Source organism: Chrysemys picta, chromosome 4 (genome assembly GCF_011386835.1).
Source record: "Chrysemys picta bellii isolate R12L10 chromosome 4, ASM1138683v2, whole genome shotgun sequence".
NCBI classification, from domain to species: Eukaryota; Metazoa; Chordata; order Testudines; family Emydidae; genus Chrysemys; species Chrysemys picta.
Window position 1 is genome coordinate 144,406,633 of NC_088794.1, and position 288,358 is coordinate 144,694,990.

A 288,358-nucleotide genomic window follows, 5' to 3' on the forward strand; every position below is an offset into this window, starting at 1 on the left:
TCTGACCCCGCCAGCCTTTGACCCCCAACGTGTTCCTGGCCCCCACCTCCCTGCCCCCAGCCTCTGACCCCCCCAGCCTTTGACCCCCAACGGGTTCCTGCCCCCAGCCTCCCTGCTGCCCCATCCCACCGCACTCCTCCCCACCCCGGTGCTCCAGCCCCCCAGCCGCGGGACGAGCCGTGGCCCAGCCGCGGGCGGGGGTGGCCCGGCTCCCCGGCCAGCCGTGGCCCGAGCGGAGCCGCAGGACGCTTGGCAGCGGCGGGGGAGGCTGGCTCGGCGGCGGCTGCCGCGGTGCGGGGGGGAGCCCGTCCTGCGCCAGGCGGCGGAGCCAGAGCCCCGGCGCCGGAGCAGAGCAGCGGCTGCACCACGAGCTGCGGCAGCAGCAGCCGCCGCCGCCTCCGCACCTGCCCCCCAGCCGCTCCCCATGGATGTCAAGGCAGCGCCCAACGGGGTGGCCACCATCGAGGACAGGATCTTACGGATCACGGGCTACTACGGCTATTACCCCGGCTACTCCAGCCAGAAAAGTAAGCCCCGCGCCTCGCCCCCTCCCCGCTCGCCCCTGGGTGGGGGGCGGATTTTCCTCGGGGGGGGGCGGCATTGCAAAGAAGCAGGAGCGGCCGTGGGCAAGAGGGGCCGGCTTCGGCAAGTGCCTCTCCCCCAGCCTGGGGTGGTTGCAAAGGAAACCAGGGGCTAGTTTTTGGCCGGCACTTGCAAATGGGGGGGGGGGTTGCAAAAGCTGCCCCGGAGCGTGATTTTGGGGGTGGGGGAGGGATGCGAGGGGGGCGCTGGGGTTTGCTTGCGGGGCTGGCGGGCGGGCTTCCTCCGCGTGGTTGTGACTGCGCCGTGGGGCTTTGCTTTGATCTCGCGTGTTAGCCAAGCTCTGGCAATTGCAGGGTAACGGAGCCAGCAGGCGTGGAGGGAGCCCAGCGCCCGGCTGCTGCTCGGTGTGCAGTGCGGCTCCTCACCCACAAACTGTTTCACCCCCATTTAGTTACTCGGGAGGCTTTCAACAGCCGCCTCTCCTTGATAGATGGCAAGTGGCGCTGCTCGCCTAAAAGATCCCCCCCCTCCACACACACTTCCTTAAAAGTCAGATGGGAATTTAAATCCCCCCCCCCCCCCCCCAAATAAAACTGTTGTACAGGTAGCGTTGCCTTTTCCGGTAAGTTAGATCATGGGGTTGCTGAAGCCGTAGGAGATTTGCGATGCCTGGAGCTGCTGCAGAACCATCGCTCATATTTACAGACCATGGGGTGTAGTAGGTTTCTCGCAGTCATTAGTTTTCCAGCTGTGTCTGGAGCCACTCTTTCCTCTACAGTCAGATATTATGGAAGAGACACGTCATTATTTTAGAATTTACCTGCCTGTAGCGCACAGAGATGATTTGTTCTCTTCTCTGAATACTTATTGGCAAGTTAAACTAAACGGGTTTGGTTTTGCTTTTTGAAACGAGGGATTGAGAGATCGTGGATTTAGACCCTGATTTGCTACAACGAATTCATGGTTGAGGCCAACTAATTAGGCGATCCCAGTAGAACAGATAAAATGACAGAGCTCAGAAGAAGACAAGGAATGTTGATTGTACAGCCTGTGTGCCCTGTGTTATATGCTTCAGTCCTGCAGTCATTACTTGGGCAAAACTCCCATTGAAGTCTGCAGGAATTTTGCTTGACTCGCTAATCTCAGTCCAGAGAGTGAAGCTCTGAAAAAACAGGTTTAGCATTTCACTTTGTTTTGGGAAGGTTTAAATATATATCACTCCTCTCTAGTAGCTGTTTTAACATAAGACAGGTAGAATATTCATTTTCCGTACAAAACTTAATTGTATAGGGTTAGATTTTTCCAGAAAAAAAAGCAATGAATTACAGAGTGATTTTTCTTCATGCTACTTTAATATAAAACTTCTCTGGTGAAGGCTTTTTTTTTTTAAGCTGGAGAAGCAAAAATGAAAGCAAGTGCTCCTTGTAGAAATTAAATATTTTTGCTTTTCACGTTTTTAATTAAGAACAGTGGGGTTTTGGCAGCTGGGAAAGCTTTAGAATGTTTCTGTGAAACTATAAATGTCCCGGTGCTCTCTAGAACCATTTATTTTTTTAAACAATGGAAGTTAATCTAATGAAAAGCGATTCACTTTTTTCACTTGCAAAAGTTACACATTAGGATTTTATCGTTTAATAATTATTTTGCATTTTGCAAAAGCTCAAATGGCCACACATGATACTTAAAATGCGGTGACTAAAACCCGAAGTTGAAACAGTGGCCAGTGCATGTGTGAACGGAAAAAATTTAAGTGGGAAAAAAAATAAAGAACAATCTGTTTTCTATGGCTGTTTAAACTCTCTGTGGAATCAAAGGAGATAACCACTTCTAAAAGGTACAACACAACCAGCTAGCCTTAATGGCAAGAATAAACCGAGGGTCGACCAACAAAGTGCCAATACTAGACACATGCTCACAGGCTTTATACTTGATATGCGAGAGACTAGCCAGACAATGAAACACAATATAAAATTCTTCGGTCGCATGCAGCTGGGAAACAAACAAACTGAGTAAATCCACCGCATGAGATTATTTGGAGGGTACCAGCAGTGTGCTAGGTACATTGGGCAATAGAGTAGGTAGGTCATTTGATGTGTCTCTAGCAACACAGTCAAGCCAGGACTTTTTGAAGAGTAGCTAGGAAGACACACCAAACAGGAATAACAACATGTGGAAGTAATGTGATGGTTCAATCCACTGACCAGTGAAACCTGATCAAGGTGGGCCTATTCCTGAAGTCTGGCAAAAAAAAAAAAAAAAAAAAACCCTCCAGTGGAGAACAATCGAGAGATTTGCTAAATATGGATAGGGGGTAAAGACTTAAGTACGTTGCCTCAGGTTTGCTTTGACAGCAAAACGGGGTTTTTATATCTGCTGCAATACAGCCTTCTTCTACGTACACTCTGTATCAAAATGCATGGTTGAGTGAGGCCCTGATATTGCAATTCTGCATAGGTAGGTTGCTGAAGTCGGTGGGGCTTTGCCTGGGTGCAGGAGGGTTTCCTGCATTGCGCTGAGTGCAGGAGCAGGGGCTTAAATATCCTACAAATTGAACATGTTACAGATTTCAGAAAACACGCTTGGAGGCCAACACTCATGATTATATTGCAAGCCTCTTGATATATGGTGTTTTTCTTAGAGCCCCAGGGACTAGAAGCAGGTGATTAGGTGTGAAATGTGGCTTTCATTTGAAAAAACAAACCAAAATAAGCTTCTGGTCCTCATGGTTGCAGAGAAAAGCTTGAAAATGTGACCCGAGTTCACCTAAATAGTCAAAAACTAGAAAGGAAATAAAAACAACACTATTAAAAAAAAAATCTCGTGATCTTTAAGCCAGTGTCATGATATTTGGAACCTGAATTGTGATTTTTGAGGGCTTGCAACTGGCAATACAGAAAGACTAGTGATTTTAGCTGACTCAGTTTTTGGGTGCAAACGTAAGACATCTTAAAGGGTGGGTGCTCTGAAAAATCAGCCGTCCTTCGGGTGTCTCAAGATGGGGACTTCAAATCTGGGCACACCCATAATCACTAGTCACTTTTGAAAATCTTGGGTGGGAGATTTTTCTGTGTTACTTTATTTAGGTTAAAATATATTCTGAAAATTATTTTAGTGATTTTTAAAAATTAGTATCTCTTACTTTGCACTGTTTTATGCAGTTGTAATTCTGAGAATCCAGACATTATACATATTAAGTATATAGATACTGAATAGATTGATATTCTAAATTGACTTCAGTGGAGCCAGGATTTCACTCTAAGTCCTCCAAGTAAAGCGTAATGCATAGGCCTCTTGCTGGCCCGCACGACAGGGATGAATTTCACTCATTAGAGAACAAAGTGTGTTTCCAGTGTGAAGTAATGGGAAGATGAAATAAAGATATGATGTCTGTGAAATATAGTGATGAAGATCAATGAGTGACATAATAGCTGATCTTACAAAAAGGCAGAAACACAGTATTTTCTAGGGAATGTCTTTAGTCCAACTGGTACAGTATGTGAGCGTGAAGCTATGGAAAACGTGCGTGTGCGTATGTCAGTCCTATCAGTCTGCAGAGTAATAGATACTTTTCTTTTGTCTATTCATTCTAAAAAAAGTAGCTAAAGAAGTAAAAGGTTTTATTTATTCTAGCGGCGCTGTACTCTATCATTAACTAATATTTTGATCCTTGCTAAAATACGCATTTTACAAAAAGTTTACATTGCATGAAATGTAGCATTAGAAATTGAGACACTTCTGAATATGCTAATTTACAGGGGTGAGTTTTCCCATCTGCCTGTATGTAGTTGATCTCATCTAGAACTTGGGCCCCTCTTTAGGAATAAGAGAAGATAGTTCTCTGTCCTGCCTACTCCCAATACGGATGGGCCCTTTCCAAAAACTAATACCATGTCTTCCTGCGTATAAGGTGATTTGTGTATAACTTGATGCCATCATTCCCCAATGTAAAATGTATAGAAGTGTGTAAAAGCTCCCTGGCTCGTAAGCTAAAGAAGAGGTTGCCCTTCTTTTCTGTTAGGTCCCTAAAGGATTTGCAAGAGTAAGAGTGTCCATTGTGCACCATGGCTGCACTGGCCCAGAAAAGAGATTCCAGGTTCTGACCTTGAGTGATAGGCAATGCACACCAGCAGGCAGGGTGGGAGAGGATATGATTGCTATCTTTAAATATATCAGAGGGGTAAATACAAGGGAGGGAGAGGAATTATTCCAGCTTAGTACTAATCTGGACACGAGAACGAATGGATATAAACTGGCCGTGGGGAAGTTCAGGCTTGAAATTAGACGAAGGTTTCTGACCATCAGAGGGGTGAAATATTGGAACGGCCTTCCGAGGGAAACGGTGGGGGCGACGGACCTGTCTGGTTTTAAGATTAAGTTAGATAAGTTTATGGAGGGAATGGTTTAATGGTCAAACATAGTAGCCAAAGAATACCAAGCAATGGTAGGTAAATAATATAATGGCTAACAGGGGTCAGGCTGGAGACTCTTGCCTAAATGCTCGGGGTCTTACTGATCGCCATATTTGGGGTCGGGAAGGAATTTTCCTCCAGGGTAGATTGGCTGAGCCCTGGAGGTTTTTCGCCTTCCTCCGCAGCATGGGGCAGGGATCACTAGCAGGAGGGTCTCTGCCAATTGAAATCACTAAACCCCAGGATTGGGGACTTCAACAGCAGAGTCCAGGGAAGGGGTAGGGACGATTTTGTGGCCTGCAGCATGCAGGGGGTCAGACCAGATGATCATAATTGGTCCCTTCTGACCTTAAAGTCTATGAGTCTATGAGAGGAAAGGGAGAACTGGAGACACAATAACCATCCCTTCTGTGTGGACAAGCGTGTTCACTAGAATTGCCAATTTTATAGTATATAAAAACCAGAAACTTTGTAATATATAAAAAATGGAACCTTCCCTGCCCTGCCCCTTCCCGCTGAGGTCCCACCCCTACTGTGCCCCTTCCCCCAAAGCCCCGCCTCTGCCCAGCCCCTTCCTCCTGAGGCCCCAACCTCATTCACTGCTCTTTCCCCCTCCCCCCGTCACTTGCTGCTCTTCCCCTCCTGTGTGGGTTGGGAGGGACTTGCCTGCAGAGCCAGGACTTGGAGCTGCAGCCGCGCAATGCAGCTGGGAGGTGGCCCTGGCTGAGTAGGGCCTGGCGCGGGTGATGACTCGGCGCTTCCCCCCCCGCAGTAGATCCGACCGGACACTGTTGGGTCCCTTTTTCGACTGGACTGTTGGCCACCCTCGTGTTCACCAATGTGTTACCTCTCAGTACGGGCGAGGGATAGCTCACTGGTTTGAGTATTGGCCTGCTAAACCTAGGGTTGTGAGTTCAATCCTTGAGGAGGCCATCTGGGGCAAAAATCTGTCTGCAGATTGGTCCTGCTTTGACTGGACTAAATGATCTCCTGAGGTCCCTTCCAACCCTGATATTCTATGATTCTGTTTATCTTAGGTCTTTCTATAGCGCTCATCACTGTAGTATCTAAGCACTTAAGGATAGTAAGAGTCTATTGCAGAGATCTTCATAGCACAAGCCTCACCTGAGACAGACTCCACAGGGGCTGCAGACAGGTGTTCTCTGGGTCCCTGCTAGGATCCTGGTCGGCAGACGCACTCTGAGCGGAATGAACACCCTGCAGCATGAACAGTGCGTAGGTGAGTCTGAACCGCCTGGGCTGGCTGACAGGGATCGGGAAAGAATCTAGATGCTGCTGCAGAACATGCCCTCTGATATCAACTTACATCAGTCCAGATGCTGCATATTATTATGCCATAGGGCTTTGCTGTGTGCAGACATTTTTTGGCAAGCTGCCAGCGGTGCCAGGATGTCTGGTGATTGGCAGCATCAGGACCACGTGCAGAGGGAGCTGTCCAGTGCCATCAACAGCAGTCCTGTCCTCTTTACGGGATACACAGCTGAATACTTTACCGGGATTCTTACAGTGAATGCAGAGTATGGCTTACTACCACTTCACTGTGTAGCTTTATCACGGCACCGTGACCTTACTTAGCACTCTGGGATGAAGGAGTGAATGTGGCCGTGTGTACGTGCAGATGTAGAAAATAAGACATTTATTTTGTTAGCTTGATATAGAAGCTTCCAGTTTTTAGTGATTTATTTTGACAATTTGAGTCCTGATTCAGCAAAGCATTTAAGCACATGCTTAACTTTAAGCCAATTGGATTTAATCCTGCGTTTAACGTTAAGCATGTGCTTTGTTGGATCAGGTTGGGATTACACACTTGCTTGGGATTACACACATAGCTTCCCCAGCTCCAGCCCACAGCTTTTACCCTTTAAAAATAAGAAGTCACGATGCAGAAACAAACTCCAAAACAATGCAGTGAATTGTCTTCTGGCTGTTACAGTAGCTGTGTCAATAGCTCTGCTATAGTAAGAAGCACACGACAGAACTAGAACGTCTCAACATTTACCAAGTGACATGCCCTGCAGGCAGGTCGCCACTTTCAGTGAGGAAAATGAAGTCCTGATCTGTTTTCTGGAAACAGCCTGACACGGCTGTTGTGCTTTCTGTAGACCTCTCCTCTACCGCCAAAGCATGATTTTAAGATACTCAGTGCATACAGAACGTGTGATTGGGTGGTGTAATTTAATTTGTAAAGAAAGATCCTTTGAACTTGTTGGAAGATGACAGAAGTCTGGATGAGCTATGTTTGGGGCAGGACCTAAGATGGGGCAAAGGTGACTAAGGCCAGGTCTATCCTGAAAGGTTAGGTCAACCCAGCTACATCGCTCAGGAGTATGAAATATCCACACCCCGATTGATGTTGTTAAGCCAACCTAACCCCTGGTGTAGACAGTGCTAGGGCAGTGGAAGAACTCTTCCGTCGACGTAGCGACTGCCTCCTGGGAAGTTGGATAAAGTACAGGGACAGGAGAATGCCTCCATCACTGTAGTCAGTGTCTACACTGAAGCGCTACCGTGGCGCAGCTGTAGCATTTCCAGTGAAATCAAAGCCTTAACACCATAGTTCCTTCCTCTTGACACCAGCCAGGAATTCCCTGATGCATGGGAATCCTGGGCTGCTCTGTCAGGGCAACTTTCTAGCTTTTTTTGATGCTACGGGGGTCAAAGATCTAACCCATAATTCACAAATCCCATCAGTTCTGAGTGAATGAAGCAGAGATCCGGGTACAGAACATGTGACTGTGTAGCTATTACCTTACAGCCTGTTTACAAGCACAACATTAACAAATACATGTGTATCTGGCTTTTTTTAAGATATGAGATTTCTGTGCACGAAAGGAAAAAGTGATCTTTGATTCAAAGTGTAGTCTAAAGAAGGTGCCAGAGCAGACTAGAAAAGGGGTGGGATAGTTCCTCCAGGAAGGTGATTATTATCTGTCTTTCAAGATGTGAAAAATGTAGATAGCTCTCAAGAGCCCCAAGTGGAAGTACATTATGAAAGTGTTTCTCACAAGTGAAAGGAATGAAATAGATATTCTTTACTGACCATATTCTGGCTGTTCAGTGCGCATCATTTTTAATGTAATAAATCCATATTTTGTGTAGTTGCTGCATTTAGTAATATTGCTGCACCTCTGCTAAAGTCTTGTGGGTGGAACTCAAGAATGTGCTTGTGAATGATACTCTGGTATTAATAATAATGCTTCGGTAGTGTCATGCATTTGAGGAACTCAAAGCCCTTCAAAGGAAGGATGGTCTTGTGGTTCAGCCTTCTAGCTAGGAGCCCAGTGATCAGGCTTCAGTACTTGGCTTCAGTACTTTGTGACCCTGAGCAAGTCACCTCGACCCAGATTTTTAAAGGTACTTAAGTGTTGCTCATTTTCAAAGACAATGCTGCCTTTCATTTTGGTCAGTGAAATGTTCATTTGCATTCTTCACTGGATATTCATGGGCGTTACATTGCATCACACTGTGTAGAGTAACAGAGTTAACTGTGTTGTACAGGACTGAGGCAGGGGGATCTCTCAAAGCAGAGTACAGCACACACCGCATCTTGATGGAGGGACTGTCATGAACCAGCCTCCTCTCCCATTTACAGTCGCATCACCCATGTGGTGCCTACAGAAATTGCTTCTAGCTGTGTCTCTCTAGCTGTCTTTAATATGATAAAAGCTTTCTGTGTAAAATCAATCACCTTCCCTACATTCACTCTTCAGTCCATCTCTTTCTCTTTTCAGTTCATTCTCTTCTCCTCCCACCATTCCCCTGGATATATTGCCCATAAGCCCCCTTTCCATTTCTCTTCTGCTGATGGTGCAGTCCCAGGCAAATACTGTGAAACATGGTTAGGAGCACTGGATTGAATTCTGAGCAGCTGTTTGCTGCATCTGTATGTGTTCCCTTTTTATTAGCGATTTGTTCATGCAAACATATCTTTGTGCAAGCGTTTGGCGAATGGCTGGTTTTCTGGCTCACCCACTTGCTGCTGGTTGAACCCTAGTGGCTGGAATTTGTTCACATACACCTGGTGTTGGGTAATGAAAACCTCTGTAAAAATCAGTGTCTCTTTGTGGATAATCTGCAAATAGAAAAAGGGCTGAATTCGCTGGACCCACTCTACTCAATAAGGGTGGAATTCACTCCTATGCAGAATGCCCTCAATGTAGGCTTTATCCTGGCTTTCTGCACGGGGGTGTATTTCACACTTAAGGGAGGCAAGGCTAGAGTCATGTCTGCTTCATATACAGGTTTTTCTAACACCAGAATGATAGAGTTGTAGGAAACTAAATAAGAGTCTGCTAGAGTTTTTTAGATGATGATTGACGTTCAAGAGTGAAGGCCACAGGTGTTCAGCTTCTCACCCAGGCAAATAAAGCCTCTTTATTGCTGCTTTAAAAAAATGCAGCTGCTTCCCGGTCTACAGCTGGAATGAACAAACAGTGCTGGTAAAACAGGCTCTTCCGTCCCTGGCATCAAGTTTTTACACTTCCTTTTGTTGCCCACGTTACCAGTCTGACGCGTGGGTTAATCTCAATGTTAGCTGTGAAAGATGGCTTTGAGTGGAACGCTGTAGAGGCGATAGAGTCCAGGAGGCACACTTCTATGTTTAGGTTGAACGAGGTAAATCACTGGTTGCCACCGACCCATCCCTGAAGAATCCAAGCTGACATATGACGTTGTTTGAAAGAATGGGAGGGGAATCTCAGTTTCTCTTTTAGGGTATTTTAAGGCTCTTCGAGTATTTTGCCTGGTCACTGTCTATCTTAGGTACTTCTATGACCCCTGTTACTATCGTATCTGAATATCTCACAGTCTTTAAGGAAAGTGTCATGTGGGGTGTATGTGTAGTCAAGAACCTGCCATCCTGAAGCTTTGCCACACCCAGTTGGGCTGGTATGTAGAGGTGGATTGCATAGCATCCTCTGAGGACAGAATGCTCCTGCTGACTGGTCCTATTGTTCATTCTACTGGATCTCGGAATAAAGAATAAATACTCCCTGGGAGAGAAGCAAAATCGTGAAGAGTTTGCAATAAATAAATAAATGGAGATATCCCATCTCCTAGAACTGGAAGGGATCTTGAAAGGTCATCAAGTCCAGCCCCCTGCCTTCACTAGCAGGACCAAGTACTGATTTTGCTCCAGATCCCTAAGTGGCCCCCTCAAGGATTGAACTCACAACCCTGAGTTTAGCAGGCCAATGCTCAAACCACTGAGCTATCCCTCCCCCCATAAATGACTGAACTCCACTCTCCACCCAACTGGCACATACACTAAGTGCAGCCATGGTGAGTGAAGCCAAGAAAATGTCATCTTCATCCCTATCAAACCTCACAGTTCTGTGGATGGGGTCTCACCATCTCCACAATAGTTGGTAGAATGGCCTAGAATAACATTTTGGCCTTGCCCTGTGGCGATAACTTGTCCAGAAAACCTTGACCATCATGCTGAACTGCAAGCATCAGAACCAAGTGACAGTTGGGCCAGATAGCTATCTAAGGCACTTATATGGTCTCCATCAGTGTAGTACCTGGGTGTCTCACAATCCTCTCAACATCCCTGTGAGGTAGGGAAGTGCTATCCCCATTTTACAGATGGCAAATTGAGGCACACAGAAGCTAAGTGACTTACTCCAAGGCCATGCAGGAAATCTGTGGAGGTGCAAGGAACTGAATTTGAGTTTCCTGAGTCCTAAACTAGCCACTGAACCATCCTCCCGCTTTTACTCCCTTCCACCGTGCAATCCCAAGTGACTGATTTTGAAAATATAGAAAATATTTCCAGGACTGTCTGTTCTATTCTGTATAGGGTTTTTATACTGTGCTCATCACTAAAGTATCAGCGCACGATCCAGTAGTGCTTTAAGCTGTGTGACTTCACATCTGTCATGTGGTATTTGTTCTCTCAACCTCTGCCCAGAGGGAGAAGCATATGCAGTGCAGTGTTTTGTTTTGGGAGATGGATTAAAAAAAATTTTTTTTTGGATAAATATACCTGTGGCTATGCATTTATATTAGAGAAGGCAAGGTCAAATAAATGTACCTTGCACTTGGGATGGAAAATGGTGAGGTATGTGATGGTCTTTAGTTCCTGGGGAAGTTCATTCCACAGTCTGGGACCAGCCCCCCAAGAAAGTTCAGTTTCCCATACAGACAAACTTTACCCTTATTTTTGAGAGTTCCATTGTGCCAGGAGTGAAGTTGTCAAGTGTGGTCTTTGTCCTAGACCTTCAGATGATCTTTAGGTACCATGAGCCCAGGCCAAACACTGGCCAAACACTGGTAGTTCTGCTGATGGGCAACAGCGGCAGCTCTGTCCCGGGGATGACTCCACTAAATTCACCTCAGGTAAAACAGTGACTAGGCCTCCATATACAGAACAAGGGGAGAGACCGAGCCAGAGCCGGCTCTAGCATTTCTGCCGCCCCAAGCAAAAAAAAAAGCCGTGATTGGCGGCGGCAGTTCAGCGGCAGGTCCTTTGCTCCTAGAGGAAAGTGTGGGCCCCTTACTGAATGAGGGAGGCAACCTAGTGACCGAGGATGTGGAAAAAGCTAATGTACTCAATGATTTTTTTGCCTCTGTCTTCACGCACAAGGTCAGCTCCCAGATTGCTGCACTGGGCAGTACAGCATGGGGAGAAGGTGACCAATCCTCTGTGGAGAAAGAAGTGGTTCGGGACTATTTAGAAAAACTGGACGTGCACAAGTCCATGGGGCCGGATGCGCTGCATCCGAGGGTGCTAAAGGAGTTGGCGGGTGAGATTGCAGAGCCATTAGCCATTATTTTTGAAAACTCATGGCGATCGGGGGAGGTCCCAGATGATTGGAAAAAGGCTAATGTAGTGCCCATCTTTAAAAAAGGGAAGAAGGAGGATCCGGGGAACTACAGGCCAGTCAGCCTCACCTCAGTCCCTGGAAAAATCATGGAGCAGGTCCTCAAGGAATCAATTATGAAACGTTTAGAGGAGAGGAAAGTGATCAGGAACAGTCAGCATGGATTCACGAAGGGGAAGTCGTGCCTGACTAACCTAATTGCCTTCTATGATGAGATAACTGGCTCTGTGGATGAGGGGAAAGCAGTGGATGTGTTATTTCTTGACTTTAGCAAAGCTTTTGATACTGTCTCCCACAGTATTCTTGCCACCAAGTTAAAGAAGTATGGGCTGGATGAATGGACTGTAAGGTGGATAGAAAGCTGGCTAGATCGTCGGGCTCAACGGGTAGTGATCAATGGCTCCATGTCTAGTTGGCAGCCGGTTTCAAGTGGAGTGCCCCAAGGGTTGGTCCTGGGGCCGGTTTTGTTTAATATCTTTATTAATGATCTGGAGGATGGTGTGGACTGCACTCTCAGCAAGTTTGCAGATGACACTAAACTAGGAGGCGTGGTAGATACACTAGAGGGTAGGGATCGGATACAGAGGGACCTAGACAAATTAGAGGATTGGGCAGAAAAAAACCTGATGAGGTTCAACAAGAACAAGTGCAGAGTCCTGCACTTAGGACGGAAGAATCCCATGCACTACTACAGACTAGGGACCGAATGGCTAGGTAGCAGTTCTGCTGAAAAGGACCTAGGGGTCACAGTGGACGAGAAGCTGGATATGAGTCAACAGTGTGCTCTTGTTGCCAAGAAGGCTAACGGCATTTTGGGCTGTATAAGTAGGGGCATTGCCAGCAGATCGAGGAACGTGATCGTTCCCCTTTATTCGACATTGGTGAGGCCTCATATGGAATACTGTGTCCAGTTTTGGGCCCCACACTACAAGAAGGATGTGGAAAAATTGGAAAGAGTCCAGCGGAGGGCAACAAAAATGATTAGGGGTCTGGAGCACATGACTTATGAGGAGAGGCTGAGAGAACTGGGATTGTTTAGTCTCCAGAAGAGAAGAATGAGGGGGGATTTGATAGCAGCCTTCAACTACCTGAAGGGGGGTTCCAAAGAGGATGGAGCTCGGCTGTTCTCAGTGGTGGCAGATGACAGAACAAGGAGCAATGGTCTCAAGTTGCAGTGGGGGAGGTCCATGTTGGATATCAGGAAAAACTATTTCACTAGGAGGGTGGTGAAGCACTGGAATGCGTTACCTAGGGAGGTGGTGGAGTCTCCTTCCTTGGAGGTTTTTAAGGCCCGGCTTGACAAAGCCCTGGCTGGGATGATTTAGCTGGGAATTGGTCCTGCTTTGAGCAGGGGGTTGGACTAGATGACCTCTTGAGGTCCCTTCCAACTCTGATATTCTATGATAGGAAGTGAGGGACCTGCCGTCCCCGAATTGCCGCAGGTGCCGCCCCTCTCCCTTGGCCGCCCCAAGCACCTGCTTGTTAAGCTGGTGCCTGGAGCGGGCCCTGGACAGAGCACCAGGCATAAATCACCTTCCTTTCCAATTTTTGTTCCTTCCTGTCTTACGTACTGCGCTCTGCCCAGGTTATATCACTGAATTGCTGCCTGGGAAGCGACTTTCTGGAACTGGTGCAATGGTGCAAATGTGCTCAGCTGCTGAGGAAAGATGCTGTGTAGCCATCTCTCTTCTGTGTGGAGACTGGGTCTTTTGGCGAGCCTTTTCCGTGAGATTTAGCACACACAATTCATCCCAATGTGTAGGAGAGCTATCTGAGAACCTGGGACTGTCCGTATGTCATCTGTCAGGGCTTTCTGGGACAGCAGGCTGCACTAGCTAATGTGATGTGTGTTTAAATTTATCACCTTGATTTAAAATGTCATCTTCTAGTGCATTTTCTTTAGGAACTTTCATTTTGATTGGTTAAAGCTCAGTCACTTTTAGTTCTCTATAAGACAGAACTCAGCAGGCATGTTTTGAGCCCTGCAATTGTGAAACTTGATTGCGCGTTTTAGTGCCACAGGACAGCGGCAGTAATATCAGTCTCCAGTGCGACGCAGTAGAGGGGATTTGAACCTATGACTACTTATATATGATGCACGATGCTTTCTACCGCTCTGCAGAATGAACACCTCGGAGACATACAGCATGCGCAGTAAAGTGGAGACTTCCCCACACAGCCCTCACCAGTGGGTCTGTCCCTGGGCGGATCACTTCTGGGCAGAGGCGACACATAACTGTTGATTGTGGGAAGGGGGCACAATTCTGAACCCACTCCTTGTAAAAAAAAAAAAGAAATAAAAATATAAACCCTGGCAAAAGGCTGGGAGGTGGGCATGTGACACCCCACCCCCCACATCGGCTCTGCTTCTGGGTATGAGAAAGCAGTTAGTTCATTCTCAATCCTTGGCCTCCCTCAGGAGACTACCAGCAAATATAGCTGGCCTGAAAGGGGAAGTATGTCTCATGGAAAGTTTAAGAAAAAAAATGATTTTTTCAAATTTTTCACTGTAAAGTTTCCAGTTTACCCCCCCTGTCCCCTTACCACCATTTTTTTGTTTAACTTTTTTTTCTCCCCTTCATCCTGTTTCCATTCTTCCACTGGAAAAAGTAGGCAAAAAAAAAAAATTGTTTCTGAAAACTGAAAAATTTCTGTTTTTTTTTTTTTTTTGGCCAAAAACCTGGAAAATTTCATAACCCCCGCAACATTTGTTTTGGGGAAAAAGGCCTTTTTGTCAAAACCTTTTTTTCAAATGAAAAACTTTGACTAGTTCTGCCAGCAAAGCTTATCAGTTCAAGCCAATGCGGTAGCACTTGTCCCTGGAGAACAGAGTGCCATATGGGGTATGTCTACACAGCATTTTGGAGTGAGTCTCCCAGTTCGGGTCGACTGACTTGGGCTAGCGGGGCTCACACCAGTGCTCTACAAATCGCTGTATAGACAGTGCTTTCAGGTTGCAGCTTGGGCCCAGAAGCCTGAGACTGTCAACCTGGGCTGGGAGCCTTGCTCCAAAATGCCGTGTAGACATACTCATAGTCACAACTTTCAGTCGATGTCTAGCTGGGCTAGATTCTCATTGAAGACCAGAAGGTCGGAGACACTAGCTTATCTATATCACCCATCCCTGCAGTGACTGAGTGCTCGATTTTTAAAAGATCTAGGCACCTAAAGAGGCAGATGGGCACCTTGTGGGATTTTGAAAAGTGCCTCATTGCCTTACATGGATTTTTGCATCTTTAGGCACCTAAAGACCTTTAAAAATCTGGCTCTAGGTGCTTAAGTAACAACCAGAAGCAACATACAAAGCAAACAATGTATTCATGCAGCTGTACTCTAGCCTGGCTGAATTCTTTCTAGATCCCTTTACCAATTCACTGAGAGTTGTAAAGTTATTTTATTACAATATTTGATTTAAATTGGGTTAAATCTTGTTTTAGACATACATAAAAGTGGTAAAATTCTCAGGATTTCAAAAGTCCATGCTTGTTTCCATGAAGTTCAAGAGCAAAGTTGCTAAATATTGAACAAAATATTTGTAACCACTTTCCCATTTTGCAGCCAAATGAACATGTTTGCTCTGTAAGCTTCCACAAAAGCCTGAGGGTAAAATGGACCAATCACTTATTTATAAAATGCTTTGTTTGTTTTTAAAGACATCTAAATTACTTACGTTTGAAAAATGTCTAGTTATCTTTGAAAAATGTTAGCTTCCTGTGCCTTATTTTTCTTTCTCTGTATTGTGTAGTATGAAAACCGGACAAAGTCCCAGTGACTTCTGTGGATGTTTTCATTTTAAGATTTACATTCTAATGGAGACATTTTTGGAAATGTTCAGCTCCCATTTATGCACTTAAATACAGTGGCCATATCTTCTGTACATTGCATTTAGGTGCCTAAATGGAACTGAGCTCCCTGGTTACAAGTGCACAATTCTGCTCTTAACTGCATGGCATTAACTCCCATTGGAGCGTCATAAAAGTTAAAACCATAGTAGCTGAACCCCTGTAGTTGAGGGCAAAATGATTTGTATTGACATCTTGTTTGGTCAAGGTCAAAAGGCGCTGATTTGATATTAATGGGAATCTTGTGGTAATATCTATGATGATCTTAACTATAGAATCATAGAATCGTATGACTGGGAGGAACCTTGAGAGGTCATCTAGTCCAGTCCCCTGCTCTCATGGCAGGACTAAGTATTATCTAGACCATTCCTGACAGGTGTTTGTCTAACCTGCTCTTAAAAATCTCCAGTGATGGAGATTCCACAACCTCCCTAGGCAATTTATTCCAGTGCTTAACCACCCTGACAGTTAGGAAGTTTTTCCTAATGTCCAACCTAAACATTCCTTATTGCAATTTAGGCCCATTGCTTCTTGTCCTATTCTCAGAGGTTAAGGAGAACAATTTACCTCCCTCCTCCTCCTCGTAACAACCTTTTATATACTTGAAAACTGTTATTGTGTCCCCTCTCAGTGTTCTCTTCTCCAGACTAAACAACCCCCAGTTCTTTCAATCTTCCCTCATAGGTCATGTTTTCTAGACCTTTAATAATTTTTGTTGCTCTCCTCTGAATTTTCTCCAATTTGTTCACATCTTTCCTGAAATGTGGCGCCCAGAACTGGACACAATACTCCCGCTGAGGCCTAATCAGCGTGGTGTAGAGAGTAAGTATTACTTCTTCTGTCTTGCTTACAACACTCCTGCTAATACATCCCAGAATGATGTTTTCTTTTCTTGCAACAGCGTTACACTGTTGCCTCATATTTAGCTTGTGATCCACTATGACCCCCAGATCCATTTCCACAGTACTCCTTCCTAGGCAGTCATTTCCCATTTTGTATGTGTGCAACTGATTGTTTCATCCTAAGTGGAACACTTTGCATTTTTCCTTCTTCAATTTCATCCTGTTTACTTCAGACCATTCTCCTGTTTGTCCAGATCATTTTGAATGTTCATTCTATCCTCCAAAGCACTTGCCACCCACCCACCCCCAGCTTGGTATCGTCCACAAACTTATAAGTGTACTCTCTACGCCATTCTATAAATCATTGATGAAGCTATTAAGCAGAACTGGACCAAGAACTGATCCCTGCAGGACCCCACTTGATATGCCCTTCTAGCTTGACTGTGAACCACTGATAAGTATTCTCTTGGAACAGTTTTCCCACCAGTTATGCATCCACTTCATAGTAGCTCCATCTAGGTTGTATTTCCCTAGTTTGTTTATGAGAAGGTCATGTGAGACTGTGTCAAAAGCCTTACTAAAATCAAGATATACCACATCTACTGCTTCCCCCTATCCACCAGGCTTGTTACCCTGTCAAAGAAAGCTATTAGGTTGGTTTGACACAATTTGTTTTTGACCAATCCATGTTGACTGTTACTTATCACCTTATTATCTTCTAGATGTTTGCAAATTGATTGCTTAATTATTTGCTCCATTATCTTTCCGGGTACTGAAGTTACGCTGACTGGTCTGTAATTCCCCAGGTTGTCCTTATTCCCCTTTTTATAAATTGGCACTATATTTGCCTTTTTCCAGTCCTCTGGAATCTCTCCTGCCCTCCAAGGCTTTTCAAAGATAATTGCTAATGGCTCAGATATCTCCTCAGTCAGCTCCTTGAGTATTCTAGGATGTATTTCATCAGACCCCGGAGACTTGAAGACGTCTAACTTGTCTAAATAATTTTTAACTTGCTCTTTCACTGTTTTAGCCTCTGATCCTACCTCATTTTCACTGGCATTCACTATGTTAGACGTCAAATCGCTACTAACCCTTTTGGTGAAAAAAGTCATTTAGCACATCTGCCATTTCCACGTTTTCTGTAAATGTCAGCAAAAATTTCAGAAACTCGAATGACATTGACTATGAATTTACACTCACTGGGATTTTGTATGAGATTCTTAGTCTGCAATATGTATTGTTTGTAGTATTAAGTATTCTTGGCAAGCAAAAATATACTCTGAAATTTTGAAAGTTAAGATTACTGCTCTGCATTGAAGTGTCATCCTGTTAATTGGGTTTTGGAGTAGATTTTGTTAAAAAAACAACAACAAAAGACAGACATAAATGTTTATCCCTGACTCCATATTAAAAACAAGAGACAGGCTACAAGAGAAAGAGTTAATATTGCAGATTTTTAAAATAAAACTGCCACTAAAGAAACAAAGCCAATAAGATACAAACATCTGTTTAAAGAAGTTTCCTCCCCCACGCCCCCCCATATTTCCAAATCTGGGTCCACTGATTTATCCATGTTAACTTTGATGAAAATCCTGCACCCAAATTTTCAACTATCAGGACTAAAAGAAGCAAGGAAATTCAGAGATAAGAAGTTGCATCTTAGTGCCAAGATCCCTCATGTGACATCGTATCCACTGCACCATTGGAGGCTGATGATGTAGTACGCCATAGAACACAGCTGTCACAACTGTTACTGGCAGTGGGCAACGTGTTATTTTCACCTATTGCACGACTTGTGTAACCAGACAATTCTTTAACTGAATGATACTGACCTCCTTTGTCAAGTGCTTCGAGATCTGCTGATGAAAAGCGCTGTATAAGAGGCTAGTATCAAAGAGGTAGTCGTGTTAGTCTGGATCTGTAAAAGCAGCAAAGAGTCCTGTGGCACCTTATAGGCTAACAGACGTATAGGAGCATGAGCTTTCGTGGGTGAATACCCACTTCTTCGGATGCATATAAGAGGCTAGTTGTTACTATTTATTAACTTTGCTTACAAAAGTAAGACCATAGACTTAGGGTGACCATATTTTCCCAAAGGGAAAATGGGACACTGCAGGGGGCTAGCCCAAGGCCCCCCACCCCTACGGGGCCCTGAGCCCCCGCTTCCTCCTGCCCCCATGGGGCCGGCCAAGGCCCACCTCTGCTGCCCACCCATGCGGGGCTGGAGTTGCCACTCGTCCCCCTTCCCCACACACGTTCCTCCATGCCTCGCTAGGGGTCATACCCCACTTTTTTGGCAAAACTGCATTCGTCCCGTTTGCTCTTGCCAACTGATGATCGGTTGGCAAGAGCAAACTGGACAAATGCCCAGTTTTGCCAAAAGAGTCGGGACAGTTGGAACAGGCCTTAAAAAAGGGATTGTCCCGGCCAAAACGGGATGTACGGTCACTCTACATAGACTATGCTAAGCCCATCATGATATATTGATAAAGAGAGTGCACTGCTATTGTTGAAGAGTTAGTAACATTTTTAGCTCTGAATTTCCTTAATTTTGGCGGGTGGGGGGGTATACAACATTGCAGCCCAAAACTGCATAACTATATCAGTGGTGTCCAGAAAGTTCAGTTAGACACGAGTGGATAAATTCGACCCAGTTACACGAAGTGCCACCTCACAGAGCCAGCATTTCCAAGGCAGGTACCTGAACGTACTACATCTGTGTATATGGACGTGCAGAGGGGTACTCCGATGCACTATTAACCAATGTGTGTGAGGGATTATATAGGATTTGCAGTGCCCATAGAAACATTACAGGCATCACTTAGAGTGCCTTTGAAAACTTGCTCCTTGCTGATTATTATAATAAAACATTTATACAGTGCATAAATTTACATGGCACTTTACAAACATAGATAAGCCATTCCCAGCCCTGAAGAGTTTACAGTCTTAATAAGACAAGCCAGGCAAACTTGTCCTGGTGGAAGTGGAAAAGAAACCCAACAACACTTCTGAGGAGTCCCTGCACATGTACAACATGAAGGCGAGATCCAGGGTTTGGGTTTGGCTCAGTGTAACGATGAGGCGCCAATAACCTATTTAGATGTTAAGTTTTTTGGGGCAGGGTCTGTCTCTCTGTTTGTACTGCACCTAGCACAGCGGGGCCCCAATCACAGTTGGGGACACAATAGGATACTGCAATAGGAGTATTTAAGACAGACCCCGTATAAAGAGAGAGGTCATTTGCATGGGTCCAGGTTTGGATTCCACAGCTTCTCCTACTTCAGGGATGTTCAGAAGTGAGGGATGGTTCTAGGCCCCGTTCCAGACAAAAGTGAAGCCCTACCCAGTTCTTTTTCCATCTTCCCGCAATGAACACTACTCTCAAGCTGGATATCAGGGCCCCAGCCTCTGCTCTGCTCCATCTGCCTCACCCTGCTCAACGGTACAAAGTAGTGCTAACACCAGTACAGCAGGGTCACCCCAGTGCAGGGAAAACTCTTGTGGGGTTTAGCTGCTGAAATGGCACCTATGCTGCACACCCTCCATGTGGCTGGCAGAGAGGGTCTGGCCAGGGGAAAAGATGTGTCTGTGCGTACCTGCCCCCTGGTGTTCCCCATGCCGTGGCATTTCCCAGCTGACATGGTGACCCTCTGGGACCGTTGACAGCTGGTGTAACTCAGAGCAGCCTGCAGGCTGTCATTTCCAGTGGCCTTGTGTGGGGCTGGGATGTGGAGCGTGCAAAGATCCTCAGATGACAGTTGCAGCCCCAGACTTTATCTCCTTTGATGTATTCAGAGGCCGGCTTCCCTAGAGGCCAGGTGAAGGCTGGCTCTGACTGTGAACTGAAAATCTGCAATGTCAGGTCCCCTGCTGCACTTACATTTCCTGTATGTTGAGTGGATTAGGCCATTGACCTTGGCCAACACCTTTCCCTCTCCCCCGCCCCCCCGTCAGCAACGGTGTATTGGGCAGGTCGGGGTGGAGATCTGTTAGGAAATATATTGGGTGCCTTTGTTGTAGTGGGGCCTTTTTTTGGCAGACGAGGAGCAAAAATTGTTTCTGTGTATCCAAAGCTGGCGAACACATGATGGCTGTTTCCAGCCTCCCTTTGAGGACCGGGTTTGACATCATTTGTACTCTATAATTTATGACATTTTGTAGCAGGCTGTTAGGGACTGGAAGCAAGTGGCAGGGATGATTCTAAGGGAAAAGAATGGCAGAGCGTGTTGTAGTAGGTCTGTAACATGTAGGTTTCTGGAGCAGTTTGTTCAGCTTAAAGCAGTTTGCTCTTCTAAGAACTGCAGGCTCTCCGTTTTCATCGCCACTATGTTTTTGCTCCCTGTCATGTGTACCTGTCTCTCGGGTGGCTTAGAGGGGCTTCTCTGTTCCCATATAGTACAGAATTCCTTCTGATTCTTTTTTCCTTTTACTGCCAGCCCCATGGATGGTGATTCTGCAGTTGCTGCATGAGAGTAACGTCTGTTAACGTACAGAATCGGACCATGTATTTTTATTCAAAGGCATAGGGGTAATAATGAAGGGAGGGAGAGAGAAATATAGAGGATTGATCAGTCTGGTGTGAAATAGGGATTATCCTGGAACAAAGAGAACATCTTTCTTACTCCTCACAAAATTCAGTATGGTCCAGTGGGTGGGGGACTGGGTCGGGGATCAAGCAACATTGGTACTGTTCCCTGGTCTGCTACCTGGGAAAAGTCACTTCATTTCTGTGTCTCTGTTTTCCCTCCCACCCTTTGTCTCTTCAGGGCACTAACTGTCTCTCACGATGTGTCTGCGCTAGGTTGGGACTTCAAGTGCTATTGGAATATAAATAACAATAATGGTCCCACATAAAAGTTTCAAGTTTTGGCCTGAAATTGGATCAGTAAGAGGTTAATTTACAGGCCTGCAAGTATTAGTAAAAGACTCCAAACTATTATATGCTATGGCAGGAAGCCAGTTCAGATTTATAGTTAATAAAAATGGAGTGAATGCAGGAATTCTTATCAAATATTCATGACTATCATCTATACTTATTTGAAATAATAAAATCCAATCTTAATTTCATATTTGCAAAATAACTGCCTTTGCTTATTAGCTCTCTATTTCTCTGCCTGGGTAATGTAAAGATGATAGTTCATGTTTTATCTACTTTGAAGGGATGTTATTAGGCTCACAAATATGCCAGGGCCTCTTGGGAATAAAAGGGAAGATTTTTTTTTTTAACCTTGCAGATTGAAATAGAGGAAAGTACAATCATTGCAGACATCTCTTTGGCTGCTAAAGGAAATGTTCAGGAAAACCGTGTACGGAAGAGCTCATTGAAGCATGCAATGCTGCCATAATCCAGGGGTGGATGTAACACTTTGAGTAGCTCTGCGTCTTTAGTTAAAAAATAAGAATAAGGAAACGATCCCATGCCTGTTTATTTAAAGAATTATATTCCTAGCAATGATTTCGCTCTGCTCGCACTGCAGAGGGTTGCCAGTCATTACATTTCCGACCTGAGTAGAAGGTTAGCATGTGATATTGCTGCGACCAAGCTAAATAAGGAAAACACTCCAGGGGTTTATCAATATAATTCAGAACAAGTTTTTCTTTGGTTGCACTTGATTATTTTGCTGTGTGACGCCTCCACTTTCCCAAAAGCGACTGATAAGAACATAAGAACAGCCGTACTGGGTCAGTCCAAAGGTCCATCTAGCCCAGTACCTTGTCTACCGACAGTGGCCAATGCCAGGTGCCCCAGAGGGAGTGAACCTAACAGGTAATGATCAAGTGATCTCTCTCCTGCCATCTCCACCCTCTGACAGACAGAGTCTAGGGACACCATTCATTACCCATCCTGGCTAATAGTCATTAATGGACTTAACCTCCATGAATTTATCCAGTTCTCTTTTAAACGCTGTTATAGTCCTAGCCTTCACAACCTCCTCAGGCAAGGAGTTCCACAAGTCGACTGTGCGCTGTGTGAAGAAGAACTTCCTTGTATTTGTTTTAAACCTGCTGCCTATTAATTTCATTTGGTGACCCATAGTTCTTGTATTATGGGAATAAGTAAATAACTTTTCCTTATCTACTTTCTCCATATCACTCATGATTTTATATACCTCTATCACAGGGGTTGGCAACATTTGGCACGTGGCTTGACAGGGTAAGCACCCCGGCGGGCCGGGCCAGTTTATTTACTTGCTGACGCGGCAGGTTCGGCCGATCGTGGCTCCCACTGGCTGCGGTTCGCCGTTCCGGGCCAATGGGGGCGGCGGGAAGCGGCGCAGGCAAGGGATGTGCTGGCCGCGGCTTCCTGCCATCCCCATTGGCCCGGGACGGCGAACCGCGGCCAGTGGGGCCCGCGATCGGCCGAACCTGCCGCGTCAGCAGGTAAATAAACTGGCCCGGCCCGCCAGGGTGCTTACCCTGGCGAGCCGCATGCCAAACGTTGCTGACCCCTGCTCTATCATATCCCTCCTTAGTCTCCTCTTTTCCAAGCTGAAAAGTCCTAGCCTCTTTAATCTCTCCTTATATGGGACCCGCTCCAAACCCCTAATCATTCTAGTTGCCCTTCTCTGAACCTGACGATTTTAATACTGCCATGTAGCGACAGCATGCAGACTTTTTAGTTGCTGTTTTTGCACAAACTAATGTAAAGTCTGACATCCCTTTGAAGGGTTGTTTTTATCCAGTGCTGCTATTTTTATTTGAGGGTTGTTCTGTGCTAGAATTTTTCCCCTTTAGTTTGTCTTCGGCTGCCCTGAATTTTCTGAAATGTTTTCAGATCAGATTACAACAGATCAATTGCTCTTTCCTTATTTGTCCCCTCCTCCCAAAAGTAACTTTGTCCTGGGCCCCTCTTACCCGAACTTAGTTGGGGGAGAGTTTGTGAATGCAAGGGCTGGTCCCCACTTAGTCCGGACTTCGGACTAAGGTACGCAAATTCAGCTACGTTAATAACGTAGCTGAATTCGAAGTACCTTAGTCCGAACTTACCGCGGTCCAGACGCGGCCGGAAGTCTCCCCCGTCGACGCCGCGTACTCCTCTCGGCGAGCTGGAGTACCGGCGCCGACTGTGAGCACATCCGGGATCGATCCGGGATCGATTTATCGCGTCTTAACCAGACGCGATAAATCGATCCCAGAACATCGATGGCGTGCCGCCGGACCAGCCGGTAAGTGAAGACTAGGCCTAAGTCATTGCTTTCCCTAGACTCAAATCACAATAGTCTTTGGAGAAATCGCAGTTAGAAGCCTTGGCCCACAAAATCTGTTGGGTTGTCCATATCACTGTGAAAGGAGTGTACGTAATTGTGTGCAGTTGTTCAAATCTGGCACTATGGCTTAGAAAGGGTGCAAAGATTTAGCCTGTAAAAAATATAGTGAAATATAATTCACAAATACATTGACTGTGGGTTTACGGTGGATTTAGTTAAGCTCTGTGCAACCTTGAAGGCAAACTTGGAAACTAAGAGAGCACATGTATAAAAAGAAATATTAAAGTTACTGTACAAGTAAATTTAGGGACCCTAGACCTTTTATAAAAACAACAAGGAGTCCGGTGGCACCTTAAAGACTAACAGATTTATTTGGGCATAAGCTTTCATGGGTAAAAAACCCACTTTTTCAGATGCATGGAGAAGAAGTGAAGCTTTTTACCCATGAAAGCTTATGCCCAAATAAATCTGTTTGTCTTTAAGGTGCCACCGGACTCCTTGTTGTTTTTGTGGATACAGACTAACATGGCCACCCCCTGATACTAGACCTTTTATGCTGCTCTGATTGCATAAAGAGGGCCATGACAGCCCTTAGGGAATACCTACGTGTACAGGGATTTCTTGAGTAATATAGAGCTGCTGCAGTAGCCGTGTACTACCGCTGTCATAGTCTTTGGTGTAAGGGGGCATGTTGGGGAGGTAGAGAGCATTGCTAGAGTTCTCCAGGAATTTTAGGCTGATGGACTGTCCATAAGGGGCCACTTCAGCTAGAATGTAAACTAGAGCAGACCCGAGGTGGCTCTAATTTATATTAGAGGCTAGGTAAGGCCCCAGGCAGCCTGAGAGTAGAAGTAGTTCAAAGGTGGGTCTAAGCCATATACTGCATTTTGTATCAAGTGCAGGAATAAGCCCTGGACAATCAGGTCCTCAGTGTATGTGAAAGTTGCCTGGTGACAGCCTTAGAGAATGGAGTCCCTTTTTAGTCACAGAACCGATACAGCACGGGCAGCGGGGCAAGCCTCCTGGCCATGCCCAACGATCTGCTTCGACTCTGCTCAGGAAGGACCAGCTCTAGGGGGCAGTAGTTTAGTCTTAATCTCAGCTATCCCAAGAGAACAGGGAGCCGGTTAGGTCCTCAACACCCCCATGCATTTGCTGTCTAGTATATAAATGAGTGTACTGGTTTCTGCAGTGGATATGGTCAGAGAATAGCCCTTCTCACAGTAGCCACATGCTTATACACCTCTACCCCGATATAACATGACCCGATATAACACGGGTTCGCATACAACGCGGTAAAGCAGCGCTCCGGCGGATCAGTGCGTCAGCTCCCAGCCGCAGCGCTCCACTTCCCGCCGCTGGTGAGTGCAGGGAGGTTGGGAAAAGGATGCCCCCCCATACTCACTTGCGGCGGGAAGCGGAGTGCCGCAGCTGGGAGCTGGCGGAGTGGAGCGGGCAGGGCCGGGCTGCTCCGCTTCCGCCACTGCCGGTGAGTGCGGGACCTTTCTGCAAATCCCCCCACCCCCGCCCCTCCAGCGACACGGCTGGGGCAGACCAAGGAAAGTGGAGCGGGCTGGGGCTGCGGCGCTCCGCTTCCTGCCGCAGGTGAGTATGGGGGGCGTCCTTTCCCCAACCTCCCTGCACTCACCGGCGGCGGGAAGCGGAGCGCCGTGGCTCGGAGCTGGCGGAGTGGAGCGGGCTGGGGCCAGGCTGCACCGCTTCCCGCCGCTGCCGGTGAGTGCCTCTCAGGGGACGATGGTGTGTGGATAGGGGGTGGGGCAGTCAGGGGACAGGGAGCAGGGGGGGCCAAAGAAAGTTCGATATAACGTGGTCTCACCTATAGCGCAGTAAGAGTGTTTTGGCTCTAGAGAACCGCGTTATATCGGGGTAGAGGTGTATATGAATTGTTTACAAAGAGGTAGGTTGAGAACTGATGTAGAGGTGCACAAAGGAAGCTGTTTGCAGTGCTCGCACAACAGAGGTGTTTCTTTTATAAAGAGAGCGTGTCTGTGTTGTAAAGTACCTAGCAGGAACCTGAAACTTGGGAGTCTGGACAAGGGACTGCGCTAAAATAACTGTATTTAATTTAGCCTCTAGGGTGCTGTTTCAGCACACGCTTTATATGAAGGTGACGTTTATAAAGAGATGACTGAAAGATGTTATAACCATGTTCCAGATGTGAGTTGTAAGCATTACAGATGATTATAAGCACATCAGCGGAAGGCGTTACAGAGGGTTATAGATGATCTGTCAATCTACTTGCCTTTAATGCCTAGTGGCTGAAGGGCTAGGGACAGTCCAGGGCCAGGGTTGGAGTTCTCACAGGGGATCAGTAGCCTGGAGATCCAATTCAAGGGGACAGGTTGGCAGGACAGTTAGGCGAGGTGGCGTGGCTAGGTGCTGTAGACAGCAACCTGCAGACAGTGGCCTGTTGCTCAGACAGCTTTCTCTTCCTGTGGTGGTCGTTATATAGTCCAGGTACCCCACAAGAATGCTGTCTGTCCAGCCAGTTGGACCTGGGCGTGGGTGCTGGGGGTCTGTAAGCCTTTAGCACAAAGGCTATTGGTTAGGGGGAGTAGATCAGCACATTGCTGTGGCATGGAGGTGAGGACACAGTCTAGGGACCAGCGGGCGTAGGTTCATTACTGGGGTCCTGACATCAGTGCTAACAATCTAGAACAGTTGACTAACCATTTCCTAGAAGATCTGTTCACCCTTTATGAACTTTTTACAAACGTACCTTAACTGTAAAGTGTGACCCAATTCACAATGCTCAACTCTCTGCTCTTCTGGAGAACCTTCCACCACAATGATGGGGAACCAAAACCACCCATGACTGCCCCACCGTAGACTCCCATGCTTCATGTTACACAATAACCCAAGTTATTGGGCTCAATACAGCGGTAACTGGGTGAAATTTAATGGCCTGTTACACAGAGAAGTTCAGACTATACGATCTAATGGTCCCCTCTGGTCCCTACTCTGTGTACATCAGGGACAGCTGAAATGAGCGCTGCTTTCCCAAAATAATTTTGAATATGACTTTCAAATCAGTCTAGAGGATTTAGACACATCCCATACATTAATTTTAATGGAAGATGCGTCTAAATCCTTTAGACTGTTTTGAAAGTCTCAACCATAGGTTTTTTTGGAAAGGATTTGAAATCTGTGTATTCCTGTAGTGCAGTTTCTGGTTAGCCTTTGGCACTGCTAAAGGGAAAATGGGCTCATATGTCTTACAGCCAAATTCGTAAGCCCCCCCGCCAACTACTAGAGAGATAGAACAGAATATATTATGTCTGCTCTTTCTCTAACCCTGCATAATTGCATATGATTACTGGATTGCTGCAGAACAGTTTCTGGTAATTGTAGGAAAAGTGCATAGGTGCAAAAGAACAAACAGTCCTAATTCTTAATGAAAATATGAACATGCATCAAGGTTAGGGGTCAGTGTCTGCTGTTCTTTCTCATGCTGAGTAGTAGCTAACTCCTCAAGTACAGTGCCACGTGATGTGAGTATGCAATTATTGCTAACAAACTATTTAGACCATATTCTGCCATTTGTCCAAATCCCAGAGTCCTGCATAAGGGCCTTGAAATTTGGCCTACTGACTTTTGCTTTCAGTGATGAGGAGTTAGGGTTGCCAGGAGTCCAGTTTTTGACTGGACGCTCGGTCGAGAAGGGACCCTGGCAGCTCCAGTCAACACCACTTACTGGGCAGTTAAAAGTCCAGCTGGTGGTACAGTGGGGCTAAGGCAGGCTCCCTGCCTGCCCTGGCTCTGCGCGGCTCACAGAAGTGGCTGGCATGTCCCTTCAGCTTCTAGGTGCAGGGGCATCTAGGGAGGCTCTGCACACTGCTCCTGCCCCGAGCGCCAGCTCCGCCGCTCCCATTGGCCGGGAACCGTGACTAATGGGAACTGCGGGGGCAGCGCCTGAGGGTGAGGACAGTGCACGGAGCCCACTGGCCACCACTGCACTTAGAGGCCGCAGGGACATGCCGGCCACTTCTGGTAGCCTTCAGAGGTAAGCACCACCTGGACCCCACACCCCGAATCCCCTCCTGCACCCAAACTCCCTCCCAGAGCCAACACCCCGTGACCACTCCTGCACTCCAAACCCCTTGGCCCCAGTCCGGAGCCCCCTCCTGTACCCTAAAGTCCTCATTCCCGGCCCCACATCAGAGCCCGAGAGCCTTCACCTCCCAACACCCCAACCCCTTGCCCCAGCCTGGAGCCCCCTCCTACACTCTGAACCCTGCACCCCAACCCCTTGCCCCAGCCCTGAGCCCCCTCCCACACTCCAAACCCCTCATCCCCGGCCCCACCCCAGAGCCCACATCCACAGCCGGAGCCCTCAGCCCCCCCAGACCCCAACCCTTTGACCCAGCCTGGAGCACCCTCCTGCAACCCAAACCCCTCATCCTTGGCCCCTCAATCCAAACCCCTAATCCTTGGCCCCACCCCAGAACCTGCATCCCCTGCTAGAGCCCTCATCCTCTCCCGCACCCCAACCCCCTGCCCCTGCCCGGTGCAAGTGAGCGAGGATGGGGGAGAGTGAGCGATGGAGGAAGGGGGGATGGAGTGAGCAGGGGCGGGGTCTCGGAGAAGGGGTAGGGCAGCGGGCAGGGCAAGGGTGTTCGGTTTTCTGCAATCAGAAAGTTGGCAACCCTATGAGTTGTGTGTGTGGATTAATAACAGGATATGACTAACACCCTTAGTTTTGGGGCATTTAACTTGTTTTAAAAGGTGCACAGGGCCAAATTTTGTTCGAAGACGGACCCTGTGCAAACTTAATAGAGGTCAAGAAGTTATGGGTATAACTGAAAGCGGACTGGGTCCAAGGCTATCTAGTTATTCTTCAGAAATATACTGTACCATGGGGCAAATTGACTACTAAAGCCCATGTACAATACAGTTTTCCATTGCTCCACTGAAAACTTTAAATAAAACTTGTATGTTAAGATGCATTCCTATTATAATCTCTTTATATTTGTCTATAGATCAGTCAATGCTGGAAAGAGAGTGAGAGAACTTGTGAACTTTTCAGTGACTTCTAAATATAAATTTATTTCAACTATTTTCATTATTTTAAGCTTGTTGCCAGAATTTGTGCGCGTGAAGGCTTCTTTATATGTAATTCAAGCTGGGAGTACAAAGACTACCCACCACTTGAATCCCATTTATGCCTGAGGGTGGGATTTAAGCAGTACCTAGGCATTGCGCTGACCTTCTTCACAGGGGTGAAATTCCCCCATAAAGTGAATTACGGGCCTGTATCTGGGACTCACTGAATCCCAGAGTAAATTTGTTTAATGACCAAACTAACGTAATTTTATGCAGAATTGGGCATGTTTCATAAACGATTTCATCCCATTAAGGAGCAGAAATCGGACCACATGATTAAATGAGTGGCAGGGCCAGATTTAGGCAATCTGGGGCTTTAGATGCACCACAATTTAGGCCCCTCTGCCCCATGGCTGCCACCTCCATGGCTTTGCAGAGGGGTCTCCCTTCCAGAGAGGGAGGGCAGCAGCATGGGGTCTGCCACAGGAGTGACAGCAGGGGCAATGCTCCCCCCACTGGGGAAGCAAATCTAGCAGCAGAGGGAAGAAGGCCCTTATTCCAGAAGCTGGGATGTATCTGAGTGGGTGGGCTGGGCTCACTGAACGCTTTGCCTCCTGCCATGCACAGAGACCCTTGTTGGGGTCTTGTTGGCAGGGCCCCCAGAGCAGTGGGTCTTGGCGTTGAAATCCCATTGAGATCCATGGGGCAGCTCATGCCTCTCAGTGCTCTTGTTTCAGGCTCTTTGCAGACTGTGGCAGATGCTGCATCGGTTGCACTTGAGTCACATTTTCAAGCTTTTCTTTATAACTTTGAGGGCTAGAAATTTACTTTAAAAAAGAAAGAAAATGAAGGTTCTGATGTAATCACATGACTCCGGGAGCTGGTACCATAGACAAGGTCCTACATTTTCTGTGCCTTAATCCAGCCCTGGTGACCAGGCATACAATTTAAATTTCAGATGCTTGCAACAGACAATATGTGAGCCATCCACTGGCTTAGGATTCCTTGCAGAAAAAGTTCATCAAATCATTTCGGATGGTGAAACAGTTAGTAAAAATTCCAATCAGTTTGTGAACAGGAAAAAGTACTAAATTTGCAGAATGAATTGTTTGTGGATACTTTGTTCAGCTCTAATTAAGGTTCCAATCTGCACTCCTGACTCAGGCAAAACTCCAATTGATTTCAGTTGGAGTTTTGCCTGACTCAGGTCCGCAGGATGGAGCCCGAGGTGTTTTTCACTTTGCTGCATTTTGTTTGACTTGAGTCTGCTTGCAAATAGACTGTACTTATTGGTGCATAAAGTGAGTTAATTTTGATCTTGGTGCTTATTTGCAGGTACCTGCCTATCAGTATTCTGTCTAATTGATTTTTTTTTTTGCATCGTTCAGTAATTACTTCTGCACATCCCAGTTTGCAAAATGGAGAGAAACAAAGGGGGAAGCCAGAGCATTTATGCCACATTTAGGTTTTGTTTCCTTTGTTGTTGTCTTTGTGTTTGAAAAATAAAAATGGTTTCTTAAAGGAATAACACTGCCATTAATTTAGACACCACACAAATGCAGGAATATTTTGTGAAATTAGAGACAATTGTGTCTCTGTTGTTTTCTTTTATCTGGAAAAGTAATAAAGCCTTCCTGTATTAGTCTTCTCTAGAGTAGCAATATGTCCTTATTTTAAACATGCCATGTGGTGTTAATAATTAATCACAAGGATTAAAAATAGAATCAAACCGTAGTGTTTATTTCTATTCTCACTTATACCAGGGTAAATTAGGCATACCTCCATTGAAATCAGTGGAGCTACACCAGTATAAAACTGGCGTGAATGAGATCAAAATCAGATCCCTTGATTTTTTGTTTGCCCTATCCATGTCTGATGCATTTCAGGGGATGGCTAGAATCTATTTATAGAGCAGTACTTGAGCGTCTGACGTGGAGTTCTGCGGACAATGCGGGACATTTTTAAATGTAGATACAAAGAACATATTTTCCCGTGGGAGCAAATTCTTTAAATTTTTCTAATTGAATTTGTCTTGTTTTAAGATTTTCGTGGGCCAGATTGTGATCTCAGGAACATCAGTGTAAATCCATAGTTACTCTTTACAGATAAATCCTTACTCCTCTGCAACATTAAGGAGTTACTCCGGGTTTACACGGATTTTGCTTGAACACGTAATTTTTTACTGGGTACGTAAATACTGCAGTAGCTCCATTTGTTTAGTTACAGTGACATGCAGTAACTGAATACGTCAATGGGAGTTGAAAATTGCCGTTCAGCAGCCCAGCGGACATGCAGCGGTCCTTGTAATCTGCATCTGAACTGGGGAGAAACCTGCCATACAGAAGCTGCATTTTTATGTGCAAAATTAGCTGTGTTAATTATGGTACAAGGCATCCTGGGTAAAGATTGTTCTATTCTTCTCCTTAAGTGGCGATCAGTGCACATTACAAAACCCCACTACACCAGCATTATGGTTTTCCATACTGGGTTCTGAATGACAGTTTTGGCTCAAGTATAACTCTTCCATTTCTTTATAGGTCACAAATGAGGACATTGGGAACTAATGACAGGAACTTAAAAGTACCTTGCATATTTTCTGCTCTGTGGGTAGATTTTTATGTCTAACGATGACTTTCATCCTCTAATTAATGTGATTACTGCACATACTGTATTAAGGAAAACAAGTGTAGAAGAAACTCCCTATTTCCCTTAGGGCAAATACAGAGACAAAAAGTATTTGCAAGTGTGTGCTACTTTATTTTGAGCTTCTGTAGTATAGGGCATCCTCTAATGCGGGGGTTCTCAAACTGGGGGTCGGGACCCCTCAGGGGGTCACGAGGTTATTACAGGGGGGTCGCGAGCTTTCAGCCTCCACCCCAAACCCCGCTTTGCCTCCAGCATTTATAATGGTGTTAAATATATAAAAAAGTGTTTTTAATGTAGGGGGGGGGGTCGCACTCAGAGACTTGCTAAGTGAAAGGGGTCACCAGTTCAAAAGTCTGAGAACCCCTGCTCTAATGAAACACGACCTTCGTCGGGTCTCTAATTCCTAAAAATATCACTTCTTGGGTGCAACAGGCATTGATGTTCTGTGTGTAGCAGAAACTGTCGACACTCAGAACAAACCGCTCCTGAGAGCAATAACGTTACTTGTATTTATAGGTCCCTGATGATTAATTGTAATTACGGTGACAGGCCTAGAGAGACACTTCTGTGGGAAATCGTGTGTAAGGGACGGGGGCCCAGTGAGGTTCCCATTACAGAGCTTCCACCATTATTTCCACTTGGAAGGAGGATAAGGAACAAACAAGTGGTTCCCTCCAAAAGCTCGTTGATCCCCTGAGATGTGTATAGATCTCCCAGGCAGGGCCAGCTCCAGCTTTTTTGCCACCCCAAGCAGCGGGAAAAAAAAAAAAAGACCCAATTGAGCTGCTGCCGAATTGCCGCTGAAGACTGAAGCGGACCGATTGAGCTGCCGCCGAAGTGCTGCTGCCGCCGACCCGGACGTGCCGCCCCTTTCTATTGGCCGCCCAGGTACCTGCTTCCTTCGCTGGTGCCTGGAGCGGCCTTACTCCCAGGGAGCCACTCTAGGTTAGAGCCGTCCTTATGGGAGCCCTCTGACTCAATGCTCCCTCATGGAGTTCTCTTGGCCCCATTTTGTTCTGTGGCTGCTAAGGTCTCCAGTACCAGCTTCTGTCCCGGAAACTCCCCCTCCAGTGTGGGCTGCGCAGTGTAGAAGATGAACATGAAAGCAGACGTTTAAAAATGTCTTTGGTGTAAGTCCCACTCGGCCTCAATTCAACAACAGCTCAAGGCTCCCACTACCTGCAGACATCCACCACAGTAAAAATGGGAGACAAAAACTTTCGTCAGCTGAGAGCGCCAGACCATGGAACTGTTCCATACAGCACAGTGGCTACTTGATCTTGAGTTAACCCACTGATCCTCAGACCCAAGGCCCCATGAGGCGAAGGGTTTTCTTCCATCACCAGTAAAATCCAACAGAACTGGAGAGGGACTTGCTAAGGCCAAACAGAACCAGTGATGCTGCCTAACCTATCACCCTTGACTGAGTTTTGCCAGCCAGATAGACAGGAGCCATGTTGGCTCTTGTATAGAGATTAGATACCACAGTGCAAAGTAACTTACAAATACCTCTGGTAGAAAAGTGCTGGAGTCAGAATTAATTTTGCTGACGTGGGGAATCACTGGTTGTGTGGGGAGGCTGAGGGTTCATGCCCGGAGTGTTTGTCCCCTTGTGCGGGACAACAGCAGCTGAGCCAGCACCCTGGTCACTGCAGCTGCAATAAATTACTCTGGAGTGGACCTCATTCAGAAGAGCTGGGCCTAACTGATGGGCTGAGGAGAGCTAAGAGGCTAATTGGGCCATTAGGCAGATGGCACAAAAGGCACAGGAAGGAAGTGGGAAAGGGGGAAGCAGGAAGAGGGACAATGCTCTTCCCTGCTTGCCTCAGGAGCTGCAGGTTCCCTAGGACTGCGGGTGTAAGGCTGTCTAGGGTATAAGGGTGGTGGAAAGTAATGTTGTCAATAATCTGCATGGGATATTTTACCAGCAAAAAGATCTCTGAGCTGTTTGTGGAGTTGAGCAGAGGCAGGAGAGAGCGGGCCCTGCTGCAACCCCTCAGCCCTGGCCTTCCCCTTCCAGAGAGTGGATCTCGCACTCTGTGAAGGGGCTGTTACATGGTCCAAGTGGAGGTGTATGACTTCACACAAATGGCTTGCTTCCTCCTGCCTGGTTTTCATTCCATCTGCAGGGGGCTAATTCAGGCCCTCGTGATTTATAGATTTTTCTTTTTAGGCCAGAAGAACACCTAGTTTGCTCTATGCTCATTTTTAAAAAGGTGCATCTTATTTCTGATTTTTTTAGCTTCAACGTCTAACCATTGGCACTCATTATGCCTTTTTCTGCTAGATTAAAGTGCTGTCTCCCATGGGTAATCTCTTCCCTACGTATTGTGACAGATCAGTCTATGGTGGTACATGTCTATATCCACCTGCAAACTCCATTTTGGTTTGTGAATGCTAACTGGAGTGAACTGCTCTGCCTTCATGGTTATCCTTTTACCTCCCTCTTGGACTGGAATTCCAAGCAATATTGGCCATGAGTTAATAGTGCAGGGCAATCAAGTGTTGTTAAGCTGGAGTTAAAATGGAATTCCCCTAGGGCAATGAGCTAGCTGCTGCCCAGAGGAACCAGTTCTCCTAGGAGGGTTTGTAACCAAACAAAAGAACATCTGATGAGTGGCCTGAGGAGAGTCACCTGATAGGAGAGTATGGGGAGACTGGAACCATATAAAATGAATGTTTCTTACTGGCCATTTTTGGGGGAGAAGAGACCAGAATAAAAAGGCCAGGCTATGCAGATGGAGAGGAGGGTTCTGAGACCCTGAAAGGACTGACCAAAACCCAGAGGGCTCTTGGTGTGGCGAGGCTGATGGAGGCAGGGCTTGTGTATGCAGTTGTTTGTTGTTTTTTCCATAGATCTGTCCACCTCTTGTGCTTTGTTTGTGAGTAAAGTATGGCTGGTTTAGAAATTCCTTTGCAAAGTCTCTGTCCCCCTTGCTGTTATGGTCACAGAATCTCTGAAGGGGGAAACAATCCAGGAGGCCCATAACTTTGATGGGAATCCGGGAGTGTGCAAGAGCTACTGGGGAGGCTTGGAAGAGCCGGCACTAGCTCCCGGGTATGAGCAGTTGGACTGTGGAGTCCTGATCTCTCAGAAAGCGGGCTAGAGAGGGGATTTACACCCTGAGAGTGTGCCTAGGCCAGTATCAGGCTCCACTAGGGTTACCATTCGTCCGGATTCCCCCGGACATGTCCGGCTTTTTCGGGTTAAAAATAGTGTCCGGGGGGAATTTGTCAATGTCCGGACTTCCCCTCCTCCCCCCTCCCATGCAGAGCGTGCGCCCGCTTACAAAGCAGCCGGTGCTCCAAAAGCCAGAGCCCTGCTTGCACTTCCCCCTCCTCCCTCCTGAAACTTGACACCCCCCCTCCTCTCCCTCCCTCCCTGCACTCACAGATCGCCGGCCGTTCGCCGTCTGGAGCTCCGAGCTTGCTCCCCTCCCCCGCTGTCGAGCACGCGGCTCTGCAGCACAGTAAGGGGGCTGGGGGTCAGAGAAGCGGCAGGGAGGTTCTGGGGGGGGGGTAATCAAGAGACAGGGAGCAGGGGGGAGGGTTGGATGGGTCAGGGAGTTCGGGGGGGGGCTGTCTGGGGGTTGGGGGTGTAAGGTTTTGGGTAGTCAGGGTACAGGTGGGGGGGTCTCAGGAGGGGGCAGTTAGGGGACAAGGAGCGGGGGGGTGTTTGGGAGTTCTGGGGGGGCTGTCTGGGGGTTGGGGGTGTAAGGTTTTGGGCAGTCAGGGTACAGGTAGGGGGTAGGGTCCTGGGGGGCAGTTAGGGAGAGGGGTCTTAGGAAGGGGCAGTTAGGGGATAAGGAACAGGGAGGCTTAGGTAGGGGGTGGGGTTCTGGAGGGCAGTTAGGAGCAGGGGTCCCAGGAGGGGGCAGTCAGGGGACAGGGAGCAGAGGGGTTTAGATGGGTCAGGAGTTCTGGAGGGGGCTGTCAGGGGGTGGGGGTGTGGATAAGGGTTGGGGCAGTCAGGGGACAGGTAGGGTCCTAGGGGGCCAGTTAGGATGTGGGGAAGGTCTCAGGAGGAGGCAGTCAGGGGACAAGAGGCAGGGAGGCTTAGGGAGGGGGTGGAGTCCTGGGGGGCAGTCAGGGGACAAGGAGTGGGGGGGAGGGTTGGGGGTTCTGAGGGGGCAGGAAGTGGGAGGGAGTGGAAGGGGCAGGGGCGGGGCTAGGACAGGATGGGGCGGGGCTAGGACAGGGGCGGGGCTCCTCCTGTCCTCTTTTTTGATTGTTGAAATATGGTAACCCTAGGCTCCACCATCTTGACAGCATGTTGGCTTCAGTAGCTGGAGCTTCTAACCACTGGTTCTCATTATGCCTTTTTTGGCTAGATTCAAAAGTTGTTTCCTGTCTAGTGTGACCATATTTCCCTGTGCTGAATATGGGACACCCGGTAACATTACTCGTATTCAAGCAAGTTCAATGGCAATCAATCAGAACTATGCAGTACAAATGTTCAAATTAACATCAAGCTGACTGTGCCCCCGTTAAAAAGAAATACTGAATAGCTGGGTTCTTTTTATTTACCTTCTTATCTTTAAGGCTTTAGGGTTCACACGGGGAGGGGTGACACTCCCCTCCCCCGGGGAGAGGTGACACACACACTTCCGTACACCTCTCTCACGCAGGGGGGTGACCGATCGACTCGACCCTCCCTGCCCAGTGCTCTCTGCCCTTCATGCCTGGCTGGGCCCCCAGGATGGACCCGCCTCTCCTGGTACCTGGTGCTGCATCTTGCCAAAGCAACGTGTGTGGGGGGCACACAGGGTCACATTCCCTCCCCCCTCCAGATTTCTGCCATGGTTCACACCACAATGTGGCAAGCAGCAGCCTTTTGGGCCTATGTGGGAGGGAAGGGACAGGAGCTGCTTCCAGCCACCGGGGAGGAGAAGTGGGGATGACCTGGCCATGTCTTTGCAGAGCTCATCTCTTATTCTTCTCCTCCCAGCCCCGCAGCTGGAAGCACCTTGTCCCTTCCTGCCCGCACAGTGTCGAAAGGCAGCTAACACCTCCAGGCTGCTGCTGGCCACCGACATCACCCAGCCGCCTCCTGTCCCCCCCCAGGTCCAGCGCGGGCAGGAAGGGGTTAAGTCCTAAGGACATATTGTGCACCAGGGTCCAGGGAACCCGACTTCAGGGGCTTCAGCGAACCCGGCCAGAGAGGGGGCTCAGCAGAGGAGGGTGTCTAGGGGACGGAGCAGCCTTGCACTCCCTGGGGGCAGGACCCGGGGGGGGGAGGGTGGGTGAAGAGGGTGCTAAGCCCCTGCCCTGAGGGCTGCTATGGAGCCTGGAGGTTCGGGGCAGGAACAGGTTGGAAATTGCTTCCCCCCCGCTACAGAGCTCAGTTGAGGGGCGGAGAGGCTTCCCCATGCCAGCGCTGTGCGGGGCTTTGGCACACGCAGGGCTTGGCTCCTGGCCAGCACCCCAGGCCGGAGGGTCTTGGGCTTTACCCGGGGCACTGGCCCAGCGAGAGGCAGTGGGGGAAGGAAGGAGCCTGCCGGCCAGGCTGTTAGTGAGCTAAGCGCTCCGACCTGGGGCTGATTCTCCGCACAGCGCTGGGAGAGGACGTGCCCTGCTGGGGCGGGGGGAGTATGGAGGAGCAGCGGGGTTGGGGGGGGCGAAGGGGAAAAGCAGGGAGAGGACAGTGAGAGAGGGAGCACGTAAAGGGCCGATGGGTGGGCAGCAGAGGTGACACGTAACTGGTCGCCGCCTGACGCCTGCCCGCACTCGCCAGCCACCGCGGCTTGCAACGCGCTGCCAGCACTGGCCAGAAATGGGACGAGGGACGGAGCCCTGCTTGCCGAGAGCCGGCACGCAGCAGGGACTGTGCTGATGGACCAACAGGGGGAGCAGCCAGCCCCATGCGCTGCATCTTTGCTCCACCACCAGCCTTGCACACCCACCCCCATCATCGGCCACTGGACCCCCCCCACACTCACTGCTGGTGGCTGGCGAGCAGGGATCCTGCCAGCAGCAGGACCCACCAGTACTGATGAAGGGGAGATAGAAAATATGGGACAATTTGCCCATTTTAAAGAAAAAGTTGGGACACCTGCAGGAAGGTTTAAATACAGGACTGTCCCTTTAAACACAGGATATCTGGTCATCCTACTCCTATCAGGAATCTCTTCCCTCTATAGATACTGTGATGGGTTAGCACAGGGGTGGCCAACCTGTGGCTCCGGAGCCACATGTGGCTCTTCAGAAGTTACTATGCGGCTCCTTGTACAGGCACTGACTCCGGGGCTGGAGCTATACAGGTGCCAACTTTTCAATGTACCGGGGGGGGGAGGGGGCTCACTGCTCAACCCCTGGCTCTGCCACAGGCCCTGCCCCCTCTCCACCCTTCCCGCCCCCTCCCCTGAGCCTGCCGTGCCCTCGCTCCTCCCCCCTCCCCCTCTAGAGCCTCCTGCACGCCATGAAACAGCTGATCAGGAGATGCAGGGAGGGAGGGAGAGGCGCTGATTGGCAGGGCTGCCGTTGGGTGGGAGGCGCTGGGACCTGGGGGAGAGGGGAGATGACGGGGGACTGCAGACGGCTCTTTGGCAATGTACATCGGTAAATTCTGGCTCTTTCTCAGGCTCAGGTTGGCCACCCCTGGGTTAGGATATGGCTGAACAGCAACTTGGTGAGCGTCCACCAGGGGGAGCCTGTTCAAGGTTGTAACAGGTATCTATAGACCAAGATCAAGTCACTTCTTCACCTCAAGAAAAATTTGGGAAAATAATAGTTCAGGCAATTTGCTGAATTACAGAAAGGTGTTTGTAGTGTAGAGACCTCAGGCCAGGCTCTCCCCTGATATATCTCCAGCTGAAATCTGTGGAGGTGCCTTTGGTCCTTCCTGTAGTACTATAGTAGTTAATTGTATGTTACGGTGCCTCTTTCGAGCCCCTCTTTACAGGACTAAATTTGGCCATAATCATGGGATCCAGTTGGCACACGGTGTCCTACACTGGACACAGAGTATGTTTGGTAAAGTCTTACCAAAATTCTGATTAAAGATCCTGGGACTGATTCTTCTGTTTCCGCCGGTGTAAATCAGGAATAACCCCACTGAAACCAATGGCGTTACATCCACCACTTTTAAACCAATAATTCCTTTAACTGGAGTCACTCCAGCTTTACACTGGTGGAATAAAGAGGAAAATCAGGACCAAGTATTTAAAAAAAAAATATGTCCTTACAGTGACTGGGTTACAACAAACACATGACTTCACTAAAACAGAAAGATTTTTAAATGGCTAATTCTATGTGGATGGTTGGCCAGTTGCACGTCACTGACCTGGGCCATGAATATAGACTTGCACTTTCATCTTCAGTTATTTTTGCTTCTCCCTTCTTTTGTCCATCTCATGTATTCTGAATCTGCCCGACTGTTTTCAGCTGTTATTGTAATATATGTGCCAGCCAGATTCTCAGCTAGTGTAAATTGGTCCCACTGAAGTCAGAGGAGTGATGCTGATTTGCACCAGTTGAACATCTGGCCTCTCGTATGCAAAATCACCTTCTGTTGGGAGTTTTATTTCAATACCTAGCTACAGTGAGAAGGACTGAGGCTATCTCGACCTTCTCTCTGATTCTCCTGCCTTTGATCAGTTTAAATCCAGACTTTTAACATATTTTGGTCTGAATCCTTAATGTATTGCACAGCACAACACACCTATCCATGATAACTGCAATGGAAGAATAACTCCTAACACACTGGGATTTGTTTGCAGCAGAAATTCTGGTGTGATGCTGAATTAATGAGATTTTAATGAAAACCAGACTAATTTATATAAACATTTGGAAAGGAAGGACAGGATGTCGATATGAAGGTTAATAGCTGATATAGTAAATGAGACTACAAAGAATAAGTCCAGGGTAAGAAATAATGTTTTTAGGTTTGCAACGTAATACATTTCCTTTGTAGGCATTGATAATATGAATTATGCAGGGATGTTATGAAGGGGTCTGCATTGCCTTCCTGCTGTTTGACTAGAAGTCCTGGGCCTTTCCACATTTCAACTGTGTACATTTGCCAAGCGCTCTTATTACTTCAATCAATTTAGATTTGCAAGACTGATGATCCTGACAGAAACCATTGCCATGTCATGTGATCGGAGGAGCTAAAAATACTGTTCCCTACTGCGTGTACTTATTTCATGCTCTGAAGCTCAAGGAGTGTTTGTTAAAAAAATATGAAGTTTGCACTTTATGCTTTTCAAGTACACTTCACAAATAATTTACAAAAGGCAAAATAATATCCAGTGCATTTCATGGAGTCTTGAAGACTATTATTATTATTATTATTGATTTGTATTATGATTGTGCTGAGAGGGCCCCAACTGTGTTCAGGGCCCTATTGTGCTAGGGGCTGTGTATAAGCATGATGATGGACAGTGTCTGCCCCAAAGATCCTATACTCTAAATATGCGTGACAGAAAGGGTGGGAGGGGAACCAGAGGCCCAGAGACATTAAGTGACTTGCCCAAGCTCAGTCAGCCCGTCAGTGGCAAAGCCTAGAATAGAATCCAGGTCTCCTCCCTCCCGGTTCCATGTACTGTCCACTAGACCATGGTGCCTAGTTTGAACTTTGGTTCACAGAGTTTAAGGCCAGAAGAGAGAATCAGATTATTTAGCCTGACCTCCTATAACATATTTTTCTCAGCCGTGGTCGTTGAAAGGCAGCTGTAGGGATCATTCTAATCTCTGGTCTGAATCATGCCGTTTATTTTAGGGGATGTTTTGGAATCTTCCTGTGACCGGCCCCTTCCAGTATGAGGCCTTCACCTATCCCACCGTGACTTGCCCCCAGTGTTTTGCCCCCAGAGTGCAGTGTGCATGTGTTGAGCTGAAGGACATGGAACAGTGTAGAACCTGTGGTATCCTCCTGTCCCTGGATAGGTCCTGCAATGTAGTGGGTTATTTTGCTGAGGTCCCTCATTGCCACTCATGATAGAGGACACTATTGAGCAACAGAAGGTCTAGGAGAGTAGCTCAATGCCTCCATGATACTATTGGTGATATCCTACAACTTATTTGACCTTCATTATGTGGCTTCCCTTCCTTGACTCCATGGGGGAGAGTGGTCTACCTGTGATTGACATGTCATATTGCCTCAGTTTCTCAGCCTGAGACACCACTGTGAGTGCGTGTCTGTGTGTTGGGAGGCAGAGTTTGGGCTCTCCCCACTCTTCAAAAGCAACAGACAGGAAACTTTCTCTTGGCTCACATGGCCCAATGGTCCTTGCCCATTGTTTCCAGTAGATAACTCTTTCCTCCGGCTGGGGCATGGCACGTAAGCTTTCCCAAGAGACTGGTAGCGTTGGTGGACAAGTCAAGACTGACGGGGTTAGCATGACAAAGTTAGAGGCAGAATCCAACTCCCAGAGCTATAGGGTTAATCAGAAAATCAACTTTTATAGAGAAACCCTTGAATCAGCATGACACCGGGCAGCAAGAGAACAATCTAATTTGTAAAATGGGAGGAATTCTATATTAGCAGGATGGAACAAGCAATAGAATTAAGAGCTAAACTAATAAGTAGCACTTTGTGCGTGAGCAGATGTTCCTACTCCTATTACTCCATATTACTTTGTGTCCCTTGGAGACCATATTACTTATTATTACATTTTACTGTTTGTCCCTTGAAGACTAGGAATGCAGAATGCATCTCCAAAGCATGGGGTCCCGAGGGAAAGCCAGGGAACAGCGTTGCAAATATATTTTCGCCTAAGAATGCCCCGTATTGGTTCAGCCCCACGGTCCATCTAGCCCAGTATCCTGTGTTCTGACAGCTGCTGGAGAGGGAGGGAACAGAACTGGGCAATTTATCGAGTGATCCATCCCTTGTCATCCAGTCCCAGCTTCTGGTCAATAAACATTGAAATGAATGCCAGTGACAGAAGACAAAGTAACCTTTTCAGAGGAGCTAAGGAAGAACCTCATTAGAGCCTCTAATAAGTATCAAATAAAATTCAATTAACTCCCAAAGACTAACTTCTAAGGCCTAATACTCAGCTCCTGCCTAGCTGCTTAATCATCAGCCAGCACACGGATTGCTGGCATCTGCGGCAGGCAGGAAACACACAAACGGATGCAGGCAGCGAGTCATTACCACCCTCCTTCTTTCTTTGCTTTATTACGAGATAAATAAGCTAAAACCCAATAACAGTTATTCAGGAATCATCCTGGGTCACGTGATGGAGAGCCTCATGGTGCAAAGCGCAAAGAAATCAAAAGTCTGCTGCCCAAGGAAACGTCTCTCTCTTTGAGCGTCACCTTCCTCGTTTGTAAATGGGGGCAGTGACAGGTGTCAGCATTGCAATGGTGCCATGAAATAATGCATGTAAGCTTTTGAGTTCATGGGCGTTGAAGGGCCTCATCCTTTCCCAGGAAGTGTTCGGCAGGATCAGGCCCCCAGAGGAATTGCATATTTAAATCACAGCTGCCTTGTGGGTTGGGCTGCTTAATGGAATGAGCGCTGGCATAACTCTAAGTAATTGCCAATATGTTGGCATCTGTGAGGAGGGGGGGAGAAAGAAACCATGAAATCATTTTTTTATTAAAACAGTAATGAAATAGATTGCACCGGGCTTGCATCACTGGATTAGTCATGCTGGTGTAGAGCAGTGACCATTATTTTTAACTGAACTGTTTCATTTTAACGAACAGTGAAATTACATCTAATTTGATTGCTCTGAGGTGTAGCTGCTAAGGAGGTGAATGCAGGAGGCTTTCTCCGATGACACGTAGCTTCTCTGGTACTTTCCATCCACACTTCATTTAAACAGAACAGCACAACCGGGCACTAATCAATCAGAGGCTGTGATGGAGCACAAAGTAATCTTGATTCTTGGCTAATTCAAATTAGTGTTTTGCTGAACTGCAGACTGGTAATACAGGGTCAGCAGAAATCTTCCCTTGTTGATGTATTCAGAGGTGTCGTATTACTGGAATAGGAACCCACGGACCTCATCTGTGATAGGTAGTAAAGCTAGAGCAGATCCCACTTGGTCTGTATGTTAGAACTGTGATTGTAATATGAAGGGGACAATCTTGCTCCCATTGAAATCATTGGGTCATTTGCCATTGTCTTCAGTCAGAGCCGTGTGTGTGTGGGTCTATGTTACACCATCTCTTAGGGTGGTTCTCATCTACATCCAATATGCACTGGGAATAGCTGGGGAAGAAGGGAGGTCACACAGGCATCATTTGCACCATCCCCTCAATCCTGGGATGGCTCTGGGCCAGCCCACTCCCTGCTGCAGTTTGCCACACTGGTAACCCATGGCCCTGTTCCAGAAGCTGGGGCTGACCGGAGTAGAGAGAGATCCCAGCCGTGCCCCATTTTACCCTGGAACGGCATAGGTGCTGCTATGGCATGGAGCATTACCCCCATAGGTTGAATCTGCCAGGTTGATTTGTGCTGGGACACTGGCAGCAAGCAGATCCAAGAATCAGGCCCACTCTTTATAAAGTGCCTATATAACGAAGAAACATGGGATGCTTGGAGCAGCTTGTTGACATATAATATAGGTTACCATCCTCAGTCTGAATTGAAACGACTCTATTCTAATAAGAAACGGTGGCTGGGTTACATCCCTTGGGCTAAACCTGCAGTAATACACACCTGTGGCTAACATAAGTGGCTGCAGAATACTATTGCTATACTTAGCTTCTTCTTTCTAAAAACTAACTTTCAAAGCCTGATTCGCAACACTGCTGTGGATCAAACACGCTTAGTCGGCTGGTGCAAATCAGTGCAGCTCCAGGGAAATTCATTGGAGCGACCCCAATTTACACTGCTGAAGATCTGATCCAGTGCTATTGACTGTGTTCCTCCTGGCCTTCACATGATGTGCAATGAAGAGAGAGGGGTTAAAGGGACTTCTCCCTGCATCCTCCCTGAGCAGCCTACATAAGACCAAGCAGAATTTCAGCCCCTCTGTACTCTGCAGAGTGGAGAGGCTGCTCCATATCTGCTCCCTCTGTGGTGTGCAGCACCCCAAGGGGAGGGGGATGGGTCACGGTCTAACACTTGGATGCACTGACCCACAGAACTGGCTCGATGGGCTGCATCCCTCAAAGTGGCACGGCTGCGGGTGATCGTTGGAGTGGGAGTCATTCTGCTGCCCAGAGGTAGATGCCTCCTGGCGTTCACGTTGGGGTGGTGTAGCTCCCCATCACTCCTTAGTCTGGGCGGCGTGTATAAATGGCACAAGCTAGCCATGTGGATATCACTTCCCAAGAGACGTACTTTGCAAACCAAAGCCCCATACTACTAAGTCATCAAAATCCACACTGGAACCAACAAGATGCTCGCAGAGAGAACCAAGCAAACCCAGGAGCCGAACCCTTGTTTTTCGGTCCCCTTCCTGGTCTGCTGTTAAGCCTGAATGGTAAGATTTGGGGGGCAAGGACCATCGGTTTTAAGCCCCCAGTGCACTGTGGCTTCCATACAAATAATTAATACTTATCTGCTTAGATTGTAAGATATTTGGGGCGGGGGCTGTCTCCCTTTCTGTTAATTCAGTGCAATAATGCAAGTGGCAACTGATATTTTAAAATGCTGGCCCAGTTATAGTCAGATCCAAACCATTTGAGACCGAGAGGATAAAATACCAAACGCACACACTGGACTTGTTCCCTGGGTCAGCTTCACCCCCACCCTAGCAGCATGGTGCCGTTTGCACCCCCTGGTGCAGGGGGTTTATTCCTGAGGAGGGCAGTTTTAAATTCCAGATCTCCAAAGCATCCTTCCCAACAGAGCTTGCCTCAGGGTCAGTTTATGGAAACCCAGGGCCTTAGCCACATCATCAGATGGGATCCCATGTGGTTTTGCCTCCATCCCCTAGCCCTGCCCCTCCTGTCAGGGGACACCATGTGAGCCATCTGCTGGGCTGCCATGCTCCTCTTTGACTCATCCCCTGTCAGACTATCAGTGGGATTTTCAAAAGCTTCTAAACAGATTAGGCACCTAATTCCCATCGAAATCTATAAGAGTTAGGCACCTAACCTGTTTAAGAGTGTTTGAAAATCCTCCCAGGCACCTAACTGCACCTTTTAGGTGCCTAAATACCTTTATAAGTCTGGCCCAAAGTGACTTAGGAGCAACCATGAATTTCAGTGGGATTTATGCTCCTGAACCACTTAGGCACTTTTGAAAAATTCCACCCTCTATTATGGAAGTGCCACCTGCGGTTCCATAGTTAAGGTGGAGTTGGAGTTTGCACTTAAAGCAGGGATTCAGCCGCTTTGCTATGGATGAAGAATACAGTGTAGGCCAGAGCTGGCATTTGGTTTACCAATGTCACACCCATCATTAGAGGTTTTTCAGAGCAGGTTGGATAAACACCTGTCAGGGATGGTCTAGGTTTACTGGGTCCTGCCTCGGTACAGGCAGCTGGACTTGACGACCTCTTGAGGTCACTTCCAGCCCTACATTTCTGTGATTCTTTATTCTCCTTATTGAAGTCTAAGGGAGGGAGAGGTAGGACAGTGGCTAGTCTCTGCTTCCCATGGTTTAGAGCAGCCTAAAGGCTGCTCTGAGTGATTCCCAGGGGCACACTAGCTCCCAAACCTTCAGAATATGAGGAATGCATGAAGCTACCTTTGCCTCTCCCTGCCGCCACCATTCCTGCCTTCAGCACGGCCTGACTCCCTGAGAAGCATAACTCCACTTCACCAGTGCTACTCCTGGCTTGAGTGAAAGTGGAATTGGGCCCATCAGGTATCAAGAATGCCAGTGCCACGTGGCAGCTTGTCAGCTAGAGAGGTTGTGGAAAAGCAGACAGGACGGCATGTGAGAACAAGATGTTCTGCTTCAGCTCGCAGAGCCAAGTTCCTTATTTATTTATTTTTGACCATTTACCGTGGCGATGTCTGCACAGCACACGGGCTCAGTTCACCTGCTCATGCTCTGCCTGTAGGAAATGCTGTTCACTCTACGAGCAGTTGCCTCTGAAGTTTTATCTGCATTCTCATAGACATGGAGGGTCTGGGTGGGCTTTCCCCACAGGCCGCTAGAGTGATTTCATTCTCTTCATGCCTCAAACAGTGATATATCAAACCCACGTCTCAAGCTATAATGGGATTCTTCTATATGTGTTATCCTGTGATAGACTCCTTTTCCCGGTTGATGTTTGCATTCTGCAGGTTCCCTGTCTACGGTGTTTGCTTTCTGTTGTTATTCTCCACTCTCTTTTTCCCCTGCATCTTTCTCTTTCCCTCTCTTCCCTTCCCCCCATCTTCTCTTTACTTCTGTTTCTAACACGCTCAATATTTTTTTTCCTTCTGTGTTTAGGAATGATTTTTACATGGACTTTCTGAATTGGAACTTGAATTGCATTATTGTAATTGCTGGTTCTTGGCGTGAGGGCAAGAGAGAGGCTTTTTGCCTATTTCGGTCCCAGGCTGTTTTGGCCCTTTAAGGAGGTGGGGAAAGCGGGTAGGGATCTAAGAAAGCACCTTTTCCCTACCATTCCTTGCTTTCTGGTTTCCAGTCTGGGTGGACATCAGTAACATGTCCATGCTGGACCTGGGTCTGTTCTTAAAGAGCCAGCGCAGCCTGTTTCACTGCCTTTCTCCAAATACCAGGGCTTTTGTCCTACAATGAGTCCGCTCGGCCTCTTGCATGTGGAAATGTCTAAAAGTAGCCTACAGAGTTATCTGAGACTAATGGGGTCTTGAGTTACCTTTGCAGCCTGCCTAGTTCGACAGAAGATGGCTAAATCGATTCAGACACTAGTCCTCATTTAGCATTGCCAGATTAAAGACCTTGTCTTGGTGGGGTTGTTGATTTTCCACTTGGTGCTGGTCTGCTCCATTAAGACCCGGGCCACGTTTTTGGTATGTTACTAAATTAATGCAAATTGTGAATAATCACAACAGCTATTCATGCGTGATCTACAGACTAAGAATCACTTGCTGAAGAGATTCACAAATAGCTTTCACAAATGGATTTTGTTATTCCAAACAGAAAGCAAGGCAACATTTCTCTAGTGGTTTTTCTTGTTGCAGATTATTCGTTCAGCTCTGTTAACAACCCCAAACCTTCTTTAAAATACTCAGACACTATGTCTTATTTCAGGCAACTGAATAAGAGAAATCTGGTTTTCCAGACCAAACCCTTTTGAGACAGAACAATCCAAAAACCTTAGACTTTTTCCAAAAGGGAAAAACCTCTCTTCTCTGCTATGCCTTCTCTGGCTTAGAGTGAACATTGCAAACAAAATTCTACTTAGGTTAGAGATCATGTTGGAGAAAATTTTGAAGAGAAGGAGCCTTTTTGAGGAAGTTAGAATTAAATACCCCTTGTATATATTTTGCAGTTAGTTACAACCGTCACTATGAGATCACTATCATGGCTCCATAATTTAAGTGTAATAAAATGACATAGATTTACAAAGATGCAGCCGTGTGGTTTAGACTTAGGCATGCTCTCCACTGGGAGGGGGAATTGATCTATTTTACGCAACTTCAGCTATGTACTTGATCTACTTACTGCGGTGTCTTCACTGCGGTAAGTTGACGGCTGACGCTCTCCCATTGACTCTGCCTGTGCCTCTCACCCTGGTGGAATTCTGGAGTCGACAGGAGAGCGCTCGGCGGTCGATTATTCGCATCTAGACTAGACGTGATAAATCGACCCCCGCTGACTCGATCTCTGCCTGTCGATCCAGTGGGTAATGTAGACAAGCCCTTACTCTACACCTTTAATAGAGAAGTGAGGATCAATCTAGAGCCTCATTCTCTTCTCACCTATATCCGTTCGACACCAGTAGAACTCCACTGGTTTCAGGGACGTCACTCCTCAATTACACAGGCATTGCCACAGTGCAGATAGTCCAGTATCCTCTCTCTGACAGTGGCTGAACTGCACCAGAGGCTTCAGAGGAAAGTGCAAGAAACCTTAAACTAGGCATATATGGAATAACTTTCCCACAGGGAACTTTCTTCCTATCTTTCATTTCCTAGAGGTCAGCTTATGACAGTTTATATCCGTACGAGAGGAGAATCAGACCAAACTTATATAACCTGTATTTGATCCTGTGCTTGTTAATATCAGTTTGAGATCAGTGCACTGACAGAAATGAGGGTGGCTCGTCCTTGTGATTTTACATTCTTTGATTTGCTAAGTTGTTTGCGGCTGAGTACAGAGTCTAAAAGGGTAATAATAATAAAAGTGCTAGAGCTCACAAATCAGCATTAGGTGTGGCTCTAGTCAGAATTCCAAATGGATGCTTTTTGAGTCTGCATTAAGTTACTACAATAGTAGGGTGAAGTAGTTCATTGTAGTGCTCGCAGAAGCTGTAATTCAAAGTCATTCTTATATATACAAATTTCAGTGGGTAAACGCTTCATTTTGTATTGCTATTATAATATGGATGAGATCACTGCAGGACTGGAGCTAGTGTGAAAGCTGAGTTGGCTCTTTCATTCTAAACACCTGTTTTCCGCTGCTCATGAATTTTTGTCAAAAAAATTACCGTTTGAGAAGAAATTTCTTGTTCTCGGGTTCTGCCTAGAATAGGGTTACCATACGTCCGGTTTTTCCCGGACATGTCCGGCTTTTCGGCAATCAAACCCCCGTCCGGGGGGAATTGCCAAAAAGCCGAACATGTCCGGGAAAATGCCAGCCGGGCACTTCCCCTCCTGCGGCTGCTCTGCTCCTCCCCTGACTCTTCGGCTCTGTTTAAGAGCCGAGCTGCCCGAGCGCTATGGGCTTCAGGCAGCCCCCTTGCCTCCGGACCCCAGCCGCCGGCCGGGCACTTCCCCTCCCGGGCTCCGGTGGCGCAGGGTCCGGAGGCATGGGGGCTGCCTGAAGCCCATAGCGCTCGGGCAGCTCGGCTCTTAAACAGAGCCGAAGAGTCAGGGGAGGAGCAGAGCCTCCGGCCGCAGCACCACACCCCCTGCCCTGCCTGCAGCCAGCCCCTGTCTCCAGCCAGTCCTGCACCCCCTGCCCGCAGCAGCCCCTGCTGCACCCCCAGCCCTGCCTCCAGCCCCACACCCCCTGCCCGCACCAGCCCTGCCCACAGCCAGCCCCTGCCGCACCCCCTGCCCTGTCTCCAGCCAACCCCTGCCACACCCCCGTGCGGCTCTGCCTGAAGCCAGCCAGCCCCACACCCCCCCTGCCCGCACCAGCCCTGCACCCCCTGCCCTGCCTGCAACCAGCCCCGCACCCCCTGCCCAGCCTCCAGCCAACCCCTGCCATACCCCCCTGCCTGAAGCCAGCCCACCCCACACCCCCTTGTCTCCAGCCAGCCCCGCACCCCTTGCCTTGCCTGCAGCCAGACCCTACCTCCAGTCAGCCCCTGCCCTGCCTCCAGCCAACCCCATGTCCACTGATGCCCTGCAGTTCCCAGGGCAGTAACCCTGCACACCTGCTTCAATGAGGGGGGCAAGGAGCAGCTGGAACCCACACATGTGCACACCACTAGGGTGACCAGACAGCAAGTGTGAAAAATTGGGACAGGGGATGAGGAGTAATAGGATCCTATATAAGAAAAAGACCCAAAAATCGGGACTGTCCCTATAAAATCGGGACATCTGGTCACCCTAGCACACCCCCAGGGAGTGGTGGGGATCCACACATGTGAAACAGAGCTCATTAATAACCGATCAACAACATATATGACGCAATGTACATAATATATAATTTTATTATTTATATAGTTATGGAAAGTAAATAATACATGGAAGAAATGAAAGGCTTTTTTTAATGTTTTTTTTTTGTTAGTCATCCCTGCCAGGGCCCCGCCAAAAATGTTCGAATTGGGCCCCGCACTTTGTAAAGCCGGCCCTGCCTCAGTGTTACAAACTGGGTGGCCAACCACACCCCTCATTTGGAACTGGATATATGCAATCAGGCAGTAGCAGAGACCAAACAAGCAAACAAAGAAGGGATAGCTCAGTGGTTTGAGCATTGGCCTGTTAAACCCAGGGTTGAGAGTTCAATCCTTGAGGGGGCCACTTAGGGATCTGGGGCAAAATCAGTACTTGGTCCTGCTAGTGAAGGCAGGGGGCTGGACTTGATGGCCTTTCAAGGTCCCTTCCAGTTCTAAGAGATAGGATATCTCCATTAATTTTTTTTTCAAAAAGCAGCAAATACAGTACAGTACTGTTTTAAACGTAAACTACTAAAAAATAAATAAAGGGAAAGTTTAAAAAAAAATTGACAAGGTAATGAAACTTTCTGTGCTTGTTTCATTTAAATTGAGAGGGTTAAAAGCAGCATTTTTCTTCTGCATAGTTTCGTTTCAAAGCTGTATTAAGTCAAGCTTCAGTGGTAAACTTTTGAAAGAACAACCAGAACGTCTTGTTCAGTTACGAACATGTCAGAGTTATGAACAACCTCCATTCCCGAATGTTCGTAACTCTGAGGTTCTACTGTATTTACATTGCTCGTCCCACCACCTTACTGATCCATGCACCACAGTGTTTAGGACATCAGTTCCTCCTCTGCCAAGGGGAGGGGAGGGAAGAGATCTCTACATGCAGAGATCCTTTGTTCTGGCTCCACTAGCTTGCCTCTCCCCAAGCACTTTCTTCCTGTGCCATCTTCTACTCTTTGCGCTAATGGGCTAATTAGTTCTTTAGTCCTCCCAAGCCCATTATAATCCACTAACTAGGCACTGTCAGGTCCACTCTGGGGGAGTTAATTGGTGTTTGTGTGATCTGAACGCTGGCTGAGCCGTAGATTCCCAGCACTCTGTCATGCTAGCCCTCGGTCTTATATTTAAGTTGTGCTCACAGTTGAACTGGAGTGCAACAACATTTCTAGGAGCTAAAAGACCAAGGTGCCATGAGCGACACATGTTAAGTTAATATGAATAATGTTGGTATTGCCAACCCCAGTTGTTCAAAAATCATGAGTCAGGCCCCCCAAAATCAGGAGATATAAAAAAATGTTGGTCTCTGTTATTTGTCTTCTGGTTTCTGAACCAAAAGGATGCACTCAGGTCATGTTTTTGAGCTTTTCTTCACAACCTTGTGGGCAAGAAACTTACTATTTTTAAAAAATGAAAGCTGAGATTCTCATGTAATCACGTGACCCCAGGAGCTGGAGCTTGGAGAGAAATGGAGAGACTTGCGATAAAATCATCAGAGGTAGCAATATTGCTTTATTTCACGGAAACTACTGTACATAGAAACTGTGCAGTGACTCCATTGAAACCAAGGTTGACTGCAGTAACTTGGGTTAATGCTACCACATTATCCTCCAGTGTATATGTAACCAAACCATAAATCTAAAACATTTTCTCCACCAGTTTAGTGTTTTTAATTATAAAAGAAATAAAGAGCTTCATGGAGCATATGCCTTTGTAGCCACTTCCTACTTCACTCCCTGTCAAATACTGCACAAGAAAATTGGGAGAACATTCCCTTTGAGATTTAAACATGGTATCAATTTCATGGTCAAAAGCCCTGCAAATGAAGACAGCAAGACTAATTGCACCAGGGAACTTTTTATTTTAGTTTCCAAGGACCTAAACCACATTGCCTATCTTCATTATAGGGGCAGGGGTATTTTCTCTAGGAACTATCAATTGCTGGGCACAAAGTGCTGTCCTTCAGCAATAACTTGGAGGAAAGTTCAGTTGCTTCCACTAGTTAGTACACAGCGCCTGAAACTTCTGACATCTGTTGAGTCAGAGGATCTAAGCAAATGCACAGTATGGCAGTCAAGTCACTGAAAGTTTGTCTCATCTTTTAGAGAATGACAAGGTGGATGAGGTAATATCTTTTATCGGACCAACTTCTGTTGGGGAGAGAGACAAGCTTTCTAGCTACACAGAGCTCTTCAGCTCTGGGAAAGGTAATCAAAATGTCACAGCTAAATACACGGTATTTATAATGATGTTGTATACTCTAGATAAGCCCCTTTGTTTTCAGTTTAAATTGATTTTTACCGAAAAAAACCCTGGGTTTTACAAAAAGTATTATTAGTTTTTTTCTGATTTTCATCCTACTTTTGTATTATTCAAATATATGAAAAATAACTTGTTTTATTAGGAAAATACAAAAAATTGCATGAGCTATAATGAGTGGGGTCCTGCAGGAATCACTTCTGGGTCCAGTTCTGTTCAATATCTTCATCAATGATTTAGATAATGGCATAGAGAGTACATTTATAAAGTTTCAAGTATCAGAGGGGTAGCCGTGTTAGTCTGGATCTGTAAAAGGCAACAGAGAGTCCTGTGGCACCTTTAAGACTAACAGATGTATTGGAGCATAAGCTTTCGTGGGTGAATACCCACTTCGTCAGACGCACGTCTTTATTTATAAAGTTTGCGGACGATACCAAACTGGGAGGGGTTGCAGGTGCTTTGGAGGATAGGATTAAAATTCAAAATGATCTGGACAAACTGGAGAAATGGTCTGAAGTAAGTAGGATGAAATTCAATAAGGACAAATGCAAAGTACTCCATTTGGGCAGGAACAATCAGATGCACATCTACAAAATGGGAAATGACTGCCTAGGAAGGAGTACTGCAGAAAGGGATCTGGGGGTCATAGTGGCCCACAAGTTAAATATCAGTCGACCGTGTAACCCTGTTGCAAAAAAAGCAAACATCATTTGGGATGTATTAGCAGGAGTGTTGTAAGTAAAACACAAGAAGTAATTCTTCCGCTCTACTCCGCGCTGATTAGGCCTCAGCTGGGGTATTGTGTCCAGTTCTGGGCACCATGTTTCAGGAAGGATGTAAACAAATTGAAGAGAGTCCAGAGAAGAGCAACAAAAATGATTAAAGGTCTAGAAAACATGACCTCTGAGGGAAGATTGAAAAAAGCGAGTTTGTTTAGTCTGGAAAAGAGAAGAGTGAGAGGGGACATGATAACAGTTTTCAAGTATGTAAAAGGTTGTTAGGAGGAGGAGGAAGAAAAATTGTTCTTTTTAACCTCTGAGGACAGGACAAGAAGCAATGGGCCTAAATTGCAGCAAAGGAGGTTTAGGTTGGACATTAGGAAAAACTTCCTAACTGTCAGTGTGGTTAAGCACTGGAATAAATTGCCTAGGGCGATTGTAGAATCTCCATCATTGGAGATTTTTAAGAGCAGCTTAGACAAACACCTGTTAGGAATGGTCTAGATAATTAGTTCTGAGATGAGTGCAGAGGACTGGACTAGATGACCTCTCGAGGTTCCTTCCAGTCCTATGATTTTATATATGTATTACGATAATGCATTAGTCTGTGTATATCTGCAAAGCAGCCTGTTGAAGTAAGGCTATGTATTAGTCTATCTAGAAGATACACACAATAAACAAACAGACATGCACACAAGCTCTGAAGTGCGTGTGCATCTGATGAATCTCATGCTCACCACCTACACATTTCAAGCTGTCAGCAGATAACAGTTTCAAGATTTGACACACTAAAATGGAAAGAAAATGAAAATCTGTATCAGGATACGTTTCAGAACACAAGGCAGTATTCGAAAGTTTAAAAAAACAAAAACAGGAGAAAAAGAAGTTGAGTGTATGCGCTGCAAGTGGTGTGTCCCAATTATCAAATGTAAATATTTATAGGCTGATAGTTCTAGGTCTACAATGGCAAACTGTTTATTCAAATGAAAAGTTTTATTTAGGGATTGTTTTCTTAAAATCAGAGGTGGCATTTCGTTTTGAGTTCTGATTTAGTTCTGCAGCAAACCTCAATGAATTCCATTAATCAAAGCATTAATCTTCTGAATACTTTTTCCCTGTCCTTCCATCCACCAAAATAAACCCCGATATTTACCCAGAAAAATTATAGTTTTTTTCCACCGATTTTCACCTATTTTTGTTGTGGTGATAATAAACACCGATAAATGCTTGGGAAAAATTAAATAAAATAAAAACCGAAAATGAAAGGCCCCAACTCTGGGGATGGACTGTTTTGGCTATGCAGGAATCACTCTTGAATGCCTAACTGGTTGCTACCAAATAAGCCAGCGCTGAAAAAAGCACCCTGAAGTAAACTCCTCCCACTGGCCCATCACTCAGAAAAACAGACCAAGTGAAGGAAGCCACAGATGTTTGCCAAACTTGGATCAAAAATCCATTTGCATGTCTATTCACGGATTAAAGTCTGCTAGCCCTGGCAAAAGGAAAAGTCTACAGACTACCTGTGCCTTCTAGTCCTCTCTTTTGTTTTAAACATTTCCTGGATGACACTAAAGACACAGGTAAGGAGGGTGACAGCTAGATTTTAATGTACAGAGCAGAAGCAATGGACTCCCTCCCCCCCCCCCAGATTCACCAGTAAAGAGCTGCCACTTTAGTGCCACCTCATATAACTTTGGGCCATAATTCAGTTGGCCTCTGCATACAGCTTTATAGGGTTGCCAACTATATAATATTTAAGAACCTTCCCTGTCCCACCTCTTCCCTCCTGAGGCCCTACCCCTGCCACGCCTCTTCCCCTGAGGACTTGGCCCCCATTCATTCCTCTTCCCCCCTCTCCTGTCACTCACTGCTTTCCCCCTCTCTCCCTCCGCCTCTGCTTAGGTTGGGAGGGACTAGCCTGTGGCGCCGGGGCTGGGCGCTGCAGCCTCCCGATGCAGGTAGTAGAGTAGAGGCGGGCACTGGTGATGACCCAATGCCTCCCCAGCTCCCTCACCCGCATTAACCAGACTTTTGGTGTCCGATCAGTGGATCTGACTGGACCCTGTCAGGTCCACTTTTTGACCGGACTTTCTGGTTGAAAACTGGCCACCCTAATACAGCATATTGTAACATCAACATTTCGTATTGAGGTAGCATCACTCAGTCTGAAGATTCCGAAAGCACTTTACAGTTTGGGGTCACTCACCCACACTGGAATGCAGTTGTTTCTGGGGTGGAACATGGCAGCAGCACTACACAATAAGGTGTTTTTTAAGATGGGCAGCAAAGGACAATTTCCTCAGCTGAAACTAGAGAAGGCTTTTGGATTGGCAGAATGGAACTATCCAGTTAGTAATATCATACATGATAAGGAGTCTGGTGGTGATTTCTATGTCCATTCAGCTGATAATGAACTAGCTCAAGGGGAAAATATGCATTGCTGCTGTTCGGCTATCAGGATAGACAATTAGTTTCAAGACCAAGATGGTGTCGTGACGTAGACACAGCTTGGGGAATAAGGAGACCTGGGGTCAGATTTTCCAAACCTGCACAATTGAACTTGGATTGTCAAAACATCTAAGCTCCCTTTTAGGTAGCTAATTGAAATAGCCAGGATTTCAAAAGTGATCAGCACCCCAGAGCAACCATTCTTGCTTGGTAGTAATTTATCCCTGTGAATATGTGGTACAGTTTATCCTGCACACAAAGCAAAAAAGGTAACAGAAAAAAATGGAAATAAAACTCTTGGGGGGAAAACCACTAGAACAACAATAAATCCAGTGTATTGGAATGGTTTCTCCCCAATGATCCACTTAGAACAATGAAATAGAAACCACCATCTCCTGTCTATAAAATTACAGCTTATTAAAGGCCAGGACGCACCCTTTCATTGCAATTCAGTCTGAAGTGCATCATGTTGAAGTACAAAGAGGTCATTTGTATTTCCAAGCATGGTTTTATTTATTTATTTATTTATTGTTTTACTTGCAGCTTGTGGCCGAAACAAAACAATTAAGGAGGCACGGGCAGCATTTCTAGGTTAATACTGCATGTTTCAGGGGACTCTGTAAGGCACAAAGGACAAGTGACTGCAACACAAGATTTTCCAACCACAATAGCTCAATTCACGCAATTGTGCTCGCACACTGGGTACTGCATGTGTCAGTGGCCAATGGAGCTAAATTGAGTCGTGTGCAAGGACCCGAAAGTCTCATTTTTTGAAGGTGTTGTGCAGGTTACCTCTGAGGACGAGGGCTGAGGGGTCAGAGCTGGAGTGAGTGTTTTGTGAAAAGCGCTCGCCCACAGGTAATAGGGTGGTTTTGTCTTTTATCATTTTCCTACATTCATTCGAGAGCGTAGTGATTGTCTGGTTATATCCATATAGCTGTTCTTGGGGCATTTGATGAAGGCTGCACAATATGCCAGTCTCATAATGGGCCACTTGGAGGAATAATTTATGGGTAGATGCACCACAGAACCAATGATATATCTGAGATACATCAATGGTATTTTCATCCTCCGGACAGACAACCTAAACTCCCTCAGAATTCCACCACAACTTCAACAACTCCCCCCCCCCGACCCATTAAACTCTCATGGGTGTGAATTTTGCTCCGCCCTGAGTGACGTAACTAGGTCGACCTATGTTTTAGGTGTGGGCCGGGCTGTAGGGTATATCTATATGACAGCTGGGAGCATGCTCCCCACCTCGAGAAGACAGAGAGCAGCAGAGATGGGGGTAGCACCACCGTACAGGCTTTCCAGAGTGATTCCAGCATAGAGCCAGAATAGTCCTTTCCCAGAGTGTACAACATCATTGTACTGTACAGTGGATGTTAATCTCTGATCGAGAATGTGTTCAGCCCTAGAGTAAAGAGAACTAGGGTTGGTTTGTACATCCCGAATGAGCTATGGACGTGAAGAAGGTTCTCACTTAGCTGGATTTGCGGAAGCATCTCACCAGCTTTCGTAGATGCTTGTAGTGACTGCCAAGTTTGCATTATACACCTTACATGGATTCAAATTCTGCTCACGTTGTAGACTTGATCCAGGGAAGCTCTTCAGCCCATGCTTAATTTTAAGCATATAAGTGGTCCTATTGACTTCACTGTTCACATGGTTAAAAATAAGCGCAGATTTAAGGGCCATTGAAAGATTCTCATTGACTTAAGGGCATTGAAACAGGCTATGGGTGCTTAGCAGGACTCTGGTTTTATACTGGTGCGTCCACATGGGATTGCACCAGTGTCCCTGAAAGCAGATTCTGGGCCACTGTGACTACCATCAGGAAATAATAGATGTGACCTGGGTTTTTGAAGAGTTTTTTTGTTATATTGCAACAAAGAAGCCAAAAGTGAGACTCTGTGAAGTTATCCAAATGGCAAGCAGACATTTCAGCTGGTCTGGAAGGCTTCCAGCTGTGTGCATTTGTGCGAAATATGCTACTTGGTTTGCAATGGCTTCTCTAGTGAGTGCTGCTGCCAATGGCTGCTTAGAGGTGATGGCGAAACCGCTGGTGTCAGGCCCAGAAATAGGGCTGAAAATAAATATCTCCCCCGCCCAATCCATTGGCTGCTTGTTCGTATCAGTAACAAAACACATGGCTTTACCCTTGATGTGTCTGAAAGTACGGCTGTTTTGATGATTAAGATGTTACAAATATGAGGTATAGCAACACTGCAAAACATTCCAGATAGGAGGGATTGTCCTGCATGCTGTTTGACCATCTCTGTTGCAGGACTATTGCCTGTTTGTAAATAAAGCAAGCCACATGTATAGTACACCCAAACTCTGCCTCATTGATTTCTCCTCCAACTGGAAGCTGACCTACAACACCCTGGATGTCTGTTACTGCTCAGCAGAGGGGCGGCATTATGATTATTGTATGTATTATTGTAGTGTCTAGAGGTTGCAATCAGGATTGTGTCCCAGTTGTGCTAGGCACTGTACAAACACAAGGAAGGGATGTTGGGCATCTAAGCACTTTTATGACAACCAAGGATTTTTATTTTCTTTGTTAATTGATGAAGCTATGAAAATTAACACCAGCTGAGGATCTGCCCTACAGATTTTAAGGCCAAAAAGACCAATATGATCATCTAGTCTGACCTGTATAACACAGCAGGCCATAGAATTTCACCCAGTGATTCCTGCATCAAGCCCACAAATTGTGGTTGAGTTAGAGCATATTTTTTTGAAAGATATCCAGTCTTGATATAAAGATTTCAAGTGATAGAGAAGTCACTCCTTATTTGCTGAAAGAGCGCCAGTTGCATTTGTTGACTGTCTATAGATCTACCCAAATCTCCAGTGGGAAATGCTCAAAACAGCTACTCGTGGAGTTTCTCTCTTTTGTAATTTCTCATAAAAAGGCACCGAGCGCTGCTGGGAAAGATTTGGAATTTCAGATATAAAACCTAGAGAGACTTCACAAGAAAAATAGTTCCCCAGACATTTAAACTCAATTTACCATCCTTCAACAGTTCTTCAGATTTCCTTTTAATTGAGAGAATGGAACATGTGCTTTGCTGAACTGCACAAACGTATTATGAACATAATTAAAAGTCAGCAAAATCTTTGCATGCAAATTAAAAAGTAAAATTTCACTAAATGCTTAATAAGAACATTATTTTCTAAGGAAAATTAATTCTCTGAGATACAGAAACAACTTTGTGTGTTAAAAATTCTCTAGCCAGCTTTATACCTCGCATCTAGCAGCTTCACCTGGAAACATTCATGATTTTTTTAACAAAATCATCCCCCTTGATTAACAACAAAATTAATTTTTAAAAATAGTCCTGGCCCTAGCGACCTGAAAAGCTACAAGTCTGTATACATCAGCCTGAAATAAACTATTGTTTCTAGAAGGTTTGGAATTTGTTATTGAAAAATGGACTTTTCTCAAGAGACTTGCAAAACTCGCTAATAATCTGCTCACCCATGGAGCTAAACATCCTATATATATATATATATATATATATAAAAACTCCAAAAGAGGGAGATCCATCCATCCATTCCCTCCCTCCCTCTTTTTGGTTCACTCTGGCTAGCCCAGGGGTCGGCAACCTTTCAGAAGTGGTGTGCCGAGTCTTCATTTATTCACTCTGATGTAAGGTTTCGCGTGCCAGTCATACATTTTAACGTTTTTAGAAGGTCTCTTTCTATAAGTCTATTATATATAACTAAACTATTGTTGTATGTAAAGTAAAGAAGCTTCATTTAAAATTAAATTAAAACGCAGAGCACCCCGCACTGGTGGCCAGGACCCAGGCAGTGTGAGTGCCACTGAAAATCAGCTCGGGTGCCGCCTTTGGCATGTGTGCCATAGGTTGCCTACCCCTGGGCTAGACCATGAGGAAACTGAGAAGAAGCCATTGCTTCAGTACACATTCCTGTCAGGATTATAGATTGCTGTGTTGGATGCTAGTTGTTCTATACTTACTTTGCTATTAGCAGGTGCTTTGTTGGACCACATTAAACCCTTTTGTGTATTGTTTTGCTTTGTGTTTTATAAATGATGGTTGCTGCTGGTGCATATGTTTCAACCACTAATTATCGGTCCCGCTTTATCATTCTGCCACAATATTTCTCTTTAACAAGTTTTGGTCTCTTTCTGTATGAACCTGGTTGTTTTCTTCTTCTCTGTGCGTGTGTCTGTCTTACTGCAACCGAAATAAATAAAGTGAGAATAAAATAAACAAAGACACATGCCCAGTTTTAGGAATTCTGGTCTGTCCTCCTCTCTCGCCTGTTCATTCAGTGTGGCAGAACAATTAGGATCTTTTGTGCTCCATTTTTATCTTCTTGATCCTGTACTACTGAACCCAATAGGTGTTTTGCCAGTGATTTCAGCAGATGCAGGAGCAGGTCCTTGGAGAACTAAGAATTACATCTGTGTGTGAACCCTTAAAGGCCCATCTACACTGCAGAGGGAAATGTGCTTCCCAGCTTGGGTAGAGAAATGCGCTAGCTCTACTTGTGCTCGCGCACTAAAAATAGCAGTCATGAAGATGTACCCTAAGGCCTGGCCTACGTCTAAAACATAGGTCGACTTAGCTACGTCACACAGGACTGTGCAAAATTCAGACCCATGGGAGACATGGTTAAGCCCACCTAAGCCTCAGTATAGACACCACTAGTTCAACAGAAGAATCCTTCTGTCAGCCTAGTTACCACCTCTTGGGGTGTGTGGATTAACTACAGTGATGGGAAAAAAAAAACCCTCCATTGCTGTAGCAAGTGTCTACAAGGCAATTGCGCCGCTGTAGTGTTTGTAGCATAGATGCAGCCTTGGAGGCCTGACTGATCTGCTCCCCTCTGATACTTATAAGAGCGAACATACGAGGCCTTGTCTTCACTGCCGAGTTAACTCGAATTACCACTTGAGTGTTGCCCCAAATTCGAGTCCCATCCACAAACAAAACTCCTTAACTCGAGTGCTGTGGTGATTTTAGCTGGAGTTAGCTGGCACGTTGGCTCTGGTTAGCACAACCCATCAACTTGAATCCAATCACTTTATGCAGCTAATCCAGTCACTCGGTGCAGCGCGTTATTTATGGCCCTGCTAACTTGAGTGTAGATAACTTGAGTTAACTCTTCAGTGAATACATAATCAGAGAGAAGATTTGCCTCTCTTCTTGGTGTTTCGCTAGAATATCATCCACTTTAATAATACAGATGCCGTGCTTAGCAAACCCGCGTCCAACTGCGTCTCTTGGGATATATTCCTTCTTTTTTCCAACCAACGAGCAGTTTCTTTCCTAGCTCTGGAATACCAAGAGGCCCACAAATTACTCAGGGTCACAGTGTGGAAGGGATTGGTTTCCTGGGTTTAACTTTACATTCTGTATTTGCCCATCCAAACCAGAATGCTACTTGGGAGTCTGACTGTTTAATAAAGTGACTGGGGTGGACAGGATCTCAGCAGGACCTGTGGGGAGGTGGCTTTCCTCTGACTTGCTATATTTGTACACCTGGCATTGGGTTCACCAGGCTGCTAAATAACCCCTTGAGCTAAACTCCTTTTCAAGCATTGGGTGAATTAAATGCTCTGTTTGGGGAATGTTCAGGATTGTCTGTTTATTTACCTCTTGGCGTAGCACTCTGCGGGTTTCTCTGAGGGAGATTTTGGCATCTAGCGCAGCAGTGGCATTGAAAAGATAAGGGAGCATTAGCAGGACAATTCTGTGCTGCTTTGGAACAGCTCAAGTCAAACTAGAGTTTAGATTCAGATTTGCGATGTAGTGCTATATCCCAGAGCTCTGCTAAGTGCAGCCGAAGGAAGGAGGGCAGTAGGCCAATTTTGTGCTCTCTTGATCCCTGGGGCAGCCAGGAGAAATTTTGATCCTGGCATAATTTAGAGCCATCTCAGGGCTGCTCTAAATTATGTTGGTTTGTTATGCTGGCTGGGGGTCATCACCCACCTTGCCCCTGTCTGGCTTCCTGGGGCAGAGGCTTGGAGAGGGTAATGTGGTGTCGGCTAAGCCAGCTCTACATCAGCTGTGGGTTCCTCCATGATGAGACGATCCCAAGCTGCGTGTTTATGGCACTTTGGTGCCTTGTTGTGCTGGAGCAGTGCAGAGGGGCCTTATCACAGGCCAGGAGCTGGCCTGTAGATTTTACAAGCTATTTGCCTAATTTATTTGTACACCCAGGGGAATGCTACTGCTTCCCATGAGCAGGGTCAGCAGAGGGTTTTCTTTGCCTATGGGATTATTGTCAATATATGTCACGTTCAGGGTATATATAATTCTTTCCAGGCTGCATTTAGTGGCGGTATGTGACAGACTAAATAGAAGTGGTGGAGGTTAGAATTATCTTTGAAATACTGGATAATATTTTACAGGCTACACAATATTTATCAATTTTCTTTTAAACAGTTGAATTCAGCGAACCTTTTATGATACTTCAGAGAAGCTTCACATGTCTAATAAAGAGATTGCTCATTGCCGTCCGGGATGTAGTTACTTTCTTCCAATGAGTTTGGAGTCACCAAGGATTTGGGTATTTCTGAGGGAGGCCGAGGTCATGGTTTAGATTACTGTCCAATAATGCACTCCTGCATCCTCAGCAGTAACTCATAACAATGTCTTGTGATTTCAATGGGAGTTTTGCCTGAGTACACAGGGGCTGGAACTAGGAGTATGGCGGGGTGCTGCAGCACCCCCTGACTTGAAATGGTTTCCATTATAAACAAGATTTACAGTTTGGTTCAATGGCTCACAGCACCCCCCACTATAAAAATAGTTCTAGCACCCCTGCCTGAGTAATGACTGCATGATTTGTTCCTAAGCTATTTTAACTGGTTACTGAAGTTTCCCTTTAAGGTAAGAACTCCTTCATAGGAAGAAACAAAAATGTGGATCATGCATATTTTCTCCTCTGTTGGGTTTTATAGTAATAAACTTGAGTGTAGCCAGCTGGTTACAAGTAGCCTGCTGAAAACCTGCCGGTGAGCCGGGGAATCAGTCCAGCTTTAAATTAGAGATTGCCCAAGGAGGATATGTTTTGGCAAGCCTCAAATCGGCTGTGCTTCAGATCTGGGGCCCATTTGATCTGAATGACCTAAGGTTGAGAAGGGAGATGCAACATAAAAGCTTTGGGATTTCTTCCATCTCTGTGACTGGCTATGAACGGATGGAGCTCCCATCCCGCTCCTAATAAAGCATCCACCCAATATATAACTAACTCGCCTCCCCATGGGATGGCTTTATTAGTGTCCCAACTAACTACAACAGCCTAAGTGTTCTCCTAATACTTGACTCTTTGTGGCATTATCCCTGCAGGATCTTTCTGTATTGCCCCTCACTCCATCAGAGAAAGACGTTCCAGCCTCTCATCTCTCTCATAGATGCACCTGCATCTATGAATCATTATCCTTTGTCTTTAGGCAGGGCAGGCCTGAGCAGAGTGTGGTTCAGCAGACAAGCCCTGTCTGGCTATGCAATGTCTTAGAAACTGCCAGGTGTGGAAGCCTGGGATCTCTTTTTAAATTATATTGGTTTTTGCAAATCCAAAACCAGAGATGGTTTGGATTTGGAGTTGGATTCCATTTAATCCAGATCAGCAAATTTTCAGGTAGTTGGATAACAGGCTGCAGTTTTTGTGCCATCAGCTACTTTAAATTAGATTCAATTTTGCCTAATAAAAATGTCGTGTGTCTCTGTGTGGGTGTCTGAATTATTGGGTTTCCCATCAGCTCACCTAAATGAAAGAGTTGTGCCAAAGGCATAGAGGTTTATTGTTCTGAGAACAAAGTTGGTTGACCTGAAAACCTAGATGTCAGCGATGTTCTTCTGTGGAGCTGTGCCCATCCCCGCTTTCTGCTCACTAGCCCGGAAGGATGTGGAAGGTAGATCTGTTAGTGTCCACAGTTTCAATGGGTTTTTTCCCCCTTCTGATTAGTATTTCTTGTGGTTGTTTTGGCTGCATCCTAACACATTTGCTATAAACGGAGACCTCACTGAGCTAAGTAACTCAGAGATTACTATGATAGAACCAGCACAGCAAGTTATGATTGTTCCAAACTTGTACCGGGGCTTAAATTCTTATAGAGTATTTCCTGGAGCCCCCCCAAAGTGACCACAACATGCTATAAAAACTCCAGGGTGGGTTTGAAAATATTTACTGGAGATCCTCTCCGGACAGCTCTGGCTGAATTTAAGCCCTGCTTGTAGCTGTGTTTGATTTAGGTTCATATAAAATTTAGATGCTTTGCAGACAGAGGGAGCGCAAGAACCCCATGCCCCGTTAGCCAGCAACAGGGAGCCGCTCTGTGCTGGGAGTTATACTGTTGAATTCAATAGGAACGGGCTAGGGCAGCGCTTACAGTCCCGCCCTTACATTCTGCATCCCAATCTGACTCTAAGGGTCTGATCCTCCACTGCTGGCGACACATGAGTAAAGTGGGTGTGAGAAGCTACTGTTCTGATCTGATAATAGCTTTGATCTACCTTGCCTGGGCGTAATTGACTACACAAGGTGCAAGGCAGTGGAGAATCAGGCCCAAAATCTTGAGGGGTTCCCTCTCACTGGATTTGTACATAGTTTTGCTATATTGAGGCTGATCTTGGTGCCCCCTTTGTCTATGTATTGCTAAGGCTGGTTTACTGCGTGCTTTTATGAGCAGCTTTGCCTGGGTGAGGCTGGGATTTGCACATTTCTAAATTTTATTCCACCCGAAGCAGGGCAAGAATTATTTGAAGGGGAAAAGAAAAATCCGTGGGGATTGACAAGCGAGAGGAGGAAAACTGTGGGCTTGTCTAACCCAAGGGGCTGTGGAAAGTGTATAATGTAGTTCCTGCCACTCTGAGCATACTCCGTGTGTTGTCATGTCTTGAGGTTTGTACAGATATGTTAGATAAAGAGAGAGTAAAATATGTCAGGAAGCGTTTGACCTTTTATGCTGTTTACAGGACTTAAAGTTCTCCCCAGTGGAAAGTCCAGCTCCAAATGTTCAAATGTTTCCCGTTGGCCAATTTTAGTTTTTGAACAAAACAACAGATCCGTTGAGTTCCTGGATACTAAGGATATTAATATTATTAATATTAATCAATAGCTGGATATTGATTCTCCAAATGAAAGCAGCAGAGACCAGTAGAAACCAACTGAGACCTGCTGGAATATTCATATGGACTCTACTAGAATTTCCAGTCGGGTTTACAATCAGAGGTGGATTAGAGGTTTGTGGGGCCCTGGGCCAGAGCAAGTAAGGGAAATGGGGTCAGGGCATGGGGGCTTGCCCTGCCCTGCCCCCCTGCCTGGCACTCCTGCTGGGGAGTGGGTTTGGGGTGCGGGGGCACCCATTTTTCCGGTGGCCCCCATATTGGCCAAGCCCCTGGGCATGGGCCCCGTTGGCCCAGTGGCTAATCCACCACTGCTTACAATATTCAGCTATTGTCACCAAGAGACACAATTAAGCACACTTAATAGAAATACCTTGTTAGTTTGTGTTAAAAAACCACAAGCCGTAAGGATACAGGTTATAATAGTTCTGTTCTCCTCAGGTCAGGCTGATCTGAATGCCCTCTGATGGCCATAAGCTATCTAGGACAGGCACTTTCTATGTAAAAGAGCAATGTCCCAATTTAGTATAAAGTCCTTTAGATAGGTTTGTTACAGTGTGTGCAGTGCAGCATGTGTCTGGCTGAGTGTTCAGGTCAGTTTTAGTTATGCGCTGACTACAAATTTACAACCAAGGGAAAGAGGCCTGGCTGGGGACCTGGTCGGAAGATCTGTCTAATTCTGCAGCTCCTGCCTGAGTTTTATCTTCTTTTACTTTGTGTTGATCACCACGCTGTGTCCTGTGACTAGGTTGACCAGATATCCCGATTTTATAGGGACAGTCCTGATTTTTGGGTCTTTTTCTTATATAGGCTCCTATTACCCCCCACTCCCTGTCCCGATTTTTCACACTTGGTGTCTGGTCACCCTACCTGTGACACTGTGGGCAATGTATATTTCCTAAAACTTAGTAACGCTTTGGGAACACTTTGGGATGCCAGTGGAAATAGGCTGGTGCACCTGTTACAGCTGCTGCGGAAGATGATTTACCACACGTGTAATCCTCTGTCACGTGAACTCTTTAAATCGAGACCAATTATCTTTTTAAAAGAGATGCTCTAGTTCAACCAGAAATCTTTGCTTTTGAGGCAGGAATCCTCAAAACCCTGGAGGAGGGTCCATGGCCTGCGTTATACAGAAGGTCAGAAAGAATGATCACCATGATCCCTTCTGGCCTCGGAATCTATGAATTGTGAAAAGATTCTCTTGCCTAAACTCTGCTGGTTTTTCAGTTGTGCTACTGCTGCTGTGTGATGCTCTGTCTTGCCTGCCTGGCTTAAGTTCCATTGTTTAGACCCGATGGCCCTTTTGTGTCATGCAAAGTTGGCAAAAATATTGGCAGTGGATATATTGCCAACTTTATTTGTTGACTCAGGAAAGACAGCCCACCTCCATAACAGATGTGGACAATTGGTGAGACACAGGCTAGTGTGTGTGCACGCCCACTGCATCAGAAGGAGGGGAGAAAACCTGGGCGAGGAAAAGGGGATCAGCTGTAGAATACGTGACTCTCTCTCGCCACCACCTTCTCTCTACTTCACAGCACACAGAGAAAATTTCAAACAGGGCCCTTCCACCGCCACTGCTCAATAAGTTTGAAATGTCAAGCAGAAGTGGCTTTTAAAGGTTTCACGTTTTTTGAAGTGGAAAATAAGCCATGGAACACATGGATGGCTCTTGAATTTGGCCTTTTCTGCTAATGCTCAAGCCAAACTAACGGATTTGCCCTTTGACGGAGCAGAGCTTCTTAGTCCAGAGATGCTTCAGGTTTTGGAGAAATCAGAGGCCACCAAACCATGGCTAAACCTCTGGATTTCGGACAGTCTGTGTCCGGCAGAAAATTTTGCTTGTAGGTTTCACAAGGGATAGTCACAGTCGATATCTTCTGAGACAGGCTCCCAGCAGATGCCCAGACAGTCTGGGAAAAATCTTTCTGACCCCATCAGAACAGGTACAGATCTTCCTCCTCAGACCCAGGGACCTGTGGTACTGCATCCAGGCAGGAAGGCTGATTAGATCCAGATCCTCTTCTCTTCCCTGTCCCCGCACTTGGGGATTGTATGTTTCATTTTTGACAAGTATAACAAACTATTTCTTCAGACCGCTGGGTCCTAGAGATCATCAAAGAAGGGCACCTCCTCCATTTCAAGGCCATGTCAAACCCCAGCTCCTTTCCCCTTCCCTTTTCAGAGCTCCCTCTAACGAGAAACTGTTACAAGAAGTAGTCTTGGCTGCCTTGAACATAGAAGACATACAAGTGGTGCCAGATCCTCTAGTATAGTCTATTTCTGTATCTCCCTAAAGAAACACTGGACTTCATCCTATTTTGAATCACTGCAAACTGGACTAATATGTAAGGAAAATGTAAATTCGGGTTGATTCTTCTGGGCAGCATAATTCCTGCTCAACTCTCAAGACTGGTTCATGGTCCTTGACCTTTGAGATGTCTCTTTCCACTTCTCGATATCTCTTTCCACTTCTCGATACCGCAAATGCAAAAGAAACATGTCGAGCTCATTACTAGCGCAAGATACCAAACTTTGAACTGGCTGGAGATTCACCAAATGCTTGGTGGTGGACGCAATTCACTTGCACCAGAGGCGTGCATGGGATGGCCAGCCCACCTTACATCATATTCCAAAGGCCAGGTGGTACTTAGCCCTCACTCCGAATTTGTCACAAAGGATGTATTGGGCTTTCATCTCAATTAGTTGATGTCACTGCCTGTGTTTTGCCCAAAGCTCCATAGGCAGAGCCCCTTGTGGTCAAAGGAACCATCAGTTATTTTGTCACTGAAAGTTTAATTAACTGTTTGTGGCCCATAGAGAAACATTTGGAACTCAGAACATCTCGGCTGAAAGATATTCGACGAGAACGAACGTGATTCTCATTTATACCAGGGCCACTTGACACTGCTCTTGCTGTGCAAAGGGGCCTTCAAGTGAGCAGGAGTGTAAATGCATCCGATCATGCCATAGACTACCTGATGTTCCTGTGCTTTAACATCTCGGCACTCAGACGGCTCAATGGCAGGTATCCCCAGTGTGGCCTGAGCTCAGACCAGTAGGGCTGCTTGCTGTATGGAGTTTGGTTCAGACCTTCATGGCTCACTGTTCTCTGGATGCCACACAAAGAAGAGACGTAGATTTAAGGCAGACAGTATCTCAGTTACTGTTCACTTAGCAGAGCTCCTCAACCTGCCTCTTAGAGGGGGGATCCCTGCTAGTTAATTACCTTCAGAGGGGGTCTTCTGGAGGCAAGAGAGGAGAACAGGAGTTACTGTCGGTAAGCGGGGATTCTGTGGCTAAAACCCCCCAACATTCTCCGATTTAAAAACCATAAAAATCCACATTTTTCAACGATTAAAATGGAACACTGAATTTTAGTTTCTCTAGCCACAATATATGTTGGCATCAGTTGAACGCAATGTTTTATTGATAGACACCTCTACCCTGATATAACGCGACCCGATATAACACGAATTTGGATATAACGCGGTTAAAACAGTGCTCCGGGGGGGCGGGGCTGCGCACTCCAGTGGATCAAAGCAAGTTCGATATAACGCAGTTTCACCTATAACACGGTAAGATTTTTGGCTCCCAAGGACAGCGTTATATCGAGGTAGAGGTGTATTTACAATGTTAAGCAAGTTCGAAGCCTATCAGTGCCATCAATCATTATAATAGAATAAAATTAATAGAATTGCAATTTGCATTTCTTACATATACCGAATACTTCTATGTCTGTCAGCCCAAGGTGGCAGGGCTCGGGGTATCAGCCCGCTGTCAGCCCTGGTTCGGTTAATATGGAGAGACGGATAATGGAGGTTCGGATAAATGGGGTTCTCCTGTATATGTTTTTATTTTTTCACAAAACATATAAACTAAATATTCTCTGTAAAAAATGCAAATTCCGTGTTTTTGTGTGGCAAATGGATGTCTAGGATCCCTGTTGATAAGTAACCCTCTTTCTCCTTCATGATGTTGCCTCCAAAATCAAAGCAGGTTACTTATCAGCAGCAACTCTTGTTTTCTGTTGTTGGTGCCACAGACCCTTCCTCTTTCCCTCAACTTCAGAGACTATTGTTCCAAATAAGGCTAGAGAAGGCAGAGAGGAACTGAGGGAAAGTTAGAGGGGCAGGGTACTTAGCCCTCAAGCCATGATTTTGGGTGCCCAATTCAAGACATTTTAAAGGGAATGGATATTCAGAAAAAGCTGAAAACCCGCCTTCTGAAAAACAAAACCCTTTAAGTGGTCTTGAGTTGGGCACCCCAAATCACTGGTCTGTTGGTAGTCTTGGCCTTGGCCTTGGCCTATGGACTGTAAAGCTCCGGAGAGATGTCTATGCCCCGTCATTGCCAGCTACTACTCATAAAGGTTCCAGGGCTCGGCGTGCAGCTCCTGGGGTGGCTGTGTGGGCAATACTTTCACTTAACAAAATATACGGCTGCTTGGTAACCTCTATGTCAGTGCACCAAGGATTTTTTAGTGCTGGAAAGTAGCTTTTTCAGCGAGCCATAATTAAATTTCACTTTTCGGAGCCGTGCATTTGGTTCTCTCAGGCTGCCAGACAAAAGGAGGGATTTGGGGATAGTATTGACAGATGTAGTTCCGTTTGCAGCTGATTAACTTGGAGCCAGTGTAGAGTGCAATGTGTTAAATCATTTTGCAGTTGAGGGGAATGATCTGGTTGAACTTTGAACCATCTAGTCATATCCAAATAGCATTTTGTATATACAGAGAGGAAAATGTCTCTTTTGCATGTTGTTTCATGTTGGGTTATGTCTGGTTAAGTCACGTTGTGCGATGCTCGGTGACTCGGTATGAAGTGGCAATGGGAAAGTAGCACATAGTAGCACCGGAAATGTAATGTTCTGTTCCTGTGGCGAGAAACATGGAGAGTGAGGGCAGAGCCGGGCTGCCTAGTAAAACTGTTTCCTGGTATCTGAAACACATCAGGCCAAACCATTTCCAGCACCTGGCTTGGGTGTGCTGAGTGAGACAGGATGCAGGGAACCCCTTCCTCAAGGCCATTGCTTCCATGGAAGGGACAGCCATCATTTGGCTACCTGCACTCTCAGGTGCAAGCCTGTGAGCACTCTTGAATGCTCCCAAGGTGACGTATGATGTGAGGTCCATCCTCTTCCTGAACAAAGAAATGGCTGCAAGGCTGTGCCGAGGAGAGACACACGATGTTCTACAGCTGTAGTCAGTGAGACAAATGAGCTCACTTTTCACATTGGCTCTGGAGGCCCCCTTCCCCCTACCACCCCAGGCAGAATGTCTCCAGATTCTTTCACGCAAGCGCCGCACTTCTGTGCCAGTCCTCCACTAACTCCTCTCCTCACACTTTGTCTCCCAGCTTCTCTGTCGCTTACTCTCCAGTAATAATAATAATACCTAGCTCTTACATTGCACTTTTTCATCCAGAGCTCTCAAAGCGCTTCACAATCTTTAATATATTTATTTATCCTCACAGCACCCCTGTGAGGCAGGGAAGTGGTATTACCCCCATTTTACAGAGGGGGGATGAAGGCCTGGAGAAGCTAAGCCCAGGTTCCACAGGAGGTCTGTGACAGAGCAGGGGATTGAAGTCACATCTTCCAAGACCTAGGCGAGTGCCTTAAACACTGGGCAATCCATCCTCTCTTCTTGCTTTCTTCTTCTTTCATGCTGCCTTTCCCATTATTTCCCCCAGCTTTCCCTTTGGTGCTTCTTTCTCCTGCATCTCTGCCTCTCCCCAACTCTCATATTCCCTTCTTTTTTCTTAGAAGGAACTGACATTTACACCAAATAATGTATGCCCTTTATACTAACTTTTGCAGTATCTGCATAAATACACTAATAGTAATTGAAGTTGTTATTTTCTTATTTCTGGGCTTGAAGTCTGCCAGATGGTCCGTTTAAAACTCCTGGGTTAAAACCAAAATCACTCTGAGAAAGCTCAGTAGCAGATGCTTTACGTCCACGGACAGAATGTCAGCAAACTGCTGGCTTGGCCAAACTGTGTGGTCATTAAATCAGTGTGATGGTTTTCATTGTCAGGTTGAAGTTTTACCACTCGAGCCTAAAAATAAAGTGCTTTCAATTTTGCATGTGCAGGCAATCCGTCACTTTAAGTTAAATGGATGGCTTAAATGTACTGTATAAGTACGCTCGGCAAAGCACGTGCTACTGAAAGTGGATCATTTTCTTTGCTGAAATATACGTTCCTTCCTAAAATCTATGTTAAGAAAGCTTAGTAATAAATTATTTAAACCCGGACGTGAACATTTAAAAACGCTGAATATCCCCCACAAGTCTGGTCCCTGCTGTATTTCAGACCTTTTTTTAAACAGTCATTTACTCCTCAGCACCTGCCCGATTGAGTGCAACCTAGAACCAGGCTGCAGTTGTGTTCTGTATAAGAACCCCGGCTTTGGGTCCCACTCTGCCCTTGGAAGTGTATCTGGCTCCCAGTGAAGCCAGCTAAGATACCGTGTGCAACTGAGAGTAGTGTGATAGGTTCTCTAGGGTGCAGCCTGGAACTGGGGTACCACTGAGCCCTCTGTCCCTCCAACCAGGGCTCCCTCTTACACTGTAATACTATTGTTAAGCCACAAACCTCTCCAGGTCCTGCACTTACACAGACATCCACAGGCAGGGACACACCCAGCTGAGTTACATGAATGCTTTTGCCAGCCACTCTTGAACCAACAATAGTGAGGCTCCAGCCAATTCTCCCAGCTTCCAGGCCTAGGACCTCAGGGCTGTACTGTCTTGCCTGGTCAAAAGCCTGACCAGTGTAAGTGGGTATTACACAGTTCACCGCTTGACAAAGGAAAGCGGACATAAGAACGTTCTACCAGCCTTGCAACCTGAGCAGATTTCCCGAGCACTTCAACCAATTTTATTTTGTTTCAGATAAAATATAAAACAGACTTATTAATGACAGATTTTAAGTGATTATAAATAATAAGTCTACGGATCAAAGTTGGTTACCTAAGAAATAAAAGTCAAATAGCAATCTGAGTTCTATAAACTAGACAGGATTTCAATCAAGCCGTGTCTCACCCTGGTAGATGGTATAGCTCCTTAATACACAGGTTGGGATTCTTCTTTCCAGCCTGGGGACACCACCCCCTGTTCAGTTTTTGTTCTCCAGACAGGTTTCCAGATGTTGAGTTCTGGTGGGAGAGAGGCCAAGTGATGTCACTTCACTTCTTTTATAGCTTTTTCCAGCTTGCTGGAAAGACCTTTGCTATGACGTGGATCAAGCAGTCTCCACTGTCTACATGCTCTCTCTGAGAAGTCTCCATTGTATATGCTTCCTGGGTTGCTCCTCTTTTAGGGCTTGAGCCCTAAGTTCCCTCCTTCCACGTCCAGACTTAACTTCCTTGCCCACAAAAATGTTAGGGTACACTTACTTACTCTATAGGCTGGCATGTTTGTGCATATTAATGACATATCCGAAACTATTAGAGACCATTAACTCATCCTCACCTCTGTTATTTCTGTCCCAACTGGTTGTTTCCATGTTCTTTGTGGTGTACCTGTTAAGTCTGAAAAAGGCCACGAACTTGGCTTGCCTTAAATACCAACTTGCTTTAACTTGCCCCCTTATCTATGTGGAAGGTCACAAACATATATACCGTATGCTTTAGCCTCATCACCACCTATCTAGAGTAAAGGTCTCGCTCATGTGTATGTTAACTTACCTTAGCTAAACATACAGGATATTGCCTGTAGGTTCCTTGCGTTACAGCTAAAATACCATAATACAAATTGATAAACCCATTATAATAACAAATAACAAACCTATAATGGATCAAACTCATAAGAAAAGATATATATATATATATATATATATATGTGCAAGCAAGCAGGCTAGCTAGCCCTATAGGCTATAGTACAAAAGGCAGCATGTAGGTACTGGAAAACATCAGGGTGACACAAATCCTGTTACACCATTTACCATTGTGCAAGTGATGACAATAGCTATGTTTCCTTGCACCTTAGCAATTCACCCACTGGCTTGAGAAGAGAATCAGACGCCAGAGGGTATGTTTTCAGGGTGCTTCATGAGAACTATTTATTTATTACTTCCTATTTTTAAAGTTAAGATGGACTCCAAATTTTATTAATAACTGAATTAATATAGAGCTGTTCTTATAATATAAGCAGATATCCTATCTCCTAGAACTGGAAGGGACCTTGAAAGGTCATCAAGTCCAGCCCCCTGCCTTCACTAGCAGGACCAAGTACTAATTTTGCCCCAGATCCCTAAGCGGCCCCATCAAGGATTGAACTCACAACCCTGGGTTTAGCAGGCCAATGCTCAAACCACTGAGCTATCCCTCCCTGCACAAAAATTAAAAATTAATGGAGATATCCCATCTCCTAGAACTGGAAGGGACCTTGAAAGGTCATTGAGTCCAGCCCCCTGCCTTCACTAGCAGGACCAAGTACTGATTTTGCCCCAGATCCCTAAGTGGCCCCCTCAAGGATTGAACTCTCACTGTCTGCAGTGGTGTAGAGCTGACATAGCAGCTGCTGTGCCATCTCCTTCACAGGACTATGGCCAGGAATTGTCTTGAGTCCCAGCAATTCCCACCTGTCATGAAGACCCCATTGGCAGCAGGTATAGAATAGAATCATAGAATCATAGAATATCAGGGTTGGAAGGGACTTCAGGAGGTTATCTAGTCCAACCCCCTGCTCAAAGCAGGACCAATTCCCAACTAAATCATCCCAGCCAGGGCTTTGTCAAGCCGGGCCTTAAAAACCTCCAAGGAAGGAGACTCCACCACCTCCCTAGGTAACGCATTCCAGTGCTTCACCACCCTCCTAGTGAAGTAGTGTTTCCTAATATCCAACCTAGACCTCCCCCACTGTAACTTGAGACCATTGCTCCTTGTTCTGTCATCTGCCACCACTGAGAACAGCCGAGCTCCATCCTCTTTGGAACCCCCCTTCAGGTAGTTGAAGGCTGCTATCAAATCCCCTCTCATTCTTCTTTTCTGGAGACTAAACAATCCCAGTTCCCTCAGCCTCTCCTCATAAGTCATGTGCTCCAGACCCCTAATCATTTTTGTTGTCCTCCGCTGGACTCTTTCCAATTTTTCCACATCTTTCTTGTAGTGTGGGGCCCAAAACTGGACACAGTACTCCAGATGAGGCCTCACCAATGTCGAATAAAGGGGAACGATCACATTCCTCGATTTGCTGGCAATGCCCCTACTTATACAGCCCAAAATGCCATTAGCCTTCTTGGCAACAAGAGCACACTGTTGACTCATATCCAGCTTCTCATCCACTGTGACCCCTAGGTCCTTTTCTGCAGAACTGCTACCTAGCCATTCGGTCCCTAGTCTGTAGCAGTGCATGGGATTTTTCCGTCTTAAGTGCAGGACTCTGCACTTGTCCTTGTTGAACCTCATCAGGTTTTTTTTGGCCCAATCCTCTAATTTGTCTAGGTCCCTCTGTATCCTATCCCTACCCTCTAGTGTATCTACCATGCCTCCTAGTTTAGTGTCATCTGCAAACTTGCTGAGAGTGCAGTCCACACCATCCTCCAGATCATTAATAAAGATATTAAACAAAACCGTCCCCAGGACTGACCCTTGGGGCACTCCGCTTGAAACCGGCTGCCAACTAGACATGGAGCCATTGATCACTACCCGCTGAGCCCGACGATCTAGCCAGCTTTCTATCCACCTTACAGTCCATTCATCCAGCCCATACTACTTTAACTTGGCGGCAAGAATACTGTGGGAGACCGTATCAAAAGCTTTGCTAAAGTCAAGGAATAACACATCCACTGCTTTCCCCTCATCCACAGACCCAGTTATCTCATCATAGAAGGCAATTAGGTTAGTCAGGCATGACTTCCCCTTGGTGAATCCATGCTGACTGTTCCTGATCACTTTCCTCTCCTCTAAGTGTTTCATAATTGATTCCTTGAGGACCTGCTCCATGATTTTTTCAGGGACTGAGGTGAGGCTGACTGGCCTGTAGTTCCCCGGATCCTCCTTCTTCCCTTTTTTAAAGATGGGCACTACATTAGCCTTTTTCCAGTCATCCGGGACCTCGCCTGATCGCCATGAGTTTTCAAAAATAATGGCTAATGGCTCTGCAATCTCATCCGCCAACTCCTTTAGCACCCTCGGATGCAGAGCATCCGGCCCCATGGACTTGTGCACGTCCAGTTTTTCTAAATAGTCCCGAACCACTTCTTTCTCCACAGAGGGCTGGTCACCTTCTCCCCATATTGTGCTGCCCAGTGCAGCAGTCTGGGAGCTGACCTTGTTCGTGAAGACAGAGGCAAAAAAATCATTGAGTACATTAGCTTTTTCCACATCCTCGGTCACTAGGTTGCCTCCCTCATTTAGTAAGGGGCCCACACTTTCCTTGACTTTCTTCTTGTTGCTAACATACCTGAAGAAACCCTTCTTGTTACTCTTAACATCTCTTGCTAGCTGCAACTCCAAGTGTGATTTGGCCTTCCTGATTTCACTCCTGCATGCCTGAGTATTATTTTTATACTCCTCCCTGGTCATTTGTCCAATCTTCCACTTCTTGTAAGCTTCTTTTTTGCGTTTAAGATCAGCAAGGATTTCACTGTTTAGCCAAGCTGGTCGCCTGCCATATTTACTATTCTTTCTACACATCGGGATGGTTTGTTCCTGCAACCGCAATAAGGATTCTTTAAAATAATTATAAGTATAATTTAGAGCAGTCTTTTGGCTGCTCTAACTGGCACCAGAATACTGGCCCAGAGCACAGCTAGCCCATGTCTGCAGTGCCCCTACTGGGTTGTGCTGTGATCTTCTAGGCCACAGGTGAAAATTGGATGCCCCTTGCCTTTTGAAAGACATGATACCTCCTGAGCAGTGATGAGCTATGCTGTTTAACTCATCAACCACTGCTCCTTCTGATACAACCAACCCACATACCTCTGGGGCTGCAAATGCAACTGGCTCCCTCCTTGGCACTCATGAATATAGTTGGCTGAAAAAACAAGAAGCAAACTTTGCTAAAATGTCATCAAAATGTCTTCTGTTTTTCATTGAAATTCAAAATATATAGTCACAGGCAAATTATACAGGTTCCCTCTTTTCTCATAGTGTGCCCATTCTGGAGTGGCCATGAATAGCCTGTATATAGTGTTCCTGTGGAAAGAGTGGACTTTGCATGGAATTTCTCTATAGTATTTGTATTTTGCATAGTTTTAGCCTGACAGTAGAAAACAACTACATGAATCATAAAGCTACAGGCCAGATTCCCTCACACAGTTGCAGCCCCTTTGTGCTTCCAAAGGACCCAGAATCTAGCCAGAACTGCCCAACTGAGAATTTCCCTGGTGGGAGAGAAATTCTCACCTGGTCTAAACAGTATCTAGGCAGAGCTGGTTTCTAGATCAATCCTGCCTTGCCATGTAGATATGGGGAATGTGACGAGGAGGAAGAGGAGAGGACATATCCTGACTGGGACGGAGTGCAGCTGGGGTATTCACCTTTAGTACTCCTGAGGGAATTCTCTGCCAAAAAATAAAAAATTCTGCACACAGTATTTTAAAATTCTGCATCTTTTATATGTCAAAATAACACAATATAATCACACTAGTTTCAATTATTTTGGTAATTTATTTCAAAAGACCTGTCAGCAAGTATGTCTATAACAATAGAGACGACAAAAAAGATTCAGGAAATGTTTTTTGACAAATAGATTCCTCACTAAGCATATTAATACGGAACTTGATGTGTCTTGACAGTTATCTTCTGTTTCAGTGAAATTAAATATGGTGGGAAGCATTTTGATGGAAATCACAAATTCTACATGAAAAAATAAAATTCTGTGGGGAACATTAATTCTGTGCAAATTCTGCATTGCACAGTGGCACAGAATTCCAGCGGGAATAACCTTTAGCGACCAGAGCCAGTTGGCATAAATTAGAACAGCCACTAGGCTGCTGTAATTTATGCCTGGTTGGGACTAGGGATTGATCAGCTACAGCTTGCAAACTGTGGAGTTATAACTAGCTCTCTGATGGCCTTCCCACTTCCTGTGCAGATCTTGGGGCAGGAGAGAATCTGCACCTATGTTTTTAGATGGGTTCTTTAGACAAAAATGTCTAGGAGTGTTTCGGTGTCTTAGAGGTTTGTATTAAATATATTTAATTTCAGTGTTTTTTCACTATGTTTCAATATGTTTAAACTTTAAAGTTTCTGTAGGTAGAAGAGATAATGATTCCAATGATTTTTGTACGGCTGGTTTATGGAATATCACACACAGTATTAAGCAATAAGACACAGCAATATGAGAGTTACAGTACAGTAATTTACAACTTGCATGGGCTCAGGCTCTGTGACTAAGAACCTGGAAGGTGTGAATTATTACACCCTAACCTACAGCTTGGAATATCTTAATGCATTATTATTGGGTCAAATTCTGAAGTCCTTACTCAGTCATGATGTAAAAACTAAATAAAGATTCAGGATTTGCCCCTTTATTAATCAGTGAAATACAGTACAAGCTTTGTTATCCGGCATATTGGGGGAATGGCGGGTGCCGGTTAGCCAAAAATTCCAGTGAACTAAGAGTTACACTTACCAATGGAATACCAATTTTCAAAGAACTAGAATACAATAAAATGAATAAAGTATAAAATAGTTTACAGGTACTCACCAATCCAGTAGTAGTATTGCAGTGCAGAGTGGGTGGTTTCTTGAGGCACTTAGGTGTAGACAGGTCAAGTTTTCTATACAGTAGGTTATCTTATGACACTACATATCACTATGGGTAGAGCATGACGTACACCCAGATCACTAAATATACATTTAACACTAAAACTATACAGAACATGATTCAGAAGGCACTTCAGGATCTTGCAGTGCCTTAGGGTCATCATTATGAACATCAGTTATCATTGCAGATGTAGAAGGTGTAGGGGATTGGGCTGAATCTGTAATGACCCTGTGACCCACCCTGGAAGCTGCTTTTTTGAATAAATCCCTGATATCAGCTTCCTTACTTGTCTTCTGCCTCTTTTGCATACAAGCAGAATGCAGAATGTGCAATTGCGTAACTTCCCGGGCAGTATACTAGTCCCGGTTATTAGACTGAAGATTTGTACTGGGAGATATCAGGAATGCTGGTTAATAGAGCTTTCTGGTTGAGAAAGTGCCGGATAACACAGCTTTTACCGTACATAAGTTTTGAAATCATGTTTTAAAAGTAACGTACTATAATAAATAAATAATAGTATTTCAGCATCATTTTTGAAAACTTTCTTATTAAGGCAAAGTTATAATAAAATGTGACCATACTACATTGTACATTACTTATTCCGGATCAGGTTAATATTCAAAGAACCTGACTTCAGAGTCCGGCTTGCTGGCTGGGGAGCCCTCCTCCACTGAATACACTAGAAAAGATTCAGAAATTTCTGAATCCCTATTCTCGTTTCAGTGCTTCTCTTGTGAACATATTTGGTGTGAAGGCTTTTCCATTACAGGGACAGTCCACATTTTCCTATACCCCACTTCCATCCAAGGTGAGGGGTGTGTGTGTGTCACATTTTTCCAATACCGAATCTAGTAGCTAACAATAAAAACAATAATTTGCCATTCTGTTTAAAATGTAGATCCTTTACTAGAGCTTTAAGGAAGCAGGTTGAGGGATCTCTAGGAAGCCGGCATTTTGTCATAAAATTAATCTCATTAATAATTCTCCCCAAACTGTCTAATTCCTAGATACAACCACCATGAGTGGAAGTACGTTCCCCTTCCCCTGCAGCCTCCCCAACAGAGCACCTCCCTAGTAGCAAAAATATGATGGATCTTAACTGGAGGCAAATGCCATCTGTACAGTAATTCATAAAATCATCTTTCTCAGCTACACAAATTGAAGATGTATATCTCCTTTTCCAGATAGTGACCCACTCACCCAGATCAATTTCTTTGTCCAAATCACTCTCCCATCATTTCATCTCAGTTGTTTTCTTGTCAACAACTTTTTCAGTCAAAATTGTACATATCTTAGAAATGAAACATTTTTGTTGCAGCTTGTTACCTGGGTCAGCTCCTCCAATGTGGTTAAAAGTCTAGATGGAGCTGCATCATATCCAGATTTCACCATAAAACAGTCGACTTGTAAATATTGAAAAGACAAGATCTTGACATTCTTACGTAGCTCTTGGCATGATTTCAAAGGCACCAGGTACAAGCTGTCTGAGTTGAGTAATCTCAGCTCTTAAATTCAGTAAAAAACAAAACAAAGAGTAAAAGAAAAAACACAGAGGGTAAATCCCTCATCCCCAATTTTTAAAATGATTTTGGACAAAGGTATATTGTTATTGATTTCTGTAGCACCACAAGTGCACGGACATGTTTCCAACCTGAGGTTTCTTTGCCCTCTAATTGTAACTCTAGTAATCCAAGTTCAATGGAAGATGTACTGGAGCTTTCAGCAACAGAACAGTCTCCAGCCTTGGCTTGTTTCTTTTTTCCTACTCTATTAGTCTCGCTCTGTGCGCAATCATTGTCTTCAAACGGGGCCCCAGTCAGGGCCTCCCCCCACCATAACTTCAATGGGAGTTGGTTTGGGCTCAGAGGGAAGGTTGGTCTCTGATGTTTTACTTCCTTTTTCCAGGAACCCAATAGGAGGAGGGACACAGCCCCAGCTATCTTGGAAGGGCTCTAGTGCTGAGGAAACTTTCCTTTGTGTGCAGAGTGCTGCTGGCCGTGGGTGGCCCAGCTTCAATAGAGACACACACATCAGCTGTATTCTTCCCTTCTGCGGCTGCTGTGCAGTACAACGCTTCCGAGGCAGCTGGGCACCTTTCTATTTTACTGTCACTTAAGAAGCTAAAGTTGAAGCATTGATCAGTTCGCAGTGCAGCTTTGCGATCACAGGCTTGGCTTGAAAGCATCCCAGCCCTGGCTTCTGTGCGTCTCGCTTTTGCCCGCCACTGCTGCTAACATTTCAGATGACTGGGCTGTTTCCAGTTTCTATTGAAATTGACAACTCAAAGGCTTTCAATAGAGGGGAAAAAAACCATCTAGCAGTCCAGAGGCCAAACGGGTTGCTATATAAAGCAGCCGTGGTGTTTCCAATTCAGTTACTGACCTACCTCAATGCGTCTTCGACTGTAATATCTACAAGATCAAAGCCTGAGGTACTATAGAGTTGTCACAACTGAAATAAGAACCCAACTGCGCAAGGTGCTGTACATGCATGTTGTATGTAAGAGACAGTCCCTCCCCTTAAGATTTTACAGTTCAAATGGATAAGATAGAGAAAATGTGGGAGAAAAAAAATGTTATCATCTCCCTTTTATAGAGAGCGGGTTGGAAAACAGAAGGATTAAGTGACTTGTCCAAGGTCACAAGTGAAGTCTGTGGCAGAGGTGGGACATGAACCGACATCACCTGAACCCCAGTCCCAAAGGACCATCCTCTCACTCCAGTGATTTCTCTTTCACTAATAGTAAGCAGGCTGAGTTCTGAGCACCGGAGCTCAATTTCTTATGCACATTGTGTCTCACATCTTAACAAGACGCTCTTCATTTTTCCTCAAAAGCTGTCTTTGCTCCTCCTCAGTTTGTTACAGTATTCCCCTTCTCCTGCAAACACCCAGTGAATAAAGGTTAGAGCAGGAAGAGACATGGTTTTTTGGGGGGGGGGTGTGCAGGGAGGTTGTTTCTGATCTAAAACTAAAGAACTTCTATTCATGAGCTTTGATTGCCATATTTCAAAGTCAATTGCTGGTTTTGAGCCTTGGCAACCTGACTCTTTGCTAGTGTTTTCTCTGATTTATTATGCCAAAGTGACATCTATTCTGTGACATTCTCTCTATACGGTTTTAAATGGGAAGTTCAGGCTCCCATAAAACATCCATCTAGAGACAAACCCTGAAAGTTTGGACTTGGAAACATTGTGTGTTTCCCTCCACGTATTTTAAGTCCAGTGGTATTTTAAATAAATGAAGTTGGTCAGCTGAGACATCATTTCAGCACACGCTTTTAACGCATATTGCCCTGTCACTAGACTGTTGGTTGTGTTTTGCTGAGCGAAGGAGCGTGGAAAAGTGGAGAACTGTAGATGACGTGGGAGCGTGCTGGACTGAGTTACCTGAGGCAATTAGCTTTCTGCAGAAGTGTCTGAAAAGGTTGTCTATTTCTAGGCTAGTGAATAATGTAGTGCACCTATTCCCCATAAGACTATGGGCACTGGATATTACATGGTAGAAAATATGCTTCAGTTCAGTGCTCATATTGTGTTTGTATTTGTAGCAAGCTCTTTACACAGGCTGACTTTGCAGTTGAAAAACCAGCCTATTTTGAGTTTCATGATTACCGGCATAACTTACCTTTAATACAGTGTTCTGGTCTGAGTTACGCTGTTCATTGCAGCTGACTTTCAGTGGGGTTGCTCTGGATTTAAACCAGTGTCTCGGGAACCCTTAAAATGTCATTTTACTCTTTCCTGTTATGTAAGGTATTTATGGTATTAGCAGGAGGCCTGATACTTAGAGTGGGGGTTTCTGTACATCAGAGACAACCCATGCCTGCTGATAGTATGTATGTGTGTGTGTGTGGGGGGGGCACAGAATGAGGACAGTTGGTTTCAGCAGTGTTACCGAGCATACTCAGTTTGTGTGAGCATGCTCAGTACAAGTAGAGTTGCCAACTTTCTAATCGCACAAAACCGAACACCCTTGTCCCGCCCCTTCCCTGAGGCCCTGCCCCTGCCTCGCCCCTTCTCCAAGGCCCTACCCCTGCTCTCTTCATTTCCCCCTCCCTCTGTCGCTCGCTCTCCCCCACCCTCATTCACTTTAACCAAGCTGGGGTAGGGGGTGAAGGTTTTGGGGTGCGGGAGAGGGCTCCAGCTGGGGCAGTTGGGGTGTGAGTGGGGGAGTGAGGACTCCGGCTGGGGGTGCAGGCTCTGGGGTGGGGCCGGGGATGAGGGATTTGGGTGCAGGAGGGGGCTGAGGCAGGGTGTTGGGGGGGTGCATGCTCCGGGAGGGAGTTTGGGTGAGAGAGGGGACTCTGGGCTGGGGCAGGGATTTGGGGTGCGGGAGAGGGTTCCTGGTGGCACTTCCTGCGGCTCCCAGGAAGTGGCCTCCAGGTCCCTGCAGCTCCTAGATGCATGGATGGCCAGGGAGGCTCCACGCACTGCCTCGTGCCTCGTGGTTCCCGGCCAATGGGAGCTGGGGAGCTGGCCCTTTGGGCAGGGGCAGCATGCAGAGCTTCCCTGGCTGCCCATACATCTGGGGGCTGCAGGGATCTGGCAGCCTCTTCTGGGAGCCACACGGAGCTAGGGCAGGCAGGGAGCCTGCCTTACCCCCAAGTCCCTGCTGTGCTGCCAACCGGACTTTTAATGGCCCGGTCGGCAGTGCCACATGGAGCTGCCAGGGTTCCTTTTCGACCGAGCGTTTTGGTCATAAACCGGACACCTGGCAACCCTAAGTACAAGCCAAGCAGCAACCCTGAGGGGTGGGAGGCACGTGACCCTGCATGTTCCCCCCCCTCCACAGGGCACCTCTGTTATAAATACTTCAGCTAACTTCGGAAAAGTAAATGGCAACTTTTCAAGAGTGCCCACTGTAAATCAAGTCAGAATTTGGCCTTCACTCTGCTTGACCAAATCAGACACAGACATCGTGAGCTGACGTTGCCGCACTCTGCACAGCTTGGGGTGTGAGAGAGCAAAGGTGGCGTTAACACACTTGTACACACCCCTCCCCTGGTCCTGGGACTGGCTGGCTGCTGCCTTGGTCCTTTTTGCAAAAAATAGAGCTGTCTCGGGGCTGCTCTCCTTCCTGCTGGCTGCCAGGAGCCACTGAGAGCATTTCTGGCAGCTGGGGATCACTAAGGGCATAGAGAGGCTCAGCCACACCCCTTTCTCTCGGGCAAGCCCTTGTGCTGAGGGCAGGGAGAGGAGTGGCATAGAAGTTGCTGTAGTGGCTCTAAGCCACCCCTTGACGTGCCTGATCTGCCAGCTTTCTTGCTGCGTTGTGCCGCTGGAGATGCATGAAACAGCCAGAGCAGGAGCTGGAATCTGGCCTGAGGGTTCTAAACTTGGACCATCGGAATTATTATGATTTATTTGTATTGGATTGCGCTAGGCACTGTACAAACACAGAACAAAAACCCAGAATGGCTCTGACCGTGGCTAGCACCAGCCGTTTCAGAGTAACGTGCAAGAAACCCTGCAGTAGGCAGGTGCTTCTTTAGTCTCGCAGAATAAGGCAGGTTTCCCAGACCTCAGATCGTGGCAATAACTCAGTGTTGCTTTATTACTTTTTCATATCTCAGGCCAGGTCTACACTAGGATATTAGGTTGGCTTAACTACATCGGTCAGGGGGTGTAAAAAAGCCACACCCTTGAGTGATGCACTTAAACCAACCTACCCCCCAGTGTAGACAGCTCTAGGGCCTGGTCCACACTAAGCCCCCAGTTTGAACTAAGATACGCAACTTCAGCTACGTGAATAACGTTGAAGTATCTTAGTTCGAACTTAAAGGTGCTTACCACGGGTCCACACGCGGCAGGCAGGCTTCCCCGTCGACTCCGCCTACTCCTCTCGCAGAGCAGGATTATCGGCGTCGACGGCGAGCACTTCCGGGATCGATTTATCGCGTCTAGACAAGACATGATAAATCGATCCCAGAAGATCGATTGCTGGCCGCTGAACCAGCGGGTAAGTATAGACGTACCCTAGGTCAATGGGAAAATTTTCCCATCCACATAGCTACTGTCTCCTGGGGAGGTGGAGTACCTATGTCAGCAGGAGAAGCTCTCCCATTGGAGTATGTACTGTCATCACTGAAGCGATGCAGCTTTGCTGCTGCAGCGTTTTAAGTGTGGACCTGCCCTTACACTGCTTGATAGAAAAAGGAGGTACTGAAAATTAGAAAATACAGATTGGAAGGGACAGTGCTGTGGAACATAAACTTTCCATTCTACTAATGCCAGCAGCACATTGCAGCGCAGAGCTCAGTTATGTTCGGTCACAGCTGGAGTGTCTGGAGTTTAGAGTTCATCAATCCTATTGCTCTTCACGCCGGGTAATGTCTGGCTAGAGTGACTGAATTAGAAAATCTGCTGGCGGTGGCTGTTCCCTGGACCATTCACATCTTCTGTGGCTAAAGTGAAAGATACTTTAGCTAAAGCTAAGGAAGTTAGTCTTGACAGATCCCTTCTTGCCCCACTTATATCCATTCAAACACTGCAGCAAAGATCATTTTTCTGGCTTGTCGCTTTGATCACATCATTCCTCTGTCTGCATCACTCCATCAGCTTCTCCTTCTGCGATGCATCAAACATAAGCTGCTCATCTTCCTTTTTAAGGACCTTTGCAACCAGCCAATAACAATTCATTATTCTTATCAGCAAAGCATTTCTTCTCTTAAACTGGGGCTGTCAATCACAATTAACTCACGTGATTAACTCCAAAAAATTTATCGCAATTAAAAAAATTAATCACGATTAATCAGTTTTAATAGCACTGTTAAACAATAATAGAATACCAGTTGAAATTTATTATAAATATTGCTGGATGTTTTTCTACATTTTCAAATATATTGATTTCAATTACAACACAGAATAAAAAGTGTACACTGCTCACTTTATATTATTATTTTTTATTACAAATATTTGCACTATAAAAATGATAAAAAAATAGTATTTTTCAATTCACCTCATACAAGTACTGTAGTGCAATCTCTTTATCATGAAAGTGCAACTTATAAATGTAGATTTTTTGTTACATAACTGCACTCAAAAACAAAACAATGTAAAACTTTAGAGCCTACAAGTCCACTCAGTCTAACTTCTTGTTTAGCCAATTGTTAAGACAAACAAGTTTGTTTACATTTACGGGAGATAATGCTCCCCACTTCTTATTTACGTCACCTGAAAGTGAGAACAGGCATTCGCACTGGATACACAAAGTACTGCTGTTTTCTCTGCGAATGGGATAGTCGTGCAAGAGATTCCCACTACATCAAGAAAGATTGGCCACTCCGACAGTCATTGGAGCCTGGGAGGAAAAGTGTTCAGCATCCACCACTTGTTGAATCAAGGAAGATTTTGTTACCACCCTTACACATCAAGCTGGGTCTGATGAAGAACTTTGTCAAGGCCATTGACAAAACACAAGCAGCTTTCAAGTACCTCCGTGGAAAATTTCCAAGCTTAAGTGAAGCTAAGATAAAGGAAGGTGTCTTTGTTGGTCCTCAGATTCGTGAACTTCTTCGAGATGATGCATTTGACCATGGACTGCATGGCAAGGAAAAGACGGCATGGAAAGCCTTCCAGTTAGTGGCAATACATTTTCTCGGAAACAACAAGGCAGACAACTACAGGTTGTTGGTGGAAAACCTTCTCAAGGCATACAAAAGCCTTGGTTGCAACATGTCACTAAAGATACATTTGTTGCACTCTCATCTAGATTTTTTCCACCGAACTGCGGAGCAGTGAGCGACGAGCACGGCGAGCGATTTCACCAGGACATTGCAACAATGGAGAAACGCTATCAGAAACGCAAATGGAGCCCATCAATGCTTGCAGACTATTGCTGGACAGTGACAAGAGATGCTCCATTTAATGAATAGAGGAGACAAGCCAAGAAGCGCCAAGTAGACACTTAATAGGACTAAACTATGTACATAATAGTTTTTTGCCTTTTGTTTCATAATACATTTTATTTATATAATCCTTTTGCTGATTTTTAAAGTGTTACATAAACAGGACAGGTGAAATATTATCATGTAAAGCAACCATAAACACATGAAAAAACCTAGGTTTACAATTTATGATTAAAACTCTACTATCTACACAATATACATAGACATAAAATGTAAAAACTTAAATATCTTAGAAACAGTAGCCAATCAGTTGTTTTAATTGTCATATTTGAATTCAGCACATCAAAATACATAATAAATAGCACATTTTATCTCTGAAGCAGACGACTTCTCAAAAATTGTAGACCAGTGAAACATGCAGCTACGTGGCCTTGCCTCTCAGGGGCTAAGGTTATTCCTAGCTATGTGATGTTTGCTTTTCAGCTGGCAGTGGCAGAACACACAAGATGGCTGGCTGCAGTACAGTCCAATTCTGCGGTATGGGCAGGAATGTCAAATTCGGGAGCTACACAAACCCCGAGCAACGTACTTATATTGACCTACAGAGTGATGTTCACGGGAGGGCGTCTCCTATCAACATGGCTACCGCCTCCCGCGGAGGTGGAGAACCTACACTGAAAGGAGAATCCCTCCTGTCGGCGTAAGTCGCACCTTTGTCGAAGCACGACAGTGTCGCAGCAGCGTTTAAGTGTAGACCTGCCCTTAGATTCAGCTGCTGAACTATGGACTTACGTGCCTAACTTTAGGCATAGAGGCTTGAAAACTGTGACCTGAAATTCTTACAAGGAAGAAACATTGACAAACAGCGAGAGAGGAAAAAAGAATCTGCCGTCAGCTCTGACTCAGTAGAGCTGAGCTCAGGCTGGACATGGCTGCCATGGGAGTTCTCCAGCCTTACGCACTCTGCCAATCACCTCTCCCTGACCTGCACAGCAGTCAGGCTCAATGCCGTTACCAAAAGACTTCGAACCAATCAGTCCTCCCTCTGCTCCCCAAAGCAGTTTAAAATCTAGATTCCTCATTCTCTTCCCTGTCAACTATTGTTCTTAGACAGACAAGGTGGGTGAGGTAATAGCTTTTATTGGACCAGCTTCTGTTGGTGAGAGAGAGACAAGCTTGCAAGCTTACGCCTGAAGGAGAGCTCTGTGTAAGCTCGAAAGCTTGTCTCTCTCACAACAGAAGTTGGTTCAATAAAAGCTATTACCTGCCCACCGTGTCTGTCTACTAGTCTGGGAGCAACACAGCTACAACAACCCTGCCTGCAGCTATTGTTCTTGTCAACTTGCATTATACGTGAATAACAAAGAAATAAAAATACCCTCCTGTGGTTAAAAAGGTCCCCGAACCCTGCTCCATAGCATGGACAAGAATAAACACAAACCATATTTACAGTACTTGGGCATATGGCTTAGAAGTTGAACGTTGTATACGCTGCATGGATAATACTTGTTATCAAGTTAAGCATAACAATAAACAAATGGAAGGGGCGGAATGTATAGATTCATTCCCCCCCCCATCTCCCAATGCACCACCAGTCTCTGAGGTATTGGTCCAGCCACTGGGCGGCGCATTTAAAAATACACCTCTACCCCGATATAATGCGACCCGATATAACACGAATTCGGATATAACACGGTAAAGCAGTGCCCCAGGGGGGCGGGGCTGCGCGCTCCGGCGGTTCAAAGCAAGTTCGATATAACGCGGTTTCACCTATAATGCGGTAAGATTTTTTGGCTCCTGAGGACAGCGTTATCTCGGGGTAGAGGTGTATATTAGAATCTGGCTGCTGGCATCTTGTGGCCTGAGGGCTGGCATGTGCGATGTAAACAAAGGGAACAGTTTTGTGAGGGCTGGGGTGCCTCCTGCCTGTCCCTGTCTTTGATTCTCACAGACACCGTAGAGCAGTAGGGATGGGGACAGCTGCCATGCATACAAGATACCCCCCTGCCCATTTCCCCCAGCTAAAGTGGTCTTTGGCTGGGGCAGATGCTGAGGATCAAAGAATCTGTCTAGTGAGTTGTTTCCTTGAAGCTGACAGGCTGCCACTGGGCCCAGCTCCGGCATGGTCCCATAGTGCCCTGTGCTGCAGAGATGGCTAAGTAGCTGCCTCTACCTCCTTTACCTCCTGCTCCCCCCCCCCCGGTAAATGGAGGCAGACATCAAGGGGCAGAGGGCGAGGGTAGCTATTTGGCCAGAGGAGTGAAATGTGTCTATTGCAGCATCTCCGTATGTATATTTTTAGGGGCCGAGGTGGGCTGGGTATGGCCGAAGCAACTTTTGACTTGGGGTATGACACCCTCAAGGGGCCTGGTTTCAGAGGGCAGGTGTTCAGCACTCTCTAACAAGCAGGTCCTTTAAGATGCCTCAGGTTGGGCACCCAAAATCCCATTTTTGGTCTTGAAAATTTTGGCTTATGAATCTCACCTTGCAAGAACTGTGACATTTCCAAAACTTCCTATTGCTGAAGGAGATTCACTCCTTATTTGCATATGTAAATTGTTTAGGTGGCGACTCCAAGCTGGATTTTTTTTTTAAGATACAAAAATATGTGGCTGGGTCAAGCAGGGTCCAAGGAGCAACTCTGTTTGTGTCATGATCTGTGCTCCCCGCTTCTGGGGGACCTGCAGTCAACTGTCCAGCCACTTCCCACGGTGGTGACTGCAGTCAATTCTCTGGCCACTTCCCCAGTGGGAGTGTGTGTGTTGGTGGGGGGGGAGACCCAGGCCTGCCCACTACTCTGGGTCCTGGCCCAGGGACCCTGTAGATGGCAACCACATGCTGCATCCCCTCCAACTCCCCAGTACATTTCCCTGGGCCACTTCCCACAGCCCCAGCATCTTCTTCGCCCTTCCCTCAAGGCCTCAGCATGCCAGTCCTAGCAGCCAGCCAGGAGCTCCCTCTCACTCCCCTGTTCCTGCCTAGCACTTCTCTGTTCATGGTGCTAGCTTCTATCCACCTGCAAGGCACCAGTTCTCCCTCCTTGAGCTCCAGGGAGTAACTGCCCCTGCTCTGCCCTGCGGCTCTTCCTATATGGGCCTGCTGAGTCCAGATTGGCTGCTCCTCACAGCTTCTCTCCTATTGGCCACTTCCTGCACAGCCTTCCTATGGCCCTATTAACCCTTACATATCAGTGTGGGGCAGACACCCCATCACATGGCTCTACCTTTAAGCAGTGACCTAGGTCACGTTCCATGCCATAAATGCAAGGCACATGTTGGTTCATTTCATGTGGTGTTTGCAGTTCTAGGCAGCATGCTCTTGTGCAGATTGCAGACTGCTCTGGCCTAGGGTAGGTGGGCCCATCTGGCCTGGGACACTTGGCTCACTTGATATTTAGATATAAGTACCAAAAGGTAGATGTCCTGTGATGAAATAAAACTCCTGTCATTTCCTCCCTCCCTGTACAACTGCTGCCAGGACCTATTGGCCCCAGGTGTTAGCTTTAAGTCAGTAAATTGGAGGACGGCTGGGCTTATAATTAAGGCATTGAACTGGGACTCACATCTGGCTTCTATTCCTGACTCTCCCTTAGCCTTCCTGTGTGACCTTGAGTAAAGGCTCTTAATTTCTCTGGGTCTCAATTCCCCATTTATACAATTAGGATAATAATCCTTCCTTTCTCCTGCCCTTTGTATGTCTGGTCGATTCAGACTGCAAACTCTTCAGGCCAGGGACTGTTTCTTCTTTTTCATATGTACAGTAACTAGCACAGAGGGGTCATGGTTTTGTTTGAGGCCCCTAACACAAATAATAAGGATAATAAAATAATCAAGTTGGCCATTTTCTCTACTAATCTGTGTCTGACGATGGTTCTGGCCCTCAGCATTTTAGCCCATTATGATTTGCAGGCAACAGCAGAAAAGAAAAGGGATGATCAGGTCAAATGAGGTGTGAATGATGCTAAGACCACTGCTCATGGCTTAACATTGCCACACATATATCTAGTAGGGCTGTTGATTCCTCGCAGTTAACTCATGCAATTGACTCAAAAAAATGAATTGTGTTTAAAAAAATGAATCACGATTAATCGCTGTTTTAATCCCACCGTTAAACAATAGAATGCCAATTGAAATGTATTAAATATTTTTTGATGTTTTTCTACATCTTGGGTGAGTCACATAGCCTCTCTGTGCCTCAGTTTCCTATCTGTAAATAGGGATAATAGCACTGCCCTACCTACTGGGATGAAGTGAGGATAAATACATTAAAGATTGTGAAGCTATTACAGTGACGGGATGAAATAAGTACCTAAATTAGGCAGTCAGTGGTCAGGTGAGTTGCTTAACCTCACCTGCTGTGACTTGGTCCCCAGCTTGACCTTCAGTGCTGTATTTGATAGTTTCCCCCACTTTGCCCACAGATCTCACTGGAAATAGACCACTTGTATCATGTACAAATTTCAGTGGAACAGCATCGCTAAGCCTGTTCAAAAGCTACAGATTAAAGTGAGAGGTAGGAGATGCCCAAGCAGGAATGAACAGAACAAAGGACAGTGATATTTGCCCTGTGCTAGTCAAGGTGGAATTCTGCTCGCCGTTCAGGATGTGATTGCTAATCTTGTGCATTATTGTGTGAGGCAAATAAGGTGATCTCAGTGGGGTTGTGAGAATTGTGTTGGCAAGCAGATGAAAGCGCGTCTCAGTGAACCTGCTCGAGAGCGGGTCACTAGAAGGGCAGGCTCTCTTCTTTTTCTTAGACACAGACTATCAATTGGTGTCTGACCTTCGGCAGACCTCAGCAGCTGTTTGGTGGCATATAGTTCAGTTTGTATTATAGCCAGTGCATGACTGTAATTATGGCAATGCTCCTTACTAGGTGCAAGTAAGAATCCAAGCAAAGCTAGACTCCCCTCTCTCTATACACACTGAAATTTTCCCTGGTTGATATCCGAACCGGAGTATGAGTCACTTACAGATTCTGCTTCGGTCCAGAAAATCCTCCTTAGAATCCTAAAGTTCCTGAGTGGCATTCTCCCCCCCACACACCCTCCCACACCCCATTTATTTTTAGGGACAAGCCCCAGTTATGATGGGGTTAGTCCATAGTCTGCAGGGCATTAAGTAGTTCCAAGCTCTCATCGGAGGGAACACAATGCAGTGGCACAGCACTACCAGCCGCGCGTCTCAAGGTTGGGATGCAGAGTCTGTATCCCAGAGGCAAAGTTGGAAAAGATGGTAGCCGAACTCCCCCGTTGATGTGCTTCATTCACAAGCCCAAACCAAATGCTGCCCCTGTAACTCTTACTCACATGAGTAATCTGGTCTCCCGTGAGCGGTCACGTGGAATTTCCCCAGATTGCAGGGGTGATGGTGACTTTTTTAAATGTATAGAGTGGTACAATCAGTGACTTTAGAGGAACTGCTTGGGGTGGGAGAGCGGGGGGTGAGGGCAGGTTCCAAATTGTGTCACCAAATCTGCTATAGACATTGCATAATGGTGGCTAAAGCTGTAACGGGGGATGGTTTACAGCAGTCGTCTCCAAACATTTTATGCACAAAATCACTTTTTGAATTTAAGATTAACCCAGGATCTACCCTGCCCCTTCCTCAAGGCCCCGCCCCTTCTCTGAGGCTCTGCCCCGCTCACTCCATCCCCCCTCCCTCCGTCACTCACTCTCCCCCACCCTCACTCACTTTCACCAGGCTGGGGCAGGGGGTTGGTGTGGGGGAGGGGGTGCAGACTCTGGGCTGAGGCCGAGGGGTTCGGAGGGTGGGAGGGGGATCCGGGCTGAGCCTGGGGCAAGGGGTTGGGGTGCAGGAGGGGGTCCAGGCTGAGGAAGGGGGTTGGGGTGCAGGAGGGCATGTGAGGTGTAGGCTCTGGCCGGGAGGCGCTTACCACAGGCGGCTCCCAGTTGGCGGTGCAGCGGGGCTCACTGGCCCCACGCTGCTCCCGGAAGTGGCTGGCTGAGGGAGAGGGGAGTAGCGGGTCGCCATGCGCTGCCCACGCCCGCAAGTGCCTCCCTGGCAGCTCCCATTGGCCGGTTCCTGGCCAACGGGAGCTGCGGGGACGGTGCTGGGGGGCAGGTGCAGTGCACGGAACTGCCTTGCCCCCCAGGGGTGGCAGAGACAGGCCAGCAGCCAGCCGCTTCCGGGAGCACTGTGGGGTGAGGGGAGGCAAGCAGCCTGCCTGAGCCCTGCTCCGCCACCAGATTTTTAGTGGCCCAGAGATTGCAATCAACAGGCAGAGGCTCCAGGTTCGACCCGTCGATTGCGATCAACGGGTTGGTGATCACTGGTTTACAGGCATTGCCAGACTGAGGATCGAGCCCAGTATCCTGTCTCTGACAGTGGCCAATACTAGCTACTTCAGAGGTCATGCAGATCTCCTTCTGATCGCTGAGCTAGAACTGGCTTATGCCCTGAAGTCTGAGGTTTTATATCCCTTCCAAAATGTTTGCTAGTAATTATGATATTAGCAGATCAGACATATTAGGCAAGTTATATTTGAATGATTCATATCCAAACTTTGGCCAAAGCATCCAAACCCAGGGTGAATATTAGTCCCTGTGAACAGCCCTCGTAAGACCCATTAAGCACAGTTACAAGCCCTGTGCAGCACTATTCAGTCTCAGTGCAAGGCCGTCTTCCCAGCTACATTTTTATTTAATAAATACTAATATAAAAGTGCTGGATCTAAAAGCAACTAAATTGATAGTTTAATTTTCAATGCCGGATAAACATTCACGAGTGAATTTTAGCACGATGTGTGGGTAATTATTGAGTTTGTAGAAGTTTTGCTGCTAACACTTTGAGCACCGGAGGAGTGTTTGTGTGTCGGGGGGAAGGTAAAATTTCCAAAAGAGAAAAAGAAGATAAATAATTACCTGAACTCTAGGGATTCCACTAAAAACAGCAACTTTCATTAAAAAGAATAAAAGTGAACAAACAACCCCCCCCCATTAGTTGAAGATTAAGGCTGAGATTTTAATTTTAGCAACGTCAGGAAATTCAGTTAAGATTCCCAGAGCAAATCTTAGCTGTGTCCCCATGCACTTATATTCTTACGCAGCATAAATGCGGTAATACCAAATCCTACGTGTGGGCATGTAAGGCTACAGGACAGGTGCAGTTAAATTATGTATTGAGTCTCACTAGAGGATTGGCAGCAGAGGAATAAATGCAGTTCATTCCTACACTACAGACCTAGATCGGTGTAACCACGTCACTCGGGGGTCTGAAAAACTGACATCCCCGAGTACAGTTATACCGACCTAACCCCCAGCGTAGACAGCGCTATGTTGATGGGAGAGCTTCTCCCGCTAGAAGTATCTTCACTAACGTGCTACAGTTCCGCAGCTGCAGCACTGTATGTGAAGACAAGCCCTTTGCCCAGTGCACTGGGACCAGACATGTCCTAAATGTGCATGAGGGGAGAGAATTAACATTGTTGCTGGAACTTTACATCTCGGTTTCCTGACTTTGTGCAATGAAAGGGCCTGCTCTTGCTCCCACTGAAGATCACATTCATGCCCTGAATCTCCATCTTAATGGATTCTTGTTTTTTAAAGAGAAAAAAAAAGAGAAAGCAAATTTCATAGAATCATAGAATATCAAGGTTGGAAGGGACCTCAGGAGGTCATCTAGTCCAACCCCCTGCTCCAAGCAGGACCAATCCCCAACTAAATCATCCCAGCCAGGGCTTTGTCAAGCCCGACCATAAAAACCTCTAAGGAAGGAGATTCCACCACCTCCTGAGGTAATCCATTCCAGTGCTTCACCATCCTCCTAGTGGAAAAGTTTTTCCTAAAATCCAACCTAGACATTCCCCACTGCAATGTGAAACCATTGCTCCTTGTTCTGTCATCTGGTATCACTGAGAACAGCCTAGCTCCATCCTCTTTGGAACCCCCCATTAAGATAGGTGAAAGCAGCTATCAAATCCCCCCTCACTCTTCTCTTCTGCAGACTAAATAATCCCAGTTCCCTCAGCCTCTCCTCATAAATCATGTGCTCCAGATTTTTGTTGCCCTGCACTGGAGTCTTTCCAATTTTTCCACATCCTTCTTGTAGTGTGGGGCCCAAAACTGGACACAGTACTCCAGATGAAGTCTCATCAATGCCGAATAGAGGGGAATGATCATGTCCCTTGATCTGCTGGCAATGCCCCTACTTATACAGCACAAAATGCCATTAGCCTTCTTGGCAACATGGGCACACTGTTAACTCATATCCAGCTTCTCATCCACTGTAATCCCTAGGTCCTTTTCTGCAGAACAGCTGCCTAGCCACTCGGTCCCAAGGCTGTAGCAGTGCATGGGATTCTTCTGTCCTAAGTGCAGGACTCTGCACTTGTCCTTGTTGAACCTCATCAGATTTCTTTTGGCCCAATCCTCTAATTTGTCTAGGTCCCTCTGTATCCTGTCCCTACCCTCCAGCGTATCTACCCCTCCTCCCAGTTTAGTGTAATCTGCAAACTTGCTGAGGGTGTAATCCACGCCATCCTCCAGATCATTAATGAAAATACTGAACAAAACTGGCCCCAGGACCGACCCTTGGGGCACTCCGCTTGATATTGGCTGCCAACTAGACATGGAGCCATTCATCACTACCTGTTGAGCCCAATGATCTAGCCAGATTTCTATCCATCTTATAGTCCATTCATCCAATCCATACTTCTTTAACTTGCTGGCAAGAATACTGTGGGAGACCATATCAAAAGATTTGCTAAAGTCAAAGAATAACACGTCCACTGCTTTCCCCTCATCCCCAGAGCCAGGGTTGTTGACAACAGAGCCAAGTTGTCAGTAAAGTATCTTATCAGGAGAGTCTTGTAAAGAAGTGACTGAACAGGCTTTCTTCAAAACTTCCCAGGCAAATTCACCACCGGATTGAGAGCAAACATGATAAATGTCAATCTTAAAAGTAAATGTTTTGGAAAGTTATAAAATGATGAATTTAGGGCCTTTAGGATAAAAGTGCCGAATCAACGAGAATGGTAATAAACACAGCTAGAGAGTAATGAAGTTCTGGCAAGAATAAGCAAAGATTGCTAAAAGCCTCATGTGGACGGGACAAAATACGGAACGGTAACTTAATTTAAAAAGAAGGATTATCCTTATTTAAGAGGAAGCCATTTCCAATAGCAATTGAATTACAGATCTCTGCATACAAATGCAGTAGGGTCACCTCTGCAATCAGTTGAAGTCCTTCCTATGATATATTCCTGGTTCAAGAGTCAGGATCCTTAGAATAAATACATGTTCCATAGACTCATTGGTGCTTTTGAGAGTCTCTCCCCATCCATCTCTTGTAGGGGCCAGAGCCTTAAACTGGATCCACACGGCCCACACAGAGACTCATTGACTTACCTGGAGTTCTCTGTGGTTGCAGGGATTTGCTTCTAAGGCCCAGATCCTGCAATGAGCTTCACACAGGCGCCTGGCTCCACCCATACAGCTCGCTGCAGAACCGGGGCCTGTGTTTTTAAAACTGAAGGGAGATGGGCATGTTCTGTTCAGCACCACCCCGCTGTGTCTGTGAAGGGGGGTCAACACCTCTCTCTCGTATAATGGTCTGAGTGGTTTTACACCCTCTGCAGACAGATACCTGCACCTAAGTAGCTGGGGCCTTTAATTATAAAGATTTCTTTATAATCTATCTCCACAGCTTGCCTGGTTCTTTTAACAATAGTCAGCTCCTCTCTCAGAGTGGAATGGATACTAAGACAAAGTGCTGGTAATAGTTTTCTTTCCTTAAGGATGTCCAGGAGAACTGTAACCCTTCCTTCTACGGCAAAGTGTTTTGGAGGAAGAAGTCATTAAGCAATTGCTCAAACATCTTTCTGTGACCCTACATCTGCAGTTTCAGCCAGATCTTAGTCCTCAGAAAGAACCTGTTGTACATCGTCTGCAATGACCTTCTTGCTTGCAGGTAGAGGCTGCTCTCGTGTGTTAGAAATGCTTGATCTTTCTCCAGAGTTCCATGTGATAGATCCTAAAGTCATCTCTGAGTTAGAGGCAAGACGGCCTGGAATGGACATAGGCTTAATAAGGGCTGGATTCCAAAGTCCGAAAGAGTTGAAAGTGCCTAGCACTTGGCACGATTGAGCCTTAAAACTTAGCAAACCATGAATGTCTGGAAGGGTAGTTTCCTTATTCAGTTCAATTTTGAGTTTTCCAAGTTTTATGCATAAAATTACATCTTAAAGTATTATTAAAACATTATCATACAGTGTTTGTTTGCAGTGGCGCCCACAATGGGCTTTCACGGTATTCAAGAAAGGACGGTCCTGAGGATGTCTCAGAACAGAAAGACAGAGATTAGGAAAAAAACAAATGTATAGAAAGGTTGGCTTGATTCATTATAAGCAGCACGGCAGAAGTGGGTCTTTAAGAGAGGCTGAAATGTGGATATAGTAGGAGCATTTGCAGCATCTAGCAACTTCCATCTGAGAATCACAGAGTGCCTTACAAGCCCTACTGAATTTAACCTTGTAACGTGGGGGTGAGGAAGGCAAGTGTATTATCACCAGATTACATGAGGGGAAAGTGAGGACCGAGAAATACAGGGGCAGTAGTAACCATTACTGAACCTTACGAGAGGTAAAAGAATCCTGGGTTTTCTTCCCCACAGCAATGAGAAATTTGTCTCATTGAAGTTGCTCTGGAAGAGGTGCAAAGACCATCAAACTTGAGAAAACCCCAGAGTTCAGATGCTTCCTAGTGACAACAGATCTCCCCTCTCGGATCGGGAGAGTCTTTCTCACAGGCTTTATAGGATGGTGCAAAAAGACCAACACTCGTGATAGGCCACTGCTCTGTACAGAGAGAGCTGTCATTGAAACAAAGTAGTATTATAACTTAGCTTGGAGAATGGGAACATTTCCTGGCCCATAATAATCAATTTTTGGATCCCAAACTAAAGTAAATTTCCAAAATCACTTTGATTGAGGGGCAAATGGTGCCTTTGTTTACTCTTCTTGGTCATATTAGCAATGGAAAGTCATCAAAAGGAAACTGACTCTTACTGAAAGTTTTAGGTTTGTGTGCGTTGTTGTAGGCTCGTTTGTGAGAAGACATCAGGGCAAATTCACTGCTGCTGTGACTCTAGTGAGGTCAATGAGCAACATCATCAGAGAGTTTGGCCCATCGGTCTCATAAGGGTTAATGGAGTTTAAACAAGCTGTGGCTGCCTGTTGGCAGAGATATTGGATGTGTGTGGAAAGAATACAGGGAACCCCGTTCCTTCCCTATCGCACCTATCCCAGAAGCAGTCAGAATGTTGTATCTAGGGTTCTTTGAACATGTGTGTGTGTTTGTAGGAGGTTACTGTGCTTGTCAGCGAGAGAGAAAACCTGATCTACGATGACAATGAAAAGAATGCTTCTTAATGAAAGTGAAAGTGTTTGTATCACATTCTGGGGTGTAATCCAGGCCAGTGAGGGGCTGTGTCACCACCTGCCCTGAAACCTGGAGTACCTCACAAAAAGTGTGTGTGGATAGCTGTAGCCTGCCGGCAACACTCCAGTTACACTCTGGCTTCCACCAGCCTTGGTTACCACTTGCAGGGTGACCCCAACACACTTGAGGTCCTGGATTTCCCCCCAAAAACGTGTGGTCTGCACTCTGCAGCCTTCTCTTGGACAGCTCAGATATTAGAGGTCTGTTGCTCATGTAAGGGGTCATTATATAACAATTTGCTACTTTAATTGGAGTTACCAAACAATTCAGTTTAAAGACAACACTGGATTAGTTTTGATTAAATAATAAAACACATTTATTTAACTACAAAGAGAGATGTGGGTACAAAGTATTAAAGTCAGAAATTGTTACAAGAGAAATAAAGATAAAACACTTCCTAGTAGCTAAGACTTAACAAACTAGACTTGGTTCAAGGTAAAATCCTTACCACATGTTCTCAGCAACATACCTGACCATATTCTTGAGTCAGGATCTGCCTCCAAAGGGCTGGTTCCTTTGTTGTCTTAGGTGAAAGAACGAGAGAGAGAGAGAGAGAGACTACCTGGGGTGTTTTTGCCCCTCACTTTTATAGTCCAGTCACCTTTTGAAACACATTTGCTTGAGAGTTGCCCATAGACAAAGTTCCTTCCACTGTGAGTACGGAGACATGGAATCTTGTGATGGAAGAGGTTCCATGTTGTTGTTTGTTAAAATGCAGGTCGATCTGCTCTTGCTCCCCTCTATTGCTGAAGAATGGCCACTTGACCGGTGATTGCCAGTCACCTTTGATGACACCTGACTAGAGGCCTTAGCTTCTTTTTGTCTTTGAGGAACAGGGTTTGCTGCCTCCCCAGGCTTGTCTGGTAAACACATTTCAGTCATAATTTCAGTTTATGTTCATATCTTTACATATAACATTACCACACAGATTTCACCATGATATTATTGACCAGCAAGCTCTTAGTTTTCAAATGATACCTCGTAAGGCATATTCTAGACATAGATTACCATGGTGTGTAGGGTGTGACTACAGGGGTGCATCCAGTCACAGTTTGTAAGCGTGTGAAATTAATGTAAAGCTTTTCTGCAATGTTCTAATCCCGCTTCCTTTGTGAAGGTTTTCTAGCCTTCTAATCTCTGCTCCCCCTCCCTTTACACTGTTTCTCTTCACGCCTCTGCAGGGAGGTGCTGTGCCCCTGCAGTGGGTCTGGAGCCCCATTGAGCCAACTGGTTCCATTGGGACCACACTACCAGTGTGTTCCCTGGCCATAACTGTCCCCAAGTCTCCCTGTTATGGAGAAGGCTCTGTGGAAAGAAATCCATGCAAGGCTGGTATGGGGGACATTGGGGGAGCCTGTCTCCTCTTGCCACACTCCAGCATCCTTAGGGAACAGTAACTGGCACCTCCTTCTACACAGGGGGAGGGACAAAAGAAAAATAGACCTGGAAAATCCATGTTTGAATTTTCCAGCTGTTGACTTATTCCACATATATATCTGGTGCAGGAGCCAGAGTTCTGCTGGTGAGTGGGATGAGGTCACCTTGAAAAGAAGTTCCAAGTTGCTCAGCAGGGCTCATTACCTGCATTTGCACATGACTACATTAAGCTCATTTTATGATGACTAATATCAGGCTAACACCCCTCAAAGATTCGCTATGAAGTACAGCTGCACAGTGCAGATTTCTCTATCACTGTCGTTCACCCAGCATCAAGGTGTTTCCATTCAGTACCCGAAGCTAATAATAGATCAGCAATATTCTGTGGGCAAGATTGGGTACATATGTGGCATGGCTTTGATTCCGCTCGTCCTTACATAACTCTTCACCTCCTCTGAATTTGCAAGGGGCTATTAGAACAAGCTAGCATGTGAAAAGCATCATCTTGAGACCGTCATGGAAAATGTATTGTTTTTAATGTAAATCTAGTTGGACAACTTGACAGTTTCTGCACTGTGAAAAGCAGGAATTTCAAAATGTTTGCGTTGCTGCCGCATCTGAGAAAGGGAGAGTGTTTGGGCATCTCCTATATTTGATCTCCTTCTCTCTCAGGACTTGTTCTTAGCTCGTAAGGAATTTGTTCTTTAATCTGGAAAATGAATAATTCAGTCCTCTAAAATGTAAAAATTTCCATTTCCTAACTTAGCTTCAAACGTACTCAGAGTACTACAGCTGGCCTCCTTACCCAGTGCAGGATTGTCGGGCTTTGCGGCCTTTTTCTAGTTCATTCAGCTCTAGAATCCACCTCAGAGAATTCTGCTTGAAAATGGCTTCATCAGTTCGCCCAGCATCATTGGACACTGCCTTGGAGGGTCTTAATTCATGACTCTGAGGAAGAAAAGAATTGCATGCAAGCAGGATGCATGAAAAGTACATGATTGCAGGTTTTACAATGAGGATACTAGCAAGAGACCCACTGGGTTGTATTATATTTCTGATGCAAAAGGATGATTTTGTGCTTAGGGGTGGTGTATGCAAGGATATAGAATAGATAACACAAAGGTCAACAAATGTACATCTTCATTATACGTGAGGGAAAACAATACTTTTGTGTCACAAGAGGGAGCTATAGAATCTCAGGAGAGATTTGCAAAGTACAGCAGGTAGTTCACCAAGGGATAAAAGCATGTCTATTGAACCGAAAAATTAGTATCAAAACAAGACCGTTTCTTGGAAGACAGTCTAGGCATCTATTAGTAGTAACATTTTGGAGAGGCTGAGGTCACTTTAAGTGAGGTTGGTCCCCTAAAATAACTGAAAAATAGATTGGAAGGGGGGCTTTTTCCATCAGTGAGGGCAGGTTGGTGCTGACTATTGCAATGCAAGGGAGGAGTTTTCCAAAGTTCCGAAGTACCAAAGAGAGACTGGGTGGAGGGAATAAAGGCTTCTGCTGTGTTTGTGGAATAAATGACCGTGTTTTTTACCTGCCACTGGAAAAGAAAACACCACCAGTTTTAAACGTATTGGTAGCTGAGGGTTCTCATGTTAGCATTTTCCAAGAATGGCCATTGAGTTTGGTGCCTCCATTTGTGCCTGAGGTTGGCCCCACAAAAACGGAGGCAACCAAAATTAGTGGTCACTTTTGAAAATTTGACTGGATGCCTCCGTGCCTCAGTTTCCCCGATCTATCTCACACCAGTATGTACACTTAATGAGTTAGTGTTTGCAGAGTGCTTTGAAATCCTTAGACAAAAGGCTTTAATGAAAAAATGCAAAGTATTTTATTAACTTTTGGTGCCGTGTGTGTCTGAGTCCAAAATCTAAATATAGAAAGGGTGGCATATGTGATGTAGTTGTCCAGTTGTGTGTGTTCTTTGGCAGCTCTCATCCTCCTCGCCTTTTTAAATTTTTGGTTTTGATCAAATACAATGTAATTCGTTAGACTGAAAATGATAATGCACCAGTTATGTGGTATTTTGCAGAGCTTTCAATATCTGGTTTGTTCCACTGTCACAGCATCTGTGTGCATTTGGTGACCAGTGGTCCATACATCACACTAAGTGAGGAACCAAATGCCATGTTCTCTCTCATTTCCATGTTCCTGTTTTCTCAGTCTTAAGTTCTGGATGACACGTTGCTCACTTGCATACTGCTTCTGCCTCTTTGTGTCGGTTCACTGCAAGGAGATCCCTCCTTGCTGTGTGCTGGTGCTGTATGTGTTGACCTGCCTGGTTCTCTTCTGGGACATGTGATTTTTTGCTTGAGGAAACATGCTGCTTCTGCTCTGCTCTGCTTTCCTCTGTGTCCTTTACAGTGCTCGTTGTACATCTGCTTGCATTTCTCTTTATGTTCTTCTCGTCTGTCATTCAGGTTCGTAGCTGGACGCCCAAAACACTCACAGTATAAATCCTAAATGAAACACAATTCAGTGGAAGGCAAAATAGCGGCCCAACTTTTCAAACCCGAGTGCCTTTATACAAGTTGCCTGATTTTTCAGAGGTGATGAGCACTGTAGCTCCCCGGGGGGTCAGTGGGATTTATGGACGCTCAGAACATCTGAAAATCTGGCCACTAATTTGTAGGTCTCCAAATATGGATTTAGGAGCCTGATTTCAGGCACCCACGTTTCGAAAATTGTTGTTTCAATTTGCAAATGGAAAAAATGAAGCACAAAGACATTAAGTGATTTATCCAAAGTCCCCCAGCAAGTCAGAATCAGAACTAGGGTCTACTGATCGGCAAAATGTCATCCTAGATAGTTTATTGCTGCTGGGCCTAGTCTGACCCCTCCCCTCCCGCCCCCCGCTGCTTCCAGGCCTACCTAGCTCAATCCAAGTTTTATTACAAAGAATGTCTCTGCGTTCTGTTCTTCTCTCCTTCTCCTGGCTTCTGTCTGCTCCCAGCATGCAGTGGGGTAAAAGGAGACGTCCTCTTCTCCACTGATGGATAGACACAGCATAGCTGTTAATCACTCTGTGTCTGGTACGTGCTTGAAGATTAATCTGCTTTTGTCCTCAGGTGTCCTTTAACTAGAGTGCCGGGAGTCCTCTGCCTGTTCAGTGAAGCTAACGTAGGGTCCGTGCTACAGCAGCAAGAGGATCTGGTTTGCTTTTTCCTGACACCAACAATTTGTCTTCCTCACTCGTACTGAGACATCTTCCCACTGGTCCTCTTGCTACTGCCCTTTTTGGCACAGATCATATACTGCAGATCCTCCCTTCCCTGCCTGCTAGTGAACCGGAATTTCTCTGTGCTGTGACCTCCAGCTGCTCTGATGGCCTCTTGTGGTCAGTGGCAGATGGCACAAGTTAGAGCAGCCTTCAGGCGGCTTCAAGCACACTGGTCCAGGATCAGGGGAACATACAACTGGCTTACAGCCATCGTTACATCCCTCTATGCAGTTGCGCAGGGCGCTCTGCAGTTGCAGCTGAGGCTTGGGGGGGGTTGTATTCCTTAGCAGTTATAGAAATATAACAGGATGTAGCCTTCCAGTTGCAAGGCTCACTGGCGCAGATGCTTGTCAGAAAACAAACACAAGCATGTTGTAGTGTTAGAGGCTGATAAACTCTTTGTGAAAAGGGAAGAGGAAACAAACACCACGACTCATATAGAAACCCGACAGAACCCAAAGCAAATGGGCATCACTGAAGTACTATTCTGATTATACTGGGAAGCATCAATGTGATTGATGCTAGTTAGGGCCGGGGGGTGGGGAGCTGCCGCAGGGGGGGAGGGGTGTTTCAGGGTGGGGGGGAGCTGCCGCAGGGCTCCAAACCCCAGCTCACCTCTGCTACGCCCCCTCCCTGAGCACACCATTGCTGCTCCACTTCTCCCGCCTCCCAGGCTTGCGGTGCCAATCAGCTGTTTGGCGCCACAAGCCTGGGAGGGGAGGAGAATTAGAGCGGGGGCGGCGTGCTCGGGGAGGAGGCGGAGCAGAGGTGAGCTGGGGTGGGGAGCTGCCACACGGCTCCCCGGGCTGGGGGGGGGGGGAGTTACCACGGGTGGGGGGGCGCCTCAGGGCAGAGTCGGGGGAGCTGTCGCGGGGGTGGGGGCGGAAGGTGGAAGTTTCGCCTAGGGCATGAAACTTCCTTGCACCGGCCCTGGCTGCTACATGTTCCCCTGCGCTCTGAAGTACAAAATGTAGCAGACGGGGAACAAATGAGTTTTTATGTAGTGTTTGTGCAAAAGCAATTCCCTGTATTGGTCCAAGAGCTGCCAGTTTTCCTCCAGGAAGTCTTTTGTATGCTCTTGAGCCAAATGAAGAGCTTGGCACCATTTTATATTACTCTAAGCTTTTCTGAGGACAGAACAGTCCAGTCAGCGTCAATTTCCTATGGATCCACCTAACACCGGCTTTTGCCCTATTAGGTACGTGTTTAAGCCCGATCAAAACCAGCTATCCTAAACCCAGGGGGGTTACTTAGGGTGTCAATCAAGGCAGAATTTGTCCCTTAGGTTTTAACTTGCCTGAGAGCAGGACCCCTACACTGTTCCTTGTTCTCTACTGTTCCCCGCGTGCGGTCACTGCTCAGCAAATAATAAACCACTCTGGTGCTAATAATACAAGAGTTTCTTAAGCAATGTGGCCAGCCAAACTGTTGTAAAACTGGTTTGAAGAATGGGTCCAAGACTGATAGACTCTGGGAGTATGTCTAAGTTTTGGAGCGAGCGGGAATGAGCCCTTCCACCTGGCCCAATATACTTAGGTTAGCAGGGCTCGCACGAGCGCTCTAAAAATTGCGGTGTGGCCAGCGCTTTGAAACTGGGTCTTGGGCTGCAGCCTGGGCTTGGATGGCTAGGGAAGGGGGGTGAGCTTCTGAGCCTGAGCTCCACCCGAAGCCACAACTTCAAAGCGCTGGCTACACAGTTATTTTTAGAGCACACATGCGAGCCTTGCTAGCCTAAGTTCGTTGACCCGTGCTGGGAGGCTCGCTTCTGCTCACTCCAAAATGCTGTGAGACCGACTCAACAGGGCACTAGAACACGGGCCTGGATCTGTTCTGTGGAGCTGTGTAAAGGGCTGGACGTGATCCTTGCAATTACCCATTGCATGAGAGCTGCCAGTCCCGCTCTGCAGCACCCCTCCTCCCAGGCTCTGGCACAGGGGACTTGGCAGGGATGGAGTGGGAGGGGGCTGCATTCTGACTAGTAACACCTAGACAGACAATCCCTTAGGGTAACGTTGCATCCAGGATGTGAGCTAGAGCAGCCTTTGAGGCTGCTGTAACTTACTATAGAGACTGGGCAGGACCCTGGAAATATTGATACTGCAAAGGTGGTTTGAAATGTCCTTTACTCTCCCACTGGCTTCCTGCACCAAGCCCAGGGGTGGAACAAGACACTCTGGCGAGTCAAACCAAAGCAGCAGCTCTTTTAGCTGCAACTATTTAAATCAGTTTAAAGAATGATTTGCTAACGTGGGTAAAAGCCTGGTTTCAGATGGGGCTATGGGGGTACCACTGACTGCTCTTCAGCACCAGTGTTGTTGCTTTTGGCACAGAGATAGAGGGTTGTGTTGTGTTGTGTTGCGTTGTGAAGTGAAGGGGGGGTAGGGAGGAATAGCTCAGTGGTTTGAGCATTGGCCTACTAAACCTAGGGTTGTGAGTTCAATCCTTGAAGGGGGGGCATTTGAGGATTGAGTAGGGGGTTGGACTAGATGACTTCCTGAGGGCCCTTCCACTCTTGATATTCTGTGATCACAGTCCCATGATGGAAAGAGAGAGTGAGCAAGGAATATATAAAAGAGAAGTGGAGATAAAAGAACAAGTGGAGTGAAACTCTCAGTAATGGCTTTTGGAAATAAAGTCAAGCTAGCTTGTTTCCTGTAATTGCAACCTCTGCCGGTAATAGTTGGATAGAGGCTGTTCTGAAATAACTTTATTTAGAGAGAGAAGGAAAGACTTGGCATGTGCAGTAAATAGAGATGAGCAGAGGGGCTGTGTGAGAGGTTTGCCAAACCTCACCAGGGTGGCTTTGCTTTTGCAAACTGAAAATGCTGGTTGAGATAAGGAGAGGGGAGTTTGATACAAAGGAGACCCAGTTTCAAAGCGCTAGCCGCACAGTTAGAGCACTCATGTGAGCCCTGCTAACCTAAGTTTGTATCCTTTGTATCAAAACCACAAAAGGCTTGGTGTGGGTAGGATAAAAGGATCCATGTTTGGCTGACCTCTCACAGGAAGCTGCATTGGTAAGGAACCATTGTGACTCGAGGCCACTTGCCGTCCCTGAGGTGAATGAAAAAATCGGAGTTGTGTCTCCCAGACCCCTAAACGAGCACCACATTGACCCTGAGACACCCAGCCAGAGGCAGAACAGTCTGTGCACGGCCCCAGGACCTCTGCGACTTCCTGCTGTCTCATGGTAGCACAGCTCCCATTGGACCTGCTCTACCATGTCCTCCACCCAGTGCTGGAGGCAACCCCCCCCCCTCCAGGAAGTGACTTGCAGCCACACGGGGGGAGTCACTATGGTAATTTTTGGGTGGGTTCCTCCTTGACTAATCGCCCTTGTCCAAAGGGAGCCTGCCATGTCCCATGGCTGCTGTTCTGCTACTTCCCTGCCCCCTCTCCAAATCATGCAGTATCAGCCCTTCCTCCTCCAGTATCCCAAACGCTCTCGTCTCTATTCGGCAGTGTTGCGATTGCCGCTGCATGGGGTTATCAGTCTAGTCACAAACACGCCGGCCCGATGTGGTTTTGTAGGTGGCAGCTCACAGAGGTACACGCCGCCGTCTTTCCGGAGGCAAGGGTTCTGAGAACAGCTGGCAGAACTGTTCACGGAAGGGTGCGGGCAGCATGTCACGCTGCCAGCCAGCGGCACCCTGGCATTCTAATAGGTTGGGAACTCTAGCTGAATGTTAAAGACAGGTGGTGGGCAGCCCTTGCATAGGGGGACAGTGGGCCAGAGAGTGCAAGGATCACATGGAAGGCAGTGTGGACTAGATTCATAGATTCTAGGACTGGAAGGGACCTCGAGAGGTCATCGAGTCCAGTCCCCTGCCCGCATGGCAGGACCAAATACTGTCTAGACCATCCCTGATAGACATTTATCTAACCTACTCTTAAATATCTCCAGAGATGGAGATTTCACAACCTCCCTAGGCAATTTATTCCAGTGTTTAACCACCCTGACAGTTAGGAACTTTTTCGTAATGTCCAACCTAGACCTCCCTTGCTGCAGTTGAAGCCCATTGCTTCTTGTTCTATCCTAGAGGCTAAGGTGAACAAGGTGAACAAGTTTTCTCCCTCCTCCTTATGACACCCTTTTAGATACCTGAAAACTGCTATCATGTCCCCTCTCAGTCTTCTCTTTTCCAAACTAAACAAACCCAATTCTTTCAGCCTTCCTTCATAGGTCATGTTCTCAAGACCTTTAATCATTCTTGTTGCTCTTCTCTGGACCCTCTCCAATTTCTCCACATCTTTCTTGAAGTGCTCTACTCAGAAGGCCTGAGTTCTAGTCCGAGCAGCTGCTGGGTGAACTTAGGTAAGTCACTTCACCACTCTGTGCCTCAGTTTCTCCTTCTGTAAAAGGGGATACTGATACTACCCTTTGTAAAGTGCTTTGAGACCTATGGATAAAAAGCACTGTACAAGAACTAGGTAGTATTATTAAGGAACTTTATGCTGTAAATCCAAGGGTCACACACCTTGGCAATCCCACTGCCCTCTTGACAACAGTTAACCAGCCATAGAACGGAGCCCTGGTATAGGTTGGTGCAGTGGGCATACTCCCTTTGTGTGCTGAGTACGGCGCTTTTGAGTGGCCCAAATGTGGCGAGGCTGGCATGCAGCCCCCTCTGTGCAACTCAGGAATGAGCTGCCACGGTTTGGCTGCAAGTCAACCGACAGGACAAATGGCTTGCCAGGTTTCATCTGAAAAACGGCTTCTTTTTATGATGTAGGAAGGAAAGAAATAAACCGTGCAACTCCCGTCGCAATAATACAGATTCCAAACACCACGAGTTTGAGAGAAGGATCTAAACCATCTTGTTTCACGGGGGATAGGGGACCTGGCTTAAGTAACAGGGTTAGGAAGAAACTTTCCCTTTGAGGAGGTTATTCTATAACTGCCTAGTCCAGCATCTGCTGCTGGCCAGTGCTGGAGATAACACGCAGGGCTAGGCGGAAAGCCCTGCTCTGATCTGCTCTGGCAATTCCTATCTTCCTGCCAAGCAATTTAAAAGTGAAACTTGTTGGCACACCATTTTTTAAAAGGAAATACTGTCTTTGGACTCAAGCCCTGCACACGGCACTGCTCGCTGTTAGGCACAAATCACGGGACGTCTTGGGAGCACACCTGCGCAGAATTCATTGTTTTGGGACACTAATGCAGCCTGCTTTCTAATTGGAATATGGGCCCTGGTGATAACTTAATAAAATCCCGCGGCTGCATCTGATTTATAGCTGACAAGTGAAAACGCCACCAGATCAATACCCTACCCCATCGCAATGAACTGGCTTGGGTTTGTATGCTTGGCTGAGTATAATTTGTTTAAAGTTAAAGGCTGATTTTTAAAGCAGAGAGCACGGCTCTGCGCGGATCTTCGGTGCAAAGAACGTCACCCAGAGTACGAGGATGATCTCCTCTGTCTTTGTCTGTCCTGCGAGGGGGGGTTGACTGAAAGTGCATTTGAATGTAAATTTATCATAGGGCCCTGAGGTGTCCTTTGATTAATTGTTCAGCGTGTAGAGTCATGGTCCAAGCCATGTCGCACTATAGGCTTGATCCAATGCCCAGTGAAGTCAATGGAAAGACTCCCACTGATTTCAGTGTGGGCATTGGATCAAGTCTTGTGCTCCCAAAGAGGCAGCTTCCTAACCCGGCACTGCCACTCCTCAGTTGTGCAGATCCCTTTCTAAATGGAACCAGTGTGGCTCCTCTCCGTGAGGGGTGGAGTGAGAATCTGAGGTGTCTGCCCCTGGAGTGTGCACCAGGGTGCTCAGCTGTGCAGGAGGGCTGTGAAGGGCTGGTGTGGGGCTGGGCTGCAGGATCTATTTTACTTCCTCCACTCTCAGGGACAGAAGTGGGGGCAGACGGGTTTGCAGAGGCCTTTCCAGCTGTTAATGCAGAAGAAGCGCCTGTGAAGCAGATTCACTGCCTCTGGGTCTGAGAATTCCTCTGTCTTATCCCCGGGAAAGCACCTGAATCACAGTACTACAAACGAGGCAGGATTGTGGCCCAAGGCTAAAGAGCAAGGACGCCCTTTAGTGTGTCTCGTTACCATGAAAGGGGCTTTTGTTTTGAGAGGCAAGTTTTCCTGGCTATCATCATAAAATTATGCCTCAAAGGGGAGATTGTCACTGTAAGCGAATGTAAAGCCCGTCCCATCTGGGAAAACCTGCCTTGCTTTGTGCCATCAGCCCATGCCACACACGCCCATTCAGGTGATAGGCTCACAGTGTCCCAGTGTCCCCTTGATGCTAACTGGCAGATGGCATAAGGGATGCAGAGGGATTTACAGCGATCCCTGGGGTCCAACGTCTGCATAATAATGCATCAAAGGAGGTCTCTACCAATAGCCAGTCCACTCTGGTCATCCTAATCATTGCGAGATGAATTTACAGATGATATTTAAGGAGTTACGTATTTATAATGAAAACTATGTTCTTAAAGTTGGTAAGTTAAGACAGGTCAGCAGAAAGTGATGAACAGGTTCTGTTCAGGCAAAGGGTAGGAGACACTTACCCCCTGGCTGACCACTCTGTATTGTGTGTCTTAAAATGTGAACCACCAGCTAATCAAAGTTTGCAAAATCTACAAGAAAGAAGTGTACAGGAAAAAACCAGCAGCCAGGGGTGGGTGGCAGGTGTCTTGTTCTCAAGTACAGACAATAAATTGTTGGAATATATCTACGGGTCCCGGGTGTACCTGTACTATTAAGCTAGGAAACAAATTGCCAGCGTGCATGTCTTATGAACGGAGGATCACAGCCTACCAGGCTGTACAACGCTGGGAGAAAGACTTTGGGGCGAGAGAAATGCTACAGGACCTGAAAAGATCTTGCTAGACAAGGGTAGGCTCTAGAATGTGTGTTATGATTTTACTTTCTATGTAACCATTTGTTTCCATTCATTCTACTTATTCCTCCTCGAATCTCTGTTCTTTGTTAAATAAACGTATTCTTGTGTTCACTGTAAACTTACCCAAGTGCAGTGTGTTAAGCGGAGTGGTGACCGCGAGGGGAGACTGGGAAGCTGGGGTGTGGTACGCTTTGAATAGCAGACCTGTGAATTCTGAGTGTCCAGTGGACCAGGAGCTGGACATTCCAGAGAGATGCTCAGAATCTCAAATGCGCCTATCGCCAACCTCCAGAGGGACAGCAGCGGAGAGGGGAGGGTTTGTGTAGCACGTGGCTGGTGGAGTCAGGGAGCTGACCCCTGGTAGGCACAGATGAGGCTTCCTCACACTAAAAGGAGATGGTAGCAAGGTGCCACTCATGCTAGGTGTTCCTGGGAAGCATCGCACAGACAACGCAGGGAACCAGTGCCCAGCGCTGCTTCCTCTTCCAAGGATCTTGGGTGGGAAGGCCAGCCCTTAGCCATGAGACTAGGGATCAGGTTCTGACACCCTTACTCCCACTGAGTAACACTTTACTCCATTGCTCCGTGGGACTATTCATGGAGTGGGGTACTGCTCAATCTGAGTAAGGGTCCCCACGTCTGACCCTGTGAGAATATTAAAAATCAGACTAATCATGGTGATTGCATAATGCTCAAACTGTCTTTGTGTCATTACCAGTTAATCCTTTTCTAATCTCCTAATGCTGTTTAGTAGACGTTGCTATGCTGTCTTTGTTGTCTTGCTATTCAAATGTTGAATGTAAGAGAAATTTACACCGAAAGGTATTAGGAAGGGTTATATGAAGATTAGACAAGATTTGTGCAGAAAAAATTGGATAATATTTAACACTGACATTATGAATTTCTACATTTCAGGGATTTTTTAAAATTGAGATTTGCATTTTCAAATAATTTGCAGAGGAATGATTGTTTTCCAGGGGAAAATTCTGTAACACCCGATGGCTCCTAATTTTTCTTTTTTAACTCCAAAAATTATTTTTTTGAAAAAATGAGCCAAATTCTGCAGTTTACACGCAGGAAAAGGCATGAGGATTAATCTCCCATAAATCAGTGAGACCCCCAATCCTGCACACACTGAAGCACCATGGACTTCAATGGGGCTACTTGTGCGAGTAAAGTTATGCTCCTATGTACGTGTTTCCAGGATCAGGGCCTTGCTCACCAAGGGTGTAAGTCCAAGTCGGGATTCTGTGGTGCTGCCTATGTAAAGTAAAACGGATCTTGCAGTCAGGTCAGCATGGGCAGGCTCTTACAGCCATGCAGAAATCCGTTGCTTCACATGGGCAAAAGGGTCTTTCAGTGCAGATCCTTTTTAGCTCCATTGACTCTCACCTCTGACTTCCTCCATTGACTCCAACAGAGCAATGTTGATTTCCACCATCTGAGAATCTGGCCCCTTATTTTTTCATTACTGGGTAAACATAGCTTGAATGTTTACATAGGTAAGCTTCCCCTGACATCAGATAAATTTTTAAAAACAATCCTATCTTGACTAACCAAGGCCATCAATTCTGGCAATAAAGAGAGTAGCACTCAGCCTAAACCAAAAACCTTCATCCAAACATCGCCAACCTTTGTGGAAGTTTGGATCAGAACGTTGTGGCTTGGATCCCTTCCTAAAAGATACAGCATAGTATAGTTAACAAGGACTCAATTCTTAATTCCTTGAAGCCAAATCAAGACACAACACAGTCTGTTCCAGTTCCCTTTACATTGTAAGGACCTGATTCCCCAGTCTTTTACCTAGTCTTTACTTCGGTGTCTAGAATCTTCCATTTTATAAAACCCATGGATATTTCTAAGAACATTTCCTGGATGCTTCATGTCCTCTGGATGTAAAATAAATAGATAGTCACATGGTGATTCTCCCCCGCTGCTAAACATTCCTCCTTCCAGTTTTCATTCTCTGTTCATGATGCATTTCTTTCATTGCCCCGTTCAACAGAAAACGTTCCTTGGTTCAGTTGTGCTTAGGTGCTTAGGTGATGCAACTGTTTAGAGAGAGAATAGAAGGGAAAGAGAGAAACAAAAATCCACCTTCAAAAGTGATTTTGGATGCCCAACTTGAGACACGTTGAAGGGAGCTGATTTGTAGAGGGTGAGTGCTCAGTGCTTTCTGTGAATCAGGCCCCCTTACGGTGTCTCCGGTTGGGCACCCAAAATCACTAGATTCTTTTGAAAACTGGCCAAAGCATTTAAAGGTTATTGTGCCATTTGTAACCATTATGCCACATCGGTGATGATGTTCTATCACTGTAAAATGTTACATCACCAGCGTGATAACTTTAAATGTAGAAAGTTTACATTTCCACTGGTCAAAATGAAAATGACTCTGCGGTGCCATCTAGGGACGGTGCAAGTGGCACATGAGAAGTTGCAAGCTTGCCGCGCTCTCCCAAACTCTTCTACAGTAAGGTGCTGTGAAGCGCACTTATACTTGTCCCATGGAGCTAGCCAGCCATTGGGTTCTTCTCGTCTGATACTCTCTTTTTATTAAGGTACTCAAGAATGCTCTCAGCTGTCTAATTAATTGTTGAGTCTTTAAAATATATGCAAGTATGGGAAGAGATTTATCATAGCACTGACATGCGCTACTGTCAGCATGACAAGCACAGAACAGAAGTTTCTTCAACACAGAGGTTCTCATCGGATAAAGAAGACGCACTTCATAATTACAGAATTAGGAAATGCAGACAGCTTATTTCACTCGTGCCGGTTTTGTTAATAAAACTTCAGGGAAGCAAATAATTATTTGACATTCAATTACAGCTAAGAAGTTTTCCCTGACAAATAACTTATGTGCTGGGCTTCCGATTTTATTATGATGTCTAGAGATTCAGTACCGTATGTTGGAAATTAATAAAACGGATTTATTCCTATTGATGCAAGGGACGGTCTTTCTAGCATATACTCACTCTGTATTCTGCTGCCGGTGCGCTACTGAATTGCCTTGCTAATATTAATAATCTCTCTAAATGTGATAAACCTTTGAATTGCAGGCACACTTAAAGCAAAGGCTCCCAGACTGTGCCCTGGTGAGACGCCCAATGACAGTTTGCCAGAAGCTGGAGCCTGATCCCACAGACCCTCACTTTGGCCAATAATTATTACAAAAGTGGTCGTCCCGTTGATTTCAATGGGACATCTTAGATGGCTGATTGCGTGTGTGGGTTCTCACTGGCTGAATGGCGTCTATGGATAGTTCTGTCATCACTGCCTAGGGTCACCTTGTGGACGTGTCACCCATGAGTTTCTTGCTCTGGCCCCGTCACAGGGTATTAGTGAAGACGGGAGGCTGACGTCAGCCCTGCTGATTCAGGATTAGGACAGCAGAGCCGGGTCGGCCTAAGGGAGGCTCTGAGCACAGGAATCAAAGGGTTTGTCTGCTCTGCAATAAAACACTGGCAGCAGGCCCATGGCAGATGAGTCGGGCTCGTAGGGTGGGGCTGCAGGGCTATAAAATTGCAGTGTAGACATTTGGGATCAGGCGGGAGCTGGGCTCTGGGACCCTCCCCCTGTCCCAGAGTCAGCTAACCTGGGCCAGCCATGGGGGTTTTATTGCAGTGTAGACATACCCAAAGTGTGGCTTAAATAAGAGCTCTAAAATTCTGCTCAGATCTATTTTCCTACTGTTTAAGCATCTCTCGCTCTCTCTCCCTTTTTTTTTTCTTGCTTACCCCTTTAAAATGTGGATCTTGATGAGTCTCTAATAGCTGAGATTTTTGTGGTACCTTTGTCAAAACTGAAGCTTGGTGTAACCTTAGGTGATGCCGAGATACTAAAAATACATTTGGCATTGGCTGACTGTGAAAGCATTTAGCACCAACTATTAAAATCAAAGAAAGGATTTCCACACACAGATTCATATTTTTGGAACATCCTTGGATTCTTATCTGCGCCACAGGTTAGTATTTCTTACCTTATAATTATTTCATAGGAACACAGGACTGGGTCATCAAGTGCAGCCCCCTGCTATCGCAGGAAACCATGTCATAGAAGCATATACTTTCATATTAAAATAAAATTCAGTGCCCCCCGCAATACCAGTGCTGCCAACTCTTTTTATTTTATTGCAATTCTCACAATAATTGGTATTTTTCTCAAACCCCCAGTTCCTGGAGTCACCCTATCACATCAGAATCAGCTTTATTTTTGTTTTCAAGTAACTTTCTAGCCCTTATGGTTGCAGGTTAAGGCTTGAAAATGTGAATCCTAAAGTTTAAAACCCCAGAAAACATATAAAAAGAACCTCATTTGATTATTTTACAAGTCTTATGATTTCTAAGCCAGTCTCAGGGTTTTTTGGGGACCTGATGCATGATTTTTAAAATCTTGGGGTTGTCATTATTGGATAACATACACAGAACTGTATTTAGTAGCTTACAATCCTGCACCATTGAAATCAGTGGGAGTTTTGCTCTTGCCTTCAATGACTTCAGGAGCAGACCCCTAGTATCCAGTGCGCAACACGGGTTGATGTGCATCTGAAAAACTCACGATTTTGCCGTGGTCTAAGCCAGAGAATCACAATGGTCATCCATGTAGCAGCCGCTCATTTAATACTTCTGAAAGCCCAAATGGACACAATCAGGTTGCAAGGCCTTCAGCAGCAGCACTGTATCTCCAAGGAGGTATTATAGGATGTCCCGAACAATAGCATTGGCTGCCACTGAAGTGAATGGCATGGAGCAGGAAATGTTCCGTCAGTGCCATTAACTAGGTTCATTTCTATAATCCATACTTGGAAAGCTTATCAATAGGTTACAATGCATTTGTATTGTATGGCATCAAAAATATAGTTGTCTTTTCGAGCACAATCCGGAGAGGCACACAATTCCTTGCAATAGCACTGTGCCACACAGTGCTGGGTTTATTGGCCTTGATTCAGCAAATTATTTAATGACAGGTTTCAGAGTAGCAGCCGCGTTAGTCTGTATCCGCAAAAAGAACAGGAGTACTTGTGGCACCTTAGAGACTAACAATGCTCAAATAAATTTGTTAGTCTCTAAGGTGCCACAAGTACTCCTGTTCTTTTTGCAAATTATTTAAGCACATGAATACTGCCATTGACTTCAGAGGGACTTGCTTGAAGTTAGGCGTGTGCTTCAGGTCCATAGAACTGGAAAGGATCACTGCAACCCCATCACATAACCCCGTTGGTAAATTTATCAACCTCCATTGGAATGCTAGTTAGGTGGTTTGCCCCCACGACTCCGATTGGAAGCCTGTTCCAGAACCTCCCTCCTCTGACCGTTAGAGTAAGTACCTGCATAACTGGGGTCTGAGTGCTGGTGAGAGGTAGAGAGCCCTGGGTAATAAATGGTAGAGAGCCCTGGGTAATGGGAACAGCGATCGTCCCTCCCCGCATAACTCCCACTCCCAAACCCAACCTAGTGGGTCAGCCTCTGGCACTGAGACGGTCGTTCTGCCTCTGGTCATTTCCCAGCCTCGCTGCTGAGACTGCCAATAGCTGCCCTTTGGTTTATGACACAATGACTGTGTTTACGTTGCTTTAATTTACAATCAAATACCCAGGGCTGGTGCAACCCATTAGCCGACCTAGGCGGTTGACTAGGGTGCTACAATTTGGGGGGCGGCGACCGCAGTGGTATTTCGGCGGCAGGACCTTCCGCCGCCTCTGTGGGGGCAGCATTTCAGGGCAGGACTTTCTGCCACCTAGGGTGGCAGAAAAGCTGGCGGCGCTCCTGCAAATACCTAATGCATTTCATCACCCTTAATAATGGGGGGAGGGATAGCTCAGTGGTTTGCGCATTGGCCTGCTAAACCCAGGGTTGTGAGTTCAATCCTTGAGGGGGCCACTTAGGGATCTGGGGCATAAATCAGTACTTGGTCCTGCTAGTGAAGGCAGGGGGCTGGACTCAATGACCTTTCAGGGTCCCTTCCAGTTCTATGAGATAGGTATATCTCAATTATATTATTGAATTGGGTGCAACAAAAGGAAACCATGCATCCTCTATGAGGACCGTTGTGCCAGCCTTGCTGATGGCATCACACCATGTAGTCAGGCAGGGCCAGCACCAGCCTAGCAAGCAGGTGCCTGGGGCGGCCAATGAAGAGGGGGGCGGCACATCCGGCCAATTCGGCAGCAGGGCCGTCACTCTCTTTGGGAGCAAAGGACCCGCCGCCGAATTGCCACCGTAGAATGAAGCGGCGGTAGAGCTGCCGCCGTGATCGTGGCTTGCTTTTTTTTTTTTTGTGCTGCTTGGGGCAGCAAAAATGCTAGAGCCAGCCCTGTAGTCAAGTTCCCAGATCTGGCTCAGTCTTGCAAATCCATGAATCTGTGGGGTGACTCCATGGGTGGTGCCAGGTAGGGTCATGGCATGCATCCCTTTGGCATTGTCAAGGCTGTATCCCCACTTTGAACTTTAGGGTACAATGTGGGGGCCTGCATGAAAACTTCTAAGCTTAACTACCAGCTTAGCTCTGGTCCGCTGCCACCATCTCAAGGCTAATTCCCTTCCCTTGGAAGCCTTGAGAAACCTTTCACCAATTCCCTGGTGAATACAGATCCAAACCCCTTGGATCTTAAAACAAGGAGAAATTAATCATTCCCCTCCTTCCTCCCACCAACTCCTGGTGAATACAGATCCAACCCCCTTGGATCTAAAAACAAGGAAAAATCAGTCAGGTTCTTAAAAAGAAGGCTTTTAATTAAAGAAAAAAGGTAAAAATCATCTCTGTAAAATCAGTATGAAAAATAACTTTACAGGGTAATCAAACTTAAAGAGCCCAGAGGACTCCCCTCTAGTCTTAGGTTCAAAGTACAGCAAACAAAGATAAACACTCTAGTAAAAGGTACATTTACAAGTTGAGAAAACAAAGTAAAACTAAGACGCCTTGCCTGGCTATTTACTTACAAGTTTGAAATAGGAGAGACTTGTTTAGAAAGATGTGGAGAACCTGGATTGATGTCTGGTCCCTCTCAGTCCCAAGAGCGAACGAACTCCCAAACAAAGAGCACAAACAAAAGCCTCCCCCCCCACAAGATTTGAAAGTATCTTGTCCCCTTATTGGTCCTTTGGGTCAGATGCCAGCCAGGTTACCTGAGCTTCTTAACCCTTTACAGGTAAAAGGATTTTGGAGTCTCTGGCCAGGAGGGATTTTATAGTACTGTACACAGGACAGCTGTTACCCTTCCCTTTATAGTTATGACAGGCATCAGTGCAGAATTTGAGAGCACAGTGTGCTGGCAAGTTTTTGTCCATCCTGGCAACATGGCCGAAGAGCATGCAACACCACTTTTGAGTAGAATGAGCCCTTGAACATTCATATTTATGGCACAGAATGCCTCACTTGGCTGTATTTACTGCCTTTGTTCACAGCAGTAGGAATTCTACGTGATCCTGATTCTCTGGCAATTTGAGAACATCCAGAGGTGCAGTGATTTGTAGCTAGGCCCTGTCCAGGAACTGGAGTAATAAGTTGCTAAATTTGATCAGATTTTGGTTGTTCCATTTCCACAATGCTCCCCCAAGCTCCTCTATCTCATTCTGATATTCACTCTGTGATCGTTTGTTTAGCTCTTTATGATGCTACATAGCAGGGGCTCGACCCTGTCCTCTGTCGCTCCAATATGTTTAAGGGCGCGGAAGAGCTTTTAACTCTATCCCATCCGTGTGCAAATAACAGGGCACAATATTTCCCTGGTGCTTAATGCGTGCCAGCCTTCACACCTCATTGAAAGTTGTGGTCTTCCAGATAGGGTGATCTTCCTATCTTCTGAGGAAGTGTGTAGCTGTCAGCCTTCTAGGCCCTAAGCCAAAGACCATAAAAGTCATTAGCTTCACTGGGCTTTCGATCAAGCGCCTAGTGAGTAAACTGCAGTCATCAGCGTGCTGTGCTAGCGGTGCGGGGACTTTACTCCACCTACTCCATGGAATCCTGCGCTGGCTTGCAAAATTCTTAGAGCAGAAGACCCACGAAGCATCATCCCTGATCTGCATAGCAGCACCGGCCAGGGCCAGATTGTGCTCTTAGGTCATAAGAGCTCAGCTGGTGAACGGGAGAGCACTTCTGCGTATGTAACCAGTTATGCAGAGATTGACTTTGAGGGATATGGTTAAAAATATGAAGAGATCCAGATCCTGCAGTCAATCTGTACATGTAACTCTCATCAAAATCAACTGGAGTCTGATCTGAGGGACCTGGCCCTTTAAATAAGCTACATACATGTGATAGTCTAGCAACTGGCTGTTGAATGACAGTGAGTGCAGTGACTTTCTTACATACAAGTTATTTTTTAATTGTTACATTAAAATGTTTTAAATCATTAACACAACTCTGGGGCCCAATGCTGCTTCTGCTCACAAGACTAGCTCTTACACCATTGCTACACTGATTGCAATGGGATTACTCACATGAGTAAGGCGTTAACCACATGAGTACATGTTTGCAGGGTCAGGCCTATAGACAATCAGTGTGACTAAAGATAGGACTAAAACTCAGTGAACAGCTGATTCCTATAGGCAGCGAGGAGAGTGGAGAAGCAGCCCGTGATAATTTGAGTAGTTATTGCCATGTGACTATGGTGCTGAGAGCACTTGCTGGAGTAGAGTGGATTGTGCCTGGCAGCATCAGTCGGTGGGAGTGGCGATTGACATCTGTATGATGTATATGCATCCATTGCTCACTAAAGGAAAATGCCATCCTGTTGGAAAGCTGTATTGGGTGAGCTGAAAGCAGGGCCGGCTCCAGGCACCAGCCGAGCAAGCTGGTGCTTGGGGCGGCAGATTCTACGGGGCGGCATTCTGCCCAATCCTAGGGCAGCACAGCCGCTTTTGTTGTTGTTGTTCGCCGATCCGGCCGCCCTGTAGGGGGCAGCAGTGCGGAGGAGGGGAGCGCCCTGCTGGGAGCGGGCTGCGCACTCCATCTGCCCCAGCTGGTGCCAGGTCTGTGGCAAGCCCGGCAGGGCAGCCCGCGTCCTTCCCTCCCCACCGACCGGAGCGGCGCGGAGCTCTCCCGGCAGGCGGCGCGGCAGTCGGGGCAGCATGGCGAGCACCCCGCTGAAGCCCTGGCTGCCCCCCTTTTCCAGGAGTCCCCCTGCACCCTGGCTCCGGCCGCCCCACAGGTTTTTTTTTCCCCCTGCTTTGCTGCTCCGGACGCACCACAGGTTTTTTTTTTTCTTCTCTCCCCCCCCCCTGTTTTGCCGCTTCGGTTTTTTTTTGCTTTGCCGTTCTGGCCGCCCCGATTTTTTTTTTGCTTGGGGAGGCAAAAAAGCCAGAGCTGGCCCTGGCTGAAAGGATCTGTAAGCCAATGGGAGTTCTGACTGAGTAAGGAATTCAGGGTTTGGCTCTTAGCCTGGTTGGGATGAATTGAAACAGCTAGCAGGGTTTGCGATCCTTTCCACTGAAAACAGAGCCTGCTGCTCGGAACAGCTTTCGCTTTTCAGATCTGTTGCACGCACAATGCGCTTTGCACTTGAAAGTTCTTTGTGATGATTTTCCCAGACGGGGAGTGAGATTCATAACTACACTGCTTTAGTCTGCAATTATATCTAATACCAAAACCTAGCATCCCCTTTCTTTGCATTTGTTTGCTATGGCTGTTTTTGTCTCTCTTTGCATTGTTTTTTCTCTTTTGTGCCATTCATCTCTTTTATATTCCAACAACATAAAATGAACTGATAACGGCCCTTTCGCCTGTCATCTTGAAACTCATGCTCAGCCTAAAACAGCCAGTGAAACGTAAGTGTCTCATATTGATAGTCTAGCAACTGGCTGCTGAGTGACCAGCCAATCTCAACGGATCTATACATGGTGCATTTCACGTAGCTATCGTATTAATGATATTCAGGCAACAAAGACTCCCTTGAGAGACTTGGGGCCTGATCCAAAGCCCATTGGAGTCAATGGAGATCTTTCATTTGACTTCAATGAGCTCTGCAGCAGGCCCTTAGTATGTGTAGTCAGGGCCGGCTCTAGGATTTTTGCCGCCCAAAGCAAAAACAATTTTGGCCGCTCCCCCCCTTATTTAATTACCCCACCCCCGGCCCCGCCTCAACTCCACCCCTTCCCCAAATCCCCAGCCCTGCCTCCTCCCCCCAGGCTCGCAAGCCTAGGAGGGAGGGAGGGAGGGGGAGAAGCGGCGCCCGCGCCGCGGCCACTTGGAGTCTCCCCCTCCCTCCCAGGTTTGAGAGCCTGGGAGGGAGGGGGAGACTCCGAGCCGCCGCAGTGCGCGAAACAGCTGATTCGCGCTCCGCTTCTCCCCCTCCCTCCCAGGCTCTCAAGTCTGGGAGGGAGGGGGAGCAGCGGCGCGCGAAACAGCTGTTTCGAGCGCCGCGGCCGCTCGGGATCTCCCCCTCCCTCCCAGGTTTGATGTTTGAGAGCCTGGGAGGGAGGAGGAGACTCTGAGTGGCCGCAGTGCGGGCGCCGCTTCTCCCCCTCCCTCCCAGGTTTGAGAGCCTGGGAGGGAGGGCGAGTAGCGGCGCGCGAATCAGCTGTTTCGCGCGCCGTGGCAGCAGCAGCAGAGGTGAGCTAGGGCGGCCGGGGCACATTTTTAGGGGGGGCATTCTGGCGCCGGCCATGCCGCCCCTAAAAATGTGCCGCCCCAAGCACCAGCTTGTTTTGCTGGTGCCTAGAGCCGGCCCTGTGTGTAGTTATAGTGTTATCCATATTTCCACTAACCATTTGATAGCGAGTATAATATACAACATACTCCTGTGAGCTGCAGATTAATGAAGGGTGACAGAGGTGCTTTTGGAAATTATATTAATCACAGAATCAATGCTGGACCATCGACTAGCCCTGACCCAAGGCGGGGAGGGTATTTGTAGCCAAGTTAGAGCTAAATTCTATCAGGCTGAGGGGGAACCTTTGATCCTCTCCTGGGACAGATACTGTAACAGTGAGCTAGGTGCCAGCTAAAAGACAGATAATTGCCAGCTGTTTGGTCGCTGCAATTCCTCCCCCATAGGGCAGTTCATTGGCTTCCCCTTGCAGGCTCAGAGTCCCGTTGCACTGTGCACGGGCAGGCAGGTTGCCATCAGTTATTCAGCCCATAAGAATTGGTTTGATTGCGCCCCGGTTATACCCACTTCAGAGGTATTGGCGTTTTGGGAAAGCTCTGGCAGCCAGTTCCATTGCAGCAGCACTGTTAGAGAGCTGGTGTGGAAAGGCAGGGCCTCTGTGCAGATGGCGCTGCCCTCCTGCAGTTTCCCTAAGATCCACTGGTTATGGGGCAGAGCTGCTGGCTGTCCCACAAGGCAGCAATATTCCTTCCCCATCCCAATTGCGCCCGATTCAGACGAAACTGTGTTGGAGACGCTACAGAATTTCCCCCCCTGAAGTCTCTTTCCCGCAGAAACAGCCAAGGGGGAGCTCAGTGTAGGGCACGAGAAAGTGTATGTGACCTTATGCCGTTGTAGAAGTGTATTGGAGGTCATAGAAAATGGGGGAAGAACGTGGGGTGAGCCTTCTGACTATGGTTTGGCAGAGGTACAACAAAAGGTACACCCAGGGTAGCTGCAGTGCACCTGTCCATCCCAGTAGCATCTAACCTCATATCGGAAACTCGTGTTCATATTTTTTCATGGCTGGCACTATAGATGCTGGAACTAGGGGGGCTGCCGCACTCCCCTGCTTTGAAGTGATTATATGGAGGGTTTACAATTTGGTTCAATGGCTCTCAGCATCCCCACTGTATGAATTGTTCCAGCGCCTCTGGCTGGTGGCCAAGGCCAGTTAAAAGTGATTGCCATGTTACTGCCATCAAAATGCAGTTTTAAAACTATTTAGTGTGACGGCTGCCATCTTGACTGACTCATCAAGGATTGCATTGGGGATCGCCAGAGTTAAAAACATGAGCTGCTACAGTTTGAGCTAAAGAGGCAAAGTTCTCCAGCTGGGGCCGTAACAGACTCCTCGAGGGCGTAGATCTGGCATTGATGAGGATCTGTAACACGCATGCACCAGGTGGTTACGTTAGCACGGTAATGTCAGAGATTTAACAGGACATGATCTGTCTGGCAGCATTTTCTAGCAGCAACAATCCACTTCGCTTGTGGGCTTGGGGTGTAGATGTTTTACGACTACGGCTGGGAGCGAGGAACTCTTGCGTTCTAGCCCTGCTACTGACACCGAGTCTTTGGGGGGTCTCAGGGACGTCATTTAGCATCACTGTGCCTTTGTGTCCCCATCTGGGATAACATTTACTGAGTCACGGAACAGGCTGTGCTGCGGGCAAGGTGAAGCAGGCAGTGTGGACTCCATGCAGGGCTGTGCGGCAGTCCACACTCCAGCTCTGCTTGTGAGCACCGTGACAAAGGAGGAATTTAGAAGTAAGCCAGAGAAGGGCCAAGGGCAGAGCTGAGGGGTTGGTGTGGATCAACCAGTTATTGCCCCCACAGAGACAAGGCACACAGGGTGCAGGAGTTATTCCTGTTCTTAGCCTGGGATAGCAGCCAGAGAATGGCTCCCCTCAGGAGAGAAGCGTTCTTTCCCCAGTCCTTTGAGGAGATCCCAGGGCACAGCTCAAGCAGTGAGACACATGCAGGGGGCAGGATATGGGGCTAAATGACATTGACTGCTATTTATGCATCATCACCTTCAAGTACAAGGACTGACTGCTGCACCACCGTCAACAGTCCCAGCCTTAAGTGGAGGAAGTGGGTCCATTGGCTGTGGCTCTGTCCTGCAACTCAGGAGATTCATGTTTGAATCTCTGCTCTGCTACAGGCTTCCTGGGTAACCTTGGGCAAGTCATTTACTTTCTCTCTGCCTCAGTTCCAACTACAAAATGGAGGTAATAGTCTTCCCTTGCTCCTCAGTCTCAGTACATTAATGGTTGTGGGGTGCTCAGATGCTCTGGTGATGGGGCCATATAAGAATTTGAGATAGATAACCGCTGGAGCTCACGGGGACTGTGTAATATGGCTGATAGGTGAATCCTTTTTGATGATTATCCATATACAATAAAATCAGTGCAAGGAAATGGATACTAGATGTGGCTTGAGAGCTGTAGTTAATATTTGAATCTCTTTGCCTTAAATCTGAAATATCAATACATGTATATCAACATGCACTTTGACTTTATCCGGGTTACAGTTTCCAGTGTTTATAACAAGCAGGGAAAAGCCTGAGTGAAGAGATTAGAAATACTCCAGTTACATAAAGCACCGGAAGGAAAGCTTTTGTTCTTGTCGATCATTTGGCCAATGTTTTCAGAAGTGGCTAATGATTTGGGGCACCTCAGTCTTTGGATGCCTCAGAGGGGGCCTGATTTTCAGACGGGGCCGAGCACCCGCCCTCTAAAATCAGGCCATTTTCAGGTGTCACCAGTTGGGTGCCCACAAGTGAGGCAACCAAAATCACTAGTCACTTTGAAACACTTTGGCCTTAAACTCACCAGCTGTTGAGGTAAAATTATGTTGGATTTAGGGAGAGTGAGGCATATTTCCCCACTCTGCTGCTTGCATAAACATGAGGTCATGAACTAATGTACTTTGGGCAAGGGAGACAAAGCAGGTCTCCCTTTTGTTCCAAGTGATCTTAGGTCCTTCCCACAGCAGTGACAATGCAGATATAAAAATCTAAAGCACACAAGCAGGATCAAAGCACCTATCTAAACATTACCTCCTATACATAAAACCAATCGCCTATTCATAACTGGAGCAGAACCAGATGGCCAAAGCTCATGTCTTCTCAGCCAGGGATGCTGATCCTTTTCAAATTGAAATCTGCAACTAGAGTTATAACTAGTAAATGCAGACATTTTTGTACCAGTTTTGTTCCGTTGTTTCTAGTCTCTTTTGTTATCCAAAAGCAAATTCTGCTGTGATGTAAGTCTAGAAGAGTTCCTTATGTTTTGGAATATGGCTCCTGAGTTGTTTTGTAAATGCAATTACAGCTGATTTTTCAAAATTTTATTTGCAAAGGCTTGTACCATTGGCCCCTTTCTGGTGTTAATGTATTGCTCTTGTCTGAAAGAGATGGCATGAAATGCTTGAAATTGCACTATTCTTTACACACAATCCCATGGCAATGTTGCTATAGCTAAGGCTTGTCAATGACTCCATTATAAACTCCTGTTTGCAGAAGTTGTTTTCCTAAAACAATCTCTATGTCGTGTTTATTTTATGCAAATGCAGAATGACTAGAAGTTTATTAGTGGATGGTTAAATGTTTGCATAACGGAAAATTTCTTTGAAATGGGATGAGCCCATCATAAAGGCTGTTGTCTTTTTGTACTTTGGAGGGGGGGAAAATCTATTGTAAATTTTAACTTCAGAACGCTGGTTGCCACACAGCACTGGAAATCTATTATGTACGTATAAATGTTAAAAAAGTGGGTAGCGTTGCATTGTGTGCTGCAGTGTAATACGCGGTGGAAAAGACATGATCACAGTGGAGGCCAGCTCATGCCTATCAGAGACAGAAAGTGTTGTTCAGACCTGACCCCTAGCAAGTGCTCGAGTAGTACCAGTTCTGGGAGTTGGGCCAGCCCCAGCACGCTTGGGAAAGTGCAGGGCATTCAATTGTGGAGAATAGAAAGGGAGAGGCAGGGACTGGGCCAGGTGCCACCCAGCCCTTAGTGTCTTCCAGGAGTGCCTCTTTAAAATAGTATTTCACACCAGCCCCCTTCCAAGCAGGAACAAGAAACCAGCATCCATTAGGATGGGGCAGCTTGCTTCTCCTGGGGTGCCCAGTCTACTCTGTGCCAGGTGCAGGGCTGACTGTGGGGTCATGACACTATGTCTTCCCCCTGCTCATCCCAGCTCCTCCTGAGTAATGGTGCATGGAGGGAACAATTCTGGTCCCCTGCCCCCAAGCACACCGCTCTTTACAAGGGGAACTCAAGAGCGGGCTGGGGAGAAGGATCCCAGGCCCTCTTCCACCAAGCATCAGAGTCCAGGTTGGAACTCGCCTTGATGCATCTACCTCTCCTGGAGTTGTTCAAGAACCGCTTGGGGTTGTCGGGTACCGTGCACCCACTGCTACTCCGCAGCACCCATTGAAGTGGGGGAGCAGTGCATGAGTAAATGGGGGCAGAACCGGGCTAATCATTGTACAACTGGACAAAGTAGCTTATTAAGTATCTAAAACAACTTTGTGATTCCTACAAGCTGCCTTCCCTAGGAAGCTTAAAATGCGGCCTTCTAGGTCAACGGTTCTGAACTCTTTCATACCATGACAATCCTGGGCCCTCCTCCCACATAGCTGGGAAAGGTAGAGTGGTTGTGACCCACTGTATATTGCAAACCGCAGGCTCAGAACTCCTGTTCTAGGTTGTTACCAAAGCCACACGTGCGTGGTGGACATGAAGTATGATTAGTGGTGGCCCTTAGAATATTGCCAGCTTTACCCAAGAAAAATCAGCACAGATACCTCCCTGCCTGCAGCATTCCCTTGCACTCTGCCATGGTTACTATAGGAAGTATATGGACTACTTTAACTTATGTTTTTGGAAAGATCTGGTCTAGTTCAAACAGGAATTATTTGGGGGCAGTTCTCAGGCCTGTATTATGCAGGAGGTCAGATCACAATGGTCCCTTCTGACCTTAGAATCTATTAAAAAATACTGATGATATCCACTTGCAAATACTTGTATAGAGCCTGATTCTGGCACCCTTGCCAAGGCACTCTTTAAGCCACGGTGATTGGCACTGCATGAACCTAGATAAATGTTGAATAGTACTTTACTGACTGAAGTAGCCCCATGGAGTTCAGTGGTACTGTTTAAATGAGCAAAGATGGCAGAGTCAGACCCTTAGTCATCTAAGACGGTTGGCAAGATATGACGGGCCACCACCATATGTCCATAGAAGGACACGGAAACTGGTTTCTTCAACTAAACTTTCTCACAGCCACAATACAAACAACACGGAAGAAAGGGAGAAGGTGTAGGAGCTGCCTCACGGGAAGCAGGGAAGAATCTAAATCAAGTGTGGCCTATATATATATTGAGACTATGACAATTGTTTAGGGCCCTAAAATACTAGGAAGATGCCTACAGTATAAAGATTAGCTAGCTGCTGGATAGATAGATAGTATATATTTTGTGGCCCTGGGCTTTTATGAGTTTAGTGTCCTTTAGGAGACACATTATTCAAAGGTTATTGAAAAAAACCAACTAATTGAATTGTAGGATATTGTCACAATAAGGGGACCAGAAAATTGTACTGTATTGCAGAACTCCCTTGCAGTTGTCACTGAGAAAGCTCCTGTCTGCTGTGTGAACAGAGAGAAGATATTATATGTGAAACCACTGCCTTAATCCAAAGGGCTTGCATCACTTTAAAGTGGAAGGAGAGCATTAGCTAATATATTTATATTTTAACTGCTGCGCTTAACAATGGAATGAAAGAAAAGTGTTAGCAGAGGTCAAGCATTGTTTGAATGTGTTGCAAATGGTTTCCCAGGGAAACAGCAAATCAGTACTCATAGCCTGCTGCAGCATCTCCAGAACAACACTAGATTCCAGCCATAGCCGAGTGTTTACTATTGTACTGGGGACCAAAAGCAATGCAGAGGCTAAAGACGAAGTGAGTATACGTCTTAGGAGAACAATTTAAAAGGATGAAGAAACATTCAGCGAGAGTGGCACCATTAGCATCTTACAGTGTTTCTGAATTAAATTCACCTATACCGGACGGTAAATGCTCTTTTACTGCATATCTACCCTTAGGGATGCAATTAGTTTACATGCTACTCTTGTTCTTTTCCAATTTATATATCTGATAGTTTTTAAAAAGTAACTGAAGCCTTTAAATATTTCTAGCACTTTATTTCCTTTTGTATTTTAAAATGAGCGCAGTCAGAAATGTCTAGTTTTTCAATATGCAACTGGTATGGGAACAATTTTAGGTGGAGAAACTAATATTAAAATGAGGCAGAACTGAAAAAGTTGGTTTGCTTTTGTTTTCACTGTTAGAAAAGGTACAAAATTTAGCTCTGGGCTAGCTTCCCCAGTTGTCCGTAGTCTTTATGTACCATGCTCGAGATTTAGCCCTACGTTTTAAACATTGTAATGTGTGGCACTAACTTCCTATGCTTGTTGTCTCTTGACTTAAGATAGAAGAGACAGTAATAGTTCCTTTACGCTGGTCCCCTTCCCCTTATTTGTTAGAACAGTAGCGGATATGAACAACTGCATAATACACATATGCTACAGAATAGCAATTGTGTGTGGGGGGGAAATGTTTCCTATGTTATTGAATTGAGATGACAACCTAACATAAAGTGACTCAGGAATGCTCATTTTCATTCCCTGCTGAGTGCTAACTTCACGTCACTTATTGCTCAGCGTTACCGGTGATCGCTGTACATTAGCTGGTGATATAGATAAAAAGCTTGGAACATAAAATATATAACACTGTATTTCTGGGTATAAATTAAAAAAAGGTTTGAAAAAGCCTTTGCTATTGCTCAAGTTCATTTTATTTGAATATATGTCCATAGGAATTCCAAGCTTTAAGTACTTTCTTTCTCTCGAGTTTACTATATTTGAATTTAAAATATCTCAAAGAGCAGAGGAGTTCTTTCAAAAGTTGCTTACTATTTGTGGCATGTTGTTAAGGATGCTCTTGCTGTAGTGTTGTGAGAGGCATTGTGTCTCTGGTTTGATTTTTGTGGCTCCTGCTAGCAATGGAAATGTTATTACTTTGCATTGTATGTTAAATTCTGTACTTTGTTCACGATGAAAAGAAAATGATGGCACTTTTTCAAATACTGTATAGTGCCTATCAACAAAAGCATGATAGCAGTGTGACTTCAAGTTCCTGAATCTATAAGGACACGACTGGCTAAATTTCAGGTGGGACTAGTTTCCTATACGAGCGCAACTATTTTAGAAATCATCCATTGCACTTTGGCTTGGGCATAGGTGTGATATGTGACATTAATATTTACACAGTATGTTTGCAGCTGGTCTAGTTACATTTGTTTCTTTTCCGATAAAAGACTTAAAGAAAATCAAAAGTGCAGCTAGAGATGAGTTCTTATGTCGATCCTCTCTGTGGTCTCGTGGCACCTGATTTAAAGAAGTGCTAAATGTTAATTCCTATATTCAACCGCTGGTAAGTGTCTTGCTTTAAAGAAATGGTATTCAAATTATAATCATTCAGCTCAGTTAACTCACCATCACCGCTGGTGAGCTGCTATTGTTGGTTCTTGTTGTTATTTGAAATGTGGCAGCACCTAGGAGCACCGGCCATGGCTAAGGCCCCCATTGTGTTTAGGTGCTGTACAAACCCAGAACAAAAAAGTCCCTGCCCCAAAGAGCTTACAAATGAAGTATGTGACAAGAGATGGTGTCACGGCGTGTGGAGGAATCAGGGCCCTGCACCCCCCCCCCCCACTTCCTGCGATTCACCGTGACTCTCAGCCAGCCAGTAAAACAGAAGGTTTATTAGACGACAGGAACACAGTCCCAAGCAGGGCTTGTAGGTACAACCAGGACCCCTCAGCCAGGTCCCTCTGGGGGGCAAGGAGCTTAGACCCCAGACTTGGGGTTCCCTGCCTCTTCCCAGCCAGCCCAAAACTGAAACCAAAAACCCCTCCAGCCGGCTCTCTCCCCCTCCTTCTCTCCCCCTCTCCCTTTGTCCAGTTTCTCAGGCAAAGGTGTCGACTCGCCCCACCCCCCTTCCTGGCTCAGGTTACAGGCTCAGGTACCGTCTCTCACCTAAAGTCATCCCCTGCTCTCCCATCCCCCATGCAGACAGTCCCAGTAAAACTAAACGACATTCCCAGGTCAATCCACCCCGCTCCCTACTGCGTCACAGATGGTTCCCGAAAGGTTGCCACAGTCAAAACGCTGTGAAGAATACCAGGTCCAAGGGCCAGTCTTCACCTTATCCGGACACTGGTCTGCAGCCCCTGGGGCACAGGAATGTCTGTAGTCCACCTGAGGTTGCACTGGCCCACTTCCACAGAGAAGAAGAAAACCCAGCTGTTTAAATAAGAATAAAAGGCTGTGGACTATGGGGAAGTGGCCGGATGGCAGAATTTATCATTTCAGACAGGTCAAGGATGGAAGCATTTGTCCTACAGATGAAACTAGCAAGGCAGAACAAAAATCAAAGCTCTTGCTAGCTCATATATTAAATGCAAATACGTGCAGCCAGATTCACAGGTCTGCAAAGATTCCAGCTGACCTTTCCAAAGATTCCTCAAGGAGGTGGGCACCTGACTTCAAATGCATGAGTTTTGGGGGCCTGACTCCCTTAGGCTCCTCTGGAAAATCCCAGCCTCAGACTGGTCAGACCTTGTTTGACAAGTGATGACACCATCATAAAGAATTATTTAGTTGTGACTTACCATGTATGAAGACTCAGAATTACCATTTTCAGCAACAACATGGAACCTGCCAAGAGATTTGCTTGTCTCTGTCCAATTCCTAGGGATAGGTGTTCACATAGCAAATAGCCACAGGCAGCCATTTTTGCAACCTTACTGGCAGGGCCGGCTCCAGGCACCAGCTGAGCAAGCTGGTGCTTGGGGCGGCAGATTGTTGGAGGCGGCATTCTGCCCAATCCTAGGGCGGCACGGCCGCTTTTTTTTGTTTTTGTTTGTTTGTTCTTGTTCCGGTCCGGCCGCCCTGTAGGGGGCGGCAGCGCGGAGAACCAGAGCACCCTGCAGGGCAGTCCTCCTCCTTCCCTCGCCGCCGACCAGAGCGGAGCCCTCGTGGCAGGCGGCAGGAGGTGGCGCAGCGGGAGGGGCCGGGTGGCAGCGCCCCTGCTGTAGCCCTGGCCGCCCCCTTCTCTCTCTCTCTCGCCCGCTCCCTCCCTCTCCCCCCCCCCAGCCGGTCCCCCTGCACCCGTGCTCCAGCCGCGCCGCAGGATTTTTTTTTGCTTTGCCGTTCTGGCTGCCCTGGGGGTTTTTTTGGTTTTTTTTGCGTGGGGCGGCCAAAAAGCCAGAGCCGGCCCTGCTTACTGGGAGCCTCAGTAGAGGCCGAGGATTGAATTAGCAGGGTGGCTGAGCTGTTCTTGAGAGGTGATCTTTGGGTAGTGAGGCATGTGGGTGGGGGAGCAGATATACACGTGCATAGTGGCCGATGGAGCTATACCTCTTTTGTGGATAAACAGAGACTGGAGTGTCTGTAGTTTTCCGTCCAGTACCTTTCTTGATCAGTAACCAACCAGAGATCATAATCAAATCTAAACGATACCTCAACCACACCCACAAATACCAACTTGTATTATGTCCCTCCTTTCCCAAAAGTCTGAGGAAAGTGAGGCCTTTCCCAAAAGAAATGGCAGAGATTTTTCCTATCTGTATAAATCCCCCTGTGACAAGAGGGTCTGGTACCAATAGTGAAAAATTCTATTAGGGATCACCCTCTAAAAACAGCAGAGTTGTCTGAGACTGTCTTTTGGCCTGGGAATCCCCAGTGACAGAAACCTCTTCCAAACCCTCCGCGCACACAATGAAATTTGAAGGGACGTTCGTTCTCACCATTGGACAGTCTGAAATTTCACATGGACTTCCTTTGGGTTGTGAAAGCCTTGGGGTGGCAGGGAGTGCCACATGAATCCTTTTAATGATGTTCCCCTCTACTGACCAGCATGGAGGGAAACAAAGCAGCAACAAAGATGGAAAGAAAGAAAGGTGCTGGATATGGTCTGAGAGGACAGGCGTTGCAAGTCTGAAAGCTCCCTTGTCTGTCTTTCCCCCCACCAGTTACTTTGAAAGAGTAACATGTGGAAGACACTCTATGGGGATTTAGGCTTGGGGCATGGTCAGCCAAAGGGGTGAACCAAGGAGCAGTTGCTCTACTACATAGAATGCTCTCTGGGAAAAGAAACTAAGGCAGCCTCAAATCTTTCTGAGCGGTGGGTGCTCAGCAGCTCTGGAAACATGCCCGAAGTGCCTCAAGTTGGGAACCCCAAACTAGGGGCTGCTTTTGAAAACATTGGCCTTAATCTCAGGCACTTTATCATAGAGTTTGATGCTGGTCTGGCAGCATTAATAGGCCAGGGTGAGGCTAGGAGCATGCAGCGTGGTGAGAGAGCAAATGGTAGCAGAGTACATGAGCCGGTCATGCTGCCTGGGATTGTGTGGAGGAACTTCTACTCCGTGTCTCTCATGTGGAATCTGCAGGGTTGAGACCTGAGAATTCCTGGGGAGCCACCTAGAACTGGTTACAGGACGACCTTTCTGTTTCGGGACAGCTTTCAGGGTTTTGAAATGTTTTGTTCCAATGTGGCATGAAAGCAAACACTTCAGATGTTTTCATGAAGCAGTGTAAAAATGTCCATCTCTGGAGCAAAACCAGCAAGTTTTCAGTTCTGGTGTCACCTCAGAAACTTTCTCGCTGAAATCTGTACATCTCCACAACACATTTCTGCTTCAGCGCAACAGCCTATTTCAGTGAAAATGTACTGAGCAGCTCTAGCACTACCCACTCGGTCTGCACAGCTGGTCGTGCCTCCCCAGACGTCCATGGGAAGGAAATATTAGCAAAGTTTTGATGTTTTTCTGGTTGTCTCAGAATACCACTTACGCATTTTACAGGGTGCTGGGAAATAATGGATTGGCCCTTCCATTGGCCCTTCTCTGTCTGTAAAATGAGGATAAGAATAGTTCATTTATCCCACCCTTTGATTTGTCTGTTTATGTCACAAGTTAGGCAAAGATCCCTACTGGGACTTTAACACATGCTTACAGTTAAACCCAGGCTTAATCCTGTCATGAATTGGAACCCTAGATTGATTGTGTGTGTAGCAGGATGATCCGATGACCAGCTGTCCTAGTGGTCAGGTTTCTGCCGGCCTAGTCATCCCAGAGGGAGGCCCAGCTGTGGCCTCAGTCACCCCTGCATGCTCCAGTTGCTCCCACAGAGATTCTGCTATTACATATGCCTCCTCCACATCCCTATCATAGAGTCATGCTGCTTGGACTTTCCCTACCAATGGCTGCACAGGAATTTGTCCTCTAAGAGGATCAATCATGGTGCAGAAGAGATGCCACACAAAGGATAATGCAGCCTGTGGCTGTGTTAACTTCTGAGTGAATTCTTCCTGGGATGGGCAGAGGGCATGGCTGCGTGTCTCTTTGAGCCCTACCCTGCAGCCAGCTTCCTTCCCAGCCACGGATTCCTGACCCCCTGGAGAGCCCTCTCCCAAGAGGAGATCTGTACACACAGCTTCTCCTTTGCATGGGGAGTGCTTGGGGCAAAGGTGGAAACATTAGGGTCCTGAATAGAACTGTTTTAACTGAAGCACTATCGCAACTAAATATGGAGTTTTGTCAAAATCAATTTTTTTCATAGGAAAAATGTAGCTTTTGAAAAAAAAATTTTATGGGGAAAATTCAAAATGGAATGTTCCACTTTGAACTGACATTTTGGAATGTTGACATATTTAAACAAAATGTTTTGATTGGATGTGTCGTTTGTTTGTTTCAATTTTTCCAAATCAAAATTTTTCAGAACGTTTTGTTCCATGAAAATTTTTGATGTGTGTGTGTGTGTGTGTCCTGTTTTGAGACAAAAACAAGGTTCACAGGTTTTCCAAACAGCTCTAGTCCTGAGTATGGATCGCGTGATTCAGTCTAATGCTTCTAAATCCAAGATTAGCTCAATACTACAATAATTGTATGGCCCAATTCAACTCCCATTTAAGTCAATACAAGCCTTTCCACTGAGCTGGGTCAAGACCAAAGTCTAAGTACTCTAAAATGTATCATTCTCCATCACTGAGAGAATTAAAAAAAAAAAAAAAGCCAATTATTTCAAAATGCAGCATTTCATTCTCCATCTGCCAACCCCACAGCAGGAATTATCTCATAAACATTATTCCTGGGGCTCTGCTGATACTTTCATTGATGCTGGTGCATATAGCTTTTTATTTTTGGTGTCATACAAATGGAAGTTATTGCTGTTTAAAGAGAAACAGTGCTATTCATTGGAGTACGGTTCAAATGAGAGTGAGGAAGAATCTGTTTGGCTAGTGGAGAAGGACAAAATTAACAAGAGAAAGATCATATATTTTCAAGCTTCTAATGGGGCTTTAAATAACAAGATAAAAGTACAATTATGAACTAAATACCATGTGAGCTAAGAGTAATGGAGCATGGACTTGAATAGGGATTTGTTTTTTTGCAAGCTTTGCCTCCTCTTGCGACATTTCCGGTGAAGGGCCTGATCTAAAGCCTGCAGAAGTCAGTGCAAAGAGTCCCGTTGTGGTTTGGATCGGGCACAAGATGAAGAGCTCCACACTCACACAAGGGTTAATGTCTGACACATGCCCTTCAGATTTCCATGTTTGCAAAGGGCACATGCACTTAGGACCAACGTGCCCTTAGGACCAGGTTTTTCTAAGTCATCCCATTGCACATGTATGTAGACGTCTGTAGGCAGAGTTACTGCAGTGGCACTCAGAGGTTGGGAAATTGAACATGCAGTCAGTAGTGTAGAAACTACACATCCAAATGAGCCGTAGCTTCATCCAGTGGCTTCAGTGAGGGATTGGGGGTTGGGATACCAGGATTCTAGTCAAGAGTTTACCACTGACACATCATGTGGCCTTGGTCAAATCACTTAACATCTGTTTCTTAGTTTCCCTATCTGTAATGTGTGAATAATAATAGCCACCTATTTACCTACTTCCTATGGGGGCTGTGAGGATTAAATAAGGTTTTAAAAAGTGATTTAAATGTATTAAGTACGTGCATTAAATGCTAAATATTATTAGTAACTTGGTGCATATATTCATGCTTTGTGCACAGACGTCTAGCTCCTTTCTTTCCCAATTTGGCCCTGCATGTAAAAATGTTACACCTTATGTTGCTGGGGTTTTAAAGGCTGCAAGGGAGTTTTTAAAAGTTTACTTCAATAGAGGATGCAGAGGATGGTGCAGTGATTAGGACCCTAGCCTGGGTTTTGGAAGAATCTGGGTTCAATTTCCTGATCTGCCATAGATCTTCCGTGTGACCTTGGGCAAGTCACTTAACCTCTCTGTGCCTCAGCTCTCCATCTGTAAAATGGGGATAATTGATGTAATAGGCATCACAGAAACTTGGTAGAACACTTATATCAACGGGACACAGTAATACCGGGATACAAAATATATAGGAATGACAGAGTAGGTTGCGCTGTTGGAGGAGTGGCACTATATGTGAACAAAAGGATAGAGTCATATATAGTAAAAATGTTAATGAATCAAACTGTACCAGAGAATCTCTATGGATAGAAATTCCATGTTTGAATAATAAGAATATAGAAATAGACTACTGACCATCTGAGCAGGATGGTTATGGTGACTGTGAAATGTAGGCCAAAAAAGAATTTGAAAAGCTACTGGCAAAAGACACAAAATTAATTTTAAGTACGTCAGCAGCAGGAACTCTGCCAATAAATGTGACCACTGGACAATCGAGGTGCTAAAGGAGCATTCAAAGAAGACAAGGCCATTGTGGAGAAGCTAAATTAATTCTTTGCTTCAGTCTTTACAGCAGAGCATGTGAGGGAGATTGTCATACCTGAGCTATTCTTTTTAGGTGACAGATCTGAGAAACTGTCCCGGATTGAGGTGTCAATAGAGGAGGTTTTGGGACAAATTGATAAATTAAACAGTAGTAAGTCACCAGGGCCAGATATTATTCATTCAAGAGTTCTGAAGGAACTCTTACATGAAATTGCAGAACTACTAACTGTGGTATGTAACATATCGCTTAAATCAGCCTCTGTACCATAAGACTGGAAGATAGCTCATGTAACGCTGATTTTTTTTTAAAGACTCCAGAGGTAATCCTGGCAATTACAGACTCGTAAGCCTAACTTCAGGACCAGGCAAATTGGTTGAAACTATACTAAAGAACAGAATTTTATCAGACACATAGATGAACATGATATGTTGGGGAAGAATCATGGCTCACTAATCTACTAGAATTCTTTGGGGGGATCAACAAGCATGTGGACAAGGGTGATCTGGTGAATATAGTGTACTTGGACTTTCAGAAAGCCTTTGAAAGGGTCTCTCACCAAAGGCTGTTAAGCAAAGTAAGCTGTCATGGGATAAGAGGGAAGGTCCTCTCATGGATCAGTAACTAGATAAAAGATAGGAAACAAAGGGTAGGAATAAATGGTCAGTTTTCACAGTGGATAGAGGTAAATAGCTGGGTTCCCCAAGGATCTGTAGTGGGACAAGTGCTGTTCAATATATTCATAAAAGATCTGGAAAAAGTGGCTAACAGTGATGTGGCAAAGTTTACAGATGATACAAGAGTACTCAAAATAGTTAAGTCCAAAGCTGACAGCAAAGAGTTACAAAGGAGTCTCACAGAACTGGCTGAGAGGCAAGAGGGATAGCTCAGTGGTTTGAGCATTGGCCTGCTAAACCCAGGGTTGTGAGCTCAATCCTTGAGGGGGCCACTTAGAGGTCTGGGGCAAAATCAGTACTTGGTCCTGCTGGTGAAGGCAGGGGGTTGGACTCAATAACCTTTCAGGGTCCCTTCCAGTTCTATGAGATAGGTGTATCTCCATATATTTTATTTACTGGGCAACAAAATGGCAGATGAAATTCAGTGTTGCTAAATGCAAAGTAATGCACATTGGAAAACATAATCCCAACTATACATACAAAATGATGGGGTCTACGTTAGCTGTTACCACTCAAGAAAGAGATCTTGGCGTCATTGTGGATAGTTCTCTGAAAACATCTCCTCACTGTGCAGCGGCAGTCAAAAAAGCGAACAGAATGTTGGGAATCATTAGGAAAGGGATAGATAATAAGACAGAAAATATCTTAATGCCACTATATAAATCCATGATTTGCCCACACCTTGAATACTGCATGCAGTTCTGGATGCCCCATCTCAAAAAAGATATTTCATTGCATGGGGGCTATCCAATGACCAATTCTGCCGAGTTCTTTTGAAAATTCTGACAATAATTTGCACTTATTTAACACCCAGAATCAGAGGACCTCAAAGCACTTGAGACAAGCAGGTGTGTATTATTATCCCTGTTTTACAGAAATGGTAATTTAGGTGCAGAGAGGTAAAGTGACTTGTCCAAGATCACACAGCGAGCTAGTTGTAGAGTCAGCGATAGAATGTAGGATACCTCACCCACAGTCCTTTCCTTTGAAATTAGACTATGCTGCCGCCCTGTTCATTTCATAACCGAAACAGGAAGACATGTATCAATTGTAGGGGGTTCATTGTTAATTATGTATAAAGTTGCAGTCTTTTGATTTCCAAATGAATGGTTGTTTGTGGCCGATGATGAGATAATTGGCCGGAATTGTGGATGGATGTTACTATTTTTACCCGCTCTTGATAATAGTGAAACGTGGCCTAGCAGAGACATGCCACACTCCATCTTTGAGCAATTTGTTTTTCATTAAAATCTGCAAATCTTTTTTGTTTGTTTTTTCCTTAGGAAAAATAAATGATGTAACCTTTCCTTCCTCTTCAAAAGTGAAACCCCTCAAACCAAGCAAACCACTAATAAAAAGTGCATCACTCTGAAGGGAAATATATCTGTAACTGTAACATATTTTTTCCCGTTAGTGTTCCTGGTGTCTCAGAAGTGGCCTATTCAGATATACTACCAAGCTGTGGCATATTTAAATATACCAAGACTGAGCTATGCGCAGTCTTTTCTTTAATGAATAGAAGAATAAATGTAGACCTCAAATCAGTGTAACATCATGCAGTCTGCAAAAATTACTGATGTTCCTCCTTGAAATTTTGCTCCCTTTTGACTTTTTGTCACTATAACACACACATGGAACTGAATCAAAATGCTGGATCTGAACACACCCAAACTTGGGGAAGGTTTGACCCTAGATCTGAACTTCATGGGCAAATTTTGCGTTCAGATACACCAATGTAAGTACAGAATTATTTGGCTGAGTTACTCTGGATTCACTGATGGGAGGATTTAGCCCTGTTTCTGGCCCCTATCGCTGTAACAGGATAAACCCCAGATCTGAACCACTCACAGCACTGACATTGTCTCCTCTCTGACCAATGCAGATGGCTCCTATCCCCATAATAAAACCCCATATCTGAGCTCTCTCAGTCTTTTTGAAGTTTGGGTTCAGATCCAAACCTTGTAGCTCAGAGCATTCGTTAATTCCTAGAAATGCCATTGTTTTTACTGGCTATGCTATTTGTCCAGGATAGGTAGGGTATGTATAATAGAAATGCTGAGTGATAGAGGCAAGTGAGAGGAGAAGAGAATGGAGTGGGGCTTTTTCGTGTCAATTTTTGTGTCCCCCAATTGTGCTAACAGGAATTTGGCTAACAAGCCAAATCCTTTATGAAAATAAAATCTTAAAGCCACAACAGCTAATGATATTTTGTTGCTTTAAAATGGACAGAATACACTATCCTCACTTTCCCCTGGAGCATTACAACTCAGAGCTTTTTGGGGTTTCTTTGCCCGGGCCATGTATAGTCCATGGTTCCCTGGCCACAGAATTCACTTCTTCCTCTCTCTATTGCTGCAGAATTATGCACCAGAATCTTAACTTTCATTTTAAAAAATGTGTCTAGCCTTCCTGGTTGTGCAAATAACTCTGGAACTGTAAACCGGAGTATAACCAATGCAGTAATGTCTTCCTGAGTCTGCAGACAGCCTGAAACAAGAATTCTGTGATGTATGAGCTGCTCTTGTGTCTCAACAGGTGCTGCAAACTCTGACAGCAAAAGATTAAAATTGAAATGGCATTTCATTGCTAATCACTTTAGCAGAAACATCCAAATAATGTACTTATCCCCCTCAATCAAAAACTGCCTTCTATACCGCCCCATGTGTCAAAACCCGCCAGTTGTTTTTGTGACAACTTCTCTGATGCAAATAGGCTTTGTCAATACAAAGACAATGCTTTGGTGATGCAAAAGTCTGCGGCATATTGAAAACTGAAGATCTGGGAATAGTGTAAACTAAATGGATTTCAATACAGAATAAGTAAAACGGAGCTACTGTATGGATGCATTATTAATTTTTATATTAAATTAATGGAAAACCTTAATTTTTAAACGTGATGACGCTGCCATAGTTTTTTTTCAGTCTGTTCCATCTGTGTGCAGCCCAATCCCGGGTCCTTTTCGCACCGTTTGGTTCAGCTTGCCACAGAGCACACACTAAATTATTTGTTCGGAACCAATTGTGTAAAATAGGCCCTGTGTATTTATTTACTTTCTGGATTATTGCAGTATTTTAGTTGTGAAGGACATGAGACTGCTCTGCAACATTTATGAATACTATATGCTCTATATGCATCTGTTTTGAGGAGGGTAACTGTATGAAAACATGGGGTTGATTCAAGGCAAGAAAGAGTATAATGGCTTCAGATAGCCACCCATTGGTCAACACTTCAAACACCCTTCAGGGTCCATTAGCTTTGAGGTTCTACCTCTGATCACCTGCAGAGCTCACCAGCCTAGCTTGCCAAGGGAAAGGATCCCAGGTTGTAAACACAGGAGAACCAAATGCCTGAGACAAAGGACGTCTGGGGGGATAAAAGTGACACTCGTGGGCAGTTGTTGGGAGAGACAATGAAGAGATACCACAAGCCTTGAGGTAAGGTAGGCACGTGCATAGACCTTTTCTTGTTTTAAAAACCTTTCGCTCTTTTGCTATCCTTTGTTCGTACTGTTAAGAAAAGGAAAAGTGCCTGGTCACTGTATACGCCACTGGTCAGAGCTCCCAAGAAGAAGGCTTGCAGCCAGTGATGAACCCAGTCAGACTCGCTAGGTAAGCACAATTGATCCTCAGCGTACTATAACCTGGGATCCGGTGGGGGAATCTCAGAATTCCATCCCAGGAGGTGCACGAGGCCTGAGGGCTAAGGCCGGTGCACTCTGAGAGACCAGAGAAGGAGGCAAAGATGTAGCTAGCTCTGTAACCATGACACCGGTATCTTCAAATTCTAAGCAAATAATAGGTGATTCTAGGCTGACCCAATATGTTTCCAGTGGCAGATACTCTCGAGGATGCTAGGGGAATGGAGTCAACCCATCCCACTGACCTACCTTGCCTTCCAGAATTGTTTTTGTAGCTCACTGGTATGGAAATGCTGCTCCATTTTTTACATAACACTTCTGTTATTCCTAGTCTGCCTAGACTGGGGGAGGTTGGCAAGTTTGTTTGTTATAGTAGACACTGGAACATACTGTACCGAACAGACCTGCAGATGTGTCACAAAGATGTTTTTATATTTAGTGCTTCAATGGGTTTTGAAGCTAGAAGGGGAGCGCTACAGTGCCAAACAGATCAATACCCATTTGCACAGTAATACAGACTCTCTCTACTAACTTTGGGTGTGATTCCTCCCTGGGTTTCCCACTTGCATTGGGAGGGGGTAAATTAGCATACCCCTCTTCAGCGCTCAGTGAGCATTATTGACTGACATGTGCGGGGTGGGTGAAGCCATGACTCTGCTCACGCTCTCCTCACTTGTATCTGCTCCAGAGCTCCTACTTTCCCAATCCCTCTGTCCAGGATCTTCAATCTGGGCATAGTGTATGTGGGTGCATCGAGGGCATAGAGGGGGGATTTATTCCCTCTTATTGTTGTAGCAGGGTACAATCTCTGAGATTTAATCTACAAGCTCTTAGATGTAAGCCTCTGGTGTAAGAGACCCATCCTGCAATTACAACAAGGAGTCTGGTGGCACCTTAAAGACTAACAGATTTATTTGGGCATAAGCTTTCGTGGGTAAAAACCTCACTTCTTCTGCAATTGTCACTCACATGAGCAATCCAATTAATTACATACTCATGTATGGGACACAATTGAACGGAGCAGCAAGTTTTGGATTTACTGCTGTTCTTGGAAATTCATGAATGGCAGAATACAAAAGGAATCCACAAAGGAATCAATCAGCTAATTAAGATCATACACTAACCATTTGCTTACTTGAATAATCAAAGCAGATTATTAAATTATGCTCTTGCTAGCTCTATGCGGTCCCATGATGTCACTTCCTGTTCTCCCGTGTCTTATTTGTTAAACCCGCTTGTGGGTTTATGTATTGTCATCAAATTATATTATATTATAAGCTTTTTGAGGTGGGAGACGTGTCGTACTGCAAGAAATGCTGTCTTGCAGCATTTCTGCTGTTTGCGAGATTGGCCCCAATATCTATTACGATAAATGGTTAAAATAAATCGCCAAATTCTGTGCAAAATACAGACTCATTCTAAACCGATGGTTCATCTAATGTAAGGCCATGGGCCAAATTCATCCCTGGTGTTACTCGGCTGTATTCTGATGAAGTCGGGTAAGGGTTTGGTACACAGTAAATGACAGATAATGCAATGGTTGCCTGTAGCTTATGTAAAGTAATCATGTAAGAATGGATTTGCTAGGCAGAGTGTATGGACAATTACACTAACTCCATGTTCTCCTTTGAAAAACTGCTTTTCACCGAGTGAAACCAAAAGTCAGAGGTGTGGAGGGTGAGCCGAACATGACAGAATACAGCTTTCTGCTTCACTGCTTGTCTCTATGAATCTTACCTCCTGTCCATAACCAACAGCACTTGCAACAGAGAGGCCATGTCTAGGGAGAGAAATCACGTGTGGGAGGAAAAGCCTCGGAAAAGTCACTGAAACTAAGCACAAGAATCCTGTTGCTTGGGTTAGAAATGGATCTGTCTCAGTGGGAGTGATAATGGACATGGTGGAATGTGAGGAGCTCTGATGGGAGGTGTGGGGGTTCTGAAGAGAGGAGCTGATGGAGGTATTCCTGTCAGGGGGATGGGGTAAAATGTAGCCTTCTGTGGGGGACATAGAGTGTGGGGCACAGTGACCCAGTGTTACACAGATCTCAAATAATAGTTAGCAACGTCATTCAGTTCCTTGAACAGAACGATCTGCAGAAAACGCGGAAAGGTTTGATACTGCATTCTGAGGAATAAGTGAAAATCCATTCGCTTAGGGTTAAAGAGCCACCAGTGGCCTAGTGGATAAAGCACTGGGCTGGGATTCAGTAGAAGTGGGTTTGATGACCAGCCCCAGGCTCCTGGTGTATCCCTGGGCAAGTCACGTAATCTTTCTGTGCCTCAGTTCCCCATCTGTAAAGTGGGAGCAATACTTCACAGGAGTGTTGCGAGAGTAAATCTGTTAATGATTGTAGGCACTCAGATACTACAGTGATGGCAGCCTGGGAAGTACCTAGATAGATTGGGCTCCATGCAGACGATAGGGGTTACATAAACAGCCCTGTGCCAACGCCAGCCCAGGGGACCCCTCTTGAAGTCACAGTTCCTCCCAGGCTCCCTGTAGTTCTTTCTTGGGGTGTGTTACCCCTCTGCCTCAGCAAGAGAGAGACTTGCTGGTGTTAAATTGGGTGACAGCTCTCAGACTGCTAACTACCCTAGACAAACTTCTCAGGACTCTCCCAGCCCTTACTTTGCCTTGCAGGTTAATACTTGGTCCACCCCTGTTCCCTAACTTCCTAGAAGTGTCCCCTTGTAGAGTGCAACCCCTGTCACTGGGCACTCTCAGTAATTTCCAAGAGAAATTGCTTCCAAAGAGACTGCATACACACCAGCTTGCTTGATTCAATGGGGAAGGCCTGTGCTACTTAATATCACAGCACTGAGATGACTTTATAGTAAAAGGAGAATAAGCTTATTAACAAAGAACAGAGATTCAAGTGAGTATTGAGTAAGAATAATGGAAACAATGATGGTTACAAATAAAACAGAAGTATAACATGCCTCTAAGAGACCGGTCATTACTTTTAACAGGCTAAAACCTTTGTCTAAGATAAGTTTCTAACCTAAAGCAACCACTCAGTACCAACAGCCCTCAGGGCCAGGATCAAACTTTCATGGATGCAAAAAGTGCTGTCCTTTTTGCTCCCTCAGTACCAAAAGGTTCTTGTCCCTTCTTATAGGCCAGCAAACCTTTGAAATGAATCCCCTTGAAGTGAACCCCTAGATAAGCTCCTTGTTTCCTGCTGCTTTGTGTTCCGGTTGTTCTCATCCTCCTGTTAACTTGTTTTTCCCGTTTACCTCAGATGCAAATGAACTTCCATCGTATTTGGCTTATCCTGATCAATGTACATCAGAGATCTAGGCAGAGGAGTAAATCAACATTCCTTTGTGTCTGGGAAAAACTTATCAACTCTGCCTGGTTACATAGTTTAAACCTATTTTTAGTATGTACATTCAACTTCTTGATTGGCAGTCATATGCACATTATACAATGCTCATGATGGCCAATATGATATAAGCTTTCATTTGATACCTCACATGACACTTTTAATAAGTAAATGCTATGACAGCAATGTGTTAAGTGTAGTGAGTTTATCAGGCTTGCTAGGAAATTTCTGTTCCATGACAGTGAATCCTTTGCCAGTTGGCTTTTAGGGGCTCTGAGGGTCATGCTCTCCTTTTGCTCTGAGGAGAGGGTAAGTTGCTTCACCCTTCTTTGGAGCATGGCTTACATCCCACGCTCACCTGGCCACCTCTGACAGCCTGTGCATGGGAGGGCAGAGCCATAACTTCACCCGGTTCTGCTCTCTCCTCACCCACTTGCTTGTCTAGGGTTGCATTGGAAAGGCCGGCCCTGCTCTTGCCGCATCCAGGAGCTGCTAGGCAGAGATGGGTTCTTACTCCTCTGGGCAGCCATGTGGCCAGACCCATCAGCTATCCTTCAATAGCCACGTGACAATTCCTAGAAAGAGAGAAGGATATATATCTCAGTGGCAAACACGGCTCTTATTATTCTGGTGCAAATCCAGAGGGACTCCATGGATTTCTTTACCCTGCTGACCACGTACAACTGCTCTGTTAAGAAAATAAAGAGTAGAGGCTTTGCAAGCTCTGCTTTTGGTTCTTCTAATGTAAGTCAGAGCTCACAAAGTGCATGAAGGCATCAGTGACCTGCAAAAAAAATACGTGAGGTTTCTTTACATGGTACAGCAATCTGTGATTTGTTGTCCTTGCTGCTAATAAAATAGTAGGTTTAGATAAATTAGCTGGAATATATCTGCTCACCTTCACTGTCAAAATATATCCTTGAAATATATTTAGATTCAGTAGCCTAAAATGGCACAGTCCAAAGCTTTCCAGCTCTAACAAACTATTGATTAATTGTTGTGCTACTTGATCACGCTCGAAGAGCAGGGAAGAATATTGCACTAAAACAAGTAGTGTCTTCAAATTAAATATGGTCTCTTAATTGGCAATTTCATTCTCAACTGCTCAGGGTTCTCAACACATGCAAAAAGATTGATGCCACACTGTTATACAGCATATAAATAACCAGGAGCTGTTTGTGTGGGTATAAGAAAAAACGCTTTCTGCACTTTTAGTTGCAAATACTCCACTAAGCTCTAGATCTAGATTTATGGATTGGGATGCGACCTGTCTCTCTTAATTGTTTGCAATCTCTTTGGGATACATATTTCTATATTATCCTCATTTTATCATTGATAAGTAAAGGCCAAGAGCTACATTTACAAAAGTGACTGGTGATTTGGGGGGAGCCATCTTAAAGGCTGATTTTCAGAGGGTGGGTGCTCAGCCTGGGCTTTTTTAAGGTGCCTCAATGCGGGACCCCCAAAATAACTAGTGACTTTTTGAAAATTTAGGAGTAAAGGTATTGATCACTTTAGCCCCTTGGATTTCAGACTGTGGATGTTGCAAGTACCGTTCGACTATTGTAGAGTAAGGCATTGTGCTGTGTTGTATGAGGGAAATGTTCCAGATCAGTCACAATACTTAGCACGTATGTTGTGCTTTTCATCATCGAAGAGCTTTAAAACTTTTCATAACCCTTATGGGGTAGATAATATTACCCCCCTTTACGAGGCAGGGAAATAGGAGGCTTGGAGAGATGACGTGAGTTGGCCAAGACCGCAGAGAGACTGACTGTAAAATCAAGATTACAATGTTGATAAATTGTAGAGTCAATTGCTTGACCACACTTTGGTTCGTTATGAAATATGTTCAGGAGACCAAATAACCAATATCAATCTGGTTTACTGCTGTAAGCCAATAGTAATACAGTACAGGATAAAGGTTCAATACCACATGAGTCTGTGGGAAGCTGTCTCATGTGGTGGTGTTACATTCACCTTACACAGAAGGTGTGCGCCCATAGTTGTGCATTTCAGCTAGGAGTATTTATAGGATGATTTTACCAGTTACAAAACTCATAAGAACATAAGAATGGCCATATTGGATCAGACCAATGGTCCATCTAGCCCAGTATCCTGTCTTCTGACAGTGGCTAGTGCCGGATGCTTCAGAGGGAATGAACAGAACAGGCAGTCATCGAGTGATCCTGTCCACTCCCAGCTTCTGGCAAACAGAGGCTAGGGACACTCAGAGCTTGGGGTTGCATCCCTACCCAGCTGGATGGAGTCTCAGGTGTAGCCCTCATGTTGAACTTCTGCACTGGGGTGAATTTCTCCCAGAGAGAACACTGATATCCAAACTTGGAGAAAGAGAAGTCTGGGGGATAACAACTTTGAGGCAGATCATCCTCCAAGGTTTAGCTGATGGCTCTGACTACTGTCTATCTAATGTAGAGTAACTTAATTGACAGGATCTGGATTATGAAAGTTGCATCTGTTGGAGTGAATGTTCTTCTGTATAATGACAAGACCAGACCTCCAAAACATAATTATTAGCCCTGCTTCTATCTTCTACTGTGTTGTACGTGGTGCTGGCAGAGCAAACGTGACTTCAGATTTGCCATTGGGAAAGAACATACAACACCCATCCCACCTTCCCAGAGAAGGATGTAACTTGTTTCATGGGCTGTGTCAGATACGTTCCTCCGTGTCTATATGCCCTGGTGCCATTGTTTGGCATGGAATTACCTGCGCACACAAAAAGCCTGAGTGATGCTTGCTGGTTATGTAAAGAAGTCTATTCTAGTCTGTTAGTCTGCTATATCGTTGCACAATTGGCATCTTACAAGCAGGTTTTGTACTCAGTTACATTGGAAAGCGGATTTGATTGGCATGCCAAGGCCACTAGAGTCATGGCAAAGCCATCAGTTGTCAGTGTAGGTGTAAATAACACCACAGGTTCGGGTGATAAAGTTACCTATTGAAAATCCAGCTGCTAGGGGAAGGGATAGACAGCCACATTTAACTTCCAAATCCATGTCTTACATTTATTTCCCTATTCCATGTGTTCTTGACTTAGGCTACGTCTACACTACGGTGGGGGGGATCGATTTCAGATACACAAATTCAGCTACGTGAATAGCGTAGCTGAATTCGACGTATCTGTTCCGACTTACCCCGCTGTGAGGACGGCGGCAAATCGACCGCCGCGGCTCCCCCGTCGACGGCACTTACTCCTACCTGGGCTGGTGGAGTACGCGCGTCGATTCGGGGATCGATTATTGCGTCCCGACGAGACGCGATCAATCGATCCCTGAGAGATCGATTTTCTACCGCCGATCCGGGCGGGTAGTGAAGACCAGCCCTTAGTGACTGATGTGCTGCTTGTGTGCTGACAGGTTAAATAAGCCCCCAGCCTAAAATAAATCTGTGTAAGAAGACATTCAACACCTGGAAGAGAAGAGCCAGGCTTAGTTGGCCAGGTTCAGACCATCGTGCTGCTGTGTCCATTCTCTTCTGTCATCTGCTGGTTCTTCATTCACTCCTGAAAGTTCTCGCTCATAGAACACGATGTCTTCCTCAGCAGCAAAATTTATATTAACCTAACATCTGGTTGATTCCAGCCACGTATTTCTGGGTTCTGGGTCTTACCTGCCACCTTCCACCTCTTCTCCAGCCTCCTAGGGATAGACACCTATTCCACCTTGGTGTTGTTTCCATCCAGCAGAAGGAGAAAAGACAACTTCTCTGAAGACCCAAGGCTCCGATGTGGCTTGCCAGATAGCATTTCAGTGCCCTAACTGGGTCTGAAGTCATAAAAGTAGACTCGTTCCAGCGATAGAACAGTTGTCCTAGTTTAAGACGGTTATCACTGGCTTCTGTTTCATTCTGTACAACCATCAAGGACCTCAAGTACCAATGGTGGGGAACTCTGCAGGATGTAACAAAGAGGAAACTTTCCTCTTGTAAGGCTGTCCTTGGTGACACCAGGGGAGGATCATTCCAAAAAAATCCCTTCCCATGCCATGAGGAAATGGTGTCCTCCACTCTTGCTTGTTTCAGTGTCAGTGGTCAGAAAGGGCCTGTGTGAGTACAAATGCCTCTTTGACTGTTCAAACCAAATGGATGTCCCATGGTAGCTAAAAATGTATTCCAGTTTAGGACTCTAATTCCTTCAGGAAAAACAGTTAATCATTGTAGGGAGCTTCTATGTATGGGGGGCGGGGGGAAGGGAAGTTAAAAATTCATTTTTGGCCAGCGGGGGCTTTGATTATTGCGGTGTGCCCCCTTCCCCCATGAGTCATTTGTATGCATTTCACTGTCAAGATGTTTGAAATCCCACAATACCTTTTCCTCAAGGGAGCTTACAGTCAAACTTATGCAAACTCTTTCTTCTCAGGTGCCTCCCGATCATCTGTCACCCGATGCAAGCCAGGAGCCAACTGCCCCATCACACGCAGTGGCATCAGTAGGCAGCTCTCCCCTTTATCTGTTGCTGAAGATTCTGCTGCTCCCATTCTTGAGCTGCAGAGTCGAAGCCCCTCTGGAATTTGCCGGCACAGCAGAGTCGAGAGGCAGATCAGATCAGGTAGGAACAATAGCCGCCTATCTGGCACGGCGAGAGGCCTGCGAAAGGCCGCTTTCGTCTGTCGTGGAAGGATGCCGTGGTTGGTGCAGTGTCAGAAAGCATTGACATGGTTTCCTCTGCCGCGAGCAACACAGCCACACGAAAGCCATTCCTTTGTCGGTTGCAAATTGGGGTTTGGAGGGATTGAAGAGTGGAGGGGGGAAAGAGGCATGGTCCCTAATAGGAATATATGCTTTAGTATCTGAGAAGTTGGCTGTATAAGCCCAATAGTCACGGAAGACCTTTAAAGGATGATAAATAATAACACACAGTTTTACAAAATGGTTGTGTTTCCTTAGCTTCAGCCAGGCCAGAGCCCAGGGACCCTTAAAAGCCAGCTCTATTCCTTCTCAAAGCCACTGGCCCTCTCACCTCAGACCATGGATGTTCTGAAGAGGAGGAAGAGAAAGAGCAAGAGGTGGAATGATATCTAGGCAAGACCATCAACCCCAGCTCAGATCACCAGTCAGCTGCTGAGGAAGACATCAGGGCTTACCGCAGGATGTAGCCTCCCCCTTTACTGCAGCAGTGTAGCCCAAGTGAACCTGTAGGTATGGTGCTGCCTCTGGTTGCTTCATCAGCAGATCAACTTGGGCACTGGTGGCTCCTTCATCCGTGTGGGTGGGATGGATACAACCATGACGTATTGGCCTGTGGCAGAGTTTTCAAGTCTGCTGAATTCTTCAAGCAGGAGGAGAACAGTTGGCACTGAAATAGCATCATTGCCCAAGCTCCTTGGGAAAACTCTGGAGTCAAAGTGGCAAGAGGAGGAGGAGGGGGCGGAGGCTGATCTCCCAAACACATTGAGAACGTGGGCGACAAGTCTCCTCTTCTGTCTCTCCATTGCCCAAACTCTGAGAAGAGGAAGCCATTTCTAGTGTCCCAATCAGCAGGGTAAATTGAGGGAGCTAGTAGTCCTGTAGAAAGAACATATATGATGGCAAAAAGGGAATTCAGTAGAGAGTTGCAGAGAGAACTGCTGGGTATCCTGGAAAAATATCTGAGATACCCTGAGACAACAGTAAATAGCATGCAAGAAGAATCATACCCAAGACACTAGAGACCTGATTCTGATCTCACTTATATTGGTGATCGGGACTGACTTCATTCAAGCCAACACCTGTGTAAAACCAAAATCAGAATCAATCCTGAGTTCTCTAAGGAAGGACCTTGGTCCCTCTGAGGAGCGGTAGCGCCCTGACCTGATTCTCCTTGAACTTGGCACCCTATCACTTTCGACTGCATCCCCTTTCAGTTCTGGGCCTCCCTTTCTAAGGAATAAGATCTGAGCAAGGTTGTCTTGGGAAAGTACTGTAGCTAGACAGGGACAGTATAGATCCACATGAGAAGTAGTCACAAAGAAAGCATAGTGACCTAAATTTCGGGTAAAGCTGCCCTCTCTCTACAAGATGGATGGCAGACACTGATGCATTTAGAAGAGCAGCCTGTGCGTTATGCTGTTTCCTTTGCAAGACCCCACCCCTTTTTTTTTTACCATACTGCCATTCAGGCATCGTAAGCAAAGACTATGTTAGCAATAGTGAAAAGTTAAACATAGAATGTATGGGGTTTTCTGGTCACTAGCTGCTTTCCAATACCGTGTTCCTCTGGCCACAATGTCTTATCAGTTCTGTCCCTTTCCCTCTGTGCTTCTTGGCTCCCCAAATTTGTTTCTGTGCCCATGACTGGTGATGTTTATTGCTGTGTTGCTGATTGCATTAATTGCAGACACAGAGGAGCTCTGCCATCTTGGTGGTTGTGACAAGTTATTTACTGGTTGCTTTGACTGATGTGTTTGTTTATTTTGTGGTAGCTCACCCTTCAGCATCTACGCATTGGTTCTGCTTCCCTGCCCCGGCCTGGGTCCACCCTGATGACCAGTAGAAATGGAATCTTTGGAAATATCCTACCCATTTAGTACGGATTTATTTATGCCCGTTATGCCTGTAGGCCACCCTCTTGGAATCCAGGCCCCAGGCTTGTTATTCAGAATTGTTATTGTTTTTTAAATCTTTGCTGGTGGATGAGACTTTTGAAGTGCTTAAGTGATTCAGGAGCAGAAATCCCATGGACTTTTGAAGGAACTTATGCTACTTAGGCTAATCCACCATATAAGGTTAATCAGAACGGAGGCCAAGCAAGAACTCACAAGGAGTGTATGTTTCTGTTATTTTCATTAACATCCACATCTGGGACTGCAAAATCCAAACCAAATGCTAATGATAGCTTCGTGCACAGTTAGTTGTTTGGTAATTGGAAAATGTAGGGCCCGTGCAAAGATGTTTTAGCCTTCTGTTATTCTGTGATTACTGTAACTATTAGATCAGTGAGAGTTAATTGTTTGATAGTTCTCTCTTGCAGGTAACCCCACCTGTGGATATTACATAACATGTTCTGTGCAAGCATCTCTGGTTTGCAAACAAACTATAATTTACCTTTCAGTAGTAGCGGTCAGTCATTATTAGTATGACTAAAATATCCTGCTCTGGCTTCTACTCCCCATCAGTTAAAGAGAATGTTAAACTGACTGCATTTTGTAAAAACTCTTTTCAAAGCACTCTCTAATTATTCTCTGCATGTTATTAATAGACCTTGAATTTTATTTGAACTCTTTTTTTCACTATTAAACAACAGAACAGCTAAATAGCTGTCACTTCGGGCATGGACAAGGCTCTGCCGTCCTTGTCTATCGTGCTGTTTGCTGGAATGACTGCAGTGTTGTGTTTCTATAACTTAACTCTTTTATAAGGTTAGATTGTTGGCCTATTGCTCAGCCCCCAACCTGGAGGTCCAGTGGGACTTGGGGGTTGGGGGGGCCTGGTCCCTATCCTTTGACTTCTCTGGCTTGAGTGGCCCAATGAGGCGTTAAAACTCCTGCTGGTGTACCTCTTTACCATCTGTAGTCTAGAAAGAGGCCACTGCACAGTTGCAAAATGCCCTGTTTCCTCATTATAAAGTTCTTGGTTATAATGCATTCTCTGATATAATTAAAAGAAACACTTCCAAAATCAAATTCACCCTGATGTACCTCTACTAACTTGGTCCACTACGTTTACATCATGTTAATCCTATATCAAAGGCAACTGACATCAAAGGGAAGTCAAGCTTTGGTCTGAAATCCTGCCTTTCTCACATGTTGTTATGTTGAACTGCTCCATAACAGAACTCATGATGATGTATCCTATCGTCACAGCTGGTGTATAGTTCCTATTCACATTAATAAACAAATCGATCCCCACAATATATCATGTCATACGCTGGTCAAATCTATAGACAGTAAAATCGTGTAGTTAAGGTAGCTGTTGTTCATGTGGAGTAGCTACTTGTAGTGATTTTTAACATTAACCCCTTTATTCCTGAAACCAAACCACCATGGTACATTCGCATGTAGTAAGATAGGGTAAGCGCACTACTCTACTGGCACATCAGACCAAGGAGCAAAACGAATCAACTGTTTCACTATTTCCACAGTAACTAGAGTATGGAATGAGAACTATCTATTTCTTCTTTGTTTCTATCTAGTGATTTTATTACCAAGATCTAGTTTTATTCCATATCCATTTTTAACTGTACGGCTGCAAATCTGTCTCATTCTATGTAATGAACTTTAAAAGGAAATGACCAAACTATTTTTTCCCTAAGCTCGTAAATAAAAATGTGCTTTCTGAGTCAAGACCTCTGAATCATAAAGGTTTGTTTCTAGTTTCAGATCTATGGGCTCACATAGCAAACATAAACAGTTTTTGGCTTTGTAACATAGTTGGCCGTAAGAGAGGGATACGGCTGCATGCTACAGGCTTGACTGACAAAAGAAGGACCCGAAACAGTGGCAACAGCTGGTACCTTGTGCCACTGTAATTTGGTCGTACTTTGTTCCCATCACCTTGAAATTGCGATTGTTTTATTACTGAAGTACTTCTTTACAGCATTCCAAGTCCTTGGCTAGGGGGCACTGTGTTTGGTCCAGGGGGATGACGTGCTAAAGAAACCGATACTATAGCAGAAATTATGAATTCCTTGAAATGGACCCATTTTGCCTGTAACTCTCCTCTTTTTTTTTTCAGGAGAAGAAGGGACACAAACCCATACCGAGAACAACAGTCAAGAAAACCAAGCACAGACCCGGTGTCAGTCTTGCACATCTACATTTCTTAAGGTTGTCTGGGGATTTCTAATAATCTTATCAGTCTCATCCTCTTGGGTTGGAACCACACAGATTGTGAAAATCACATATAAGAACTTTGACTATCCATTTTTCATGACTTGGTTTTCAACAAACTGGAACATTATGTTTTTCCCTGTTTATTATTCTGGGCACCTTGCAACTGCACAGGAAAAGCAGTCTCCAATCAAAAAATTCAGGTAGGTTTTATTGTGACACTGTCGCTTTAAGTATCTCCATAACTGTTGACTCAAATGACAGCTGTTTTCTTAGATATAGACACTAGCTATATAGTTTGCTTTTTGGTGTGATGGAGCAGAATAAAGATCACACTTTATTTTAAGGTTCCCAGTCATATGTCGTTTATTAGAAGTTAATAGATTATTTACATATGCTTGAATAAATGGTTAATTTTTATAGATTGTTATTGAGTTCAACAGGTCAATTGGTTGCTTATAACCAGGGCTTATAAACATGGATTATACCTTGGATTGATGCGCTTATAGCCATCTATAACAGATACTATTTGCATCTGTAACATACAACCTTAATGTAAAGTCTGATCAGAATAAATCAGAGCTGGCCAAGATGAAACTTAAAACTGGGGAGATGGAAGATTGTCTTCAGGACCCCTGTAGGGGAATAATGGTATGAAAACCATTTCCCCACGCCCCTGTGTAGGCTATCCACATATCAGGCCACAGTCTGCCTTGAGGGGAGTAGGGAGATGGTTTTCATCCCCTTTCCATAAAGCCTGCTTCCCCCCGTGCTGGGAGAGCCAGGGAAGGAATTGTGAACTATAGATTCACAGTTCCCTCCCTAGTCTGCGCTTTGGACAAAGCAGCTACACACTGCCCCTTGCTATGGGCTGAGAGCAAACTCAATCTAGCCTGAAGTGAAGAAATGCTGGGAGCATAATTGCAGTTATAATTTTAGGTTGTATGGGCAGTAACATACACATCTAGGGTTGCCACCCGTTTGGTTTTTACCCAGATAGTCTGGGTTTCGGCTTGTCTGTCCGGGTGCCATTTGACAAGCCCTGATGTCCCTTTTTTTTTTTAATCTGGGAGGTGGAGAAGAGGATGAGGCCTTAGGAGAAGAGGTGGAGAAGGGAGTGGAGTTTTGGGGGAAGAGGCGGGGCTTTGGGGGAAGAGGCGGAGATGGAGCAGGGTCTTGAAGGAAGAGGCGGAGCAGGGGGTGAGGCCTCGGGAGTCCAAACATTAGAAAGGTAAAACCCGATACACATCCCTGTTCCTCTCCAGTAGCCAACTTGCAATTGCTCCAGGGACTGCAACTGAATTTGACTCACAAGAGGTAAAACATCCTGCCAAAGCAATCATAGGGCAATTTTAAACAAGGACCAGATTCGGATACTCTTACTCTTGTTTGGTAACACTTTGCTCTGCAAGCAACCCCACTGGTTTCATCAGTGTATGTGAAGTAAGGTTAGGGTGACCAGATGAGAGACGTGAAATATCGGGACGCGGGGGGATGGAAGGGGTGCCAGCGGAGCAACAAAAAAAAAAAGCCCGAAGAGCCGCCGGAGCATAGGAGAAATTGGTGGGGGTTGAGCCCCGCCCCCCCGCACCAGCTCACCTTCGCTCTGCCTCCACCTCCCCTGAGCGGGCTGCCGTGTCCTGCTTCTCCCCTTCCCTCCAGCGCTTGCACCGCCAGAGAGCTGATTAGCGCAAGCCTGGGAGGGAGGGGTGAGGAGGAGGAATGCGGTGTGCTTGGGGAAGAGGTGGGGCCAGGGCGGGGATTTGGAGAGGGATCCAATGGGGCAATGAGGGGGCGGGGCTGGGGCTGGGGCCAGGGCGGGGATTTGGGGAGGGATCCAATGGGGGAGGGAGGGGCGGAGTCGGGGCGGGGCCGGGGTGGAGTTGGGGCGGGGGGGCATGAGCCCCCTCCGTCTGTGCGCCAAAGGGCAAAATATCAGGACAATTCGCGTCCCGGCCGAACATCGGTCGGGACGCGGGACAAACAAGTAAATATCGGGACGTCTGGTCACCCTAAGTAAGGTATTAGTCAATATATGGGTATCAGATTCTGGTCTGGACTCCTTACTGAGGATGGAATGATACTTCCGTTGAGAACACTAGGAGTTTTAACAGCAGCAGGATTGGGGCCTATGGACCAAATCCCTCACTCTGATGCTCTTGTAGAGATCCCAGGTCTGAAGTTGGACTTAAGTTATTATTTACATCATATCAGTCCATCTAAAATTGGACCGTTGCTATTAATTAATTGCTGCCCCAAAGATCACAGTGGTTTGTGCAAGAAAGATCCCTTCATCCTGCTTCTTCCTAAACTGGGATGGTTTGTGAGAACATCAACCACTATCTGCTTGGCTTCTACATGTGAGGCTAGGCAGGAGAACATAGCCCAATAATAGTCAATATAGAGCAAATGAATGAACGTCAGGGTGAATGCTGTGCTATTATTTGTGTGAACAAATCGTTTCTGTGTGTAAATCAGTTAATCGTCTGATTATACATCCACCACAACAAAAGTCTGAGAATAACCATTTGTGCAGCCTGCAAATATCTATATTATTAAGAAAGCCCACCTCCCCTCTACCTGTTCATACAACCCGCACTCACTAAAATATTTATGCCCTGTAGTATGCCCCTGGATGCTCTGATACAGTGTTTTACAATTTTATTTGAATTAATGCACTCTCTGGGCCTGATCTAAAGCCCATTGAAGTCAATGGGTCAGGCCCTGAAAAGGAAGATGCTGCTTTAGTTGATGTTGACTGGAAGTATAATACTTATCAGCTGAATGTAGACTGTGTGGGCCTGATCCTGGAGCATCTCCTGCTGAGTATCCTGAGAGTAGACAGTGCTCAGCACCTTGAGAGATACATCGCCCCTGGGCCATATGTCTGGTGCAGGGGGGTTTCAAACTTATCCAAATTACAGGGATTTTATTGTCAGCTCCTCCCCACCCCCACAATGGCCTCCAGGGTTCTCCCTCACGTGCATTACCTAAATGTAACTAGGACATTCTGAGAGCTTTGACCCACACTCACAAAAGGCCCACGGGATTTAAAAAAAACCCAACAACCCAAACCTTTAGAGCCCAAGTGTCCAAGTTGGATGTATGTATGCGCGTGTACATGGGAATTTATGCACACAAATACCAGATGAGCAACTGCAAATTAAGTACGTGAGCATGCACAAATGACAAGTTAGGTGCCAGGGCTAATGTGTATGAGCGTTTGCTCGTAGAAAATCAGAATTTGCCAACAGATATTCTACAGCTCCCAGAGTATTTCCAATTCTAGGTTTATGGTGAAATTGTGGTATTTCAGGCTCCTGTGTGTGGAGGAGAGGTTGTGGGGAGGGGGTAACTGTTGGCAAATGATGGCTTTGTAATAGTGGCCAGTGTATCTGATTTGCACGGGCACATTGGGCAATTAGGTAGTATTATTATTTGGGTTCATAAATTAGGTGAACCCAAATCTATCTATGTAATTGGGAAAGTCCAGGTGTGAAAAATCATCCCATAATACTATCCAGACTTCTCCTGGTCTCTTGAGGATTTTTGTTTTTCTGATTATTACCATCCTAAAACATCATTTATTGTTTTTAAAATGTATTTATAGTTATTACTTTTGTGCTCTAAGCGTTATCCCCGTTAACGAGTTCTCACTTGTGTTTTCTACCATTTATTATTTCCTTTGCTGGCTTTATTTTTGTGAAATAGATAATTTGTTTCAATCAAATCTGGCCCATGCTTATCCTTAGGCTAGTCGTGTGTGTGTGGTGGTGTTTTTTATTTCTGTAGGACAGAGTGATTCACTGGTGGCTTAAAGAGGCATGAAATTTTGTCCAATAGGTTCCGCAACAGACCATAACAAATTATGCCTATAACATCTTCTCTATGGCAGTAATAATGTCATCTGCTTTTGAAATATCACCCCAGCCTATCAAAGCCTTTGCATTTAAAAAAAAAGTCCTGTTAGTCAGGACAAAAGTCTTGGTTTTCAGCTTTGGGTTTGCTGGATTATGAAGGTTAAAGGCTTTGAAATTGTTTTGAAACTCTCACCGCTTACCCTTGAGATTCCGTTTTTTAGTCTTAAAAGTGACTCACTGTTGCAACCTGTCCCCTGAATTTCAATTTGCCATTTTAGCCTTCTCAAGGTAGACTATTTTAACACAGCTCCTGCCGTTTTCCGACTGGTTGTAGATTAAACGTAAGCACCTGCCAGAGAGCCTGAAATGTGAGGGAAGCATGAAGCCCGAACTCTTTATGAAGAGCGAGTAATGAAATGTTGTGGAGCTCACAGGGAAAGTGGTCCCCATTAAAAAGTCAGCCTTTGCCATTAGTCTACTCACAGTGATATCTGCAGTTGTTCCCTGGAAATAGCTGGATGGCATCTCACATACCACTGAGTAAGGGCTGGTACCAAATGTTGGTTCCCTAATGGTGGGCACTGTAGGCTCTAGAGCGCATTCCTTCAAGCACTCAATCCAGAATATCTACTGCACCTAGGAGTCCAGGGAAAGCGAGCAGGTGCTGAGTAGCATTGAGGCCCTGATTACAGACATTGTTTATGGCTGCGGGTGCCAGCAAGAGATGACTTCGCTGGGAAGTATCAAATTTCTAGTGACAAGGACAACGCAGGATAATGAGATACAGTAACTCCTCACTTAACGTTGTAGTTATGTTCCTGAAAAATGCAACTTTAAATGAAATGATGTTAAACGAATCCAATTTTCCCATAAGATTTAATGTAAATGTGGGGGGTTAGGTTCCAAGGAAATTTTTGGGGGGCAGACAAAAGGCATCATATACTGTACAGTACTGTACTGTGGTGGGGAGGTGCCCCTGGCTTACCCCACACAGGCACAGCCCACTTCAGACAGTGAGGCAGGCAAGGACGCTAGGAAGCACCTTGCGCAGCAGCAGCTTCCCCCCAGAAAAACAGGTGCTGACTTTGCCAGGGGATGCTCCAGGCCTGCCTCTTCCCGTCCCCGCTCCACTCCAGGCTCGCCTCTTTCCACCCCCACTCCACCTCCTCCCCGGAGCGGCGCTTCCCCACTCCTCCCCTTCCCACCAGTGACGGATTTAGAGTTAGTGGGGCCCTGTGCTCAACTTCATTTTTGGGGCCCCCTCGTGGGGGGATCATTCTCTCTTATTCCCACTCCCCCCCCGTTTTTCATTCTTTTTTTCTCCATTCTCCTCTTGGGGCTCAGGGCTGGGGGTGCAGGGTCTGGGAGGGAGTTAGGGTGTAGGAGGGCGCTCAGGGTGGGGGTGCGGGGTCTGGGAGGGAGTTAGGGTGCAGGAGGGGGCTCAGGGTGGGGGTGCGGGGTCTGGGAGGGAGTTAGGGTGCGGGAGGATGCTCAGGGTGGGGTGCGGGGTCTGGGAGGGAGTTAGGGTGCGGGAGGGCGCTCAGGGTGTGGGTGTGGGAGGAGGCTCAGGGCTGGGGCAGGCAGGAGGTGCAGAACACTTACCTGGGGCAGCTCCTGTTTGGTGCAGGGGGTGTGCAGGTGGCTCTGCGCAGCGCGGCACCGCCCCCATGGCCGCGATTCTGGGAGCCGCAATTCTGGGATCTGCCCCCCTCCCCACCGGCAGGCAGGGCCAGCCAGAAGCGCCGCTTTCCCCTTCAAAGCCTGCGCGGCTGCCCCTGCTCCTCCTGAGTCCTCTGGCGCCTGCTCGCAGGCTGCATTCTGAAAGGGGCTTTAGAGCTGCAGGCCAGGGCCCCGGGGCCCCCTTAGCCCAGGGCCCTGCAGGGCCCTGCAGCCTGCACCTCCTGCCTGCCCCAGCCCTGAGACTTTAAACGAGCATGTTCCCTAATGGAGCAGCAAGGTAACTTGGAAACAACGTTAAGCGGGAGGACGTTAAGTGAGGAGTTACTGTACAGGCATCAGTCCAAGCAGAAGCAAAGCTCCAAGTACATGTGGTTTGTCACACTCACGTTCTTGCCCTTGTACTCCCCACAGCAGCTCAGCCAGATTTCCCCAGTGCCCTTGGGAACAGGGCCGGCTCCAGGGTTTTGGCCGCCCCAAGCAGCCAAAAAAAAAAAAGCCGCGATCGCGATCTGCGACGGCAATTCGGCGGGAGGTCCTTCGCTCCGAGCGGGAGTGAGGGACCGTCCGCCGAATTGCCGCTGAATACCTGGACATGCCGCCTCTCTCCGGAGCGGCTGCCCCAAGCACCTGCTTGCCAGGCTGGTGCCTGGAGCCAGCCGTGCTTGGGAATTACACTGCTAAATACAAATCCTTACTTCAGAGGACATTGAAGATAAGGGACCCGAGTCAGCCCCCAGAGTGGCAGGGGCTGGCCCAAGAGAAGGCAGAACCAAGCCAGCCAAGAGCGGTACTAATTCAGTGCTTCTCCTGGGCAACTTCTGCTGGAGGGGCTATTATGGAGCTGCCCTCCCTATGTGGAACCCGCTGGGGTGTATCCGGCCTGAAGGCTGCGCACCAAATGACCTTTCCCCTTTCTCTGTGCTCCAATTCTTGGGCAAACAAATGTAGCCTGCAGTCAGTGATTTTTGTGATTCAGGAGGAGTCACTCTTCTCTCAGTGTCAGTGCCCTAGAATCAGTGGTGGATTGGCCAGTGGGGCCCATGCCTAGGGGCCCCAGCCAATTGGGGGCCCCCATGCCCTGACCTGCTCTGCCCGCCCAGTGCTCCTGCCGACCCTATTTCCCCAGCAGGAGCACTGAGAGGGAAAGGGGCCCCCACTTGCTCTGAGCCAGGGCCCCACAAACCCCTAATCCACCTCTGCCTAGAATGGTGTTCAAGGGCATTGTGCTGCTGGAGTGCCATCTCCCTGCTAAGACATAAAAGCAAGGTAGTGGCAACCCGTGGCCATTAAATATCTCGTGGTACTTTTTTGCAAGAGCAACATAAGTGATGCCCTGGCCAAATTTTAATCCACATGATTCTATTTAGATTCTACCTATCTACATTACCCCCCTTCCTCCCCCCCCCCCCCCCCCCCCCCGGCAGTTTCCACTGGATTTGGTATTCGTTTCTGTGGTGGAGTGCTGCTGTGTGCCGTTAAAAACAGCCGCTGCATTACACTCCAGAGGTTGGCACGTGTCAGTGGTGAGTGAAGTGGCTTCTCTGCAGGTATATGGCGAGGATGGAGTCAGATAGGTGCATTCTGTTTTACGCGCTCCAAGGTCTAGAAAATTGCCTGAGGTGCAATAGCTCTAGAGAATGTGGTACGCGGCGCAAAGCTGAGACTGAGGCCTGTGTGCACAATAGAAAAAGCGAAGTTTTCCAGAGGGCAGGTTTTTAAATAGACCGCTCTTGTCTTTGGAGACGAGCTGTTTGCTTTATGCACTTTGGATTCCAGTTTTCCTCTAAACCTGTCTGTTAGGGGAAGCCGCTGGGGCGTTTGGAGAAGGGGCAGCCTGCAGGGCCCTCTCTCCTTCCCCCATCCACGGCTTTTGAGGAGGGGGCAGGTTCCAGGGCCTTCTCCTTGCCCCCTCCCCCCACCTCGTAGGCAGGAATAGCCTTTGGGCCCACAGGATGAGGCAGCCAGATTGCAGAGCCCCCTTCTAGAGTACCGTTGATGGCAGATCACCACCTTGTGTGGCACTGAGTGATGTAGCAGTGAGTGATCCGATCTCTCTCCAGCTCCCAGTGCTGGCTCCCATTGTCTGCCAGTGACCAGCTCTCTGCCCCGCTGACCATGGGGGATGTCAGAGAGAACCTCTCCCACAGCACATTTCTAAACCAGATTTCCCCATAACGGATGTGGCTATATGGAATGCACGAGGGTGTGATGTGGTGCGAAGCTTTCACCAGCACTCACTTTGTACCACCCGCATAACACACTGGTGGCTTTGGCGCTGTGTGTCATCTCCCACCCTAAGTCATGCTGATACCACCTCTCGCCTTCATATTTTATATAGTAAGGACTCATGGGCAGTCAGACAGATTCTGATTTGGTTTACACCAGCAGAAATCCAAACGAACTTCACTGGCTGCAGTTGAGATATTTTGGATTTATAATAGCGTACCGGTCTTGCTCCCACTGAAGTCAATTGCATAACTCCCATTGATTCCAATGGTACAAGATCAAGATCAGGCCATTAGCAAGACTGGAATCAGGACCTATATCCCTTGGAATGAAAGATACTTAGTCATGTATTCATCTTTAAGCACATGCCAGGTCCATCCTTATTTAACAAAGCATTTAAGCACATGTTTAACTCCCAGTGAAATCAAGGGGATGTCTGCACATGCTCATAGAATATCAGGGTTGGAAGGGACCTCTGGAGGTCATCTAGTCTAACCCCCTGCTCAAAGCAGGACTAATCCCCAGACAGATTTTTGCGCTAGATCCCTAAATGGCCCCTTCAAGGATTGAACTCACAACCCTGGGTTTAAGCAGGCCAATGCTCAAACCACTGAGCTATCCCTCCCCCATAGTCAAGCTTGTACTTATATGCTTCACTGAATCAAGGCCGGTATTATTTTATTATGTTTACAGATAAAAAAAATGTAAGACACAAAACATCATCTTACAATTCTGGAACATGCAAAGCTCTCTCTTTCTACAGACAGCATGTCTGACCTGATCTTTGCAAAATATAATAAGTTGTAAGAATTGCTAGTTCAGCAGGAGTAGCTGAGGTTATTCGTGACTCTCACTATACCAGCATTAACTTGTTGAATGACACATCAGGACGCAGTTTGGAGAAGCAATTTATTGTTACCGAAGTTTACTGCTTTATAGAAACCTTGGTTTAGTGGCTGCAAAGGAAGAGATGACTCTTAAGTAGTAAGTGGGAATTAATAAAGGAGGTGAATATAGGTGCTCCCCTGGAAAAAAATTATTCGATGGCATAATAGTATCTCCTTGAGTGCTATCACAGTGACAATGACCTTTTAAAGGGCAGATTTTAAAAATCACGAGGATAATGGCTTATTAGCTGCCTGAAAGCAACAACTTTCACAGGTGAGATTGAAAAGATGATGAGAAGCCCGGTGGTTGGATGTATGATGGGATTTTGTCTTGAGACTGAAAAAACTAGCCATGCTGCACTTAGCCAAGACATGAGTTAAAAGGGACTTGACTGAGTTATTCCAAAGAGCACAGTAAATTCTACTGGTGAGTCTGTTTTTGTTACTGTGTGCCTTAGTTCAGGAACAAAGGGCATCTCCATTAAGTTAATGCCAATGTTCAGAACACATATAAAGAAATAATTGCTGAATGCAGTATATATGACAGTTAATATGCAGATCTCAGTTGCAGGAAGTAGAGCCAAATACTAGAATAAAAGTAGATTCAAATGGCTGGATTGATAAAATGGCAGGATAATCAAATTATCCTATTATTTTGGTTATCATCAGTCATCAAATGACTGAGAATAATCAAAATAATGTTATGACCGCTGATAACTAGTAGTAGTATTTTTAGTGATCTAAGCTAAGCAGAATGATACATCGTGTTTTATGACACAAGCTAACTGCCTAACGGGGTCAGGAAGGAAAATCATTTCCTATGTATTGCATTGCACAATTGGCTGGGTATGTTATGGATTCAAGCGTTGGACACTGCAAGAAAGGAGGATACTGGGTTTGATGGACCAGTGGTCTGACCAGTGATGACAAATCCTTTGTCCAATTTCAGAATCCAGGCTGTGAGCCTGTTGACCTCTCATATGTATCCATTTCTTTTGGCAGTAAGGGCTTTTCCATCAAATGTCTACTTCCAGAGGGCTGTGGTAGCTCCATACCTTATCTCTTGAACTTGATGACTATTAGAAATCCCTCATATTTCTGGTTAACTGTGCTACAACTACAGCTGGTCAACGTTTTTTCTCCAACTTTTTTTTTGGGGGGGGGGATGGATGAAAGATGGCTTTTCAATCAAATGAAATTTTTATGGAAAAATTTCATTTTGCTAGAAATTTTTCAGTAAAACATTTCCAGTTTTCAGGAAAAAATTGTAGTTTTTTGGTTTTTGAAAACTAAATTTTTTTTGCTGAAAACTGTTTATGTGTTTGTTTATTTTCTTGAAACCAGCTTATAGAAACCAAAAAAAGTTTGGATTGCAATTTCCTTTGAAAAACCAAACAGTTTTGTGATAAATTTTGAAAAATAGAATTTTTAAAAAATTCCACACCAAAAATAATTGGCATTTTTGACTCGCTTTAATTAAACTACAACACGTTCTCAGGAATACTGAGTCGTCCCACATACTTTGGAGTCTTCTAAACATTGTCACATGGCATTTGGAACACTCTTGGGTTTAAGGTTACAAGGAATTTAGACTGGTTTCTTAATAATACCAAGTATTGATGATGTTCCAGTTTCAAGGGTTCTAGGTTCAGTCCACTTGGGTCTGAATTTTATGATGATTGGTGAGATAATGTGTGCTAAGAATTGGTAATGTTAAGCTACCTGCTGAGTCAAGACTTCAGTCATACTTTGAGTGTCTCATGGTTACTAAAGACGGGCCGACCTGGTTTGAGAAAGACAGTGAAATTTCAAAAGGAGTGCAGTCATTTGCCTTTAAGCAGATTGGACACTAAACTACCCAATCTATCCTCTAACCTGAGACACCATTTTGAATAGGTCACTTAAAAATTCTCGTTTTAGAGACAATCTAACACTGACATTCCTGCGTCACCCAATACTGGCTGCCCAAACAACTTCATTCAGAGCTGTGTGAAGCAACAAGAGAGTATTTGTGAATCTTCAGATTTTGTTCTCAATTTTTATCCGCAAACAAATGTCTCAATTTCTTCTAGTGAACACATTTCGCTGTGTGTATGACAAAAATGTAGTAACGTGGAGTGGAAAAATGTGGGTTGGTTTTTTGGGGGTTTTTTTTGTGGCAAAACAGTCTTTTTTGGTCAATTTTGCTGATGGTGGGAATTTTTCCACATACCTAACAGGAGCTGTCTGGAAGTATTACATTCAGAAGTTAACTGTTTCAAGACTCCAGAGTACTCGAGTTAGAGGGGATAGCTGGCTATTTCCGAGTACTGAAGGTTATTAGTATCTTACCCAGTCCCTCTTTAGACCATACTCTTCTAAAAGAGAAAAGAGAAACCTCCACGCCGGGAGTGGGGCTATTTTCAAGCCACTAAGAAGAATGGCATTTATAGGCCTTGAATCCATGGATTTATTAGGCAGGGGCTCAAAACACTGAGTACTATCGACCCCCCTGAGTTATGCATGTGAGAACACATTACCCATGGCTGATTGTTCCTGCATAGAGGCTGGTTCTTCCAGGTAAGTGGCTCCTATTCTATTTGCAATATTGCACTGCTTTAAGTGGCTGAGAAAAGTAGGCTATGTTATGATCAGTACTGAATATATCCCTTTCTTGTGAGTGTACCGAGTATTCAGGAAGCCCGCTTGACTATGTCTAGAACATAATAAAAGTCTAGAACGTGTTTTCCATGCTCAAGTGAACATTAAACAAATTACTAGTTGAGTATTAAACTGTTTTCTTTTCTTAGGGAATGCAGTCGGATTTTTGGTGAAGATGGTCTGACGTTGAAACTCTTTCTTAAAAGGACTGCTCCCTTTTCTATTCTGTGGACTTTGACTAATTACCTGTATTTACTGGCTTTAAAGAAGCTGACAGCCACAGACGTCTCTGCCCTGTTCTGTTGTAACAAAGCATTTGTCTTCTTGCTTTCTTGGATTGTGCTGAAAGACAGGTTCATGGGCGTAAGGGTAATGACTTATATGATTTTCAACCATCTTGACTTTCATTATCAATCTTAAATCCATGATTTAAAGATACATTGTTTTTAGTATAATGGATGTATATTTTGAAACATTTCTCATTAACTTTGTGGTGCAAATCTAAATCTGAAGTCCAGTTAGGGATCTCAGTCTCTTAAGAGAATAGGGTGCGAGTGCGAAGTCCAGCAGAACTGTGACACCGAATTTCAGATGGTGAATTAGCTGATTGAACTAAGAAGGCCTTTGATGACCTTGGGTTTAAAGTTCTGAAATATCGTTAGTGAAGCGGAAAACACTTTTATACAAGTTTATTTTTAACTTTGTGATAAACTCTTAGGCCCTTACTAGAGCAATTTCGTTTGTCGTTCTGGGCTGATACTGAATTAATCATTTTAAAGATTGTTCTATGCTTTTTCAATATACTATGTCTTTCTAAGGACAACATAGAGACACACACACACACACACACACACACACACTAAACAGGGATTACATGGGCACAGGCCGTTTATGCAGGGGTAAGTTTCACATTGAGTATATAAGTCTGATAGAACAGTATGGATAGGAATAGAAGTGGGATGTATATTTTTTGTATCCCTCTGTCCCCAGCCCCCCACCAAGAGAAAGGTCTACCCCAAGTGGACTTGGGGAAAACTGAGCATATTTCTTGTATATAACATGCACATCTGAGTATGCAGAACGGATTAGGAGCCGCCTCTGCATTTGTGCTCAAAAGTGTCCAGATTCTGCACCATTGTAGTCAATGAAAATATTCCCATTGACTTTAATGGGAGTTGGGTCAGGCCCTAACAATCTGATCTGGTCCCATTGCAGTCAGGGTGAGTTTAGCCATTAATGTCAAAGGCAGGGCCCAGCTCAGGCATCTAGAACTGGAATGGGCCACCAGAGCTGTTGGATTTGAGTTCCTGGGGGAGGGTGATGGCAGGCTGTGCATTCGCTGAGGGACACCTGCCAGCCATTTTATAAAATGATAGACACAACTGTTTTTAGGATGCTGAAGTTGGAAAATGATCCTGGAATGAAGGAGCAGGAGAACCCTGCACTGAGACATCTGACCTGGCTTTTGGAATTGGGGGCAGGTACACTGAGTGAAAAATCTGCCCTTGGGTTCTGGGGACTGAGGGAAAACTTCCTTTTCCTAGAGGGGGCTGGATGGCTTTCCAAACTAGTACTGAGGATATAAACTCCAGATCAGTATAGCATTAAGCATGTGTTTGTTTGTAAGCATGAGTAATGCCATCTCTATTCAGCAAAGCACATGCTTACATGTTTTGCCAAATTAGGGCCATAGAGAAACTTCAGGTCCAGGCGACCAGTCCCAATTCAGACTAGATCAGTAATGAATTTAACCTTTTGCTCTTTGGTGGGTGTCCTGTTGCACTCATGAAATGAGTTTGGCAGACTCTGCCCAGTTTCCAGCAGACTGGTACCCATATGTCAGAACCCTGTTACCACTAATCAGCATAATTTTTGGCAGTCCAAGCGCAAATGCCTAGGATTAAGTTTGCATTGAGAGGTAATCAATCGCTAACCTCCAGAGGTTACCCTTTGAGAATAGAGATGGGGCACATTAGAACCAGGGCACTGTGGGGAAGCCTGTATTGCTACTATGCCTCAATTTCTCCATCTGTAAAATGGGGATAATAATACTGACCTCTGTTGTAAAGACCTTTGAGATCTACTAAAGCTCCATAAGAGCTAGGTGGTATTATAACTAATGTCTGTACTGTCTCTTTTCATGGCCAGTTATTATTGTACATAATGGTAGTGCTGACAATGTGCTAGCCATTGTCCCGTCCCCAGAAAGCTTAGCAAAGACTTGCAGGTGCTCAACTTCAAGTATGTGAGTAGTCCCATTAAGGGAAGGATGGGAATAGTAAGTGTTGGCAGGGTTAGGGCCGAAATATATATGATGCACATATCTATTATATACCCCATTTAAAAATATTAAATCAACAAACATCAGCTGTTACCAGCTGCCCCTTGAACTGTCTGTAGTTCCTTGGCTAATTCCTTGTAGGCATCATGGAAGGAAGTATGCCTTGAGGAAGGATTTGAAAGAGGAGACTATAGTGTCCTTGCAAATCAGAGAGGGGCTCTTTCAGCTCAGGCAGTAGAGGCTCCTGTAGGAAGCACTAAAAGACTCAGGTTCAATTTCTGCTCCCAGCACCCCAGCCAGGGGTATCAGCATTGCAGATAAAAAAAGGATTCTTTCAAATACATGAACCCATCTAACTGACTAAATCAAGGAATGTATTCCATGCACAGTGGGCAGCAATTGCAGTGATAGAAGACTTTGCTTTCCAGAGGTGTTACTGTGGCATGTTTCAAGAGTTCTAAAACGATAGGAGGGAGGGATAGCTCAGTGGTTTGAGCATTGGCCTGCCAAACCCTGGGTTGTGAGTTCAATCCTTGAGGGGACCATTTAGGGATCTGGGGCAAAAAATAGTTGGGGATTGGTCCTGCTTTGAGCAGGGGGTTGGACTAGATGACCTCCTGAGGTCCCTTCCAACCCTGATATTCTATGATTCTAACATAAGGCTTAGTTGTGAGCCTCCTTTCACACCTGCACTGGCTACAGGGGAAGCAGAATGGGTGTGGAAGCTGGGAGGAGAGTGGGCAGGGAGGTAGGCAGAGCCTTGGCTTCCAACCCCTCCCCACTGCACCAGCCAGCAACTGAGCTGCCATGGAGGGATAAGTCAGCTGAATCAAGTAAAAGTTGGCACATCTAACTTTTCCTCTTGAGTGAGAGGAAATAGGACTGAACTGTGAATAATTGAGTAGCAGCTTCAAGAAACACTCATTGAGTGATACAAATAAGTTGAGTCACCAGGTCACTGGTTTGCTCTTGGGACACTGAAGCCTCATGCTGCCACTTACTCCAGGCTTGTGGCCATGACATGATCTAGCCCGTCAAAAGTAAGACATCATATACCTTTTTTAGTAATCTCCATTTCAAAGTAACAAATTTCCATAAAGGGCAAACACAACTGATGAATTGTGCTAAAAAGATGTCATAAAGGAACTAGCTGTGAAAGTGCACTAAAGTTGTTTTCAACTTTTTTTAACTTGTACCATAAAAAGCACAGTATTGAGTGAGGAAAAAGTGTCAGCTTTTGCAATAAGTACATGTAATTATTAATGCTGTACGTGTAATATATTAGGCATAGAATCATAGGACTGGAAGGGACCTCGAGAGGTCATCTAATCCAGTCCCCTGCACTCATGGCAGGATTAAGTATTATCCAGACCATCCCTGACAGGTGTTTGTCTAACCTGCTCTTAAAAATCTCCAATGATAGAGATTCCACAACCTCCCTCAGCAATTTATTCCAGTGCTTAACCACCCTGACAGTTAGGAAGTTTTTCCTAATGTCCAACCAAAACATCCCTTGCTGCAATTTAAGCCCATTGCTTCTTGTCCTAGCCTAAGAGGTTAAGAAAAACAATTTTTACAACCTTTTATGTACTTGAAAACTGTTATCATGTTGCCTCTCAGTCTTCTCTTTTCCAGACTAAACAAACCCAATTTTTTCAATCTTCCCTCATAGCTCATGTTTTCTAGACCTTTAATCATTTTTGTTGCTCTTCTCTGGACTCTCTCCAATTTGTCCACATCGTTCCTGAAATGTGGCACCCAGAACTGGACACAATACTCCAGATGAGGCCTAATCAGCGCGGAGTAGAGCGGAAGAATTACTTCTCGTGTCTTGCTTACAACACTCCTGCTAATCATCCTCCCAGAATGATGTTCGTTTTTTTTGCAACAGCGTTACACTGTTGACTCATATTTAGCTTGTGGTCCACTGTGACCCCCAGATCCCTTTCTGCAGTCCTCCTTCCTAGGCAGTCATTTCCCATTTTGTATGTGTGCATATGTGTACATTTTCCAGCAGTATGTGCACAAGGATAATTTTTAATTATAATAATCAGGCAGGCGAGTGCTTGGGAAATGGAATGTGACAAAGGAGTGTGAGAAGTTCCAATCAACATCCAGCCTTGTGTATTTTGGCAAGATCTGTGCTGCTTTCACTCCTGAGATGCACTGAAAACAGGTGTAATAATTATGTTATCTGAGAAATAAGGGAACAGAAAAATACAGGGCTAATAATATTCTCTGAGCTGGTTTTTACAAAGTACTCAGCACCCACAATCAGGGCCAGGTTTTCAAAAGGACTCCGCTCTTATTGGGCTTACTCAAGGGCCTAAATGGGTGCTGCTGAGGAAAGAGCTGTCTGGAGAATCTGGCCTCATAGTGTAGTTACTCTGCGTGAGCTTTATCTGTATAACTAATCATAAAGGACACTCCCTCTAAATACTGCACACTCAGGTCTCAATCCTTCAAAACTGTGCTCATGTGCTTAATTTAGCACATCCTGTGTAATTCCATTGGAGTCAAGGGAACTACTCACAGTGCATGAAGTTCAGCAGGTGTGTAATTCTTTGCAGTTTGGGCCCGGATTCAGCAAGGCACTTAAGCATGTGCCAAAGACCATTCCTATTCCAGATGGCAGTTAAGCGCACACTTAACTTTAAGCCCATGTTTAAGTTCCATTGACTTAAGAGTTTAAAATTAAGCACCCGCTTAAGTGCTTTTGTCAACAGGGGCCATTAGGGCTACACTTGAATTTTCAAATTTGGCTTCATTTGGTTTGAAAGAAAGCCTGCTACTGGATCACATTAGAGAGACAAAGTGGATGAGGTAATATTTTTTATTGGACCAACTTCTGTTGGTGAGAGAGACAAGTTTTTGAGCTTACACAGAGCTCTTCTTCAGGTCTGGAAAAGGTACTCAGAGTGTCACAGCTAAAGACAAGGTGGAACAGATTGTTTAGAGAAGAAGTAGTTAACAGATATTTCAAGGGACCAAGGTAAAGTGGCCCATTCATGGCAGGGAGGGAAGCTGGAGGGGTGGGGTTTAGTGGGTTATAGATTGTTGTCATAAACCATAAATCCAGTGTGTCTGTTCAATCCATGATTTTTAGTATCTAGCAAAGTTGTGAAGTAAAGCTCCCAGGCTTGTCTTTTGAAGGTATTGTGCAGTTTTCCTTTGAGGATGAAGACTGAGAGGTCAGATATAGAGTGATCGCTTTGTGAAATGTGTTCACCCACAGGTGATAGGCGTTTTTGCCTTTTAGCATTTTTCTGTGTGAGTTCATTTGAGAGCATAGTGATTGGTTTCACCCACATAGTAGTTGTTGCTGGGGCATTTAGTGCACTGGATGAGGTATACCACGTGTGATAGGCATGTGGAGGACCCATGGATCTAGAAAGGTGTGTTGTGGGGGGGTGCTGATCATTGTAGCAGTGGAGATATGTTTACAGGTTTTTATCTGTTGTTCTAAAGGGCCGTGTGGCACTTTGATTGGTGAACCCACACGGGGTATCATCATACAATTATAGCCCATACTCGATGGGGATCACATCCTGAAAGAAATATTTCCTGAACCTCCCACTTCTGTCCTTCAAACAACCCCACAGCCTCTCCATGCTCATCATCAGAAGCAAGCTCCTCATAGACCAGGACATATCCACTCAGTGTGGCACCATACCCTGCCAGAACAACAGATGCAAAACCTGTAGACATATATTATGAAACTATAATGATCAGTAAATGCCTAGCAAATTTAACATTTCATGGATCAGTTAACAGATCATGGGGTTCTCAAGATCCTAGTAAGCCCAGGGGTTCACAGTCACTTTCCCGTCTTTATGTCGGAGGGGGCTAGAAACTTTTTTCTGTTGTACCATGCGGTCACGGTACAGAAGAGTTTGGCAACCACTGGTATAATACATAGCTCTGCAATAGAATGTTTCGTCAGTAGATCTCCTATGTAAAGTGCTTTGAGGTCAGTATTATTATCCCCATTTTACAGTGGAAAACTGAGGCATGGGGAGGGAAAGGGACTTGCCCAAGGTCTCCCAGCTGGCGAGTGGCAGAGCCTGGGATGAAACCCAGCTCTCCAGAGTTCAGGTCACTCTTTTCTTCTCTTGTATAAAGCTGACTTTTTAACCACGTGCTATTTTTCTGGTAAAGGTTAACAGTAAGTCTTGCTCTGAGGATACCTTTAGTGAATAATGATTATCTGGGGGAAGAGATGTGTGGAAGTTTAACAGGTTTTGCAAACAAGATGATGACATGCTATGCTTACAATACCCTATACCCACCTAGCTGATAAAGATTATGACGTCAGGCCTTAGGCCTTGCTTGGGAATGGGTTTAAGCTAACCCGAAAAAAGACACTTTTATATTGAAATAAGACTGTCCACATGAGGTGCATATACTGGTGTAACCATAACAGTGCAACTATAGCAGTACAACTGGTTAACGTTTCTGTTAGAGGGCTTATTCCTTCACCCTCTCACTTCCCTGGTCCTTCTCGCATGAACAGAGAGCAACAATACCTGAAGTCTGAAGGTGCAAACAATTCGATGTTTATTGGCGTGAACTTCCAGCAAGCATGATTCCAGTTTCCTTCCTCAGTGTCCCCCTTCCCAGCTCTGATGCCTCAGAGCCTTGCCTGTGTCCCTGTTCCCATTCCCCCCGCTTAGTGAAACATGATTCCAATTCCCCCACCCCTGTTCCCATTCCCCCCCTTACTTCCTGATTGACTGCAGACTATATAGTAAAACTTGAGTTCTGCTTAGCTATACCTTAACCCATCATTTTACTGAAATTTAACTAACCAATCCAACATACTGTAACATGGTTATTTAACCAATTATATCCCATCACCTTAATTGGTTTACACCCAACAAAATTAATTATACAGCAGACAGAAACAATCACAGAACCAGACAGAGATTATACAGACAAACAATAGGGAAGTGGAGACAACAGTGATAGAACAATACAGAAATGAGGATTTTCTGACAAACAGGATGCTGTCAAACTAAGTTTTCTTTAAATCTTTTAGGCTCTTCCCTTTCTCTGGAGGTGGTAGATCGGATCACCTTTCTAACAGCCCCAGATTGCCTTATTTCCATGTGACTAGTTTGGAATGTGAGGATGTAACCGTTCACTTCCTAGTTTATGGCTGGCCTCTGCTGCTTAGCTGAAGGCCTTAGCCTAAGAACAGGGCCTCAGACTGTCACAGTATGAGAAGGTCCTTACATTGGCAGACAGTGATTTTGATTCTTTCTTTTATACCTCTATAACTAGCTAAGTGATAAGAATACACCTAAAGTCTTAAAGTATAGGCCTTTGCAGACAGGCCTGAATATTTATATCCTAACAGTTTCCAGCGTAGGACAGGCCTTAGGTGACTTGGTCTGAGGGCAATAGTGTGGGATGGGGAGATAAACAGAGGGCACTCGCTGTGCCCCATGGGGAAGTATTCCATAACCGGTAGGCCTACCTTGTCTCCCTGGAAGCTTCTGAATTCCTTATGGCATAGTTGGGCGTCCCATGTATCCACATTGCTCTACTCCTCCCTGTAGTGGAGTTGACTACAGTTGGAGCTGGTCCAAATGCTGCAAACACTTTAAGCTTGTAAGGTGGCCTCTTGACTTCAGATGCTTAAAGTGAAGGATGTGCGTGTCTGCAGGTTCAGAGCCCTGGTTATGTTCCTCCTTGAGCTCTATTTAAATGTTCATATTTGAAAAGAAAATCCTTTGGGGACCTCTTGCCACCCCTGGCTCTGAGCTTCTTTTCAGGAAGGCTGGTTGTAGATAGGAGACAGGTTTCCTTATATTACACTGACTAAGGCTGTAGTATGCGCCCCATGGACAAAGCTGTTCCTTGGTGAAATGCTGCCTGGCTAAACTTTCTTCCAAGAAAGACAATGCAAACTGGTGTTAGTCATTGTCTGTTAGGTGGCCTAAGAAGGTTTCCAGCTTGTTCCATTAATTGAAAGACTTGTTTAAAGAGCAGTCCGCTACAACAGGCCACTTTACTTCCCTTCGACCCCTGCTGCTACTTGCCAGCACAGCGAGCCTGAAGGATACGCACTTGGGCCTCTCAAGCAAGCATAAGACAATTACTGCTCACCAGTCATTCGCTCCAATGCTTTAATGTATCCTCTGCAGAAGTAACTCCTAATATGAAATTTAAAATAATGTTCTTACCGTTTTTTCCATTGTCAGGTCGTATTCATCCTGTGGCTGAGGAGATGATGCTCGTTTTGTGCTCATTGTCTTCTAACGGCTGCTGAGGGAAAGGCTTGGCTTTCTAAAATCCTGGCAAACTGTAAAACTGGCCCTAAAATTACTGTAGGGTTGGACTGAGAGCCCCTTGCTCCCACCCCACTGGTGAGCAGTTACTCACCTGAGTTGTGCTATTGAAGTCAGTGGATTTACTCATGTGAGGAACTGCTCAGTAATGTGAGGAAGAGGGCCACAATACGGTTCTTAGTGAGATGCTGTTCACTAACAATCAAATCCCGATCCCATTGAAGTCAGTGAGAGTTTTACCGATGACTTCAGAGGGAGTGGGATTTGACCCCAAGATCACAGAAAAGGTATTACTGTTGCAAAAATGTGTTAGCTGCATTCGGTTAACCTGTGGGTTGTCAGAACATCACGTGAGTAAGAACTCAGATCCAGGGTATTGCTTCTGGCACACATCTAGCCAACAAAATAGGCAGGCGATCCACATCCATAGAAATACATATGACTCTTTGTGCCAAGGGTGTAATATTAAACTGACAGGGCACCACTGAAGTGGTGTCACATGCCGTGGGTAAGTCTTCCTGGTGCAAAATTAGTTTTAGGAAACAATTCCCGACCTATCAATCCGGGTGGAGTATGTAGACGTTTACAATGATAGCCAACAGCCATGTGTGCCATCACCATCTTGACTGAAAGACTGGTGGTCAAACAATCCTCTACATAAGTTATTTTTGTAGTGAGACTGGAAGTTCCATGAACCTGAATCTCCCCTTTCCCCCGCTCAGTCAGTAGTAGCTGTAATAGCTTTGGCAGAGGAGAGGATCCTCTTGTAGGATGGTGGAGGGTGACAGGCTGTCTGTCAGTCCCCAGAAGATGGCTCCATTGGGATTTAAGGGAAGTCTACCAGGCCAGCTCTCCAAAGATGTAGGAAAGAGAAGTAAACTAGGTGACCATCCCTGAAAACGGCAGAAGGGGGAAAGAAAACTACAGAGGCACCTCTCCTCAGATAACAGGGAGGTAAGAAAAAAGACTGGACCTGGAAAACAGGGTTGGTTTTCCGACAGGGACCACAAATGAAAGGATATTAAATTATGCCTGGTAGGTGGGGAGAAGGTTCTGTGGGAATGGTCATGGAGTCTGCTGGGAATGGTGTTTTGCACAATGGTTGGACGCCCAGTGAGAATTTTTCCTGAGCAAAGACTGAAGAACTTCAACAAAGGGGAAGTAAAGACATCTGAATAATGAGGCTCGAGAACACTTTCTGTGACGCCTGTTGCTCCAGTCATTAAGACTAGAAACAACAGTGCTTTCCATTGATGAGATGAGAGCTGTATGGAGGAAGCAGGGAACCGTATACCTTCTTATGTGCCACCTTTTGTAAAGTACACTGGCATCAGACGAGTGGCACTGATGTGATTTTGAGGAAACAGGTACATTCTGCCAAGTTCTGCTCCCACTTACAAATCTGGGGTAACTCTATTAGAAATATGTAAAAAAAAACCCAACCCCTCTCTCTATACTTTCATGCAACCCATAGTTTTTATGAGGTGTTTGATTATCAATCCAGTACAACAGAGCTACCTTATTTATCACATTTATATTTCCAGACCTAAGTGACCAGTTTCTACTGATTTCTTTTCTCAAATAATTCTCCTGGAATCTTAACATAAAAATGAACATGGAGGTCTTTAACATTTTCAGTAGGTGATGATTACTTCAGGGCCTTTTGTTATGTCTTTTGGGAAGCAGGTTTGCAATATTACATGTGACCAGTGACAGAATATGACCAATCTACAATGCAACCCAAGATTTAAAAAGACACACCAGTGTAGCTGTTTGTTTAGTTTTTTAAGCCTCTGAATCTGAATTGTAGTTCTGATCTCTGAGGGGGTTTGGTTATAATTCTGAATTGCTATAAAGCTGATTTTTTTTATCTTGTTAATTCATATCCTGGGGGAAGTTGAAAAGAAAAACAGAAATATTACGTATCTATGCATAGTAACTAATGGACTGTTCAGCTAAACGGAAGCTAATGCCTAGAATTTCTGCATTGGTGATGGCTGATAAGCAAGGATTCCATTTAGCGTTTCAAGATTATAGTTGAGTTCTGTATCCTGCTTACTGACGACATACCATGTACATGTAGATCTAGCTATGAAATATTACTGTCAATTCTAGCAGTATGACATACTGTGTCATATGATGTTATAAGAATCATCTTTATCCTACATGAAGGTAAAAGATCGAGTTTTATAGAGTCGAAGGCTAGTAGGGTCCATTGGTCTGAACTCCTGTTTATCATAGGCCATGAAATTTCACCCAAATACTTCTATACTGAACTCGATGACTTCCGTTAAACCAAAGCATTCCAATCCTCAGGAGACTGAGGGCTAGTCTACACTAGAAAATGAGAGTGACCCAGCTACATTGCTTAGGGTGTGAAAAAGCCACATCCCAGAGCAACGTTGTTACCCTGACTTGAGTCTCCGTGTAGAGCAATGGAAGAATTCTTCCGTCGACCTAGATACTGCCTCTCAGGGAGGTGGATTTACTACAGCGATGGGAGAACCCCAGCAGCTGCACTGCTGTGGCGTTTTAAGTGTAAGACGTACCTAGACTGTATGTCGCAGAGAACAGGAAAGATCTAGATGCCACCAATGCCCAAGGCCCCTGCAGTATCAGTGAATTGATTAGGTGAGGTATGCCCAGGTGATCCAGGCCCCAGGAAGGCAAGAAAAACCCAAGGTCCCTGGCAATCTGGGGGGGAAATCCTTCCCAACTCCAAATGTAGCGATCAGTTTGACCCGGAACATGTGAGCAAGACACAGCAGCCAAACATCTAGAAAGCAGATTCTCTATGCCACCTCAGAGCACTGCTCGGCCCCACCCAGTGTCCCATCTCCTGCTGTGGGCAGTCTCTGATGCTTCAGAGGAAGGTGGGGAAAAAAAAAAGAAAACCCAGGATACATCTTCTCTTGTGCATTGTGGAAAATTCCTTCCTGATCCCTTCAGGGAGACGGCTGAAGCCCTGAAGCATAAGACTGGATTATAGACATTGTCTTAATGAATTGCTACAAGAGTTATGAGCATGTTGAGGTCAATGCAAGTCAGCCTGTTCCCCTATGGAGGAATAGAATGAACAGTGGGATGTATAGATTCACAGGTTCCAAGGTCCAAAGGTACTATTCTGACCATCCAGATTGGCCTCACTACCCCCATCCAAACACAGAGAGCTCATACAAGGGTGCATTTTTCTGGGCTTTACTTTTCCGTAGTAGTGGCTGTTTTACAGAAAAGTCCCAGAACAGACCATAAACTCGTGGATCAAATGAAGTGATGCCATAGACTGTGGTTGCACATTTGTACGGTTGGTAGCGGACACTACTAGTATTTGAAGAGGAGGCATAGTCTAGTAAAAAGAGGTATAAGGTAACATTTTCAAAAGGACCCAAGCAGGTTAGGGACCTAACTTCCATTGATCTAAGCAGGTTAAGCACCTAACATATTTAAGCACGTTTGAAAATCTTATTAGGCATCTGTTTGTGGCTTTAGGCACTTCATATCTTTGAAAAGCTGGCCCTCCCAAATCCTCTTTTCAAAAGTGACTTAGGTCCAGATCCTCAAAGGTATTTAGGTGCCTAATTCCCATTGACACCTCCCATTGAAGGTAAGAGGGAAGGATGATCCACTGGCCTAAGACAGTTCACCCAGGTTCAATTCACTGCTCTGCCATTGATTTCCTCTGTAACCTTGGGCAAGTCACTTAGCCTCTCTTTGCCTTAGTTTCCCTTTGTAAAATGCAGATAATATGCTTCCCTGCTTCACAGGGGAGTTGTGAGGAAGAAATACAAGGGTGTGAAGTGCTTTGAGATCTCCTGATGAAGTGCTATATAAGAAATAGGCATTACTATTAATAATAAGGGTAAATGGAACTGAAAGAGAATGTAAATTCTACTTGGCACAAACTGGCTTGCTTTGAACAACCTGTCCTTTAAAGATTAATTGCCACTTGCCACTATTATATATGATTCTCCATGCAAAGTCCATTGCCAAGTAAGCATGTTGTTTCTCGTTCAAGTTGTATACAGTTTTGTGCATCTGCTTTATACAACAAATTCTGCACACATTTTTTGTGACATAAACATAGGATCTGTTTGGCCATATTTACCCTGGCTCTCTGCCAGTCTGTTGTGAAGTTATGCCTGAAAGGAAAACAAAAGCACCTGGTGAAGTTAGCTTTTTACTCCCATAAGCAGGGCTGGGATGCTAATGTAGCATTTAAATTGAAATAATAATTGATGTTAAGACAAGAAGAGAGTATACAGTATTGGCCTTTTTGAAATAGGTTTTTGTTTAATTTCTGGAAATTAAAAACCTATCAAAATATCAGACAGTTTTTTCATGGGAAAAACATCATTGTTACAAAAAGTGGAGGATTTTTTGCTTGTTTTTGTGTGTGTGGTTTTTTTTTTCCTCTTAAAGAAACAGACAATGAAAAGTACAAAAATGTAAATGACTTACAGCTTGCCTGGGTTGGCCCTGTAACAAAGAAAGGGGGACTCTGCTGTATATGCTGTGGGACTGTCCAACACTCAGGTAGCTGTGAAAAGAGATGGATGCAAGAGTTGAAATGGGTCTCGGCTTACGCAGCCAAACCCTAGCCGAAAATCATATCCTCGGTTATTTATCTACTAGACTGGGGGTTTACCTCTGCCACAAAGACTTTGGTTCATAAGGGCTTCCATGATCACCAAGCATATGATTTTACAAAAATGGAAGAGTAGGCTTATGCCCAGACTAGAGCAATGTTATTGGGACCTGTCTCGCTGGGCAGCCAAAGAAAGACTAGCTTCGTGCCATAGAGAGCAATTGTAGAAATTTGAAGAAATGTGGGCCCCATTTCTAGATCTGTTTGAATAAAAAATGTTGAACTGGCTCAAAGAATGCCAGACGTCCATTCCACCTAACCCTTTCCCCCACACCATTCCCGCCCCCACAGTCCTCACTCTCCCTCCATGCCTTATTCAAAAAGCAATGTTCTCTTGCTAATTATTAACAGTTTCAAACATACGGAAAAGTTTCCAGGCTGTTTGTAATACACCGTTGAAAAACTCAGAACTGGGGTTAAAGGACTCCCCTCATGTTATGACCAATAGATCCAAAGTGATTTTGAAATGGAGCCTCAGTCCATCCTCTGATTATTTTGAACCTGCAACTTTGTGAGCACAAATAAAAAGTAGTTGATTATGTCAGGATTAGAGTCATGGGAGCAAAATGCCGGTTTTAAAACTGACCCATCAAATCTTTGGTGAAATGTGGCTTTTTCAACTATATTCTGAATATTTTGGTGTCATGTTGTTTAACAGTGTAATGAAATTATACATATGGAGCCCGATTTTCAAACACTGTAGCCTGATCTTCAGAAGGTCTGAGCTACCACAGCTCCCTCGGAAGTCAATGGGAGCTGCGGACACTCAGCCCCTTTGAAATTCAGACCACTTGTTTACCTATCTAATTTTGGTCAAGATGACTAAATCCAGAGGGGACGATTTTCAAAGGCACCAAGGGCAAAGAGGTGTCCAACTCCTAGGGAAACTTAACTGCCATCTGCGTCTTTGAAAATCTCCCCAGCTTTAGGTACCTAACTTCAAGCAACTATGTTTGAAAATTTGGCTCCTTAAATGTAATAGATCATTAAAAAAGATGGCTTTCCGAACACAGCAAATGGCCAGTTTGTGAAGCCCTGGTTCACATTAGTGAACAGTTGCCCACACAAGCAGTCCCCCTGGATAAAGTGCTCCCGCACGTGAGGAGAGGTGCACAATCTAGCTGTACTTGTTGAGATAAAATCCACATTCAATATTCTCCAGTACTCTCGTTCTAAGTTTAGTGAGAAACGCTAGCTGGGATTTGGTGCCAATGGGAGTTAGGCACACAGGGTATAATTTTCAAAAGCACCTAAGTGATTTAGGCCTTGACTACCTGGGAAAATCACAATTGGATCTAGGACCCTAAGGCCTTGTCTACATGGGGTAATTGACTGACATAGCTTTTGTGGGATAAACTATTCTGCACAAGCTATAACTCCAGGTTTGATACCATTCCACAATAAAAATGACTTCTGTTCCGGAACAGAATGTGCACACAGGGAGATTTGGCAGGAAAACTTATTCTGCAGTCCTATACTGGTCATTTCTCCTCTGTAGACAAGGCCTGCAGGTCCTAAATCCCACTGAGATTTAAGAGCCAAAATCACCTAGGTGCTTTTGGAAATTCTAATCACAAATCCCATTGGAAGTTGGGCACCGAACTCCCTTATGTTCCTTTGAAAATCCAAGACACTATCTGTAGCCTTACTAAAGACTTGTTTTGTCTAGCAGCAAATTAAGTTGTATAGACGATAATGTGCCAGAACAGTCTTAATCTTGGGAATCATTGCACCAAAGTGGATGTTAATCTAAAAATAATGTACGATAAAAGTTCTTTCAATAGGTGCCATGAGACCGTGTGATGTTATAGACCCATATAGTTCATGATGCATATACCTACATTACTATCTGACGTCTTTCTCAATAGTTACATAATCACCTATTTAAGAGGAAACTAGACGAACTAAAGTTAGAGAAAGTAGCTGGTAACTATCATAAAACCACTCAGAGATAATCTAATCTCTTTCCAAACAATAAAGTTCCTATGAGCTTTAAATTTCTTTGTTTTGCTTGTACAGATTGTTGCAGCAATAATGGCAATCACAGGAATTGTTATGATGGCATATGCAGATGGTTTCCATGGCGATTCAATTATCGGGGTAGCATATGCTGTTGGATCTGCATCCACCTCTGCACTCTATAAGGTGGGTCATAATGTTTTGTTAATAGCAGGGAAATGGTCTTATTCCCTGCATCATGCGTTAAAAAATGCACAAGTTGAAAGCAAGCCAGGTTAAAAAATATATAAGGCTCACCTTTGCTGCATAATTTATATTCTGAGCAGGAAGTGTCAGAAAAGTTACTACAGAGATAATTATTTTGTGACTGCCAAGTATTCAGAGGGGCTTTGCTTCATGAGCCTTTAATGAAATCTCTATTATTATACTGCCGGAAGATTATCATCTATGATTTCATCGTTTTTTTGCCATGGCAATTTATTGACACTATTTATAATGGGCTTGCTCTGCGCAACAATGAGAAAATATTGAATGCTGTTAAACACCCTGTTTCTTTGATGATGGCAAAATTCTCATCTCTTCTGCACTGCAGATCTCTATTTCATATTCCGCGCTCGTTCTAGGTTGGGAACTCCCATCCAGGACAATGGAAGTAGTACATGCAGCATTTGGTTAGAGGCGCACAGGGCATGAGATTGCACAGTTCTACCCCAGAGGTTCTACTTCTACTTTATTCGAAGAAGTGCTCTCCTTTTACCTTGATTGACACTTAGTGAGAACGACACTACATGCATGCAGGTTTCCTGCCATTAATGAGGTGGAGTGTGAAGCAGAAGGTGGATTGGTGATGTGGAAGGGTTCTAAAGTTAGCTTCCGGCTTCATCCTTAATTGTATGTGTCAGGTTCACCGTGAATAGTCACTAGTCACTCAAAATGTATGAATTTTGGTCTATGGGGATGAACTCTGCAGTGATTTACACCGCTTGTGATCCCGCCCCCCTCCCCCGACTTCAGAGAACCTATGGGCCTGATTTGGTTTTTGAAGGAGTCATTCGTGATTTACATCCGTGCGAGGTGAGAGTTGAGCCCTGTCACTCTAAATATTTAACCTGTCTTGGCTCCAGGGTTGTATTTTATTTACATTTGTTCCTTGCAAAATATTTTAATATGGTAACGTTACCGTTGCTGGCTCAAAGCTGGCCCCATTTGTACTGTGAGAAGGACGTGGTTGAGTTGTGTGGACACAAAACTGAGAATGGGGATCACCTGAGTTTTAATCCCAGCTCTCTCTCTCTCTCTCTCTCAAACTCTTTCTTTGAGGCCATGAACCACTGATTTAAGCCTTGATTAATCAAGGTACTTAAGCTTGTACCTAACTTTAAGCACATGAGTGGCGCCATTGAAGTCAGTGGGACTACTGGTGTCTAAAATGAGGCATGTGCTTAAGTACTCTAATGAATTGGGGCCGGGAGCCCAAATGTTCATGAAGGCTTCCAATTTTGGGTGCCCACCTGCAGCATCGGCTAACTTCAGCTGTGGTTGGAGCTGCTCTGCACCTCTGGAAAAAAAACATTGCTAGGTGCTGGATATACACAAAGGAAGTGCCTGCCTTGGGGAAACAAACCAGACAGAGCCATGGAGAGTAGTGGGACAGAAGTTACATCATACACATGAAGGAGCCAGCCAGAAGGTTCGTGTCGTGACAGCAAGGCGTGGATTGTTTAACCCTTCCTCATGTGCATGAGTACTCACACAACCAGTCCCATTCAAGCCAAAGGATCTCCTCACATGCATAAATGATTAAAGGACTAGAAAACATGACCTATGAGGGAAGATTGAATAAATTGGGTTTGTTTAGTCTGGAAAAGAGAAGACTGAGAGAGGACATGATAACAGTTGTTACAAGGAGGAGGAAGAAAAATTGTTTTTCTCAACCTCTGAGGATAGGACAAGAAGCAATGGGCTTAAATTGCAGCAAGGAAAGTTTAAGTTGGACATTAGGAAAAACTTCCTACCTGTCAGGGTGGTTAAGCACTGGAATGAATTGCCAAGGGAGGTTGTGGAATCTCCATCATTGGAGATTTTTAAGAACAGATTAGACAAACACCTGTCAGGAATGGTCTGGATAATACTTGGTCCTGCCACAAGTTCAGGGGACTGGACTAGAAGACTCTCGAGATCCCTTCCAGTCCTTTGATTCTATAAGTGCTCACCAGGAGAGTAAGGCCTATAATGATTTAATAATACAGGGTCAGATCAGTCTCTTCTGTGGTAATACCCACTGGAGAAGGTCGGGGGGGAGAGGGGATCTCAAAGACCCTCTGACAGAGCTCTTCCATTATCAAGGGGAAAGGTTGGTCCTGCAGAGCTTTGTAGACATGGGAGAACTTCACTTGCAGCAGGATGTAACTGTTTTAAAATCTTCCTTTTCCACCACAGGTTTTGTTCAAGATGTTCCTTGGAAGTGCAAACTTTGGGGAAGCTGCTCATTTTGTTTCCACTCTGGGTTTCTTCAATTTAATCTTCATCTCGTTTACCCCGATCATACTGTATTTTACGAAAGTGGAATACTGGTCTCCCTTCTCTGCCGTGCCGTGGGGTTATCTGTGCGGAGTAGCCGGCCTCTGGTTAGGTATTTGCAGAACATTTTTTTCATTTTTCTAATGCCTCATTTTGTTTACTGCAGGATCACCTTGAAACAGCTGCCCACATGAAAATTCTCCTTTCTCTAAATGTTTCAATGGCAGAATTCATTTGTAGCTAAAATCACCATCTCATATCCCAAGAGACACCACTAGGCCTGCTTGGAAAATGGTTAACATAGCTCATGAAAACTTGGGGGCGGGGGAAAGTCCAAATTTAAAAAAATATGCTGAGCCGCTCTAGTAATTCTATTATCAGAGGGGTAGCCATGTTAGTCTGGATCTGTAAAAAAGCAACGAAGAGTCCTATGGCACTTTATAGACTAACAGATGTATTGGAGCATAAGCTTTCGTGGGTGAATACCCACTTCGTCAGACGCATGTAATTCTGTTAGTTTTTACACTCACATTTTTATAGTGGTGCTTCAGCTGCCCCATTGTCTTACATACAACTGGCTTATTTTAAAATAAACTTGATGTAGCTGCTTGTATTTAGTTAGTCATCCAAATGTTAGTTCTTGGAGCACTGTCCGTTAATCATTTTGTTGTTATTGTGCTAGCAACTAGAGGCCAACTCAACCAGAGCTCCTTTATGCTAAATGGTGCAATAGCTTGTGCTCCACTTTGGTGCAAATGAAAAGCTGCATGGCCTTTAACTCCTATAACTCCCCTGCTCCATTTACAACGTTTCCTCTTTCAAAGAACTGTTGCTAGTGCTACTGAGTCTGCGAAGAGAACCATTGACATTGACCCAGGTCTGCTTTACACTCTGTTTCCTTCGCTAATAATGAAAGTGTCCATCTGTTTGGAACCGAACAGATTTTTTTTATCTCAGTCATACACTAAATGGAAACACTTTGGGGAAAACTATTGTTCATGCCTAGATGGGCTTCCCAGCCTCTCAGAGTCTGAATCAGAAGGGATGGCAGAGGTGTTGAGAGATTTGACTCTCTTCCACTTGCTGCCCTAGACCTAATTACATCCACTCTAAGAGCACCAAGGTAGGTGTAATTTATCATCCAGGGAGCTGGTTGAATACGGACTTTAAAGTAGGATAGAGCAGCTGCTGCACAAAGCAGGCAGAAAGCCAGCATAAAATCCTCAGTGTTGCTAGCTCTGTGCCATGCCCCTTCCTGATAACACCAGGATAGGAGCAGGAGGTGTGGCCATGGAGAAGAGGGGCCTGGCTGGGGTGCAAGGTGCTACTGCACAACAACATTCCCACACTGATAGAACGGCCCTTGGGAGCTGTTTCCAGCTAGTGCAATTTGCAGCAGCAGCCCTGAGGCTGCTCTAAGTTGTACTGCGGCCAAACTCTCTACTACCCAGCTCTGGAACTGGGGGATGGGGGCATAGTTTGGCTGCACCTGAGGGCTCAGCCCCAGAAGCCTAGCTGAGCTCAGGGGGATTTAACTTAGCTGCATTCAGAGGTGATGTATATCTGAGTGGTGGTGGTAACAGCAATGCGTAATAGAAATAATGCTAGTCCAAGGGGATTGAGGCTCAAGAAGTTGCAAAACAGGGGAAGCAGGAAAGGGAAAACTGAATAACTGATGAGTCTGAATCAACCCAGTACCCCCACGGGTGCTGTATCATACAATATAGTGCAGTATAGCCTGTCCTTCAACTGCCTGCACTTTAAAATCCCTTTAAAAAGATGGGGGATTTCAGTGACGCTCGAATAGCTTATAATCTTTCACTTGGCTAGGCTTCCTCATGCTGCAACATCCATTTAGTAGCTATGGCCCTACGTGTAAGGGATTGTGCATCCAAAAAGAACACCTCCCCTCTGGTACCTGCACTTTTTAAAGCCCGTGAAAGGGAATTCAGAATCCTCTCCAGTTACACTGCCACTCTCATCTCATCCACTGGCCACTTCCCCGTGAACTACAGAGTCATTGCAGCAAAGAGTCTTGTGGCACCTTATAGACTGACAGATGTATTGGAGCATAAGCGTTCGTGGGTGAATACCCACTTCGTCGGATGCATGCATGCATCATGCATCCAACGAAGTGGGTATTCACCCACGAAAGCTCATGCTCCAATACATCTGTTAGTCTATAAGGTGCCACAGGACTCTTTGCTGCTTTTACAGATCCAGACTAACACGGCTACCCCTCTGATACAGAGTAGTTGACTCCCTTCTTTTTTTAGTGGCTGAACAAAAAGGACAGGGCTGTCCTGGTAGGTGCATGTGCTTCTTGCTGCCATGTTCCTTTCAGGTATTGTGTAGCCAGAGGCAGCACCTCCTTAGCTGGTGAAATGTTACCCCCCCGCTCCATTCCTGGCCTGTTGAGACAGCAGAAGTCCACCCTAACCCAAGAGGGACTAGTCTGAGAACAATCCCGGTTTCTTTTGTGGATAAGGGTGTAAAGCTTCGGTTCAAGCTTCAAAACAGGAAAGTGGCCCATTTTGAATGAGCAGGTTTTTTTTAACATGAACTTACAGCCAACCCTTCTCTCCTTCCCCATGCTAAACTTACATTCACATTCTGCTCATGACACATGCAGGATCAGATCCCTGACGGGCAAGAACTTATTAGAATGCCTGATGTAATTTAAAAGCTTAGAAAATCCGTTTGTTATTATTTTATTACTTCCAGCGTCTCATGTATCATTCTCTTTCTTTACAGCTTTTAACATATTGGTAAATGTTGGAGTTGTGCTGACCTACCCCATCCTAATTTCTATCGGGACAGTGCTCAGTGTTCCTGGAAATGCAGGTACAAATAATGCAATTAATGAATAAAACTCATAGACAAATGTACTAACATTTGAAGTAATTTTTAAGGGCACATGATGTTGCCATATTTCTTCAGAAAGGTTTCCTAATGTAACCCGTCTGCCAGGTGGAGCCAGCAGCAACCAGGGCCGGGTTCAATATCTAGGGGTTCCTTTCCATCGATACAACACAGAACCGGCTCGAGCCCCCACGCAGTAATTGGGAAATTGACACATCATCCCTGGGCGCCTCTGAGAGGCAATACTTCTCCACTCGCAAGCACAGAGTCTGAGTGTAGAAAATAAACGTTTAATAAAAGGAGGGAAGTGACTCGGCATTCATTTGGGAAAACACCGCAAACAGGGTTCATAAACCTAAATCATGAGTAAGAGACCCACCCCCAAGTAGGTTGGGCAGTGTCCTTGTCCCCTCAGGTTCTTAAGTCCAGCAACCCAAAAGCCCCCTTCATATGCTGGTCCCGTCTCTGCACACCACTCACAGTTGCTGTCCTTGGCCAGTTCAGACCCAGAGTTCAGAGGTGCATCTGTAGAGTTCACCTCCCTCCCTGGTTGGAGGGGGAGGGGGTAAAGAGGCACCTTACTCATTCCACTACTCGGGCACTCACCAGCTGCTCCTGCTGGCCACCTGATCCCTGCTCTCGCTGTGCCTCTCTGCTGCCACCAGGCCAGTCACCTGCTCACACCACGCCTCTCCACCAGCTGCCCTGCTAGCCGCTCGTCATGCCTCTCCACCAGCCGCCCTGCTAGCCACCCGTCATGCCTCTCCACCAGCCGCCCTGCTAGCCACCCGTCATGCCTCTCCACCAGCCGCCCTGCTAGCCACTCGTCATGCCTCTCCACCCGCCGCCCTGCTAGCCACCCGTCATGCCTCTCCACCAGCCGCCCTGCTAGCCGCTTGTCATGCCTCTCCACCAGCCGCCCTGCTAGCCGCTTGTCATGCCTCTCCACCAGCCGCCCTGCTAGCCACTTGTCATGCTTCTCCACTGCCACCCTACTGGCTGTTTGTTGCACCTCTCCAGCTAGTTGTTCACCAGCTCACTATCAATCACCTTCTGCTGCCCCTTGCTGTGACCTCAGCACATCAATTTCTTAAAAAGCAACAGAGGGTCCTTTGGCACCTTTAAGACTAATAGAAGTATTGGGAGCATAAGCTTTTGTGGGTAAGAACCTCACTTCTTTAGATGCAAGGCTACCCCTCTGATACTTAGTGATTTTAGCTCTGTGCAGACTAGCCAGTAACATAGTCCTGCCACAAGTGGTTGCAGCTCTCATTGGGCAATTTAAAACAACAAAAGAAGCTCCTAATAAAGCCTATTTAGCTCTATTCTTTGAACTGTTGGAAGGAACAGGTTGAGCCAGTCTTAAAGAGGACCCTTGCTGAGGGTGTGCAGCCTCCCAGGCAGGTAGGCAGTCTACCTACCTCTTTACTTTCACAAGTCTCTGACATTCGAGCCCTTGGCTTACCAAGGTTCTTTCAACCGATGGTGACCCCCTCCTTTGGGACAGGTTAAGCACAGTCCTGCTTTTCTGTATTCCCACAATAATTACAACATTGGTAACCATATTTCACTACCCCTGCATTTCGTACTAAGGGGATTTGTACCCAATCCCAGCCAAAGTTGACCACTTTGACACCGCTGTATCTGCTAAATATGTAAGCAAAATAGGAGCAAATTGTATTTACATAAACACACCCAAATCTCTCCCCCTCCCAGCTAGCTGTCAGGGAAGCATTCATTCAGACCCTGCTTACACTAACTTAACTCACATTTTAAATAAACATGAAGCTGCCAACACTAGAGGGGTGCAAGAGGTTTAAATTTTGCAAGTGCAATTTTTCACTGGGAAATTAAAAGTCAATATATGATTTTCCAGTACATGTAACTCCCCTAACAATCTATGGACTAGGTTGTGCACCTGGGTGGGCTATCTGTCGCCGTGGTCTGGGGCAAGGTAGGGGTGGGTGGAGCTTTGACTCCGCCTCCCCAGCACAGCTGAGCCAGTGCCAATGGAGGAGTAATCTGTGCCAAGTATAGGACTAGCAAAGATGACTTCCTCTTTGCTCCATGGGGAAAGTAACCAAGGACCAAATTGTAACTCTGAGTTTTACTCAAGGCTTGTGTGACTTCTACAATCTAGCCTTAATATTGAATGACTTACAGTACACATTACTGTTAAAACACAGAGGAAAAGCAAGGCTTTCCAATAGAACTCACCGTTAAAGTTATAGGAACCATACAAAGCTCGTTTCGACGAAGCCATACCACGCAGAATGATAGTATTTGATTTCATTGTCTTTTCCCCCATTGTAGCTGTGGATCTCCTAAAACACGAGGTGATCTTCAGTGTAGTAAGGTTGGGTGCCACAATCATCATCTGCACTGGATTTTTGCTAATGCTGCTGCCGGAAGAATGGGATGAAATTACCCTGCGATTCATCAACAGCTTAAAGGAAAAGAAAAGTGAAGACCACGTAGAAGATATCACAGACTCCAGTGTGCATACAAGGAGCAGAAGCAGAGCCAACGGGACAGTGTCTATACCACTGGCTTAAAGCTGGCGAACATTTAACTGCACGTGAATGTATATTCTGTGAATATAATTTAATTTTCTCACTACTTGTATGCTAAAATGACAGTATTACTCTGAACTGGGGATGAATTATAAAATAAATGATAAACACATCAATAATAAATGTTTACATTTATACACTTACAAAGGAACAGGTGTAAATAACCACAATAAATTTTTTTTGTAATGAAACGTTAATCTGCATTCTGTTTACTTGCCTTTTAAAAAAAAATCAAATCCACTGTGCAACTTGACAGCTGTGCTTCTGTTAGCAAAAAAGGGGAGGGGCGAAGTCTTCAAAGGCCTGATTTGTATATTTGTTTAGTTCCAGCAGGCATCTATATTCAAAGTTAAACATTCGTGTTCTTTCCAAATGTAATGATTTGACATTTTTACAGGGTGGTACCAAAAAGGCAGTGGACTCATTTTAAAATACCCAATCAAGAATCTTGGAACCCTAAAATATGAAGGGAACTGAGGTCTCCCATTAAAGTTTGGAATTTTTATTAAAACAGCAAAATCTGGAAATACTAGTGTTATTTCTTAGCTCACAATTAAATGTGATGGGGTGAGCGTATCTCCATACATTATGTTTTACAACTGGCCTATATCTGGTATAAATTAAGGGGCAGATTTTGATACCCACAAAGGACCAGGTTAGGGTTAGCTCATGGGCGCTACATGTATTTAGAGTTGTGAACAGGTCTTGGCCTAGGGCCCAAGTTAGATTTGGGGACTGTTTATGAGCCCAGGTCTTGACTAGGGATGGGCCATTTCGTGGGCGAGGGTTATGGTTGGGTCCAGTTCATGAGCAGACGGGATGGCACCAATTCCTAGGTTGTGACATGCAGGGGGAATGGGAGGAGGGCCTTGTGAAATAGAAAGCGATGGAGCCATTCATAATTTGGTGGGAGTTGAAAGATTTGGTCACTGAGCCTCTTCAGAAGTGTTCACTAGGAAGTTGTTGGTACACTTCATAGGTTACTAAAGGCATCCGTCACAGCACACCTCAGGGATACGCCAATGCCTACTAACGCACAGTCTGTGGTAGCTTCTTGATACATACGCCATGCATTTATGTAGGTTAGCAACATGCAGAACTTGATGGCTCTGAATCATTTAAAATGTTTTTGGTTTGTTTTTTTTAAACCTATGAGATATTGGGGCCTAATTCTGAGCTCATTTACATAGGTGCAAATCAAAAGTAATTGTATTGAAATTAATGGATTTTTCCCCCCCCCCAAAAAACAGGTGCAAGTGAGTCCAGAATAAGGACCATTGTGATTTCCAGATATCAAGAGCGTACCATTGTTAGTGATGCATTTTCTGTAATTCTAGTCATGCAGTGATTATACGGATATGATTAGCTTATGTAAACACTTACTTTTTATGGGTGCTTGTTCTCAGTAATCCATGGATTGAATTCCTTTCTAATATAAATAACGCTAAATAGTAATCACAATTCCACTCTATGTTCATAAAAGTAATATAGCATTTTGAGTGATACTGCAGGGCATTTGGTACATTGGTTAAAAAAAAAAAATCCATCTGTAGCCAAATTGCTTCCAAATAACAGTCATCTTTGACTGATTGATTTTTATGACTGTTATTACAGTCAAACAATGACATTTTAAATTATAGATTGCTATTTTAAAGGAATTAGCTGTGTTTGACTTTTAAAGGATTTTTCATTGTGGCGAGTGAGACAAATATTAATGTGGGTTAAAGCTACAGTTACTAGAGCGGTTGGCCAAGATTTTCAAAAGGCACTGGTGGTTTCTGGGGCGCACAGCCGGAGCCACCTTCAAGGCGCCTGAAGCTAGCTGAAAAACCAAATGACTTTAAGAAGGCTCAACATCATTAATCGCTTTTGAATAGGTTGGCTGTTTAAAACATACCAAGGCTTTAAAAAAAAACCATGCACAGCCTGCTACTGTAGTGCATATCGAAAGAAAAATGGGTATACTGACTTCCTATCCGTCACATAGCATTCCTATAGCATGGACTGCAATCAGTTTGCTGCTTATAGTGTATTTGGGAAGCATTGATTATTGTGACCCACGGTTTGTATAAAACCCATGGTCATGGTGTAGTAGATGAACTACAAACCCTAGTGTTAAGAAATTGTGTCAGGCCCCCAGTATCATGAGATTAGCTTAAAAAATCACGAAATTTAAAAAAATAATAAAAGCTGCGTCTTTTCAGTCTTCTTCTGGTATTTGAGCCTTTGTGGGGGGGGGGATAAAGGGGGGGAAAGGTGTCACTTTTTTAAGCTTTCCTCCTGAACAACAAGGACCTGAAACTGTCCTCTTTTTTTTTCAATGAAAGCTCAGTTTCACTCATAATCTCATGACTCTAGGATATGGGGCTTTAAGAAAAGCTCTGAACATCATGAGACTTGTGATAAAAGCGCCAGGGTTGGCAATATTGCCAGTTGTAGGACTGGGGCCATTAACTTCAATGGGTGGAGTTTTATTGAAGATCACACTTTCTGTTTACACCTGGAGTCCTATTTCCTGGTTCTCTACATATGGAAAATTTAACCCAAAAGTCTAGTTCTCTCAAAATCCTCATGTTCTCAAATATTGCAAATCACCTAACTTTCTGTTAGCTGGATTCTACTGGACCACCCTGACTTGATTTCTGACAATTTACTGCTCTGCATTAATGCAACAGATATTTTTAGTGAAAAAGCAAATACCAAAATGAAAAAAAAACCCTCTTGTTAAAATGCTAAAGCACAGCCACTCGGTGTGAACAGCTCCACCTCTCACTGGAGCCTCGGCAGGTACAGAATCAGGTCTTTGAGGAATTTCATCTTTAATAAACTAGGAAAAACAACTTCCTATTCTGGTGTTCCAATTTCATGAGATGTTTGTGCGGCCAGAAGGCACAGTGCCTGAGGGTCCTGACCAGTCAAGTTCGGAAGAATGGGCTTGAACTTGGTTAAGTTAGGTGTAAAATATCCAAGCCCCAGTGCATAGCAGTGAACATGTCCAAATCCCGTGCTACTTAGCAAAAGCAAGAGTCTTTGCATTGAAAAAAATAGTATTGCATGTTAGGCATAGTGTCTAGTCATACTTACAGGGCCTGAGCCAAAGCCCGTTGCAATCCATGGGAGTTCTTTCTACCATGAATAAAACGCAAGATTAAATTTTCCCTAAGCCCATCACACCCGTTTTTCACACAAGGTTTAGAGCCCCAGTGCTATATAAGAGCTAGGCTTTATGATGATGATGACCCAAACTCTCTCAAAGTTTGGGGCTATCCAGACCTGGGATTTTTGGCTTGGCTCCATCTCTAGTTTTATATGCTCTGGATCTGCTCTAATAATATGGGCAACCATGCTCCATGCCCCCGCCTAGCCCAGCTCTTTGCCACAGAACTGTGGCCGTTCCTCTGCCTTTGGAGACTTCAGGCCTCCTTTGAAATGGTTCTTGCATTCATTGAGGAGCACTTAGTATCTTCACACCTTTTGAAACAATTAGTTTACCTCCCCCGCCCTGAAGCTGATGGCCCGTGATGCCTCTGACCTCTGTGCCATCTGATCTCTTGTTGAGCCTGTCCTTTTCCTTGGTGCTTGAGAGAGTCAGGGACAGTATCAATCCACATGGAGCAAGTCCAAGCCTTCAGTGATGGTAGGCTTTAACGTTCAAATCATGGCTGAGGCCTAGGGCTATTGGAGCAGAAGCTGCAATAGTCTCTTTAATAGCACCCTGGTGCCTTCTGAGCATGTGAGAGCAGTTTCAAATCAAGCCACACGAAACAGACTATCAATGAACTGTAAGGAAAGGTCACCATTCCATTCAGTGTCTTAAAAATTAGACGTTACTATGGAGCTAAATTTTCACCACTTTGCCTCACTCCCCTAGATGCAGTCATGTGACCAACCTGTCCCTGCAATGCAGCTGCAGGAATCGTGCATTGTCACACCTGGATCCCCACACCTATTTTATGTGGTTGAGAACAACCATTGAGATCTGGGGGTCATAGTGGACCACAAACTAAATATGAGTCAACAGTATAACACTGTTGCAAAAAAAGGTAACCTCATTCTGGGATGTACTTGCAGGAGTATTGTAAGCATGACACGAGAAGTAATTCTTCTGCTCTACTCCACACTGATTAGGCTTCAACTGGAGTATTGTGTCCAGTTCTGGGCGCCACATTTCAGGAAAGATGTGGGCAAATTGGAGAAAGTCCAGAGAAGAGCAACAAAAATGATTGAAGGTCTAGAAAACATGACCTATGAGGGAAGATTGAAAAAATTGGGTTTGTTTAGTCTGGAAAAGAGAAGAGTGAGAGAGGACATGATAACAGTTTTCAAGTACATAAAAGGTTGTTACAAGGAGGAGGAAGAAAAATTGTTTTTCTTAACTTCTGAAGATAGGACAAGAAGCAATGAGCTTAAATTGCAGCAAGGGTGGTTTAGGTTGGACATTAGGAAAAACTTCCTAACTGTCAGGGTAGTTAAGCACTGGAATAAATTGCTGAGGGAGGTTGTGGAATCTCCATCATTGGAGATTTTTAAGAGCAGGTTAGACAAACACCTGTCAGGGATGGTCTAGATAATACTTAGTCCTGCCATAAGTGCAGGGGACTGGACTAGATGACCTCTCAAGGTCCCTTCCAGTCCTATGATTCTATGATTACCTTGGCCATCACCAGGACATCACCTGAGCTGCAGCTTGAGCTAATGGAGTTTTTCCATGGGCTTTGGATCAGACCATAAATTGGCAGCTGTAGCAGACACGTCTTAGAATCATAGAATATCTGGCTTGGAAGGGACCTCAGGAGGTATCTAGTCCAACCCCCTGCTCAAAGCAGGACCAATCCCCAGACAGATTTTTGCCCCAGATCCTTTAATAGCCCCCTTAAGGATTGAATTTACAACCCTGGGTTTAGCAGGCCAATGCTCAAACCACTGAGCTATCCCTCCCCCCTGAGTCTTCTGTGACTCAGATGCAGAAGAGGACATACATTGAATGTAGGTTACATTTGCCCCTACACTGCACACAGCTGTTTAGGACCCTACATTGCTCATTGTCCTGATTTTTAGCTTAGACCTTTTTAAGAGGAAGGCAATAGCATTCCTAAAATACAGCTTAGTGGCTCAACCAGGGAATGCCCATAAAATCAAAGGTAAATTAAGAACATTTGATTATTACTTTACATGGATTTGTTTTAAATGAACTGGTTGTATCATTTTTAGTGCCTTCTGTGACTGTTAGCCTCCTTTACAATCACTCCAATAAAGATTACAGCCTTCGAGTGAAGCAATGTGATAATTTTATTGTGGTCACATGACTTGGTTTGTACCCCATGGAAAGGAAGTACTGAACTGGCTGCTGCATTATCAAGTTTTGGCCTCATGTGAGGGCTGCATCAACGCTCCCTGGCAGGAAAACAAAACGTGCTTTGAATAAATCATCTTGAGTGCTACGCCATAAAATATCGCACTTGAGAGGGCTCAGAAAAGTGACAATAACAATATTATCCCAGCACAGTGGGAAGACGCAACCTTTACTGGTATAAAAACTAGTTCCCTTGCAAACATATGAAACAACAACCAATGTGTGCGTAACCCTCATGTTGCTACAGCTTGAGATTCCAGATGTGTAATAATGAAATCTCTTAACCCTGGTACTATACTGTACATTCCAATCAATGAAATTACACTGGAATATTTTTCTTCACTCCTTGATCAGTTTCATGGAGATACACACGTTAAACAAAACTAACAACCGCAACAATCAGCCAATTTGCATAATTCTCAGTACTTCTTTTTTATTAGGGATTTGTTTGAAGTCTAGCTGTTATCCAGCTGTTATTTTGGCAGTCAAGTCTGTAACATTAACCACTTCACTGTCCCATTTCATTACATATGCCTAGCCTTGTGTGTGTAGCTGTATGTCTGTCTGAATTTCATGTACAGCCATTCATAAGATTCAAGGAAAAATGCAAGCATTTTTGCAGTACAGTGGACTGTCGCAACCAGTCTCTGCTGTGTTAATATTCAGACAAGTAATATGTACGACCAAGGGAATAGAAAGTATTCACTATGAAGCAGAAATATCATCATCCTCTCCTGTTTCCAATGCCAAGGTTAAGTAGGGCGGACATCTGTCAGTTTCTTGGCTTTGGTACCCTAGATGGCCAGCCATCTCAAGCCTAGGCTTATTTTACAGATGTGGAATTGAGGTACAGAGAAGCTAAGTGACTTGCCCAAGATCACACAGGACATCTGTGGCAGAGCAAGGACTTAGAACCAAGGTCTCCCATGTCTTGGATCAGTGCCCCAGCCACCAGACCATCCTTCCTCTCATAAACCAGAATCATACTTATCAAAAACTTCATTTAGTATAATACACTTTGTCCTTCCTCATTACATTCCCTAATGAGGTAATATGCCTGCAGGATAGAAACTGGAGATGTGCACCATATACTTGTGCTCTCAGACAGGGGCTTTGGATGTGATTATTTCTCTTCGTTAAGTCTCACCTAGCGAATAGACTATATTTAGCTGTGGTGCTGCAAATGAGATTCAAGCAATTGCCCATCTTAAAGGCCTACTCCATAGATCTAGAGAAGGTCAAATGTCCCTCTTGAATTCTAAATTCATTTAATCTTACTTCACAGGGGCAGTTTGATTTTTGTAACATTCCGGTTTTGCATTTATGGCTGAATTTAGGACAGTATAAGTGTTATGCACTTTAAGTCAAAGGGTAAATGGGCCCCTAAGATGCTGCTTGATTGGCCTCCCATGAATTCCCTGTATGCATGATTTCTTTCCATATTACTTCTTTTATCTTGGATATTTCTGAGACATCCATCATTCTCCTATTTAATTGCCATCTTGCTATCTGATCCTTGAATAACTTAAGGAGCAATTCATCATTTTGTCAACACTACACAGTATGAGCTAAGCTGAGGGTGTCCAAGTACAATACATAGCTTTGGGGACACATTTTCAACAGTGTTTGTAAATGCACCTACGAAAATGCACACGCCAGTATATACCCATTTTGTACACATAATGACCGGTGTACCCTATGTAACAGTGAAGCAATAGGATTGCAGAAACATATTAAGCATGCAGCTATTGTATGCCTATTTATGTCTCACTTTTGAGCAATGATGGCCGTCGGTGATGACGCATGATGAAAACATTTGGCTGTCAGGGCACCAGCTTTTGACTTGTTCACTTCTGCTGGAGTGAACCTGTGCCCTTTAAAACGTGAGAGACATCCCGCCTACCACCCCCCACTCCCCATTGCCTTTGGCCACCACATGGGTTTTTGTTCCATTGACAATAATGTGAATTTGAAAGGGAAAGCTGGAGACAGAGCCAGGGAGGAAGCAAGCAGATTATTACAACCAGGCAACAAATGTGCTGCCATGAATTGCTTTTGTGCCCCATTTTATTTAGTTATCATGTTTCACCACTCACACAATGGTATGCCTAAATGTGTAATAACTAGCCCCAGGTTAGTGAGGGTATAAAGTCCATTGACTAGTCATCATGATGCCCTATGTGATAGCGTCAATGGACTTACACCAGTGATGAACTGGTCACAATTTATATTAAGGTTCTATGTAGAAATAAGTCACAAAGGGTTAATCAATGGTTAATTGAGGTTTTATTAAATGGGTCATCAATTGTTACAAACTGTTATCGAATCCAATGGGTCAATAGGTAGCTGCTAAATATGATTTATAACCTCTTCTTCTGACATATCCTACTCACGCTTATACCATCAATTAATCATGTATTAACCCTTTGAAAATGGAACCTTAATATAAATTTGTAACTAACCAGTACTTGTAACTAACATTTAGATTTCTACCTAAGAAAATGAGCCCACTCCAGAGCTCTAGGGGGCCCCCACACATGTTAGAAAACAAAAGTAAAACTGAACATCCGCTTAGCCCTGATTGCCAATACTTAATACAAATTGTAATACAAATTTCCCCTCCTGGTGCCCCCTCCAAAGTCTTCCCTCCTGCAACTTGTGCTCCTCCCTCTAAGTTCCCTGCAGGGTGCTACCTGCGGAACAAATATTTTAAAATGGGCTCGTCAATCTAGCAGAGAAAGGTATAACACGATCCAATGGCTAGAAGTTGCAGTGAGACAAATTCAGACAGGAAGTAAGGTGTAAATTTTTAACGGTGGGAGTAATTAACCATTGGAACAATTTACCAAGTGGTGTGGTGGATTCGCCATCGCTGCCCATTTTCAAATCAAGACTGGATGTTTTTCTAAAAGATCTGCTCTAGGAATTATTCTGGGGAAGTTCTATGGCCCGTGTCATGCAGGAGGTCAGAGTAGATGGTCCCTTCTGGCCTCAGAATCCATGAGTCTTGCTGGGCCATATCAACTATTGTCTGTGTTTTTAACAATGATTAGCATTTTTCTATAAACTTTTCTTCACTGTGTGTCGTGTTCTATCTATGCAGAGAAGGGCCCTGATCCTGCAGAGACTTGCACATGTGCTTAACTTTACACACTGTGAGTAGATCCCTTAAAGTCAATGAGACAACTCACAGTGTGTAAGTCTTTGCAGGGTTGAAGCTTAAAACAAGCTTCCCATCCATTGTTATGGCACATAACATAGGCTACCACAATAAGTGTGGTTGGTAATATATGGGAAATAAATAATTAAGGGGTTCAATTGCAGAATTAAGCTTACTCACTATAGGGGTCACCAGGAAATACCTATTTAAAAATTATATATTATACGCACACTAATTCTCTCTCTCACTCTCACTCTGTCTGACACAATTCATTTTTGGTCAACATTTTCCAGTTTTTCCACCAACAAAATGAAAAACAAAAATGACCAAACTCAGTAAAAACAAATTTACTAGAAACCATTTTCCATAACTGATCGGATATTATATTTCATTTTTGTGGGATTTTTTGTTTTTTGCTCAAGAAGTTTAGAGTTTTGTTTTTAATATCCAGAGCAAAATTGGCATTTTTGACCAAGCCTAATAAATATATAGCAAACTGTGAAAAATATTTGGTGCTGTAAATACCAATCCCATTTTTGAGTGTTGCATCTGCAAATTCCATACAGCCCACTACATCCACATACCCACACAACACATATTGTGGTGTAGCTCTGTCAAAAAAAAAAAAATCAAGCTCTATGTTTTTTGTTTCCTCCTGTCATCTGGCAGCATGTCACCAGAGACCTCATGTTTTGTATCAACAATTTCCATTCGATTGTGAAGGAAAGTCATAAGCAGTGAAAAATGCTTCGCAGTATAAACATTAACTTGATGGAGCAGTAAAAGTGTTTTGTGGATGAGTAAATTCTGCCAAGGAATGTCATTTCTATCTGATCGCATTACACAGGTCCACTGCACAACGTCGGCTGCTCATTAACTGTCCCCCCCTCCCCCCCCCAAAACCTGCCAATCCTTTATGATGAAAATGGGATAGGAGGAAAGGCCAGAATGACAGCTAGAGTTGGGCAAGGAACTCAAAACAGTGATACATGGTAAAATCCTCACCCACTATTGAAATGCCTGGCAAAATTCTCATTGATTTCAGAGGACTTCCCCCCATAGAATGGGGGACTTCAGCTAGGACTCAACAGAGCTGAAGCTGATGCTTGGCTCTGCCACAGACTTCCTGTGTGACCTTGGGTAGGTCACTGGTTCTCTCTGCGCCTCAGTTCCCCATCTGTAAATTGGGGGTGATAATACTCTTTGGTTACACTGGCAATTCTTCTGGGCTGGGATTCTCTGTTACCCTGTGTTTGTACAGTTCCTGGCACCCAGGGGGCCATGATCTTGGTTGGGGTCTTTAGGTGCTGTCATCATTGTTCTTAAAAAACGTTTTCACAAATATTGACTCCAATCTCAAGCTGAATTTGCTTGCCAAGCTGGTGACTGGAGCCAGCCCTGGGTCTGCTTACTATAGCTCTGCAAGTGTTACACCTTACAAGAGAGGCCTCCTTGGTCTGTGGTCTTTTGACTAAGAGCCCAAGCAGGTGAACTTTGCTTCACTTCTCTGGGATGGTGTGTATGACATTCCCAAGCAACAGCATAAAACCTTGATCCAGCAAAGCGCTTACACACTTCGGGCCAGATTTGTCGGCGTATTCAGGTGCCTAAGGATGCAGATGATCACCTAGTGGGATTTTCAGATGTGCCTAACTCCCATTGACTTCAGCGGGAGTCAGATATCTAAGTGCTTTGGAAATCCCACTAGGCACCTAGCTGCATCTTTAGGCAGCTAAATGCCTTAACACATCTTGCCCTTGGTCCCTTTAATGTTCCTCTCCCAAGAGAAGAGTCAGGAAAGAGCTTCGTTAGTAGCAAATCAGCATATATGCCCTGCTGCATTGACAGGTACACTTTGTTCTTCTAAATGAATGTAAGTCATTGTATAGTATTAAACGGAGTTCGGAACCTTACACATATATTGTTGGCTGCTGTCCATGTGTTTTCCTGCTTAATCAATAGCTGCTGTCTCACTAAGCCCACCATGCTGGCATATGCAAAAATGCTGATACTACTACTCTAGCCCTACAAACAATCCTCCTTGGGTATCCAATGCTCTGTCTTTATAATGTAATTGATCCCCAGCTGTCCAAATAAGTTGTGCTCTCTGAAACTGAGAGTTAATATGGACGATGGATTATTATTCTAGGCACCAGGTGGGTTCGCACTGTGAGGTGTGGAAAGTTCCAAGTAGGCTGCTGTTTAGCACAGAAATTACTAGAGACACAAAAGGATGGATTATTCTCTTCTATTTTTCTCCCCTTTGAGCCAAATCCTACTTTTGGTTACACTCATGCAAGTTGATGGAAGTTACTGGGCCAGATACACTCTCAGATACACCAGTATAACTCTAGAGTAAAGATAGGGTTACCATAGTTCAACAATCAAAAAAGAGGACACGGGGTGCCACCCTAGCCCCGCCCCCTCCCACTTCCCGTCCCCCTCAGAATCCCCCTACCCCCTGACTGCCCTCTCCTGAGACCCCCACCCCCATCTAAGTCTCCCTGCTCCCTGTCCCCTGACTGCCCCAACCGCTCTCTACACCCCCTTCTCCCGACAGCCCCCCCCAGGACCCCCGACCAATCTAACCCCCCCATTCCCTGTCCCTTGCCTGCCCGCCCCCGCCCCAGGCCGAGGGAGAGCTGCAGGCTCCACGTGCAGCCAAACACTGGGGCACTGCTCTGCGGGCGAGAAGGGAGCGGGGGAGGGGGAGGGACTCTGGCTGCTAGAGGCCCCAGTGGCTGCGAGCGGCTTTCAATCAGGCCCAGCCGTCCAATCAGCCGCGCCGCACTCTGCATGAGGGGAAGCGGGAAATCCCGGACATTTCTACGTTATTAGAAATCCCCCCCGGACGGCCATTTAAAGCTGAAAAAGCCGGACATGTCCGGGGAAAGCCGGACGGATGGTCACCCTAGTAAAGAGTAAGCGGTTCCTCAAATGTGGCACTCCACCGGCCTTCTTTTTCCTCTTCAGCTGCAGGCTGCAATGCCTGAGTCCTTTTCCTCTGCCTGCTAGCACTTCCGGGACAAAATTTCCGGAGTAAAATCAACGTTTTTACAAACCAGCTGGTCAGAGAAGCAAAGGGAAACTTCTCAAGGTCAAGCACTGATTAAACGAGCAACTATTAGTAAGAGTGTTTTTAAGATGTGTTGTAGAAAAATTCTGGGCCTAAACTTAACTGAACCAGGTAGGCCTATCTTTTGGGCCTGGGCCTGAACATTTGTCAAGTTGAACTGAAGAAAGGGTTTTTTTGGAGAAACAGGGACTTTCGGAGACAGGGTAAAGGAAAAGTACAAAAGAGGAACTACCTGTAGTCACAAGGCTGGTGATTCATAACTGCCCACTGTTCGTCTGTAGGGAAGCATGTAACCGCAATGGGCAAATTGAGAAAAACAGGAAAGCTTGCTATGCCATATTCTCTTTTAAGGATATTGTATTCCATTTATGGCTCATAGACTCATAGACTCATAGACTTTAAGGTCAGAAGGGACCATTATGATCATCTGGTCTGACCCCCTGCATGCCGCAGGCCACAAAACCGTCCCCACCCTTCCCTTGACTCTGCTGTTGAAGTCCCCAAATCCTGTGTCTTGGTGACTTCAATTGGCAGAGAACCCTCCTGCTAGCGATCCCTGCCCCATGCTGCGGAGGAAGGCGAAAAACCTCCAGGGCCTCAGCCAATATACCCTGGAGGAAAATTCCTTCCCGACCCCAAATATGGCGATCAGTAAGACCCCGAGCATGTAGGCAAGAGTCTCCAGCCTGACCCTTGTTAGCCATTATACTATTTACCTGCTATTGCTCGGTATTCCTCAGCTAATGTGTTTTACCATTAAACCATTCCCTCCATAAACTTATCTAATTTAATCTTAAAACCAGACAGGTCCCTCGCCCCCACCGTATAATGCTGATAAGAAAGTGTGTATTAATAATTGTGGTTTTGTCCTATATAAGCTGCTGGATTTTATCTGTCGGGCGGGTGTTCGGCTGCCTTCGCTGACTCCCCCATGCATGCATGTTTGGTTAATCAATAAAGGAGCCTCAGGCTGTCTGATCCAAAATCTACCGTGTGGTCGATTTTCCACAACAGATGCAAATATTTATGGGAGAGAGAAAGACTCACTGAGGCCATTAGCTGATATTTGGTATTTACCTCAGACTTCTCCGGATTAGTTTAATATTCAATAGCAGCCAGCCTCTCATCTGCTCCAGGAAGTGGCCAGCCCGGGTCAATGTTTAACTGGGCTCACCAAATCTGGATTTAGGAAGGAAAGGCTTGGGGAGGAATAGCCATGGAAACTGGCTTCCCAGACACCTAATCAGCTGTGTGTGTGTGTATGGTCAGGCAGACCGTGAAAGTTGCCCTGGAGGGAACCTGGGAGTTTTACAAACAGGCGTTGCCTTCAAAGGGAGCCCAAGACACAGATCAGTGCTATGGTCAAGTCCAGGAACTACTACACATAGACTTTTTGTTCTTTGAATGTTGTAACTCGGTAAAATGGGCCTGAGCTACTCCAGGGCTCATCATAAGGTGACAAAAGTGGCACCAGTGCAAACCAAAGAGGAGGTGCCTACTTCTCCTTGCGCTGCTGCGGTGTGTGGATTTCACAGTACCCTGGAAGAGAGACGTTTATGCTCCTTTGCAGCCATGGAGGAGAGAAATCCAGTGTTTCAAAGGCAGCTTCCACCCCTAAGAGAAACTCTGTATGGCAGATGCTCCACAGGTAACCTGGCCATGGATAAGCGACTGCCCTTTCTAGGGTGCTTGGATTGGCTGATTATTTGTTCTTCGTGTTCTCTGTTGCCAAATAGATATATGGCTCAGCAGAAAATCATTGCATTTTAACTAAGACAAATGGTAGAAAGCTGAAGGTTTATCAAATGCAGGTGTGTGTGTGTGTGTGTGTGTGTGTGTGTGTGTGTGTGTGTGTGTGTGTGTGTGTGTGTGTGTGTGTGTGTGTGTGTGTATTATTCTAGGCATGTGTCTGTTTCTGACACTTCCTGCATATTACAGCATTGGGTGGGGGGGGAATCATTTTTTTCAGCTTGTTTTAGAAAACTGTCTCAATTATTTATTTAAATCTCAAACAGCCCAGATCATGCAATCCTTGATTGTGAGAGTCATCTTTACACATGTTTCAGAGTAGCAGTAGTGTTAGTCTGTATCCACAAAAAAACCAGGAGTACTTGTGGCACCTTAGAGACTAACAAATTTATTTGAGCATAAGCTTCCATGGGCTACAGCCCACTTCATCGGATGCATCATGCTTATGCTCAAATAAATTTGTTAGTCTCTAAGGTGCCACAAGGGCTCCTATCCTTACACATGAAAGTAGTCCCATTGATCTTGACTTCAGTGGGACTAGATGTGGAAGAGTTACAGGACAGGTCCTGAGGCGTACTTCTGGAGCAACCCCTTAATATGTTACTATACATCTCTACTATGTGTACATAGTTATGTGATCCACACACCGCCCTGGGTTAAACCCAAAGAATTATTCACAGTTTGGACAAGATGCTGAGCTGATGTAAATCAGAGCAGTAACAATAATAATATCTAGCTCTTATCTAGCATTTTTCATCAGTAGATCTCACTGCACGTTACCAAAGAAGCTGAGAATCATTATGGAGCTCAGCTGATTTAGACCAGCTGAGGGCCGAGACCAGAGAACGCAACACCGGAGTGGCACTGGAAACTAATAAACTCCAAGGGAACCACCCTACCGTTTTTACATAGATACGTCTCCTTTGGCGTCAGTGGGATTATTCAGATGAGTAAATGGATGCAGGATTAGGCCCTAGTGTTTCTAACAGGAAGACACTGGTGTAATGTGGCTTAGCAGGGTTGGATATTTTCCCCCTTCCATGTTACATGCAGGTAGTTACGCTAAGAGCATGAGAGGCAATGTACCACTACCCTGATAGCAGGCACATTTCAGGAGCAGAACGGGTCTAGGAATGAATACAGATTGGCTCTGGATATTCAGCATGACATTTGGAGTGTTTGATGACAGTAACAGCACTTAAATAACTACTCCGTTCAGCAAAGAGCTAACCTTTGGGTATTTAGCAAGTTCATTTACCAAAAGTCCTCTCTGGCATTTTCCATATTCATCCGTGCCAGTAGTACACCTCTACCCCGATATAACACGACCCAATATAACACGAATTTGGATCTAACGCGGTAAAACAATGCTCCAGGGGGGCGGGGCTGCGCACTCCGGCAGATCAAAGCAAGTTCGATATAACACGGTTTCACCTATAACGCGGTAAGATTTTTTGGCTCCCGAGGACAGCGTTAGATCGAGGTAGAGGTGTAGCTGATAGCAGGAATGTCTGTGGAAACCAAAGGACGTGAGCATGGATAAAGGGAATTCATTGACAGTTTTGAGCAAGTATTCAGGGAAGAGTTTTTGCTGATAGTCACTCAGCTCTGGTGTCCAGTGGACGCATTTTTTCCCCATGTGCTGTTGTATTTTGGGAGCATGGGCTACGGTAGGTCATGTTACACTATAACTAGAAGGTCATGAAGCTTTTGCGTAATAAAGCCTAATAGTTAATGATCAATTTGCAATTGTATTAAAACTGTTATTGGCTTCTTCTCCTTCTCTGTTCCTTTAAGTGCCCAGACCCATTTCTTTTGACATCATGATGGAAACGGGAGAAACAAGTATTATTAAACAGCATCCACCTCGAAGACTCCAAGTAAGATGAATTTAAAAGGCTACCTAAGGAGTTACTTGGATTTAATGGGAACATCCCATTTTAATTGTAAACATGCCCGGGTATGTACTCAGCTATAGAAAAGCCATCAGAATGAACTATATTGGTAAGAAATTATAGCGCTGCTGGTCATTATTTCTAACTCAAAATTATTTAAATTAAGGTATTTTGTGAAGAGAGTAGGTTGGATTTACACTAGTGTCACTCCATTTACATCAGTGGCCTTAATCCTGATTCACACCGTGTAAAAGGGAAGCAGTCAAAGGGAATGCCAAACAGCCTGACTATATAAAAAGATGCTTCCTTTGTCTGTCTATCTGTTTACCTGTCCTTCCGCAAGTCTGCGCACTGCGGCCCTCTATTGGACGGGCCGTCAGAGCTGCTAGAGTGTGAGAGATCAAGTCTCCTCCTAGTAGAGGAGCCAGAGTGAATAGAAGCCCAATGCTACCCACTATGTGCCTTTTTCTAGCTCTTTTCTAAAATGGCCTCCATCATTGTAGTATCTGGGCACCGTCCGGTCATTAATGGACTTTATCTTCACAACACCCTGTGTGAGGCAGCCCTATTTGACAGGTGTGGAACTGAGCCACCAAAGACTGGGCAGCTTGCCTATGGCCAGACAGGAAATCTGTGCCAGAGCTGGGCATTGTAACCAGCTCTCCCCAGATCCACACTAGTGCCTTAGCCACAGGTCCAGCCTTCCTGCTTTCCACACGTTGCCTAACTAGAGATTCGTGCAAATGCTAGAACTGCTCTTAATGGCGAAAAGTTCTTTTCGATGGGGGTAAGGAAGGTGCAGTGCTGCTGTTAAATTCAGTTTTATACCAAGCCAAGTGCAGCTTCCAATATAGACAGCTAAGAAAAGCTGTTAAATTCTGCATTTCTGCCATCGACTAGCCGAGCACCGACTCCGTGTGTTGTTCGGTTGCTAGCTTGATTAAATCTTGATATCAAACTGGAAAATATTTTGCCTTTTGAGGCGCACGCTGGTTTCGGTAGTTGATGATAAACAGTGAGATACTCAAGACATTTATTTTTATTACATGGGCCTCAATCTCAAACCACCGTGCAGCTTTACTCAGGTGAGTCATCCCATTACAGTGATATTATCAAGTCAATGGGACAGCATGTGTAAGTCAAGGTATTCATAGATTTGAAGGCCAGAAGGGATCATTAGATCATCTGGTCTGACCTCCTGTGTATCACAGCCTGTACATCTCACCCAGCTACCCCGGCATTGAGCCCATAATTTGGGTTTGGCTAAAGCATCTTCCAGAAAGGCATCTAGAAACAGGCCATGCAATTAGCATTTACCTAGAACTATTTGACCTGCAGCACTGCTCATCCGGCTCTTTAGAGATCCACTGACTTTGTATCCCCAGGAGAGAGCAGAGTTTATGAGCCAGCTATGACACAATATCACCTTTGTGAGCTGGCTAGGGGGACTCCCAAGCTGGCAGAGAACTGGGGTAACTGCTCCACATCACCCCCTCCCGTAGATAGAGTGGAGTAGGTGGGTGTAGCTGCAGTGTCTCTGTGCTCTGGTAATCCCTAGGTACCAGAATGGTCTCTTGGGTTCATAGACAGTGGGGTGCAATTTAGAGCAGCTCTGAGGTGGCTCTAAGTTGCACCAGGCAACTGGCCCCTGGCACCCCCAAGGTTAGGGAGTAGGCCCCACTCGAGTCCTGCACTGAGTATACGTCAGCTTCTGTATGCAGACTCCACCCCGTACACTATGGGCAACATCACTGCCAAAGGTTGGCATGTTTGTAAACTGTGAAGGACCTTTCCCTTAAAGTGACAACAGTCATGCTCTGTGTTGTCAGATGCTACCAGTGTGGTGCTCTGCTTTCTCTTATGTTGATATCACTCGGCTGCGTGCGTGTGTTCCCTCTGTGTGCTGCCCCAGCTCTGCACAGATAGCTGACCCAGCAGACCCAAAGAGAACCCCCAATGACCACAGAGTCTAGTAAGATGCAAAGTCACGTCGACCAGGTTTATTGCGACCTCGGACACAGTTGCAGTTCCCCGTAGATTACTTAGTCTACCGGGCATACTACGAGAAAGTGCCTCTTGGCAATGGACCTGGCTCAGTCAGTGGCGGGACTTTCCACTGCCCCCTCGGCCGGACAAACATATCCACTCAGGGATGCATTCTTATACACAGCTACAAACAAGTTACACATCACTCCTGACGTATTGAGGTGCAACCCCTCTACGCAGCAAGGTACAACCCCTCTACGTAGTAAGGTGCCGCCTCTCACCTTGTACATGTTGGTTCGAACAAAACAACTCTATCCATCATATTACCCTTTTGGCCCTGTCATTGGGATGGGTCAGCCTGTTCCTTGTTATCTGTGTGGAGTGTACAAGTATGAGAATGTTCTGATATCTGGTGTCCAGTACCTTTTAGGTATGTCTCTTTTTGCCGCATCAGCCCTTTCCTTGCCAGCTTCTGTGAGCAGGGCCTGCCTCTGGCTCACAGCTTAACTTTGCTTTATGTGAGAAAAGTCTTGACCATTACTTTAGTTCAGGCCTTAGGCCTTATACCGGGCCTCTGATACCAAGGTTTATATCTCAGGGCCTCCTAGGGTGACCAGACGTCCCGATTTTATCGGGACTGTCCCGATATTTCCTTGTTTGTCCCGCGTCCCGACCGACGTGCGGTCGGGACACTGGACAAACAAGGAAATGCGCCGGAGCCTGGAGCCCGGAAGTGCTCGCGGCCCCCCCCCGCCCCGACTCCGCCCCCTCCTCCCCCGATTGGCTCCCTCCCTGAATCCCCGCCTCTTCCCCGGGCTCACCATTCCTCCCCCCTCCGCAAGCGCTGGAGGGAGGCCCGGGAGACTCAGGGGGGAGCGCGGAGCCGGGGTGAGTAAGAGTCCGGCCTGGTCCCGAGCAGGCAGGACTCAGGTGGGTGGTAGGGAGAGGAGGGGGGCGACCCGCGGGGCCAGGCGGCGGCTGTTGTTGTCCCCCCCGGGCAGCGGGACTCGGGAGCAGCCGCTGCTGCAGCTCCCACTGCCGCGGGGGGAGGAAGCGGCCATGGCGCTTGGCGGCTGCGGCTCTGGCGCCCCCAAACCCCCCAAGCCGGGGCCTGCTGCAGGGACCCAGTAGCACGCACGCTGCGCCCAGCCCCTGGCCAGTCGCGTCTGAGCTGCTGCCCAGCTGGTGCTATCGCGCGGCGGCCCCGGGGTGGAGGCATCAGCAGCCCAGCCCCGTTCGTTCCCCTGCGGGACCCGAGCGGGACGGGGGGGCTGGGGCCTGCTGCCCCCACTCCGGGGCCGCCGCGCGATAGCACCAGCTGGGCAGCAGCCCAGATGCGACTGGCCAGGGGCTGGGCCCAGCGTGCGCGCTGCTGGATCCCCGCAGCAGGCCCCGGCTTGGGGGGTTCGGGGGTGCCAGAGCCGCAGCTGCCAAGCGCCATGGCCGCTTCCTCCCCCGCGGCAGTGGGAGCTGCAGCAGCGGCTGCTCCCGAGTCCCACTGCCTGGGGGTGAGAACAGCCGCCGCCTGGCCCCGCGGGCCGCCCCCCTTCTCTCCCTACCACCCAACTGAGTCCTGCCTGCTCGGGACCAGGCCGGACTCTTACTCACCCTGGCCCCGTGCTTCCCCTGAGTCTCGCTTCCCCTGAGTCTCCCGGGCCTTCCTCCAGCGCTTGCGGAGGAAGGGTTTTTGTTTTTTTGTTTTGTTTTTTTGGCCACGTTCCCCCCCCCCCCCCCCCCCCGGCGTCACCCCCTCCCCACGTCCCGATATTTGACTTGGGTGATCTGGTCACCCTAGGGCCTCCTCTTACTACACTCTGGAGCCAGGCTACCCACAAACAGATAGCTTTGTGGATGGCCCAAGAGCATTTGATTCATTCAGTCTTTAAGTGCCTGATAAATTTCCCTCCTTAGCTTCCCCTTCTCCTCGCCCCGTGAAAGACAGACTTTGAATAGGATCAGCCTTAGGGAAAATGGCGCCCTGGGCTAATTTAAAAATTAATGGAGATATCCCATCTCCTAGACCTGGAAGGGACCTTGAAAGGTGAAGCCCCCTGCCTTCACTAGCAGGACCATGTACTGATTTTGCCCCAGATCCCTAAGTGGCTCCCTCAAAGATTGAACTCACAACCCTGGGTTTAGCAGACCAATGCTCAAACCACTGAGCTATCCCTCCCCCCAAAATACAAAAGTTTGTATTTTGGCACCCCTGGCCCCTGGGCTCCCCACCCATTCCCCCAGACCCCAACTGTCTCCCTGGGCCCCTCACCTATCCCCCCATTGCTCCTAGGCCCCACTGCCTTCCCTCCATTGCCCCAAGCTCCCTTCTGTGGCCTCACACCCCAGGCCTGTCCTGCTTCTTGCCTCTTGACCACAGCACCCCCCTGACCACAGCACCTTGGATGGTCACCCACGCATAAGGCCAGCCCTGACTTAAAGAAGTATAATATTTTCCTAACAAAATCCTCTCTTCACTTGAGGAGTATCTAGTAGGCCAGGCTGGGATAGCTCAGTGGCTTTAAGCATTGGTTTGCTAAACCTAGGGTTGTGAGTTCAATCCTTGAGGGGGTCACTTTGGGATCTGGGGCAAAAATCTGTCTGGGGATTGGTCCTGCTCTGAGCAGCAGGTTGGACTAGATGACCTCCTGAGGTCCCTTCCAACCCTGACATTCTATGATGATAGGCTTCACTGAGTACCTAGTGGCAGCTGAGTTTAGCCATAAAACCCCAGCCCTGCCAATATCTCTGAGGATTACTTTCAGTCCTCTGTCTAGAGCCATGACTGTGAGCTGGAGGGAAAGTGGAGATAGAGAGGGGAAAATACCCAGTCTGAGTGCAAGATCCAGCCTCTTATTAAACAACCATCTAATGGTAACAGAGAGTTTTACAGAGTTGAACAATTAGGCACATAGGCACTGCCAGACTGGATAAGACCCCCGGTCCATCTTGTCCAGTGCCCTGTCTCTGACAGTGGTCAGCACCAGGTGCTTCAGTGGAAGGTGCAAGAACTCCACAGAAGGCAGATGTGGCACAGCCTGCCCCCATTAGATCAGAATGATACTTAAGTAAGGGATAGATTATGCTTAAGAGCATCAGAGCCTTCCCAAAAATGGGGAGGGGGGCTGTCCTTCCTCTTCCCCCGTGTCCCCGCCCCCAAGGTGGAGGGACTCAAGCTCCCCAGAGCTGCCAGCTTTGCTCTTACCATGGCCACGAGCCGCCCCCCGTCCCCGGCAGGAGCTGGGTCAGGGACAGCTGTAGGGAGCCGGTGTGGAGTCATGGACCTTCCACCTCCACCAGCCCTGGGCTGGGCGGGGATCCTGGGGGTTGGGGTGGGGCGGGAACGGTGGAGGGTCCGCGTGGCTCCCACCGGGCTCCCTGGCCAGACTCCACCAGCTGCCTGCTGGCCTGGCTGGGGGTGGGTCCTGAGGGGGAAGAGAAGAGGAAGGGGGTGGGGGTCTACCGTGGAGAAAAGTGGATGGGTCAGGCCCATCCACTTTCAAAATTGGGATGGCCCCCTGGCCCCCTCGTTCCGGCACCACTGATTATGCTACCTCTGCCTGCTGCAGGGTTCTTAACACCTTCCTCAGAAGTAGCGGCCATATTGGGAGCATGAGTCTGATGCAGTAAGTGTAAAAACGATATGACCGTTGATTAGCATATGACTTTTGTCAATAGTGTTTATTACTTAGAGATTTTATTATTCCCCCCTCTATTCCTATGCTTGTTCTAATGCCACTAGATACTGCCATCAAAATAGAACCGCAGTGTCCTTTCCGGGTCAAACATTTTCAGTAATACATAACAAATAAGATTCTCCCTTTTCAAGAGGTATTAGAAGATTCCAACTATGGGCTGGGTCCTGAGGAGCAATCTGTGAAATTTACAAAGGTGCAAGAAGAGATCAGATTTCCTTCCACTCAGCAAAAGTGAACTTTAAAGCCTGAACCTTCTCCTTCCTCTGGGACATAGTAGGATCCGCTAATAGATTAGTGAGTTTATCTGCCTGCCGCTAGCAACATTATATTCACTGTTTTGGTGGCACTAGTGAAAGCTTTACAGCCTGGACTATAATTGGTAGTAAGACAAGGTGGGCGAGGTAATATCTTATATTGAACCAACTTCTGTTGGTGAGAGAGACAAGCTTTTGAGCCACATAGAGCTCAGCTTCAGGTCTGACCTGAAGAAAAGCTCTTTGTGTGGCTCAAAAGCGTGTCTCTCTCGCCAACAGAAGTTGGTCCAATAAAAGATATTAGAGCGGCAAGGGGTGCAAGGTAATATCCGGGGACCGACACAGCTGCAGTTACACTGCATACTGTAATTTGTGGGGTTAGTTGCTGCCATCTAGTGTCATCTCTTAGATTAGTACAACTTCAGATTAGTTTTTCAGGCACTAAAGAAAATAGCGTCAATGGAGACACGAGGGGTAGGGAAGAAAAACAAAACAAAACACAGGAAACTTTTTTATTAGGACAAGTTTGTGAGAGGCAGGATTGCCCTCTGGTTGAGGCACTGGCTTGAGATTTAGGTGACCTGGGCTCGGTTCCTGACTTTTTGTGATCATTGGTAAGTCATCGTAGGCCCAGATCCTCCAAGGTACCTAACTCACAGCTTGGGCTTAGGCCCCAATTCAGAAATGCACTTAAGCACATGCTTCAGGTCATCCTCGTGTTGGATAATATTTAAGCACGTGCATAATTACTGTCCTGAATACACATAGTGGCCTTAATCTCTCTGGCCTAGAGCCTTAAAGGTTCCCATTGACGCATGTCAGGAGCAGCATGAGAGTCACAGAAAGGGACCTCTGCCATATACCATAGGAGGCTCAGAGGTTTATAGCGGCACTGCCACTGGTTTTAGGATGAACTACCAAGTGTAGGAAGAATATTATTTGAAAGCAGAAATGACCATTACAATCACGTCTACAGGGCTGAGCCGAAGCCCATTGAAAACAATGGAGATTGCCCCATTGACTGCTGTGGGCTTGGAATTGGGTCCTGAGTGTCTTTGTTAGGTTGGACGGAGCCAAAAAGCCCCCAACCCGCTACAATGCCAGTGAAAAAGCATCATGGACTCAACTCTGAATTTTCTGGTTTGCTTTTTATGATTAAGTTACTGTCTTTATTTCTTTGCAAATCAAGAAGGCCTTGCACTGATTCATTGTATCTGGCTAAAGTACAGTCACAATTTAGGGCATGTTCATACACCTGGAAGTTAATGTCCAGCATTAGGCATGAGTCTTCGTCCCATTGAAGTCATTGACAAGATGCCTACTGGCTTTTATGGGAGCAGGATTGGGACCCCAATGCCACAAACAGGTTACCAGAGCAATAAAGACCTCTATTCCCCCTCTGCAGTTTTGCCCATTTTAAGCAGGTCTCTTAATTCCTTCAAAAGAAACTCCAGACTCAGCTGTCGGTAAAGGGATCTGCAGCTCGATGGCAGATATCATTTCAAACACAAACATTAACCTCGATGGCAGATATCATTTCAAACACAACTGTACGGCATTTGGCTTTAATAAAAGATCTGAGACTACAGTTGCTTGGAAACTTTCCATCAATAGAAATTTTGATGGGAAAAAGACGTCCTGGAGAAATTTTCTGGTCAGCGCTATTAAGAAATAAAAAGTGTGCTTTCATGTGAATAAAATGATGCTGACGAAGGGCCTGATTTCCCCTCCTTCCCTCCCCTCGAATAATACCTTACACCATGAGAAGTCCCACTGAATAAGGTACTACTGGGCATAACATTAGAAGAGAAGCAGCGTGTGTGACAGATATGGTAATTTCCCACCATATCATTGGGCGATCTTCCTGTATTAAGTTCGTGTGTCATTGTGGGCCAGGGATTGTCTAATTCCATGGGGGAGCGTTGCCACAACCCACCTAGAGCTAAGAATATGTTGGGGGTAATTAGGCAAATTCACTCAGTGTGTGACACCTCCAGAGAGCTATCACCACCTGGAGAGGCTCATGTAAACTGGTTCAATCTGGATTCTCCAGAGACCAACAGACAAAGAAAGGACTTTGGGATAAATAGCCTGAGTTGAAAGGAACTCATGGCCATGTTTTAATGGACAGGAATGTCTGTCCAGCAGGGGCCTCAATCCTTCCTAGGAGGGGTTGGAAGGACCTTAGCCTCCTGAAGCCCCATGAGACTGATGGGTGACCTCAGGTAAGATGTTAGCATTTGTATAGGAATTCTGTTTTTAATGTTTTCTCTGTAGTGTTTACCCCTTAAGAATAAATGTGCTTGCCAAGAAAGAGCTGTGTGGAAACTCCTAGCTGGGGGCAATTACGCTGTTCATCGCCTCTGAAGAAAAAGAAAAGCACAACACAGAGTGTCTAAGCCATCTGGCTTGCTGGGGATATCACAGTGTAGGCAGAGAACCATGGAGCCTGGTAAAACCCTGCTCAGCAGGGAGAGGGGGTGGGTCTGTGCCCAAGAGAGGTTACAGCTGGGAGCCTAGAGTGGAACATGGAGGGGAATATAGGTGGAGGAGCCCTGAACTGTGACAGCATGATCTAGCAGATAGGGCCATAGACTAGGACTCAGGAGAGTAGGCATCTACTCTTGGCTCCGCCACTGATCTGCTGCATCACCTTGGGCAAGTCACGTCACCTCTCTATGCCTCAGTTTCCCTTGACGCCCTACATCTGTTTCAACTGTAAGCTCTTTGAGGCAGTGATTGTCTCTTGCTATGTGTACATACAACATCTAGCATTCTAAGGCACCAATTTCGGCTGGTGCCTCTAGGCACTACAGTGATACAAATACATGGTAATAAGAACAATCAATCTGAAAAGAAGCACGCATCTTTAAAGTTTAGATTGTGTTAAACGCTAACTCAGGGGTTTCTCCTCAGTTCTGGCAACTCATACTATGGCCCTCCATGAATAAATGCCAACAGATGCTGAGATCCAAAGAGATCTTGGAGTATTTATTAAGGATACGGCTCTTTCGTGCCTATTCTGGGCCTATGAGCTGTGGAAAAATGTCGAGACCGTTTAATGTCTGGCTTTTGTGTTTTATGATCGCATGGCATGAGGAACGCTGACTGTTAGAAATATTGGACTTGCAGAAGCTGGAACCCGCTGACCTTCCACAAGTAATCACTTCTGAAAAGCTCTTCAGCCAGCAGGAAGGGGCAGCAGCCCGAAAAGCAAAGGTGGGTGTCCCCGCAATACAGGTAAAACTGGCACAGTCGTACCTTTACCTTGCACTGCATGCTGGGAAATTCAAGTAGCCCACAGCTTTCCAGACATGTGCTTTGATCATTTACAGAGCTTGCTCTAACGCCCACTGAAGTCAGTGCGAGTCTTCCACTGACTTCAATGGGCTTTACATCAAGTCCATAGTCAGCCACTTCCCACCAGGCGTGCTGTGCCCGTCTCTCTCCATAGTCACTGATGAGAGGTCTTATTTTAAGGCCAAATAGTCTTCTCTATTACGCTCACATGACCCCATCAAAGCCAACGTGGTTGCACCCGTGCAAATGAGAACAGACCTTGTGGTTGTTTATCCCAGGCGTTCTCAGCTTCGGCCAGCTGAGCGCTGCACCGGTGAGCAGGCTGGCTACAACAATGTGTATAGAGGAGGGGAGGGGGAAAAAGTTTGACCAGCTCTTTTGGGAAGTTGCCTGGAGCTGGAGTGTTCCATTTAGGGCTGGATCCTGGTTAAATCGAAGTCAAAAGTAAACTTCCTTTGGACACTGGGGGGAGTAGTTTTAGGCCTCTTACAGGTGCAAAATAAGAGATTGCGGCTTCCCTCATCTTTAATTTTGAGCAGCCTGGCAGATGGGATCTAGGGTGACCAGACAGCAAATGTGAAAAATCGGGACAGGGGGGTAATAGGAGCCTATATAAGAAAAAGACCCAAAAATTGGGACTATCCCTATAAAATCGGGACATCTGGTCACCCTAGATCTAGCTAAAGCAACTGCAGTCTAGCATCAGTAAGCTAAGGGGTCAAAACAACATTCACTAATATTGATTCCCTCTGTTTGTGAATATTCAATGTGAGACATTTACGGCTCAGATCCTCAGAGGTAGCTAGGTGCCTCTCTCTCTCATTGATTTCATCAGGAGTTAGACACCAAAAGTATTTAGGTGGTCTGGATGTTGGGGCCTGATTTTCAGAGGTGCTGCCAGCAATTGGCTTCCAGCAGCAGGCAAACCACATTCTCTGTACGCGGCAATTGTCCTCACGGTGCGTTGGTGACATTGCACTGGATTTTACAGCTGTTAGCGTTCCTTTGGTTTTAACCGCTGAACCCGCTTTTTGCTCATTGACTTTGATGAGTGCAGCCGATGCTCAGTACCTTTGAAAAAATATCAGCTGTCTCCAGGTGAGCATCCAAAAATGTGCCTCATAGGAATTGCAGCTTTCCGCTTGTGACTTAATATACTGCTCCGTAAAACTCAGAGCTATAGCACAAACTATAGTGGTATTTATCTATCAGAGCAAGAGGAGGACAGTGAGAATGCAGTATTGTCAACCCCAGTCACTCAAAAATGATGAGCCAGTCCCCCCCCCCCCCCCCAAAACCATGAGATTTTAAAAATCTCATTATTTAAAAGTCAGCAATGTGGGAGCTCTTCTAATTTTTCACCAGCTGTTGGCCAATTTGGGAGTCACATTTTTAAACTTCTCTGCAACTTGGAGGGCCAGAAACTGTTTGGGTTGGATTTTTTTTTTAATTTAAACTGAGATTTTTAAGTAATAACCTGATCCCAAGAGTTGGAGCTTTAAGAAAAACACCAAATATTGAGAGATGTGCAATAAAATTGAGAGAGTTGGCAACAGACCTCTGTATCTGGTAAGTGGCCTCTTCATGCATTGAAGGGAATGGGGTTGGATTTTAAAGCTGTGAGCTAGTGAGTTTGTTTCAAACATTGCATTTTTTTTTTTAATACCGTGCAAGGAGCTGGAGAAGCGAGTGCAAACTGCAAAATATACGTCTGGAAGACGACAGCACTTACACAAGCTGCAGATGTTAGAAATGAACCGCAAGCGAGAAGAGGTAAAGCTGCAATCTTGGTGGGTTTTGAAGCTGTTTGAAAGAGGGAACTGGAATGATAAAATCCATGCGTGGGTTCAGTGAGGCTGAAGTCAGCCAGTAGGTCTTGTGGTCCAGCTGCTGTTACATCTGGATTCAGATCAGGAAGGGAGATGCTCAGACTCATTTCTCCACCTGGCTGGAGTCTATATTACCAGCCTTTGTCTTCATTGTCTCTCTTGTGGCTTCCCCTTTGTCCTCATCTTTGTATTTGAATTTCCTCACTCGTCAGTGGTTGCCATTGTGCCACCCAGTACTCAACTGGAAAAGGGAAATGAATGATTTTCTGATGACATCCACTCCATGTACTGAATCACAGAGACAATGGGAGCTGGCACCTTGCCTCAGAAACCATCCACGGTGCCTGAAGAGCAGTTCTCTGGGCCACGTTCTCCTCTGTTATTAACTCCAGTGGGATTGGATTGATGTAACTAATTATTTGACCTTCAGTATGTGTGTCTGCTGATGCTTTAGAGAACAAAAGCCTTGTGTTCATCTCAGAACTTAAACTGTGTCTCTCTGCCAGTAGGGAGCCTGCTGGCTTAAGTGTATTGTGTCCCCCACTAGTTGTCCCCTTAATGTTAAGGGCCCGCTGTGGTAGCAGCTGCTAGAGTTATCCAATGGCTCAAGTGATAGTGGCATATGAAGTGGTGGAGATCTCACGTTCAGTCCTGCCTGGTGGATGTTGTTTTATATGCCCTTTTCCACCCTCTCCTCAAGGCAGAGTCAGGCCTTATGAGAGCCAGTGTTTCCCAGTGGGTAGAGCACTGGACAGAGTGAGGAGACCTGGGTTTTATTCCTAGCTTTGCTGGATGACCTTGGACACATGCTCTCAGTTTCCCATCTGTAAAATGGGGATAATGAGACTTTGTAAAGCATTTCAAGACCTTCAGAAGAAAGGTGCTAGACAAGAGCTTGGTATTCTGTATTTTTCTTAAATTACATGGTGGGAATGAGGCCCAGAATATCAATACTGGGTTGGGAAGAAGCACAGATCTTAGTATTTTTATTCAGATGGTCACTGGACTCAGATAACAGTTGAATCTAATATGTTATTTCCTGGAAAAACTGAGCAATTATTCCTGATTTGAAATATTAGCCCTCGCTTGACCACTGTCTGTGGATGACCTGAGTATGACGGGTTCCCCCCCTGGGGTGCCACCTGGAACTGGGGTATCACTGAGCCCAGCTGGTGGGTCAGCGGGCTCAGTGATACCCCGGTTCCAGGTGGCACCCCAGGGGGAACCCATCACACTGAGAACTCAGGCAAATTTGTGATCTGACAGGGCCCAATTCTGCAAACTGGTATTTGAGCTCGTAAAGTTATTCAAGTGCCTATTTGTTTGCAGAATTAGATCGTTAGCCTAAAGCTATGCTGAGTTTAGATGTTAAACCCTTGGAAAACAGTTACCTATTTACTCCTCTGTTGCTCATACAGATGAATCATTTACAAAGCCAGGAGGAACTGAAGAGAAGTCTCCACAGGGAGGAAAAAATCAACAAACAAAAAACAAGGGAGCTCAAGGCTAAGAAAGTCCTCGAAAATCTTCAGAGAAACAATTGCTCTGAAGGGGAAGACCTTGTCCCCATTGAGCATGATCAAACTTTTAATGGAGACCAGGGTACGTAGAGTCATTTCCCCATGAGATGAAAACTTATTTGATGCTTGGAAGTTTCTCACTTTAAGCAAGCCAGTGACTGGTGGCCCTAAACCAGGGGTGGGCAAACTTTTTGGCCTGAGGGCCACATCGGGGTATGGAAATTGTATGGCGGGCCATGAATGCTAACAAAATTGGGGGTAGGGGTGCGGGAGGGGGGTGAGAGCTCCGGCTGGGGGTGTGAGCTCTGGGGTGGGGCCAGAAATGAGGAGTTCAGTGTGTGTGGGGGGCAGGGCCAGCTCCAGGCACCAGCCCACCAAGCTTGTGCTTGGGGCGGCACCTGGTGGGGGGAGGCGCGGTGCTCCGGCTCCGGCCGCCGGGGAGAGCGGGGCCATGGCCGGGGCTCGCCGCCCTCCCCCCGGCGCTCTGGCTGCCGGGGAGAGTGGAGCCGCGGCGGGCTCGCCGCCCTCCCCCCGGCGCTCTGGCCGCCGGGGACAGCGGAGCCGCGGCTGGGGCTCGCCACCCTCCCCCTGGCGCTCTGGTCGCCGGGGAGAGCGGAGCCCCGGCTGGGGCTCGCCGCCCTCCCCCTGGCGCTCTGGCCGCCGGGGAGAGCGGAGCCCCGGCTGGGGCTTGCCGCCCTCCCCCTGGCGCTCTGGCCGCCCTCCCCTGCTGCGCTGTGGGGGGGGTGGCCGGAGGCTTTTTTGCCTGGGGCGGCAAAAAAGCCAGAGCCGGCCCTGGTGGGGGGGCTCCAGGTTGGAGTGTGTGGGGGGGGGTGAGGGCCCTGGGGTGGGGCTGGGGATGAGGGGTTTGGGGTGCAGGAGGGTGCTCCGGGCTGGGACCAAGGGGTTTGGAGGGCGAGAGGGGGATCAGGGATGGGGCAGGCTGTTGGGGCATGGAGGGGGTGAGGGCTCTGGCTGGGGGTGGGGCTGGGGATGAGGGGCTTGGGGTACAAGGGGGGCTCTGGGCTGGGACCGAGGGTAGGAGGGGGATCAGGGCTGTGGCAGGGGATTGGGGCATGGGGTGGGCTCAGGGGTGCAGGCTCCAGGCGGCGCTTTCCACAAGCAGCTCCCGGAAGCATGTCCCCCCTCCGGCTCCGAGGGGCGGCCAGGCGACTCTGTGCGCTGCCCCGTCCGCAGGCACCACCCCTGCAGCTCCCATTGCCAGGGAACCGTGGCTAATGGGAGCTGCGGGGGCAGCGCCTGCGGATGGGGCAACACACAGAGCCACCTGGCCATGCCTCCGCGTACTACGTAGGAGCCGGACGGGGGTCATGCCGGCTGCATCCTGGGAGCCGCACAGAGTGGGGCAAGCCCCCGACCCCGCTCCTTGTCTGGAGTGCCGGAGTAGGGCAAACCCCTGACCCCGCTCTCTGGCGGGAGCTGAGGGCCGGATTAAATACCCGATGGGCCGTAGTTTGCTCACCCCTGCCCTAAACCCCTGCAGCTGTTCAGTCTCCTGGAATGCATCCTACATGTTGTAAAGATGGAGTTCAGAATGGCTTCCAGGAAGCAGAATTAAATATGGCAGCATTGCAATAAGTCGGGGAGCCTCATAGGGAGGAATCTCTGTACCTTCTTAGTTAATGGCTTCTGAGTATGTTAAAGCAACCACAACTATGGCCCACATTTAGGACCTGTTTAGCTCTCTGTGCCTGGCCTCCTCTTTTCACATACGCGGGGGAAAAGCAGCCTGAATGTGACCCCACGCTATCCGTCTCCCTTTACAAAAAACGTTCCATAGTAAGGATCCAAAATACTCTGGAGCAAATCTTCAACGCTATTGCCTCTTTCTGCCACTCTGGCAATATGAAGGGGCCATACAGTGACTCTAACTGGGCAGCTGAGATTCTGTTCCCCGCACCCCAAACCTCGGCCATATTGGTACGCTGTGGGTGTTCATGGGGAATCACTGGAGTCCTGCTTTGTTCCAGTGTTCCCCAGCAATGCCCCTTGGGAACTGTAACAAGCTGCTACGTCTTAGGGGAGCCTTAGAACTACTCTAACTTGTGAGCAGGAGGAGGAATCCCAGTCAGCAGCACCTCCAGGGGCTCAGAAAGTGCAAAAATGGCATGCAGCCAGCTCTGCCCCCTCCTCTTGGGTCCCCCACTGACTCCAGCTTGGCCAGAACCAGGGTCTGGGCCCTACATAGAATCTCAGGGTTGGAAGGGACCTCAGGAGATCATCTAGTCCAACCCCCTGCTCAAAGCAGGACCAGTCCCCAGTCTCTCTGCACTGACACTGTGGGATTGTTGGCTATTCCTGTAGAGGGCATGACTCTAAGGAAGTATTCAAGTGTTTATTTTCTGAGCGTTACCAATTACTAATTAAGACATGCCCAGTTAATTTGGCCACCAAATTGAGTTACTATGGCCGTTTCTTCATTGTAACACACAGACATTTATATCAGGAAAAACAAAGCAAAATACCTGCCCACCATAATAGAAAAGGACTGATTTCCCTGCATGGCACTGGGCCGAGTTCATCCCTGGTGCCAGTACATGGACCTGCACAATGTCAAACTCCTGTATGGTTGCAATAATTAGCATACTGTAGAAGAGGGGACTCAAGGCTGGTTCACTCCCTTGTGGTGGGACTTGGTATAGCAGGCTCTCCTTAACTTTCCCCCCTATCGATAGCTGCTCCAGCTCTGCTGGTTCTCTCCGGCCAGGTCGCTTATAGCTCCCCCCGTAGCCCCTTTGGGGTAACAAAAAGTCCAACAAACAATCTCAAGCCATCTCTTCAGCCTGAGTTCTGAAACAGTATTTGTTTCACCTCTGGTCCCTGGAGTCTTTGCACCCCCTTCTCCAGTGGCTGGTGGGGCGCCCAGGTCCTCCAGCAACTTTTTTGGGTTCAAAAAAGAACTAGATAAATTCATGGAGGATATATTTGCCGGAAGCTGGGAATGAGCGACAGGGGATGGATCACTTGATCATTACCTGTTCTGTTCATTTCCTCTGGGGCATCTGGCATTGGCCACTGTCAGAAGACAGGATACTGGGCTAGATAGACCTGTGGTCTGACCCAGTATGGCCGTTCTTATGTTCTCCCTCTTCCCTGAGCTCCAGCCCAGGGCCCTTTGAGAAATTAAACGCAACGAGACAGACATGGGGCCTGATCCTGTACCTGTTTGGGGCAGGCTTTTTCAGCTCTCTGGACTTTCTCTGCCCCATGCTGACTGGCTGTTTGCTTCAATCTTCCCCCTCCTCCTCTGTATCACCCCACGTCTGCCCCTCTTACCCTCCTCTCCCCTGCCCCCCTCACCCACTTCCCTCACTGTCTCCTCTCCTTTTCCTTTTCTGTCCATTTAGCTGATCCTCTCCTAAATATATGCACATAAAGCAAACAAAATGAGAGAACCCCCCATGGAACTGACTTGACATTTTCTGCCATCACATTGTTCACTCTACTCATGTGTCCTACCCCTTCCCCCAGCCTCTGGCTGTCTATATGGTAATCTCTTTGGGGCAGTGGCTGTCTCTTTGTTGTGTTTGTGCAGCACCTAGCACAATGCGGTCCGGGTCCATGCCTAGGGCTCCTAGGCTCTGCGATAATACGAGTACCAAACAGTTGCTCTTTGCAAGTATAACACTGACAGACCCCGGTCGGCGGCGGGCAGGATCGAACTGGGGACCTCTGGTGCTTAGTGCATGAGCCTCTACTGCATGAGCTAAAAGCCAACGGGCTGTTAGCTAAGGCTGTAGAGCAGACTCATTTTATCTCTCTCTTCAAGTGGTCTCAGATGGGACAGAACACCACACCCAGGACGTGTGTGGGTTACACTAGGTCTCTGGATCCTCTCGAGGGTGCAGTGAAGCAATCAGAACACCCAACGCTTGTCCGTCTAACAATACGACTGTGAAGGGTTAGCGGAGAGAACGGCTGCAAGAGAGCTGGCCTCCGGGCATCTTATGCTCCTTTCCTTCAGACTCTTCTGAAGCCCCCCATGACCAGTTTGGGCTGTGTTCCTGCCTGGGAGCTTATCCGTGTTCTCGTTGCCTCCTGCCACCCCGCACATAGCCACTTGTGAGGTGTAGAGAACCCAGCTGGCTGCCTGCTATGCAGATGTCCTTTTGGGCAGGGACCATTGACTCCCTGATGGGGATTTTTCCTGTTTTTGCTGTAGAAGAGTGACACACGAGCCCACACACAGCCTGATAGCAGGCTCCCCTCATCTAGCGCCCTTTGCTGACAGCCCTTCGCAGCCTGCCTCTTTTTGACTCAGCCCTTTGGCCTGGTTACTCCACCCATTCTGGGGTAACAGAAAGGCCAACAAACAATAGTCCTGTGGCCTCAAGCTGAGTCTTTGGGTCCAAGTCTCGACTCAACAGTCCTTCCACCCTTGGCCTCAGGGTCTATACACCACCTTTTCCGGTAGCTGGTAGAGGAACCCAGGCCTGCCCTCTCCTCTGGGTTCCAGTCCAGGGACCCTGTAGACAGCAGGCAAAAGCCATCTACCTGTGGGTTGGCTTTTGCTCAGCCCCACCTCAGGAGTCTCCTTCCCCTCTGCTGCTCAATCCCCTCAAGGCTAGTCCCAAGGCATGAACTCTCTCCTGAAACTCTTCTCTCCAGTTGAGCTCCCCCAGTCATTTGTGCAAACCCTCTCACAGGGGGTCCAATCATTAGCCAAGGCTACCTGATCGCCAGCCAGTTAGGATTAGCCGGAACGGTAGCCAATCATTGACCATCGCAGACAAGGGTGAGTCGGAGTCTCCTTAAGGGGCCAGCCAGCCGGTGACATTACCTTGTACATCAACACTGGCCTTCTCTTGCTCCCAGTCGGAGCCTGAGCCACACAGCTCTCTTGGCAAAGGCTTCAATTTGCGCAAGAGGTGTTTGGAAAGCTGCCAGCACCCAGTGGATTACCAGTGATTGGTTGCCTCTGGCCCATGTACATGGATAGTTGGCCACCCTTGCCAGCTACAACCCCTTCTCGCTGACTCATCTCACCTCTCCCAGAGTAGTTTCTTCAGCAGCTGCCTTCTTTCCCCTGGCTCCATTGGTGAACGTGGCTGAACCACATGTTTGGGGCTCTGGATGGCACACCGCAGCATAACTCTGGTCTTTGTAAAGACCAGCAGGCTGGGCCCATGTGAAGAGAGAATCCAAGATACACACAGATTGAGGCAGGGAACAGAAAGCTCATGGCCAGAATGGTATGTGTAACATGTAATGCTTTAGCTTCCTTAGCCTCGCTGGGGAAGAGAACGGAGCAAAAGCAGTGATAAGTTAGACTTCTAGGAAAACATTATGGGCATAACAAAAAAAACGGGGCTTCCAGAAATTCTGCTTAGATTTTCAATGCCATAGTTGTCCAAATTTCAAAAAAGTCTGTCCAGTTTGCACTCACGTCTCCTTAGCAATGGGATGGTGTCACGGGGCGCAGTCCTCATCGCTAGACTGGCGCCTCCTCCTGGTCATGCTGGGGATTAGCTCAAGGCCAACACTCACATCGGCACTCTGTCTCTGCTCCCACCTACGGCTCCTCTCTCAGCTCCCAGAACCGTAGCAACCTCTTTGCAACTCAGCCCTCCAGTTAGGTCATCATCTCTGTTTCTGCCTTCTTGGGGGGAGAAAAGGAGGGGGCAATGTGCATATCACTGTCCTATTGCCCAGCCACTTTCTCAGTGGTGAGAGCTGGGGGTGTGTGTAGAAAACCTGGGCTTGCCCACCTACTACTCTGGGCCCCAACCCAGGGACTTTGTAAATAGCAGCCTCCTGCGGCTCCTCTGTCACCTCTGTCAATGCGGCTCTGTTTCCCTGGGCCACTTCCCCATGGCCCCAGCACCTTCTTTGCCCTCACCTCAGGGCACTCAGCAGCTCAGTCCTAGGAGGCAGTCACTGCTCTGTCCAAGATGCTTCTAGTTCTCTCAGTCCTCCAGGGATGCAGGCCTTACTCCCTGGGCTCCTAGCAGCAACTGATCCTACTTTGCTCTGCAGCTCCTTTTTATCTGAGCCTGCTGGGCCTGGATTGGTTGCTCCCTGCAATTCCCTCCCCCCGATTGGCTGTGTTTCACACAGCCTCTCTGGATCCCTTGGAGGACTCACCTCTATTGCTTCTTCTGGGACAGGGCATGAGAAACCCCTGCTATGCCTGTGGGGGGTAGGCACCCCATCACAGATGGGTATAGCTTTTGGTGTGTAGGTGAGTGAGGGTCTCTATGGATGAAATTTATCTGTCTGTAGCGTTGGGGTGCCAAGGCCCAGGCTCCACTTTCATCCTACGTGAGCCCTCAACACAGGCTTCTGCTGGCCTGAAGGCTGAATTCAGCTGCAGAGGGCTGAATTTCACCTTTAGCCTCATGCCCTGGATGAAAGTGAGTGTGAATCTGAGATCAGATTCAGGCCCACTAGCTCTAGGGGAAGATGGTGAAGAACCCCAAAGACTCAGGAGTGTTGCTGGACCAGAGAGGAAGGGGAGTCACAGCTGAATACGGCTGGCAAAAGATATTTTAATTAGATAGCTGCACTAAAGCCACCTTCAAAAGGCAACCTACTGTCCTAAAGAAACCCTTTACAGTGCACCCTGTGGTTTCTGGTACACTTTGGTTAAACCTTTAATTACAGGTTATCTCTACTAGATGCCCAGTTTTTACTGATTGGTTGGATGGCCACGCAAGGCACATTCTACTGCATAGGCATATTTATGGGGAACAGAGATCACTGCATTCACAGGTCATGCCAGGACCACATTGCTCAGGGAGTACGCTGAAAATAACACAAGCTGCCATTCGGATAGCTAGGAGAGTGCAACCTGCCTCCTGATGGAATACCTTGAACTGGGCCCTTGCGACTGAAGGGTCTGGAGTCAGCCAAGGACAGCAAAACAAAATCCGGCTAACCCTGAAGTGATGCTTCTTCCACAGAGAGGCCTTTGAGACTGAGGAGCGTCTGACTCCTTTTGATGAAGAGTTTATACGGACGGCTCTGCTCAGTCCACGTGCGTATTACTCAATAGAACAGTGACTCCGCCATAGCCTACCTGTCGGGATGCACTGTAGTCAGCCGTTGCTTACACTACACAGATGGTACAGCCTTAGCAATTAATACAAATTCACGGTGGAGCGGGCTCCTGTCCCCTCTAATTCATTTGATGAAGAACTCATTCGGAACTGCTTCTCTGAACCCTTTAACTCTGTTCACATTTTTTTTCACACTACTCAAGGGCCTGATTCCGATCTCACTGTCAATGGCATAAATCCAGAGTCACTTCAATGAAGTTAAGGTAGATATACAAGTGTGAGATGTGAATCAGGTGTAACGCCGAGAGACTCTGGTCGGCAGCGGACAGGAGCGAACCTGGGATCTCGGGAGCTAAATGCGTGAGCCTCTACTGCATGAGCTAAAAGCCCCAGGGCCCTTAGCTAAATCTGTAGCAGACTCATTAATCTCTAAGTGGTCTCGGTGCCACTAGAGGGGACAGAGCACCACACCCAGGAGGTGTGTGGGTTACCCGGGCTCTGAGTGGTTTGAATTTGGGCAAGATTCTGATCTCTGCAGTAATAATGCCATTAAAACAAATGGAGCTTTCCAGTGATGTAGCTGGCATCAGAATCTGGTTGCTTTGTCTGCACCTTCATCTTTCCTAGCACAATTTCCCTTCCACTTTACACTTTGGGGTTTCCTTTTCTTGATTTATGAAGACCCAGCACAGTATAGATCATTGCAAAAGCACTATTGTCATAATCACATCAAGTATCTTTTGCTTATGCTGTATAATAATAACTAGCCGCTGCAGGCCCGTGCCGTCTCACAGCTGTAAAGTCAAGGCTGCAAAAAAGCTGAAAATGTCTCAGATATTAAAAAATGGGCAGTTACAGACTGCATCTGCCAGTGACAATTGAACCTGCTGATATTCTGAACCAAAAGAGCTCTCAGCCATGCCTGTAGCTGTTTTTCTCGCTTCACACTGACTCAACAGACATTCTAGGCTTCAGATTGATGTTTGGGGTTATTGGGTATGCTGGGTGGGCTGTTGGGTGGGCTGTTGTGTTGAGCAAGTTGTGCTGGGAGATTTGTGTTTATTTTTACAGGCGGAGAGTGAGGGGGGTGTGCTGCAGGGAAGGGCTGTGTGTGCTTCGGGTTATTGTGTGTCCTAGTTGTGTTGTCGTGTGGGTGGTTGTGCTGATTTATGTTTGGGAGGTTGTGCTGGGAAATTTGTGTTCTTTAATGCAGGTGGCAGTTGGGTCCACAGGTGCGCAGCTGGGCCAAGTACTCTCTCCTCTGTGCAGGCTCCCTCATACAACCAATGAAATTGTTCCATGCAAATTAGCTGTAGAGTCAGGGTGGTGATTGGTTGCATTACCTCTGATATCACAATGGTCTAGGATGCTTGACGTAGTGTAGGTACATGCCTTGCTGTAGCTGTACACAGTACGGGTGTAATTCATAAAGTCAAAATGGTTGAAAACTTAAATATTGGATGGTAACGTACGGCGAATCCCAATAATGATTGAACTTGGTGATACCCTGAACAAAAAGAGCTCTCAGCCATGCCTACGGCTGTGTCCATCGCTTCGCACTGACTCAATAGATATTGTAGACTTCAGAGGGAGACATAGAGAGACATTCCAGGGATGTTATTACTTCTGTTACCACTTAGTGCTTTCCATCTGAGATACCTTACAAGAACGGGCGGACGGGCCTGCAGTTAGGGCATTTGTCTAGCACTTGGGACACCTAGTGTCAATTCCCTGCTCTGTGACAGACTTCCTGTGTGCCCTTAGGTATGCCACTTCGTCTCTGTGCCTCAGTTCCCCATCTGTAAAATGGAAAACACTTTACAACCTCACAAGGGCGTTGTGAGGATAAACACATTAAAGATTGTGAGGTGCTCAGACACTATCATAATGGGGGGGGCATATAAATACCTTTGATAGGCAGACATGATTGCTGGCAGTAGAACCCAGGAGTCCTGACTCCCAGCCTTATGCTCCAACTACTAAACTATGCTGCCTCTTATCACACCATAGATTTAATCATTATGCACCTACAAATATAGAGCTCAACCCTGCCTGGTGTTCAGCACCCTGGCCTGACCCTGCAAAGTACATAAGAACTTGGGCTTGACTTCATTGCAGCCAGTCATGTGCATGAAGTTAAGCACGTACGTATCTCTTTTGCTGGATCAGGGTCGCGTGCTCCACAGCTTTTGGGACCTATTCACACCACTTATAAAAAAGGGGGTTGGGGAATGAACAAACGTTGTACATAAAAGTATAAAATCTCCCCCCTTTATGACTAAACATAAAAACAATATTTGGTTTAAAATTTGGAAACAGCAGAATAAATAGAGGTGGGTGACATTTTTTGGTCAAAACTTTTCCAAGAAAAATGCAGATTCGGCCACATTGAAACATTTTGTAAATTCATGTCGATTTGCTGAATCGTTCATTTAAAATATTCTGAAAACATCAGACCATTTCATTTGGCCATTTTCAACTTTTTGAGTTTTCGGTTCAAAAGGACTGTTCATTTCAAATTTTCCTTTAATTTGATTTTTTTTTAAATCCAAAAAACAATTTAAAATGGTTGAAATCAAAATGAAATGTTTTGATTTTGTTGAGACAAAAGGTTTCATGTGTCCGGAATAAAAAAAAATGCAACGTTTTCATTCACCAACATTTTTTTTTTAAATTTTGTTTTCAGTCTGACCTGAAACATTTTGTTAAAATTTTTCAAAATTGCCAATGAACCAGAACATCTATTATTCAACCAGGTCTAATAATAAACATGGCATTCTAGTACTGGAGTTATTCCAGAACGTATCTGTTGTGTCTCATGCTCTTTACACCAGTGGTTCTCAAACTAGGGCCGCCGCTTGTTCAGGGAAAGCCCCTGGTGGGCCGGGCCAGTTTGTTTACCTGCCGTGTCTGTAGGTTCAGCCAATCCCACTGGCTGCGGTTCGCTGCTCCAGGGCAATGGGGGCTGCAGGAAGCGGTGCGGGCCGAGGGATTGGCCGAACCTGCGGACGTGGCAGGTAAACAAACGGGCCCGGGCCACCAGGGGCTTTCCCTGAACAAGCAGCGGCCCAAGTTTGAGAACCTCTGCTTTACACAACAACAATATAAAGAAAGCACAATGGGCACATTTGGATTCAAATAATCATTTTTACTAAATATTTATGAACATTCAGAACCTAATTACATACAGATGGCTACATTAGCTGGTTTCTGATGGCTTCTTGAACATAAACATGGTGAGCACCATTAGAAGGCTCAGAAACTATTTAAAGACAAATTGGAGAAATGGTCTGAGTTAAACAGGATGAAGTTTAACAAAGACAAATGCAAAGTGCTCCACTTAGGAAGGAAAAATCAGTTTCACACATACAGAATGGGAAGAGACTGTCTAGGAAGGAGTACGGGAGAAAGGGATCTAGGGGTTATAGTGGACCACAAGCTAAATGTGAGTCAACAGTGTGATGCTGTTGCAAAAAAAGCAAACATGATTCTGGGATGTATTAACAGGTGTGTTGTGAGCAAGACACGAGAAGTCATTCTTCCGCTCTACTCTGCTCTGGTTAGGCCTCAGCTGGAGTATTGTGTCCAGTTCTGGGCACCGCATTTTAAAAAAGATGGAGAAATTGGAAAGGGTCCAGAGAAGAGCAACAAGAATGATTAAAGGTCTTGAGAACATGACCTATGAAGGAAGGCTGAAAGAATTGGGTTTGTTTAGTTTGGAAAAGAGAAGACTGAGAGGGGACATGATAGCAGTTTTCAGGTATTTAAAAGGGTGTCATAAGGAGGAGGGAGAAAACTTGTTCACCTTAGCCTCTAAGGATAGAACCAGAAGCAATGGGTTTAAACTGCAGCAAGGGAGGTCTAGGTTGGACATTAGGAAAAAGTTCCTAACTGTCAGGATGGTTAAACACTGGAATAAATTGCCTAGGGAGGTTGTGGAATCTCCATCTCTGGAGATATTTAAGAGTAGGTTAGATAAATGTCTATCAGGGATGGTCTAGACAGTATTTGGTCCTGCCATGTGGGCAGGGGACTGGACTCGATGACCTCTCGAGGTCCCTTCCAGTCCTAGAATCTATGAATCTATGAAAGGGACATTATCCTTTTCCTATATGCTACAGCATCTAACACTTACAGTCTGAGAATTTTTTTTACATAAGGAGAGAAAAGAAAAACAATAGTTTGCTTAGCACAAATTTTGGAATTGGGCCCTCGGTTCCTCTGATGCGATTTCACAGTAAACCCTTGATAAATCCTCTGCAATTGGGTGTGCAACCCAGAATAATTAAGAAGATGGTTTTCTTATTTTTAGGAAATACATGGGATGGAGAATTCTTGGAGCGACACGAGATGGCTGAATCCTATCCCAGCCAGAGCAGTAAAGTGGAAATGTGGTTCGTAAAACATCAGGAGCCACAAGATCTATTTTGGGACAGCTCTAGCACTGACTCGGATGACTGGAAAAGAGAAGAGAGAAAGCTGGGTCGCAGACCTGCACTAGTGAGAACCAAGACGGAGAGAATCCCTCTGTTTGATGAGTTCTTTGATAAGGAATTCTAACGGCAAACGATCCGGGTGGGACTGGAGTCATGCACTGAAAAAACTCAGTTCTCGGATTATGCTTTAAACCCACTGGATGGATAGACTGACGCTGTTAAGAATTACTTCTCTTGTGAAGTAAATAGAGTTTGTGCAAGTATGAAGAAATACAAAGGAACACTGCAGATACGGATATAACCAAACCCATTTATCTTTGCAGGTCTTGAAGGGCCACTATTGTGAAGGTGCATCTGCTTTGTGGAAAAATATAATGAGAAATTCAGGGGTATATACAACAATATATTGGAACTGACATTATTTATCATGCAGCTGTTTTAATGCAGCTAAGATGGGGGCACATAGGGGGATGCCACTGAACAAGAAATAAAGGGTAAGACTAGTCCTACAGCCCTGAGACACGCAAAATGCCTATTGATTTTGGCAGGAGTTTTGTGTGAGTTTGGATTGTAGGATCAGATGACCCGACTCTCAGGAGAATTACTCCCTCCTCTTGTCTCAGCCCCCTGCTCACCTTATTACCTTTGCTCTGCCCTCTTCTCTTTTAAGATCCTCTTTGGGGGAGAAACACCTTCAAGGTAGCTCATAGGGCCTAGCCTGGCACATCCTCACCCTTTTGTCCTATTGACATTTACGAGTACCTAAGCACACTCACAAGAGGAATTATGGAACTAACAAAACACATGCCTTACCTTGCCATTCAGTCACACTTTGACCTCCCCGTCCTCTTGTTGGTATGTCATCTAATTAGCTCAAGATCTGCAAGTGACCTTTGGCTGGATTCTGACTGCACTTATACCAGCATAACATAGTTGACTTCACTAGAACTACTCCTGATTTATAAAGATATCAGAGCACAGTTGGGCCGGTTGCCACCATCTGTCTATAAAGAACCTAGCAACAAATAGTAAATAAAGATAATTGATCTTAAACCCACATTCCCTTCCCTCAATTTTCGACCTCTTTTATCCTTCAAATTAGGACATTTATTGTCTATATACTTAGATGGCCCCATCATTGTAATGCTGAAAACTCATGAACATTAATGAATTTAGCTCAGTATTACAATGTTAGGTAGCTCAGTATTACAATTCCCATTTTACAGATGCGGACTCAGATATAGAAATATTATGGTTGGGATTTTCATAGGAGCCTAGGGGAGTTAGATACCCACCGCCAACTGTATTTCATTGGGATTTGGGTCTTTAACTCCCTTAGGCTCTTTTCAAACTCCCAGCCTAAGTGGCTTGCCCAGGATCAGAAAGTCTGTAGCGGAGACTAGATTTGAATCCAGATACCCAGTTCAGAGTCTCAACTGCAGGCTTGTACTTCCTTATCCCCTCTATCCATGCATGTACCTGCCATGTAATGAGTCGGACTAGATTGTCACAATGGTCCCTTCTGGCCTTATAATCTATGAATTTTTGCATCTCTGCCTGCTTCAACCATGAGAAAATAACTGACACTGTCCCAAAAGTTCAGACGAGGTACAGTGATTGCATGACAAAACCCCTACAAAGCAAACGGAATAAAACAAAATTTTATTTTGTTAAAATAAAACAAAAAAGAGATTAATTTTGAGAAGACGACAATGTAAACAGTAAAGGTAGCTAATGACTAATGACTGTTTTACTTGGATTCTATGTTTTAAAAAAAAATATCTCTGTGAACGCTTTCCAGATCTCACTTAACAACCATGGATAGGAAAGTATTGTGAAAGCTTTATTGGGTAGAGAAAAAAGTCAGCGGTTTAATGGGATGGAACAATTCACCTGGCACTAGACTATACACCTGTCCTCTAAATGATTCCACATATTTCCCTCTTGTGTTCCCATCTGTCAACAATTAAGCTATAATTGGTGGAAATGGAATTTATCCTAGACAAGTGCTGATTAGTTTAGCGATAGTTGGGTTGCAAGCGTATGGAAACACTGCACACGGCTAAGAATATGTGGAATAATCAGCCCTTTTCACATGTTTTATGGGAGGAAAAGATATGTAACATTAATGAATCAAAATTATTACGTATGACATACACTTAGCTATGGAAAAAATGTTTGCTGTTTTTCTTGCAGGTCAGAGTTCTTTGATGCCAATCATGACAATTTTCAAATGTATCGATTTATTCTAAATAATTGTAACCTTTACAGAGGCAGACTGCAACTCATTTTTACTCTGATACGTTCTAACACTGGAAATTAAAATGCTCTCCTTTCTGTTAAGCCTGGAATTTAGACTCTCTCTCTCTCTCTCTCTCTCTCTCTCTCTCACGCACACACACACACACACACACACACAGAGCGGCTGTATCTCCAAAGATAACCACTACAATCAAAATTCTTTTGTGGAGAGCCACAGATTTCAGACTTGCATCTGAAGAAGTGAGGTTCTTACCCACGAAAGCTTATGCTCCCAATACTTCTGTTAGTCTTAAAGGTGCCACAGGACCCTCTGTTGCAGATTTCAGATGGTTGCTACCTTCCTATAATTTTAAAGGTATGTCATTATGATTGGCTATTTATACTGGGTGAAATTCACCCCATAGAAAGGGGTAAATTTCTCCTAGTAAGAACATCCACACACAATACCAGTACATAACGCTGGCCAATTTTGCCTTCTATTTGGCAAACCCTGATTCATTATCATTCTAATGCAACAGAAACCCTCATATCTGCTTTAGGAGACATAACTCGGCTCAAGCCTTAACGGAAGAAGTGTCATCAGGAGCATGCAGAACTTTGGGAACTGTCTGTAGTTTAGTGACTAGTATGAGCTCATCTGTTGCTCAGTGCTCTGTCACTTATGTGTTTATCAATCTCACAGTGCAATACTAGGGTATTTTTAAAAGTGGAACTAGATTTCGATTCTGTAGGACATTTTCAACCAGTTCTTAAGAATGTTAAAGGTCAAGTGCAACCCTAACATGAAAATCTGATGTAAGCACAGGTTTATTCAATGGTAAAAAGCGGCGTTAATGTAGAATTAAGATTGCTTGGTGGTATGTCGTCCCTTTGCACAACACTGAGTTGAGCAAAACTCAAACTTCTGAAAACCAGGAAATGGAGAATTAAGGTTGCCCATGCAACCTTAACTCTGCCCTTGTTCAGCAATGCCCCAATACGCCCTGTGACCACACCTATCTTTACACTGCCAGCCCCATTCACTTTTACACACAAAATCCCATATAACGCTATTAAAGAACAAAAAGGAAACATTTTAAAAAAATTGCCTATGCCACCTTCCCTTTATCCTCTTTGAACAATGCCTCAATATACATGTAGCATGTACTCACATTGGTCCTTGGTACTATAAGCTTCAGGAGGTTCCAGATTCTGGTGCACACTCACAGACTTAGTCAACTCCCTAGAAAGAATACCACATGTGTACAATCTAAGAACCATTTCACAGTATGGGCAACCTTAACTCTGCATTTCCTGGACCTTTAGTTTTGCTCAACTCAGCATTCTGCAAGAGAATGACATATCACCAAGCAACCTTAACGCTATGTTAATGGAGTTTTTGCCATTGAATTTCCTAGGTTTTTTTTTGAAGATGAACGGATATGTTGTTGGTAGGAGTTAGTCATTTAAGCAGTTGTACATATCATGTCTCACAATTAGTGCACTGAGCCAGTCACCTCTCCAGCCCCCATGTGCACACACTCACTGTGCCCCACCAGGCCTGCTCCAGAATACCTCCCAAGCCATGCCCCTGACCCATTTAAAATGTTCCCCCCTAAAACCTGGCACCCTCCCCACTACTGTACCCAGGTCTCCTCAACACAAGCAAGGAATGTATCTCCCTAAAGCCTTGACTCCCTGGCATACTGTAGTAGGAACAGAGCCTGAGACATAAGCCCTTGTATCAGAGGCCTGGTATGAGGCAGGACCTGCTCACAGAATCTGCCAAGAACAGGGTGAATATTGCAGAAATACACATTCCTAAGAAGTGCTAGTCACAAAGTACTCACGCAAACACATCCCGATATCAAGTGGTAACAGAACATCCTGATCTCAAGGATGGTACAAAAACATTTCCCAAGGATAACAGGAACACACTAACCCCTCCTTAAAGATAAGGTCAGGATGACAGTACATAATAAAAATGTTTTAATCAAATCAACAGGTACAAGGTGATGGGTGATAACTAGCTATGTTAGAGGGCAGTAACTAACTATGTCAGAGGGGCAGTACTAACTTGTTTGTATTGGGGTATAAAGGTGTATCTCAGAGGGAGTATCTTTGTCTAGCCTAGGGAGGAATGGAAAGTCCCGCTGTTCACTGAGCTGGTCCATTGTTATGGGCATACATGTATTAGTGGACTGGTAGAGTCTGCAGGATGCTAGCACCATGCTTTGTCAACAATAAACCTGGCTGGGTGCCTTCGTCCCTTACTGAATCTTGTGGTCATTGGGCGGTTTGCTCAAGGTCTGCCGTGCCAGCTGTCTGCACAGGGCTGGGGTAGCACACAGAGGGAACACACCCACGCAGCCAAACATCTATCAACATCTAACCACACATATCAATGTTTCTATTGCTGTTACTTCCCTCCTATTATAACCTGACTCACATCCAGAGCCTGGAGTGAAGGACAACTATGTGACAGTGGAAAAGTTCTAGGGTCCTGGAAGGTTGGGGTGCACTGGTAGAACTAGGGATGCAAGAGGTTGGGCTCCACTGGCAGAATTGGGGGGTGCCGTGTCTCCCTCACCAGAGCCCACAACCTCTTTCACCTCCCCTATCATCTATCCCCATCTACTCCTCCCCATAATCCTTTCCCCTTTCTACACACCCACTCCACTGCCACCTAATACACATTCCTTCGCAGGATAAATTCACTTGTCTAATTTTTTCCCTCCAAAGACTTCAATTATATTCTCCCCAAAATAAAATTGTCACCCTTGACTCACAATTGCAGCAACTTCCAGGCACTCTGTCCAAAACTCTTTTTGTCTTCGGTGGGGGCTTGTGATTAACTTACCCTTCGATATGTTGATTGAAGGGTGAGCTCACATCAGCTATCAAGAAGTCTGAGAGTCATCCAGTCATTAGAACCTTTCAGTTTAACAGTACAAGGCATCAGAAATAAACTGTGTTTGGAGGGACAAAATCTTGGGAACCCCTTGGTCAAGTGACCCCAAATTTGAGTCACTAAAGCTGTCCCACGTCCCCACAAGGCACACCACATTTCAAAGGAATCCAACTAACCTTTTGGATTTTAGAGCATTTACCGCAGTCGAGCTTTAAAGCTTAGAAAATGGCAGAGATGGAACCCCTCGAGCTGTTTTTCTGCATTGGCATGTGCACAGTGCAAAAATATACATTGTCTTAAATATCGTTCTCAAGCTGGGTCCTCCAAAGATTTAGGGAGTGCCATGCACTACCTTGGGTAATACTCAATAGACTGAGACCATTTTGACCCAAAGCTCATCAACGGTTTGATCAATTCTGGGCAAAAAATCCCCCCAAAACCAAAACCATACAACCCCCCCTAGAAACGTCGTTAAAAATAGCTATTTTTTCAGGGCTTATATCTCCAGAACCCCTGGCTCTAATGACTACAAGTTTAGGCCATTAACCCTACCCTGCACCCTCCAGAAGAACACCAAATCTCAGATAAACACAACGAAACACGTTGATTTTAGAGGACTTAGAAAGGCTGACCTTAAATAGATATCACGATGCAACTTTAACTACAGCGTTGCTCCCTTACCACTATAATATTCCAAATGTCCTTGCTAACCAGTGTGCATGAGGACATCATTTAGCATAGAAATAAGTAATAAATGTATCTCATTAGTATATTTAGGCTCTGCGACATCCTTCCGGCAACACCTGATTTACTAGCTACAGTGGTCACCATTATAAAGTCAATGTGTACCTTTAGTCGACAGGTAAAATCTAAAATACTAGAGTTATTTCCAGTTCTAAGCATATGGGAAATGGCAATGGTATGTTCACTTATATTGTGTGGTAAATGTTGGCATATGTTGATTTTCTAAATGGTAACCATAGATACCATGGGTTGCAATGACACTTGTGTTATTTGATGTCACAGAACTATGCCTGCTGGGTAGAATGTAGCTAGCAAGCCAGGAAGTACTGTGAGGAAGATTTCACTTCGTGTAAAATAAGTGTTTAACTGGTTAAAATGTAATTCTGCACAGGAGGTGTGGGGGGAAGGAGCATGCTCAGTACAGCATCTTTGTAGACTAAAATTGCCAGCTTCTAACCAACCTCTATGGAGCAGGTGAGAACTACAATTTTCAGAGGCTTATAGCTTGGCCAAGTTTGGGTGGAGTTTCCCAGGGATGGCAAAAGGCACATCACTGAAACTAGGGTGATGCCTTTGCCAAATTTCAAGTCCCTGCTCCAAAGCACAGAGTCGCTAGAGCTGCTCAATGAAACAGTTGTAAGAATTTTTTAGTATGGGCAAAAAGAGGTATTTTTTTCCTGACCTCATTCTCAGAAATAGCAGAACCATTCTAGCTGATTTTTTTTTTAATTCAGCCAGAGGCAGATACTTGGCCTATGAAATTTCAGCCTAAACGGTTAAAGTTTGGTAAAGTTATAAGCAATTAAAAACAGGGCTTTATAATGGGAAATGTCCAGCAACCTTAAATATAGGCATAGTGTGTGTATAGTACTGTTATTGTTCACATGACATGAAAAATGGTTTAAACATGCTGGCTTAGGAGAAGATTTAAATAAACAACGTTGAATGAATCCAAAACCATGTTGTCTTTGGATCTCACCAAATAGTTTGGACTGACATACTTCCTTAAACTTCATGGGATCTATCCTGCAAAGTGCTGACTGCCCCGCCCTCCATGGGAGCTGCAAGGGTTCAGCACCATGCAGGATCAGAGCCCATATTAGAAAATGGGTGTAACCACCGTCATCAGAGAACTTGCAATGCAACTATAAAATATTCACAAGCTTTAGTGAGCGTTTTATCTCAGCTGGGCCATTGGAAGGTGTGGGATGGGAAAGCAATCGAGCTTGCTACAATCTGCTTATATCAAAGATGTGAAAGAAAAGAATTCAAGAATGCTGACTGGAGCTGCTGTGTCTCAGGCTGCAAATGGAAATTAAAGTAGTATCATCCCTTTGAACGATATTGGCCTTGGCAAGTTTACATTTGCCTAACTATGTAATCTCAGATTGTTCAGTGATACCACAGACCTATATATGTCAGCATCTGGCATTGGACAGACACTGACTCAGCCCTCTGGGTTTTCAACTTCCTTAAAATAACCCCAGTGCTTGGAGCGAATTGTGTTTGCTTTCCCATGATGAATGAGGGAGCGGGCTTTGGGGAAATCAACAGCACGCTATCAAGGAAGTCAAAGGAAGCTGCTAAACATTCCTTAGAACCAGGGTAGCCAAAGTATTCAGGAAGTTCCCCTTCGCTTTCAAAATATCACCCTGATTTCTTTCACAATAAAACATGGCCAGTTTTATGATGCTGCTAGATGAAACCCCCACCTCATCCCCCGCTTTAAAGCATGTGTTTCAGGCTGGTCCTTAAAAAAAGGAGTCTATGCTGATGTTTGCTAGGGGAGAGACTGCATTCATTTTCTAATTTCTTAGCGTCCCCTTTGTTTCATTTTCTAATTTCTTAGCGTCCCCTTTGTTTAATATAGTTACCTCTTTATATTAGGCAAGAAGGAACCTGTTTATATAAAGTAGCAGATGACCCCGATCTTCGCTCATAACTCAGAGTGAAAGTATGGGAAGCTATATTTTTTCCTAGAGATGGCCATCACTGGGGTGGGTTTGGTTTGGCCAAACCTCATAGGCTGGAGTTTGATTTTGCAAAACCAAAAAACCAAAATGAGGGATGGCTAAAGTCTGAGTTCCATTTTATACAAACTCCAAAGTTCAGGGGATTTGGATAAATAGTTTTGGCCCATCTCAGTTTTGATTCTAATTGAGACTTTCTGCTTTTCTGGATTTCCTAGTTCCAGCTGGGCCTAGAAGCAGATGGTTAAGATGCTCTGAGAAAGTCTACAGATACCTCAGATAGTCTACCTTGGGTATTTCCATCCTGGCAGGAAGCAGGAAATACCAGAAATCTCCGGACAGAGCCTGTTCTCCGGAATTCCCAGCCCAGTTTTCCAGACTCTAAAGAAATGGATGAGTATCTGAGACTCCTGATGCTTTTCTGCACCAAACTGCCAAAATCTGTAGTTAGCCGGTTAAAAACAAACCAAGCCACAAATCCCTTGTATTAGCTACTTAGGACCCTGCCATGAGGCAGGGTTGCCTGTGATGCCGGGGTCTGGACTTAATGACCCAGGAGGTAGCCCTTCCAGCCCTATGTTCCTTTTGGGGCAAGCCATCCCCCAAACCTGTTTCAGTAGGCTGAGCTATCCCAAGGAAGATCAGGTCAGTGTACTAGGAATATAGAAACCCACCAGAGAAGGCCGATGCATGGGCAGGAGCAGCAGAGCTATTCGGGGAGGCAGGGAGATCAAGCAAACGCAACACTCCCTGCTTGGGGTGCCGCTCTCTCCCCTCTGCTGGAGTCATACTGGGCCCTGGAGTTACAATATACGCCACTGTAGTAACCTTCTTAAGCACTTTGAGATTTACTGGTGAAAATCGCTCTACGAGGGCTCGGTACGAATTATTATTAAGTGGTGCTAGCAAAAAAAGAGGGCAAGGGAGGGCGGGGCAGTTCTCACTATCAGCACCTCAAAAAAATTCTTCAGCTGTCCATTGGAGGGGCAGTATCTCCCAGCATCCTTCAGGGCACTGTTGAGGGGATTCCTCCTCTGCCCATCCAAAGGGGCCCCACAACTGTAGCGAATCCCCTTAGCCAAAGAAGGACTCCTCCTTCCCGCTTGGGAGTATTATAGTCTGAGGGTGTGCAGAAAGAGAGCCTTGTTTTTTAGCCCCACGGACATTTGGGACGTACCTGCAGACACATCTCCTTCTTTCCAGAGCTGAAAACATTTACTTCTCGCTTAGCACAATGGTTGTAGGATTTTGCCACCTACTGACGTGTTGTCGGAATGTCACCTCATGCAAGTTCCTGCAGAGAGGCTGCAGTCGGCCCGTTTTGACAGCACAAACCATGGCTTGTTCAGTGGCCCTTTCAAACAACTCCCTCCGCACACACCTGTCCCACACAGCAAGGGTGTCAATGGACAAATTGCTCGTGAACTCAGTGAACTCCCCACCCCTCTGGAATGCCACTGGCTATGCCGCAGGGTTAGCTAGTATGTAAGTCTACAGAGCACAGGTGGGCAAACTACGGCCCCAGGGGCCGCATCTGGCTCTTCAGACATTTTAATCCGGCCCTCGAGCTCCCGCTGGGGAGCGGGGTTGGGGGCTTGCCCCATTCCACGAGTGCGCCACGAGTGCCGTGGCTCCCGGAAGCAACAGCATGTCCCCACTCCGGCTCCTACACGTAGGGGCAGCCAGGGGGCTTTGCACACTTCCCCCACCCCAAGCACCACCCCCACAGCTCCCATTGGCCGGGAATCATGGCCAATGGGAGCTGCGGGGGTGGTGCCTGCAAACAGTGCAGCGTGCAGAGCCACCTGGCTGCGCCTCCATGTAGGAGCCAGAGGGAGGACGTGCCACTGCTTCCAGGAGCTTCTTGAGGTAAGCGCCACCCAGAGCCTGCACCCCTGACCCCTCTCATGCCCCAAGCCCCTGCCCCAGCCCTGATCCCACTCCCATCCTCCAAATCCCTTGGTCCCAGCCCGGAGCACCCTCCAGCACCCCCAACCCCTCATCCCCATCCCCTGCAGAGCCAGTATCCAGCCGAGCCCTCATCCCCCCCCAAACCCCCCAGCCCCCTGCCCCAGCCCAGAGCTCCCTCACAAACCCTGAACTCATTTCTGGCCCCACCCCAGAGCCCACACCCCCAGCCAGAGCCCTCACCCCCTCCCACACCCCCGATTTCGTGAGCATTCATGGCCCGCCATACAATGTCCATACCCAGACATGGCCCTTGGGCCAAAAAGTTTGCTCACCCCTGGTACAGAGCCAGACAGAGCCTCAGTTGGTGTAAATTGGTGTCGCTTCTTTGACACCAACAGCGAATCTGGCTCTATAATCACCAGGCTCTGTAATAGGGTGACCAGATGTCCCGATTTTATAGGGACAGTCCCGATTTTTGGGTCTTTTTCTTATATAGGCTCCTATTACCCCCCACCCCCGTCCCGATTTTTCACACTTGCTGTCTGGTCACCCTACTCTGTAATCACTGCATGGCAGCTTGGCAATGGTTCTTGGAAATAATCCTTATTCTACAGGGAACTCGGTCTTTTCATTTCACCCTCAGCACCTAGTTCTGAGGAACAGCAGCAGCTCCAGAGTTGGGAACTGTTCTGCTTGTGACACAGGGAGTCTCTTTGCTTCCTCTCAGGGCAAGCCTACATTACAACATTAAGCCGACCCAAGTTACGCCGACGTAATGCCACCGCATTAATTACATCGCTTTTGCATGTCCACACTATGCTCTTTGTGTCGGTAGTGCACACCCTCACCAGGAGCGCTGACACCGATTTCACGGTCAGTGTGGGGCATTGTGGGACGGCTTCTGAAAGCCAGCGACAGTCAATGTCAGCAACGCAGTGTCTGCACTGACACTGGGTCAACCTAACTATGTCGACCTAAGCACTACGCCTCTCGCGGAGGTGGAGCACTACATCAATGGGAGTGACATTTCAGTCTAGACGCTTACAGAGTTAGGTCGACATATACATAAGCTGCCCTACGTTGGCCTAAATCTGTAGCATAGACCAGGCCTTAGTGTCACATCCCCGCCCTCCACTCTGCTCCCAAGAAATCGTTAGCACACGTCCCGCTGAGCTGCTTGCGCTATTCTGACAAGGTGGGTGCGGGAAAATCGTCTATTGGACCAACTTCTGTGGGTGAGAGAGATGAGCCAAGGATGGAGGTCGGTGGTTGGTATGTGTGGGTAGGGGGAAGGGGCAGGGATGAGGGGGGAAACAGCAAATTCAGTTTCAAAATACACAGGTTGAAACAAAATAATTCAGGTGAGTTTTACTCGGAAAGCCAGGCCTAAAGGGGAGAAAGTGTCCAGACCTAACCTTTCTCATAAAGGGCAATGGACCTCAGTTCATCATGCTGTTGGGGTATGTAAGGGTTAAGTAAAGACCTGGGTAACTGCTATCATGGTAATAGGTAATTCGCTTGATAGATAAAGTTGCCATCGTTTCCCCTTCCCTTCTGCTTGTTAAGGATAGATAAGCGTTGCAGCTGCATAAGGAACGTGGTTGTCTGAAGGATCCACTTTGTGTGAAGAAGTGTTATCTCCACCTCCCTTCTTCTCCCAGCTACATAAAGGAGCCTTGGAGTCATGGCCCCTTCCTCCCACCCCTGTGAACTGCTGATTAAGGGAACTCGTGGCTACAATTACTGCAAAGAAATGTACCTTCAAGGTAAAAATGTCTATATAATATGCTTAATGCTGTAAACAGTAAACAGGGGTGGGTATAATTATATTCAGTATATTGCTATTAATATTCATTAGATGGGCGTTCATACGATCAAATAAGGATTTGGGGGGCGTTGTAGTAAACATGGGTATTTGCATATTAACTTAGATAAAAGAGGGTGAGGTGATTAACCCGGGGCTTACGCGACAATTGGGTGGAGGGGAACAGGTACCGCAATAAAGAAGCTCATTTACTCAATCCACCTCTGGGTCCTCCGGCTCCTTCTTTCCATCTCTAACATCTGGCGTCACGAACAGGATCCCAGGGGAGAGTCGCGCCTGATCACCACATCTCGCCATGGATGTGTGGAGTAAGTTGAACGGGCCCTTTACTGCAACCCCGGTTAAGGAGTTTATTAATAAACTGTTGGAGAAATGGAGGGGGGTCTTTATGTCCCGTCCCCCCCCGGGGATCGTCAGGACGGGCAGGCCATCCAGGGGTGGGTGGAAGCTTCCCTGGCATCCAAGTGCTCCCAGGATAAGAAAAAGGCTGTTTCATTGCAGGCTCTGGGTGAGGGTCTGTCGGGTTTATGGGAGGAGGTTACCAGTCTTTGCTGAGGAACAGCGCAGGGTAAATCATCACATTGTGCTGGCAGTCAGAACAGCTGGAAATTGTATGGACGATTTTAATCGTCTTCAGTCAGAGAATCTGACCCTTAAAAGAGAATTTTGTGCTAACACTGTAAACAATAGCAAAGTACCTGGGCCTTCTGTCAGAAAGGGACGCTACCGATCTGGCAGAATGACCCCCACAGAGCAACAAGAGAGAAACGGAATGAAGAAAGGGGACCAGGACGGGTGGGGGCTAGTTGAGGAGCCCACCCTCCTTGCTAAATGGCTAGTGGGACTTTTGGAAGCAGGAGTTGAAAGTGGAAAGAAATCAAAACTTTGGTGGAAGTTAATTGTGTCTCTTTTAAGACAGAGTCTCTGAGCCGCCGATGCCTTTGGATTCAAAAGCAAGCCAGAAAGCATCTGTGTTAATGCAAATTACCTAATTGATAGAGGAAGGAGATAACTGCCCATAAATGCCAGCACAAAGGAGCTGCAGATAAAGGACAGACCTGGTCAGCAAACAAACTACCTGAAACCAAAAGGCTCAAATTATGACCCTCCAGAGGAAGGTGGAAAAAGGAGTCAAACCTAAGAATAAGAGAGGAACAAGTTAACCCTAAGTAGAAAAAAATATACTTTTGTGTGTGTATGCAGTGCTGAAATCTGAAGACATGTACAAAAGGGGTCTGTTTATATGCATGGCACCCCTATCTTTTAAATCACCAAAACCCCAAGAATATAATTAAATTAAAAAGCTTATGCAAAAATTTCAAAACGACATTGAACACACTGGCCCCAAAAACAAATTGTCTGAATAAAAGGCCTGGTATAACAAAATACTTTTAATAAATTCAATGTTAATATTAAACATTGGGTAAACTTAATGTTAACAAGTACCCCTGTAACAATGTACAGTGTGTATAATTTTTTTAAAAATCCTTTAAGGTCAGATGGTGATGCTTCTCAGCTGTTACCTGTAAATAAACTTAAAACTTAGCACAGCAGAAAAAACGTTACAAACCTGGTCTGCTGTATAAAAAGGGAAACTGAGGTACACCACCGCATGAATTTAATAACTTAACAGTGGGATAATTCAACCTCAACCGTTAAAAGGTAGAAGCCATTGAAACCTAGCCGGCCTAGAGAACAAAAACACAGGAAAGTATGGGGGTAATGCCTCTGTTTTGCCTGCAATCAGCAAGGGTATTTGTAAAAGAAAGGGATATTTTAAGCAACAATCTGTCACCCGAAAAGGGGTAGAAACATGTTCTTTTTGTCTTTCAGAAAATCAGGAAAAGCTGCTACCAGCTGAAGAGAAACCCAAAATACCATGAATCTACTGACGCAACAAAAATTGTTTTGTGTTTTGTCTTGTGTTGTTTGTCTTGTTGCTAGCACTGTTGTGTATTGTGTTCCAAAAAAATACTGCATTAGGCAGAAAAGAATGAAGAATCATTTAAACTGTATTTACAGAAACCAATGTTGCAGAAGGGTGGAGGTCAAGGAACGCCAGTCTGGTAACAGGGAAACATCCTCAGGTGATAAAGGCACATTTAAAGGCAAAATATGCATGAGACACAAAGTTTATCTGTTGGTGAAAATGAAAGGATGAACATAACATTTTTGAAGCACAAAGTGAAATTACCCCTCCCTACCCCTCCACCTCCCTCCAAATTGTCTGCAGCATACCTATCCCCATGGTGGTCTACCCCCATCCAAAGACCTGTGGTTCTTAATGCATCAGGTTTACAAATATCTCTCACGCTGCTCCCCACTGACTGGTACCTCAGAAATACATTTGCTAACTGTTCTCGGTTTACCAAAGTAGGTGAAAGAATGCTGCTATGGGCAATTACGAACTCGATAGAAAGGAACACCCGAAAACAGCGAGCTCTCACCAACTACCTGTGAGAAGGTTGGAACTCACCGCTGACTCAGCGGCTCGAATTCAACGCCTGGAACATCCCTGGGGCTATTGGATAGGAGGGCGGGGGACTACTGCAGGGGTCTGTACTTAGCTCAACTGACCAATTGTTGGGAAATGTCATTCTAATCCTCGAAAATATCACAGAATTCCTTATGAGTGAACTACTAATCAGTGTAAAAACTATTTTGTGGGGAGAATCATGTGGCCAGGTTCAACAAACCCTCACCAATCATCTTGTAAACCTCTTGCAGGATGCCTGCCGGGGTTTATGGCCGTCTGGATTGGAGGGAACCAATGTAGCAAATTAATTAAAGGTGCATTGGCCCTTTAAAGCCACCTGGCAGACAACCTTGGGGGACGGCACACTGGGCCGATGTACCCTTACTGTCAGGCGAGTGGCTGGAGGAAAATGGACCTCGGCCTCCCTTTTACAGCCAGGGTTTGGGGGTGGGTGCAAATGGAGATGGTCCCAAGAACCCATGTGGCAAGTGCGAATAGAAAATAATGACACACAGTTTCTAATGGGATCTGAGGTGTCCTATCCAAGCATAGGCTTAGAGCTTGTCTACATTACCCGCTGGATCAACGGACAGCGATCGATCCAGTGGGGGTCGATTTATCGCGTCTAGGCTAGATGCGATAAATCGACTGCTGAGCGCTCTCCCGTCGATTCCGGTACTCCATCGGAGTGAGAGGTGCAGGCAGAGTCGATGGGGGAATGTCAGCAGTCGACTCACCGCAGTGAAGACACCGCGGTAAGTAGATCTAAGTACATCGACTTCAACTACATTCTTCACATAGCTGAAGTTGTGTAACTTAAATCGATCCCCCCCCCTCCAGTGTAGACCAGACCTTAGAGTGGGTAAAACAGAGAAATACATGGGAGGGGTGGCCACAGGAACCACTGCCCCTGCTGTGCATAGGAACCGTACCCCCTCAGCACTGGGTGGAACAGGGAAATAAAATTTGCTTGGAGGTATCAGACATGCTTGATGGCCAGGTTCAGGAGGGTGGAAGGTGTGTGGAGCGGGTGGGATTTGGACCAGGAAACTTCTCCTTGCAGCTGAGAAACTCTACTTATCAAATTCGTATACCAGCCATGCGACAGCTTAATGTAATCGGACGCCCAACAATACCCATTGATTGGACTATGATAGTACCGGAACCCACCTGGATGAACTGGGGTCTTTTGACACAGTTGCTCAGGCAGCTCCAGGCCAAGCAACGTGTGGTGTTTAGATGTTGCTTGTGATTATGAGAACTGGGAGCACTGGCTGTTGGGAGTCTGAAAGGACAGGAAACAGGAAGGAGGGGGGGAGGAGTTGAGGAGGCTGAGTGAGAGTTACAGAGGGTGCAGCTGCAGCTTGGTAAAGGGGTTTCCACTGTAAAAATAAAGTCCTGTTGAAGCTTGTTAGTACCTTGCCTGCTTGATACAACACAATGCCAAACGCCGGTCTTGGAAGCCCAGGCCCTTCGAGGGATGAATGCCTTCCAACTAGCGACTGAACTGCCTGCTGGTTGTACTTGGACTGATGTAGCCTGTGCCCTTCAGACAGGCCTAATGGACACTCATTTACTTCTTGGGCGTATTACTCATGTTATAGGGGTGTTATTCATATTAACTGTACTATTGATTATATTCATGCTGTGCTTAAGGTTATGTGCTGCCTTAGCCTCTCCCCGAAAGCCATACTTGTAAATTCAGCAGCTTACCCCTTTTATGACCCGCTATCTCTCTCTCCCTGTAGCATGACTGGTGGCTAACCGAAGCCAGGCCTCTAGCTCGAGTGTCCCGCCATTCAGTGTGCGGGAAGGAGGGGTGCATGGGCCCTTCTTTGAAGAGAGTAGGGGAGCGCTGGGGTATGTAAGGGTTAAGTAAAGACCTGGGTAACCGCTAGCATGGTAAGAGGGAGTGAGGCACAGGCAAGCACTATTTCTTTGCTTGATAGATAAAGTTGCCATCCTTTTCACTTCCCTTCCCTTCTGCTTGTTAGGGATAGATAAGCGTTGCAGCTGCACAAGGAATATGGTTGTCTGAAGGATCCCCTTTGTGTGAAGAAATGTTATCTCACCCGTCCCTTCCTCTCCCAGCTACATAAACGAGTTTGGAGTCATGGCCCCTTCCTCCCATCCCTGTGAACTGCTGATTAAGGGAACTTGTGGCTACAATTACTGCAAATAAGTGTATCTTCAAGGTAAAATGTCTGTATAATATGCTTAATGCTGTAAACAGTAAACCGAGGTGGGTATAATTATATTCAGTATATAGCTATTAATATTCATTAAATGGGCGTTCATATGATCCAATAAGGGTTTTGGGGCGTTGTAGTAAACATGGGTATTTACATATTGACTTAGATAAAAGAGGGTGAGGTGATTAACTCGAGACTTACTCGACAACTGGGTGGAGGGGAACAGGTACTACAATAAAGAAGCCCATTTACTCAATCTGACTCTGGGTCCTCCATCTTTCCATCTCTAACACCTGCTGCCTATCCTGTGCTTCCCCCAGGCTGCTGCTGAAGATAAGATTTGGGAGGAGGGGCAGACATTTATTTTGTCAGTATTGTGGCAAATTTTGCTTCTCCTTTTCCCTCACTCTCCCCTGTTTTTTGACCCTTCTACCCTTTCCCTGAATCACCCTTCTTTCCCCTAGTTCCTTCTGACGTGTCTCCCTGACCTAGTCATTGCCAGGAGCCTTTCACGAAAGAGCGGTGTCTTGTTCCAGCAGCGTGTGGTGCCAGGGACCCCGTGCAATATGGTTCAGCTGAATGCTTCACCCGGAGGCAACAGGGCACAAAGACTGGGATGTGGGGTTGGCTGCTTCTTCCAATTGCCTTCTGCTGTCTTGTCCCAGTAGTGGGGTAACAGCCATGGCTGTGGGACAGGAAGGTAGGGTGGAGGCAGGCAGGACAAGGTGTCTACAGGAGCTTTTCACAACTTTCCAAGCCCAGAGGCATAAGCCCACTCATTGGAGAGCTTTTTGAAAGGCATGGGCAAAGGAAGAAGACCCCAGCTCCTCTGCACTTTCCTCATTTGCCTGTGTCCTGTCTAGAACATTCTCCTCTCTTTCTCCCTGCTGTTCTCATTTTCCTTTGAGCAAAGCTAGCTGCTGACTCTTGCTTCACCTTTCAGATGCTATTTCAGGCTGTGCTTAGTGTAGGATATCAGGGTGTTTACTAAAAGCAGTGCCCCTGAGAGAGGAACGCACCGCACAGCCAAACCCCAGATCCAAAATGCCTAAAATTTCTGGGTTTCAGAAAGATTACAACTGAACTCTTGATCAGAATTTTGCAGCTGGCCGGTAGCCCTAGGACAGGCCAGACCAAAGCCCCAATCTTCCTTGCAAGTTTTGAGCATCTTCAAAATCCCAGTCAAGATCGGAATGTATTAGGTCAGGCCCAGCTCTGGTGCCAGTGTGTTTTGAAATTTTAACAGCACAAACATGTGTGTGACCATTAGATTTTGCTTCAAGGAAGATCAGTATTTTCATTTGCTTTGTATAGGGTTCTGGTGTCTCCTTTCCCCGCCAAACCTTCTGTGAACATTTAGCAGAATTAGCTCTGTGGAGTCTAGAGAACCTGCATGCTCTGTTTTACATAGAGCTTCCTTCTGCAAGTCTCTGCAGCAGTTTTTGCTGCGAAACCATTGCAGATCTAACCTGCAAGCAGCTATGTCACAAGATGGCTGTCTCGACAGTCTAAAGACTGTACAGGCTTCTAACCACCTCTAGTGAACAAACTAAAACTTTATTCAAACTTAAGTTCTTTATTAAAACCTCCAACCCCATTGCATAAAAACAGTTTGGAAAACGTATTGACTGATTAACCACCAGGACCTGGAGAAGTTCAAGGGAGCTGAAGGATGCATCTCACAAAGGTAATGTTGCTCTTACAGATGATCTTCATTGGTTGTCCTAAGGCCTATCCCTTGCATAGGGCCTGCACAAGGCCCGGTGTGCTACTTAACTAGCTTGAGTAGTGAATAGCCCTTGTAGTAACTCTGTTTGGGGTGAAATTCACCCCTCTGCAATCAGCCAATGAGAGTATGGTTCAAGATCCTGCCAGAGACTTTGAATGGGATGTAGTTGAAGTAGAACCAGAAAGAACTGGGATTCTTATGACTGCTCATGCACTTTCAGTTAAACTCAGTTGAATTAAGCTCTGACTACTCTCAATAAGCAAAATCATCCCTGGCCACCTAATAGTTATTATTAATCCAGATACAACACTTCTATGACATGTTCTGGTACCATAAGCATCCTTAATATGAAGAGTGTGTTATGGATAAATATGTAGATACAGTAGCTCTTAATAAACCTGGGAAATCTTGCTTCTGCATAGAATCTCTCACTTTCAGTTGTGGAGAGAGCATACCGTTACATGCATACATCGCACCTAATGCCTGTAGGAGCTGAGTGGTTTGCTGGCATTCAGATAGGTGAAGTACAAGAACCTAGATACACAGAAAGTCTGATTGTCCAACTCAGAAATTCCATATTTATAGGAGGTCCCTTTCTGCCACAGTGCATAAACACAGCCTGATATTTAGCTGGTAGCCCAGACAGGTTTGAAATGCCTATTTTATCAAATTGGGTTTTACACACCCCATGACTATTACCTCCAAACTGACTTTAGGCCACTAACATTTTATAGTCTGTGTGTTTCAAACCCATCCTTTTTTTGATCACCTTTGTTACTCATACAAAGTCAATCCTTGCTAACTGCTTCTGTCTATAAAACATGGGTGATAAATGTCTGCTTTTCACACTTAGCTACCCTTGATCCACTCACAAACTATGTCTAAGAAACAGTCTGGGAGGGCAGTGCATTTTACACACCACTGCAATGTACTGTGTCTTGTTAGACGAGGATCCCAGTAGAACCATAAGAGAGACACCTGCTGAACAAATCATTTCACCTACTACCCCCTTCAATAGGCATTATGAGCCAAGTAAATATCGCTCATATTTTTCATGCCAGCCAGTTGGAACTTGTAACTTAGACAAATATCTCGCGGTAGCTTTAATTATATTGCACAAGATGACCTGAAATAATAGAACCTCACCCTGCCATGGCAAGCACACCTGTGTTGCATTGCTTAAAAAGTGGAATCAGTATGTGGTGCTGACGAGTTGTAACGTGTGTATTTGCAAACCTGATACCTTATTCATTTAGGAGGTAGAAAATTGCTGAGCAACATATTTTTTCATTAAAAATGAAATTTAAAGTTTTTTACAAAAAATTATCAAAAGTTTACATTTTTCCTGAAATTTTTCAGTTAAAAAAATTTAAAATGATTATCTAAATAGATAAACATTTTCATTTGCTTTTGGCAACTATTCTGAAATATTTTGTTTATTGAACTGGTTTCAGTAAATGAAAAATTTCAATAATGATTTAGTTAAGTTACAAAGCGGCTGCCAAAAACCAACACCCCAAAAACCCCCAAGTATTGTGGTAAATTTAATGAAAAAAGGGCATAAGGGTCCATTTCAAACCCTGAATATTGGTCCTGCTTTGAGCAGGGGGTTGGACTAGATGACCTCCTGAGGTTCCTTCTAACCCTGATATTCTATGAAAACAACGTTAGTACTCGACTAAAGTCTAAACTGCTTTTCAAGACCCAAACATTATGTTCAGAGGGATTATTTTTATTTCTGAAAGCCAATGGTCTGAAAACAGGACTAGGAGACAGGAATTGCTGATTTATAGTCCCAATTCTGACACTGTTGATTTGAGCAAACGCTATCCTCTGTTTCAGAGTAGCAGCCGTGTTAGTCTGTATCCGCAAAAAGAAGAACAAGAGTACTTGTGGCACCTTAGAGACTAACAAATTTATTAGAGCATAAGCTTTAGTGGACTACAGCCCACTTCTTCGGATGCATCCGAAGAAGTGGGCTGTAGTCCACGAAAGCTTATGCTCTAATAAATTTGTTAGTCTCTAAGGTGCCACAAGTACTCTTGTTCTTCTTATCCTCTGTTTGTTTTTCATCTTTGAAGTGGAGATAATTAATTTGTCGTCTCCACGGGATGATGGGCAGCTCACTTCATGTCTGAGAAGCGACTTGTAGGAAGAAAGCTTTGTATTATTCCTAATTGTTCCTGAGAGGCTCCTCCCTTCCCTGCTGTTTGTTACACCCACTTGTTCCATCCGGCCTTAGATTTATATTGTAAATTCCTCAGGGCAGGGACTGTCTCTTACCGCATATCTGTGTAGCATCTAGCCCAGGGTCAGGCTGTCAAGAGTTGAGGGCTCTAGGTGCTTCTGTAATACAAATATTAAACAATGCAACCTTCCCCTAGTCAAGGAACAAGCTTCCATTACAAAGCCCTAATTAACTGGGTCTGGTAAAATTGGTTTGGCCTGAAAATTGCAAAGGTTAGGCTGAAGGCAAAGGAGAATGTTTCTGTAATGTATAAAGAAAATTGCTGAAAGGCATTTTGAATTACATGTTGTTCAAACCTGATCTTGAAATTCTGACTTTTATTTAATGTTTCTTCATCTTTCTGTAGCTCAAAGGTGGCTTGCCCCACCTCTCCAACCCCACCCTTCTGCACCTTCAAACTTTCCAAAAAGCAAAGTCTCCTTGAAATTGTGTGTGCCAGTTTTTTAATATCTATGGGAGGTTTTTGTCACTGACTCCAGTGGAAGCAGTAACTGGCACTATAAATTTGTGTGAACATGTCACCCTCTACTGACTGACTGCAGCTCCGAAAGAACAAATGGATACTTGTACAGGTCAAGGCTGATGGAGCTCTCACTTTAGCTCAAGTGGAAGGGCCTATGGTTTTGCAGCTGTAGGATCAGGTATTTAGTCTCCTCTCAGGAGGTGTGTGGTTTATTAAGGAATGTTGATATCTCCACAAAAAGGCTGATTGTGATCCACTTTTTAATTCCCTCTCCCCTAGAAAAGATACTTTCTTTTCTGGTCATGTCCCATTGACAATTTGAATGTACTCTAGATATGCTGAATGAATCTAAATTTTGAGTCTGAAACTTAAAATGGTGCCTTTTAAAAATGATTCCGCAAAGCATCTTAATAGTTCTTTTTGCCCACTTATCCCCCCCTCCAAAAAAAGGAATTAGACATGATTTCCCATCAGTGATGCTGGCAAAGACAAGCAAAAACTTCTACAGAAGATATTCTGTGAAGGTGCTGGTCACCCAGGAACCCTTGTAAACACAGGCTACCATGCTGTCAATATTTTACAAACGTGAGTAGCCCCATTGACATACCTAAGTGCTTGCAGGATCAGGAACATATAGGGGTGTTTGGAAACAGTGTGTCTTCTCTTTCTACAACAGTCTCAAGTCACTAGGGCAAACTGGATATTGATTTCCAGATACTATGAGCTTAGTCAGCCACATTCCTTCCTTTAATTTAATAAACTAGTGACCTCTCTGCCCCCATGTGTTTGTATTTTAAGAGCTGTATCTTCATTTGCCTTCATAAAAGAAAAACAAAAACAAAGCATAAAACAGTCAAATTCCAAACCCAACCAAACAAAACACCCTTTGGAATAAAAACCCAGTAAGATTATTATTTATTTTGGGTCAGAGTTAAGGTTATCACATTGTGGTGAAAGGGGCATTCATTTATGTTTAATAAAAATGTGTTTGTTTACTGTGTGGAAAGTGTTAACATTTTATGGTGGTCTTAACTATTCATCTCCTTGCTTTTTGTAAATGATGTGCTAGGTAAGTACACTGTTGTCACATACCAATTGTAACTGGCTTTATAAATGAAGTGGCTTGGCTTTGGAATTAATGTGAAGGTCAGTCCTTAAGCGGTGTTTTACAACCAGACATATTGAATTATAGAGCTTTTGTAATGAAGCTTTAAGAAATTGATTGGATTTAAAAAATTTGAACTAGTAACAAAATTGCTCCTATTCAGAAAGCTGCTATAACAGAAAAAACAGTGAAATACTTTTAGGTCAATAGTTTTCCTAAAGTAAGTTCCCTTTAAATGGCAGATTATATGAAACATATGCAGATTCTTCTATTAGACAATGACATGATTCAGTTTTATATGTTACAAGCTTAACAATGTATGTGATCAGAACTTTAATTCCTGTGCTATTGTCGCCACTAAGCATATTCAGTTCTCTAGCACTATTGCTATAATTAGATTTTCTAGCTGTTTCCTAATGGTCTGCACCGATGCTAAAGAGTAACATGATTCAGTGATGCTAGTTTCATTGACTAACATAAAATCAGATTTGAATGCTGGATACTTCCTGTGCTTCATCATCCATTTAATACATTTTGAAGAACTAAGACCTGACCTATGAAAACAGAATTTTATGCTTTATAAAAGAAACAAATTGAAAAAAAAAAACAATGACATCTCCCTTTTCTGATGAAGAGAACACCCCAGAATACTGATTTTTTTTAAAAAAAAGGAAATATTTTGTTTCAGTGAACGAATAAATAAATATCAGGCTTCTAACCTTGAGGAACAATGTCTTCACCCTCAGAGGAACATCGGTAACCCAACACCTGGTAGAGCAAATACATTACCAAGACAATTAGAGCTCTTGAGCAAGAAACCTGGCCTTTTTTCTTCCGATAAGAGATCTTGAGCTAAATGTTTTGGATGACCAACACGGCAGAGATCGCTAATTTTGTCTGAATGCTTTGAAAGGGTGACCTTGTGTAGTCACTTTACAGTCTTCTACAGGTTGTCATCCCTGTAATTGACATTAGCCTATGGTATCCTCACTTACAAAGTCACCTGCCTTTTTATTATTATTATTATTGCAGTGATAAGTATCGTGAGGATTTTACAAGCATAGCTACTCTGTTCTTGATACCCAATATGTTTTCACAAGCACTAAATCTATGTATTTCATGGTGGTATAAAGTTAAATGTACACGCATTGGCTTCAATTTTCTGATAGGATTAATGAATTACAGTGCATCACTGTTAGGGAACCCAACTTTAGACACTTTAATGACCTCTGATTTTCAGAAAGGGCTGAGCACCCACCGTCTGAAAATCTGGCCCCTTTCAGGTGTTTCAGGTTGGGCACCCAAATGTCACTATCAGAGGGGCAACCGTGTTAGTCTGGATCTGTAAAAGCAACAGAGTCCTGTGGCACCTTATAGACTAACAGATGTATTGGAGCATAAGCTTTTGTGGGTGGGTCTGACGCATGTGGGTCGGACGAAGTGGGTATTCACCCACGAAAGCTTATGCTCCAATACGTCTGTTGGTCTATAAGGTGCCACGGGACTCTGTTGCTTTTTACAAATGTCACTAGTCACTTTTGGAAACGTATTGGATTGGATTTTGGAAACGTAGGCCATTGTTTTTAAAAGATATTGCCATACTTCCATGAGAAAGCAGCTTTGTGCACATTTTACAAGTGAATTTGGTGGCCTTTTCCCAATTCATTCAGTCAATACTTTTCCTATGTATAAATGTCCACACCTGTACACCCATGCCCACACAAAGGGAAGAGGTTTGAAAAAGAACAGATTAATATTCAAATGAAACCGATGGGTTTTCAAATGAAAAAGTAGGGCACATAAGAGGTTACTCAGCCTGTGCCGTATCCATCTGACACCAACATGGTGTCTCAACATGACAGGCAGTGCTTAAAGCCTGCAGAACCGGGCATAATGGAAAAATGGTGGTTCAATCCAGGGGTGAACTTAACCAGTCTATGAAAAAGGAATTTTTTTTTTTAATGAAGAAAAACAGGGAAAAGGGTAAGTAACCAAATCACTAAGCTAAAACTATATTAAGTAAACTATTCTAACGCTAAACGAGCTACCTTCATGACACTGCTGGGAGCTCCATCTCAGGCCACAGACAGTTGAGAAGGAACTGAGGGGGTCGGGTCACCTGCTCTAGATGAGGCACCAATGATACCACAAGATGGGGAGGGCACATGTGCGACCCGGACGGGCACTGCTCCTGAAATTATCCAATCAAAGCTGCAAGGACACACCAACACCGGAAGTGGAGCACCTATCTCGAAGAAGAATTTAAGGTTTCCTTGGTAAAATGTATTCATATTTACCAACAAGAATTTAGTTGGTGTGCTTACTTCCATTGCTCTTTAATCAGAAAGTATTTAGCTACATGATGATTTGCTTCATTTAAGAGGCTGAGTAATTCTTTGAGACAATGCATTTGAATTAACATCCTGCACCTTTGATTTTGCCACTGCTCATTTACCTGGATAATTTTCCTCAATCTTCAGAAGCGTAGTAAGCATATGAATTGGAAAACGTGTCTTACAGTAAGAGATTCAAGGGATGGGGTGCTCGAAGGGTGCCTCAAAGTCACAGAATCACTACTGCGATCCACTGAGACTGAGGTAGGTGTCTAGGCTCTCAGTAGAATAAATGGGGAGAGCTAGGTGCCTTAGACTGCAATGCACAAAAGCCAGCATGCTAGGCAGGGAGTTGCCGAGGTTAGTCCATGGGAGATACCGATAAGAGGGATGTGGGCTAAGCCCTGCTCTCTCAGAGTTTGGCGCTGAAGTCCAGGCTGCAGGGAGGCACCTATCTCGGCTTGAGATCCACGAACCAGTGGCAGATAAAGCATTTGGTCACCTAGGTCACATGTGAGGCCTGAAGCAAAAGAACCACAGGGAGAAGGGGGACCACTGCCTTTATAAACTTTAGCCTAATGCATAGGGTACTCATCCAGGAGGTGGGAGACCTATTTGTCAAGTCCCGCTCCTCTTGAGGGGGAGAAGAGATTTGAACAGGGATCTGCCACCACCCCGGTGGCTGCCCTGACTACTTTATAGAGTCTAACTTTTTCATTGACCCAATTAATATTTCATTAAAGGGGAACAACTTCAGTAGCCGAAACTGAGGAAGACTCTCATCAATAGGTTAGGATCCTCACCTGAGAGATGACAGATCTTGGTTCAAATCCCTTTTCCCCCTCAGGAGGAGGGACAACAGAGAGTCTCCCACCCATTGGGTTACAGGTTGTAAGCGAGATCCTCCTCCCCCATGTGTTGTGTGTGAACTCACCTAAAGGGGCGGTGGGGTAGGTGACCTGTGAGCACACCTACCGCATTGGGCTCCTGCATGCAGTTTAGGCACCCCAATGCCTATTTCCCCCAGTTTGTGAATTGTTCTGGGGCTCAGGCAGGAGATAGGTGCCCAGGTACTTACAGCAAGGCTGCAATGCACATGCCCAGGGGCAAAAACATAGGTACTGAGAGAGGTTGGATGCTGACAGGTTCAGGTGGCAGCTGAATGGGCATTTTGTGGACTACGGTGGTACCTCAAAAGAGGACCTAGGCATCTAAATATCTTCATGAATCACATCCAGGGAGCTCAAGGTAGTTAAACACAGAGAAGGTTTAGGGGTGACTTAATCACATCTTTAAGTACCTACCTGAGGAACAAATATTTAAAAATGGGCTCTTCAAGTCTAGCAGACAAAAGTATAACAACATGATCCCCTGGCTGGAAATTAGTGCTGAATTTTTAACAGTGAGAGCGGTTGCTCATTGGAACAATTTACCAAGAGTTATGCTGGTTTCTCCACCACTCTCAACTTTAAAATCAAGACTGGGTGTTCTTTGAAGAGATAGTTCAAAGAGGAATTATTTTGGGCAAGTTCTCTGGCCTGTGTTATACAGGAGATCAGAGTAGATGATCACAGGAGTCCCTTCTGGCCTCAGAATCTATGAATGAAATATCTGCAGAAGAAGTCTTTTTTTTTTAAACATACTAAGACTGTTTATTCTTACATCAATTCTGTTTGCTTATATGAGTGATGAGAGGATGGAAGATTTGGGGGCTTGTAGGGGAACAGGTACGGCAAGAGGGCAAAGTGCAAGCTAGTACTGCCCCTGGTTAGCCTAAAAACTCTCATTTTATTAGTTATGCTCTAAAATGAGTTAGGCTCACTTGTGGTTGTTGAGCCATGTCATGCCTAATATGCCTCGTTTCCATTATTCTCTCCTCATCCGCGCACGAGCTAACTTTTAGAGGTGGTGACCACTCACGTATCCCATCGCGTTCAATAGGAGTTGTGGATACTCAGGGCCTTTGCAAATCAGGCCAATAGAACCTGGAGAACTAGAGACAGTGAATGATTTTGGGATGGGGCTCGAATAGCCAGCAGGGTGTAATTTTAGGAGGGGAGGGATAGCTCAGTGGTTTGAGCATTGGCCTGCTAAACCCAGGGTTGTGAATTCAATCCTTGAGGGGGCCACTTATGGATCTGGGGCAAAATCAGTACTTGGTCCTGCTAGTGAAGGAAGGGGGCTGGACTCGATGACCTTTCAAGGTCCCTTCCAGTTCTAGGAGATGGGATATCTCCATTAATTTAATTCAATTGCATCTCTTCTGCATGAAAAACACAAAACCACTTATGAATCTGAGTATGGTGCCCTGCAAATGGATATTGCTGCAGTCTAGGGGCTGGATTGTGCATATAGAGCCCATAGCTACAGGGCATGTGCTGGATATGTCTATCCGAAGATGGAGTGAGAAAGATTATTTCAAGGGGCTAGATCTTCAGCAGGTGTAAACTGGCCGAGCTCCATTGGAGTCTGTTCATGGCAGCTCAGGATACCGGTCTTCAAAGTGTTCAGATCTCAAGGCTGTCCAAACGCTGTGGCTTTTTGAATGTACTGCATAGACACTAAGGGAAATACTTGGCTGATTAGGTCCCCGTCCGCATATGGGGCCCAATCCTGACGTTTTCATATGAGCTCTGAGAGTGTTATGTGCAGTCAGAGTAAGCAAGATCAGGTCCACAATCTTCTAATGGAACACCCATAAGCATTGATGCTGGTACATTTGTGCACAGAACAGGCACTTATGGGTAGAGCCCCCACTGGCACCACGGTGCCGGCCAAGGAGCCAGGTGCCACTGCACCTGCTGTGGCACTGGCAGGACAGGCTATTCAGCCTGACTAGCCTGTCCCATCGACTGACGACTACGAAAGCAGGCCGGGCTGGTGTAGGAGCTACCGCTGTCTCTGGACCGGGAGGAACGGTGGCGTCGGGAATGGTGCCGACCATGAGACCGTGATCCCGACATGGAGGAACGGTATCGCTGGTAGCAGCTGCTCTGTGATCAGCTCCGGCGGGCGGATCCATGACAGCAAGGTGCTGACGATCGAAGCCCAGGACTGCGGGAGCGGTGCCGCGGCAAGGTGCTGGAGCGAGACGACAAACGGGAATGGTGTCGACGCCCGTATCATGATGGGCTACGGTGGCCTCTCAGAGACGAGGAGCTTCAGTGCAGTCTGTCTCGGTCTCGATGGGGCTCGCTCCCTTTGCGAGGTCTATAGTCAATCGAGGCGGAGTGGTGCCTGGAACCCTTGTCAGTTGGAACCCAGCAAGACAGCCTGGTGGGGGTCAATGGTGACCGGCATGGACTATGCACAGGACTGTTGCTGAGCAGCGAACAGCATCGGGAACTTTCCCTCGACCTCGAACAGCACCGACCAGGAGGCGACTGCGGTGATCCAAGTGGTGGCTTGCCTCTGGACCGGGGAGCCAATGGTGGTGGTGCCCCTGGTACCGGCAGGGACATAACATCCCGGGCCGCTTGCAGAGCCTCTGGTGTGGAGGGCTCCCGGACATCCGGGGAAGCCTGCGCCCACTGGGCCGGGCTACTCTGCTCAACCTGAGTCGGAAGCCTGGAGTCCGACGGGGACTGAGAACTGCCCAACATGGGTCTAGTCTCCCCCGGTCTTGCTCCGGTGTGTTGGCGGCGAAGACCTATTCTTAGCCTTCTTGGCATGCCCTGCAGACCGGGAGCGATGCCAACTGGTGGAAGGAACCGAAGGGTCACCACGCACCGATGCCATGGTACTTGGTGCCGACTTGGAGCGGCACACCAGATTCGGGGTCAATGCCAACTCCATCAGAATGGTTTGGAGCCGAATGTCTCTTTCTTTCTTGGTCGGAGGCTTGAAAGATCTTCAAATCTTGCAGCGATCGCTGAGATGCGTTTCCCCCAGGCAGTGTAAACAGTCCGTCTGTGGGTCACTCACTGGCATCGGCCGCCTGCAAGTGTCACACGACAAAGCCCAGGGCATGGGCACACTAAACTAAACTAACACTAATCTAAACTACTATAAACAAACAAGAGTTCTAGAGGAAAGCTGCAGACAGGCTGGAGCAGAGCAGTTCCAATGCACCTTCACTGGCGGCAAGAAGGAACTGAGGGTGGGGGGAGCGCGCGGCTCCCCTTATACCACGCCATAGAGACACCACTCCAGGGGTCGCTAGAGGTGCTCCCCTACGGGTACTGCTAGGGGAAAAACTTCCGGCACCGGTGCACATGGCGAGCACGCACACCTACTGTGGAATATACATGAGCAATCACTCGAAGAATGGAAGTTTTAAATATTTGCTCTTATCAAGTTGATGCTGATTTGGTTAAATTCAAGTTTATGCTGACTGGTCAGGATTTTCCATAAGTTCAAGGTGGCATGGACAGGATCTGTCCCTTCCAGCCCCACATCTACTCCTTGCCGTGCCCAAACCCTGCAGAGCAATCACAGAAGGACTTCCAAAGAGATAAAGGAGAAGTGGGAATATATCACAGAGCTGGCACTTTATAATTCCTGCAGGGCAATTCAACTAGATTCCATGCTCACAGAAAAAGAGGACAGCTTTGGGCATGGAGCTTTTCCTAGACAAGGAAGAACCTTAAGATGTGCATTTTGATTTCAAATCTAAGAAATTTGCTGCTGAATCAAATCCCCACATTTTTGAAAATAATATTTTTATCTAGACAAAGGAAGCCTACAATCCAGTAACTTGTTCTCCAAATATCACAGCTGGTTGGAAAATGGGGGGTAGATGGGGAGCAGGGTGTGAGAAGGGAAGTGACTGAAATTGACAAAAATATTAAAAATGTGTTCCCCATTTTTTTTACTTTATTTCTAAATGTCTGACTTGGAAAACTTACCAGCTCTTTAGTGTCTGAGAAATGGAAAACATTTGCAAAAATAAACATTTTTCTGCATACCCCAAAGCAGGGATCTGAATTTAATGGAGAACAGCAGCATCTTACCAAAAAATAAAAAAGCTCTCCTCTACTTGATCATAACAATCCAAATGTTGAAGTTTTACATTCCAATAAGCATCAGAACATTTCAGCCTAGTTTAAGAGAAGATTTGTTTCACTGAGAATATACAGTGGGCTTTAAGCTTGGTCTTAGTATGGAGTATAATGCAGAGGCATATTTATATGCAATGCATTATACATACCCCATTTATTGTCTTATATATGAAACTGTCCAATTGTTTTCTGCTTCATGATTGTCCAGAGATTGAAATGAAAATGGAAGATTTGGCAATCAAGCAGAAGGCATAAGGGGAAGAGCTTCCCTTTTTAGCACTTCCCTGTCCTGACTACTTAATATAACATGGCACTTTTCCCTCTCCAAGGGAATGCTGGCTTCATATAACCAAATAAGAGGGCTGTGCACACTTGCAGAAAATTTCTTTGACTGCTGTTTGTAGCTTGTCTCACTGTCTCAAGTGATGCTAGTCCAGTTAACTGGCTAGCTTCACAGCTACAAAGATGCACTCTGGGCCAACCAGGGATTTCAGATCCAATTCTGAATTTATCACAACACATTTAACTGATGGAAGCTGAAGCAATAAGACATGGCTGCAGAGTGAATTTAACTATCTAGCAAGGGGATCTGCCACCAAGAAATTAAGTGTCTTACTTCCATCTATAAAATGCAATTTATTCATCAAAATTCAGACTCTCACATATCCTAGGTGTTACTGACACAGCTATGACACTTAGCAGCCAGCCCAGAGGCTCCAAATGAGTCCAATTCCATCCTACATAAAATATACTATATATTAAGATTTACAAAACACTAACTTCTACAGTTAAATTTAAAACCACATTTGCTGCAACACTGTATAATAAATGGAAGCTTCAGGCCCTGATCTTGGAAGCTACTCTGTGCAGGTTGGAGTACTATGTCTGTCTCGAGCCCCACTGATTTCAGTGGAGATCTGTGCGGGCACAGAGAGCAGCTTGCAGGATGGGGCCCTTAATTTGTCCTAAGGGTGCGTAGCTTTCTTTTAATATAAATATTAGCTCTTACAATTCAAACCGCTATCATTCAAACCAATGTGCTTCAAGTAGTATTTACCCACATTCTGAAATGATACAGACTATTCCCATCACATACAGCAAGCTCATGGAGTCTTTTGAACACTGAGGGCCTGATTCTTATTTTCACTAAAGGCCCTTTACTCTGTTCCTATCCTCCTGGAGAGCCACATGAACTGGCCATAGAGAGCATATGATTAGCTTCCTGTTAGAAATAGCGTGAAAAATATTGCATGTACATGGACAGAATGTGGACCTGGGTGCAGATCTGGCAACTCTCCGCGGAGTTATATTTGAAATGAAATCACGTGGCTTGTGTTTTCAAGAGCGAGGGGATTTTATCATCAAGTTAACATACAACACTGGTCACTCAAATCATACCTTCTTTGGCAATGTTGATAATAACCACCTTAGCTTTGCATAAAATAATCTTACCTTGGCAAAGCCATTACTGTGTTCTTGAAATTCCTTCTCAAGCTTCACTTCTACTAGGATGGCCATGGCAGACTACCAAATGATAATAGCTATGAAGTTGACTCATTATCTCTTGGTCATTTGTGTCTTAATGTAGGGAAAAAGTGGAAAAAAGTTACTTTGAAGATGCCAAGTTGTACATTTAGCAAATACATACAATTTTGTATTCCTATCACCATCCCCTCCTCTGCTTGTGTGCCGTACCAACCTGTTACATCTTGTCCCTCTTTAAAATTTAAATCGTTTAAAAAATGGATCCAAATGTGTCACAAAATGTTGTCCTTTTTAGGTGTCAAACTTTTTTCACCAGGTCTACAGCTGGGATCAAGTTTTTACTAATATTTTGACCCTTTTTCCCAGCCAAAATTTGAATTTTTTGACAAAAAGTCCTATCAAAATTTCAATTTTTTAAACCAGCTCTAGTTGTAAAACTCTTTGAAGCAAGAGCCGTCTTTCTTTGATGCTTGTAAAGCACTTCAAACGTGGGGCCCCTGGACACTACAGCGATATAAACTACAAGACTCGTAAAATCCAGTCTAGTTGAGCAGTAAGTGACCGGTCTCCACCTGCTGGAGATTGGAGATCATCTAAGCAGCATCTGTGAGACAAACCCCATTAGTGGGGATGGTGGGAAGAGGGTAGGAGTAACAAGAGTTATTTTTCCTGTCATTATGTGACAGTAGGATGGCTAATAGCCATTAAATAAATAAAAGCTTAGATCAGGGGTCGGCAACCTTTCAGAAGTGGGGCGCCGAGTCTTCGTTTATTCACTCTGATTTAAGGTTTAGCGTACCAATAATACATTTTAATGTTTTTAGAAGGTCTCTTTCTATAAGTCTATAATATATAACTAAACTATTGTTGTATGTAAAGTAAATAAAGTTTTTAAAATGTTTAAGAAGCTTTATTTAAAATTAAGTTAAAATGCAGAGCCCCCTGGACCGGTGATCAGGACCCGGGCAGTGTGAGTGCCACTGAAAATCAGCTCACGTGCCACCTTCGGCACGCGTGCCATAGGTTGCCTACCCCTGGCTTAGACAATTGGGGAATGGGATGCAATGCACTTCACAAGGTGATCTGTAAGAGTGGTTTTACGGTTTACATACATTCCCCGTAGGACGTCCACAGGAATACAAAACTTTGAAGCTATTCCAATTTTTGGTAGACTAGAGTGAGTACTAAGTTCTCCTCTGAAAGAGTAAAGGCAAACCATTCATACATTTTTGAAGTAGTAAAAACTACTTGTATAACTTATGGCTCCCTCAAGAGACTGTAGTATAGTAATACTGTATTTGGCACAATTATGAGGTAACTGTATGGTGTGGGCAAATGAAAACTAGGGGTGTGATCCTGCTAACCCTTACTCAGGTGAGTAACCCCACACAAGCTGTGATAAGGGTTTTCTGGGCACTAGGATAAGGCCACTTTCTAAATTATTCACCGATATAACCTCCCAGTTCTCGTGAGGTAAAAGGCTACTATCAACCCCCCATGAGTTTCTAAGCATATCATGCATATAGCTTTTTTCTACCACATTTAGGCACCTGTAGCAGAACCAGCAGGTGGAGAAATCTTAGACTGCTGACAGTCAAGCCAGCAGAAATTTGTGAAAGCTTACTATTGAGTTGAACTGTAAAGAAAAAGAAGCAGAATCTGTTATTAGTTATGCCTTCACAATTCCTGCAGACTCAGTGAATTAAATGAACATATTTTTTACTTGTACATGAAAGAAAATCTAACTCCAATAGTAGTTATGCTCTGGGACAGACTTCCAAGGGAGGATGTGGAATCCCTATTGCTGGAGGTTTTGAAAAGCAGGTTGGACAAACACCAGTCAGGGATGGTTTAGGTTTAGTTGGTCCTGCATCAGTGCAAGGATCTGGCCCCACATTTCTTCGATTCTACTATACCAAATGGTATCTTAGCCAGGTAGGATGATGGATTGCTGATCAGCATTCAGCGATACAGGTTTAAGGAACACATCAGAGACAACTTATTAATTCCTAACAGTACAGAATACTTATGTCTTGGATTGGCTGCACCAGGGTTCAATAACGGTAGAAACAACCATCATGTCTTACCTGTGACATCGATTAGACATGAAGTTGCTCCCTCGAGAAAAGAGCCACAGGAAGGACTCAAAGGGAAGAAAATCGCATGACTATCCCTGAATTTCCTGGAACCACACCACAGGGGAAGGGGGCACTACTGAATTTGGAGGCAAACTCCTTTCCAACCTCCCAGGTCTCAGAGGAACCCCATCACACCCCAATCCCTACAGAGAGAGGAAAGCCATCCTGAAGGAACAGCTGCAGCTCTATTGAATCCCCTCTCCGTGGCATAGCTCCACGCTACATTGCCATTAGCTGGATCTTCATGCAGTGTCTAGGGCTCCAAGTGTTTCTCGCCAATCTGAGACTCTGCTTTTCTTCCTTGCCCACTTCATTGTGGAAATATTGTTGCATAGCATGGAATGGTGCTACCCCAGAGACCACTATCTCCTCTTACTCCATTATCTGATTCTCCAGCCCGCCAGAGCTCCATCCAGGTAGGGCCACTGCCTAAAATACCCACATACTCATAGATTTGGTCTAATCTGGGTTCCTGTTTAAACACAGGCCAGATACTTTCACCCAGTTACCCCTACACTGAGCCCAACCACACAAAGCAGGCAAGGGAAAAATTGTGCCACAAAGCTGACAATTCATCTTCCCTTCAGAAATTCAGAGATCTGCATGCTCATAGGGAGAAAGGATTTCTACTTCCTCACCCAGAGTCTTTGGACAGGTAGGGAGGTATTTCCTTCATTATTTATAGCTCAGCTACTACAGTTCTAAAAGTTTAAGGAAACTAAAGGTTCCCAAATCAAGATCATCTGTGTTAGATTTACGTAGGTTAAGTTAACACAATACACCTCTACCCCGATATAACGCGACCCGATAGAACACGAATTCGGCTAGAACGCAGTAAAGTAGTGCTCCGGGAGGGGTGCGGGGGGGTGGCTGCGCACTCCGGTGGGTCAAAGCAAGTTCGATAGAACGTGGTTTCACCTATAAAGCGGTAAGATTTTTTGGCTCCCGAGGACAACGTTATATCAGGGTAGAGGTGTATATTTCTTAAAAGCATTCCCTTCATAAAAATATTTGCCAGAGTACTGAACGTGGTCTTCAGCTACAGCCCTGAAAGATTCGTTTCCCAATGTCATAGGTTGAAAATCCAATGCTATTGGATCTCTCCAAACCTGTTTTAGCCTACATATATTTACTGATGTATTCACAGCAGGAATACATTGCAGCACAAAACAAGAAAACATTTAAACCCACATCTTGCCCAGAATTGAAGAGGTTGCTGAGGAACACAGGCAGTAGCAATGCTCTAGGCCAGTTTCTGCCACACTGCTTTACCACGTGATATACCAAAAGAGCTGAAAAATTCAGTGCACACTGGTGTTCCTTGTGCTGGAAAAAGTTTTCCATTTACACACAATATTTTCTAGGAGCAGAATACTCCTAGAGAAAGATTACCACCATTAGGACCACAAAAACATTGTGTGTGCAATGTTCTTCAAAACTGCTTTGTCCTGCTCCATTTCGTTTTGGTGACTCTGATGTCCTCATAACACAACAGGGCTGAATCTAGCTGGAAGACAGCTTGGAGTAATGAGAGCCGATGTCAGCTGATCAGTAAGTCAAGATATGAACAAGTTAATCTCAGTGGTATTGTACCCCTCTTACAAACGTAAGGCCAAATCCTGCACGTTACTTATATGGCCAGATTTTAAAAAGGTATTTACATCCTTTGGTGCCTAGTGCTATTTTCAAAAGTGCTTAAATGCCTAATTTCCACTGAAGTCAATGGGAGTTAGGCCCTTTTGAAAAGGCACCTAGTGGGAGTTTGGTGCCTTGGCACTTCTGAAAATACCACAAGGTGCTAATCTTTGTGTTTAGGCACTTAAATACCTTTAACAATCCAGCCCTTAGTGCCCTTGAACATCAGGCTATTGATGGCCCTGAACTCCTGTTTATTTCAATAGGAGCCAACTGCCCATATTACCTCACGGGATGCCTTTGACACCTTGCAAGGTCAAGCTCACAGGTTGCCTGTCTACACTAATTGATGCATAATGCAAACAATCACATATTTTAGTCCAGCCATAGAAATGAAGCTCATATAAATAATATTCAACATGATTCTGAACTAGATTTGGAAATCAAAAACATATAGCTGTATGAAAGGGTCAAGAGTACAATTTTCACTTACTGATATTTCTCCATTCATCCTCTGTGAGATAGTAAAAACACACACACAATTATGTATGTTTTTACTGGCAAAATAAAAAATAATCAAACTAGAACATTAAAACGTGCATTTAAAAGGAAATGCATAAACAACTTAACCATATTTTATTTGACTGCATCTTATTTAGACAGCTTGCACATTCCATAACCCCACTGGTTCTTGTTCTCGCCAAAGGATAAAGGACAGAAGAACATAATCCACTCAAAACAGCAGTCCAATATTTTGAGATACACTTGATATTTTTTAGCTACCCACCTGAGCCCTGAACTCCAATATAATTTATGGTCGCATTTCTACAAAACCTGAAAACCTGGTAACTTAGCACTCAGTTTTAGTGATGTCTTGTGGTGCACTGAAACTGTGATGCGCTATGCAATGCCAATTAGATTAGTGGTGAACCTGATAGTCGTAACTTTTTTTCTTTTTTAAGCATTGTAATGCACACATCTCTGACATGTCAGCCAATAGCAGTATTTCAGGCAATATAAAGTTAAACATAAAAGTGACTTAAGACCAACTCCTTAGTTTAGATTTGTCAATGCAAAAAGGGGCAGGGAGCATGTCTTGGCAACAAAGACAAAGAACCCCAAGAAACCCTGATTATGCCTTTTTTTTGCTAGACTCTATTTGAAGTACTATTTGAACTGTTTTCATGTTAATGACATTCTCGTCTTGTTGCAAATTCATGACATCCCCCCCCATGCAACAAAGTGAGACTATACCAGTTTTTTGAATACCAATGTGTACAGCTTCAGTATCTTCTGTAGTGAACTCTGTGTGATACAGTAGCAATATTAGACTATTGTAGACAGCACTCTTAAAAGAAAGTTACCCCCATTTTGCTCAGCATTCTGAAAGTTTGCATGGTGAGAACCACTTCTTGCCACGGCTAGACGGAATTGTATTTGAATTTTGCTCAAAAGTGTTATTTGTGCAACAGCCTGTATGAGCTATTGTAAGCTAGGTTTTAATATGCTTTTAATATTTAAACAGTAGGTGTTTTCAGATTTGACCAGCAACGGACTTCTCTTCTGCTGTTTTTTAAACAATGAAACAAGACAGACTGGTTTGCAATTTCCAACACTGGACCCCCTACCATAGTCTCCAACAGTTGGTAACAGGACATGAAGCATCTCCTCTCTGGATCATTAGTGCCAAATGAACCAAAGCAGTTACCATTTGATAGGACACTAAAACACCTATGGGAAATTAAGTTTGTGGTGAAGGTTCAGTTTCTAGTGGACTGAAGTCCATATCACTGAAATCTTAACTACAATTGGCACCTATTGACAGTATATTCACAAGAGGCCAAGCAATGATTGATTAAGCAGAGTCAACAATATTCTTATCCCTAGAAGTTTTTGAATCAGAACAAGCATGAATTACATTACAGGGCAGTATGGTGGAAACATGCACTGCCGCTGACCATAACATACCTGTTCTGTAAATAAGAGTCTTCGGTTTACATTGATTCTGGCACCATTTTAGAGGATTCATTTCATTTTAGAAATGGAAAAAGTGAAAAGCACAAATGGTGTCCACAAGCAGAGAACTTCCACGTGCCAATTTTAATTTAAAAAAAATCTTTATTTTCAAATACAATTCACAATTTGTACATGGTGAGAAATGCCTGTCACCATGTGAACGTTTGTCTGTGCAAAATAAGGCTGGCTTTCCTTTAAATCCAGTTTTCCTGCAAGGGGATGTTTTCCAAACATTACAGGAGGTAGGGTTTTTAAATGTACAGTAATTATAACAATTAAAAAACATGACTCTAACCAAACCCTAAAAACACAGTGTAATAAGGCAAATCTGAAGATTACACTCAGTACAGAAGAGCAGACTCATTGAGAGTTCATCCTTTTTTCGTGGGCTGCCTAGGTTCTTCCACTTATATAAATAAACCAATGTCATCTTTTTTCAGGATGAAATACAATCCATTTATAAAGTTGGTCATATATCACATTGGTCAATCCGGAGAACATACACACAGCATTACTGCTGAACAAGTTGACGGCTTTTAGGAAGACCTATGTATCCCATTTAAAAAAGGGAAGTCCCTTCCCTGCTACATTTATTTTAAAGGGGCAGGGCGGAAAAAAAAAAAAAAAAAGAACCCCCCCCAATAACTTAGCTCAAATAAGTTTTGAGAAGGTGAGAGCAGCTAAAAATGGATACAATACACCTTGACATTTATTTCAAAGATCTAGAACCGAAGATTGAAGCATTTTAGAACACTGAAGCAAAGCCGTCTGAAACCAAATCAAAGTGAAAAAATGGTTCTATTTTAAAATAGCTGTTCTTCAGAGCTTCTAGCGATAGTTTTGATTAAATAAAATCATACCAATTTACATTAATTTTCTATATATTTTTTAAAATCCCTCTTTTAAAGAAAAAGTGCATCCAAAACCAGCGGAGATTTACTGGTGACATCAGGTTCTCTTTTTAGCAGCTACTCGAGGTTTTTCAAAATAGCTTCACACTTCTTGCTATAAGAAAAGATGGGCTTTCCAAACCCTTTTCTGGGAGAAGTATCCAAATTATAAAAATCTGAAATAATTTATTATCAAATTCAGAATTTAAATAAAAGCAGAAGTTTGCTTGCAAAGACAATTGAAAAAAAGTAAAAGAAAAAAAGCATGCACTCAAAAATGAGAAGTGAAGACAAATATACTTATCTATACAGGCACTGGCAGACGCAATTTAATTGTTACTGTTACTCATTGTAACACACACCCCACCCTACAATACATTTTTTCATTCACTAATCACTGAGGTACCAATATTTAAGAATGGAAAATTCAATATTGAAAATAAAACCTAAAATTGAAGCCTTTTTCCAGAAAACTATGGCAAGTTTTGTATGAAATGTTAGTATACTTATAGAATTTTACAATCTACATTGGCTTTTTTCTGGAACCAAGCGTTGCGTTCCACATACAGTTTCTTTGATCAAGTGTTCACTATGTATGTAATACAGTCAGTAGACTTGCAAATGAATGAACATATCTTGGCTATCAACTGGCACATCTTGCTGGTACCAAAAGAACTCGAAGTTTGAAACAATCTGTTTTAATTCAGAACAAATGCGCCATGCCAAAGTGCAACAAATATGTGCGACACTCAATGAGACACTGACAAATAAGAGCTGCATGGAAATTACTAAGTCCACCTGCAAAGCAATTCTGTACAAATTGCATTGCATGCAAAGGACAACTCTGTGTTGTTGGGAAGTCAGTTGATTGATGTGATGGTTTCTTTTAACGCAGCCACAGTTTAAGACGCAGTGCATCAACTCCATTTAAATAGTATCTGAACAGCCTCTTATCTCGCACAAAACCAAGATTTTCATAAAGTTTCAAAGCAGACTTGTTTGTGATCTCTGTTTCCAAGACAACCTTTAAAGACAATGAAAAAAATAAGTCAATTTTGAGAAGAGTTGCATTGTTTCAGAAAAATTATTTACACAGCTATCTGTTCGGTTTTAAAACTCTTCTAGATTAATCGACTAATTGGGGGAGGGGGGGGCAATTTACCCATAAACAATTTGTTGATAGAACTTAATTTTTCTGTTCATTAATTGTCCAAATAGAACCCAATTTTAAAAAATGTTGCAGTTATTCAACATCAATTAAAGTTTTGTGTAATCAAATTTCATCTGTTTGCTGTATTGTTTCAATCAAGTATTTGATATTTGGAATTTATTATTCAAATTGAATGGCTAGGGACCTAAGTCACATGGTACCCTTTCAGTTCTTTCAATGAATGCTCTAACCTTTGTAAACTAATTACACTTTGCCCAAAACATGATTAAACAGATTTGGCAACAGATCCAAGTTTAGCTTTTCATGAACATTTGTTAAAACAAGTATTTACATGAACATTTTTTATGTACAGAAAAAGAAGTACAAACTCAAATCAAAACAAAATTCTAGGCAGATCCAGGACCCCTAAAATGGCTGCTTTCTGCTCTATTGAGAATTTGAAAGTGGAAGGCAGCCTGGGTGAAAGTGATCGTGAAATGGTAGAGTTCATGATTCTAAGGAATGGTAGGAGGGAGAACAGCAAAATAAAGAAAATGGATTTCAAGAATGCACTTTAGCAAACTCAAGGACTTGGTAGGTAAGATCCCATGGGAAGCAAGTCTAACGGGAAAAACAATTGAAGATAGTTGGCAGTTCTTCAAAGAACATTATTATGGGCACAAGAGCAAACTATCCCACTGCGTAGGAAAGATAGGAGGTATGGCAAGAGACCATCCTGGCTTAACCAGGAGAAATCTTTAGTGATTTAAAAACCAAAAGAGAGTCCCACAAAAAGTGGAAACTAGGTCAAATTACAAAGGATGAATATAAACAAATAACACAAGTATGTTGGGACAAAATTACAAAGGCCAAGGCACCAAACAAGCTCAAACTAGGTAGAGACACAAAGGGTAACAAGAAAACATTCTACAAATACATTAGAAGCAAGAGGAAGGCCAAGGACAGGTCAATGACCGGGGGTGGGGGGGGTGGGGAGAGAGAAGGGGAGAGATGGACAATAACAGAAAATGTGGAAATGGCAGAGGTGCTGTGCTTAATGACTTCTTTGTTTCGGTTTTCATCAAGAAGGTTGGGGACGATTGGATGTCTAACATAGTGAATGCCAGTGAAAATGAGGTAGGAACAGAGGCTAAAATAGGGAAAGAACAAGTTAAAAATTACTTAGACAATTAGATGTCTTCAAGTCACCAGGGCCTGATGAAATGCATCCTCGAAAACTCAAGGAGCTGACTGAGGAGATATCTGAGCCATTAGCGATTATCTTTGAAAAGTCATGGAAGACGGAAGAGATTCCAGAAGACTGGAAAAGGGCAATTATAGTGCCCATCTATAAAAAGGGAAATAAGGGCAACTTGGGGAATTACAGACCAGTCAACTTAATTTCTGTACCCAGAAAGATAATGGGGCAAATAATTAAGCAATCAATTAGCAAACACCTAGAAGATAATAAGGTGATAAATAACAGTCAGCATGGATTTGTCAAGAACAAATAGTGTCAAACTGACCTGGTAGCTTTCTTTGACCGGGTAACAAGCCTTGTGGATGGGGGAAGTGGTAGACGTGGTATATCTTGACTTTACTACAGCTTTGGATACTGTCTCACATGACCTTCTCATAAACAAACTAGGGAAATGCAACCTAGATGGAGCTATCCTAAGGTGGGTGCATAACTGGTTGGAAAACCAGTTATCAGTGGTACACAGTCATGCTGGAAGGGCATAACAAGTGGGGTCCCACTGGGATCAGTTTTAGGTCCGGTTCTGTTCAATATCTTCATCAATGATTTAGAGAACGGCATAGAGAGTACACTTATAAAGTTTGCAAACGACATCAAGCTGGGAGGAGTTGCAAGTGCTTTGGAGGATAGGATTATAATTCAAAATGATCTGGACAAACTGGAGAAATGGTCTGAAGTCCTTATTGAATTTCATCCTACTTACAAATGCAAAGTACTCCACTTAGGAAGGAACAATCAGTTGCACACGTACAAAATAGGAAATGACTGTCTAGGAAGGAGGACTGCGGAAAGGGATCTGGGGGTCATAGTGGACCACAAGCATAATGAGAGTCAACAGTATAACACTGTTGCAAAAAAAAAAGTGAACACCATTCTGGGATGTATTACCAGGAGTATTGTAAGCACGGGATGCCTTTGGCACCTTGCAGAGTCAGGCTCACAGGCTGCCTGTCTACACTAATTGATGCATAATGCAAACATTAGGCCTCAGCTGGAGTATTATGGCCAGTTTGGGGCACCACATTTCAGGAAAGATGTTGAGAAATTGGAGAAAGTCCAGAGAAGAGCAACAAAAATGATTAAAGGGCTAAAAAACATGACCTATGAGGGAAGATTGAAAAAGTTAGGTTTGTTCAGTCTGGAAAAGAGAAGACTGAGAGGAGTCATGATAACAATTTTCAAGTACATAAAAGGTTGTTACAAGGAGGAGGGAAAAAATTGTTCTTAACCTCTGAAGATAGGATAAGAAGCAATGGGCTTAAATTGAAGCAAGAGAGGTTTAGATTGGACATTAGGAAAAACTTCCTAACTGTCAGGGGGGTTAAGCACTGGAATAAATTGCTGAGAGAGGTTGTGGAATCTCCATCATTGGAGATTTTTAAGACCAGGTTAGACGAACACCTGTCAGGGATGGCCTAGATAATACTTAGTCCTCCATGAGTGCAGGGGACTGGATTAGATGACCTCTCAAGGTCCCTTCCAATCCTGTGATTCTATATAGGGAAATTCCTGAGTGTCACACAGTTTGCCCTACACCACTCCCAATTAGTCCTGGCATAGGTTGAGCATGGAAAGCTGTTTTTTTTCTATTCTCTTGTGCTCTGGCAATTGCTGGATGTGGAAAGGCCCCCTGGAAAGTATGGCAGCCATGTATAATTTACAGCAAACCTGAGCCTGGCCCAAGTTACACTGAGAGCCAAATTGGTCCCAGGCATGGAGGAGTACAAAGGTGTCATAAAATCAGCATTGGTTCCACTCTTCTTCCCCTTTTTTCTGCTGCACTGAGCAGAGCGCTGGCACAGCAAAGAATCTAGCCCTCTCATCTAAATTTGTAAAATACACACACATTTCACAATATTCAACCAAAACTCAAGCGGATCTTATTTAAGACTAAAAATGGCCTGTGTATGCACAAGAACACACAATACTTGCTCACCAAAATGAAAATGATAAGCTCTTCAGACTACAGATTAATCCATGATCAAGTGAATTTACATATTAAATACAAAAAGCATTTAATACTATAATGATGCGCATAGTATAGAGACCACGGAATTAAAGCATCATTTTGCATAATATTTGCAGTAAACTATGAATCAACTCTCTTGTTGAAGCTCAAGAAAGAGCTTCTAGTGCTGTCAAACTGTAGCATTTCACATCCACTTTGCACAGGTAGAAATGGCTACACAAAATACAAGACAATGGAAAAGACAGGGCCCAAATGTAAGAGCAGCCACTTTCATTTACTTAAAATGTGCTCACCATGAACTCTGAATGCATATACTAAAACGTAATACTTATCCATTAAATTTACAAGTTTGACTAATGGCCAAATCTAAAACATCTCTGACCACATATTCCAGCCATTCATCCCCAGCTTAATCCCCCCACAAATAAACCACGTCCTGGGATAGGCACAGCAGGAAAATTAAAAGGAAGAGAAGGCTAAAATAATTCATTTTTTTAAATAAGCAAAGACAAAGTGACGTAAAATAAAAAAAAAAATAATAACCAGGATGATTAAAACATGGTGGTCAGTTTGCTGTAGCTGTATTTGTGAGACATGTTAATTCAATTCTAAGCCTCCTGGGAAGAATTAGACATTGAGTTTCTGGTTTTCAATACACCTTGTTACTTCACTGGAATCATATTATCGGGACTTCTGACTGGGCTCATTAGTACTACCATATTAATCTGAATTGATTAAATAAACATTGACTCAATCACTTATTGAAATAGTAGTAACTTAGAACTAAAGAATCAATGCTTATTTTCTACTTAATTACAATTAAAAGCTTTAAATTGCTTCTGAGCTCAGATTAAAACAAAGCATTGTAGAGGTCAGGAAATATGACCCACAGAAGTAACACTGAGTAGGAAGCTCCTTGTCATTTGCACTTTGTCTACAAACAGCATTTGTTCTCACTGAAGTTTAGCAGCTTGGTGGAGTAATATAACATCACTGTGTCCAGTTTCAACTTTGCATATTCATGATGACTTGCAAGCAACGCCAAAGGGCTGCCAACCACACCTGCAAGGCACTTATTTAAGAGTGGTTAAATGTTGAAATTCAGGTTTGCTGGAATCCCAATACTTCAGTTCTCCATTCTCCAAGACGCAATGAAACAGACAATATTGAAGTACACTTGTTTACATCAGACCATAAGAAGGGATAGATAGCGTCAGACAAAGTGAAAAATTACTGAAAAATTAAATAAGGCAGTGAGCTCTGATTTTAAGAATGCCAGCATTTTAGGGTGGAGAAGAAAAACCAAAAAGGCTGACTTCTGATGCTCTACAAAGCAACAGCAGCTCTATCTAGGTTCTTTTATAACACCCATTACCATGGAACCTGAGGGTTTAAGTATTTTTGTCCCCATTTTACAGAGGGGAAAACTGAAGGAGATAGATTAAATAATTAGAGTACAGCAAATTACTGGTTCATCCAAGAATAGAACCCTGGCCTCGTTACTCCTAGCCAGTGCCTTGGCCACTGGACCATGCCATCTCATGACTATTGCTACTTCCAGTTTAGAAGGCTAGTGTAATCTAGTGTAATTTTAACCTTCAATTAAGTATAAAATTGATCAAATATACTGCTGAAAAAAGTTTAATATTAAACACTGAACAGACAAGATATATGTACCTTGCAGACAAAGAGGATCTAAGTCACCCTGCTTGAATAAACAATAAGCAAGTGATACTGAAATGCATCTCTGTACATAGTCAAAAAGCCCAATTACATTCTCCTGGTTGTTTTTGTTCATGTTTCATTTGGTTTGGAGGCGTGTGGCTGTGCAACGACTTGTCCCATTCCTGTACAGGCACTCCCTGATTTACGCAAGTTCGCACTTACGGAAAAAGTTCCATAATCCAGAAATAGGATTTTTGAGTTGCGGAAATTTTTGCGTAATGCATGGGTATACGTTTCCGACTTATGCAAAAATTGAGTTACGCAAGGCTTTCCGGAATGGAATGATTGTGTAAGTCGGGGGGCATCAATATTCAGTTTCAAATGCAAGACTGTGTGATCAGTGTTCCCGCTCACTTCTGTCCTAGAGCATCTCCTACAACCAATATGCTTTCGATGTACAAGTATGCCTGTTAATTCTTTTAATAACCCAGAATCATCATTCCTCTGTCCATCTGCATGAGTCCTGACCATCTCAATCATTAGAATAGTATTTTCTACAGACGCATAAATTTTCTGAAGAAAGATCATATTTCCTATGAATAATCTGAAATATTTTATGACATCATACATCATCCTTTACAACATATACAATAAAAAAAGCCACATTATGATGCAGCATTTCATGCAACTAGATTCCTGGACTCTCAAGTTTTGCTGACTTAAAGTTGTGATCCCAGTGAGAAGTAAAGTGTCACACTTTATTGTTTAGTAGGTGTATTTATGATGCTAAAGACCAACCTAGCTGGTAATAGCATTTATGGGGACTTTCAGCTGTGGCATGTTATCTATTTCAGTGAGGCTGCTTGTGAAAAGCTGCAATTCCTTTTCACATTTTGTATAAGCCATTTTCTTTCCTAACTTTCAGAAAAATTGTGAGAATGTTAAGTATTTTTAGCATGTACTGCCAGTTTATTTTGATTAGTCAGCAGTTATACAGTGCTATGAAGATGTGAGACACTGTGCAAGTACTAAATGTTATACTTCGATTACTATGAAAGATTAGATATTAACGAACAATCCATTTTTTTCCTTTAAAGAATCAAATTCCCTCAAGAAGGGAAAGCAAATCTACAGGATGGCCCTAAATGTTGCAATTTTTCAGCCAGATCTGCATTAAGGGGAATTTTCAAACACAGAGTGGTTAAGTGGCCAACTCCCATTGAACGTCATTGAAAATATCCTCCTAAGATATTTTACTAATGAAATGCTTATAGCACCTAAGCAATTGAGTAGTCATGAAATCAAAGAGACAGACATATTTGGCTTTTTATCAAACCACTGAGTTTTCACTTTTAGCACAGTTTGGGGCTATGCAAATACAGTCACAGTAATTCATGTAATTATTTATTTCAGAGGCATAGCTTTTAAAATTGTTTCAGGTAGACCACATTTTCTACATATTGCTCTCAGATCATTCCAGTCAATTATGCTTATTTACCATAATCTACTATAAACTTTGGCTCATTTAGTTCCCCAAAATCTTTAGTCCACAATCTTGAATTATCATCATCAAAATTCACTATCATTAAGTATCTCAGGAAACCATAATGTCAAAGATTACATTAGTGAAATGTAGGGACTTGCCAGAATGTTAAATTTACACACCTCGACACTAATTTAAAGTAATCTTTTGCTAACGGTACATTCTTCAGACTTAAATTTTACCTCTAGCTCAAAATGGCCATGTCTACACATACCGGAAATCGACGCACCTGTGATCAATGCAGTGGGAGTCAATTTAGCAGGTCTGATGAAGACCCACTAAATCAACGGCAGCGCACTCTCCAGTCTACTCTATCGGAATGAGACAAATAAGGTAAGTCCACGGGAGCGTGTCTCCCGTCGACGCAGCACAGTGTAGACACCATGATAAGTCGACCTCAGCTATGTCGACTCCAGTTACATTATTCACGTAGCTGGAGTAGCATAACTTAGGTCGACTTACAGCGGTAGTGTAGACAAGGCCTCAGATATCCTATTCTACCTTGGGACTTTGTATGTTTGCCTAGTTTGTTACCACCAGCAAACAAAACAGAGATGAAACTTTTGACAGCTACCATTATGCTGTTGCGGTAAACTTTTAAGCACCACAAATGGGCAGCACCATATACTTTAGGTACTAAATGTACATCACAGTTCACCTACTATTTCCTAAGATCTACCCCTTGCTCTTCAATACTTTGAAAAGTATTGTACAAACTTGTCAGATTACTTGCCCAAGTATTACTGGGAACATGGTACTTTTCTCACCTTTGATTTACGGATAAAGTTTCAAAGATGCATCTAAACATATTTAAGTGGGTGAACAAACAGGCACTTGGGAAAAACTGATGTTTGCACATGGGACAACATGCTCATTTTTCAAGCACACTTTTGAACAAAAATAAGATTTTTTACATTTTTCCTCCTTTACTGTTCATTGTATTCTGAGTTGCAGCAGTGAAACTGAACAATATCTTGCTACTTCTCTCTGCCACTGATTGGGAAAAAACCTAACAGCAGCAGAGGTACTGCAGCAATCTATAGGCTCAGGAAGACAAGCTGTAATGCTGCATCATTTCATACTTGCTTGGCTATGTACCAATCATAAGGACTAGAAACTTAAATAAGAATTAAAAAAAACTTAAATTTTGCAGAAATGGGTGATATGGGCTTCCTCGCTCATCAGGGGAAGCTTCCCACTCTCCAGTGATGAGTAGGTCTGTGGATTTTTCCAATCCTGGTCATGAGCGAAAACTTTTCTGAAATATATTAGGAGGTTCAAGTAGCCAAAGTTGTTACTGTTGCATCACAAGCATCTGGAGGAAGTCTCCTACGCCCAGACTTAGTGCCAAGGAAGAGAAAAAATATCAAGACATATTTGCTATATTACTGTAGATCATTTATATATATTAATATCTCATAATAATGAATTACAATGAAACCTAGAATGTAGCACATTTAATGGGACAGTTTGAAAATTATATAATCGACCTAACATGGAAAATTTATACAGCAGAGGGGCATAGCATTTAACAAAAATGAAATGGCAGGGTCCATGTGTTGAGGATCTTGTAGTCGACACTAAATTTTACACAGTGAGAAATAAAAACAATAAGGGGTATGGGACAAGGAACACAAAGATTACAATAGGAAAAACTCATGAGATGTACTTAATATTATGTGTGTGTCTTCTTAGTTCCTCTCATTTTTAAAAAAATAACCATTTATTAGTGAAGAAGGATGACTAGGGCACTAGCTTCTGACTCAGGAGATCATGTTACAACTCCCTGCTGTGCTACAAATTTCCTGTGTGACCTTGGGCAAGCTGCTTCACCTATCTGGGTCTCAGTTCCCCATCTAGAAAATGGTGATAATTGCACTTCCCTATATCACAAGGCTATTGTGACAAATACATTAAAGATTGAGAGGTGCTTAGATACTATGGTAATGGGGGAAATATTGCTATTTATCTGTAAATAGTGATCAAATTCAAGGCTATACTGGAGATCAGCAACGGAAGACTGATAAAAATGAGGAAGTACTGAAGAGGTATTTGAACAAGGACAGAGATGTATAGTGACAGGATCAGAAAGTATATTTCAAGAATAGAGGACGACATGGGTCAAGACATGGAGCTGCTTATGGGAAAAGGAAATGGAGAGTTATCAAGCGTCATTAAGTTGCCAAAGCATAAGTCATAAGCAGACAAGTGGTAGAAAAGGACATGCAGTTAGAACAGAGCTCTGAAGGGCCCTGGGGAGAAGGAGGGTTTGAATGAGCTATCGAACAAAATCTGAAGACCACTCAAGGAGAAGGTAGAGGTAAGAGCTGTGGGGGAGGACAACTATTTTAGCAGAAGCACATAAGTTATAATTGAGAGCCCCAATCCCAGAAATGAGAGGGCCAGAGGAAGAGGATGCAGTAATTGAGATCAGCGCTGACCATGGCATAGTCCAAGATATTGGCAATAAGGATGAGGGGGATAACAAGGAACAAGATTCCGAAGAGATTATAGAAAAAGTGGCAGAGTTTTATCAGTAGCCTTGATTTGGAGAGAGATAGAAGTGGGCTGTAGTCCACGAAAGCTTATGCTCTAATAAATTTGTTAGTCTCTAAGGTGCCACAAGTACTCCTGTTCTTTTTGCGGATACAGACTAACATGGCTGCTACTCTGAAACCATACAAAATATAGTACATTTTAGACGGGATTTTTTTGTTTTGTTTTTTAAAGAAAACCTGCAATTTTTAGTTCAAATTTTCACAACATACCTAAATACTGCATTAGCAGGGTGCACAGCTAATCAGGATATCCAAGAAAGATCAAAGGACTGGCTAACCTCCCTGAGGAACTATGAAGATGATTTACTGTTTTAAATCACTTACATTAAGGACAACAGGTTCATGGTTCTATACTACAGGGTGGAGGAAAGTGTGTTAAGGAGTAGGTAGCTGGGGTAAACAGAGTAGCCTATGAAGAACCTTATTCTCTCCCTCTCTTATTTTTCCTCTTCACCCAGTCATATTAAGACTACATTAGTTACTTCTTATATAGTCAAATAGAACTCATAAGTTTTCATCTAGTTGGAAGAATTTTGCAAAAAAGATAAAAAGGGATATTAACAAAATTTGGGATACAGAAAGTAAAGTTTGGTTTTATGATACTGCAATAGTTTTACTAAATTCTTTGAAGAGAATACACACTAAATCACTTCTATGATTTTGTGATAATTCTACGTTATTGGGAAGTACTCTGTATGGATTTCTTTTGGACAATTTGATGATACTCTGATAAGACCATGTTTTACAGTATTACAGTTGATACTGTTTCAGTGTTTAACTTCACAATCCTGAAGAGTTAGTAGAACAACTCCTCAAATTCCAAAACAAGCTCTCTCTGTTCAACAGCGGCCTTTATTCTTAGAATGTTTGGGAGCCCGGAGCACATGAATCAAACTTCAGTAGATGTATCTAACTGTTTAGTGTAGTAAATATCAAAAGTATTAACTCTTATTATTTGTACATTATGTTATAGTTAACTAAACTTAAGTTTCAAAAAATACTCCTCAGTTTGCCTTTTTGAAGGTATTCCATCTCCTACAATAAATGGAAGAGTTGCTTACAAGAAAACCAAGAATGCCTACAAAATAAATGCATGGGTATGGAGAAGAACACAAACACTGCATAGAGTACTCCCTCAAAATTTTTGAGCACCTATAAAAACTTACCTCATCACAATCTCCTTCAACCATGGCATAAATAGCTTTCTTAACCAAATTTGTACCTGGAAAATAGATTTTAATAGCATTAAAGTAAAATACAGGTATAGATTTTTTAAAGAGATCTAAATTCAGAGAATCACTGTTTACAGATGACTAATTTTATAATATATATATATATATATATATATTAATTACATCCACATATTCCATTTCAATACACAGCACACTGGCATATACTAGGCATTCAAAATACCTGAAACTAGACTGCAGATTCACTGTTTGCTTTCAAGGTTTTGGCATTAAAATTGCCTTTAAACATATACTAACTATTCTGTATTGGCAAAGACTTCTACATGGCGCCCATAAGAATATAATAGGTCTACAGGTATTATATAACATATACAGGCTTCTCCTTGGAATCTGAAGGTCTTTTCTTTGTCAGGATGGTGTTATAAACAGGCTTCTCAGGTTTAAAAATATCCTCATATTTTACATAATAAAGATGAATGTCAAGACTTGTTTGATTCCCTTTTGTTGCACTTATGATTGGAATCCCACTTGGAGCATATCTGAGGAACATTTCTCTTGCAAAAGGATTGCTCTTTAAAAAACAACAACAACCCCTCCCCCCCGAAACGATCTATAGATTGTACATTTAAAATACCAACTAAATAGATATAGAGGATGAAATTTCACCTCTTACAAAGTTTGATATATGCTAGGGACAGGCAAAGGTAAATCTCCTGAGTGGTGGTACTCTTTGTGGGGGAAAAAAACATCTTGAGAGGTACTGAGGGAAGGTACTTTGGATTTGCTTCACTTTAAAAAGAAGTGAAGCCAGTGCTACCTTGATGTTGCATGAACAGGATACAGGAGGGGCAGAGGAAGGAGAAATCATGCAGAGACTGCACGCATTGTGGACATAAATGTAGCACTAGTTGGCATCCCCTTGTGCTCCCAAGCGTCTGCAGCTAAATTATGGGTGCCTCCTGCACGACGGTGCTTCAGGGAAAGGAGGGAGCGTGATCTCCCTGTATCCTTTACCCTACATACTACTGTGACTATATTAGGGCCATCATTATTGGCCCCAAACTTGAAAGTCTATGTAGGTTAGACATTGCCAAAATTTTGCTTTTATAAAAAACTAAGACTACATTCAAGATTGTTTGTGCCCTTGGGGTGAAACTTGTTTTGATGCTGTGTCATATATGGAGGAGCTGCAGGAAGAGAAAGGGGAGAAGCACAAAAGAAATATTTTACAATACTGTCCTATATTTTTCTGTTCCAAGTCATGCTCTCTGTCCTCCATAACCAAAACAGGCTTCAAACATATAGGAAGCAAGAGTTTGCTCCATAACAAATTAGTAGCAAAGCATATCCTTGTCCTGAAATGCTGACATATACATTTTGAGTTTCAAAAGTACTGCAAAATAGAGGACAATGTTTCAGGATGGCCTATTTAAAAAAGCAGTTCAACGTTGATTTGGTAAGTGAAGATACCAAGGAAGAAATTCCTGGCATGAACGTTAAGGAAACTGTCCAACAAACTATCTCAAATTTGGTTGCCTCATAAGAAGAGAGATTTTTTTAAGTATATATGCTGTGATTAGCTATATGTATGGCTCCCCAAAGGGCAGTGTGTGGCACATTTGATCAAGAGGACCCAGAGAAAGAATTTACTAAAGCAGCTCACCAGGATAGTGAGTAGGAAGTTGGGAATGGGTTTATGTGCAAACGTGGGTACACAAGTTATCCATTTCTTTTGCTATTTGGCACAGATATTTTACAAGAGAAACTGAGGTGGCAGGGTATCTTTCATTTCAGACTTATGCCAAATTTACCAATTATTCAATACACCCAGGAATTTAAGTGCACATCAAGAACTCTCCAGGAAGGTAGCAAGTAAGTGTTGCTTGTCCAGACTTGGTTTTGGGGAGACTGCTACTACCAGAAAATAGGACTTTTCTTGGGTAAACAGCCTCCTAGTGTAAAAAAAAAAAAAAAAAAAAAAAAAAAGGGGGGGGGGGGGGGTTTCCAAGTAAAAAATGAAATAAAATTGTTCTTCATTTTTCATTGGAAAAGAACTAGAATTAGTTATTGCAACGCCAAAGTTGTAAAATACAATATGAGACACAATAGTAAGTGTAGACAATCTCCAAACGACTTCAAGTTATTCTGAATTAAAGAAAAAAAGCTTTCTAGGAAAACAATCTTTTACCTCTGCAGAAGCCTGTTATTTTTGTGGCAATCTTCTATTCCAAAAGTTACAACCATCCCAACAGGGTTATTAGAGTTTGAATAAGAACATGGAGAGGCTATTCTTACCAATGCCTTTTCTTCTGTATTTGGAATCCACTGCTAACATGGCTATATAACCTCTGCGGAACATCTTTTTGTGCATATCCAACTTGCAGACGATGGCACCTACACACTCCTCACCTACCATGGCCTTAAAGACAAACAAATATCTATGTACATTCTAAGTATGTGAAATACAATGAATGCCAACAACAAAAAAGTGAATTTGTTTGCCTTTTAAATTACAATCTTACGTGCACAAAAGTAACAAATAATAGCTTGCACTATAAAATTGTCTATACAGTTCAAACATATATCTAAAGTACAGATGGGAAACTTTATCAACACCACTCTTTATAGTATTTCTCAAAGTGACATAAGAACCAGAGTTTACAGTCATTCCACACAGAACTCCAATGGGAGCGGAATCTGTATACAAGACAAGACTCTAGAAATAGATCCTTCGATCTATCCTTATTTACTCACATTTAAAAATAAAGTCATGGCAGCCTGAGTAAAGGTAAGAGTATAAATAGGCTTAGAAGGATTAGATTTTTATCAACAATTTCGCTGTACACATGGAAGCCGACAAAAATATTTCCCTCAATGACAATCTAAATGTACAGATAGGCAAAGCAAAAAAAATAATAATCAAAAAACACTGCTTCAGAACTCTGATTTATGGATATTTCCTTTGTATATTTTGACATGTTAAGTTGACAATCTATGTTTTAACAGCCTCAGAGTCTGTCACTTAATAGTCTGCAAAAAGAACAGGAGTATTTGTGGCACCTTAGAGACTAACAAATTTATTAGAGCATAAGCTTTCGTGGACTACAGCCCACGTAGTCCACGAAAGCTTATGCTCTAATAAATTTGTTAGTCTCTAAGGTGCCACAAGTACTCCTGTTCTTTTTGCGGATACAGACTAACACGGCTGCTACTCTGAAAGTTAATAGTCCGACATTCCCTGCCCCATAATTCCTTGCATCTGTGAAAATTTAAAGTAGATAAAAAGTAAAAAAGTTTAAAAATAAACATTGATATTATCCATCAAAATTATAAAAAATCCAATTGAATTCTGTCAAGAGTAAGCATATAAACTATAAACTGAATTTATTTTTGCATGCAATTTCCATGTTTGCTAACAAAAGCTATGAAAGACTATACTTGTTTTAAGTTTCTGTTAGCAATTTTTTAACCCCAATAACATAATGGCTCTTATGAAACCCCTTATGTTTTATCTTTAACAAGTGTCACTTTTCATTCCAGTAACAAGGAAGAGAAACTATTAAGACAAAAGTATTTTTACCAGTAATTTCATGCATTTCAAATACCTTTAATTCAGAGTTCTCATTTACTTAAGAATTCCTCATTGACAGTTAGTCCCAGTGACACTTGTCATGAAAGGCATGGTCATGATGACTTAATCACTCTGAAATACTTCATGTTATGAAATGTTAAATGTATATTAAATAGTGTGATTATAATTGCTAACTGCATTCACACAGATTTTACATGAAATATATTGGGCCAGAGAAGAAAGAAACAAAAAAATAACGTGGTTCATTGAAGAATTAGGCAGGGGGGAGAAATCACAATCCTTTATTTATGACATTACAGCCTGCAGCAAGGATGGGGGTGATGTCACAAATGTAGTAGGATAATGTCTAAGCAGAAAGTCCTTTTTTCCATATAAAAATAAATGCATTTTTAGGTCTCAACCTTACTCTTGGAGCCACAGAACTCCTCAATGAGGCTGTGTATAAGTACAAGGATCCATCCAATGGCTCCTATTGCAGGATGAGGACCAAAGTTTTCCTTCAGGAAAAAATATTTTCCTTTAGTCCTTTTAATGGTCCTGCTCATGAGTGGTGGGTTATTATTGTGTGTACACAAATCCACTTGCCAAGAGCCCCCATTGAGGGAGAGGTGCAGCAACTGAGAAATTAGCAGTGGTTTCAGATTAGCTCCATGACATGGGGGGAAAGATTTTATTCCCTTGACTACAACACTTTATTCAGACTGTGTGTGCAGACTGTTTGGGCCCAAAGTGCATCAAGCACTGAAAGAAGTTTCTAAGTTAAACTTAGCAAGAATAATTTTCTTAATGTACCCAGAAGAACTTGTCTACAATTTAGACAAATAGCTTTAAAAAGATCGGTTTAAAAAAAAAAGGGGGGGGGGGGAGAGAAGAGGACACTTTTGAGATATAGCACACCCTACAAGTTGTTTTGCTTTGCATTTCATAATTTAAACAGGCAAATCAAGTTGATTTCTTTCCATTTCTTTAAAAGAAAAAAACCCTCATCAACACTAAGACCTAGTATGCCAAGTTTCAGCCTAAGGCAAGTTTTGTATATCGCAGCTCAGGCCCTGAGAAACATAAGGCATTACAGTAAGAGCTGTTTTATCTGGCATGTTGGGGAAATGGGGGGTGCTGGTAAGTGAAAAATGACAGTTAACTAAGAGGAAGGGAGTTTGAATGCAGGCGGGGGTGGGGAGCTGGGGCGCGGGTGCGCAGGCTCAAAGGGAGTTTGGGTGTGAATGGGGACTCGGGGCAGTGGGTTGGGGCGCACTCACCTCAGGTGGCTACCCGCAAGCGGCGACCTATCCCGGTTGCTCCTAAGTGGAGGCACGGCAGGCGGCTCCATGCTGCTCCCACCCTGCCCTGAGCGCTAGCTCTGCAGCTCCCATTGGCTGGGAACAGCGGTCAATGGGAGCTGTGGGGGCAACGCCTGCGGGCGGAGGCAGTGCGCAGAGCTGCCTGCTGTGCCTCCACCTAGGAGCAGCCAGGACAGGTCGCTGCTTGTGGGGAGCCGCTCGAGATGAGCGCCCCCCCGGATCTGGCACCCCGTACCTCTCCTGCGCCTCAACCTGCTGCCCTGAGCCCCCTCCCGCACCCAAACTCCCTCCCAGAGCCTGCACTCCACATTCCAACCCCCTGCCAGCCCCACGCCAACCAGACTATAAACTGGAATTTCAATGAAAATCAGAAATGCCGGTTTATAGAGCTTTCCGGTTGGTGAAGCGCCAAATAAAACAGCTTTTACTGTATATTGGAAGAACTGACAGATTCTTAAATAGTGCTGCTACAATGATGCAGAGTACCTGATGTGATCCCACACTTTGATTTAAAGCAAACACACACCTCTTGCCTTTAAAAGAACATAATGGTGCAAATTATTGTTCATTTAGAATCATACAGAAAACTTTATAGATAACATAATTGATACATTTTGAGAGAAGTGAAATTCGATATAAACAGGAAATAATAAATGTATATACCCACGTTCCATTGGCTACAAATAGTGTTCATTTTTATTTAAAAAGAAAACTGCATTACTGATCTAGCAATTCAGTGACCCAAAACTGCAGATTCACTGATCTTTGTGGTTACTGTCAGAAAATAGTGATAAGTAACAAAGTGGTATTGTACATGTTTTTCAGAAGACCTTTTCCTGCAGTTCTTAGACAAGGTTCCCAGTGACTCCAGTGGCATTCTGCTTGCATAAGGACTGCAGGATCAGGCCCTTAGGGTACGTCTACACTTACCGGAGGGTCCGGCGGCAGACAATCGATGTTCTGGGATCGATTTATTGCATCTGGTTTAGACACGATAAATCGATCCCGGATCGATCCCAGAAGTGCTCGCCGTCGACGCCGGTACTCCAGCTCGGCGAGAGGAGTACGCGGCATCGACGGGGGAGCCTCCCTGCCGCGTCTGGACCTGCGGTAAGTTCGGACTAAGGTACTTCAAATTCAGCTACGTTATTAACGTAGCTGAATTTGCGTACCTTAGTCCGAAGTGGGGGGTTAGTGGGGACCAGGCCTTAGTTCCCTTTTCCCTCTTACTTAAAGGTGAAAAGCCTACTCCAGCATGTAAAATTAACAGTTTAGTTCACTGGCATTCTGAAGAGGAAAGTGGAAACAGCCTAAATAAAAACAGACTGAAGCAAAAGTGAAATTTCCATACAGGATCATTTCAAAGCAAATGATTAAGAGCCAAATTCTGCTTTCAAATACATGAATGCAGCTCCCAGTGAAATTACATGTAAGTTTTTAACAGCAGATTTTGGCCCCAAGATACCAACTCTACAAACCAAGTATTAAATATTTCCAGTACTAAAAGTGTTTGTACTGTGAGATTATTTTTCAGTCCTACATTAGTCTAAATCTCAAAGAGTGTTAACATTCATAAATTCAATTTAATAATTTGTTACCTGTTTTCTTAAGCAAGAAAGTTTAAATATTTAACTAAAGAGATGATTTAATCTCATCCATGTATTGCAAGAGTTATTACTACACTGTCTACATTTTGCCTCAAAAAGCTTCTACATATGGATTGGAATATTAACTAAAATAAAAACCCAATTAAGTCTTGAAACCAAAGGCTAGAAGTACCTTTCGGAGCCACATGATGTGTCTCGGGTTTTGCTATCGTATCACCAACTGTGCAAAGAGAGGAAGGATGGTCTAGCGGTTAGGCCACTAGCTTGGGACTTGAGAGCTGTGCCACAGACTTCCTGTCTGCCCTTGGGAGAGTCACTTAGCCTTTCTGTGTCTCAGTTCCTCCATCTGTAAAATGTGGATAACAGCACTTCCCTACCTCACAAAGGCATTGTGAGGACAAACACATTAAAGACTGAGAGGTGCTCAGATACAGTGCTGGGGACCATACAAGTACCTTAGATAGACAGAAGCAGCAGACAAAGTATTTCAGTTAAAAAAGTAACAAGCTCTGGGAGAAACTTGTGTTCTTAACTGAGTTAAGTTGAAATACAAAAAGAAATAGCTGTGGTAGAGTGCAAGACTGGGAGTCAGGTGTTCTAGGATCTATTCCTGGCTCTGCAGTGACCTTGCTGTGAAGGTTTGGACAATTTCCTGGCCTCTCTATGGTTCAGTTTCAATGCCTTAGTTTCTCTCACTGGAAAGGAGGGAATACTTCTCAAAGGGGTCTTATGAGGTCTTATGTCAATATAAAATGCTTTGAGATCCTTGAAGGGAATATGATACAGAAGAGCAACATATTAATAGTAACCATAAAAATCTCAGTTACAATCATTCGGGATTTATATCTGAACACCTGTAATCTCTTTACTGGAAGTACAAAAAAATTACTTTTAGAACTTGTAGAATTCAGTTTAAATAGAACTCCTACTACTGCTAATAACATGAAGTTAAGAACCCCATAGAAGTATAGAACTTGAGTAGGATCTACAGCTGATTTTTGTTTTTTGTTTTGTTTTGGGGGGGAGTACGGGGGATTTGCAAAAGGTATCAATAATCAGAAGGAAATCTACTTCTATATATATTAAGCAACATGTCTTACTTTACCAAATCTTTGGAATAGACACGGGTTTGTTTAACTTCCGCTTTCTAAACTAAAATAAACACCTTCTCTAAGCCCTCTAATGGCAGCCATAAATGGGAGAAGTTTTGTAACTTTAACCATCCCAAAACTAGAAAGTTTAAAAGGAGCTACAATTTTTTTTTAAAATATGCTCACAACTTTGTATGATAGATAAACCTGTTCTAATTAAAGATGTTTCACACAAGGCTGAACTGGGGAAAAACATGTGGTCTTAAGTCATTTTTGATTGACAAACGATTGTCATACTTCATTTTTAATTGCCATCACTGATGAAACTGGACTCTCAGAGATGAGAACAAAAAAAAATTACACTTTCAAGGCATCTGCAACTTAAGATGGATGCCTACTTTATCAGCGATAGCCACAAATCCGAGTTCCTAACTCAAATCAGTTGTTGGGTCTTGTCATGGGCGAAGACTGTCAGTTTGATGGGCCCCTCCTATGACAAGTCAACCTGTGGAACTCTTTGTCAGAGGATGTTGTAAAGGCCAAGACTATAACAGGGTTCAAAAAGAACTAGATAAATTCATGGAGGATAAGTCCATATTAGCCAGGATGGGAAGGGATAGTGTCCCTAGCCTCTGTTTGCCAGAAGCTGGGAATGGGCAACAGGGGATAGATCACTTGATAATTACCTGTTCTGTTCATTCCCTCTGAAGCACCTGGTACTGGCCACTGTTGGAAGACAGGATACTGAGGTAGATGGACCTTTGGTCTGATCCAGTGTGGCCATTCTTATGACTTGCACTAGCCTAGTCAATGCAGCCAAATCAATCACATGCTGGATGAAAGAGCCAGTGATCCAACATCCCCCCTACTCCCTCCAAAGCCAGTTACAGGACTGTATTCCCAGCTGAGTTTTAAGTTCCCTCAGTTTTTAATTTATAAGTTCCTGATTGGTTTCTTACAGTTTCAATGCCCTATAAATTTGAAATAAGAGCAAACACCTCAAAGTTTCCTCTTTGCACTCATGAAGGCCAATTTCCAAGTGTTCTACTTTAGCAACCACGTATGCAGCATTCCCAGTCCACTCCCAAAGAGAAAGTTCTGCTCATTTAGGTGCCCAAAGATGTCAACTAGTTAGATAAGTATGTTGCCCAACATGTTGAAGGTTTCAGCAAGGGATGATTCAGGAAAACATGCCATCTTGGTCTTAACTGAGAGTGGACTTAGCACTTTATCTTGTGAAAGCCACCTCCCTTCAGCATGAAAGAAGTTGCTGGTGAAGGGAACCCATCAGTCAGGTATTCACTGAACAACTTTTAAGAAGTTCACTTCTCTATAAGTTTCTTAAAGGAGTGGTGCAATCTTTGTGGAGTTTTCTTAACTGCCAAGTTCTTGCTGTGTAGGAAAAACAACGAAGCCATGAAGCATTGGATGTGATGTTTTCGTTCTGCAGGACCAGGTGTCTATTCTTTCCTGTTATCATCTTGACACTGCTCATGCAAATTACAATAGAATGCTCCCCACAAATGTGGAAAACTTTGATTCCCGAAATGTCTCAATAGGCATTTGTCTGTTGTGTGTACATGGCTCAGCTTTACAAAAAAGCAAGTCTTCAACAGACCCTTTAAAAACAAACCTCACAAATGCTAAAATCTGTGCTGCATCAGAGGCATCAATTGACTCAGCACATTGAAAGGCTTAAGAAGTCTCTTTTCCCAAGTTTTGAAAGCAGCTGCTTTTGAACATCCTCATCAATGTTACTAATACAACACGAAACAAACTTATTTGAGAACAGCACTGTTTTCAATTTGTTAGCTGCATTAGACTAACATTTGAAGCCACAAGTATACGGTTTTCCACAACTGTATGTGCTTTTACACTGTTGTGATTCAGAGATACCAAATCTGAAGTATATCTGTATCAACATTGCCAGTTTGAGTACTCAAGTCTTGTTGTTTTTTTAAGGCTTCACGTTTTCTCAAAACACACCCTTAAAGATAAACCTGAGGTTTCTTCTTTCTTCTTTGATGTTGCAATCACTTTAAAGACTTTATAGCTCCACAGCCAGCACTTCAGAGCACTCTACATGCTGGTTTTGAATCCACTGATGTAAAACCATGTCTCATGTGTCACATTCCCACATTTTCTTTGAGGATGTCACTGAATGACTTGTCACTGTCCTTTTCATGAAACAGTCTTCCTAAATCACTCCTTGGCAAGAACTGAGCTCCACAGACTAAACAACATATCCTATATGATCATGCAATGCTCAACAGTGCCTTCTGGCTGGATTTCTGCTGACACATCCAGCATCCCAATTCAGTGCCGTGTGCACATATGGGTACTTGAGTTTCATGTCACATAAGTGCTTTTAATAGGACTTGTTTTGTATAAGGTAAATCTAGACACACCCAAGTACAGACTTCATACTATTTTATCAGAAGAACATCCTGCACTACTCTGCATCGAACCACTAACTGAGGTTCTTACATTCAACAATATGGTGGTCCAAATAGGATACATCGTTATAAGGCTTCTGTTGTATATCCATTTTTAACAATTTCACACGTTTTGCACAACTTCCCATAACCCTACTGTACCCCCTTGTAGGGGTCATAAGACCCACTGTTTTGGAAACTCTAGTACAGACCATTAAATTACGCCCAAGGTTAACACTGAAAATATAAGCACGTAAGCACCAGTAATCCACAGTAAAGGTATAGTCACATCTTAGTTCCATGTAATAATAATTATTCCTGAGTGAATATTTGCAAGCCACGTGTGATTAACTAATAGTATTGTACATAAAGGAAAAGAGTTTAATAACTTATCAGAAAGAACTTCTGCCTCCACAAAATTAGTTACACCCTGTCTGTAGTGTAATAGCTAGTCTCTAAACTGTTCCCAAAAGATCCATAAAATGTTTTTCCTTCTTTTACTTTGTATTCAATTTCATTTCACCCTGATAACTTTTATAAAAATGATTTCATACAAATATTGGCTTTCCTTGTGTAAATGGAAACTACCTATAATCTATCATCAAGGACAATGTTTACAGGATCAAGGCCATACACTTACACACATACTTTGTTTTAAACATAAGTATTCACGTGCATAAAGTCAAACATGCAGAAACATCTGCAGGATTGAGGCACAAATATTTCTCTAGACAACTTACATATGGGGCTCACCCCCATATGATTAGTGTATAACACTAAACTTTTTATTACTAAAAAGGCTTTAGAACTTAATACTAACAATGTTTTCTTTAAGATAAAGACGTTCAAGCCACTGACAAAGGCAGACTAATGGACTATTAGTCTAATATAACAGGCAGGAAACAAGATTGGATGTGTTATTAGCACAGTATTTGGACATAGCATGGCAATTATTATGTTTTTACATATACTGTGACTTTTGCACTAGAAGATAGTTGTATTTTGTGTTTCATTTTCAACTAGTTTTGTAGATAAAAAGTTTGATGTTTGCAAAAGCTTCAATTCCATGAAATCTGTCCATCTCATTACATTTACAATGTAACTCAGACCATATCTTACAAGTGAATTGCTGTGCAAAACAGTCCAAAGTATCTTGAAAAAAGTTATCAAATTAACTCACAAGACTTGCTAGTTAAGTACTGTTACTTCAATTTTACCAGAGTGGAAACTGAGGCAGAGAATGAAGAAATGAACTGCAAGAGGTCACAAAGAAAATCAGTGTCAATGGCAGGCTTAGAACACAGGAATTCCTGGGTCTCAGTCCCACGTGAAAACCCCATTACTCTACTTGAATCATTCATTTATGCGTATAACTATGTATACTTTCTGTATTGTCTACACAGAGCACCACAGGTGCGCAGGGCACATCACTGCTAAATAAGACAGGGTATTTCCAGACCTCTCTCCATCCCGTGACCATGAAAAAGCATCAGTTGGCAGTTCAAGCTTCCCCATAAATTCCACCCCCTTCCAACCTGCTCCCTCGACCCTAGACCCTTCCCAATGTCTTCCCTCCTCCCCCGCCACTTACCAAAAAGCAAAGCTGTGGCCAGTTGTGGATAAAATACCTATACGTGTAAATGGAGTAGGGTTCAGACAGATCTTTGGTGATCAGTCTCATGATATCGGGCATCTGCAGCTCGGACTCATACCGGACGTATCGTATCGTTAGGTCCTCCTCGGGAGGAGAGTCCGTCCCCGAGCCTTTCAAACTGCAGCCTGCTGCTAAGGATGTGGAGAGCAGCAGCAGGGACTCCTCCTCCTCCCCTTCATCCCCCTCCTCCGGCTCGTCCTCCTCCAGGCCAGGCCCCCCAGCCAGTCCATTGCGGGCTGCAGTGGCAGCCGCAGGCTGGCTCCTGTCCCCTGTGGCTGCCGGGGGCGCAGTCCTCGCCTGGGGCTCGGGGAGGTGGTTGGGGAGGGGGGATGAGCACGGGGCTGCGGCCGGCGGCGGCTGTCCGGAGCCCATTGTTTTGCCGGCTCGCTTGTTCTCCGGCCCCTCGGCCCCCTCCGAGCTCAGGATCTTGCTCTTGAGCGAGGCTCGGAGGTGCCGCAGCTCGGGGCTGATGAGGCCGTTGAGCTGGTGGTTGTGATGCGGCGGGTGGTGGTGGTGGAGGAGGCGGTGCTGCTGCGGCTGCGGCCCCCCCTTGCCGCCGCCTCGCGGCTGCTCCTGGCCGCCCTCCTCTTCCTCCTCCTCGTCCAGGGCCCCGGGGCAGGCGGCGGCCCCCCCTCCTCCGGGGAAGGGGGAGAGGGCGTCCCCCGGCGGGGCGAGGAGGCTGCTCGGCCCGGGCGGTACCTCGGCCATGTCCTAGAAGAGAGACCGACACAGACCCAGAGAGAAGGAGAGCGTGAGACGGGGCAGCCGCTTCCCGGGCCGGGCCGGGCCGAGCCGGGCGGGGGCGGCGCGGAGCGAACAAAGGTAGGGCCGGCCCCCGGCCCCGCCTCACATCGCCGCCAGCGGCGGCTGCCCGGGCTCCTGACCCCGCCGCCGGGCCGCGTCCCCCTCGCGGCCTCCTCCCGCCCCGGCCACTAACCCCAGCGTCTCGTCAGCTCCTCCTCGGCTCCCACTCTCCACTCATCCAGCGGCCGGAAAGCGAGCCCGCCGCTGTCGTACCCAAGGCAAAGTTTCCTGTCAGGCGTTGCGACACTTCCCTGCCTGGCGGCTGGCCCTGGTGAAGGACGGGCGGAGGCTGGAGCCGCGTGACAGCCGAGAGGCCTCGGCCTGGGCGGGGACTGGGGGCTGCGCAGCGCCTGCGTGCGGCGTCACTTGTGTCAGTCCTTAGAGTAGCACCTAGTCACCGGCCTTCTCGCCCGCCATGGGGCTCGTCCCGCTGTTATCCCCATTGCCCCCCCGCAGCCGTGGGGCGCGTCCCACCGTTATCCACAGCATCCCCCTACAGCCATGGGGCACATCCCGCTGTTATCCCTAGCATCCCCCTACAGCCATGGGGTACATCCCGCTGTTACCCCTAGCATCCCCCTACAGCCATGGGGTACATCCCGCTGTTACCCCTAGCATCCCCCTACAGCCATGGGGCACATCCCGCTGTTATCCCTAGCATCCCCCTACAGCCATGGGGTACATCCCGCTGTTACCCCTAGCATCCCCCCTGCAGCCATGGGGCACATCCCGCCGTTATCCCTAGCATCCCCCACCGCAGCCATGGGGCACATCCCGCTGTTATCCCTAGCATCCCCCTACAGCCATGGGGCACACCCCGCTGTTACCCTAGCATCCCCCCTGCAGCCATGGGGTACATCCCGCTGTTACCCTAGCATCCCCCCTGCAGCCATGGGGTACATCCCGCTGTTATCCTAGCATCCCCCTACAGCCATGGGGTACACCCTGCTGTTATCCCTAGCATCCCCCCTACAGCCATGGGGCACACCCCGCTGTTATCCCTAGCATCCCCCCTACAGCCATGGGGCACACCCCGCTGTTATCCCTAGCATCCCCCACCGCAGCCATGGGGTACACCCTGCTGTTATCCCTAGCAACACCCCACAGCCATGGGGTACATCCCGCTGTTATCCCTAGCACACACACACACACACACAGCCATGGGGCACACACTGCTGATATCCCTAGCACCCACCCCGCAGCCATGGGGCACGCACTGCTGCTATTAATCCCACTGGGCCAGTCACCAGCATCCCATCTCCAGCCATGGGGCACCCACTGCTGCTATCCCTAGCACCCACCCCACAGCCATGGGGCACACACTGCTGCTATTAACCCCACAGGGACAGTCACCAGCCTCCCCCCCAGCAATTGGGCACACTTGTTATTTACCCCAGAGAGACAGCCACAAGCATCATCTCCCCACCTCCAGGCATGGGACACACACTGCTGTTATGAACCCCAGAGGGCCAGTCAACAGCACCATCTATCCCCCTCTCACCAGCCATAGGGTAGACACTGGTGTTATTAACCCCCACAGGGCCAGTCACTAGGATCATTTACCCCATCTCAGTAGCCGGGGGGACGCACTAGCATTATTACCCCTCCCAGGGACAGTGATTGACCTTTTTCTAGCCCCTATAAGGCTAGTTTGAGGACATTACTAAAGCCTCTCCCAATAGCCATAGATATTGGAAACCCCCCTAGGACAACCACGTGTACTGTTAGCCCCTCTTTGACTATCCTAGGAGAGCCACTTTATTTGTGTATATTCCCTTTGATTTATAACTGAAGCATTTTTCTTTGACTCTTGGGTCTTTTACCAATTTTAAGAAGAGATGAAAACATTCAAAGCACAAGCATGTAGTGGGCTTCCCTTCCCCCACTAACTGGGCTGGTCACTGCTGAGAGAGAATTTGAGAGTGGCTGGAGGAATGGAAAATGAAACCAAGTGTTATTTTCGAGGGCTGAAGCTGCCTGTCCCCAACTCCAGCCCAGACAGGCACTACGGTTTCCTGTAGTTGGAGTTATGACAACATGGGTTCGCCTTATTTATATGGAAACCCCCTAATGTCACACTATTTATAAAATTGGCTGCCCAAATGATACATACCAACACTTGCCCACTAAGATCCCAATATTGCAATGAATTCTGCACAGGCACAAGGATCTGCTTGCACAGTGTTCATTGGGGCCTAAAAAAGTAATCTCTGTATGTGACCTCTCTTTTCTCCTGAAATCACTCCTTCCCCTCTATGCACTGGCGTTATTAGCTCCCATAGAGATAGTCACTAGCAGATATTAGTTGCTATTGGGGCAGTCACTAGTATTAGTCCATATTTGGTTGGTTACAGGACACTAAATATAGTTGACAGGCTCTGCAGGGACAGTCTAGTGGACATGAGAGTCACTAGCAGTATTTCAGCTTCTCTCTTGCCGACCTAATCCTCTCTCTTCCTGCCAAAGACAACAACTAGCAGCACCATTCCTCTTCTGGTTGTAGCCCCTCTGAATCAATTTCATTGTTTCTAAGAAAGTTGTTCAGCTTGCTGAGTGGAGATACTGCAAAGTAGACATTTAAAGAATACATAAAGAATACATGTAGTCTCAAAGAAATCAACTTCTCTACCCAGTTCCATGTGGGACTGTAGAGAGTTTGGGACTATCCAAATGAGGGAGACTGAAATAAATTATCAGTGAAATGTTAATTTTTTTTTTAAACAAGGCAAAATCCTGTCTAACAAGAAGGAGATACTTTTAAAATGATCTTAAAATGCCTTTAAAAATTGTGGCTTCTTCCTCCCCAAATAAAGAACCTTTGCAGGTCTGCTGAATGTAGAACTCACTCAGCTTCATTTAATTATTTTTCAAAGAAGAGACAGGCCTGGACTTAAAAGGAAACTCCTTTGATTGCTGTACATGTCATAACAGGATTCTTTAATTAGAAATACCCCTGAGTTTCAAGCTTCCATCTATGCGTTGCTGAGCTCTGAAGAAAAGTAGGAGAAAAGTAAAATGCTGATTGAAAATGAATGAATCGCCTCATTTTTCTTAAACTACAGAGATTAATAACAGCAATCTGTCAGTTTCAAGAATGAAATAGAACCTATATTCATTTCTATTTAAATATTTTAATAGATTTCCTTCAGAAAAATGAATGCATATTATTCCTAGTAATATTGGCCTTTCTTGTCCCACCGCTGTTTTGCTCTCTGCTTGGAGAGAGTCCAAATGCTCTAGTTTTATGCAAGACAAGTGAATGTCACCATATGTGACCAAAAAGAAAGAGTGCGTTACCCTGTAAGATAGTCCTGTTAATGTGCCACTGGACCAAATTCTGTTGTCAGTTACAACAGTAATTTCAGTGGAGTTACTTCAAATATACACTGGTACAACTGAGAGCTTATTCTGGCCCAGACAGTTTACTAATTACAAATTTCTTAAGATGATAATTAGAAGTCTTAAAAGATAATTGTACTACAGTAAATTTAAAAGTTTATATACTGGTAAATATTAAAGCAATTTTTTAAATGTTTCATCTCAGAGACCTAATCTTTTCAGTCAATGGTAAGGAGTTTAAATACATAAACAGAGGAAAATAGGTGTTGCCATATAAGATCCAGTCAGTACCTCAGGCATGGCTAGTACTTGATGAATTAGGAATGAAAGCGAGTGCACCTAACCAAATTGTGCAATGTTGTATAAGTGTGAAAAATTCCTTTCCAACCCACCGAGACGATCAGATTACAATATCCTTGCAAAATTGACCACCCATAGAATGTGCAGCTGTGCAAAACGTATCCAGTCCTTTTTTTAAATGCAACCACACTATTTGGCTTTGTCTTTGTTTAGCAAAAATTCCCACCAATGCGAACAGTGGTGCAACTGCATGGGTAGTGTTAGCAACCTTCCAGCTGTGCCAGGTTATGCGACATAGTGATGACAACAGCTGCCGAAGGCAGAGAGCCATCTATACGAGGACCCAGAGGGAATGTTTTGCTAATATTTTCTAGTGTAGAGAAGGTCAGAGTTTCAATGACCTCTTGCATCAGTGAATTTCACAGTTGACTTAGAAGCTGTGTAACAAAGTGTTCCCTTTTGTTTCTGGTAAATAGTATCACCTTTCACTTTTTTTGGGTCTTCATTCATTCACATATTATATTTTATTATACTTGGCATCTGTTTTCATTCATCCTTCATAATTTCTTATACCTCATTTAAATCCCCTGGTGCAATTTTTTTCTCTTTCAGATCTTTCCCATTTTTTGTCATGTGTTAACCTTATCAGACCACTAGTCATTTCTTCCCCCCTTCTCTGGATTTTTGGAATTTCAGGTACATCTTTCTGGAGAGGACATATGAATTGAGGAACTCTAGTCTGCATTATACTTAATATCTGGACCCCAGAGCCAACCCCGAATGTCCAGTATGGACCATGGGCACTAAGGAGTGGTTGGAGTGAGAAAGGAAGGACAGGAGGAAAGGATTCCCCTCCATTATGTTGTGGGAGTAGCCAAATGGGGCTTTTACCCTGCCTACTCCCGTAGATGGGGATAGGAATCAGAGGGCCTGCCTCAGCCCATGGAAGGGGATTGCGTGGGCTTGAATGCGTTACCCCATGTTTTACAAATTTTACCATCTGGGACCTACTACCCTGAGGGTGTGGGGGAGTCTTCCCTTCACAATTCCAGGTCAAGAGCGATGCTGGGACGGGGGTTGGACTGTTCTATGCCTTATGCCGCCTTGTCTCCCTTATGCTATCTGAAATTCTCATTGGCATTAATAGAAGTATGTACAAGCGGGGTGTCGGGGGGATAAATACACCCAGTAGCGGCTTTCATTGCACATTATTTACTATTATTTTACTTTCATTTTATTAAATAACATTTATAATTCCTAGCCAGCTCTTACTGATATAGCAAACTGAGTGTATACACTTTACATAGAGTTACCAGATAGCAACTGTGAAAAAATGGGACAGGGGTGGGGAGTGGGGGGTAATAGGCGCGTATATAACAAAAAGTCCCCAAAAATGGGACTGTCCCTTTAAAAACGGGACAGATGGTCACCCTAACTTTACAGCAAGAGAAGAAGCCATGTTCACTGGTCTGAGGTGGCTACAATCTAAGAGTCTGATCCCGCAAACACACACACAAGTAAGTTGACTCATGAGAATGGTCCCATTGGCTTTGGACGTGTGTGCATGGGTCCAGTATTTTCCCTGCCACAAAAAGCCAGGTAAAATTGAAAACGCTTCAAAGATATAAAAAGAATAAAGAAACCAAGCAACCTAACTGTATAGCTTTATCTATTCAAAACCAGAACTGGAATACAGGCCCCAAAAGTATAGCTACTTCTCCAGCCAGAACAGTCACACAAGGAACAAACTTTAAAGTTCAGGGAGTGACTGATGATTTCTTTTGATCCTTCACAACCTTTGGCAATTCAGGGAGTTTTCGGGGAGGGGAATTTTACTTATCATTGGAGCCACTGTTAATCAAGAGAAACTGAAACTTCCTAAGTCTACAGGGGAAGGCATGAGATGGAAGTGTTAGCATAAAAGTGGGTGTTAGCCAGCATGATGGCATTAAAAAGTGTTATGGCTCAGTGCAGATCGTTGCAGTAGTGGGGCTGGAAACGAATTTCCCCCGCAACATTGTGAGTCCAT

At 45.1% G+C, this 288,358-nt stretch overlaps 3 protein-coding genes across 13 annotated transcripts; 2 read left to right on the plus strand and 1 right to left on the minus strand.

The window, feature by feature from the left end:
* Positions 1 to 294: 294 nt before the first annotated feature.
* Positions 295 to 182,492, plus strand: SLC35F4 (solute carrier family 35 member F4). 3 transcript variants are annotated; one of them, XM_005295518.4, is made up of 8 exons: positions 295 to 527; positions 143,483 to 143,671; positions 147,775 to 148,072; positions 159,312 to 159,531; positions 174,401 to 174,526; positions 176,780 to 176,972; positions 179,615 to 179,704; positions 182,036 to 182,492. In XM_005295518.4, exons 1-8 carry the CDS (start codon positions 425 to 427, stop codon positions 182,275 to 182,277), a joined length of 1,461 nt encoding a protein of 486 aa, XP_005295575.1. In that variant the 5' UTR covers positions 295 to 424; the 3' UTR covers positions 182,278 to 182,492. The 3 variants fall into 3 exon arrangements, with proteins under 3 accessions (XP_005295575.1, XP_008169162.1, XP_042706811.1); XM_008170940.4 differs by lacking the exon at positions 295 to 527 and adding an exon at positions 123,501 to 123,690; XM_042850877.2 differs by lacking the exons at positions 295 to 527; positions 143,483 to 143,671; positions 159,312 to 159,531 and having other exon boundaries at positions 147,932 to 148,072.
* Positions 182,493 to 195,071: 12,579 nt separating this feature from the next.
* On the plus strand, positions 195,072 to 223,904 carry CCDC198 (coiled-coil domain containing 198). 3 transcript variants are annotated; one of them, XM_005295557.4, is made up of 6 exons: positions 195,169 to 195,532; positions 197,431 to 197,513; positions 206,593 to 206,679; positions 208,435 to 208,533; positions 210,008 to 210,191; positions 221,438 to 223,904. In XM_005295557.4, exons 1-6 carry the CDS (start codon positions 195,307 to 195,309, stop codon positions 221,683 to 221,685), a joined length of 927 nt encoding a protein of 308 aa, XP_005295614.2. In that variant the 5' UTR covers positions 195,169 to 195,306; the 3' UTR covers positions 221,686 to 223,904. The 3 variants fall into 3 exon arrangements, with proteins under 3 accessions (XP_065449918.1, XP_005295614.2, XP_065449917.1); XM_065593845.1 differs by having other exon boundaries at positions 195,466 to 195,532; positions 197,431 to 197,593; XM_065593846.1 differs by lacking the exon at positions 197,431 to 197,513 and having other exon boundaries at positions 195,072 to 195,532.
* A 32,682-nt stretch (positions 223,905 to 256,586) lies between these two features.
* NAA30 (N-alpha-acetyltransferase 30, NatC catalytic subunit) lies at positions 256,587 to 283,011 on the minus strand. 7 transcript variants are annotated; one of them, XM_024107605.3, is made up of 5 exons: positions 282,824 to 282,989; positions 281,824 to 282,597; positions 272,502 to 272,625; positions 270,183 to 270,238; positions 256,587 to 259,897 (listed from the first exon to the last, which is right to left on the minus strand). In XM_024107605.3, exons 2-5 carry the CDS (start codon positions 282,592 to 282,594, stop codon positions 259,760 to 259,762), a joined length of 1,089 nt encoding a protein of 362 aa, XP_023963373.1. In that variant the 5' UTR covers positions 282,595 to 282,597; positions 282,824 to 282,989; the 3' UTR covers positions 256,587 to 259,759. The 7 variants fall into 7 exon arrangements, with proteins under 7 accessions (XP_023963373.1, XP_005295613.1, XP_023963376.1 ...); XM_024107606.3 differs by lacking the exon at positions 256,587 to 259,897 and adding an exon at positions 266,306 to 267,798 and having other exon boundaries at positions 282,824 to 282,999; XM_065593847.1 differs by lacking the exon at positions 256,587 to 259,897 and adding an exon at positions 266,306 to 267,716 and having other exon boundaries at positions 282,824 to 282,996.
* Positions 283,012 to 288,358: the final 5,347 nt, after the last annotated feature.

Coding starts and splice junctions, on each gene's coding strand:
- SLC35F4 (XM_005295518.4), top strand. CDS start 425: ATGGATGTCAAGGCAGCGCCCAACGGGGTGGCCACCATCGAGGACAGG. Junction 143,672..147,774: donor CGAGAGGCAGATCAGATCAG/GTAGGAACAATA, acceptor TTTTTTTTTCAG/GAGAAGAAGGGACACAAACC. Junction 159,532..174,400: donor ACAGGTTCATGGGCGTAAGG/GTAATGACTTAT, acceptor TTGCTTGTACAG/ATTGTTGCAGCAATAATGGC.
- CCDC198 (XM_005295557.4), top strand. CDS start 195,307: ATGGGCCTGAGCTACTCCAGGGCTCATCATAAGGTGACAAAAGTGGCA. Junction 206,680..208,434: donor CAGCAGCCCGAAAAGCAAAG/GTGGGTGTCCCC, acceptor ATACCGTGCAAG/GAGCTGGAGAAGCGAGTGCA. Junction 208,534..210,007: donor TGAACCGCAAGCGAGAAGAG/GTAAAGCTGCAA, acceptor TTGCTCATACAG/ATGAATCATTTACAAAGCCA.
- NAA30 (XM_005295556.4), bottom strand. CDS start 282,594: ATGGCCGAGGTACCGCCCGGGCCGAGCAGCCTCCTCGCCCCGCCGGGG. Junction 272,626..281,823: donor GGCCACAGCTTTGCTTTTTG/GTAAGTGGCGGG, acceptor TTTGTCTTTAAG/GCCATGGTAGGTGAGGAGTG. Junction 270,239..272,501: donor ATACAGAAGAAAAGGCATTG/GTAAGAATAGCC, acceptor TCTATTTTCCAG/GTACAAATTTGGTTAAGAAA.